The sequence below is a fragment of the Rissa tridactyla genome, chromosome 3, assembly GCF_028500815.1.
Source record: "Rissa tridactyla isolate bRisTri1 chromosome 3, bRisTri1.patW.cur.20221130, whole genome shotgun sequence".
NCBI classification, from domain to species: Eukaryota; Metazoa; Chordata; class Aves; order Charadriiformes; family Laridae; genus Rissa; species Rissa tridactyla.
The window spans coordinates 18,283,288-18,566,642 of NC_071468.1; the positions used below are offsets into that span (position 1 = coordinate 18,283,288).

Sequence of the window (283,355 nt, forward strand, 5' to 3'; positions counted from 1 at the left end):
CCAATTTTGTTCAATATATTCATTAATGACCTAGATGAGGGGACAGAGTGTATCCTCAGCAAGTTTGCTGATGATACCAAGCTGGGAGGGGTGGCCGACACTCCAGAGGGCCGTGCTGCCATCCAGCGTGACCTGGACAGGCTGGAGAGCTGGGCAGAGAACCACCTAATGAGGTTCAACAAAAGCAAGTGTAGGGTCCTGCACCTGGGAAGGAAGAATGCCAAGCACCAGTATATGTTAGGGGCGGACATGCTGGGAAGCAGCTCTGAGGAGAAGGACCTGGGGGTCCTGGTAGACAGCAAATTATCCATGAGCCAGCAGTGTGCCCTTGTCGCCAAGAAGGCCAATGGCATCCTGGGCTGCATAGGGAAGACTGTGGCCAGTAGGTTGAGGGAGGTCATTCTCCCCCTCTACTCTGCACTGGTGAGGCCACAACTGGAGTACTGTGTCCAGTTTTGGGCTCCCCAGTTCAAGAGGGACAGGGAACTACTGGAGCGGGTCCAGCGAAGGGCAACCAAGATGATTATGGGACTGGAGCACCTCCCTTATGAGGAAAGGCTGAAAGAGCTGGGACTCTTTAGCCTGGAGAAGAGAAGGTTGAGGGGGGACCTGATTAATGTTTACAAGTATCTAAAGGGTGGGTTTAAGGAGGACGGAGCCAGGCTCTTTTCAATGGTTCCCAGTGACAGGACAAGGGGCAATGGGCACAAGCTAGAACATAGGAAGTTCCGTTCAAATACATGGAAAAACTTCTTTACGGTGAGGGTGACAGAGCACCGGAACAGGCTGCCCAGGGAGGTTGTGGAGTCCCCTTCTCTGGAGATTTTCAAGACCCGCCTGGATGCAGCCCTGAGGGATGTGCTTTAAGCAATCCTGCTTTAGCAGGGGAGTTGGACTAGATGATCTCTAGAGGTCCCTTCCAACTCTGAAGATTCCGTGAAAGTGGGAATCCCACTCACTGAGCTTTTAATTCTCACTTATCTATATCTTTTTGGGGGGCACTTTAAATCCAAACCAAACTCCTGACTTCTAAGGATAGAGCTCAAACTGGAATATTTTAGTTATACTTAAATATGTTTCTCTTGCCCAGTAGTTCTGTGGAGGGTTTTCATCTTTTTGTTGTTAGACTTACTTGTGCCTTTTTAAGGATCCTTTTTGTGCCTCTGACGCTTCATTTTTGTGTCCTTTTAATGTGAAGCAACGAGAACTAACCACAGGATTTCGGATTAGGACTGTGCTATTGACTTATTTCAAAGTGTTTCAGAGTAACGTGTTCTCTAGTCTTGCTTTTTTCAGCTATAGCTTTCATCTAATAATAAAAAAAACCCCTACCCTAATAGTCTAAAGGACAGGTTTCTCTCCGTGAAGAGCAATAAGGTGATAATGCTTCCCCATGTCTTTGAGGGTATGGACCCCAAGTTCACAGCTAAGTGTGACCCCGCTGCTCTTGGTTTCTCCAGCACAGACACTAACACACCACTTACGTTTGAGTGGCTTCAGCCTGCCCCTGCCACTACCTCCAGCACCTGCATCTTTGATGCCCCTGTCACTGCAAAAAAAGAAGTGAAGCTCTTCCTTTTTATCTCCCAAAGCTTTGAAACAAAGCTTGTTCGTCTGTCTGTTTTCTGCACATTTTGAAACTTCCTAAGAAATAGAGCAGGGATATTTGGGGATGCAGGGACAACAGGAGCTAATGTCAGGCTTTTTGACTGCCAGGGAGGAATGCGTGATGGCTCCTGCCCTGAGACTGCCAGCACAACCTCCATTTCTTATTGCTGGAAACAGACTCAGCTTTCCAGGAACTCTGCTTTGTAGACCTTTCCAGAGAACGCACGGCTAAGGATAAACCCCCTTTCATACTGAGGACAGAGCAGTTCAGAAACCCTGACGGCTTGGGTTCATCTACGGTATGTGTGTGGGGTCAGGATTTATGTTCCAAGGGGACAGTTGCATCTTTCTTGTGGCGTGCTGCCATCCCAACAGCCTTGGCAGGAGACCTACCTCCAATAAGCTGCTTATAGCTGACCAATGTTTGAGAGGGGCTAGTCTTTAAACTGCTTTAGAAGCAGTCACTTTCCACGTGAAGCTGCTTTTAAGCCATTTTGCAAGCACTTACGGTGCGTCTGTCTTGTAGCCCTCTTGAAGTGATGATATTCCCCATTTCCCCAGTCATTGTGAGACTGCCTGTACCTTGTGTTGGCCTGGTTCCTTTTAAAGACCGTGAAGATCGGTGTTCCCAAGTGTCACCCTCTTCTGTGCTTGCTTTGAGTTGTGTCTGAGGTTTGAGCTTAGGTCTGCCAGCTGGATGGTTATCTCCTGACCCAAGGAGGCTGGGAGTCTGCCCTGACACGGCAGAGCCCTAAAACCAAATTCCCCAGAGCTCCTAGTTTCCATAGCAGCTCAGGAACTTGTCCACGCTTGTCCTTGCAGCTCGGTGAGAAGTCTATTTACCTTTTGCAAAACACGCTGCCAATAACCATGAATCAGATCTGTAGCTAGGGCCGGGCAACACAGAGACCAAGCTGATAACCGCTGCATTTTTGCTTTGTGTCCTTTCCAAGTACAGACCAAGTTTCACTGCTGAGTTCTGAGGAAACGGCGGGTGGAAAGGCTGACGCTGTGCTCACAGAGGGAGATACTGTTCTTATCCGCTCTGTTAACAGGGACCTGACCAAAGAGAAACACGAAAGCGCACCTCTGGCTCCTGGTCGTGCCAGCAGTGCAGAACAACCGCAGATGCCTGTGCTGCTGGCCTGTGAAGCAGAGAAGCTTTAAGAGCAAGGCTGGTTGAGTTTTTGTAGACAGGTGTCTGGTAGACTTGCTGTAAAATGTAATTTTTTTTCATGCTCTTGAGGCAGCTTTGGGCTTGGTACAGGGCAGCTCTGTGCACCTGGCTTGCACACGATGAATGCACGAGGCCCAAGATCTTTGACTTCCCTGTTGTTTTCTTGCCAGTTCTTCCCGTTTTACTAACGAAGGGGTGAAAATGGAGCAGTGTGCCCCTGCAGCCTGCTTGACCTTGGGGATTGCATCGGTCCTGAGAGGCACAGCCAACAGGCCTTGTCCTCCCACCAGTCCCCGCGGGAATGTCACTGGACTGGTTGTTGGAATGCCGGGAGCTGAGGCTGTGTGAACAACCTGCCCGGGCATGGGGTTTGCTGCTGGGCTGCGTGGGGCCAGGAGGTACCGGCTTCTGCCAGGAATCCAGTGAGAGCCAGGAGGTGAGGATGGTGAAGGATAGGGCAGCTATTGCCACGAAGGCATTTTTCAACTACTTCTCTACAGACCTTTCATGACAGCCTTGTGCCTCTCCTCCCACTCCTGGTTCCTTTCAGGGCCTGTGGTTCTGCCTATAAATAAAATACTCGATAAAAAGGATGCGAAAATGACTTTAGATGGCATGTAGTGCTGAATTCCCTTTGTGCCAGGCACAAAGCCAAGATGAAGCAATCCTGGGTTGCCCCGTTTATCTGAAATACCAAAGGCTGTCGTGGAGGAACAGGGCAGGGTCCTGTTCAGGGCTAAGCTCTGCTGTTGTTGGGCTTCTGCGGGATTTCAGCTGATTTGCCTCTCTGGACCACGCACCTGATCACCTGAAATGCTTCCTCAGCTTTTTGTTCTGTCAATTGAAGCAGGAAACTTATTTTTATTTCTTTATTTATTTTTTTAAATTGTTTCCTCTGTGTATGCAGCTCTCGCCTACCCCCCTCTTCCTGTGGTGGCAGAAGCTCCTGTCCTGAGTAGCAGCAAAGGTGGGCCACTGCTTGCCCCAAGGCGAATGGCTGACACTGTCCTCTTGCTGGTGTGTTCTTGTGGCGCTGAGGGCCAGCTGGAGCAAGGAGAGCATTGCGTTCAGAAGAAGTGCTTGCTGTGGGATTGAGCTTCGTCCAGGACTGGTCTTGGGGTGGAATTCACTGCAATGGAGACAATCTGACCTGGAGATCGTCAGGCAAATTGTGGACGATGAGTTCAGCCCCCAAGGAGCAGTCATAGAATGGTTTGGGTTAGAAGGGGCCTTAAAGTGATATTCAGTCACTTTGCACACACAGAATATTCTGAGCGATGCCAGATTAGGTGGAGGTGTAGGAAAATCAGACTTTGTGAGCTGCCTCCCCACCTCCATTGGGGCGCTGAGAAGCAGCAAATCTGTTAGAAAAGACCAGGTACAAGATGTTTGTGGTGGGGAGGGGTTACATCAACATGCACAGAACACAACAGCTGACTACAAACAGATTTTTCTAGTAGCTGTGCCTTCTCTGGATGCAGAGAGTAAGTTTTGCGGTTCCACACAACTCTAGTAGCTTTGATAGAATTCCACGGCTTTCACTGCTTTTCCAGTCAACTCATCTTGTCCTTTTCCTTATAAAGCATGAAAAGAAGCTACATCCTAGAATGGCCTGGGTTGGAAGGGACCTTAAAGACCATCTACTTCCACCCCCCTGCCATGGGCAGGGACACCTCCCACCAGACCAGGTTGCTCAAAGCCCCATCCAGCCTGGCCTTGAACACCTCCAGGGATGGGGCAGCCACAGCTTCTCTAGGCAACCTCTTCCAGTGTCTCATCACCCTCAGACTAAAACACTTCTTCCTAATATTTAATCTAAATCTCCCCTTTTTCAGTTTAAAACCGTTACCCCTCATCCTACGGCTCCACTCCCTGATCAAGAGTCCCTCCCCAGCTTTCCTGTAGCCCCTTTAGGTACTGGAAGGGGCTCTAAGGTCTCCCTGGAGCCTTCTCTTCTCCAGACAGTCCTTCGTAAGCATCTGTCTGGGTGCGTACCTGGCCCCTGTCTGTGAGTTACTCCCTGTCTCCAACATCCTCTGAGGCCTGGCAAATGAATTGGATGTGTTTGTGTCTCCTGGCTGCTTGCGGTGTGATCCCCCACTGCCCCCCACCCCACCAAGGCTGGCCTCACCCTGGTTTACACCAGCATGAAGCAGGACCTTTTCTGCACAGGGGATGGATAGCATGAGATTAATCTGAATTACGTAAAAGCGCTGCTATAAAGTGAAACGATGGTCAGCCCCTTCTAGTGGCCATGTGGATCCTTCTGTGTTATCTCCTCCGTGTCTCTTCCCAACTGGGCACGTCCTGCATGTCCTCAGCCTCTGTCGCTCAAGGAATTGCAAATAAAATGCCTCCTTTGGCTCCTGCTTCCTTTGTGCCAGTCTCATCTTGGCTGGGACTTGTACAGCCTTTCCCGCTTGTGCTCGGGGCTTTCCACTGGAAAAGTTGCAGCCTGGATTGTCCCCCTGGGATGTCTCTTGGCCTGTGCTCAAGCCCTCCCTGGGCTGCAGGTGGAAGAGGCACAAAACTGCCTGTGGGTTCCCAGTGGGAGCAAAGGGCCTGGGCTTGTGGCAGCTGGGAGTCAGCCGTCTTCCCCCTGCCGGGGGGAAAATCGGGGACAGCTGTGCTTTTGGAGCTTGTGACCAGGAGAATGGTGACACGGAAGCCACTGCTTCTGTTTCTCTGTTTGTGTTTCTAGGTGGACAAACCAGGCTTTGGGTCCCTCTTCACAGGGGCTGGGGGTGGCAATGGGTCCTGCTGGGACATTGACCCTCCTGGGGCCAATGTCCCCCCCCGGCCTGGGCTCAGGCTAGGGGCTCCCTGGGCAGCGCTGGCGGGGAGAGCCCAGCAGGGCCTGCCCGGATGGCCGGGGACAGCAGGTGGCAGCAAGAAATTCATATCCCCCCTTCTCTGAGTTCGGCGCTGGGGACCGCGCGTGTTGCCTTCTCCCTGGCACTTCACCAGGGGGGAAGGAGCCTGCAGCCCAGAGCTGGCTGCTGCACTGGGGACAGGGACATCTGACACAAACTCGGTCGTCAGTCAGTTCTACACTGCTTTTGGGTTGTCTGAGGCCATGGGATGCTCTCCCGCAGCTTCTGCACTGTATCACCAGCAGGGACGTACAAAGCTAGACACGCAAAAGGTACTCCCAGGTGCTAGAGTTTGGGCTCTTTTTTACCAGGATGGCTGCTCCAGCACCTGTGGGGCAATTTGCAGGGCGAGACATCTGTGAGTGAGGAGAAGGGACTGTGCAGAACAGCATCAAGGGCAGCAAGCACATATGTTGCTGAGCACAGCTACGCTTGGAGAGGGCAGCGTGTAAGGTTGTTCCTGCAGAAGCCCATGGAACTCTCTCTGGGTTACCCAGAAACGTCCAAGTTTGAAAACTCCATGTCTGACTCTCTCTCCTGTAGCCTTGACAGCTCTGGGCTGTGAGCTAAGACATCTCTGCAACCCCTCTCCTAAGAGCAGCAAAATTGCAAAAGAACTCCACTGGATAACCCAGAAACCTGGATTTCATTCCACTTGTGTAAGCAATTTAATCTATCGGGCAAGGGAGGATATTTCATCCCTCTTCCTTGAGGGAGCTGATGTGCTTCCAAACACGCGCAAATGCCCTTGATACTTCAATAATAATGGATAAACGGCAGCCTGGCTTAGGAAGAACAGATCTCGCAGGACAAGCGTGATTGCTTCCATTGGTGACAGAATGGAAGAGTATCCAACAACCAAAGGCGTGACCAGTGCCTACAATGGCCTGGGACCTCTGAGGAGTATTTGTCAAATAAATGCAAAGAGGTGCAGCGAGAGGCATGAGAAAACCGGCTGCCACAGTGGCACAAGAGGAGCACAGAAGCAATCGGGGTTCTCTGTGGGGCAGGACACCTGCCTCAAAGGGCTCACAAAAGGGACGTGGGGAGCCTGCAGGTTTACCTGGACGGGGGTGGGACTGGGTCCATTCCCTTTCCTCCTGGTGTTCCTCCAGGCTCTGCCTGTCCCACTTACCACGGCAGGGGCGCCTGGGACATAATGGCAGAGGTGGAGTTGTCTCTTCCTCCCTGGCTCCTTTGCTGGCTGGCGGATTGTCCCGTTCCCGAGCCGTGCGCCGTGGGCTCTGGCTGGAGCTCGTCCCCACACAGGAAGCAGCAAGCCCTGCCTGGTGGCTTTTTTTAAAGGAGGAAGGAGGCCTGTATCCTAATGATGCGCTGCAGAAGAAAGATATGGGTAAGGGAGAAGCATTACTGCTGGTGGAGACTGCCTTGGGTCAGAGCAGGAGCCTGGAAAAGGCTTGGTCCCACCAGCCGTGTGCTGTCCCACAGCTGTGGCTGTTCTCTTGGATTCCCTAGCTTTATCTTCACCCCTGGCAAAGAACGAGGCCAGCTTCAAACTTCAAGGATGGAGACAGATCGCTTGTACCGAAAAGAAAACAGTTGTTTTGATACCAAATAAACCATGTTGGTTATTTGTGGGGAATTTCCACCTTTTTGTTTTCCATCCTCGTTACACGTAACAAAAATTGGCTTTAAAGTGGGTTCCAGAACAGGAATGGTGCATCAGTCTTACAGCAGCCGTGTAGTGTGGTGAATAGCAGAGCCCGTTGGAAAGCCGTCCCTTTGCCCTCCCTCCTTGGCTTCAGCCGGCGCTCGCTCCTGCTCCACTTTCCTTCTGGATTTGCTCTTTTTTGGTTTTCCTTTTGTCTGTGCTCCCTTCTTTCAGGCTGGGGCACATGTTTCCCAAGCCCAGAGCCCGTGGTCACACTCTCTTCGCTGTTTAACCTTGGCCATGGATTTTGTAACTCCCGGAGTGGGGAAAAGAAGAGGCAACCTCGGTTCAGCATTTCTAGCAACCCTCTGCCTCTGGGCCATGAGAGCCCCTGGCTCTGTGTCTCTTGCACAAGCTGCTGCGTGCTGCTGATGGCACGGCTCTGCTGTCCCGTGGGGGACAGAAGTGACCCAAAAGTGCAGGGCAGCTGCCAGCATCCCCCGTCCCCAGGCAGCGACCGCCGTGACGTTTGTCCTGGGTGAGACACAGGGCCTGGGGTCTCACAGCTTTTCTGTGCCAGAACACCTCCCCTGCTCGTGACTCGGTGAACAACACCCCGTGCCACGCACTGGGGCAGGGTGTCCTTAAGGGTTAAAGCATCGCGTGCTCGGATGGCAAAAGCAACCGAGAGCTCCTGCCCTTTGAGCAGGGTAGAAACTCCTGCTCACAGACAGCCGGAGGAGCAGCCCGATAAACACAGCCACGGGAATACCTGATAAGGGAGCACTTGCACCCGGACACGCTCCTTGGGCAAACCCTTTGCCCAGAGCTGTTAATGCCGTATGGCGAGCGTTAACGTTCATGGTGTCACAGTGAGCGTGCGTATGGCGAGCGTGCTGCCATCCCTGACCCCCCCGGCTCCTGCGCTCACAGCCTGGCCCCCAGCTGCCTCCCTGGGTTTGCTGCCAGCTCCGGTTTGCCATGGAGGCAAAGTGCAAAGGCGTCTCTTGCATCACACGGTGGGAGCGAGGGCCAGGCTGGGGCTGTCCCTGCCAGCAGGAGCACTGCAGGCCCCAGGAGCAGGGTCGGCTGCCGTGGCACTGGCTCACTTGCGATGAAACCGGGCACAGCCATGGCAGCTGCGGCCACACCGAGCGCGTTCCTCTAGCCTTGCTGCGCTCAGGCTGCATCCCTGCTCCCCTTGGCTTTTTCCGAAGCCGATCTGAGACAGAGACCTTGCTGCCCAGCTGGAGCAGAGCTCTCGCACCCCTGGAAGGCTGAGCAGCCCCCAGCCCACCCGACAGCAGCAGCAGCACACGAGGCTTTTAAGATCCGAGGACCAGCTCCAAAGCAATTCCCTGTTGGCTGTAAATGAAGCAGACTGGCTTTGCAAAATCAAAATATTCTTAGCAAGCCAGAGCTGCTTCCTCCAGCTTTTTTGAGATTTGACTCGCCCAAGGGGAGGGCAGTTTACCTCTGAAACAGCCAAAATGTTTTCTGCATTAAAGGCCCAGCTCACCTCTCGGTGAGAGCACTGACAGCTTGTGCCGTGTGTTTATAAGGCAGCTTTGGAGTTAATTGTTTATGTAACCTAGTAAAAATACACTCACTCATCCTTTTATTTTCTCCCCTGCCAAAGAAATTGGCGAGATGTGGTTTTGGGTGAGCTCTGATAGCTGGCTGCTGCTGCAGGGCGCTGAGGGGTCAGGCATGGTGGCAGCTCAGGGACTTGGCATCCCTCCGTGCTGCTTGCTAGGCATTGCAGGAGCATCCCTGCGCCTCGCTGCCTGTCATCTCCCATCTCTGGCACACGCAGACCTCAGGCTCGGTAACGCAGCACCCCGCTCCTCAGAGAGCATCACACCTCTTTAGCCCCCTGGTTAATGCTTAGACTTAATTACATCGCAGCAGCTGGCTCCCTGGCCCAGCTGTGGAAAGAGTCACAGATTTTAAATGTTGGATTTTCTCATCTTGCCCTTTGAACCTTTTATTTGCTGGGGCTGTTGGTAAACCGTGTGTTCCTAAGCTTAGGCTGATGTAAAATCCTCTATGGACTGCTGCATCCCTGAGCAGGTACATCTTCAGAAGTAGTACAAGAGCAGCGTTTGATGTAAATTGGCATGTATGGCCGAAGGCAGGAGGCTGATTTCAGCTCAGTTTAGTGTAGAATTGCCACCCAATTTATCCCGGACTCATAAAAGTGCTGGTGGGAAGGGTCCTGTGGAGGTCTCTGATCCAGCCAGCCCTCAGAGCAGAACTGTTGCCAACACCAGGTCAGAGCAGCTGGGGCTCTGCAGAGACAAGGCTGAAAAACTCTCAAGGACGGAGACCCCTCCTCTCTGGGTACGTGTCCCAGGGTTGCACCACCCTTCTAGGGAAGGAGTTTTTCCTAACGCCCTGCCTGAACTGGCCAGGCTGCAATCTCTGCCTCTTGCTTCATGTTATATTGTCTTGACCCACTGGAAAGACTTTGGCTCCATCCTCCCTGTATCTGCCCTCCAAGTCACTGTAGACTTCCGCCCCTTCCCAACTAACCAAGCCAGCCTTCTCCACCTCTCCATGCAGGCAGCGTCTCCTGACCTCAGCCAGCCGGGTGGCCCTGCTGGGTCCTCTCCAGCTTCCCAGCAGGTCCATGCGCATTCTGGAGAGGCTGTTCACAGCCACCAAGACCTGCTGAAAGGGGATGCTTAGAGCTGAGGCAAGCTGAAGTCAAGCTCAGAAATAAGCTCCTTATTGCATCTGCTCAAATAAAGCTTCAGGAGAACCTGGTTGTAATTGATTTCTGAATGAGGTGGGTCTGAACCAGCTGGCAAGTGCCCAGCAGTGATAAGCAAGGCCTGCTCATGCCTGTCTCCTCGCAACATCACAGCATCCTTCTGACTGCTAAGGGCTACAGACCACTGCTCTGAACTGTCTCCTCAGACACATGAAGGAGCATCTTCCAGGGAGCAACACAGTTGGGGGACACCACCAGCACAAGGCTGATGTGCCCCAAGCCCCAGACTATGTTGGGTTCTCCAAAGCAGCAGACACTTCTTCACTGCCTCCTGGGCACTGCCCACCCCCACTGGGGCAAGTCCAAGGGGCTTGGGTGCTCCCAGACCCCAGAGGCAGTGTGGCTGCACCCCAGGGCACTGTTGGAGCCGGCTTGCCCTGCCCAAGGCTAGTTCATCCATCTTCACCTTGCCGGCACAGCTCATCCTAACATGGAGAGGTGAGTGTAGTGCTTTATTTAGACAGATACCAGGGAGCAGGGGGGCTTTGCGGGGTCAGCCTGGGTATTTTGGCAGGGTCTGGGCTCTGCACCTGAGCCCTCGGTGGGGAATTAGCCTCCTTCCTCTCCTCCCCTCTGTAGGACTGGGATGTTCCTGCCCAGAGCTCCCCACTGATCACTCCTCTCTGAAGGATGGTGTCAGATGCCCAAGGCTGCTCCCCCGAGGTCTGAAAGATTAGACTGGAAGTTTTCAGGGTGGGAGATGTCCCAGGGCTGAGGTCAGGGACAGAAATGTAACGTCTGCCCCGCTCTGTTATACAATCCGCTGTTAAATAATCGCTTGGGGTTACTGTGCCTGCCAGGTGGCTGCGGCTGATGGTGGAGCTGCCTGGAAAGCCGGACGTGGTTTGCAGGACGGCTCTCCCCCGGACAAGGAGGAGAAGAAGGAAAGTGCTTTTGGGCAGTCGGAGCTTTTGCTCGGAGCTTTCCCAGCCTTGGGGTTCCCATTGCAAGGTGTCTTCTTGGTGATGCAGGCACCAGCCTCTCAAGGGCACAACCTATTTGTAAAGCCAGCGGCCTGATGTTCACAGTGGGGAGGTGGCTTTGGCCACTGCTTATCTGCAGGATGCTGTGGCTCCATGGGCACAGGCATGGACCCGTGCCTGTTGCTGGGACACTGGTGCTCCCGCTGCACCTTGCCTAGGCCTGGTGGAGACCCAGCGTCCATCCAGCACAGCTCTGTGTCCCCCAGCCTCATGGCTCCTCTCTGCGTTTCATAAAGCTGCCGCGGAGCCCCCATGCAGAGGCTACTAGCACGTAGGGATCAGGCCGGTGCAACAGTCCCCAGGCACTAATTTTGGGTGGTGCTGCCCATCTGGGACTGACACCCATTTAACAGCACGGTATTCATGATTTCAAAGGTCCTGCAGAACAAAGTAGCCAAAATGGGCATGTGGAGGACATGGGGAAGCCTGTGGAAATGGCTAGTGATGATCCGTGCTGGCTGCAAAAGAGCAGTCATTCAAGGGAGCTGGGTGATTTGTCCTAGGAAAGACAGGCCATGTCCAAGAAAAGAAACCACAGTGGTGGGGAAAGCTCCCAAAACCTCCCAAAGCAAGGCTGGGAAGCAGCCACACTGCTCAGAGCTGCCCTGGGGTCGCCGTCCCCGAGCACACGTTTACAGCTAACTAGCCTATTTTTGCTGGGTAATTTCTTCTTATTAAGGGTTTTTGGCAGGTGGCTGTGGTCCCCTGAGGGCAAGGGAGAGCAGTTCAGTATGAGCAACGAACTAGTGCCGGGCAGGGTGAGTTCCTGTTGTTTTCAACTCGGAGGGTGGGTGGGAGATAGAAAGGCTGGGGGGTGGCTGGATGGCACTAAGGAAGCTCGAGTTATCCCCTGCTTGTGCTTCCCCCCTGGAACGCTGTGCTGGCAGAGCAGGGCATCAGCGTGGCGCCGTGGCGGTGGAGGAAAGATGCTCTGGGCTTCTCCATTTTGCTCTGGATCTCCCTGCACAGAGGTCAGGGTATGGCAAGCTGCGGGGCTGTGCCAAGAACCAGCCCGGCAGCCAGAATCCAGCAGCGGGGGCCTGGGATGAGGTGAAGCCTCTCGTGCACCTGCAAAACATCCCTCATCCGGAGTGATGGCCACATGGCAGCCCTGGTGCTCCTCTTCTCCCAAAACGCTACTCACAAAGCCAGCAGGAGGCATGAAGCGGGTCCCCTGCGGCCCTTTCTGCTCTGTCCCTGAGGCCGCTCTGGGACAGCTGCATCGTCCCCAGGGAGCCCTGAATGAGACTGGTGGGGCTGGGGTGGGACACCGGCTCTGCCAGATCACTTGCACGCAGGCACAGCCCATCTGCCCGGACAGCAGGCTGCCCCGCTCTTCCCATACAGCCGATCGCTCAACCCCCAAACGCTGCGGAGCTGTTGCACCCAGTGTGCTCGCCTGTCCCTGCCGGCAGGCTCTTCCCTGCCCAGCTTTCTGTGATCCGGGGAGGGATTCTAGCTTAATGCAGCTATTTTGTTATTTAATCCTGCCTGATTTTCCTTAACACCTTTCCAAATGTTTTAAGCTATCCTTTGTGGTGCTCATCCACTGTTTAAGCCGAGATCAAATGATTGTATCTTAATCCCTGGATCTCAAATGAATTTGCCTTTGGTTTGGGCAGCTAACCCTCCAGCCCTTTGCTGCAGCCAGGCTGCGTTTATTCAGGGCAGGCTGAATCAGGAAAGGAATAAAAGGCCTTCTTCCTCTCCTCCTCTCGCTATTTCTCTCTTTCTTGCAAATTAATGGCACTTGAGCTGCACAAAATAGATGATATCCCCCAGATTAATATTTCCAAGCCATTGTATGTTTTTCTTTGTGATGAGCCACTACCAAACTACCGAAGTGCAATGAAAGCCAGCGCAATACTGTGCTTTTTGGGGCCGACTGGGTGCACAGAGCAAGATGACATGGAGCGAGCGTACAGGACAGCACCTGAATCTATTGTACCGTCTTCCCGGAGCACCCAGCCACGCTCTCCATGAGCAGTCCCCAGCGGCAACCTGGCACTGTGCTTTTCCCAAAGGACACGTGCACTTCGCTTTGGTGGCATTGGAACGGCTGCCTCTATTTCGACACACTCGCTTGGCCCATGGGAGTGGGTTTCTCAGCTGGGCAAGGGGAGACCTGCAGTTGCTGAAGCTCCCCTGGAGCCAGCGGAGCAGCGCAGCCCTGCGCAGTTCCTGAGGGCACTGAGACAAACGTGGGGACCCTGTTGACACAAGCCCTGCTTCCTCCCGAGCAAGCCCAGGAGCAGGCACCAGTCCCCATGACCATGCCTTCCCCACATTCCTCTGCTTTCCCCACGCTCTGTCACACGGAGAGGTTTTGGGGCAGGAGAACCTCTGAATCAGACAAGAGGATGCTGATCTCAGCCCCATCCTCTGGGTGTTGCTAAATCTCGGCTTCTCCTTTCATTGCAATTGCCCATGGCTATGCCAAGGGACGCCTGCTCAGATGCATACAAAGAGGCTTGGAGAAAGATTAAACGCCATTTTTCTACAGCATGCTCTAGATTTTATTGATAGTAGATTAAATCTAATTAAATTCACATGTTAGTCCAGCCAGATTAAACGGCACATTCTGCTTCATGACCTTAGCTTGGCCCAGAGGAACCTGGAAATGCAGATGGCATAACTGGTCCGGTCCTTCATGTCTAGACTCAGACCTAGGCTTTGATTCGATGCCAGAAGTTGGATCTGCAGTTTCATCAGTATGTTAAGGATCGTGCCCCACATCCAGGCCTGGTTCAGAGCAGAGCAGCCATCCCAGCCCTGGAGGGTGCTGCTGCCCCAGGCGCCCTCTTGTAAGCCCACAGTGCTGGTGGGAGAAGCTCAGGTCACCATCTGACCTGGGTTTTCCTGTAGGTGCTGCCATCACTGGGTCTCATGCCAGCTCCTGCTGACAGCTAGCATGTCTCCGAGGTACCCGAGTCCTTGGCGAGGCAGGCAGCGCTAGTCCAAAACTTCTCTGAGCTGGGCAGGGTGACCATGAGGCTAAATTGCATCCAAACCCATCCCGATGGAGCGATTGGCTGATGCAGCCTCATCCAAGGGTGTGTGTTGGGACCCTGTGTTGGAAGGGGTTCGCCTTCCAGGAAAAGGACAATGAGAGCTGCAACTCAGCTTCTCTGGTGCTGTGGGAATTCACAGCAGAATCTCTCTTTTAAGCTCAACTCACCTCTATGCAGCTAGTCTGGACTTGCACGGGAAGAAACCATGCGGAACCCTGGGAATAAACCACCTGCCTCCTTGTGAGGACCTGTAAATCTCGCCCAGCAGAGCTTGAGAGAAATGCAAAGGATGGAAATAAACTCCACTGTGTAATTAGCACCCTTTGTACGCCAGGGCAGTCATACTCAACCCCACATGCAACCAGGAGCCAGGTCTGCCTGCACAGGCCTCAATGCCAAATACCCTCCCCAGGTGTAAAGCTGCACCGCCTCACTGAAACCAGTGAAGTTTCCCCGTAGAGGAGGAACTGACTTTGTGATACGAAAGATTATTTAAACTGCAAGGACAAATACCCTCTTCTAAAAGCTACAGCCAGTGCCGATAGGAGTGTTTCCTAGCAAATACCCGCAGCACACTGAGCAATCAGTCTTATTTTATTAAAGAATAAAACGTCTACACGGCGTTTTTCCAAGTGAGACTCTGGATTGACACTGACGCCTCTTTACAGTGCAGTACTTTCTCTCATCCCGAACTGTCTCGGGTAACCTGATCTTTGCATGCTGCACCATGGACTGAAGTGTGGTGCGGGCTGAAGCACGGTGTCACCAAGAGCATAGGCACCACTGGGGACTGCTCCTCCCTTCAGCCTTGCTGACTGCCCCCAAAGCAGACACAGCTCCGCGCCTTGGGAGGCCATACAGATTCAGCGGCTGCTGTGATTATCTCTGCAAGACATTCGATGGGCATCAGTGACAGCTGGAGCAATTCCTCTTTTTCTAGGACAAGAAGTTTGGCAGCTAGGGTCTGGGGATGTGGAAAAGTGCTTTCTCTGGGGTGGCCTTCATAGCCATTGGGAAATGCCGCCAAGGGGACCCAAACTCCAGGGGTGCTTAGAGATGCCCAGGTCAGGTGAGAAAAAGCAGTTTAAAGGCTGCGTGGAAACACATTTCACCATACTGGCATTTAACAAGCCTGTGCATACTCCCCGGTAGGAGAGCTGGTCTCATGTTTAGAGGCAAGTCAAAAATCCCCTCAGAGCAGGCAGCAGGTGCGCAGACACGTTCTCCGGGTGAGGCTGGAGGCAACGTCCTGTCTGGAGACAGAGCCACCTCTGCCGCAGGGCAGCCCTGGGGCTTGCAGGTGTATCAGCACTCTAAGCCACGCTGCAGCCTCCACAGGAGCCAGTATCTAGCCCAGGCTTTAAAAGCAGCCTTATCTCCTTGTGTTCTTGCATAACAGGAAGATGGAAATCGCACTGTGTTTATACAGACCCAGATGATAGGAGTCTGAGCAAATGCTTGCACATGAAAGCTTCAGCTGACTACAGAGCTTCATTTCCAGGAGTGGAGGAAAACCACGTAGCCACTTAATCCTTTGAAGACTTCAATCACCCTGATAAGGGAAGGCAGGGGAGGACAGTCCCATTCACACCTGTGAGACTGCCACCTCCCCAGGCAGGCTGGGTGCCACTGCCCCAGACAGACCCATAAGACAGACGGTGCAGGCCAGCATGGCTCCAGAGTCTGCCCACTGCCCTTCCCTGCCGGCTGTGGGGATGTAAACCCTTAATCCTGGGGAGATTGTGCAACAGCTCCTTCAGGCTGAGAACAGATTATGCCCGTTTCAAAGGTATTTGGCACTGGGCTGCACTGGGAGAGCCCAGTAAACTGGCCCAACTCCTCCTGTGAAAGCACCTGCAGGCGATTCCTGCAGCTGGTGCCTAGCAACATGCTCTGAGCTGCTCCAACAACAGCTAAAATTCAACGTTATTTCATCCTTCCTCCCCAGAGAAGCAGCTCTTGAGTCATCACCAGGGGAGAACGGGATGTGTCTCCCACTTGGCTTGCTATAAACGGGTGGTATGCGAGGGGCTGCTCTCTGTCTCTTGAGCATGTGGGCTGCTGCCAGCTAAAATGGCATCTCCTCTTGGCATGTGGGACAGCTGCAGGTTCAGGTGATTTAGTAAATTGTTCTTTCCCCTCCTTCCCAACTTGCTTTCTCCTCCCAACAACCTCTCTGCTTCCTTGGAGCCTTTCTGCAGGAGAACCAGGTTTGGATTCACGCCCAGGCCTTGCTGGGGCAAGTCCCAGGTCATGCAAACACACAGAGGTAGCTACAAGCTCAGGGCTACGCCAGGCACTCTCTGGTGACACGCAGCAACTTTTAGATCGCCTGTGTGACGGATGAAGGCACCTCTGAATCTGAGATGCTCTCGGGGAATGGCAAACATCAGAAAAAATGCACAGGAAACCAAGCTTGCCTGTTTATGGGGCTGAGATCCTCGCGGAGGTGGTGAGGCAAACGCCGGCCAGCCTGGGCGGGACCAAGCAGCGTGTTTCTGCATGTGGGCAGGGTGCAGGGATCGGTGATGGGAAGAGGGAGTCGACGGGAGGATCCAGCTGCAGAGAGGGCAGGGGCTGGGTGGGCAGCACAGCCTCCAACGCCTGCTGGCACTGTGCAGAGGGGAGGAGGGCTCCAGCTGGAAGAGGTGGGAAGCTGTGAGTAGATGAAGCTCATGAGTAGTAGAGCCGTGGTGCCACAACCTGGGCGCTTCTCAGAGAAAAGTGAGATGAGGCGCCTTGCGGGGCTTTTCTGAACTCTGGGAGGGCACATATTTGCCTCTGGGAGCAAGCCTGAGATCCAGGCAGATTTCCCAGTGGGAGACTGTTAGGAAATCTCAGGCTTGCCTGAGTGACGCAGCTCCCTTGGTGGTGTCTGGTGGGAGGGCAGCTGCCCACCATCTGCCCTGGCCATTCTCAGTGCCCGCGTGGGTTCACCACCGCAGGACCGATCCCTCCTTGCCTCCCCAGCCTGCTCCCTTGGGAAGCCCTGGGTGGCCCTAGGGACTGCAGCCAAGGGGTCAGAGGCGCCTCATTGCTGCAGACGGTGGGGGCTGCCAGAAGGACCACCTTTATCTCACTGCTGTCTGTCCTCAGCTCCCGGCTGCCTGCATAGCCTGGAGGGAAGACTGAGGTTTGGACTCTACAGCCTGAAGCAGATGAGGAAAGACGTGGGTAAGCGCAGTACTGCCAACAGAGACCTCTCCAGCGCATCCCAGGTCCCTCAACCCTTCAGGATGGGAGATTGCTCTGTTCCCCAGCCCAGGAGTGGTGTTCAGCATGCTTCAGGTGGGTGTTTGGCTTACACATTTGTCATCACCTTAAACAAACACAGCGGCATTGCACAGGTTACCTGACAGGGATGGAGAAGCATTTTATACAGAAAGGCATAAAGAACCTGACTCTGATATGGCTTTTTCTAGTGTCCAGTGGGTGGCTCTGCCTGCATGGGTCAGGAACTGTCCTGTCCCCTGCCATGCCATGCTGTCTGAAGGCCAGGAGACATTGTGATGGATCTGTTTCCCTTCCAGCTGCGGGTGGGGAGAGCTCTGCCACCAGGGTGGCTGAGCAGCCCCTGCCTTGGGGCTGATGGCACTAGTTGTGTTGACTGGCCCAAAGTATGTTTGGCACAAGCTTAGGACAGCAGTTTTTTAGACCACGATGGCCAAATCTAGGAGAAGATGCTGTCTGTAGTGCAAAACTCTGCTAGCCGAGGGGACTAGACATGTCTTGCAGATTAGACATGTCTTCCTGCTCCGGCAGTCCCTTCCCACCACAGCCTGCCAGCAGTTTGTGCCGTTGCTCCCAAGCTCCTTTCAGGCCAAATCCGCAGCTAGCTTAAGCAGTTTCAGTGCTAACTCCTTGCATAGCCTGGCTCGGAGGAAAGTGGCACGCAGCTGGGAGCGTGGTGGAGATGGGGACCTTTGCAGCCAGCAGGTGACAAGTTGATAGCAAAATCCTCAGCTCAGAAAACGTCTCCTCCTTTCCCGCAAACGTAAAAGGGCAGAATGAAGGTTGAGCTTTCTGACCTCCGAGTTCTTGACTTCTGTTCTCACATTACAGCAGCAGCAAATCCTGTTGCATGGAGCAGAAATCTGTCTGTATATGCACTATTTCAGACCCTTCTTTGCATAAACTGTTCCAGCCTTGATCAGAAACAAGGGTGTTTACTAGCCCTACTTTCCCACTAGTGGGAAACTTCTTTAGTATTGTGGAGGTTTTCCCCAGTTTTTTAGTTTTCATATTGAGCTGCTGAAGCTTAAGTCCCTCCGTTAACAGTGTTTCTACCTTTCCATGTGTTTTACTTCAAAGTATTTCCCTTTGCCTGATTTCCTGTGTATCTCTGAAATACCTCTGCATGTAGAGTGCGCTCTGCCGTCTTTCTGAGGTCAGGAAAGGTTCTCCTCTTGACTTTGGATGGGGTTAGAAGGACAGGCAATGGCACACTCATTTTCCCCAAATTAGAAGGTATCAAACTGCAAAAGGCCAATGTCAACGTTTTTTCTAGTATTCATATCAACACTTCTGTACAAAGTGCAGAAGTGCACTGCCATTTATGCTGATGTAAATCTAGAATAATGAAGTCCTTGACAGTTTTACAGCATTGCATATTTTTACAAGTGGCATAACTAGAGTTGAATATATGATTATCGTTTTGCTCGTTGTACCCTTCTGCAGTTCTCGCTGTGATTACAGCATCTTTTAGACATTTTAATGTCTTTGTAAACATGCTTCAGACACCAAACTCTGAGGCAAGGACTGCCACTGTAAGCACAGCACCAAATGTAATGGACCCCAATGTTAGGAAGACCCTTATGTGCTATCTCAGTAGTAAAGCACCAAAAGCAGGGTTTGGAAAAGGTTTGGAAAGCACTTCCAGGTGCCGCGAGAACCCATTGGTTTTTGCTTTGAAGCTCTCCCCTGAGCTTTCCCTGGTCCTCTGTTTAGGCAGAACCAAACTCTGCTTGTTTTTTTTGATTGCTGTCACTCAAAAGTTGTGTCTCCAGGACCAAATAAGTTAGCATAGCTCAAGACTTTGAGAAAACTGAGAGCGTTACCACGGTGAGGTGGGTTTTGCAAAGCTGTTGTCCACCTCACATGCTGATTTATCAGACAAAATGTGTTGTCCTACCAAGTGACAAGGTCACACCGACCAATTTGATTGTGAAGGTTTACATGACCTTTAGCAATAGGAAACCTCACAGACTAAAACCTTTGTGCAGTAAAGGCAGCTAGCTTTAACAGCCGGCCTTTCCAAAGGATGCACTAAGGTCGATTTGGTTTTAGAGCAACAAGGCTATTACGAAAACCCAGAAAAGTTTGGTCCCTTACGAACTTGTGTGGCTTGTTCTGATTCAGCACTGTCCTTTTGTGTGTCTCCAGCCCAAAAGCAGCAGCAGTGCCACAGCATGCAAGAACTCCAGAGAGGAGTCAGTGCTCCTGCCTGAAGCACAGAGGGCTTGGGCCACTTTCCTGGCCGTCCCCGTAGCCCAAGAGAGGTGGAAAAGGGAAGCGACGCGCAGTGCAGGGAAAGGTGGGCGCCACCGGGTAGCCTTAAGGGACCAGCGGCGAGCTGTGCTGGGAGCAGCGGGCCCTGAGGCGTTGCGTGCGGCCTTGAGGCCCCCTCACTAGCCGAGCCTCCTCCGCCCCTTTGCCCCAGACGCCCCGCTGCTCTCCGGGCCCCTCTCCTCACCCAAGGCCCCGGGCTGCTGGGCCGTGAGGGGGCCACCCCATCCCTGGGCCCAGCTCAGCACAGGCGGCGGTCGCCATCTTCTCCGCCGCCGGGCGGGGACCCACCGCGCACGCGCCACCCCCGGGGTGGGTGGGGGGCGGCCGCCCCCTGCGCACGCACCGCCCCGCCCCGCCCCTCCCCGGGCGGGCAGCCGTGGGGCGCGAGGCCCCGCCTCGCCCGCGCCCCGCGCGCGCGCCGCCGCCGCCGGCGGGTGATAAAAGGTCTGGCGGCGGAGCTCTGACGTCACGGCGAGTTAATTTTAAACCCGGACAAGATGGCGGAGAGGGACGCGGCGCGGCGCGCGGGTCCGGCCCGCCGGCGGCCAGACCCGGCAGGTAACGTGGACCCCCCGGCTCCGGCACGGACGGACGGGTGGCGGCGGGGCCCTGGCGGGAGGCGCGGTGCTGGGCGGTCGGACGGGTCGGCGGGCGGCGGCGGGGGAGGCCCCGGGGTCTCCCCCCTCCTCAAAATGGCGGGGGCGGCCGCCTGCCCCGACGCCCGCCCTCGGTGGGCGGCGGGGGAGCCGACGCGGCGGCCCCGCTCCCCGGCGGGGTCACCCCGTTCTCCCTGTGCGGCTGGGGCCTCCCGCGGCGCGGCCGGCGGCCCGTACCGGAGCGGGGGCGGCTGTGAGTGCGGGCCGGGGGCCGGTGACCTTATTCACCGCCGCCCGTGTGGACGCCGCCTGAGGAGCGGGGGGTGCGGGCCGCGGCGCGGACCGGTGCCGGCGGTGGGCCCCCCCGGGCCGCTGGGCGGGCACGCTGCTGGGGTCAGGCGGACCGGAGGGCGCCAGGTTCCTCGGAGCCGCGTCCGCCCGCGAAGGGAGCGGCACCGGTGTCGGTGGGAGAGCTCGGGGAAGGAGGGGGCTGAGCCGTGTGGGCCCGTCGCCCGCGCGGCCCCAGTGCTCCGCCGTCAGCGCTGCTCCTGTGATGGATCCTCTGCTGGCGGTGGGACATGTCTCTGGTTCGGTGTTTAGCCTCTGCTGTGCCGGAGTCTGCGCAGTATGGGTTTGTTTTTTTTTTTTTAAATATGTTTATTTCTCAAGAATAGCTTAAAAGCTGAGAAGTTGTAACCCCCTCTCTGCCGTGCCCCGTGTGAGGGGGGAGCCGGGAGTTGTGAGGGCTGTGTGGGTTTGAACACTGAGTTGCGTGAGGATTTTAGCACCGAACTATTTTAACGTCTTTGTTGTATAACTCTCACTTAATTTGGAAGCAGAACGATTGGACTGGGGCACGATTAAACAAAATCCGAGCAGATGCCATGTGCCGCTAATGGTTTCAATTGCTTCATTTGCAAGCCAACTAGGGGCTGGGAAATCTAACAGCACTACAGGCTGGCAGGTGTGCAGAGTGGCTACTACTGACTGGTTTTGGGTTTTTTTTTTTTTTGTAGGGAGGACAAGGCAATGCTTCTGAGCATGTGGAAGGGTTTGATTGTGTTTGTCAGCGTTGCCGTTTCAATAATTTAAGAGTCAGTCTAGAGACTGAGGTTAAGATACTGCTTGGGTATTGGTTTCTCTTCCTCCCCATGCCCAGCACTGATGAAATGTCTTTAGTGATTATCTGTGTTTTTCACCACTGTGGAGTTTAATAACCTCAAAGCATTAGATTATTGCATAACTTTCTCAGGGTCATAAAAGCGCCAGCACACCTGTAATAAATGGCCTTTGAGGTAGCTGTGTCATCATTAGTGGTAGTAATATGCACATGTCACTGTTAAGTTGCTTGCATATCTTGAGTTTGGAACAACTTATATTGATAGGGTCTGCATGTACAGCTATGGGTGATCTGTGCCTGCCTGCAGAAGAGCTTTCTGTACAATGAAGTAAAGCAGAGTGGTAAATTGGAATAGTTACGAGAAGAGAAATGTAACTGGAGAGGCCTATAACTCCTCCTGTACCATTACTAAGTGCTGCTTAACGGCTGTTATGTTCCAGCTTACCCTAAAGTCACTAATGATGTTACAGTTCCTCCTCAAATAATAGCAATAGTTCTGCGGTGTTTCAACTACACTTCTTTTAAAAGGGGGGAGTAGGGTCAAGGAAGGCTGTATTCTTTCTTTTTCTTGTTCACCTGCCTGCAACTTAAAGACATTTCTGAAATAGTTCTAGCACAGAACGGTTTTACTTGAACTGTCATGAAAGCATTCCTTTATATACGATGGTCTCTCCTGGTTTAGGAGGCCAAGCAGCTCTTGTTTGTGTTGGATGGACAGGAATGCCTGAGCCAGGTCTGGCTGGAGTGCTGATACTTCTCGGGTACCTTGTGCCAACTGCAGTCCATGTGTTTTGGTTAAATATCAGTGACTAATGTTTGCTTACTGCCTGTGCTAATAAAGTACCACTGACTGGAGAAAGATACTGGAATAGATGAGGGGTTGTTTTCTCTTCTTGTCCTAATAAGAATAGGGACGCTGCCTCAAGCTGCCTAGACTGGATAAGAGTGAGTCTGTTGGAGGGGAGGAGGGATGGCGGTTTTCCTCCAATGTAATAACTTATCTCCTGATAGCAGTATCGCATCTTCTCTGACTTTGAGCTTTGCCCAACTGCAAAAACAGATGTAATAAGTGGACGGAAATGCAGGTAAATTAAATTCTGTGTTCTTGTTTTGGTAGTGAACCACAGTGTTAGTCTCTAGCACAAGCTGGATCGCAGGTTTCGCTTCAGCACTATGATATAAAAGTAGTTTTAACGTTGTGCCTGTTGTTAGTATGCTGTTGTACATATTAGCACAATCTGTAAAAGTTTCTAACTGTTCCAAGAACGTTCATAAGGAAAACTGCCAAGTTTCACTTAAATCTAACTTTTCTATGTAAGGTGAAGTTTGAAGTTGCTTTTGTTATTGCACTGCAGTCATGAAAAGTTCCCGTCCTGGGGATAATTTTTGATACCCTGGCAGGGCAGTCTTTGCATGGGAAGTTTTAAACTTTAAAATCAGACTTAATGATTTCCTTGTTTTTACTGTTGCTGCATGGTGTGCCTACAATGTGATGTGCAAACTGCTCGTTTGAGTGCAGTTTTCCAACTTTTTGTTAAATCCTGCATTAACTTCTCAAACTTAGTGTATTAGTATTTTAAGGTTTTGTCTTTAATCTCAACTATCTAAGGTGAACCAGGCACAAAAATATTTTCTAAGCTTCTATGTAGGCAGGCCTGTATTTGTAATTAACTGGAAGTTTTCAGAAGTAGTTATATACATTGGTTCTTAAGACTTTACTCTGACTGTGTCTCTTTCTCAAAACATTTTCAGCAACATGAACTTCTTGAGATGTCCTGGAGGAAAGATGGAAGTAGCTTTCCTTGTTTTTGGAAGGTTGTTCTTGACATGAAGAACACTGTCTCATCCCATAGCTGATTTTGAGGTCATAGTGCTGTGTAGGGAATTGATTTACGTGAATACATTTGTAGGGTTGCGATTTGTATCCGTAATACCAGAACAAATGGATGAGCAAGTTTGAAATAGGTGTGAAAACATCACTCAGATTGGTGTCTGCTGTTTCAAGTAGCTGCAGAGAAATGACTGATATGAAATGAGTGAGGTCTATTAGGACAAGGTTTATAATCAAGTAATTTCTATCAGCAAATTAATGCGTAATAGGGACTAATGTTCTGAGGGCATTGGTAGCTAACTTGTCTGACCTTTAACTTCTGTTTTTTTTTTTCTGAAATAAATCAATATATTTTGTGTAGTGTTCACTTCCAGGAAAGCAAGATTTTATGTGCTTGCTGAGCACGCTTTTTGAAACACATTCAATATAAAAGTTGGAGAAACTCAGAAGGCATTTAAATTTGGAAGACGATCCTCTGTCCGCTTAAGAGATCTGGGATGGAATCTGAGGAATTTGAAGATCTGTCTTTCCTTCCCCATTGCTAATTTTTATTTGACTGAATTTATCTTCTAAGACTTGAAGGTAACACCCATTGTATTCTGCAGCTGTACAAACAAGTTACTGGGAGATGGTCTAGGGTATAAATTAATACTAGGCAAGTACTACCTGTTGGTGTTTAACTGAGTTCTCACTCTGCAGCAAAGCAAGGAGCTTTCCCTCCCCCTTTGCATTTGTGAGAGAGAGGACATGCGCCATTATAGTGCCATAGATGGTAAATTCACATAATGAATTACGTCAGTGGCAAGTTGTTCATGTGCTTACATATCCTAAAGCAATCTAGTTAGTTTGCCTGGAGTCTGTCACTGTGAATTCCATCTGCTCCAGGGGGATGTTGCTCCTTGAGCTAACAAGACTAGTTTGTATCTTATTCTAGCGTGAGAATAGTAGATCTTTGTGCTCAGTATGATCTGTAAAGCTAAATAAGGATCTCCTCTCTTTCCCATTAACTAAACAGAAAAAATAGCAGCGCTAACTTTATAATTAGTAGTAGTTAGTAGCTGGCTCCTCTTTAAGGTTGGAAAAACTTAAAGCAGAATGTTTGACACCAAAGATGGCATTCCTAGGCCATATAGCTTGCAGGACAGTCTGATAAAAGTTACTTGAGTGAAAGCTGGTAAGCTGGGTTTTGGAATTCCTATTTGATGCCAACTTGATAAAAATCATGAGCAGGGCTAGTAAGAAATAAAATATAATGTGAAAGAGAAGTCCATTTGGGCCTCTGCGGAAATTATTTATGAAAGACCAGCTGCTTTTAAAAGAATCACCCTGCTGTTCTGTCCCCTGGAGGAATAGATAAGAGAACTGTCAAAGCTGTAAGATACACAAAGTACCTTTTGGGAAAGGACTCGGCTTACAGCTCGGTTACTGGGCCTCTATTTACGGCTTGCGTATGGTATGAGGGATATTTTGATATGCATTTGCTAGGAGGGGAGAGGTCTCATCTAATATTTTTTTCTTCTTCTAGATGTATTTCCGGCTTTATTTTCAGTGCAGACAATGAGCAAATGACTGATTGCATTTTCAAGCCCTACATACCAGTGATTTCTGCATGGCCAGGTGGGGTTTGTGTGCTACTGCAAGTCTTGGCAAGTTTCTGTTAAAAGACTGGAATAGCAGCCAAAACCTGGAAGGCAGCGGCATTGAAGATTTGAACTAATAAAATGTTACACAGATTACAGACATGAAGTGTAGAATGTAATTTCCAGTAAATTGGTATTTGAGAGTAGAACTTAATTTGCTCTTATGCAGTTGTTGCTCATGTGAGATCAGAATCAGGTTCCAGTCTGTAATTAGTGTCAAATTGTAATACCTTTTTTTTTTTTTCCACTATCACCTTAGAGATTGGCACGTTGAATTTACAAGTTCTCATTGGTCTCAGCGAAGTATTTGAAGTGTCTTTTGAACAATGTGTTGTGTAATGATTCCAGGACAACAAGGCTTTCTTTTTTTTTCCTTGGATTAAAAATTATAGAAACCTGTTGGAGAACATGTCTCAACTGCTTGTACTGACGTGTTAGGACTACTTCTTGTTTGTTGTGTGTACTTGGAAAAGTTGTTCTCACCTCTTATCTTCTCAAACAGGGTGGTACTGCTGAGTGGAAGAATAAGTGCAGTTATTTTAACTGTCTCTGTAAACCCAATCCTGTGATGCCTGCAAACTTGCATGCTGTGTCTTATTCCTCTCCCCTCCTCAACCCTTTCTGCATTTTTAGCTCCTCAGGTAAATGTAAGAAAGGGTCTTGTGGCTGTTCATTTGTCTTGGTCTGTGTAGTGGAATCTACTCAGGGAACCTTAAACAATTGGTAAATGAAAGGTACCATCTGTCAATCCTCTGCCTAATGTGGAAGTAATCACAATACTGATTTCATGGGAGGAACAGTCACTTGAAGCACCTGAACTGCTAGGCGTGGAGGTAGAAGTTTAGCTTCCTTGAATGTTTTGCTTAGACATAGAATAGTAATGAAAATGACTGCTGTCGAAAATTAGATTAAGGGTCTTGATAAAACCAAATCACTTAATTAAAACAAATCATCCCGCTTTTAAGAGAAATAATTTCTTAAATACATTGTAATTCTGAACTAATACTAAGGACTTCTTTTTTTTTTTTTTTTTTTGTTAATGACAGCAGTGCGATTCTAAACATGGCCTTAAAACTTCCCTCAAGGCAATTATCTTCCAAGCAACAAAGTCTTAAGCTTGTCATGGGAATGAGGGAGGGAATGCAGTACAGAATACTTAAAAGGAGATCTTTCAAAATGCTAGTATGTCAGACTTCTTAGTACATAAATTGTTTGGAAAAGTGCAATAAGTAATGCTTTTGGGGGCTGGGGCACAGAACTGGGGTATTTTCTAGTGCTTATAGTACTATAGAAATAAATAGCTACTGAAAACTTACCACATGTTATGCTCTGAGATTTAAAAGGCAAAAAAAAAAATCTTTCAAAATAAAATAATCGTGGTAGGAGCATTAAGAAATGCAACTTCTACTATTAAGCTTAATTCTTTTCAGTGGAAAACTGAACACGCTGTCCACTATGAGCATTTAGATAGCAGATGCGATTAAATACTTGTGGAACCTTCAGATGCTACTAGGAATCCTACTTGTTTGAGAAGAACCTTCAAATGCAATCTGGTGCTTTTAAAGAGGTTGTAAGTTGGCTTGTGGTGGACTGAGTGTTATTCTTAGAGTCTCAGTCCAAGTACTCTGAGTTGCAGGCATATCACTGTTTCATTAATCAAATATCAAACTGAGCTGTTCTGTAGTCTAAACTGTTGTTGACTTATTTCTGTAGTGCATTAAAACTGATTAGATTAAGCTTTTATGAGCTTTGAAGAGTGCTACACTGCTATCTATCTCTGTTTGGGTTCATCTTCTAAACCTAGACTTCTCTCCCCAGTGTTTGTGCTCTATACACTGTAAGGAAAGTTTTCATGGATCCACAGAATGAGGACAATAAATATGACCTACAAAAACTAAAATGTTGGTTGGAGGGGGGTGTTAAACATACAGTTGTCAGTTGTATTTCCCTGTTCCTTCTCCACCAAAGTGAAAGATGGATATTAAATCACTTGTAGTCTCAACATAAGATATGGTATGCTGTCCTGTAGAACAGCAGTTAGATTGACTAGATGTATTCAGACTAGTCCAAGAACTTGACTTAAAGAGAAGTAGTAACCAACTCCCCTTCTGTGTTTGTTCCTTTCAGGAGGATGGTGTGGCTTGCCTTGCCTCTAGGATTACTCTCCTCTTTTTCCCCACTAGGCTTGACTGGCCAGCAGCCACTAGCGTACACGTAACAATGGCATTTGCTGTCCCAGGAAAATCCTGTTTAAAAACCAAAAATGGTTCTGTTGTTAAGACTCTTGTTTTGCTATGGGTGGCTGAGGTTTCTGTGGTAACAAGTGCTGTGAATCATGGTAAAAAAAGCTTAGGTAAGTCTTGAGCCCTTTGAACTGATACAAAGGTGCTTGTTGCGTGGAACTGAGCTACTAAAGTGAAGTGTTTACAGCATCCTTGTGACAACTGATTTTTGAGATCAGAATTCTAATCTACTCTTTAGTAGAGATAGCTTTTAGCAGGTACAGTATATTCAGTAGGAATGTCCAAGGGAATGCTCCTCTAGTGCAGGAAGGATTACGCCAAGCTCAAGGTCTTCCCACCAGTTATGCATCCTAGCCTTTGTTATTGACAAAACTGAAATTAGTGTTAACCTCCATTTGCAAAGGAAGGAAACCTTGTCGTTAAGTGAAGGTTAACAAATGTGTTGGCTAGCCCAGCCTAAACCTGAACTCTTTCAGATCGAGACAAATCCTTGGCAACACACAGTCCGATCCAGTTACAGCCCAGTTGTCTACCCATCTTTGCAGTGTTATCACATATCACTAAGTCAGTCTCCACATGAACATGCTTCTTAGCTGTACTTGTGAGTTCTGAGAGTCTGGAGAGGTTTTCCAGCTTAACTAGGTTGTAGTCACAAAGCTGATCTTTTCTTCTGGCAGCAGTGCCCAGTCAAGCAGCTTGTGCCTCCCCCTCAATTGTGCTGGTGCAGCTGTTTCGGAGGCTGTAGAGTGCACTGCACATCACCTTGTGTTTGTTCAAGATAAGTTGGTGCCTGGACCAAGGCCAGTGGTGCCAACACAGAGGGCAGCAGTCCTGTACCGTTCAACAGCACAGCTGAACCAACCCTATGCCCTGCAGATAAAGCTCTGTAGCTCCATAATTCTGCTTTTTGCTTGTCTTCAGGTCTAGTGCTTGTTGGATTCTTATTGACATGATGCAGTTTGCAGAAGACTGTTCGTATTGGATTGCTTTTTCTGCTGGTTTGGTTTGTTTAGCTGACTTGACTCTCAGCAGCGTCAGATATGTAGCAAAATTAGCAGGAAAGGCAGTGTGGTACTGCGTGGTGCTGGAAATGGGAAAGAGTGGGAGAGCCCTTGTGTGAGTGGGTGGTTAAGACTCAGCTGTGCTACTGAAACAGGCTTGAGGAGGCAGTTACTGGCACTGTCCTGTTGGCAGAATAAATGTGCATTGAGCTGTTGCCTTAGCAAGGGACTTTTGTGCAGGAACAGCAATAAGGCCTGGCAGAGACTCGGGAGTTGTGGAGAATAGGTGCGGGGCTCTGAAGTATATGGACATGGTTAGGTGCAGTATCAATTATTACGGGTTAATTGCAGGAAAGCGATATGGCAGCCCAGGCCTCTTTCTCTATGTGCTTAGCAGCAGGGATTGTGATGAAAACTACTTTTGTCGTAGCTGTGTGAGAAAGGTCTCTTCCTCCAGCGGAGATAAAGTAAACACATGCAAAATGTGATTTGGTTGGTTTGGTGGGTTTTTTTTTTTGTTTCAGTTCTCCCTAAATGTGACTTGCATGGGGCTTTTTTTCTTGTTTCGGTTCACATTGTTGATCTGGGCGTTAATTGTGTTGGCACATGTTGTTGTGTTTTTCCCCCGTCACACTTCCCTTTCATCTGGTGGGTGTGTTAGTGATGCTGCCAGGTTAAGAACAGTGGAGAGGGAGGAGGATTTGAAATACTGCATGAAGGTGTCCGAAGGTAGTTACTCTATCAGTTTTGCTAGCTATGTGATCTAGAGAAGGCAGGTTCTTAAGGTAAACCCGGTCTCTCCCTGCGCTGCTCTTTATTCTTTGAAATTAAATGTAGAACTTTTTATTAAAACCGAATTACAGAGTTCAGTGCTGGAAAAGCTGGATGGGAGGCTCTCCTAGCTGCAGGGACTGAAAGGGAGGTGGGAAGCTGAGTGTGAACTGGAGGTTGGGCTAAAAGATCACTATTGCTTAGAAGCTTCAGGTTGTTAGAAGCATGGTTTGATCAAAAAGGAAAAATTAAAGCCTCTTTGGCTTGCTCTGTTCCTGACTTGACAGCTTGTTTATCCTGGAAATGAGTATGAAAACTGGCCCTTTGGCATACCTCCCTGTACAGCAAAAGGGAGCACTTGCTTTGCTTGCTGCTGAGCTCCTCTATGGCCATGGTGCAGATGCAGCTGGCTGACTAAACCTATCCTGGCTACTAATCTGAAGATCAGGCATGGGGTAATTGCAATTGACATCTCTCACCTTATTCTTTTCTCTCTGTCCTTCTCGTTCAAAATCTTCGTGTGGGTTAGCTGATCACTGTTTAAATTGTCAGCTGCTGACATGAGAAATACATACAAGGTACATAAAATGTAGTTATGGCCTAAACCAGTTAGAAATATTGACTGAGTCTTCTTGGGTGAGCAACAACCTTAAATAAAATCACTCTGAAATACAAGCAGAAGTCTACCTAGTTTAAATCTGTGGCCTGCAAGGATCCGGTTAGCCTGCAGTGTTCACGCAGAGCTTTCGCTTGCCACTTCCAGAGTCCATGGTGAACTAGGGCATTGTCAGATCTGGTGTATTCTCACTCCTTTCCTCAAGAACCTGGAGGATTGGTAAGAAAGGGGAGAAAAGGCGAGGAAGAGGCCTTTTAGTGCTTTCGTCTGCCTTACTCTTAGTATTCTAAAGCAGCATTCTTTGAGGGGGCTGGAAAAGTACTGGTAAACCTTACTGTGGGTAGAGATCCTGTTAGGTCCTTCAGTGAGTGTGCTAATAATAGCTGTGATTTTTAGGCAGAGTGGAAGGAGGATGAGAAGCATGCTTTGTCACTATCCCTACCCTCCAAGTTTTTCCTTGTAGCTATGGAGAAACATCTTTCTTAGTAAGTTCATGATGTGCTTTCAGAAAAGCAATCCTTTTATATTTTTATATATATATAAAAAATTTTTTTTTTTTGCTACTTACTAGGCTGTGTCAGGGTTTGTGCTGCTTCTGTCGTAGTCTCTGCTTATTGGTATTCTCTTGTGTGCATTTGCTGAAAATGGCTGAATTTGAGGGTTGACTTTTTTGCTGCACCTCTTCATTATAATGAAGTCTCCCTCTAGCTTTTCTGTCCCCTTAAATGGAGAATGCAAAATGCATAGCCATGGGAGAGCTGTGTGCTCCTGCACGCATGCAGACCATTCAACAGAGAAGCAGTGTAAAGCACTTAAGAGTAGTAGACAGGCCTGTTGTTTGATTAGTTATGATGCTTCATAGGTATCTAGGTCATCAGAATATCTTCTTTTTCCCTTTCCCTGGCAGAATTGTAGCTTCAGGTACTTCTCGCTTCTGCTCACAGTTTATGTAACAGTTCTAGATCTGTCCCTTAATGTCCCATTGCCCTGAAGGAACAGAGAGAGTTAAATGCATCTTCCCCCCTCCCCTACTCCTCTGTCAGTCTTATTGGATATCCAAACAAGTCTTTGGAACTTAGCTCATCAGTCCTATTTATAGCTGAAATATTCAAAACGTTTAATTATTTCTGGCCTTAAAATGAGCTACTTGGCAGTATTTGCTAGTCAGCAATAGGAAAGCACTGATGCATTAATGTCTGTGACAGCCCCATAGCTTTCATGTGGGTCTTGATGAGTTTATTGTATGGAGTAGTACTCCTAGAGAAAGGGGAGGACAATTTTGTGACTTTAGTGATTTTTTTTTTTTTCCCCCCAGTAGATGTGCCAGATTTTTTACCTTGTCCAAATAAGGTTTGAAGGTTAACCTATTTTTTTTTTCTATGCTCTGTAACTCAGTTCACACATGCCTACACTTTCCTCAGTTCACTACACCAAAACAAGAAACATTTAAACAGTTTGTCTCCTTTCTCTCTAAGGAAAATTTCCTAGGTGAAGCTTTGAGAGAATGCATTACATTTAAATGTGCAGCAGTTTCCTCATGATAACGTATTTTAAGCTTTTGATTCAAGCTGTGAACTCCCTCAGATCGTGGAGGTAGAACAAGATTTCAAGCCAGATGGTTTGAGGTTAGTGTAGCCCACTTCAGCTTGCTTTGCCATTCAGATGTGTGTAGGAACCTATTGTGCATCTGTATTGAACTATGAGGGTGAGACTTAGGATAGCTTTTGTATGGACAGAATTGTGTGGTGTCTGTGGAGCATAAGGAAAAAGTTCAGGGATGCTGAGAGCTGAAGTATTGGGGGTACTGGAAGCTTTGATTTAAAGTTGGGCTTCTAGCAAAGTTCAGGTTTCTGTACAAACAAGATATTAAGACTACCATCTTGAAGATATATGGAGTGAAGTCTTTTTAACTCCTTGGGATATAGCAAATGGAAGGACACTCCTATGTTACAGAGATTTTTACAACGGTATGCTAATGAAAGTGACTTCTCTAGTCTTTGTTCATGATCCAAGTCTTAAGTCACTAAAAAGCAAATGGCATTTCATTTTATTTTAATGTTGTGCTGTATCTGTGCAGTTGTCTGTGTCCAACCCAGTGTCCAGAGAAGCAATTACTAGTTGTCATTCAGTACTTGTTAATCAAAAACGTATACTGTATCTAAAACCAGCTGAGTTTAGCAATTAACATGAGCTTTTTTTTTTAGTCATGAAAGAATGTGAATGATGTGTTTAATGAGCTCAAGCTGTAGTTGGGTTTAAATTTAAAGGTAACTATGTTGGTACTTTATTTCAATTAATGTGCAGGAACTTGCATTTGAAGCAGGCTGTCTCTTATTTTCATAGCACGCAGGTTGAGCTGGCTGTTCTCACTCCCATGTTCTTACACGGCAGGACAAATAGGTCATCAGCTGCTAGCTGTGTACTTGGGGGAAGCAGGAATTAGCTTTTCGCTTTACCTCATACTTTAAGAAATGGGTTATTTAGTTGAGTTTGTTCAGTTGAAATAATGTCTGTACATACACAAGAAGCTACTGTTCTCAAAATCTGGCTTAGCATTTTAACAAACGGTGCTTGTTCTGGATACTTAGCTGATGAGTGTCATTAGTAGTCCTGCTGTAGTTGTTGCTGAATGGAGTGAAGAGCTTGTCGGGAAACTGGGTGGTAGTATCTTCTCTTGGCTCTATTTGCTTCCATTCAAGTCCGTCTGCTTCTGTGCCTTGCTGTACAGTATAACTTCTCTTGTATCTCCTAGCCTGTTTGACCTGGGTTAGGAAGTGATTATGCACAGTCAGAACTGTGCATTAGCTCACGTGCTCTAATTGAATGAATCGGGTTGGAAGAAGCCAAAATGGAGTTAGGGAGTGATTAGCCTCAGTAATAGGCCTGGATGGGCGGCAGATTTCAGGGACAAGTCCAGCTGATGATCTTTTTGCATCAGCTCCAGCCACAGTGGTAGATATGACTGTAGTCTGGAGTGTGTTAGGTCAGTAGCACAGAAGCTTCAAAGGTCAGATGAACATCCTGAAAAAATAAAAATATAGCTATGGCTTTCTGGGCCTGCAACAATGTGCTGCAAGCTCTAGTGCCATATGCTTTGACAAATGAGAGCTTTTCTGTACGTACTATAAGCTTGAGGTCTGGTCTTTTGTGGACTTGGGGATTTCCAAGAGCATTAAGACCAACCCCGTGAGTGAGTTGGATGAATCTACCAGCCTGTCTTTAGTACTCTGGCAGGAGGCAACGTTACCTGGCTGTCCTGCATGCAGTGCAAGGAGCCACCAGCCATTCCTCTGAAACAACCACTCCCTGAGCGTGGATGTGCTGGGTCTTTACCCCCATTACTGGGATGGAACTGGACTTCTGAAAGTGTTAAGAGACACTGTAAAAAAACTAACAATAAAAAAAACAAACAAAACAACAGAAGTCTGGTGCTTTGGCTGTCTCTGTAGCAGTAAAGAATGTGTTGTCATGGAGACATAGGGAGGCTGCCATGAGCTTTGCAAGTCCAAATTACTGTCCAGTTCGCTGGAAATGCTTCAGTGTAGGGATGGTCATTCTGTGAATGCCACCTTCTAAAGTTAGTCCTCATCCATTCCTATACTTGATTTGCTGGGACTATTGCAATAACCTAGAGCAGTTTGTGGTCCTTAGACTGGGCTTTAAGACAAATACACTTAAATTCTGAGTTTCAGGTAGTGCACTATGACCATGCTGGTGCAGGTGAGGAAAGGGAGGGGGTAGTAAGGAGTTCTGAATTTCATTAACTCCTGGCCTGACTAGACAGTGATATCAGCATGCTTATTTTATGAACTACTTACAGAACTTACAACAATGCTTCTGCAGCTTTTGCAGAAAACTGGACTGTGAAGTGTGACTTCTTGTCCTGACCATTGTTTTGAGAGACTTCTCTGAAAGTAGTTTTTGGAAGCGGAATGTGATCCTTCCCAGGATGCTGAAGCCTTTTAGAAAGGCTTCCAAAGTACTCCAGTGCTGCCCAAGATGGTGGCTACCCAGAGTAACAGGGTAAGCAGCCAGAAGGTAGTATAGAGGACCAAAAAGGTGGTGACATCTGCCTAGGAGCATGTGACAAGTTAGCATACGCTGATTATGCTGCTGGGACGAGCAGTAACACTTGTTCTACAGTTAACATGCTTAACTTACTCAATGTCTGTCCTGCTAATTGCTAACTAGTTCAGAATCTCTTGAAGGGAAGGGTGTGCTCTAACTCAAGCGTGAAGTTATCAAACCAGCTCTTCTGGATGGATCAAGTTTCATTCATAGCTGTCAACACTATAGTTCTCCACCCTCTGAAGTGCTTGATTCATGTCAATGGTGATCTTTTCTGTAGGTGGGTTGGCAGCTTTCAGATACATTAGACTGGCTAGTCAAAAAAACCCAACCCCAAAAAACCAACTCGACCCAAAACAAACAAAAGAGCCAACTTGATACTCTGGACTTGACTTTGCAATTTCTGCTGGTAAGTGAAATCTAATAGGAATTGAATATGGCCTAAGATGAATCTTCTTTCCTGTCCCCTCTGAGCTAAGTGAGCTCCGGGGGTGCAGAATTAATAGTATTAATATTGTTGTTAATCGTACAAGCTTTTAACAGGCATATTGTGTGTAAGCTCTTGATAGTACTATCTACTTGTGATAGGGAGAATCTGCTTGTTTAGAAACAACTAGTGATAAAAGACCACTGTACATGTTTGTTCGGAAAGCTTCTTGGCTTGAAGAGGCCAGGTGGCTATGCTCTGTGCTGGTGGAAGGGTGTTGCTACAGCTCGCGCTTTGAGGTCTGTTAAAGTTCTGATGACTTCCAGGTAGGAAAGGATGGTTAATGTCAGGCTCCAGGTGAATGAAGAGAAGTTGTGGATGTTGCTTCAGACTACGTTACAGTCTGCCTTAGTTTACAAAACTGATACCTGACTGCAGCTGAAGTGAAGTAGTGTTTAAATAAAACAATATGAGGCTGTTTTAAGTAATCAAGTTAAATTTGTTGCCTGGGGAATAGGTAGAAGCAGAGGGTTTGATACATTGTGTGGATATCTGTTTGCTAAAACAGGGACATCTCGTCTTGGACCTGTCTAATCTTAACATATTTGTCAATAGAATTATTCCCTTTATGTTTCCAGGCTGTGACACTGAAGGCTTTCTTTCTGACTGTCAAAATCTTCATACCTCACCTGGGCTATTTTCTGGCGTACAAAGGATGCTATCTGTATGGGACAAAAGCTGTTTTGTAAGCTTTTTCAAAAAAAGAGGGCTTGTTTAATTTCTGGGAATACAAAAGCTTTAAGCCAAAGGCGAGAGGTTTTTTTTTCCTTCTGAAGTGGTGACCAGTATTCTATCAATGTAGTTTGTATAGTTTAGTATCCTGTTGACAGCTTTTTTTCTTAAAGTTACTCCTTCCAGTTGTCAGGCTGCTGGTGCAATTGAATTTTTTGGCTGGCTTTGTCAACCAGTTTGAGTTAGAGTGGTGCTAGGGCCTGTTCTGCACACCCACTTGGTTAGTGTTGGAGTTTAGTTCTAGCTGCTTAGGATTTAAGCATTCAAGTTACTTCATTTTCAAACCAAGTACTACGCTAGCTTAATCCCTTCAGAGCAATTTTTTTTTTTTTAAGATTTAGTTCCACTGGCTTTTGAGGCAGCACAGATTCAATGCTTAGAAATGAAAATGTCCCCTCTGATTTGCAGTGAAGTGAAATGTTGTTAGAACTAGCTAAAGAGACAGCCGCTGGAAAAATTCCAGGGTCACCATGTTACCAGTTTTTCAAGTTCATGATAATAACTCAAATGTCTCATTACATCCACAGAACAGAGTGCATTGGGGCCCTGTTCATAAGTCTTTTGCTGAGGATGGTATCTAGGATGCAAAGTCTGGCAGAAATGACTTGGCAGGTCCTGTGTGTATTGGCAGGGTCTGCCATGAACAAATTAAACTGTGATGCATCCCATGGTGCTTCATGACACATCCCTGCAAGAGAATATTGCTTCTGGGCTGCTTCCACAGGAAGCATGGGGGCCATGTAACATACCTGCATGCAATGCATCAAGTAACTGGAGATGGCCACTTCTTGGTCTTCATTAAAGCAGTGCTTGGAAATGCAAGCATGACTAGCAGTCCAAAGTACTTAAATTCATACGGTGATTTTTCCACATAAGTAACTGCTAGGAAGGTGCCTCAGTCAGGTTTGTGCACAGGGAGTTCTGATAGGATATGGCAAAATGTAAATCTGGAGTTTTACAGATTTACAATCTGTAAATTGTAAGATTTGGAGGCAATTGGAGGCAATTCTGTAAGCACAAAACTGCTTCCAGATGCTTGATGGGAAAGGTTAAATCAGGCCAGTGGTAGAGTTAATTTCTGCTGTGGGACAAACTTCAGTGTTGTGGTACTTGAACGTCTTGGACAGGTCACTTGTTCGGTTTGTTTAGGCCTCTAACCCCGTAATTCCCGAGTTCTGGAAGTCAGGAAAATAGGATATTGGTACTATTGTGCTGTATGTCTGAAGGACTGCGTTACCTTAATTTATCTTCATTAATAGCTTAAATCTCATCTGAGTTATAGTTCTTGCAGCTGTTGGTTGATCCTGAAAGGGTATTGATTCTGAAATGGTGTATAAAATATCTTTTTAACTCTTTTTGAAAGAGTTGGTACTTAACTGTTATTAAATCTTGCTGCTTAATGTCATAGGAAGAGAATGAAGCCAGAAACTGCCACAATGGGTTTTTTGTTTTTCTTATCCCAGAAGCGTTAGGCCTTGCACATGGTCTGGAGTTTATCCTCTTGCAAGCAGTGAATAGGCACTCTGAATTCTGTGCTGTATTGAGAATTGAAACAGGTGTAATATGGTGGAATTAGAGAGGAATTTACTCGTCTGCTGAAGTATGTAATCCTGGGGTTATATACTAGCTCAGTGGTCTTGCTTACGCATGTTGGTAAGCAAAACTGACAGAAAACATTGATATTCCCCCCACCCCATAATAGTTTAAGAAGGTGGTGATCTAAAAATGGCCTTTTGGAGTCCTTTTTGGAGCTTATTTTAAACTAATTAATTTATTCCAGGTAAGAGAGAAAATGCCCTTGATTTTTAATGGAAGTTATACTTAAGAAGCCTTTAAAAGGGATTTTGATGCAGAAAACCAGTTTTCTTTTGTGATTTGTTAAAACAGAGAATGCTGAAGAACTGAAATGTAGACTATACACAAAGCTGATGAAAACGGACAGGGAACTGCTGTTTATCTCGCTGTCTGCACGTGTGCACTCCCAAGAACATCACCCTTGCTGCTGGGAATGAAAGCCCAGCTCAAGGCTTCACTTCAGATAAATGTCTGGTGCCCTAAGCTCTGACTTACTAATGTATCGTAACCTGTCAATTTGCAGGTAAGCATTATGAGGAAGAGGAGGAGGAGGATGCCCTACCTGACTCAGATGCCCTGCCAGACTCGGATGACGAGGTGGATTTGGATAAGCCACGCCCCATACAGATTGTTCTTGCTCATGAAGATGACCATAACTTTGAATTAGATGAAGAAGCATTGGAAAAAATTTTGCTTCAGGAACACATCAAAGATCTTAACATAGTAGTTGTGTCTGTAGCAGGAGCTTTCCGCAAAGGAAAATCTTTTCTGCTGGACTTCATGCTTAGATACATGTATAACAGGGTGAGTAATTTGGATTTTTCCTGAAGGAGATAAATAGCTTGGTGTTTTAGTCATTTATCTTTGTATTTTTGACTTGAGCACAAATATGGCAGATCAAATTTTTCTTACTTATTCAGGTGGTGGGGAAGCCGGCTGCTTTGTTTCTACTCTGTGAAGTGTATTTAAGTGTCAGTCTTTCAATATAAATTTTCCTGCAGTTATCAAGGCAACTTATTGGTGTACCAATGTAAGTGGGCATGAGAAGAGCTTGAATGAGGGAACTGAGCTTTGGGGAAGGGTTCATTCAAGTGGTGGCTTGGAGGAATCTTCCTTTGACTTGATCTTCTGAAATCATTTTGTGGAACTAGCTTACCCGTTGCTGCAAAAAGAAGAGTCTTACCAGGTAGCTATTAGAGAACTGAATCTGCTTAAATCTACGGTATGGCAAAAGGGAATAAGTTTCCTGTTTGCTGCTTGGAATGTGTCTCTGAACATAATCCAAGAACTCCTTAAATCCTTTTAAGTCCTTGGTTAATGAATGCCTGATCTGAAATTTAATTTCTCTTCTTAGTTTTTAGCTTTTGGCTGGTGTTGTCTTCTGTCTGCTATGCTTTGAACTCTTGTCTGCTATGGAGAAGGTGGGGTAGGGCCTCCTGTGAAACATACACATCTGCCTATCACAGGTTGTGGTGTGTTTCTTTTAATCTGCATAGTCAATATTGACAATTCAGTGTTTTGTTGCTTTTTGAAGCTCTTAAAAAAAAAAAAAAAAAAAAACAAAAACAAAAATAACCCCCTGAAACTAACCAACCAACCAAAAAAAAACCACCAAACCCAGGGAAAAAAACCAACCCAGAATGGATTCCTTTTTTTGTCACTGTTCTTTGGAATTTGTGGTAGCAGAAACTAACCATGACTGCATCTATATTACCTTTGTGCTAGTTGGCTTGAGGAGAAATCGAGATGAAACCTGCAGTTACAGGAAATATGGGAATATTGCAAAGAAGCTGCTGGTAGTCGGCAGATGAAGACTTCCTTTCTCTCGCTCCCTGTAGTGCCTGCTATTGAATTCCTCTCACTGATTTGCCAAGAGCTCTGTAAGAAAGACACTGAGGATACAGTAGGAGGAACACAGAGTAGCAAGCTGGTCCTCCTGACTACTTAATAATCTTTTAACCTAGGGACGAATAAATGTTTCATTGATATATGTTCTAGGGGGCGGAATTGTGTGTATATAAAACCTCTGGTGTCCTGTTCATATTAAAAGCAAAACAAAATAAAAAAAACCCAACCCAAACTCCCAAGAAGTGTAGCAATCTGAGCTAGATGGTGGCTGGGGAGAGGTAGTGCTAGTTCCTTCTAAAAATAGAACCAATTTTAAGCAAATAATCTAACTTTCAGATTGTGAAATAAAACAAAAGTTCATAAAGCAAAATGGATTGAAACACTGTTTCAGCCCTGTGTAATATTAAGGCTCTCTGTTCCCTTTATTGTGCAATCACTTTTTTCAGTTTTCTGTAGGTGTCCTTCAAAATGCCGTTTGTTTCACTTAACTTGAAGATGAAGGCAAACTAGATGAAGGCCATCTACTGTAACAACTGGCTCTTACCCAAAGCAGTGAGGTGCTGCTTCTGGCCAGACATTTGCATTCTGAAGCTGTAATGCTTGCAAGCCTGTAGCTGAGCTGATCCAACTCAATGATGCATCAGAAGATGCTGCACTTTGCTGAATTGTTTTTCTGCCAGCTCAGAGATGTAAACTGGCTTAGGGAAAGAGTTTGACAAACATCAGACCTGCTGCAAACTGACTGATGGGAGTTAGGTATGAGAGAAGATAGGTGCAGCACCTCTTCTTTTGAGCACTGCTGAACTGTATCAAGTCAAATGGTATCCTCTATGCTTATGCGAATTCCAGTACAGGAGGGGAGGCCTTGGTATAGTTTTATAGTAGTACTCCTTAGTCTGATCACTCCATCTTCAGTCAGGCTTAATTGCAAGTCTGTATTTTCTGTGAACTAAATGTTGGATCCTGCACAAAGTACTAAAGCATCTACACTCAGTTGTACACTAATGAAGTGATTTTGGGATGTCCTCCCTTGTGGATATTAACATGTGTGATGAAAAACTTGCCAGGATATTTCAGAATCCCATTTTCTTGTCTTTAAACCAAGAGCTGGAGGTCACGTGAAAAGTTACCATTCTAAAAGTCTCACTTGTGCCAGCTGAAGTCACAGGTAGGATTTTGGCATGGCTGAGATCGGTCACTAGCTTCAGGGAGGTGGGCATCTCATCTCAGGCACTGCTACTCTGTGTGATGATTGCTCATTTGAAATGGAACAGAATAGTGCACCATGAAACAGTGGCAGTTGTGTACTTGGCAAGCTGCTGCAAGGATCCTGTGATCTTTCTTGCAGTTTTAGCCTTATTAAGAGCTGGATGTAGTGACACCAGTAAACTTAGATTTAAAAGCTTTTTTTTTTTTTTTACAGGGGTATGATCTTCTTAGCTTGTATTAATTGGCATGGTGCACTGTGTACTAGTGGCACAATGCAAATAAAGCTGCATTGGTCCTTTCCTTAGTGTGGAATATATGTAGAGAGGTTATCTTTTAGGTGACTGATAAAAAATTGTAGTGCAACTTCTAGCTTGGATTTCATGTGGGAACAAAGTCTTTTTTTCCTCCTCCCATTTCCTGAATATCTTTTAAGCCAACTTGATGGATGGAGACTGTTAAAATACTGACTTTTAACTAAAAAGACGGAGGTAAAAAGCTAGGAGTGCATCAAACTGATGTAAAGTTAAGTCAGAGACAGGCTTAAGTGCATCATCCACAAGGTGAGGCAGCTTCAGCTTAAGTTGTGCCTGCTAAGACACCAAAGTCTCCTGTGACACCAATCACGTATGAAATTAAATGTGGTCATGTCTGGTGCTCATTGAGGGACTCGTCAAAAGATTGGTGTAGTTTTGGTCTGAATTGCAACAAATATGGATAATTTCTGGACCAAACTGGGAAAAAGTGTCCTTGTATAAATGAAAAATTTAATGTATTTTTGAATAACGTAACAGATTATTTTGAAAAAGTGAAAACCTACAGTCCATTGACATATGCCTGTGAAACAGGATTCAGCATTGCAAAACTGGATCCTGGAGTGTACTAGAGGCCAAAGCAGGCCTGGAGCTTTGATTTCTGGAGGGGTCAGTGGATGCAAAAGCATCTTCTGGGATAAAAAAAACTCCAGGGGAAAGCTGTTCAAGCTTTGCTTAGTCTGTCTGGTAGAGGTGTATGAGCATAACAAAACAAAAAAAAAACAAATTAAAAAAAGGGGGGGGGGGAAACCCCAAACAACCTACCTGTAAAGAGCTGTGGTTCTCTCTGCTTGGATACCTGTGTTCATTTTCTGAATTTTTATCTACACATCTCTTACTTTTGCTGTGTCTGATCCAAATAGCAGAGCTGAATGGTATACCCTTAGCATTTGGAAGAATGCTGGTACAGAACTGCTTGATTGCCATTCCCTCTTAGTATGGGTTTGCTCTGCGTGCTGCTAGGCGTGAGGAATGTCTGCAGGTTTTTTCCCCATCCCCCTTTAGAAATAAGCAGTTCCACTTACTTGTAGTAAGTATTTCTATTCTGTACAGCCCCTGGGTGCTCATGCTCTTTTCTGAGATGTGAAGATATTTGTCTTGAGCTCTTTTCTGAAGACTGCCAGTGCAGAGTCAGCGAGGTAGAGACCATAGCCTAGTGAATTGAGCAGTCTCTCCTTTGACCTTCTCAAAGAGCACACTTTCCTGGCTGGTGATCTTCTCTGGGCAGTCAGAGGCAAATTAATTAAATGTGTCTTCCTGTTCTGCCAGCATGCTGTGTTCCAACCTGTGTAATAAAGGTTTTTCTCTAAGCCTTGTCATCAGTTAATCTGTTGTCTGCCTACCACTTCTCTCTTGTAAGATTTCAGTGTATATAAACCTATCACAGTGAAACTTCCTCAGGGCACCTGTGTGTGCTCCTTACTTGCCCAGTACATAAACTACATTTCTGGGTTAAATGCGCTCATATAATGGCTGCATTCTTCTGCATGAGCAGAAGGCTCCATGTGTTGCCTGTCCTTGAGGACCAAAGACCTTGTTACAGTACCATCAACCAGAAATGTTAGCTGCAAACTGTACTTGACTCTCTGATAGACTTTACCAAAGTGGGCATTGTGCCTGAAAAATTTTAATATGGATGGGTTGATTGCCATGTATCAAACTCTCAATGTGACCTTTTCACTTGAATCCTAATCACTTATAAAATACTTTTTCCTAACTGTGACAAGTGTAGACTGTAGATCTTCTGGTTCTTTCCTGTTCTTTTTGGCTTCTGCAAGCTGGCATTGGGAGTCTCGTGCTGGCCTCTGTTAGTGCAGGGGCTTAGATGCTTAGCTGGTTTCAGCAGTTGACTTGTCTGTGAGGAGGAGAAAGGGAGAAGATTAAGACAAGGTCAGGTTTTCTTTTTTCTTTTTTTTTTTTTTTTTTTGGTTCCTGTCAGAGGTTTAGCTGTTCCTGTAGTTAAAATACATGCTACTTGCAGCTGTGTTTGAGTTGAGTTCTCTCAACTGTGCAAGAAGTGCATGAGTGCGAAGTGGAATCAATGGACAAAACTAAGCTGTTCTCGTATAGCTCTCAGTGCTTGAGACTTGAAAGCTGTGCACATATACTCTTCAGTGGCTGAAGAGTTGTGCAGTCACTGAAATACAGTAGAAACGAAACAACGTTTCTTTGTGGATGATCCTTGAAACACAGCAGAGTAGCATTTTGGTTTAATATTTTGTGTATGTTGTCAATTAGCTCTGAGGGAAATGAGTGTGGAAGTCTGCAAAAACATAGCATGTAAAAAAAAAAAAAAAAAATCTCCTCCTTGGCTTTAAATAAGTTTCTCCTTTTGTTTTGCAGACTTCTCCTTGCTGGATAGGTGGAAACACCGAGCCATTAACAGGGTTTACATGGAGAGGTGGATGTGAACGGGAGACCACTGGTATTCAGATTTGGAGTGAAGTGTTTGTAATTGATAAACCCAATGGAACGAAGGTAAGTGCTTGACACAGGTGTGTGTAAGGATTTTTGCCTCTGTGTGCATACCTTTAATGTGATGGGTTTCATGGAGGCAGTTCAAACATCAGTTGCTTTCCTTTGCATTCAGTAGCTGCATAACATATTTGGAAACCTTGTGTCAGTGCAAGTATGAATTTCTCTGCTGGGTTGTAAGATTCAATCTCCAACAATAGTCTCATTCTGAGAGTACTTTGTTTTGGCAAAGTGTGCTGTGTCCAGGCTGATGGGTGGGTTATCGTGTGGATGTTGCAAAACTGTAATGGCTATAAATACCATATATAGACAAATGATAAGAACAGCTCTGTAACAAACACGTTTTTTTGAGAGGTCAGAATGTGTTCTAGCTTGTAGCTGTGTTCTAGTGAAACACAATGGATGGACATAAGTACTGGGAACAGCTTCAGTGTCTGGAAGTTGATCCTTCTATATAGCTTAACAGGTAGGCTGTTAAAAAAAAAAAAAAAGGGCTAAGTCTAACAGTGGCATAAAAGGCACGAACTCTATTCTAATAAAAGCCGATGTGTTGTTTTTTAACCCTTAAGTCACTTTAACTGCAAGGTTTGGCTGTAGGTGTTTATCTTCATGCTGAAACAAAGTGTTAATGTTGTTAATAATTATTTACTCCACAATACTGGTGGTGTATCTTGAGCTGTTAATGTTCTCCTGAACCATAAGCTCTTGGTTATTTAGCTTTCATACCTTTTGCATTTGCAAAGGAAACATCTGATGGCAAATTAATATGGGATACCAATCTTAGATAGTGACTTAAGGGCATGCAGGAATTTTTATCAAATTTCATAGCTAACCAAACAATTCTCTGGCTAAAAAACAGTTAAGTTGTGAGGATCTGTTTGTGTTCTGGGGACAAATCACTCACTTGTTCTTGCTTATCAGTCATCTCTAACTGAAAGAGAAAGGAATTGTAGTAGATCCCAAAGACGGGAATAGGACAGATGAACTTTTATCATTAAGATCACTTCATTCCTTGTCATTCTGGCAGACAGTATCAATTATCTTGTTTTCTTCAGAAAATTATTATTGTAAGATAGATGTATTTTTAAAAGTAACCATTTCACTCTTACTCTAATGAACCATGCAGGATTGTCAGCTGAGACTGAAGTTCTTCCAGTGAATAAGAGCTGTCGTGTTACTCTGCACTATACCCCCACTGGGCTGAGGGAGGCTATTTCTGTGGGAGAGGGTAACTAGTGTAGCAGGGCCAAGGACTTCAGGCGGATGATACGGCCCTCGAGTTTTTGCTTACTCAGCCGTAGGTGTGTATAGGCATGCGTGCAGAGAGTTGGCTGAGGTTTAAGAAGTAGATACAGGGGCAGAGAGTTGCTCTACTTGAAATAGAATTTATCCCAATGGCCTGGAGTTTGAAAGTGTTAACAACTTGGTTAACTATTGCTGCTCTTTAAAACTCTAGGTTGCTGTACTACTCATGGATACCCAAGGTGCCTTTGATAGCCAATCAACTATCAAAGACTGTGCAACGGTTTTTGCTCTGAGTACCATGACGAGTTCTGTCCAGGTGAGAATACTTGTGCTGGCAAATAATGGCAGCTATAGGAACCCTCTGTCCTGAACATGCAAAGAATATTTCTCTAGCCATGCTTTGAAAGTTCACCTGCGTGTCTTCCTCCAACTATCATTTAAGCTTTCATACTTAATGTATTTTTTTCAGTGTAGTATACCACATAAGTTTCTCTGTGGAATCAAGGTTATCTAAGGCCCAGCTGAGTTAAATTGCTGACTGGAACTGGGAAATCACCAAAAAAGGTGTCAAAGTAGTAACTGCTTCTGTACGGATGTGTTACAGAATCTTTTTTAAGACTTTAGATACAGTTTGGGGTGAAATTTCATTGTGATCAGCTAAACTTACAATTGCTGCTATTGTTAAACTTTTGACAGTTCTCCTGCGCTACACACAAAACTACTTTTAAGCTTGTGCCTTAAATGTGCCAAAAGTGAGCAGGTTTTTGAAGGATGACAAATGACCTTCTTCAGACATGCTACAACATGAAAGTAACAGGAGTATGTAGAGCACTACTTCTGCCCTGTGGGTTTTTTTTTTTGGTGGGTTTGCTTGTTTGACTTTTTTGTTTTGTTCCCATGGTTAGAATAAGTTGTGGATTATTGATACATCTTTGAGTTTACTGCTGCTCAGTATTTGTGCTATTGAAACAGTCATGAGCTCCCTGGATAAAATCAGATTTCTCTAGGAAGATTTGAAAGCAAAAAAACCCTGGTGAACTAACTAACTACTCAGTCTTTTTTTTGTGTCGGAGATGAAGCTGTTGGATTGCTGAATCCTAGAACGTTTGGACTTGAGTATGACAAACAGGTATACCCTTCTCAGTCCTCCTGTCTCACACCTATGTGGTGACTTGAAGCGTTCAGCAGTCTTCTCTGATGCCTTTATGGCTTGCTTCCTTGGAAAGAAGCTCTTCGCAGAAGGATTGGGGTAGTTGGCAGTGGTTTTGTCCCTAGCACTTTGTATAAGGAAGTGACTTTTGTTTGAGATGTGTTCTATGACACCTTTCTAGTTGGTGACTTACAGGTAGTGAGGCTTTTCTGAAGAGAGTAAAAATACTCAAGATATCTAAAAGAGACTACGTGAATGTAAAAAGAATGTAATTCTTTTACTGTCTCTTGCAGGTATACAACTTGTCCCAGAATATTCAGGAAGATGACCTTCAGCATTTGCAGGTAAGAATATGCTGAATTTACTATGCTGTGAATTTATATTAAGCTGCTTCTGAAGTGATAGTCTTGACATTGTTCTTGAATGTTCTTACTACTGCTGTAATTGTGATTTGGGATCTGCCTGCTGCTTCATGTAAAACACTGAAGCTGACCTGATGCTAAATCTAGTACTACCTATAGCAACATTATTTGCATCAACTCCACAGTGCTGTGATGCTGTTGCTGTGCCAAAATAGTACAGGCTTCTAATCTGGCTAAATCTCATCTTTTTAAACTCTGTTCTCTATATGGTAAGTTCTGAAATTCCCAAAAGGATGAGAAAGGAAATGATTTATGGAAGTACTTAATGAGAAAATTACGATGTTTCTCCTTTTTCTGTGAAATAGGAAAATGGATGGTATTTCATATTCACTTTCTAAAGAAACATGGGAGCTTAGGATAGGGCAGAAAGAGTATCTTCTACCTAGAAACCTTCTCTAGTTTTTTCAACTGAGAAACTTCTACAGAGTTTTATTTCTGCTTAGAAATAAAAGCAGGAAGGAGTTGTCCTCTCCTTACTGTGGGGTTTTCATCCTCTAATGGAACATTGTGGTCAAAGGCCACTGAATTCTGGCTTCATGTGAATGGTGCAAGAGCCTTATCTGATTAACTTAAAACCTGTAGCTTTAAAGGCTAGCTTGTGTATTAACAAATGCCAGCCTGTGCTCAGGCCATGACCTTGTCACGGCTTAAAACTGTTTTATGTGTCTTCTGATTGAAAGGACTTCTGTCTTGGTCAGTGCTGCAAAAGACTGGCTGCCAATACTGGAAGTAGAAGAGCACTAACTAAACATAGTCTTGTGATGCTGTTCTCAGTTAACAGAGTTGTATCACTGGGCCAAGCCCCCTCCCCTCCAAAAAAAAAAACCACCAACCAAGCACTGCAAACAAAAAAAGCCGTAACTAATTATATGAAATCCGAGCTTTCCTCATGACTTTGGTCTTTTGACAGCCTCAGTGCAATCTGAATAGAGCAGTCCCCTTCTGGATACTGGAGGGGGAGATTTGAGGGAAGAGAAGGGTGATAAATAGAAGCAGTGGGTGGGGGATACCCATGCATTTAATGTTGGGGCAGGGAATCATGGATGGAGGGAAGGAAGTTCTGAGTTTCTGTTATAATAGGAATTTCTGTTATTCTGAAATACTGTTAGTCTCTGGTTACCTTTTCCATGTAGCAGGGGAGTGAATGGGATAGGGAATTAGGGTCAAAGTAGTCAGTCTCATCTGTGTGCTTGACCACTTCAAAGGTTCTTTTGCTCAGGGTGACAAGGGCTTGGAAGTTAATTTGTGTTAAAATAGTCTTGTAAGTTCTCGGATGCTCGTGTGATCAACAGAGGGGGAACTCTTCTTTCGGCCGTGAAATTTATCTGTGCTGTTTCAGGAGTTAGTTTTAATGCAGAACAATTGACTGATATTAAAGGATACCAGTGCGTTTCCTTCATCTTGACTTCCAAGACCTGTAAGGGGGCTAGCATGGATCAACACATGATGTTATTGAACTCTGCTGAAATAGCCAGCATAGTCCATAATTCATGTTCCTGTGGGTCATCTCTCATACTCAGTCCAGTGAAGAATGCTGGTGTTCAAGATGGTGAAAACAATGTGAGGAAGACAGCTGACACTTGCCTTCACACTGGAAGGAAGAACAATTATCAGTTAAGGTCACAGGCTGAAGTAGAGATCTGGGAAGCTGCTGAACTTGGCTTGTATTTAAATGTCTAATACATTGGCTCTAGCCAAGTTCCTTGAGATTTTCAGGAATAAATCTTTTGTGGGAAGTAAGGGGCAAATGTTAAAGAGGCTTGCCTCCTTAGCCTAGGAAACGAGTGTTGGAAACTGGCTTGCTAAGAGATGCAGCCAGCTTTCCTCTGAGAATAGCCCACAGGCTACCCGGTTAGAGCTGTGGTGCGTTGACAGTTACGGAATGGCATTGTGAAACCAATGGAAATCATATCTTCTTCCTGAATTTTACTGAGGATTGGGATACTTCTTGAGGTGTATTGGCCATTCTCAACCCATAATAGGATTTAAGATAGAATGCTTTATTTTCTAGTGACATAATAAAATATTTTACAGTAGAAAAATGTGGTTTATATTTGGCACTCTTACACTCTTTTTTTTCTATCAGTTGTTTACAGAATATGGAAGACTAGCTATGGAAGAAATTTACCAAAAACCATTTCAGGTAACCATATATGTTAAATGGGTCTTAAGCAATTGAATGTGTAGAAAATGAGCTCAGGATAATTTATCAAGAGAAATGAGTTGGGCTGAAGCTAGCTTGTTCTTTACAAGACTGATTTTCCTTCCCTGTCACTATATTTCTTGGCAAAAACACAATGGAAAAATGCTAAAGAGGATCATGTTTGGGCAAGTGTAGCTTCGTGCCTGAGTTATAAGGCACAGAAGGAATGAAAGTGTCAAGTGATGTGGAGATGTTAAGGAGAAAAGCTTCATGCTGCCTTCTTACTCATTACTCTGAGATACAGTTGTTCTTTGGTGGTACATGGTTCTGAGCGAAGGTCATGTAGCCTCTAAGAAATAGCATTGAGGAGGCCCATGTTGTGTTTCATTTACTTGAAGCGTTACTGGATTCATCATTAAAAGTCTCAAAACTGCTAGCATCTCTTGACCGTTTGCTAGGCCAGAGAAGGTTTTGAGGCTTCTTCTGTTTAGTGGAGGCAAAGACTGAGATCTCCTTCATCCTGAAGTATTCTCCTTAACCTATAAGGGTACTAGTCGACTGTTGTTAGTGGCAAGTTTTAAGACTCTTATGTCTCTAGAATATTCAGCCTGCAAATGTGAATTCCCGATGTTCTTGTGATTGGCCCAGGCAACAGACGTTTTTCGTAAAGCACCTCATCTGATATAAGACTAATATCAAGGTTTGTAATCCCTGTGGGATAGCAAAAGGCAAGCCCATGGAACAGGGAAGCTATCTTTTGGAGGCACTTAGTTACTTTCTTTCAGATAAGGAGTGAGTTGCAGTTTTGTGTTTTGGTCTGTGGGTTTCATTGGTTGTGGGGTTTTTTTTTGTTTTTTTGAAACAAGCAAACACTTGCCCTACAAAACTACAAGGCTTCAAAACTACTTCATTTAGAGCAGACAAGCTTATTAAAAATTTTTTTATACTTAAAATAATCATGTGTGATAAGAGTTTTTGACCTTAGGAATGATGCCAGCAATTGACTGCTGCTGTTCTCCCTGTTACAGACGCTGATGTTCTTAATTAGAGATTGGAGTTATCCTTATGAACATGCATATGGCTTGGAAGGAGGAAAAAAGTTCCTAGAGAAAAGATTACAGGTAAGTTTTCTCCAGTAGTCCTAGTGTGGTCTTCTCACTTAAGTGACAACTTACTGTCAACATAATGATGCATGATGAGCTAACTCTTTGTGCTAATAAAATGCACTTGTGATGTTCCCACTCGTGGGGAGTTCTGGGGTTTAGAACTTGACGTTTCTAGGTTCAGGAATGAAAGTTTGAACGCACTTCCATGCTCGTACTGCTTTTAAGCTGATATTTAATCTTAATTGCAGTACTGCAAAACTACTAGCAGCTCTCACTACCTTTTTTTTTTTTTTTTTCTCCCCTCAGGTAAAGCAAAACCAACATGAAGAGCTACAGAATGTAAGGAAGCATATTCACTCCTGTTTCAGTAATCTTGGCTGTTTCCTGTTGCCCCACCCTGGTCTTAAAGTTGCAACAAATCCAAATTTTGATGGGAGGTTGAATGGTAGGAAGCTTTCCATTGTGTGTTTCTTGATTCAGATCTCTGAGTTTGTTTTCTTTTGTAATGGAAGTTAAACACTGAAATGGTTGGCTATTGAAATGTTTTGATTGGAAAAATGTAGGGCTAAAAGGTGAAACTACGGAATCTGGAAACGCGCATTGTGTGTTCTTTTCAGTGGTTTAAAGGTAGAGGAGTTAAGCAGGCAGAGGGAATGGATATCTTTGTGTCTAGCTGTTGATTGTAATCTGATAACTTGAGACAACCTAAAGGCCATTAAATAAGGATTCTAAAGATAAGTAGGCATTCCAGAGAGGAGAAGTCACAAAATTGAAGACTTGACTTTCTTAAAATTCAAGGCTTTGCTCTAAGAACTTACTAAACCAAAGGTCAGAACTAGAATGACTTTAAAATACAAGCTGTGGGCTTCTGCAGCTGCAGAATGAGAGGCAGTGAGGACTCCTCCAATTACTGCTTGTCCCCCAACAGAAGGAATGTATCAGAATGTTAAAGACTAAAAAAAATGGATTTACAATAGTGGGATGACAACCACTTCTGCGTGGGGGGCGCAGACCTGTGAGATTATTGTGTAAGATGTTGGTGTAGTTGGGGAAATGCACTTCAAATATTACGAGGACTACGGAACCTTGTTCTCTCAGACTGAAGTTTAGATTAAAGAGTATGTAGAACTTACTAAAGCTACACCATGTATTTCAGCCTTTAAATATCTTAAAAATACAGTCAAGAGTTGTGATGCTGTGGATTTTGAAATGTTATGGGTTAACAGTGTTCCTTTAGGAAAAGTAAGATTGAAAAGAAAACTAACTACTCTTTCTCTGAAATTCTTTGAATTTTACTAGATATAGATGAAGATTTTAAGAAAGAACTGCGGAGTTTGGTACCATTACTGCTTGCCCCTGAAAACTTGGTAGAAAAAGAGATTAGTGGATCCAAGGTGACCTGTAGAGATCTTGTAGAATACTTCAAGGTAAGCAAACTCACACTAATTATTTCTGTTAATGGCTTAAAAGAAAGTATTCTAATTTTAGGCCATGTTGTTCCCAGAGAAGATAAGATATCTAGGCTGACACTCACTGATCATCTCACTTTTATTTTCATTTCATTACTCTGACTTTCCAGAACTGGCACACAACTTCCTAACAGAATAGCTCTTAGCAAGCTACTATTGGCAAAACTGTGCTTCGTGGTTTTTTGTTATTTTTTTTTCTTTGTAAATAGGCTGAAATACTTCAAGCTGTATTAGAGATTTTTTTTTTTTCTTCCTACTTTGGAATCCTAGTTTGCGTGGATATGTTGCTTGTAGATTGTACACATAGAAAACCAGCTCTTGAACTGCTAGGTATGCAGTAAAAATTTCAGATACTCTCCTTTGGATTTTTAACATGCAAGGAAGATGCTTTCTAAACACTTGCAATGTGGAGCACAACTGTATGCTCTGAAATGTTTGTGTGTGATACTTGCAGCTGTTAAAACTCTTGAGCTGTTTTGGTATCATGGTGACACCATCAGAAATGCGATAACATAATCCCTGCATCACCAGGAATTGGTCTGGTGTGTATAACCATTTTTTTGAATTGGAATGACTTAGACAGTTGGCTTGGTAGGAGAAAGTGGCACTCATTCCTGAAGGCGTTAATTTTGCATTACTACTTTTGAGCATGCACGTTAAAGGTTGGTCTGCTGTTTAAAAAAGAAGCTATGTGAGGGAGGAATCCGAGACCAAAACCTTTTAACAGTTGTAAAACTGTTAAAACTTTATAAAAGTAACTTTTATAAAGGAAAGACATGATATGGGATGCAGAAGTCATGGCTGTTCTGACAAGCAAAAAAATAATCAACACTCTGGTTCTGTATTTACATAGATGAATGCTGCTTTTTGTTCGACTTCCTTCTCTAGTAAGACCTGATCCTATACAATGTAGGGAGCGCGCATTCAACAGCAGTTTGGAAAGGACTGCACCCTAAAAACAATGTAAAACCTCCTCTGATGAAAAGCTGCCCGATTGGTGCCCCGTATCCAGCCCGGGAGCAGTCTTGCAGGGTGCTGCACAAACACGGTGCTTATGTAACAAAAGGGAACTGCTCCCTTGGGACTGTGCATCTAAAGCTGACATCGAGAAGTCTGAGAAACTGGAGGGCTTTTACTTGGAGGAAATAGCTGCAGAAGCAAGGAGGGTGTCGAGGGAACAGAGCCCTGTATAACTCTATACGTTTTTGTAGGTTGTCCTACAACCTAGAGCACTGGGTATATAGGGACCCTGATAACTTTGTTCTCTCCTCCTTTACAGAGAAAAATCCTCAGGGCAGAGGCTTGTAGACAAGCCATGGTGGGAGAGCAGTAGTAGCACGAAGAAGGGTAACTGCCCAGCCTCCGAGGGGCTGAGAGTGGCTTTGTTGGCTGCTAACTTGCACAGCTTGTCCAAAGCGCTGAAGCGGCTGCTGCTGCCTGCTGTGCCCCCTCCACTAATCTGTCACAAAGAGCTGTGCCACAAGCCATCTTGCAGGCTGGAGAAGACATGAAGGCTGTGTTCTCTTCCAGCCTTCTGAAACCCTGGTGAAAGAAAGGGCACCTGAGGATTGGTGGGGTGGGGCACAGAGGGATAGGCTGCCCGCTTGGCTTCCAGAAGTATTTTGGCAGTTCAGCTCTGTCTGCATTAGTTCTTTGATCTGCCTTTTTTTTTTTTTTTTTTTTTTTCACTCCCACACTTGAAGGGAGCAAGGCATGTGGGGAAACAAGTACTGATTCTCCCAGCACTGGTGTGTGTTTGGACAGACCTCTTGCTGGAAAGGCTTTGTGAGATAGTTGTCTTCACTCTTTTGTTTTGGGTGAAGATTCTCTGCATAGCAAAGACCACCTTATTTATTTGAGGCAGCAGAAACCTACTGTCAAGCCTGTCACTTCTTGAGATAGTGTCCAAGTCATCTCAAGGTGCTTACTACCCTGCTAGGCCCCAGCCTCAAACGCACAGGAAAGTAAAGGGGTTCAAGTGCTAGGGATAACTGTGAGAATGGCAGACTTGTATGAAGAAATTTGCTTAATTCAATATTTAGCATTATTACAAAGAAATAATCTATGAGCTCTATCTTTATATCATCCTTCTCTCCATCTCCTCAATCATAAATCTTTAGGAAAATGAAACTTTTTTTTTCTCCCATTTAGGCTTATATTAAAATCTATCAAGGAGAGGAGCTACCTCATCCGAAATCTATGCTGCAGGTATTTTATTTTTCTTTTAAATAATACGATAGATGATGTGTACTTTGTAAGCTTTTTACAGTTGAAGATCATGACTGCTGCGGGTCTGAAGCTCCCGCACACAGAGCTGTAGTTCTTGAAGGAACTATGTACTTTAAAAGCCACCTGAACTGTGTCTTCCCTCAGTTCCATCTGCCAAATGGAGCAAGGGGGGTAGATCTGGTTGGGTGGATTTTTTTTAGCTGTTTCAATTTCTAAGCATGCGTTTCCTGTGGCTTGCTATTTTGTCGTATCTTTTAGCCTATATTCGGAGGACTGTTAGCATCAGACGGAGCAGATAAAATGGAGAAGGCTTATAGTAGTGCAGTTATCGCCACTGTGTTGCAGTGTTGGGCTACTCTCTAAGGGCTTGTTAGATTGGGTAACTGCATTGAGGTTTCTTTTCTGGGTTGATCCAAAGAGGACGTAATCAGCTTTAAAGCAATCTGAACACAAACTGGTTGTATAAAGCTGTGTGGTGAACCTTGCATTGTTTGGGATGAAGAGCTTTCACTGAAGTGTGGGCTTGTAGGGTCAGTTTTAACCATTTTGTGTTTATGAGACTTGGGTTTTTTTAAGTTTCCTCCGTCGCTTCATTAAAACATGACTGTTCTGGCTGTTTTCTTGTCCTTCAAGGAACCCAAATTTTAGACTTTTGGGGGAATTCAGAAAACTCATCACAATGAAACAAAGGCTGCTATCATTTCCTCTACTAGCATGCCATAAATATGACTGGGAGATAAAGAAGGTGTCATCTTGCAGCGTTAGCTATAATAACTGTCCCTGACAAGACACAGGTTGAAAATAGACTTAAATTCTTACAAATTCTGACATGAAAACTGCACATAATAATGCAGAAATAATACCAGCTTGCTTCCTTCATCACAGGTAGTGATGTATCAGGATTGGCAGTTAATAGTTTTGTTATCCTTATTTGCGTGTTAACAATAGAGCATTCAGAAGAGATTGCTTATGACGAAAAGCTTGTCCAAGCACATGGGAGTGTGTCTGCAGCTGTACTAGAAAGCTGAAGAAAATATTTTCCTAGTCAGTAATCTCATCTTAATGTATATTTCTAACTTTCCTGGTTTTGTGGGGCATTTTGCTGGCAATTGGAGCTTTGGAGGTTATGGGAGTATGTTTGTCAGTGTAACTACATGTATGTAACTTGCTGGTGATTCTGTGCTGATACACGGCGCTCAATGTTTTCTAGGCAACAGCCGAGGCGAACAATCTTGCTGCTGTGGCAGGAGCAAAAGACTTGTACAGTAAAGGCATGGAGCAGGTATGATGACAAAACTTTTTCTAACTGCCTACGTGCAAATACAGGTTTTCAGTTTCAATGGCCTACTCGAGTGTTGGTTGTGAGCATGGAAAAAAGTAGGTTAGGGCCAGTAGTCGTGTGTTTTTTGCACTCTGCTCTAAGGTTAGATGTCTGATGCAGCAAAACCAGGATTCTTTGAGACAGAAATTGCTAGAGAGGTATGGGACTGGGCGTATTTGTAAGATACCACCTGTTAGTTTCCCCTGCTGCTCTTGACAGACTTCTTAAAATCCTGTGACATGAAATGGGCAGACAGGTGAGGAGACATTTGGTGGGACAGGGTCACACAAGGGTAGAGTTCTAGTACTATAATCTCATGCTTCTGAATTGTGGTCATTCATTAGCTGTAAAATGCAAGGAATAAAATTATTCTAAAGTTTAAAAAAAACCACCCTTGAAATAGAAGAATTATCTTGTCTGAAAAAGCTGTATATGTAACTTCCTTCTTGAAGATAATGACTTCTAACACTTCAAACTGAATGTCTGGATGGAATTCATACTTGAATGTAGCGTTATGCAAGGTTTTTTTCATAGGAAACTTTGAAAACAATTACATGTCTCTTAAAGCTTAACAGGGTTATGCTTACTGTGAAACTCTACAACCAGAAAAGACCAGTAGATGTGGTAACAAGCTACAAACATAGCTCCCCATTAACTAGGCTAATTCTGGTCTTAATTGCTGAAGTAGCTCTCCCATTTTGAAATTCGAGTAAGACCTAACACTAGTGGCAGAGTAGCCAGTTCCAGTTGTTAGCAGTCTGTCTTAAGAATGCTCTGCTGGTGTAGAGGGACTCTTTCATTTGTTTCCATTTTGGAAAATCTCTTGAAATAGTACATGGGTTGTTTACAATAAATGCCAAGTCTGCCTTCCTACCTTGAATCTTCAATGCTGGCTGAGATACTGTAGTTGTAAGGTTTCTTACTTGGGGCAAGGAATAAACAGGAACAGATGTTCTCTTAAACAGACTTTGTTTCCATAGTAATGTTCCCCAGTACTGTGTATTTTTATATCGCTGTAGAGATACATAAAAATGTCTTGAATCATTTTTAATCCAGATGTCTCAGATGATGTTTTTAATGTGACACAGCTCGGAAATTTCTATCTTTAGGGATAGAAGTAGGAACTCTTTGGATTTAAGACTGGATTATGTAAAGATAGTTCTTACTGTAGCTTCTGAGGTCTCCTCATGAACCAAGGTTGAGTATAACCAAAATACTGTCCCCCTAATGTAAATGTAAGGAACAACAGGCACAGCCACACAGAGTATAAAAAAACAGTGTCAGTTATTTGTGTGGTGGTCTTGATGCAGGAGCAGCTTCTAGGGTCTAGCACTCCCTGGGCAATGTGAAAAGACTGTTTTGGAGGATGAGACTAGTAGCAATTTTCCAAGGAGTTTTGCCAGACGTGGAGGACTTCAATACAGAAAAAGCAGAAAGGTGCTTGTTAAACTTGTTCAAGTGGCAAAGTGAGGGTGTCAGGATCTCGATGGTGAGGTTTTTCTTGAAGAAGCTAGCCAGTGAAGCATTTTGTGAGGCAGAAAGGGGATGCTGTACTCTGAGAAAGTGAGCTACTACGTGTCCTGATGAAGGGGTAGCAGCAGGAGAAAGTTAAAGTTGTTGCTGCACTCAAGATGTGAGATGACAAGCACTGTGATAAGTGCTTGAGGCGGGAGAGGGAAGGTTGTTGTTTGACATCCTATGGGAAGAATCATCAGTTTTTAGACATAGTCTGACTGTGAGGGTCTGGAGGAGTTGGAGCTGATCTTCCATGTGTATGTCTCTGATGGCCTAGGTAATCTCTAGTCATAGTTCTGAAGAGGTCAGAAATCAGTCTTACAGAGTCCTTGGAGTCTCTAACCATTTTCATACCCATGCAGATTCAGGGAGAGGAAGATGGTGAGTGTCCACATCACGGGTATCCATTTGAGTCCGTGGTCTTGTCCCTTCAGGAGAAATGTACTCTCAGAAGCTGATCAGAATCAAGCCTAGAGGATAGCCTAGGGAAGAATAGGCTAAAGATGTCAGCAGCTAGTTCTTGTTAATTCATATCACCTGGTAAGTTCCATGGAGCCTGCTAGTGGAAGCAATAAACAGGAATATACTTGTCGAGTGGGCAAAATCGACCCTTTTTGTCCAAGTTCTGCACTGACCCTCTTGCTGAGATGGGTGGCCAGGAGTAAAAAGCTGAGGAGGAGGGCTTTTGGCCTTCAGAGTTCTCCTTAACTTTCCTCAAGCCAAGCTGTCTCTGACTCCTGGTGTTCCTTTATTTCACCTGTTCATAACAGGAGTGTACATGTGGCTGATGTCCTGTCCTTCTGGGTTTGCTGAAAGGGAACAGTTGAAAGTATGAGTTCAGTCATGTGACAGAGCTCTGTATGTGATGAGACAGGTAAAGCTCTCGCTGTACCTTTAGCTGCTTCACTCGAGACAGGACTCTAGAGCTTGAGCCAAGCTGCAGGAGGTGGTCTGATGCTGGCTTCAGAGGGGGACAGCGAGGAGAGGGTTTGCTTTCTGTACAGCAGAAGGTACTCAGGGTGTGATGACCTCATCTCTGATTATTCCGACAGGTTTGTGGGGGAGATAAGCCTTACATTGCCCCATCGGACCTTGAGCGGAAGCACCAGGATTTCAGAGAGTCAGCTGTCAGGCAGTTCCGCTCGGTGAAGAAGATGGGAGGGGAGGAGTTCTGTCGGCGCTACCAGGAACAGCTTGAAGTGGAAATCGACGAGATCTATGCAAACTTTGTGAAGCACAACGATGGCAAAAACATCTTTTATGCTGCTCGTACCCCCGCCACTCTATTTGCAGTCATGTTTGCCATGTATATAACCTCAGGACTGACTGGGTTCCTTGGTATGAACTCCATAGCTACCCTGTGTAATCTCGTGCTGGGGATGGCTCTTATATCGTTTTGTACTTGGGCATACGTTAAGTACTCTGGGGAATTCAGAGAAGTTGGAACAGCCATTGATCAGATCGCCGAAGCTATATGGGAACAGGTTGGTATCTGTTTTTAATGCAAAATCTTCCTTTCTGTTCAGTGCTGTGAGTGAAAGGCTGGTCTAGACCTAATGGAGAATGCTAGCGCTGCCAAAGGGAAAATCAGCTCAGAAGTGTGACTGCCCTCTTCGGTAGGGGATGCTGCACACAAAGAATGTTAAAGAAGCTTAGGATATTATCAAAAAAGTGTTACTTAACACTGCACCAGCCTTACTAGGTGCTTGCACTGTGAAGAGTTGAGGGACCCTTTAAACACCTTGTTCATTTTCAGAGCAAGGAATTCTGCTTTTGAAGGTGCGTTAAAAGTGATAAACTTGCCTTATGGAGGTGGTGGATAAAACATTTCAGGTGGTGCAAGAAATGGGGAAGCTGAAACACTGCTGCCCTCCCTCACCTCCACCTGATGGTGTAACACTGGATGGCTAATTAGACCTCAGAGAAAACTGGCTGATGACTTGCAGCAACTGCTACAAGAGGATGTACAGCAGGTTTCTTCCTTCAGGAAGACTCGTTGTCTGTGACAACTTCAGTTGGTGCAACTGCTGCTGCAAGAAATACTTGCCAGACAAACTAATTCCTGAAAGAAGGCATGACATGAGTGTAAGAGTACCAAAGCTGGAGGAGAAAGCCTTCTGTACAGAGAATTTTTTTCCTGCCAGAATCCAGTTGACACAGCTGTGTCAGTAAAGCCAAGGTAGAGAATTGCTGACCAACTCTTACAAGTAGTGTTTGGAGCATTCAGAGTATCTATGTCCAGTGCCAGCAGAAAAGAAACACGTTGGTGCTATTATGAGAAATAAAGGGCTGGTACCTGGGTAAGCTTACCTGGGATGGCATTAAAATGGGTCCTACAAGGCATGAGCAAGTAACTAACTGGAGCCTTCTGTACAGAGGCTCTCTTTTGCGTCTGAAAAATGACTCTGTTCAAGGCTCATCGTAGGCAGTGGTAAACTAGACCTGTCTGAGCAACTAGGTAAGGTCATGAGTTATGCTGGAGCAGAAAAAGTGGATTTCTAATAATAGGAGGGAAATGAGCATCAGGGTACTAAATTTGGAGTTACACCCGTAACTAGTGATTAAAACTGAGGCTCTCCTGTACTACCGTAGCTTCTTGCTTTGGTGTTTGGGGCTGAAGAGCGCTGCAAGGGAAGTGGAAGGTGTCAGTTCTACGTGTAGTACTTGCTGAGCACAGCTGCTCCCATAGGACACCTGGAGCATAAAAGGTGTGATTTGCCTGCCGACTTTCCCTGAAAGGGGGAGAACTTGGCTAATGCCAGGCGGAGCTTGCCTTTCCTGGGCTAGAGGAAGGTGGTCTCCAAAAGATCTCCCTGCTGGTGTTGCTGCTGTTGCACATCACCAATAACATCCAAAGTGGGTCCTGTCTGTCTCTGTCACTCTGATGATGAACCACATCCTTGCTATTGTTTTTTTCTGAATCTCTGCCTTTCTTTTTCCTCCTTGCTTCAGAGGAATCCCAGGAAGGTGAGAAGTTACTGGCAATCCATTTCTTTTTCTGAACTGGATTGACTTTTATTTTTTTTTTCTGCTGTCTTCTAAGAGCCACTTTTCCTAACAGCTGAATTCGTGTTTTAGGTGTTTTCCAAACTCTTTGAAGTCCTTAGACGCCGAACGATTCGCCGTGCTCTCACATCAGTGCCGCGACAGCGACTCTCATCCAACAATAACAAGAAGAAAAACTAGCCAGTATTTTTAACTTTCTTTCTGTATCTGAAGTGTTCACACTTACACATATAGGACAATAAGCTGGACCGTCTGGGCCGGTCTGCATAAATGCTGTAACCATACCAGACTGATGCTGCATATAGGGTATGGAATTGCACATCCATCTTCTAGGAACTGTAAAGTGGTTTGAATTCAGTGAAATACTGCTGTGTAGGAGGGATATCACTTGTGTCCATAGCATGTTGACTGATTTAACCTCATTTCTGTAGCAGCAAAACTCATTTCTCTTTCAGTTCATGCCAGTTTGTGTCAGACTTCAGCATTCTGAGTTTTTTTTTTTTTCCATTATTTCAAGTCTCATCTCTTTGTGTGTTTTTTCTATTTCATTTTCCTTGGTTACCTCATTTTTTTTGTTTCTTTTGCACGTTTCTCATTCCACAGGTGTTGAAGCCCATGAGTGATAATTTGATGGAGGATCATATGAGGCAGTCTGTAAAAAACTCTATCAAAGCAGGCCTGACCGAGCAGGTGTCTCACCATGCCAGACTAAAGACAGACTGACAGTTCGTCTCCTCTTCGACTCTGCCCTCTCATCCTAGACATGCTTGCTGTACCATGAGAACTCAATAATAATAATAAAAAAAAATAAATAAAAATAAACCAAAGTTTACAATCAACTGTAGAAGTAGTTTAGTGTGACTGGCTTCGCAGATTGCTGCCATCACCTGGGAAGAGTAAGTTTGTCAGCGCTCTGCTTCCGAGACAAACGGGTGCCATGGAGGCGGCCGGGGTGGGAGGGGGGTGTCCCTTTTGCGCGTAGCCCTGGTGAACCGTGCAGCACGTTGTGTGTTTGCGGGGTGGGGGACAGGGATCTTCCCCCAGCCTTTGAGTTGATGCAGTCTCTGGCTCTCAGTGGGAATCTCCTCTGCGGGAGGTCGTTTCAGGGAAGTGTCGTGATCAGGCCCACATAAGGTGTTGCTCTCACCAAAAGGACCCGGCTCCGCAGCATCCCCTCGCCACCTCCGACCAGTCACGCCAGCGAAGCCGTTCGAGCCACTACATTACAATATGTATCTTGCTTTATTGCCTTTTATACCAGTGTTAAACAAATGCATGTGTTGGTTCCTCATGCCGCCATCGCCGCCGGCAAAAGCGGCTTGTGAGGGGAGGCAGTGGGTGAGAGCCTGGGGTGTCTCGCCTCGAGCTGGCAGACCTGGGCCCGAGGGCAGGGCGCATATCAGAACCCAGCTGTCTTTCTCTGCAGTTTAGCCTTCGTGTATATAATATTGCCATTAATTCTACTGGGGGGAGAAATTCCATCCAAAAAAAAAAAAAAAACAAACGAACCGTTGCCTACAGCTACCAAGCAATGAGTTAGGATTGTCTTGTACAGTGTGTTTAGTTCTTATTTTTTAAGAAATCACAGATAGGGCATGTACATGAAATATAAATATATAAATACGATTTTGTATCAAAGTTTTGTAGTTTATGGCAAAACCTGGTTCTGTGGTAGCTAAGTGCAGTCTCTGTAAAGGAATGTTTGTGGCTCATGTAAATGTGTGAATGCATCAACAATTTGAAGTTTTTTGATATATTTGTGATATTTACCTGCCTTGAGCACTGCAATCTCTCACCCCCTTGGGAAAATCAATGGGAATGTTTGTTGTGAAACTCTTGTCTTCTGTTGCATTTTAAAGTTATTTCCTGTAATTTATTTTCAGTACATGATTAAAATCAGTTGTGTATATATGAAATGAAATCCGTGCTTATTTTTAAAAGATGTTCGAGTATGTATTCTGCTACATAAACTATGTCAAATACTTATCCTGAGAATTATATGAACAAATTGTCTATTGTACTTCATGGCTTTCTCTCGACGCTGATGTTCCTCTCATGCCTGTCTCTGAAAGGTGACGCCTGTCTAGCTCATGTCCCCTCCCCGTATAGGAAAACTTCCTGGTAAATCTAAAGCACGCTTCTTGACTTGTGGAGTCGCTTGTCAGCTTCTGCCCTCCAACTGCTGTATCATTCTGAAATCTTGTTACCGGCTCTATTTTCGCTTTCGACTAAATCGGTATGGACTGAGGCGTGGAGTGCAAAGGCAGCTAAAGAATTAACTGCTGTAGTTTCAGCTGGAAATGACTTTGTCCAATAGCTGGGTTGGTTTTTTGGTTTTTTGTTTTGTTTTTTGCATTCCTAAATGGTGACAATTTCCACCAACATTTGAGCTTTATCAATCTCCCCTCTCGAGTGAGGGAAATCACCTGTTTAGGACTAAAGCGATTGCACTGTGACTTTTGTACCCTAATGAACTGCGGGGGAGCGGTGGTTACCTGCCCTCTGGAGATGAGGGCTCAGCTCCGGGTGAACAATGCTGAAGATGAGGTAGGAATGTTGCATTTTATGATTATCTTCTCTCAAACTGTACAGATTAAATACTCTTATTTAAAACAATCTGATGCTTTGGTGATTAATCTCTTTTCTTTATAACTCAAAGGACTAGAGTCATGCAGGGGGCTTGGTTTTGCTGCTTGCGTTCTCTGGAGAGGTGCGAGTCAGATGTGAGGCTGTGCCATGTCCTGCAGCGATGGTGAGAGCAGAACCCTGTCCGGGATGTGGATGGTGAAGCTGGAAGGCTTTATCCAGACTCTGCCCTTCTAGCAGATGACTGAAACGGTGTGTAGGGGGAGTTCTTGAACACTGTGCCAAAAAGTTGCAGAATTAATGCAAAAAAACCAGCCAACCAACCAAACAAAAAAAAAAAACCCAAAAAAACCCCCAACTTTGTGGGAGGGATCAGCAAGGTGATTTTTTTTTTGGGAGGAGCAAGTGTGGGAAATCGATGATTAAGGGACTGTCATGTAGCAACAGGTTCTTGTCTGGCTGTGTCTCCTTTTTTTCTCCATTGACTGCATCTTTCACCCTTGTCCTGGGAGAGGCGACTCCATTCTCTGTGCCCGTGTGTGTGGAGGTCCAGGTGCCCAGCAGCTGAAGAGGGACTTTGGCCGGCAGGGGCTGTATGTTTGCAGCGACAGCGAAAGGCAAGTGCCAGCAGCTGCAGAGTGAGATGGTGTCAGTGGACGAATAGCCGGCAAGTAGGATAAGGGGCTTGGGAGAGCCCTCAGTCTGGGCTGGATCCGCATCGTGGCTCCAAGGGATAAACTTGTGTCTGAAGGCCAGTTACTGCGGGTGTCCCTAGTGTGCTGGACCAGCAGCTGGAGTGGGGCATGGGCCATCTCCATGTGCGGATAATGGACGAGCTGAGCCTCCCTGTCCAGTTACTGGAGGGATCCACAGCTTGTGTGTGCATTTGTATTTCCCACTAATGGACCTTCATCCTGTTCAGCCGGCGAGGGACGGGATGGGGGGATTGGTGCTGTTTGTGCCCTACTGAACATTGACCCATATGGATGGTGTGAGCACGTGGGGGGGTGTGTGCGTGCCTACAGGGAATGCTGGCTCAGCCTGGCTGCTGGTGGCACACAGGGGCATGAAGCTGTAGTAGCCTTACCTCAATTGGACAACCTTTTACAACCGGTATTAGTAAAGTAAGGTTAGTATTTCTCAACTCTTGCCTATGTACTGTTAAGAATATCAGGATTGCGCACAGAGCAGGTACAAGGGAACCAAGGGACTTCCCTGATGGAATACACGGGAGCATAAAGGAGGCAGATGCTCACTTTCTCTACCCAGGGCTACTCTGCTCCTGACTCAGGAAAGGAGCTCCAAGAGCTGTTCCAGTCCTGTGCAAACTGGCGCCGCACTAAGGCCTTGCTCCCCCTGTCCTCCCTGAGCAAGCAAAAACCAATTTAACAGAAAAAAGCATAGAGTAAAACATGGTAACTCACCCCACCCCAGCAGTACAGCTCTGGCCAACTCCTGCCCCACAAAGGATACAGCAGAGCTGGGTAGGAGAGCTACGTGGAAGGTACTACAGCTGGCACAGTACAGCCTGACGCGGTAGGGAGACAGATGAGGGGACGTGACTGGGAAGATGTAACAAGCTACACCATCAGAAAGGGGCGGAGAAGCTGACAAGGTATTTGCTCTTTTTGTTACTAATCAATGTATTTTTCCAGCTGGCATCAGGAGGCAGTCGCCCTCACAAGTGCCTGCTCAAGTCCCTGGGTTCCTTGGGAGGGGAAATATTCATCCAGAGCAACGAGTAATGTGATTCCTGGCTCCAGAAAGGAATAAACAACAGGAAATTTATTTTCTGGCTATCTTGTAACTTAGAGCAGATTAGGGAAAGGCCACAGATTTTTCCTGCAGATGGCTGATCCTTAGAGTTGAGTTAAGGAAGCTGAAGAGTGTATCAGGTAGTGTGGCACAGCGATAACAAAAGGGTGGAGAACAGGAAGCCTTATATTTTATGAACTTAGATACACTAAGTGTCAAATGTTTTTTTTGATTGTGCTAGCCACGTATGGCAGCATCTCAAAACTCCCTGCCTGTTGCTATCTTGGGTTAAAGTAATTAAACGCAGGTTATGGTAAAACTTCCTTTTTTTATTGAAAAACATGGGTGGGAGTAAAGACATTATTTACACACGTTCCCAAGTGCAGCTCAACTCAAGAACATACGATCAGCAATATGATAAAAGGATGTGGGTCCAAAACAGAATTATGGAGGCTACCAAATAGTACAGCTCCCTGGTAAACGCAGCCCTTCAGATAAGATCGGCAACTGAAACGAGAGAAAATGAGAGAACGTTAAGTACGCACCAAGTTGTCGAGAGCCACAGCCCAGCAGCACCGCGCACCTACTCCTGTTCCCAGGTTCTTTGCCAGGGGAAGGATGAGGCATGTGGCAAAACAAAGCATCTGGCGTTTCTCTTTCAGCTGCAGCACACCAGTTCCCGACTGGAGGAGCGCAGCAGCCTCGCTGGGACTGGCCTGCACTCACCGTTCATGGGCATCTCATCTATCTGGGTGGAGTAGTACTGCTCGATGTCTCGCAGGATGCGGATGTCATCGTTCTTCACAAAGTTGATGGCTACACCTTTTCGGCCGTATCTGCCCGACCGGCCAATTCTGTGGAGGCAGAGGGAAAGAGAGAATGGAGCCACCTTGGGGAAGGGTAATCCGGCCACACTTCCCCGGGCGAAGGCTGAGCTTACCTGTGTATGTAGAGTTCTCTGTTGTTGGGTAAGTCGTAGTTAATGATCAGGGACACCTGAGGAACATCCAGGCCTCTGGCCCAAACATCTGTCGAAATAAGGACTCGGCTGCGAAGAGAAGGGGACAGTTACAGCTGTTCCACCCCACCCAGGTGGGTGTGAGAGCTGAGAAGCTGCAGCCTCCAGCACAGGGCATCCCCTGCGACGCTGCGCACGCTGCGCTCCTCCCTTCCCACAGCACGCTTTTTCTGCAAGGAAAGCTGTTCTATGATGCAGCATCACCGAACTGCAGTGAAGACACATAGTACCAAGATAGCTTTGATTTTTCAGAAAGAATATGACGCTCCTAAGAGTTTAAAGTATTTTTTTTTCCTTCGCTTATTTTAAATGCAGCAACTTCCAACTTCTTCAGCAAAATAGGAGAGACTAATCCTGTAAGTATGAGCATCCCTCCTTGGAAAGTGGCAATCTCCCAACCCTGTGACACCACAGAGGATAGATGGGAATCAGAGCTCTTCCTACTTTGAGCTGAACAAGGCCTTCAGAGAGGAGGGGTTTTACGGGTTTCTGGGGCCTGTTCACTTCAAACACTAGAATAAATCCTGTCCTGAGGTAGCGACGCTGTAAGCAATACTTGAAGGCATTTACCTTGCGCCAGATCTGAACTCTTTCATAATGGACTCTCTCTCCTTCTGTGGCATGTCCCCATGCATGGACGAAACCGTGAAGTTGGCTTCTCTCATCTTCTCCGTGAGCCAGTCTACCTGTGCGTACAGCCAAGCAGCCTGGGTTAGCCCTTTGCTCAGGACAGCCAAACGCGCGAGTTGTGCTTGGAGGATGTTTGCTGGTAAGAACTGAGAGACACTTTAACAAGCATTCTGGAGCTAAAGGACGCAAATGATCCTTACAAAGCATTGGCTGTATGATACAGGGCTCCATGAGCCTCGAAAAGAAAGCAATTAAGGGCGTTTATTCCGACAGTGTGGTTTTGTTTCAGGGATTATAAGCAATTAGAAGAACATGTGCATTCTTACCTAACTCAGGTCTACCAGTTGCTTAAGCTAGGTGTATCCCAAAGACAAATGTTTAACCTCTGTTCTTACTAAACTACTCCCAAATGGGGAAACAACTGGACCTCTGAGCTGGGTTTGTCCTAGCATTCTCCTCGGAGTCACCCTCTGAAAGTAACACGCCCATCTGGTGACTACTGTACCTTTCTTTTGGTGTTGCAGAAGATGACAGCCTGGGTGATTGTGAGTGTGTCGTAGAGATCGCACAAGGTGTCAAACTTCCATTCTTCCCTCTCCACGGCCACAAAAAACTGCTTGATTCCTTCGAGGGTCAACTCATCACTGTAGGGAAGAAGGACAGCTGTACCACACCACAACTAGGTGAATACATACAATGCAGAGCTCACACCTGTGTGCTGTGGGTTGCTGGGTCTCAGCAAAAGTTCAAGTTGCTGTAGAAAGTCCCTGAAGAAGTCTGGTCTAAGAGCGGCCTCCAACACAACCCACCCAACAGAGACTAGAACTCCTAGGGTACCCTCTCTGCTCTACACACACAGCTTCAATGGGAAACATTCCTCTCATCGTTTTTACATTCAAGTTTCTTGACAAGAGAGACTGAGGAAAGGTAAATAGGGCAGCATAAGAGGTCAGGCAAGATGTTGGTCAGGTTGCCTACACTCATTGCTCTTGACTTCTGCTGAGCTCCAGTGCATGAGGACCTGTGACAGTACCAGACACAAGCTATGCCTCCAAGGGCATTCAGGATCAGTCAGCTAAAGGCTGTTGTGGCTTGCTATGTAATAGCAAATTAATGGAGGAGGCCTACAACAATCCTCTGTTGAGAACGATGGATTTCCAGGAGAAAAGACTACTATACATGGGGAGGATAAGGGGGCGGGGGGCAGTCGGGCTGAGCAGCAGCAAACACAACTGGACAAGGACAGAGTCAGAGAGACGAGTCGGCCTCTGCTGGAAAAGAGGACATGAGGATGTCTGCGAATGCCTAGACAAACTGCAATGGTGAGAAGGAACGTGAGAGAGACTGCACATTTAAATCGGTTAATACTGTGAATTGTCCAAGGCTGGACCAAAGGGCTCCTGTTCTTTCCAAGGAAACCGACTCACCGTTTCACCAAGATGCGAATGGGGTCTGTCATGAATTTGTTGGTCATCTCCAGAATTTCATGAGGCAAAGTGGCACTGATCAGAACCACCTGTGTAGCTGGAGGCAAGTATCTGTACACATCATAGATCTGCTCCTTAAAACCTGAAAAGCAAACCAAGTAGCACAGAACAGCCAGCACATCTTTCCCCCAAGTATCCTGCTCCTTCACCATTTTATCTGGAATTCAGTATTGGGCCTATGCTATATGATGAACGCTAATGAGTGAATCGGTAACTCAAAGCCAGTGTCACATACTACTCGTCTCTTCCTAATTTTCCCAAGCTCACTACAACGTGGCTGTGGTACACAGTAAAGCGTGCTCAAGAATTTATAACTATCGAAAAGGATGCTACAACTAAACCAGAGAAGGCATATTCAGTAGTTTAACCTGTTACAGCCTACAATTAAATAACTTTGACAAAACCAATTGTTTCTAAAAGTGGGACTGCCAGCTGGGACACCTTGGAATCTCAAAGAGGTGAGAAGAAAGGAAGTAAAAGGGAGACAAAATATTTTACCTTTATTGAGCATTTCATCTGCTTCATCCAAAACCAACATTTTGATGGCACGAGTCCTTAAACTTCGACGACGAATCATATCTGTAAAATTTCACTTTGTGAGATAAAAAGGCTTTGAAAGCAAGCGAGCCTACACTGCTCCCAGCTGCTGTCAGGGCATTTTGGTGGAGGAGGGACAGGCGCTTCCCCTGCTGCCAAAAGAGACTGGTGTTTGGTGACAGAAGGCACATCCAAGAGCCACAGTGTGCCCGCTGCACCCTCTAACCTCGGGAGATGTCTCCGCAGCCCGGCTAAGGGAGCAGTGACTGCAGGGAAGCTCTGAGAGTCCGAGCTGTGGGATGCTACTTGCTAACTGCACAGGACAGGAGACCCAGTCTCCCACAGTAACTGCAGCTGGATATAGGAAATGCAAAATGCTACACGAACTTTTCATCAGACTGGGCAAATCCTGTTTGAAAGAGCACATGGCTCTGCGTAATCCCTTAATACTGTGACAGAGAAGTATTTGGTATTAGTGTGCTGTTCAAAGCCAGACCAGTCTGGCAACTGCTAATTTTTGGGGGTTTTTCTGCTCGTGGAGCCCTATGTTCTCCCAGTGCCAGGTGCTTGCGTAAGAAAGTGCTGCCTGTTTCTCAGAGATCCAGAAGATGTGAGCTCGAAGGCTGAAACTGTCGCTGTGGCAACTGCCATGAACAGGAAATACAAAAATCTTCATGCAATGAAAGCAGAAAGTAGCAGCTGCAAGTGCACATGATTTAACAAAGAGAGCATGATGGCCAGTATACAGAAAATGTGGACCTAACTTTGACATTCAGACAGACCCAGCTCCTATCTCCTCCAAGATTCTGAAGTATTTCCTGGGACTGTAATATTTTCTGCTTAAAAAAATACTCTCAGTTCCCATGCCACCCTATAGGGAAACACTTCAACAATTAAAAGTGAAATATAAACAGAGAAAATACAAATACTATCCTTGTTGATTTCTCTCTATCCTTTTCTAGCTATTGCTACAGTAAGTTGTTACATTGTTATACGTAACATTAATGTTATGGTAATGGTGTCATGATAAATGTAATTTTCATGCTACTTCAAATCTAAGCACACAAAAATTGCAGGAGGTTCCCAGGGCTCAACTCAGGTGATGCAGCTTCCCACATCTCCTTACCAAACACACGGCCTGGAGTGCCAGCAACAACATGCTGCCCATAATCCAGTTTTCTGATATCTTCACCCACGTTGGTCCCTCCAATGCAGGCGTGACACTGGACGTTCATGTAGTCTCCCAGAGCAAGAAGACCCTGTGTTGATACAAAGGAAGAGCTTAATTAACTGAGCTCTCATGAAGTTTGCATTTATGAAGAGATGCAGGTCTGCACAGGCATACATTGGTTTTTTTAGAGAGATGTAAGCACAGGCAGTTAGAGGGAATTTTTTAATGTCTGTTACCCAAACCTCCTCAACAGCAGGCTTTCAAACACTGGGAACTCAGTTCCCTGGGGATCACGACTGTTTTTAAAGTGCTGTTATTAACAATTCAGTTAGGAATGTGTAAAACCTCAGATTGCTAGCCAACGTGGTCACGTAAGCAAGAACGGATAAAATACAGATGAGCAAACCAGCCCTTTATCAGAATTTGTTATTCCTTTCAGGAACAGAAAGGAAAAGCAGAAGCTGTGCTTTGAGCTCTGCTAGGGAACACTTAAGAATCATCCCCAGGCCTTGTGAGTGCTTTACAGAGCGTGATTTAACTGCTCCTACCTTCTGAATCTGTACAGCCAGCTCCCGAGTTGGTGCCAAGATCAACGCCTGGGTCTCACGAACCTGATTAAAACAGGTGATCACATAGCAGTTAATCACAGGGCAGGCATCATCCAAGCATAACAGAGAATACAGATCTCACAGTACTCTGAAATGTCACATCTGAAGGATTAATCATAGAATTTTGTGCTAAAACCTAGTGTTTGCAAGGGTCAGTACACCTAGGAAGTTGCTCTCACACAGAGCATTTACACAGTAACAGCCTGTTAATTAAGTTACTTTTGACAAGACAGTTCTTCGATAGCTCATTTTTCATTCTAACCTGATTTCTGAAAACAGTTATAAAAGCGTGCACTTTTCTTGCAAAAGGACGGACACAATTTTAAATCACTTCAATTTCATATGTTCAGTTCAGATAAAAACCTTACACTGCCCAAGGATTCCAAGATAACATGTTAAAGTGTCACATTTGAAAAATATTATGAGCATGTTACAGAAACGAAACATAAAGCTGACCTTTTCATTTAGAACATGCAACATTTATTTTGATGTCCCGAGGCAGTGACAGGTGACTAACAATCTAAGCTTTATTTAAGAGGGTACTGGCCCACAGAAAATCATCAACAGCATCTAAACATTGAAGTCACACTTAAAAAACAATTGGATAGACACGATACCCCTGACTAGAATAAAACCAAACATTTGTTAGTCAAAAATTTAGGTTTGATTCTGTGCAATGCACACCAACTGTTCAGACAGGTTGTTGATGCTGTTAGGACTGTTTGAGGACAATTCTGCCTGCTGAGGGATTAATTTAGCCCTCTAATATTAAAGTACATGTAAGAAGTCCTCTGTTCAAACCAACTTTATAGTTACAAGACTTTATCTGAACTTATTTTGGCAAGGTGAGTTTAACAACTAAGTTGTTACAGAGTAGAATCTGGTGAAATTTTGAGTCAGAAATTTGTCTGAAGTTAACTGCTCATAATTAAAAGATTTCAATGTAAAGCTTTGTTTATTCACTCTAAGAACAAGTCTTTTATGATGAAGACTCTACCAATTTAATTAAAAAACATTTCGAGCGTGTCCTATGAACTATGAAATTACCTGTATATCCAGGCACTGCAGAACAGAGATGGAGAACGTTGCTGTCTTCCCGGTTCCTGACTGTGACCTGAGAAACAGATGTTTGGTGAATAGTCTGGATATCCGGACAAACAAGACAGACAATTTTCAATGTATTCCACCCCTTTGCTCTTTGCCATTCCTTCATTGCAAAGAAGTCAATATTGCCAACAGTGTACCTGACAAAGTTTTGTTATGATCACAGTGAGATCTGCAGACAAGCAGCTTTGAGAACTGCAGTATCAGGGATAGAGCACTCTGTTGCAGGGTCCCCGTCTCTGGCATGTTTACTTATTATCAGACCAACATTTTAACATCATGCAATTTGTCGTACGTAATTTTTTTTCTTTATAAAGTAAATGGTAGGTAAACAAATACAATTTGGAAGGCTAGAAATTCCCACTAGTGACCTAGAAACGGCTTTTTTCAGTGGGATGCATATCCTTCTTTGCCTCTAGAGACATAATAGATATTCTTCTGCTTACTCTTTCCCTTGACTGAGACCGCAGTTGTCTCTATACTTCTCTGGCTTTGCTGGAAAACACTCCCAAGAGTCTCAGAGCCCTATTCATTGAGAACACATGCTATCTCAGCAAAATATTTATTGCATTGACATACCTAAACCTAACAACTTTGACATTAAGAGGCTGTTAGGATCACAGTCTGTAAGCAAGCTGGCCAATTTCACCCCGTGTCATAGAATCACAGAATGGTTTCGAGTGGAAGAGGCCTTAAAGATCATCTAGTTCCAACTCCCCTGCCATAGGCAGGGACACCTCCCACTAGCATCACTCGTGATGTGATTTCCCCAATCCTGCCAGGCAGTGGCCAAGGACCACGGGTGACAGTTCCCGCTTCAGGCACCGAGTGTGCCTGCCGCCCCCCGCTGCAGGGCCCGCAGCCTCCCCACGGCGCACGCCTCCCCCCTCCCCAACGGCAGCCCCACTTACTGGGCGATCACGTCTCTCCCCTTGATGATCTGCTTGATGGCTCTCTGCTGGATGGCCGAGGGCTTCTCAAAACCTACGGAAGCGGCCGTTACCCCCAGCGGCGGCGGGGCAGGCCCAGCCACCGAGCAGGCGGCGACTGCACCGCGCAGGCCCCACATCCGGGCCCCGCCGCCGCCGCTCCACCCCACCTTCCCCCCCCCCCCCCGCCCCTTTCTCCCTCTCTCCCCCTCGCCTCCGCCGCCCCGCCGCGCACCGTAGGCGTAGATGCCGCGCAGCAGGTCCTCCCGCAGCCCCATGGTGTCGAAGGTGGGCGTCACGTCCACCTCCTCGCTCGTCTCGAACTCCACCTTCGTCATGTCCTCCTCCTTCATCAGCCGCTTCCGCGCCGAGCCGGCCGCCCCGCCAGACCCCGCCGACCCCGACATAGCTGAGGCCTTCCCCTCACACACCGCCGATGCCGCCGCCGCCGCGCTCCGCGAGACTTCCCGACTGCGCATGCGCAGGAGCGCGGCTGGGCGGGCGTGCGCATGCGCAGAGGGGGCGGCTGGGCGGGGGTGGCGTGCGCATGCGTAGGGCAGGTATGCACAGACACGGCGTGCGCATGCGCGGCGGCGCGGTGAGTGGCGGCCAGGGGCGGCGGCGCCGGTGCGGCCTAGTCTTCGGTCACCGCAGGCCCTGGGGCTCCCTGTCCACCCCCCATCCCCGCCGTCAAAGGGCCTGCGCAGGTGTGGGCGGAAGCATCCATGCGAGCAGCCTGCGGGTAGCTGTGTTGTTTGAAGATGAGGTGGTTGGCGCCTGTTCTATGGTTGCGTCGTGGCGTGTCCCCCTTCGAAAACCTTAAGTCGATGTGTACGGGCTTGTGTTGCCCGTGTAAAAGGCCGGTATCCAGTCCCCAGGAGCACCCCAGGCTATTTGCAGCGGGAGGATGGGCTGGCTGTCAGACCGTATCACCTCTTCTGCAAGCTCAGGGCTGTCAAACAAGGGTTGGTTTGCAAACCTGAGCTCAGACCAGGCAGCTGAAGGAAACTCAGAGGTTCTCAGCAGAGACCAGAGGAGAAGGACCCATGCTTTGCTCTGCCTTGCATCAGCCAATGCCCTCTTCATCTCCATCCGTCTCATGCAGGCAGCTGGGATCCGGTTTTCACAGACCTGAATCTCTGGGTTTGCTTTTTGCGCAGAGGGTTTGGATGTGGGCATGCTGCGCCTCCATTCCCATCTGGGATTTCAGCAGGATTTCTGTGTTCCATCTTTTCCCCTTTTTCTCTTCTTCCTATAATGTTTTTTTCATCCTTGGATAGAGGGCAGATTTAACCGGCCTCCCGCTATAGGAAGCCTGGATACTTGGTTATCTTGGCTGATCTCTGAACAAACCCTTAAACTTTTGTGGGCAAAGGCTCTCTCCTGCTTGAGAAAAAACAAAATGTTGGCTGGGAGTTCCCATGTGACAGTTTTCATGAGACCCTTCGGTGCTGTATAAATTTCCAGATCGGTCTTCTTGTGAATACTGAGTTTTCATGGGTTAGTAGGGAGACCAAAGTACATGGTCTGTGCCTGTCATCCTGCTCCTTGTGGCTGCCTTAAGGGCAGCTCAGGACACCTCCCTCCTGGCAGCTTGGAGTTGTTTTTAGAACGTTATTGATGGGGGCCCTGGAGTTTCCTTTCAGTATTGAAAGTTAACCAGTTTTTCTCCGTCAGTTTTGTCCCACTGACTTACCTCCGCTGCTTTTTTCCTCAGCATCGGAGAGTGTGCAGGGAAGCAGTCCGTCCTTCTGCCCAAGCTGCTTGGACCCACATCTCTTCTCCAGCATTGGCAACGGCACTAGATTCACCAAGCCTGAATTTGTCATTCCCATCTGAGCCCTGGAAGAACTCAGAGGAGATTCTCAAGGTCTCTGGTGCTGCCTTGTCCGGTGGGTGAACTGAGCAGCAAGGCCTTTCAGCAAGCAGCTGTCGAGGGTGGAAGAAGTGCGTGTGGTCAGGTTCATGATGGGGTGGCAGGGTGTGACCACCCCAGGGCGGGGGAAGATTTGGGGTGGATGTGATCTAAGCCTAACTGTGAGATGGGGGAGGATCTTTGAAAGGCTGGAAGGTGATCAGGTGGTATAACAACAGAATTCCTGTTGGTATTGTTAGAAGAAGGAGAAAGTGATTTCAGTCTGTGCTGTCCCTGCAGAGGCTGAGTAGCAGCACAGAGGAGCAGGTGAGCCTGGCAGAGGTGCATGCAGCTTTGGACAACACACTCATGGTCCCCAGGAGCGGGCTTCAGCATGCAGCTGTCACCTCCTACGGATACAAACTGCAGTGCCTCAGGTAAGGGTGCTGCTCCCTGCAAGGAGTGCCCTTCTGTGGGGTGCGTGAGATGTGTCTTAATGCACTGCTCGCCATGCCTGCAGGATCCAGGTGAGGCAGATCGCCAGGGAGAGGGACAAGGCAAGGCTGGACTTGGAGAAAGTGGAGAGATGCTGCCTGCAGCTTGGCAGGGAGTTGGACGAGCAGTACGTCGCTCTCGAGCACACCCAGAGAAAGCTCAAGTATGAGAGGTCTTTTTCCTGGGGCAGGGAAAATGGTTTTCCTGTGGGTGCCCACAGCCTCTCTGTCCAGTTTCCCTTTGTGAATCTCCCACTTGTTTTGCCATTGTGTCAGTGACAGAGAAGTCCCTGAAGAACCCTCTGACTACTGTCCCAGCATCCCTCCAACCAAGCTCTCATCTCCTGCTTTGTGCATGCTGGGAGTGTCTGGGCCTCGTGGACATCTGAGAAATGGCTACGGGTGCCCCAAGCATGTTACTTTTTTTCCCCAGGGACGTTCAGGCAGAAATAGAAGCAAAAGAGCTGCTTTTGCAGCAAGCAATCAATCACCAAGCGAAGCTGGAGGCTGATGCACGGTTCCTCCAGGGCAAAGAGGACAGCCTGCAAGGGAGACTGAACCACACAATGAAGGTAAGAAAAACTGCCCTGGGTGAAGCATCTTCACTTCTTCAGAGGAGGCAAAGCAGAAGTGGTGACAAAGATGGCTGGTTTGTGTTCCTCTTGCTGGGAAGGGCAGGAGTTTTATGCAGAAAAAATCATGAGCCGCATCCATACTGTTGAATTAAATACAGAACTTGTTTCCTGGCTATGACATTACTAAACGCCCACGTTGCTTGTTGGGAATGGTTTGCCCTTCGTAACACCTGAACACCTGGTATGTGAAGCTAAAGTTGTGTCAGGGACCATGCCAAAAGAAGAGATGATAGTGTCCACGTGCCTGGGATTTTCCCCCACTGTTCGGTGTAGGACAGACAGAGGTAGCTCAGGATTTACTGCGTTTGTTGGCTGTGAGGGAAACCATAGTTTTGTGAAGCAGAGGTAGAGATGAGCCTGTGGGGCTGTCTTCTGCAAATCCCACTCCTATATCTGTCCTTTGGAGAGATGAGCCAAAGCCCAGCCCAGCTGGTGTGTATCAGCAGAGTGCTGTCCATAGCAGGGTCCTCTGTGAGCCGTGCTGCGTTCAGCGTACTGATGTGCCAGTTGTTTTACAGCTTCCTGCTGAAGACCTGCGACCGATGAACCCATCTTGAGATGTGAGGACCCACAACATCAAAAGAATCTTTTCCCTTTCGTCTGCAGGAGAACACACAGCTGCAAAACAAGGTCACAGAGATGGCTGAGAAGCTGGCGGCCTCTGAGAAGCTGGTGTTGGAGCTGCAGAAAGAACTCAACTGTGTTGCAAAGGACAAGGTAACCTTTCTTTCTCTGTTGTGGTTAAGCAGGAATTTTTAGGAACTCATCAAAAGATTTACCCTTTTCTATGAAATCTTACATATTTTGTGTCAGTTGTTATGGTCTCCCCCTGTTTGAACTCTCCTGCACATTAACGACAACCTGGAAAGAAAAAATACTGGCTTTTCATTTAGGCCTTTTGAAGTTTGAAAAAAGAAAGGATGAGGCAACTTTGCAATTGTAGAAAATTCTACAAATCTGCGGTCTTCAAGTGAGAACTTTAGAGTTTGGTTTCCAGAAAAGAAAAGCTTTCTTTTTCACAAGTATTGAAGTAAAGAGTTAGTTTTAGTCTCTTCTACTCCAGTGAAGCACCAGGTAAAATGGATCTGGGGAAGGAAATGAGCCTATGATCTTGTTAGCCAGTTTGGGAAAGCTAGCCTGCCTGTCATTTGGTGTCTCTCACACATGAAGAAAAATGTTTTTCTTCCTCCTTTTACATCTGACCCATCCCACCATACATTGAATCTATGGATGTAGCACCATGACTTCAGTGTTTTAGTAGAGCTTTTGCCTCTCCATTTGTAGAGGTGATAATTCCTTTGATGAGAAGTGTTTCCCTGTGCTTTTGCAGCTTGTGGAGTCTCACAGCCCAGAGCTCCCAAACCAGAACGAGTGCTTTGCAGAGATTGTCCTGGAGTACGAGCGGCAGTGCCAGGTACGGATGGGCAGCTCTCCAGCAATGCTGTCTTGAAAATACAGCTCTCATTGGCACATCTGTTGGGCACTTTGGCCTGGGGGAGAGGAAGGAGGCAGCCCTGATCAGAGTGCAGAGGAGGCGTCCCTCTTGCCTTGCTTGGAGTCCTTTGGCAGGAGGCAGGACACAGCTGTGCCCCCAGTATAGCAGCCTGTCTCCTTGCTACTGCAGCCCTTCATGGGTTGGTTCCCTTGCTGGGATACTGGCAGGGGGAAGTAGGGGTGGGTCATAAATTCCTCCCTTTCTGCCACCCTGTAGTCACAGGCCATTTTCTTTGGGAACCATGTAGCTCTGTGTATGAGGATGGACCACGCTGGGCTCTGTTGCATTTCTTCTTGAACGCAAGGAGAAAGCTGTTCTCTTTCTTTGAAAAGCTTGTTATCAGCTAAATTCTTCTATCCTTTTGTTCTTCCCTTCCTTCTCCTTGCCCCACTTTAACAACCCCTACAAAACTCGTTGCTGCTGGACTCTGCTAGAGAGTCAAGGTGAGCCAGTCCAGGTGCCTGGTGTGTGTGTGGTTCAGGCACTGGTGTTGTGTATGTTGTACCTCCTGCAGGGTGCTGTGCTCCTGCCCAGGGCTTTGGGCTCTCTGGGACATGAGTACAGCCTCATTTTCTCTTCTCTCGTTTTTAAGTGACTTGTGTATCTTGCATGTTGTGAGTTGCTGTGGGCTCTCTGCCTTGGCTCCCTAGTCCTGTGCTTATTGCATTGCTCAGTTGTTTCCAAGTGCTATGTGTAATTGGGAAATATCACTGAGTAGAGACATCAAGTCCCCCCAGCAGCAGCTGAAATCTGCATTTTCAGCAAAGCCTTTTCACGGATGCAGCAGACAGCCCCTCTTGAAGCTGCAATTAAAGGCAAACATGCTGGAGCAGTATCCAGCACAGCATTGCTCCAGGTGGCACCAGAGGGCTGAAGATGTTGCAATTGGTGCTGCAATTTTTCCTCCCATTGAGCAGCCCCAGAACTGTCCATGAGAATGCTGATGGATGGAGAGGCTCTGCCTTCAGACTTCATCTGCCCCTGTGAAGGTACTCACTCGGGTGTGTCCTTTACCGATGTTGAATTCTGTCAGCCCCGCTCCTCCTCTGCTCTCCTGTTTAGAATGGAGATCAAACAAACCGAGTTTGCGTTTGTCTAGATCTGCTGAATAATGTTTATTAATTGGGATCTTTGGAAGTATCCTAGTTCATAGTCTCTTGCAGCCCATCAGTTTCCTGTGTGGCAGCATATGGGATATAATTTGATGTTTTCTCCAAGTGGACAGTCCAGAAGGGAAGCGGGATGCTGTGGCTTCCAGTACGGGATGGAGGGTCTGAAGGGAAACAAGCAGTGGCCCAGCTCCAGACACCCACATCGAAGTAGGTCATTGCACTGGTGTGATGGCTCACAGTGTGGTGTTCAGCCATGGGACTCCTTGCTGCAGGCTAATGTTGTCAGTGAGACGGGATAAACTCTTGTGCTGGCATCTGAGGGTATCTCTGTGCAAAGCAGGCCACACAACCTGCCTTGTGCTCTGCTTACTGTGGGATCAGCACCTTCTCACCTCACTTTATTCTTTCTGCAATCTAGAAATGTTCCCTTCCAGAGCCCTGTGGGACCTACTTCACTGTAAATCCTGCTGTTGCTTTGTCTGCATACAGCAGTGCTTGTTGGCTAGCCCAGATGCCCACAGGAGTGTCTTGAGGACGTGAACACAAATCTCTGGGCTGTGTGAGGGGTCGTACTGAGATCACAATGTTTCTTGTCTCTGCTTCAGGTGCTGTGGGACCAGAACAGAGTGCTGTGGAGGGAGCTGGAAAGGCTGCGTCTCCAGCTACGGGAATGCAGGGCTGAGAGAGGGCTGCCAGGAGGAGGTAAAATGCAGGAGGGTTCCGTGCTTGTCCATCTGCTCAGCAAGAATAAGGTTCCCTCTGGACTGGAGTTTCCATGGGAGTGTGGGGTGACTTCTTGTGCCTGAGCTGCTTCTGCCAGTTCTGGCACTGGGCGGGAGGGAAGGGAAGAAGGGGGTGATGGGTGATGAGGAGGAAGGAGATGGAGGAAAGGAGGTTCTTCCAACTCGAGACCTGGTAATGGTGACCTGTGGACTAGGCAGCTGTTAGTGAACAGGTAGATTTTCACTGTTGAGGATGTTGAGGAAACACAATACAAAAAAGAGGAAGTAGCCTCAAAGTGTGGGTTGGGAGATTCAGGTTGAGCATTAGGAAAAAATTTCTGGCCCAGAGGGGCGATGCAGTCCGGGGACTGGTTGCCAGATACATGGGGACCTCCGTCTTTTGGAGTTGTATGAAGTTGACTCGATGGAGCTGCAGCCATCCTGATCAGGTCAGCCAGGCCTTTCCTGTCTTGTAGGCTTGTCCTCACAGGGCTCCTCTCTCAGAGCGTGCCGCTCTCCCAGCCCTCTGGTTCCCACTTCTGCCTGCACAGAGACATCACCCTCAATGGAGCAGCTCCAAGAGCAGCTGCGGGATCTGAAGGTGCAGCTGGAAACGAAGGTGAGGCGGGGTGGGGGGAGGTGTCCTGACCTCTTCGCACAACTGCTTGGTAAGCACCCTGCTACAGCATCGCTGGTGGGGCATCTGCTCCAGGAGGGTTGCTGGAGAGAGTTCAGGCTGAGAAGCAGGGTGGTACCTCATCTCTCTGCCGGGGTTTATTGCCTGTGCTTCCCCAGCCCGTCTTAGCTGGTAGGAGCGTTTGGAGCAGTCACTGGCTGGCAAAGGCTTTGTGGAAATCTGTGTCACCTTGCAACATGTTTGTGTGGGTCTTGCTCCTTATGGGGAACCAGAGCCACTCAGTGTTGCTGTCGCAGTAAAATCAGTGACAGGACCAAGAGAAGAAGCAGCCAGGTGTCTCCTGAGGGACTGGGGGATATCGTAGCCCTGTCTCCCTGGGCTTGCACACTTTTAACCTGCTTGTCCTAAGGTGACAGTGTGAGCCCAGCCTTCCCTTTAGACAGCAGCCAGTGTTTATGTGAGAGGCCTCAGTTTCCACCTTCACTCCTCTTTTTGCTGCTGAACTGAGAGGCTGGGGATGCTTGCTGGGTTTCCATTGCAGCACATTAAATCCTAAACTGCCACACAAGTGACAAACAGTTCAAGGAGCACAAAGCTGCTTGCAGATCTTCAGCTTGCTTCACAGTCCTGCCTTTGTGCTCATCAAATCTAGCATTTCTAGCGTTTACAGGGGAGCTGTGAAGAGTAGCAGCTACTCACCACCACATCTTGGATAAGGGACTACTCTGTGGGCTTGTCATTGTTTAACCCCAGCTGGCAACTAGGACTGTGCAGCCGTTCACTCACTCTGCCCCCCACAAGTAGGATACAAAATTGTGATGCAATACAATTGCTCACCACCTGATGAATGATTGCCAAGCCCATCCTGAGCAGCGATCACAGATTCCTGCCCCCTAGCCAACCCCCATTTATATACTGAGCATGACGTCTATGGTATGGAATGTTGCTTTGGCCAGCTGCACCTGTCTATGCTCCCTCTCAGTTTCTATGGGAAGCTGAAAAAGTCCTTGACTTAATATAAATATTACTTAGCAACAGCTAAAACAATATGTGTTATCAACATTATTCTCATACTAAACCCAAACCCTGCAGCTACTAGGAAGAAAATTTAACTCTATTCCAGCTGAAACCAGGATGAGTGTGGAGGAAGGATATGAGGAGCAGCGGTAGATGATGCCCTGGCCTCTTCCTTCTCTCCGAGGTCCTTTGCAAACAAGGAGAAAGGGGGAAACTGTGCTGCTTGCTGGGAAGAGCTGGGACCACCGATACTTGCTTGTTAGAGGCTGCTGCAGGAGACTCGTTATTGCCCTAAGTTCAGTAGGGTCTGAAGAGTGTCCCCTGTTGAGAGGGACCAATAGATTGATATGAGTCAGAGCTATTGGAGGAGAGGGGAGCTCTTGGGAGCATGGTGCTAATAGCCAAATCCTGTCTCCTCCCAACAGATAAACTATTACGAGGAGGAAATTGAGTTAATGAGGAGAAACTTTGAGAGAGAGAGGAAGAACAGTGAGGAAAGCTTCAAGGCTGAGATGCGCAAGATGGAAGACCAGAAAAGAGAGCTGGAAGAAACAGTTGCAAAGTACTGGTCTGTAATTGATAGTCTGAAAGAGCAAAAATGTGTGTGGAGCCTGGAGCTGGAGGAGAGGTTTGAGATGGAGCAGGCCAGGGTGAGACAACAGCACACCGAAGACATTCACCATCCAGGGCAGCAGCTGTACCAGGAGGGAGAAGAGCTGAGGACGCAGTGCAAGGACAGAGAGAGTCTGAGGTCTGACACTGTTCTCTTTCTGGGGCTAAGCGGGAGACTAAGGTGCATCCCCTGCTCGCACCAGAGTAGGTTGGGCTGATTTCTCACGGGGCTGGAGAGCTGCTTTAATTTGGGCTACAGCTGTTCAAAGTGAGATGTCTAAACTCCCCTTACATGAGTGGTTTTATTTCAAGATGAAGTTTCCCTGCATGTTCTACAAGCTTGTGTCAGAGACAGTGCCCAGCAAAGATTGTATCTCAAAACAGTGGTAGAAATAAGAAAGCTTTCATCAATGTTTTCTTATTATGTCTCTCTTGGTCCTTCAGCAAACCTGTCTCTATTTACTAGATCATCACAACCCGCTGTCTTAAAAGCAGCAAAAAATGGCTTAAATTTCTCTATATAGCCAAAACAGTGGCTTGTGGGAGAGTAAGGTTGTCACTAAATGGCTGTTCATCTTCCCTTCCTGTGCTTGTAGTGCCACTTTTGCAAGCTCCCCAGGGGTCAGAATGGCCTTGCAGAAGAGACTGGAGAGGAATTGGACAGGAGACTGTTGCCGGTCCATGCCTGGCCCCTCCTATTTCCCATCACACCCCACCACTGCCCCTGGACTTTCCTCCTGCCTCTTCCTTCCTGTGCCTCCCTTCACTGCCTCTTGTCAGGAGCAGAGTCCCCTTCGGCAATATGCAAGCAGAGGATTTTGCTAGGTCATTATCCTCATTGTAGAGCTGCGGAGCTGAGATATGGGGTAGGTGTGGGAGAAAGGAGATGACTTGGCTGAAGTCTGTGGCAGACCAGGGGAACAAACTCGAAAAACAGCTGTGTTACCACCATCTCTGGTGGTTGATAGTGGGCTGAATGATAGTGAGGAGCTTTGAGAGTTTTTGGAAAACATCTGATGGATGAGTCTTTGAGAAGTACAAAATGGTGTGGGAACTTTCTGTAACATTTAAGTAATTGCCTTGACTTTGCAACCTAAAGAAAACTTTGCATTGCCTCTCCATAAAAGTACGTTCTGAGGCTGGCTGAGCTTTTCAAGCTGTATTATCAAATCCATGTCAGCAAAATTTATATCTTTAGGAAAGATGCAGAGGTTGAGCATAATCAAGAGTTGTCATGGAGTGAATGCCAGCTTGAGGACAGCTGTAAGGCTTTGTTGAAGCAACACTGGTGTGAGAGGTCATTTCCTAATGATAAAGGCTCCAAGGGGAGATCTTCAGTGTGCCCAGGAAAGGCAGTAGTGGAAATAGAAGGAAAAAGACATGGTCTCTCTCTGGAGGAAGAGACAGCTAAAGGTGAGAGAGAAGGTTAAGGAGGAGCAAGTCAAGGTATGTGAGATGCTGGCTGTTGAGAAGAAAAATAGAAAAAAAAGCACCAGGATGAAATAGAAATAATGCAGAGATCATGGGGCTGATGGCTCTGATGTTGGAAGGGACAAGGTGTCTGGAGAGCTGCCCTCTGGGGGGAAAGGAGCAGGTACCCAAGATGAGCAGATAAAACAAAATCTCATGTTGCAACCTCAGCACTGAAGGAACAGAGAAGGAATGGAAAATTGTGTGATGGGTGGACCAGTGCAGAGGTCTGTTGCAGTGAATGCCACAAACTGCAATGCTGTCTTCCTTTCCAGGATGGACATTCTCCTGCACTCTCCCCCGAGGAATCTGGGTCCTGTGTGGACCTGGGGTTTAGCAGTAGCTATTTGATTGGACTGTCTGTTTAACACAGGATTGAGCTTCCTTCCCACAAATGCCAGTATTCATGGCTTCATGGGAGACTGGGAGTACCAGTAGGAGTGGAAGGATAATGAGCCAGAGAGGCTACGTTGAATTTGGAGTCATAGCTATTGTGTCCAGCACTGTAAAATCACAGAGGCCTCACAAGCAAGCTGACTTCTCCAAACGTGGCTCTATTGTAGTTGAGTGGTTGGGCTCACCACCTGGTTATCCTGTAATGAAGTCTTGGTGTCTTGATGAGCCAAATCACTTTGTTTCCACTCCTTGGCAGGCCTGCAACGTAATTTCAGCCAGCTGGATGCCACACAAGTTCAGGGTCTGATGCTCTTTGTTCTTATTCCCCTTTATTTCCCTTCCTTTGAAGACCTGCTGCTTCTCTACCAATGTCTCTTGATTGTCCCCACATAGTTTGCCTGAGTTATTGGATGGCTGTTTCTCAGATTTCTTTAATTCTTGCTGTCCTTGCAAATGAAATGTGAATAGAGCAGGGAGCCAGCATAGAATGCCAAGAGCAAACTGGGTTTTTGCATGGTTTTCTCACTCTGCTGTCTCTCCCTGCGGGGGAGAGCTGTGCCAGCTGCTGAAGGAGAACAGCTTGCTGAAAAGTCAACTTGGGAGACTCCAGCAAGAGCTGAGGCTATCAAAGGAGAAGGGCAGCGAACGCGATGAGTAAGAGAGGAGCCAGCTATGGGAGGCTGGCAAATGGGTGGATAGCTAATGATTGTAAAAGGAACAGCCACTCAAGTACATTAACCAGATTTCAGCTGGCTCCACCTGCCTTTTGTTTTCTGGTTTCTGAGCAAGCCAGCACTTTCACACCCTTCGCTCCATGCAAAAGCAGCCAGTGCTTGGGCAGCCTTGGCCAGCCAAAGGCTTGGGCAGGCCAGAGCACAGGGTCCAGAGCTGGGTTGGGGGAAGGCTGTGGGGATGGGTGTGCTGAAGGAGGAAAGGATGGGGTTCTTCACTACACAAACCTTTTGGCCAGTGGCCTGCCGCTGTCTTAGGAAGCTTGAGATAGGTACTGGGGTCCCCCACTGAGTAATAAATCCAAGGAGAGCCAGGTTTCTGGTGCAGATGGTCCTAAGAGTCTGCTAAGCTGGATCTCGCACTGTTCTTCATCCCCTGATTTTTAGGCCCCTGACAATGTTGCAGGACTTTGGATGACCCCAGCTATCAGGCCTGGGCTAGGCTGAGTCACCTGTTGGGGCAGAGACACCTGACCCGCTCCTGAATCAATTCATGACCATCTCCTTTTTGGCCTGGCTTTGCTTCCTGCTGCAGGCCAAAACCAGATGTACGGCTCCCTGAAATGGGGCCCTTCTCTTGGGGTCGTGGTTTGCTGCTCTCTGGCCTGAAGCTGATCGTATCCCTCTCCCCACCAGGAAACACGTGAGCAAGTTGGGCGGAGAGAAGGTGGAGGAGCTGGCTGAAATAGCAGAGTTAACAGCATCGGTGAGAAGTCATTAATGCTAACTGACGGGCTCCTGGCTGAAGGATTTATGAGGACAGAAACTGCACGTGCTTATAGAGGAGAACGAGAATGTTTGTTTCAAACGTTCAAACCCAGTTTTGCTTTGAAGAAACAGATTCATTTTATAGCTTGTCAAGAAGGGAAAAATTGTGTGACAAAAGCCAGTGAAGGTCTTACAGAAGGGAACGTCTTACTACAAAATCTCTACTGAGCTTGACTTATGTACTTGCACCCTTTCTCTCAGGAATTTTGCTCTCAGTCTCAAAGCCGCATGCTCACGAGCCCTTGGACGTGGCCTGGCCAGGATTGATTGCACACAACGTGGAAAAGGGTTGCAGGCTCTTAGTTCCTCACCCTGTTCCTGGAATTCCTCATTGACTGGGAACCACAACCTGGTTTTTGGACATGTCTTTTGTACTCTTCGCGGCCATCAGCTGCAGCAGGGTGGCCTTTGCTACCCCTTGCTGGCTTCAGCTGCCATTAACCTTCAGCCACAAACTGTGGCTGCCCATTGTCTGCTTTTCCTCCTTGGGAGGAAAGCTGTGTTGGTTGCCCATTTTCCTGGGAAGCTAGCAGAGGAATGGGGTGTGGGATGTGTTGCTGCCCTGCTGTTAGATGCAGGCTTTCTGCTGACATGTTATCTGTGCTGTGGTCTGGTCGGAGCACGGCCCAGAAACTGCACCTTGCTCAACATTACTGCTGGAGACAGATTCCTAGGAGCAACATCTGGGGAATGGTACCCTCTAGTGTCGATGCAGGCTGCTCTTGTAGCCCTTACTCTGCTCTTTCATCTGGTACTTTCACATGTGCACACAGACAACGTTCCCATTCATACTGTATTCTTACCAATCTTAATATTTCTGTACAGTCAGACCCCAGTCATCTCCTCCCCTGCTTTCCCTAGTGGCCTCTTCCAGGGTTATCATCTGTGTGGGTTTTCTTAGCTGGGAATGCTGTGCTTGTGCTGAGGTTTGGTCAGGCTGGGAAATGAGTGCACTTGTCCTGAGTGCCCACAAGGCCCTGCAGCAACAGTGGTGTTCCTGGGTGGGAATCCAGCGAGGACAGCATGGGACACGTTGAGTTTCTGTTTCCCCTCTTCCCACCCCAGGCCTCTGTACATTAATTGTTTTTTTTCTCAACCTTTTCCAGAGCGAAAAAAGCAAGGGGGAGGTCTCCCACCTGAATGTCAAGGTGTGTCAGCTGGGCCGTGAACTTGGAGAGCACAAGGCCAGCCACGGTGCTGGCCCTGGCACTCTCCAGCGGCAGAGCCAGAGGCTTGCGGAGGCTGAGAGGCTACGAGGAGCAGAAGCAGCCATAAGGCTGGAGCACCACCAGCAGCATGCAGCATGTTGGATGGAGACAGAGCTGCTTCGACAGCAGCTCAAGACATTGCAGGAGAAGGTGGGTGTCATTCAGTTGGTGGCAGGCTGATGAATGGTCCCTGTGATACCGGTATTGCCCTGCTTGGGGCTGTATCGGACACCTTCCCTGGGCAGAAAAGACTGTCCTCTTCCTCTTTGTGGGTGACTCCCTCCTGCTCAGATATGTCTGAGGCTAGTTCAGGTGCAGCTTGGGATGGGTCCTTGCTTACAGCTGGCCCTGTGAAGTCCCCTCTGTCCTTGTCCTGTGCAGGCTAGCTGGGCAGAGGAGATGGAGGCTGAGTGGAGGTGGCTCAAACAGGAGTGCCAGGAGCTGTGGTTCCCCATGGTTCAGCTGATAGAGGAGTGGCAGGATCAGGTAATGGCTGGGCAGAGATGACAGGGGCCAGGCAGGCCATGTCTGAGGGGAGGGAAACAAGGTGATCAGAGCAGGGGAACAAGGACCACTAAGACAGAGGAGACCAAATGTGGGAAACCTCCAAATGTATTAATAGCCCTCTCCTGCCTTCTAACCTTGGGACAGGCTCAGGGAACTGGCTTGCCAGAGTACAGCTTGCCCATGCCAGCCACCCCTAGGTAGCCCTAGGGCAAAGGTGGACCAGACCTGCTTCCTAATACAAGGCTTGCCCTTTGCTGGTGGCAGGAAGCAGAGGACTGAAGGTATTGAAGCCTAGCTTGCCTGGGATGTATCTAAGAACAAACCCAAGTGAGCAGCCCTCTGCCTCCTGCCATTGCTGCCCTTTGTGCTAGGACACCCTCCCAGAGGATCCCTCCAGCAACTCCTGCTCCTCACTGCTCAGCAAAGGGAGCATCTCTCAGCAAGGGTTTCCTAGTTTTCTCCTGCAGCTCTCAGTGTTCTTCATCCCTGGCTTTGTAGGCTGCCCAGCAAGCACCACTCCCATGGTCCTGCTGCTCTGCTGTGGCCATGCTGGTGTGAGAGCCAAGGTGGGGGTTGAGGGTGCTTCCTAATCCTCTCCCCTCACCTGCAGCAGACCCTGGCCCTGTCCCATTGCTGGCACAAAGCTGTAACCAGCTATCAGTCTTTCTGTGTTGCAGCTCTTAGAAGCCAAAGCAAGCCTGAGCTTGGCCCAGACTCGGCATGCTCTGCAGTTGCAGCAGGCTAAGACCCAGATGAGCAACATGGTGCCAAAGAAACAGTTTGAGCAGCTGCAAAACAGCCTGAGAGAGGAACAGTGCAAGGCTCAGCAGCTCCAGGAAAACCTCCACCATCAGGCTGAGCAGACGTGCAGGCAGCTGGTCAGAACCCAGGTAAGCAGGTAACTGTGGGAACTCAATCAAGGGTACTGGGGAGGGAGCACTCTAGCCTGGAAGGCAGCTGTGGCTGAAGCCACCAGAGGTTTGGGTGGAAGATGCTATATATCTAAAGCCCATGTGGAAAATGCACGTGATCTTCAAATGCAGCTGCAGTTTTAATTCCCCATGAACCCAGTCACTGCCCTGCACTCAAACAGGATCCCTCCCCACTCTAATCCACCTACCCCAGACCAGACACCTTGTGCCTAGAGGAGCAGGAGTTATCCAGGGAGACACTGTTGGATCAAGCTGGGGAAAGAAGGTTTGAGCCCTGAGGTTGTAGCCTGCACAGAGTTGGGTGGTTTTATCTCTAAGGCACTGGGCAGCAAGCTGTTGGGTTTTTGTGAGTTTGTCCTTTGTTTCAGGACACTGATTCAGTTGAACTAATCTGGGAAAAGTTGGAGCAAATTATAACCTAAGGCATTAAAACAAGCAGACACAAAACCTACATCCTAGTAAACTATGTCGCTCCCTGCGCTTTTCTGGACATGATTGAGAGAGGGGAGGCCATTGGCCTGTTTTTATAGAAGACATTGCTGGGAAATCCGTGCCTTGTCTTAAAACTGCTTGTACTGCTTTAGACCCTCGTCCCACTGCTCTTTGAATCCTGCACTCCCTTCACTGATCTCCCCCACAATCCCCTTCAGGGAGTGCGAAGGTTTGTGAGCGGGCCCTGGGGAAATGCATGTTCCAGGATTGCCAGGGGCCAGGTGAGTGCTGGGACAACGCAATGTTAGGCTTTGTTGCCCACTGCAGGAAGAACACGAGCGTCTGCTGCAGGCAGCTGTGGAGCAGGCAGAAGGGCTGGAGCATAACCTGAGGAGTGCTGAAGCTCTGCTGGCAGAGAGGGCGGCTCAGCTCAAGGACACGCAGGTGAGTGCAAGAGGGGTTAGTGCTGCGTGTCGCTGCCTGGCTGGGACCCCTGTGTAGAGATGCTGAACCTTAAGCCTCCTGTCCCTGCTGTAGGCCCAGCTCTCCAGGAACAAATTGCTGATCAAAGACCTCTGTGAGGAGAACAGGGGGTTTGCAGTGGCCCTGCAGGCAGCTGAGCTGAAGCAGAAGAGCACTGAGGAGAAGAACCAGCTGTTGGAGGAGCAAGCCTCAGCCCTGAAACAGCTCATTGGAAAAATCACGCCAGCATCTCTGAGTGGGTGATGGGGCACTCACTGTGGGAGCCCTGGTCCTGGCACTGGCCCAGGTTTGTCAGGTGCGGAAGGGGAGGTATGGCTGGGTTGGGAAATCAGCCTTGTCCTCCCTGGTCTTGCCAGGATTTTCCTGGGTAGAAAGTAGAAAAGGGAGAAACCAGCCAGTCCTTTGAGGAAATTGGTCCTATGGATAGCTGAACTGGAAGCACCAGCTTTGGTGCCTTTCTCAGTGGCAGAGTGTGCTGTTGTAAGTCAGGTCTGTCTCAGGGCAGCCATCCCACAGGAGCTGCCTGCACGCTAGTAGCGTGTTTGGTGGTGGTGTGCATGCTCCTTCTCTGTGGAGGGTTGCTGTTGGGGTCATGCTGTTATGGCTGGAAAGCCAGCGCAGGAGGGCTTGCAGGTTCCTGCATCTGTCTCACTCTGAGCGGGAAAGCTGTGTCGTGGCATTAAAATGTTTGCAATATTACAGCACCTCCTCCTGCCATCACCAGTCTGCTCTGTATTTCAGCAGCCTCCTGCAACTGTTGCTGAACTTTTATTCCCTACAGCTTGTCTTGGGCTCTAGGAGGGTCTGGCTCTCCTAAAGCTTGAGCCTAGGATCCAAACCAAGTCAGATTGTTTGGATGGAGGCACTGAGGAAAGAGCCTTCTTTCAATTTGAGCCTCCAAGGTGATCCCTACCCAGCACTGAACTTCAAAGGAGACCAGAAGATGTGGTAAGTGAACTGTGCCATCTTGCATTCCTTATTGGCCTTCACACACTGGCAGCGAGTCATGCTCTTGACAAAATAAGTTGTCTAAAAGGTTACAAAGCCAAGCATTCACATCAGCAAATACAAAGTTTATTGATCTGCCCACGGCATTACCCTCACGGAGGGTGCATTGTTATCAGTGTGCCCCTGCCGTGCTCTGTGCAGAGCAGAGGGTATTTACATGGGGCCTGTGGTTGTCACTAGCTGTGAAAGGACTCCTAGGATTTTGGGGGCATGGAGCCTACTGTATGAGAGAGACTAGACAAGCCTGACTGGATCAGGGTAGCAAAACAGAGGCCGGACGAAGTCAATACAAAGAAGAGGGCTTAAAAATAGCTCAAGAACAAAAGGGGATAAATTGGTTGCGAGTTAAAACTCAGCCACTGCCTTTAATTCCCAGCCTGCCAGGGCAGAGGGCTTCCCTGGCCCTGGGACAGTGCCAGGAGATGGCTGGAGGCTGTGACTGAAGAGACCTCCTTGATCTAGGTGTGCTGCATCTGTTGTGGTGGATGATAGCCAAGGGGCGTGAGGGAAGTTGGGCGATTACAAGGAGGGAAGCCCCAACAGAGGGTGTGGGCCATCTCAGGAAGGCTCCTGACTGGGGCAGCAACCCAGTAATGCCCCAGGCATTGATCCTGTTCCTGTATTCTTCCCTAAGATATTTGCTTTTTGGCTCCTGTCAGAGATGGGTACAAGGCAAACCTCTAGTCTTACCTAGGGCTTATGTCTTTGGAAGCATTATCTCTCAGACACTACTCAAGAGTGAGCCAGCTCCATTAGGAAAACCGCACAGGGAGAGCAGCTCTTCAGCCTTGCTCTGGTTTTGTGCTAACTGGAATCCTTAAAACCCTCTGCACCCTTTCCCACCCCTACTCCAGATAGTCCCCAGGCCCTGCAGACCAGTGCACTGGGGAAGGAGACTCTTCATACAGGGACAGAGGCATAGCCCAAGTGCCCTGGGAAAAAACCTGGGCCAGGCCCATGACCCAGACTGCAGCGCTCTTTCAACTCAGCCCCTTAAGAAACAACATTTATAGGCCTCTGGTGGGAGACAAGGCTTCATGTCTAATCCTAGAAAGAAGCTCATGCAGCCTCATCTGACACTTGGAGGAGCAGCTCCACTGAGACACCTAAATAACCAGTTGAGCATCACCCTGCAGGGTCAGGATGGGTTGGGCCAGAGAGCCAGGTTAGAGTGTTTAACAAATGCAACATTAACTCTTGAAAAACACTAAACTGAAGCAACTCTTTATTTTGCAACCATGGAGCTCTCCTGGCTTCAGGAGCCCAGTCTCTTATTCCCATGTGCACTGGGTGAATAAAGAACTGCTCCCAACAAAAATGCATTCACAAAACCTGCTTGCAGCTGCAGGGCTGGGATGACACCCCCTTCCCCACCCCTCCAGCCCCCCCAGATGCCACCCCCACCATGCTGGAGTCCTAGGCTCACTACATTACCAGTATGTACCCTTCAGTCATGAAGAGCTGGCCAATGTGGTTTGCATACTTTATATAAAGTCAGGGCTGATCTTCATGTCAGGTACCAGAGGCCGGTGGGAGGAGTGGCACGGTGCCCACTGCAGAAATGCTGAGGTGTCTGAGGTGCTGCACACACCAGAGTTCAGTCCCCATTGTGGGCAGGCCACCAAGCAAGAGTTGTTCCTCCCGTCCTGCACGCTTACGAGAGAATGTGCTCGAGGACTCCTTGTCTGATTAACTGCTCACATTTCCAGCGGGGTAAAAAGTGCTGCATAGAGACAAAGATAAAATTTCCTTAAAAGCCAGGCACAGTGGATTCGTTGCTGCACACAACCGGCTCTGTTGAGCTGTATGCCTGCTGCTGCATCCTACCAGATTAGGCAGAGCTGAACCACAGCCCCGGGCCACACAGACAGCTTGCAGCGTGAGCAAGGAGCTGTGTGTGTGCAGGAACTGTGACATGCTGGGAAGCTATGATAAGCAGAGGGATGTCAAGGGAGTGAAAGGACCACACTCTTGTCACAGGTACCTGGCTATTCTTCTTCAACAGGACAGTGGTACCATCATCGATCTCAAATTCTCCATAGTCTCTTAAACACCGCACCTGTGAAGCGGAAACGCAGTGCTCGGATCAGTGCTCTTCACGCAGAAAACACTAGACATCACTGCTGACTTACAACACGTGCCCCAGAACTGTGAGCAAGGACACATTCCTGCCCACCTGCTGGAGCCTCAACATAGGGCAGACCTGAGAATGCAAAACTGGGCCGATCCCATGGTCTGTGGGCTCTACCTGGCCTTGTCTTCCTGCCTCTGCCTGGAGCTAGAAGCACCGGCAAGAAGCCCAGCCCTCCAGAGACTGGATGAAGAGCAGCACAAGAGACAGGATCTGGGGAACAGCAACAGCATTTCCAGGAGAACCTCCCCACACACATACCAGGAGGCGTCAATCTAACAGTGAAACTGTCTTAGGGAGCGGGTTGATTGTCACTACATGGTCTTTCAAAGAGAACATCAGAACAGAGCAGTTCAACTACTGATTTCTCGCATGCTCTTGCTTTGTTGTATCAATTGTGTAAAATGATTTACAGTCTCATCTATCAGAGTCCATTTAAAATAACAACAAAGAAAACTAGTTAACAATCCTTAACATGGGAACAAGGTTTCTAGTTGATCTGAGAGTTAGTTAAGCTTCAGCAAAATGCTGCAAAAACTTCTCACTGGGATTCAGACCATTCACCCCACCCCACCAGTTCCCTGCGTAGTAGAAATGCTGTCTTTCAACAGACTTTGAGCCCTTGGTAAAAGAGGGGGTAAAATGCTGTGAGGCAGAGCATGAAGAGTAAAATGTAGAAACTTGTGGAAGCTTCGGTGCTCTCGAAGGCTTTACTCGGTGACCTGACTTGGGATGGGGGTGAAATTCTCTCTGTGAACAGACAGAAACCAGCAACCTTGCACTTACTTCGATGTACAGGCTTTTGGGAGGTTTTACGTCCTGTGTAAGGTCCAGCCCCTCCTCTCCTCCTACTGACCTCATGTAGGTAGCCAGAGACTTTTTGTACCGATTGAACCACTCCACCTGCAGACAGCAACAGTGAACCCTCAGGCAAAGCTGAATAAATGCTGAAAGACAGGTCCCTGATGGGTGACATCTAGTTTATTTGTGCTGTCAGACCGCTGTTCCCAAGTGCGTTCATGCCAGCCAAAGGTGAACACAAGCTCTTCTACAGGGAAAAACTGCCCCAGAGGCAGAGTAATCTGGAGCCAGGGTAGGACATGTGCTGCTGACATTAGCAGCTCTGTATGTTGGTCTTACAGATGCTCTCAAATGAAAGCAGCATGTGAAGACCTAGTTCTGCCGGCTGTGAGTCTGACCTTGTAAAGACCACCTGATCCTTAAAAGTGCCAAGTTATCACCTGCACTCCATATCCATTTGGGATTGTACCCACAGACAACAAATAAACAAATCAGTGTTTACAGAAAAGCATATTAAGTGTCATGTTTATAGCGGAGGAGGAGAGTCTACCCCATTTTGACTCTACTAAATAGGTAATCCATCAGGAAGAATAAGTGGAAAGAGGGGGAAGAGTTTAGGAGACAAGGCTGACTCACTTCCTCAGCTGACATGTGGAACTGGATGGTGTTTGGCAGGACACTGCCATATTCCCACCTTAGTGCTCGGATCCGCAGCAACCGGTCGTACCTGGGGGAAGAAACACGGGGCAAACCCAGCATCTTTGCTGGCAATATAGAATCACAGAATCATAGAATAGTTTGGGTTGGAAGGGACCTTAAAGATCACCTAGTTCCAACCCCCCTGCCATGTTACCCCTGGGCAACAACCCTCTCAAAGCAGAGAGCAAAACTTTGGGACATTTCACCCACCTTCCTTTAAAATATAGGATTTTTAGCCTTTACAGTAATTAAAGCTTCCAAAGAGTGGGAGGAAGCAGGGCCTTTGCTGTGTGCTAGCGTTTGGTGGTCCCAGCAACTAACACCGAGGGAGAGATACCCACAGCCACCCTGCTGCAGCACCTCCCGCAGGAACCCATGGCCTGGGCCCGAAGGCCCAGCACCCAGCGCTTGGGGACCCTGTCCTTCGGGGGCCGCACCACCGGGGATGCGCTGGAGCAGCCCGGCCCCGCCGCACTTACAGATAGGCCAGGAGGCAGCGCTGGTTTCGGAGCAGGCAGCAGTGCCGAAAACGGATGAGGAAGATCAGGTCCGTGCGTCCCGACTTCGCCTCGGACCTGAAGGAGGAGGAGCCGCGTTACAGAGGCGTGGGACGCCGCGGGGGGGGGACGAGGACACACGGGACCGGCCGCGACACTCACACGTCCGCCTGGTTGCGCTCGTACAGCGCCCGCATCTCCTCCAGAACCTGCCGCAGCCCCTCCGCCTGCAACACCGGGCACCGTCTGAGAGGGCTGCCGCCGCCGGCGGACACCCCCCCAGCTCCAGCTCCCGCTCCCCCCGGCCCCGCTCACACGGAAGGGCGGCAGGCCGCCGTCGGCGGCGCGGTGCAGCTCCCGCACCAGCCCCACCGCCCGCTCTCCCGCCATGCCGCCGCGCGCGCGGGAAAACCGCCTGCCGCCCAGCCAATGGTGGCCGGGGGGCGGGGTCGGGGCGGGGCCGCACCGCCCAGCCAATGGCGGCCGGGGGTCGGGGTCGGGGTCGGGGCGGGGCCGCACCTCCCACGGGTCCCACCCGCCGCCGTTACCTGCACCGAGTTGTGCCCGGTCTCGGCGGCGCTGCCCGGGGGGCGTTCTGCCGGGGGGCTTCTTCCGGGGGGCAGAGCCGGAGCAGACCCCCGCCCCCGTCCGAGGAAGGCCGCGGGGGGGGCTTACTTCTGCCCGCCCCGGCGCCTTGCACCAGCGAACCCCGCGGTCCTCCCGAGCACCCCTGTCCCAGGCAGGGTGGGCAGAGCTGCCGCCACCCCGGCACCCAGCCTGCGGCCCCGCCTGGAGACCCCCCCAGGACCGGGCAGAAGGAAGCGCCAGCCCTCCACCGGGGCAGGGAAAGCCGAACTCATCCCCTCTCCTCATCCACCCCAGTCCTGTGGCTCATTTGGAATTTTCACTTTTCCTGTGCCTTTTTTTTTTTTGCGCCTCCCACCCCAAGGTAACCTCTCTAGGCCAAGAGTGATGGGAGCAGCGACTGGAGGGTCCCAGCCCAGCCTTGGCTTGGAGCACGGCTACCTCTGCCTGAGGTGAGGGTGAGGGGGGCTCAGCGTCAGGATGCTGTGAGGAGCCCACCCAAAACCGTGGCATCTCTTCCTCTCCCACCATCTGGGACATCCAGGCAGTGCCTTCTACCAGCAGTGTCAAGAGTGGGGAGGCGTTACCGCAACATTTTTGGGGTCACACTGAGACCCCCAAGCGGATATGGCAAAAATTAACCCCCTCTTTAAAAAAACCCCAAAACCTGCTCCTCTGGGGTGCTGCACAGGGCTGTCTCTCTGACAGCATCCTCCCTGGGCTACCCCAGCCCTTCCCGATGCACCTCCCTCTCGCCAGCAGCAACCTGGAGCTTGCCAAAACTAAAAGGAGGAAAAGAAAAAAAGCCTGTGAGCTGTGTTTCTGGATGGGACAGGAAATTTTTTAGCACCCAAAGCTCTGGAAAGGGAATCAATAGCACAGGACCACGGCTTGTCCTGCTCCAGGAATTGACTTCCCCAACCACGTGTTTCCATGGTTACGAGACATTTTAAAAAAAAAAAAAAAAAAAAAAAGGCCAACATTTCACACAGTGCAATTAGGCGGCGATGATCAGAAACTGGAGGAGTGGGGAGAGCGCAGCGGGGCTTCTGCACCGCGACCGAGACTCCTCCGGGTGCTTTTGTATGCCTGAAACATTTGTGCTGCTTGTGTTGAGGAGGACGTGGCACCCACACAGCTGAGCAAGGACTGTGGGGCCGGCTCTGGCGAGAGTGTTTTAATGCTCTCGACAAATCTTTTATTTGCATTTTAGGCATGGAGGGAGAATGCTCCCTCCAGTCGGCTGAGAGCTGGAGTTGGGCTTCTGGGGGTCCGTTCTCCAACCAGACCTGTTTCTTGTCTGCACGGTGCTGCAGCCAGGAGGCACAGCGCTTGTGTCGGGGGGGGGACAAAGGGGAGGTGACATGGCAGAGCTGGTGAACCCCGCTGCTGGGGGTCTTGGGTCACCTCTTGTCCTTTTGCCACCACCAAAACAGGTTTGTGCCTACCTTGTACTGCTCCCTTCAACAGCGCAGCGTGTTTTCCAAAGGGTCTGACCCGGCGGTAGTACGCTGGTGTCTAGGTGGTGGGGGAGAACACTGCTGTTAGCCGGCCATGGAGCAACGTCATCCCATGGCTGGAAACCAAAGCTAGAAAAACCCCCATGCATGGCTTCAGCAGACGCCATGGGAGCAGCCGTCGGGGGGGGGTTGCACATGTGGCGTCATGATGGGCGGTTGGTCTCCAGAGACGTGCTGCAGCCGTGGGGTTCATGGATGAACAAGATGGAGTTTTGTGGCCGGGGTGTCATGCAGGAGGGCAGATAGCACGGTCTTGGGGTGCCTTGTGTATAAGGAGAAAAAGCAGCTAGGAGACAGGATTCATGGAATCACAGAATGGCAGGGGTTGGAAGGGACCTCTGGAGATCATCTAGTCCAACCCCCCTGCCAGAGCAGGGTCACCTACAGCAGGTTGCACAGGAACGCGTCCAGGTGGGTTTTGAACATGTCCAGGGAAGGAGACTTCACAACCGCCCTGGGCAGCCTGTGCCAGTGCTCTGCCACCCTCAAAAGTAAAGAATTTTTTCCTCATGTTCAGATGGAATTTCACGTGTTCCAGTTTGTGCCAGTTGCCCCTTGTCCTGTCGCTGGGCACCACTGAAAAGAGTCTGGCCCCAGCCTCTTGCCACCCGCCCTTTAGATATTGATAAGCATTGGTGAGATCCCCTCTCAGCCTTCTCTTCTCCAGGCTGAACAGACCCAGGTCTCTCAGCCTTTCCTCATCAGAGAGATGCTCCAGTCCCCTCATCATCTTCGTAGCCCTCTGCTGGACTCTCTCCAGTAGTTCCTTGTCTTTCCTGAACTGGGGAGCCCAAAACTGGACACAGTACTCCAGATGTGGCCTCACCAGGGCAGAGTAGAGGGGGAGGACAACCTCCCTTGACCTGCTGGCCACGCTCTTTTTAATCCACCCCAGGAGACCATTGGCCGCCTTGGCCACAAGGGCACATTGCTGGCTCATGGGCAACTTGTTGTCCACCAGGACTCCCACATCCCCCTCTGCAGAGCTGCTCTCCAGCTGGTCAACCCCTAACCTGTACCGGTGCGTGGGGTTATTCCTCCCGAGGTGCAGGACCCTACACTTGCCCTTCTTGAACTTCATTAGGTTCCTCTCTGCCCAACTCTCCAGCCTGCCCAGGTCAAAGTAAGCAGCATCCCTCCCCTCTCTCCTCCCGGCTCTCTGGCTGTGGCAGGGACATCTCCCCTTTCCCTCCCGCCTCGACCGCAGCACTGCAGAGGTGTGGGGCCTGGGGAAGCTGCTATACAGCGGCTGGTCCCCGGGGGGCTGTCACTAGAGAAGCACCACGCGTGGCTTGTCATTAATCATTGCGTTCTGCAGCGATAATGGCCCATCTGAGCCGGAAAAGATAATGGCAATAAACATCACATCCCTAATTTCAATTGTAGCTGCTGCAAATTGGTTGTTGCATCTTGCCGAGGGATAGAAATGTAGCTGAGCCTTGATTGAAAAATTCAGGGGAAGCTGCCTTATCGTACTCCTTTGCCAGATTAAAAAAGCCTCATACATAAAAATAGACAAAGTGAATGAAGAATTTACAAACATCTATATTTTGTGTTAGGAAATGTGATAAAATTAGGAAAGGAGCTGAAGACACTGATTTATACAACTCTGACTATTTCAGGCAATGAGAGGTTTACATATCACAGTTTAACAAGATAGAAGGTCTCCCACAAAATACAGAGATGACAGACTTCTCATCTGAATTTGACATAACACAGCATCAAGTACACATGTAATGTGATGAACAGTGCCAGGTCATTCCCCAGTTAGGTAACACACAACCTCTTGAATAAGGCAATTCAAATATAACTCGTAATTCAAATCACAACATACCCAGGCAGCATGCAGGGGAAAGTCATTTATTTTGTACATCGGAATGACACAACTTGCAACATGTTTCCATTTTATGTAGTTAGAGCAACGGGATATAAACCATTCAAATAATATATATATTTATATATATATATCTCTCAAGTCAACAGTTGTCTTTACTGGAATAAAGATTATCTGTATTTTGGTAAAAATAAAACTATTTGAATTCACTAATTAACAAAATGCACAGTGATCAGAAACCCAATTCTTCTCACAATTGTCTTTCCCCGGCTCGCTCGCGTTTCCTGGTGACGGGAACCCCGGATTCGGCGGGCTCATTTTGCAGGGCGGAACAGAAACTGCCTGGCACGGGGTTCCCGCGGCCGCGGACCGTGCCACCCGCTCCGGACAGCCGCACCGGAGACACCGGACGGCGCTGCTGGCGGCTTGGGAATGGCATTGCCCATCGCCACTTCTGGGCGCCAAGGCCCCACAAAGCATTTACTCACCGCACCTGCCTGACCTTGGGCGAGCCCGAAGTCGAGTCGCGCCCGGAAGCCCCTTCGCTGGGCCCTTGTTTCTTTATTAGCAATTAATTCCTCCGGATTTTCACGAATGAGAATTTTAAGAAACTACAAATCCGCTCCGAAGCCGGGGGGAAAAAAACCAAACCCCCCACCAAAACCTGAGCCAAAAAATCTCTCTGATACGGTGGAGCCGAACGGATGTGGCTGAGGATGTATTTCCACTGCAACAGACTCGGGGATCACAGAAGATAATGAAGGCTTTTCCTAGCATTGAAAATTTCTTTTGAGAGGAAGAAATGAAGAAGGGTAATAAGAGTGGGGTTTTTTTCGCCTATTAACAAAAAATAAATAAATTTGTAAATTCCAAACAGACTAATCTGGTCAGCTTCGCCCTGGTAAAGGGCCGTGCGTGCCCCTGTTTAACTGCATCCCGGCAGGGACTGATCCTCTTGCTAAGGTATCGTGTCCCGCGGTGGCTGGGTCTCCCCTGTCCCCATGCGGGGACGGGGACGGATCCGGGCGGCATTGCGGGAATGGCTTTGGAGCCACCCGACCTTGTCATGTTGAAGCCCCACAAAGCCCCGAGCCAGGGTCACCCACCTGCCATGGTGCCTATTATGGGGCTAATAAAGGCATTGGGCTTGTAAATAACGAGGAGACAGAGCTTCTGGAGAACATCCCGGGCTCCAAAACCCACCTGTCCGCCAGAGGAACTACAGGAGAAACCGGGTTGTCGGAGTGATTGTTACTGGATCCCGTTTATCACCATTATAAAGGTGTCTCGTGCCTCTCCCTACTACCCTATTTACTGCTCCGGTAAAAAAAAAATTATTGGCCTATTTCTTTGCCCTTAAAGATACAAAAAAGCAAATCTTCAAAAGATAGTGGGGAGAAAGGTGCTTTCACAATGACATTCAGAGCGAAAAGAGAGAAACGACATTTTACAGATCATTAGAGAGCTATCTTTGGCAGAATATTTCAAATAAATTATTTTTACAAATATTTTCCGCAGTCGTATATTTATTTTGAATAGTTCACTTTCAGCTATAGGGTTACTAGTTCACTACTCTCTATTTAATAGGAAAACACCACAAATATAAAAATATATGAGCTCAGCACAATTTTTAGGCTACCACAACTGTCTCCAATGATTTCAAAAGTCGTAGATCGATACCACAGAAAACATGAAACAAGTTTTCTAACAGCGTGTGTCAGGTTAGAAGATCACAGCTGGCCGCTGCCGTACGACGCGCCGGGGAAGGGCGTCTGGCGCCGAGGCAGGGGATGAGCACGGAAAGGAGTCGGAGGAGCCAGATGCTGGGAGCCAGCCTGTGCCGCTGCTGGACGTATCCCCTCGGCGGGGAACCGTCTCTCTGTGACCGTAAGGCTGAGAGATGTGGCGCTGGGTGGCGGGTGAAGGGCTCCCAGCCCGGGCAGGAGCGGAGGGGAGCGGGCGGGCGATGGCGGGCTTGCCGTGCTCGGTAGCTTATGGCAGACAAAGCCCTTACCCAGTCCTCTGCTTTGCCCCGGGAGGGAGATCGAGCGCGGCTGCTTTTTGCCCACAAAGCCGTCTCCTTTCACCTTCCCCGGGGGAAAAAAAGCACCCAGGGAGCCGCAGGCTTCGCCCTCGCGCCGTGGCCGGATCCTGCTTTAGCCGAGATCCCGGCGGGATGGTGACTCTGCCGGGGACCCCGAGCCTGAGCCCGGGGTGGCCCAAGGAAGGGGCTCGCCTGATCCCAACCTCCCCTTCCACCGAGTCCACCCAACATTTCGATTTAAATATTTCGCTTTGTTTATACAGCATGTACAGAATATACAGCATCGGATAATTATTTCCCAGTAGACTACGAGCGTCTCCCAAGATGACCTCTTTTATCAACAAATATATATATAAATCGACGGTAATAAAAGAGTCGTACCCACAAATATTATGGCTTTTCAAATAGTGTAGCTGCATTGTGCCATTGAACTCACGAGAAACCATGAGAGAGACAGAGAGATGGGGGGAGGCTTCGGTGGTGGAGCCTGGGGCCACCCACCGGCACAGTGGCTTTGCACGGCCGGGCAGCGCCGGCTCGTGGAGCCAGGCGGCAAGAGGGAAGGTGGGGTTGAGTTTATGACCTGTACTCTGGTTTCTATCTCCAGGCAAGCCTTCTTCAAACTCTCCTTTCAGCCCTGCTTTGGCAAAAATTTGGCTCTGCCCAGCTGGGGTCTTCCTGCCCGGTCCCCATCATGGGGACTGGGTGGCACGTTGGGCTGTCGGAGATCTCCTCTCTCTCTCTGTCTCTCTCTTTCTCAACAGGGTTTGCACAAAGATGTCTGTCTGCCCTAGAGTGCCCTGCAGCCAGGAGGGGGGAGGACGCACAGGATGACAGGTGACACAGGAGGTGGTGGGTGAGGGCGGTGTGTGGCTGGGCAGGAGAAAGGGGACAGCAGGAAAGCGTGAGCCATCATTTTTGGAGTGCATCATTGTCATGCTCCGGCACATCAAGAATACCAGAGGACAGTCTTGCCCGGGCAGTGCCGTCCCCAGCCACCGCCACACCACGGGGTGCCCACCGGGCTGCCTGCGCCCCAGCACCGCACCAGCTGCCTGCCGTGCCTCGGGGGATGCATCCACCCACTAGCCGTCCCCCTCGCTTATTAGGGCCGGCGAGTCATTTTGAGCTCTTTCTCTCCTGTGTCCTGCCATTGAAAAACTGATTGAAAACCCCCCTCGGGCTGCCTCACCCATGGGGAGCATCCGGCACCCCCAGCACAGGCTGCGCGGGCAGCTGCCAGCTCCCTGCCTGCGCTTCCCTCCGCGCCTGAGCGGGAGAGTGGAAGAAGCTGCTGATCGGAATTACGTCTCTGCCAAGACAGATGCGTTTCTGCCTCCTCTCCGAGCTCGTAGCAACAGCCCGTTTTCTACTCCAGAAGGAGGAGCGCTTGCTGTCCCCGCGTTTCAAGTGTGCGGAAATGGCTTTTGAGAACTGGAGTGGTCACTCGAGCATCAAGATAACCGGACCACTTAATTACAGCGGAACAATTAGTAATGGTTCTAAATTACTGCGACTGTTGGGTTTTTTTGACTAATTCTCATCTCATTTCCCTCTTCTTCAGGATAATACCGCTGTTCCCTCTCTGACTGAAATCAAGGCTGATGCTCTCCTGCAGAAGCAGGGGCAGCCCAGGCCGAGCCAAAGGAGAGGATGCTGAGCTGCGGGCAGCGCTGTGGAGAGCAGCGAGGAGAGAGTCCCACGGGGAACCTGCTGCCTTTGAGACATGTGAGCAGTCCTGGTGCCAGCTGTGCTCCCTGGCGCTCTGACTGCTTCTTGCTGGGAATATGCTGGGGGCTTCTTTGTTGGGGCGGGGGGAGGTAGTGCGTGGTGTCCTCCACCTCCTTCTTGCTTGATGAGGTGAACACCAGGCGGATCAGAGACCTCTCCGGGTGTCCTAAGGACAGTGGCAGGTATAAAGATGCCCATCACTGCTGGGTGGTCTTCAGGAAGTCATGGTTTTGATTTTACAACCTCTTGCCGTGTCTCTTTGGCACAGAGACCCAGGATACAGGGGGCTGCGTCGTACCAAACTCGGCATTTTGTGGCTTTTACCAGCACGTGTGTGCTTCTTCCAGCAGGAGCTAGGAAGCTTAGAAGAAGTCACCAACTTCTCCCCTTCATCCACAAATAACACCGCTTTCCTGGGTTGCTGAAAAAAGTCCTCAACAGGCGGTCCTCAAAGCTGGGTTATTTGCAGAGCTGTGGCTCCCCATGCTTAACGCGTTATGGAAAAAAGAAGCTGGACAAGTGTTGTCAGAAGTTGAGTTGTCACCAGGGAACACATAAATGATGTTTTCTTGCTTGCTAACAGAGCGACTCTAATGTAAAAGGTATTATCGCAATCCTTTGCTCTCTGGAGCTGCCAGGAGCAGTGCCTGTTTCCTGATTAAGAGCCAGACGAGCGGGTCTCCCGCACGGCTTGCCACGGGAGCACGTTTTCTCAAGAGCTCGGAAGATGAAGGGAGCAACATGGGGCAAACAAATGAAGAGAAAACAGGCATCAGTTCATTTTCATCTGTACGGCGGGAGTTCAGCCGAGGGGCATCTAATGACAGCTCTTGTTGCCGGGCAAGGCCAGGGAGACGCAGCGGGCTACAGCTGAAAGCAAGGGGTAAGGGAGCCATCTCAGCGTTACACCGAGCAAGGAGAAATCGGGTTGTGCAGCTCCTGCATCCCCGGGAGTTACAAAGCCGCTAGTTGGCAAAAGCTTTCATGAACGCTCCCAAATAAGCCCAGCAGCAACCCGGGACACATTTGCACCACCAGGATCTGATCTGTCCTGCGCTAGCGCGGCGATTTTACAGTCCCTCAGCAGCTCTCCGCATTTCTAAGGATCTCTGCAAAGAAGCTCATCTGCCAGAAACTCAGGTTTCTGCAAGCGAGGAGCCCACCTAGGGCTGGGGCAGGGGGCACGCGCTCCCGGTGCTGACAGTGCCGTGGACTGCCATGGCAATTTTCATCAAGAAAACAGAGCAAGGCTTTACCCCGTGCAGGTCTCACCCTGCCGTCGTCTGCAAGGGACTCCTCTGAGTTAGGAATAAAGGAGAAGAAATAAATCCAACCTCAATGGAGAGGTCAGGAGTGCAGAGGGAGAGGCCTCGTGATGGTCCTCCGTGTCCTGCAAGGGTTGAGGAGCTCTGAGGGTGGATAAGCATCCCAAGCTGTTCCAAGTTGCTTGACTTAGACTCTAGCCATTTTAAGCAGAGGCAGGAAGGCTTTATAGGCAAGTAGATAAGTTTCAGAATATTTAGAGCACCAAGAACAGGGTCCATTTTGAAAGAAAGGTGTCGGGGTGGACCTTAAACCCTCAGCTAAAGCAATTAGTTTGCTCTGGAAGTGTAGAGGCAGGGTTGGGGTGGTGGTGGGGGGTGGAGTTGGAGCATATGTGGGACTTGATAACAGTGGAAATTCAGCAGAAATGTTTAATCTTCGAAAAACCCATGAGTGAAGCATAGCGGCACAATAAAACCAGGGCCTGTGAGTCGTGGCTGTAATGGTGCCTGGGTGATGAGCAGAAGAGCTCAGCACGCTGACGTTTGCCTCTGCTGCGTGGAAAATGGCACGGTCCTTTGCTTGCAGGGGCTCAAGTCCAAGACATCTTTTGGAGGGGGTAATCTTTGCCCTGAGATACAGGCAGCAAACCTGAGCTAACAAGTGTTGCTGTTGGGTCAAGTGAGAGAGGAGCCTTGTCGCACATGGGAAGCCCCTGGTTGTGGAGAAGGAGGGACGGAGAAGGTTCCTCTGCAGGGAGCCTGAAGAAGAGGGCATGCGGAGAGGCTCCAAAGAGGATACCAGTGCAGAGCAAGCCCACAGTTGGCCTATCATTGCACGCAGACGGCCATTCTGGGGCCTTGAGATGGCTCCAGGCGGATGCCGGAGGATCCCAACCTCAGGTCGCATAAGCTCCTTGGTGCCTTGTTAGTGGTCTTTCCCACCGCTACCTAGAACTCACGCTGTTGGGGGTGGGGGTGCATGCGGGGAGGGGCGGAGAGGTGCCGTAGCACGGTACAACAGATTGAGGGCTATTTTGAATCAAATAGACAAAAATAAAGCCTGGGGTTGGTGCCCACAGACAGGCAAAGAAGCTGGAGGCTGCGCTATAGCTGTGCAGAAATCAAGACGCGTGCCCGCAGCCAGGGCAGCTGGGGCAGGGGGAATATGCCATGGCAGTGCCTAAAAGAGGGTTTCCAGGTCTGGGTGGGACTCCAGGGCACTTCTCCCTTCCCCATGTCCTCCGATGCCGGACATCCCACCGGCAGCACCCGGCTCCGCCGCCCGGCAGTGCTCCACAGCCCCTGCTTCGGGAACAGCATTCACCCCAGTGCCTTCCTTCGCCCTTCCAGGGAGGGGAGCCCCAAGCTGGCATTCACACAGGGAGGGTGGGAAGGAGCCAAGGCAGGGTGCAGGGCCAGCAGGAGGGAACGATGAACCACCCCGGGGGCACTGGGCGCTGAGGGGCAGGGCTGGCCGTTCTCCGGATGCTCCAGAGACAGCAAGACCCCGCGGAGCCCCCTCAAATGCTCTCAGGAATGTGCCGTAGCCGGCAAATCCTGCTGGTAACAGCAATCTTCTGGCTATCTTTGCTGATAACAAAGCCAGACAGGCCCGTTTCCTTTGTATTGTCCCTTCCCTCTGCGTGAGGGGTGTTGCTGGCTGGCCAGAGGCTCTCGGCACCTCCAGTTCCAAAAGGAGGAAGGCTCAAGTCCTTAAAAGGTGAGGAATCTCACTGTATTTATTGTCCCTTGGTGCTTTTTGCAAGAATACAGATGCCTCTGGATGCTTTCCTGCGCAAGTCCTCTTTTTTTTTTTTTTTTTTTTTTTACAAGATAAACAGGCTTTTCTGCAGCTGCGCTGGGCATGCATATGCGTGTGTGTGTGGTCGGTCATCCCACGCCAGAGAGGCCAGGGGGGTTCCTGGTGCTCTGCAAACATGCTTCCCCAGATGGGCCTGGGTGCCAAAGAGCCTAGAGAAAAATAATACAGGGTTTTTTCCTGGAATAACACCCTCCAGCATTAAGTTTTCGCTCTTTCTGTCACTTCCTGGCTATGCCTGGCTCTTGCCCTTCCGGGAATGCAGCTGAGCCTCCTCCTTAGGTATGTATATGGCCCCCAATACTGTTGCACTTGATTGCTACCGAAGCATTTAAAAATAGCTGTAACAATAACACACAGGCTCTGGTTCTCCCCTCCCTGCCCGTAGCAGAAATAGCACGGTGAGTTTATACACCGCATCCAGACTCGTGACCAGAAAGGGCTCAACGCCTCCTTTTTCCCTTTTGTCCTTTAAGGAAGTGATGAAAGTGGGGGGAAAGATGCACAAATGACTCTTGGTGATATCCCCTTGCCCCAGAGCCACCATGGGCTGCCTGGAAATGGGTGACACAGGGGTGGGTGTGTTGTCATCTCCAGACGAGGGATCCGCATCTCTGGGGCGAGCGGTCCCCGCAGTGCCCTGGTAGAGGCGCGGGCGGGTGGTGGCACCTTGGGTCGGCTCAGCCCTGAGATGCTGCAGCTTTGTGGCTTCCGCTGACATCGGGGACCTGCAGAGTCCTGGCTCTTCTGCACCTTTTCCGTGTGTTCGGGTTGTGGCTGGGATTGGCCTCCTCCACTGTTGGTCCCTGGAGAGCTGGCGGTATGGTTTTGATAAGATGCTCAGGGCTGCGGCTGCTCCGTGTGCTCCTTCCCTTTGTCCCCAAGCACTTTGCAGCGGCCCATTGAGTTATTTGGGTGTCCACCTCTGAATGTCCTTTGCACCGTGCTGCATCCTTTTCCGTGGAAAGGCTTGCCTTTGGCTAGTGGAGTGATGAGAGGGGGTGAGGGCAGGCGGATGGACTGAGGCAGAGGGTTTGAAGTGCTGTTTCTGGCAACTCCCTGAGCCCGGGGCTTTATCAGAGATGCTCGATGCCCTTCCCTTGTGACGGGAGGGTGGGGAGGAGGGTGGCGGGGACGAGGAGGAGATGGGAGAGCACTGGCACCAGAGAGGGGACCGAAGAGCCAGGCTGTGCTCCTTCTGCTCGCCGGCAGCGTGTGGCCAGGCGCAGGCTTTTGCCTTCGGAAGGTCTGGTTTAAAGAGGAGGTTGGTGCAGAGGAGCAGGCGTTGCGGACACGGGTGGGTGACCAGGGCTGGGTGGAGCGGTCCTTCCCTCCCTGGCACGGCAAGGCAGCAGCCAGGGAAAAGGCTCACTGCGCATCCGTGGCTCCTCCAGGAGCAACCGGGCAAACACATGGCAGGCTTTGCATAAGCTCGTTAAAGATGCCGAAAAGCACATGGCTGGCAGAGAACAAAGTGCATAAACAAGGCTGGTGTTTACTGTGTGGTTTAGGCCTTGTCCTAATCAAGCAGTGCTCCATCATTCCCTTTGGAAAGCTCTGTGAGCAGAACAGTTATTTACTGCCTGTTAAAGCGAGCTGCTACACAAGTCCCGTTCGACTTGTTAATGACTTTAGCGACTGCAATTCATTCTGAAAAAGCAAATGATGAGAGTAAAATGCCAACATCACCTTTCAGTAGATGTAATTATTGGGTCAGGAGAGCTGCTTTGCTTTCATTAATTCACTGCCTGGGAAAAGCACACCGATGTGACCGGCTGCTTGGGGCTGTGACCCGTTCGCCTGGGGCTTGATGAGCACTGAAGCTTGACCCGCGCTCATCCTGGAGGGTGCTGAGCACCCGCAGGGAGAGTGGGGTCGTTGCAAGGCTGCCAAAAGCAGCGTAGGGTGTGGGGAAGGGCCGGGTTTGCGTGGGAGCAGCCCAGAGACCACGTTAAATCCTCTGGCTGCCGGGGCACGTGAGTTACCTGCTCTGCCACGCATCCCCTCGCAGTGGCCAGACGGGAATTTTGCCACCTCTGGGCTTCCGCAGACACAGTCGTGCTGCAAAACTAAAGCAGCCACCTCCTACCCCTCTCTCTTGGTGCTCAGCGGCACGTTTCTAGCCTGCAGCTCGAAAGCCAGATGCTGCTGCTGGTGCCCCGTGAAGATGGGCAGGAGTGCGGGCAGGAGCCCGGGAGCGTGCGCCCAGGCGGACGTGCCCCCCCGGGAAGAGCAGGGAGAGCCCCACCAGGTGAAGGCAGTGCTTTCCTGGGATCCCTCTCCAGGGCTGGTGTCTGAGTTCGGCTGTCAGCGCAGCACCTTGGAAGCATCACGGGGAGGGTTTATTTGGGGACAGCTCAACAGATGCTGGATGAAGCCCAGGGAGGAGTGACATCCCTGGGCCGCGCAGAGACTTTTCCCCTCCTCAGTTGCTGGCTGAGCTCTGTTGAGACATGTGGGTCAGAGACGGCCCACGGCAACTAGACTGGGGTACGGGCAGGCAGCTGCCCGGAGCAGCCGGAGCTCCTAGTTTGCTTGGTGACCTCATGGTGTGTCTCAGATCTGCTTTGGACCCTGCCCCGGCAATGCATCTCTTGCATTCCCACTTATCATCAGCTTGTGGCTTAACCTAGCGCAAGTCACCGCGAGGGCGGAACAAGAGCAGGAGCGTTTCTATACGACTAGAGGACACAAGCAGAAAGAGCTGCCGAGTACCTTGGGGGCATATACACGGCTCTCCCCGAGCCCAGGGCAAGCCAGCACCGATGGGGGACCCAGCAAAAGAGCTCCCAGAAGGGCTGCACGGCGGCTTTGTCCCTGGGTGGTTTCCTGCATCCCCCCTGAGAGCTGGGCGGGCTGCGAGCCCTGGCAGCACACCGAGCCCAAGGCACGATGGAGATGGAGCAGGAGCAAAGCCGTGAGATGGGGCAAGAGTGGGTGGGTGGAGGCACCGTTGCCCCCCCCCCCCACCCCCGTCAGCGTCAGAGACACAATGAAGGCAAACCAATGAGTAAAGAAGAGATGGGTACAACGTAAAGAGAGACAACGGGAGGGGAGGGAAGGGTTTTCCATAGAGAATATGCAGGAGCACTACTGGATCCATCAGGAATCATTACAAACTTTATTTGTTTGTGCATTGTGTACCATTGATAAGGATCATCACAATTAGTGGACTCACTGCCTATAATGGTGGGCAATACACACAAAGAAAAATCAATGAAGCCAAACAGATGAAAATGAAATAATTGTACATAAAGGTAATCATAAACCTGAACAACCTGTGCCTGCGTTTGATTCTTCCCCCAAAACAATGAGAAAGAAAAAGAAAACCCCCAAAACGCATCAAAAGTGAAAAAAAGGCTTGAGAAGAAAAAAATAAAAATAATCCCACAACTTCATACTCCTGGAGAAGATCTTACATCAGGTTAATTAAAACTTCCACAGATTGTTCAAAATGAGTACAAACAACCCCAGCCAATTGGTTACGGTACAAGGGCCAGATGTGGTTTCCAGCTGGGTGGGAAGAGCTGACCGGTGGACGTGCAGGATGGGCATTCACCTGGCTGGGATGCCAGGAAGCCTGGTGATGGGCGTGGGGTAAGGAGACGTCTCTCCAGAACACCAGTGCACAATGTCACCCCTTGCGCTGCGCCCAGGGGACCTCCGCATCCACACCTCCCCGGCCTCGGCCGGCTACCCCCAGCCCGCGCTGCTGGAGTCGGGGGGTGATGCTGAGTTACGCTGCCCTCTCTCATCCCTCCCATCGATTCCAGGTTCGGACAGTGCAAAACGTGGCCTTTTTTCCTTGGGGGACGCTTCCCAGTTACGCTCAGCAGCGTGGGGGGAGATCTCGTTACGGCCCTTCAGCCCTTAACGCTGAATTATTCTGCCTCCAAATGGCTGTGGGAAAGGATCAGCTTTGGGGACTGATCCTGATGGCTTAACGCTCAGCAACAGGGGCTGTCACTCGACCTCTGGGGACACAGGGGGCCAAGGGGCTTTGAGGCAGCCACCGGCTATAAAGGCAGAGGCAGGCGAAGTGCTGGCTGAGCCGTGCTCGTCCCCCTTGGGCTTGGACACTGCTCATCCCACCAGGGCTCCCTGGGACCTTGCGTAAGGACCTCCTGGGGATAGAGGAGGCTTTCACGCTGGCTTCAGCATGTTCTGGACTGGCTGCTGCGGGGGAGGACCCCGGCCCCGTGGGGGGGACGGAGCCTGCACTCTCCGGGCTGTGGGTTTTCCTCCCCTGAAAAACCTACATCTGTGTGGCTATTATTGCTTCTCGGGGACCCGTGCGCGGAGCAATGAACAGGGACGGTTTTCCCTCCTTTTAACCCCACTAAGAGGAAACAAACAAACGAACAAACAAACGAACAAATAAAAATCTATGGCGAAAATAAACTAACTAAAATAAATAAAACCCAGTGAAAAGAAAACACTTGTATCTGCAATGCTCAACCCACATGGCTGGAAGGACTATCGCTATAGGATGCTATATACAGATAGGGTTCATTTCATTCATGCAAATGTTACAAGTACCACGACAGCATGCCCGAGGAGGCGGAGGAGGCAGGAGGAAGGCTCCCGCCGCTCCGCACAGCCTCGGCGTAGGACACCGGACACGAGGTTGCAGCTGCGCATCCCCGAAGCACGGAGGGGGAAAGGCAAGGGGTATGTTGGAGGCGGGGTGGGGGGGGAGGAAAGGCTAGTTGTACACACGCCAAAACAAAAAAAACCCCAAACTAATCCCAAATCAATGACGAAAACGGTTTGTGTTCTATCCTTAGAAAGCTCCCAATTTCCCCCTTGTCTTCAGTCCGGTCTCTCGCTTCTCTCTCCAACAGGGCCAGAGGGGACGTTCCCAAGTGGCGAAGGCAGGCGGATGGTGGTCGGACATCAGGACCCTCGCTTTCCTCTCCTTCCCTCGCCCACTGCTCTGCTTCTCACCAGCTACTCTGGCCTTCCCCGGACCGACGCGCCCTGGTCACCTTCGCATCCGTCCTCCCAGGGCGGGGAGGGGGGGGCCGGCGGGCGGGAGAGAGCGATGGGAAAGGGCTCGGTGGCTACCAGCCGCTCTTGTTGGTAGAGTTGCAGAGAGGGCCGTGCCGCTGGGCTCCTGGCCGGGGCGGCTGCCCGGGGAGGGGTCCTGCCGGCTTTGGGGTCCTGCCTAGTTCAAAGGATGCTCCAAAGCCGCTTTCCGTCAGCAGGTGTGTGAACATGGCAAATCTCTTTTATTCTTTCTCTGTTCATTATACACAGCGTTATATCTATATCTATACCTATATATCACTCTATATAGATACATATAGATATATATATATTTACTATCTCTGATTGTCCCTTTAGAAGCCCTTTATGTGGCAGTAGGCTTCCAGAGATGAGAAGAATATGTACAAGAGCCAGAGGAGGATAAAGAGTGAGGTTGTGAGCAGCTTGGAAGTCCGCGGCCCGCCCAGCTCACCTCCGATCTCGGGTCTCCGCCGGTAGAGCAGCACGCCCACGCTGATAAAAGCAAAAATGGTGAAGAGGGTGACGGAGAAGGCCAGGGTGCCGGGTGAGACTTGGAAGGCTTGTCCATGCGCTGCGTGGTAGATGGCCGCGATGGACCAGGCCACCCCAATGCCCAGGAAAACGTTCACGGCGTTGCTCCCGGTGACGTTCCCGATGGAGGCATCCGCGTACTGGTCCTGCGTCGCTGCTACTTTGCTGGCAAACGTGTCTGCAAAGGGAAGATGGAGAGAAACCCTCAGGAAAGAGTCAGGTAAGGAGGGACAGCAGCAGGCAGCTTGGGGACAAATGACAATGGCATCACTTGGGGAATGAAGATAGGGGGCGAGGGGACGGGGTACAGCCCGGTCTATGGGCACTCCCAAGGAAGAGCACGTGTGGCCAGAGCCAGAGTGACAATCAGGGTCCAGAAATGCCCAGGAGGGAAATCTCAATGTCCAGAAATATGGGACTTCCCCCAGTGTGGCCCCAGATGCCCCACAGTGCTTGAAGCAAGAGGCAACACTTCCCAGCACTATACTGTGTTGGCTTTTTCTCCCACATCCACTAATTTGTTGACTTGCGAAAGAACGGAAAAGGTTGGAAAAGCCTTGTGGGAGCCACAATGGTTTGTATCTGTCCTTCGGGTCTCCCGAAGTTTCGTGTTTGTGTTTCTGTGATTGCTTTAATGATGTCTCTCCTTTTGCCTCACTGAAGTCCAGTGCCTTGTGCAGACCCTGATGCTTTGGTAAAGAAGTGGTCATCTTTCACCCCTCAGCAAGAAAATCCATGCAGGTGGGTCTATGCCTGCCCAGGCGCTCCACCAGCTTTAATACCGTTGGCAAAAGAGATGTGATAAAACTCAGCTGGCTTTTTACGTGGCAGATCTTGTGTCGAGTAGACCAGCACGACGCTGCTCTGCACCATAGGGATGTGCTGATTTTACATCCAAACACACTCTGGATCTGCAGGGGGGTGAGCAGGAGCGGGTATTAGCATCTGGGTTTTGTCCAGGTGAGCACGCTCAGCTCATGAGAAGATGAATCCTTAACACATTCGCGCTCCCAGATCACCTCAGGCACGGGCAGCAGAGTGGGGCTCAGAAAAAGAAGATGGTGAGGTCAGATTTCATGTTTTTTTAGTTCTACGGAGTTTCCTTTGTGCTCCTCCCCAGCAGGGCTCCAAGGCGAGACGACGGCAAAGCACAGCCTGGCACCAAGACCCAGTTTCATGTAACAGAAGGGGCTGGGCACTTATAAGCACAGTGAGAGGGGCCGTTTGCACCAAAGAAATTTAAAGGTGACGGTGCAGTGGGCTGTGGGCCAGCGCTGGCAACTCTGTGGCCCTGCCACCTCTGGGAGGTGGGATGGGGGACGCCTAGGGCAGCCCCAGCCAGAGCGTGGGAACAACCGCGCGGGCTTCTGCAAGCTCAAGCCTTGCTTTTAGGGCAGGGAAAGTCCCTGGCAGTCTGGATTTCACTGCACGCTCGTCCCCCCTCCTGGAAAGCACCCTGCACCTCCCTGGTGTGGAGGAGCCCGACTAGCACCCAGCTAACACGACACGGTCTGCGAGCACCTGCCAGTCCAAACAAGCGTAGCCAAATATGTCCTGAAAACAACTTCTTAAATGCCACCTTTTGTCGGCGAAAGCAGGAGGGAAGATTTTCGCTGTCAAGGGTGTGAGACAGCCCTACAAACCTCATGCCTAAAAGTGCCAGAGGTCCAAAAAAATGCTCCTTCTTCTGTTCCTTGCCCAAATCTGTTCTTCCTTTTGTCTCTGCCGCTTCTTTTTAGGGCTCTAATAGCATTAGGATAGTTTCAAGATCTTCAAGCACTCGAGTGCTGATGGGTGGATGTCTGGGGGTGGCGAGGAAAGATGTGACCGAGGTGGGGGGTGGTGGGGTTGTGTTAGAGCCCCTTGTCTGGGAACCAGGCCATGCCTGGCCGGCACAGCCCATGGAAGAGGGTGAGTGAAAGGGACAGGCCCTCTCACACAAGCTGGCATGGGACTTCCCAGAGCAACCGTGTCACTAGGACCATCTTCTCCAGTGCACTGGTTCACCCCTAAGAGAGGCCCTTTGCTGAGCCATCAGAAGAGGAGGTTGGGTTGCAGCAAGTTGATGTGCATTGAGAGCACAAAGTGGGATGTAGGTGTGCAAACTCGTGGTTTTTTTTTCTTTCCCTGGTCAGTCCTTGGTCTCTGCTGTCTTCTGAGGCTGGGTGGCCATTTGATTAGAGACACGTCTCCAAACATTTATGGGGATGGAGCCTTCTAGAGGCTTCACAAGTCACATTTTGAGGAGCTTCCCCAGCTCAGCAACCTCACCTTGATCCATTTGAACCAAAGCTGAACTTGGTCTCACACAAAAGTGTCCGTGCTGGGCAGAGCACCCTGAGCACAGACTAGCACCTCACCCACCTGGGAGGCAAAGTTAAAGGAGCAGATGCTCAGAAAGACAATGTGGGACTGCCAACACAGACAGCATTTTAATCGAAGACCAATTTCCTACTTTGAGAATGGATGCCGTGGAGGCTGTCCACAGAAATAGATACTTCACAGTCTTTGCAAAGGGAAGGTCCTTGAAATAATTTCTGGGGGGATGAATCCACATCCTGGTTCGATCCTCCCGGCCCACCTGAGACTGAAAACCAACTTCCACATACACCTCAAATCTGTCCTCCAGGGTCCTGAAGAACACAGCTGAGGACCTCGCTGTGCCCAGCTTTCCCAGACCAAACCCAAACCCAGACTGGGCAGAGATGGACCTTTACAATAAACCCTGCTGTTGTCCTTACCTGGCACCGATGTCCCCAGTGCGACAAAGACGACTGCAGTGACTGAGTCCTTCAGGCCAATGGTGCAGCCAAAGTGGGATGCCAGGTCACCGATGAAAGCTGTCAGGAGGCCGATCATGAGGATGGAGACAACGAAGCAAGCCCAGCCATTCCAGTAGTCTGTCGGGGGCACGAAGGCAAAAAGGACCTTCCAGAAGACGGTCAGAAAGTGCATCACGTAGTCGAAGCAGGAGGGCAGCTTCTCCTCCCCACATTCATCGTCATCGTCGTCTTCCCCTGGAGAAAACCACCCGTGCCTGATTAGACTCGCCCATCTTGGAGGAGGTTGGGCAAAGCTCCTGTGCGTACTGCTGCCCCCCAAATGCCATCTCTCATGATTTGGGCCCTAGAAGACCTTTACTTGCCAATATCTTATTTTCTGGGCAATCACCATAAGGGCTCGTCGGCCTCTCCTGGCTCCTTCCCACGGCACAGAGGCACCCTCTAAAGGCATCAGTCTCAAAAACCAACCTGCACTTCAGAAAACGCCGAGCCTCACACCAGCACCTCTGCCTGGGTTTAACCACCAGATGCTTTCTGGGACAGGGAAAGAGCCCAGCAGACATCGGGCTGTCCTGGCTCCCTCCCGTGGCTCCTCGTCCCTTTCCCATGGCACCGTCCCAGCACATTTTCATCTTGTTGGTCCTGGCAGGGCCATGGGGATCCAGGCAGGTGTCTCAGTTTCTCCCCTCCCCCTGCTCCAGGTGCTGGCACCTCACCTGTCTCTCCAAAGCCACTTGGCATCCAGCCTCCAGCAGCTCTGACCAGGCACCTGGCCAGCCCGCCGGCCAGCTTCTCCTCTGGGCAGGTGGCGTGGCCAACGCGGAGCTCCCCCAGCCTGGCACAGTGCACAACCCCAGAGCTGTGGCACAGTCAAAAACTCCTCCAGCTCACGCCTGAACCACCCCTGGGCATGAAGGGGAGGTGACGTTTTTCCAATTAAATCAGTGGGAGCCTTCCTTTCCCCCTCAAGGAACAAGGACGGTTTTCTAAGTCATGGATGTCGGGGATTCCAAGGCCATTGCAAGTTGTGTTAAAGACATCCCTTGCACTCAGGTTGGTGATTTGTCATTGCCTTTTGGGCATTTATTTTCCCTCCAAGGATGTGGGCCACCAGCTCTCCCTGCACAGCTGTTGGCAGAAGCTCCTTACCAAGGGGAGGACACAATGTGCAGTCCATCTCCATCAGATGGCATGAGTGAGCCTGGCTCTTCTTCCCAGGAGGACACCTCAGGATGGCAGCAAAAAGGGACCAAATCCCAGAGTGGCCAAGCATACCCAGTGAAACCTGGGTCTCTGCAGTGGCAGAGGGGACAAGGTCCCACCTTGTCGGACACTGGGTTTAAGGGGATGACAGCTCTGTGCCTGGGAAAAGCTGTTTTTCCGGGCAGCCACAGCACCGATCAGGCTGGCATCAGCTTTTGAACAAGACCGTGCTGTTTTTATCTGCCCCACTGCTGGCCAGGATGAACATTCCTCCTTTCACATCTTCCTCCACAATGCGGATGTTTGATTGAATAACAAAATGTATAAAGCCTCCCACAGGGAGAATAAAATGGTCTTGCTGTACGCGGTGTACCAATACGTGGGTATCAATTAACCCCCTGTTCAAATGGTGGCTCTGTGCCATGACAACGGAGTTACTGGGGGATGCTGCTGGTGAGCTGCTTGCCCTGCTGCTGTTCGTAACAACTGTTTTCTGCCTCTTCGCAAAGGTGGCGATGAAAAGCCAACTGGGGGATCAAGACATGCCACTGGGATGGGAAAGTGGAGGCCAAACCCTGTGCACTGAAGTTTCACCTCTTGGCTATTCCCTGTCGTGGTCCCACCGAGAGTGCACACAGCATGCAAGACCATGAGAAAGAAAAAGGCCCAGGGAACACCCTGACTGTGACGACCCTCAAGAGATTTGGTAACCTATAAGGTGGCTCAAACTGCTCTTGGTTTGGCCCAGCTCATGTAAACCTCACACTCTGCTGGCATCCTTGGGGCTCTCAGCAGAGATGCGGCTGTGGGGAACAGGGTAGTGATGGAGCCAGCGAGAGCAAGGCAGATATTTGGATTAGAGAGAACCTCTAATGCAGATATCTGTACACAGGGGATATGGCATCCCACATGAGGGCTGGGGTGAAGCTGGAGGGGATTCAGTGGGGCCACCAAGATGAGCGGAGCCTGGAGGATGCTGCCTATGGGCAGAGGTGGAAGGAGCTGGCTTGGTGAATCAGGAGGAGAGGAGGCAGGAGGGGACCAAGCAACAGCCTACAGCGACTTGGAGGGCACGTGCCAAGAGGATGGAGCGAAACTCCCCTCTGCACTGACAAGTGATGCAACAAGGGGCAACAGCCAAAAACTGCAGCTTGGATGGTAACATTGGGAGATATATCTCCTCCAGGATATATCCTCCAGGATATATCCTCCTCCGTCTCCTCCATGGTGCAGTCCCGGGACACATACCCTGGCTGATGGACATCATCTTTGGAGGTTTTCAATATTCAGCTAAATAAAGCCATGACCTCCCAGGGAAAAATCCTACTCGGCACCCTGTTGGGCTGCAGCTTTGCACACATTGTTTGTCTTCAAAGCACCTTTGGAGGCCAAGACCAACACATAAGATAGAGGCAGTGGGAAACTCGATGCCTCGACAATAACTTGATGGAAAATTATGCTTGGCTTTAAAGCTTCAAACTCACTATGGCAGAAACAGTAGCTAATCAGTGGCAGAGTGCTATTATTTTGGCAGATATAAATACTCTATTCCTCTGGATTGTCGTGGAGATAAGGAACGGTTTTTCAGCCTGGGAAGCTTATGCTGGCCTGTTTTTTTTTTTTGCTCGTTGCACAAAGGCTGGTACTGGCAGGATGCACTGCTGTGTTCACACTGTAATTTTGCAGCAGGTATTTTAATCCTCTCCCAAGCTGCACGGCAGCAGGGCTGTCATGGATCTAAATCTTTATGGAGATGATAAAACAGACTGAAAAATGAACGTGAGTGCCACTGTCGTAACACTCATCCCGATCTGTCTATCATTTCATTAAGCAGCGATTAACGTCTCTCTTTGGAAGAGCTGGCCAGATCCTGTGAAGGTGACTCGAAACACAGAGTGAGGTTGGGTGGTGACCCAGGGGCGCGTTACAGAACAGGCTCGCAAACCCCATGGATGTTTTTGGCTGTGGAAGAAACTGTACCGTCTGTTGGGTGCACACTGAAGGCAGCTACGGGTGAGAGGCTCCGGCTCAGCCCCGCGGATGGCACGGGATGGCATGGCACAGGGCGGCACAGTCTTGCCGGCACCTTCCACAGACCTGATCTCCTGCTGCTCCTTCACTCAGCCTCCCCCACAACGTTGCCACCAGCTGCTCATTGGGTGGGAAATGGGGTTTTAATCTTTCTTCTCTCAGCTGGGACGTTACGTTTTGAAGTGGGAATGTTGTGACTTTCACCTGCTCCCCACGGTGGGCTGCAGGGAAAAATGCAAACCCAAACTCCAGGGTCTGAGGCATTTTAACTTGCTTGGCACAACGCTTGAGGAGCTACACCCTGGCAAAAAAAGTAGGTCCAGAGCTCAGAGACAAACTACCGTTCCCCAACTGCAAGGCACAGCTCATGTCCACCGAAATATGCCACATTTATTAAATGTTTGTTAATCATCCTGTTAGCGCTGATGGCTGTGTATTCAAGACACGGTGGCAATAGGGCTTTCACATAACTGCAGTCTTTACACATGTCACAGAGATGGGACCCAAGTACCAGTGATTATCTGTGCTTTAATATGGGATGCAATTAGATAACTGATTCTGGCATAGATTAGTTTAGCCGCATTAGCCACAAAACCTGCAGCAAGGATTGTCTCGCATGATATGTTCATGCTGTATCCGAAATAATGGGAGGCTCTTGGCTGGAGGCTCTAAGAATAACTATGCTACAAGAGGAGGGATCGCAATTTAAGGAGATAGCTGCTGCAAAATGCCCTGTCCTCCTTTTCAGAGGCGGAGGGTAAATGGTATGGCCATCACTTTTAATTACTTTGTGCTGGGCAGAGGTTACCCTGTACAGCAGAGCTGAAGGTAGGAAGTGCGAGTGTTCCCCCATGCATTTCAATGCACAATTAGACAGATGAACTCAAATTGCCTTTGCCAGTGATTTAATTTAAGCTGGTTGATTTTGCCCCAATGCACGCACACAGGCAGCCCAGCCTGGGCTGTGAGGTCGTAACATCCAGCCAGTGAGTTATGGTGTCTCCAGCTGTTAAAACCACATCTGGAGGAGGCCTTCTTTCTTTCGTCTTCCACAGGCGTGGGAATGCTAACATATCCCATACTGGGCATACTGGTAAACATGGCACTGGTGCCTACGAGGACAGTACAACAGGGCATTTCTGAGGGAAAGGCAATTCTCCAAGAGAGGAACGGTACGATCAGATATGACCAGATATGACCACGGATACCACGCGCTGCTGCAGCTATTGGGCTGCTGAGCCATAACCTCCAGCCGCAGCTGGCTGGAGCAGCAGGAGTTCCTGAAAGCAGAGGGTCTAGGGCAAATTTTGGCCCATTAGAGAGGGGGACTCGGCGGCTGTCTTCAGGGCTTGGCACCCTTGCTACCGTGCTGTCCTCACCACAAGCACCAGGGAGCACCAGGGAGCACCAGGAATGGGGAGTGCTTCTGCTCCACGCCAGCATCATTTGTGCCACTCTGAATTTAACCACGGTGTTCGCCTCCCAGATCTCTCTCCCTGCAGTGGCTTTTCCCCTCTGCCATCTGGTGACAGCCAGGGCGTTTCTCCGCCGGGTGCTGCAGACGCACTGAATGCAGGAGGTTTCCTACCCATCAGACAAGGTGATCTCACGAAAGGGTTTTATCAGCTGTCTTGTGCATGCAGACGCTGTAAATAACTCTGCCACCTGTTTTGCCTTCTGCTGCTCCGCTACGGTCTGCACTACCGCTACAGCCAAGCCACGACACGAGCGAGGGTGATCGTAATTCACCTGGAGCTGTGGTCCAAACTCACCCGCGCTGACAGTAATAGCCTCAATAAACTGCTCCCTCCAGCTGTTTGTGCCAACCACCAGGGCCAGGTTCGTCTTCTTAATGAGCTTGTCCACCGTGTTCTGTGGATGGAGACGCAGAGGGGAGAATTAGGGGCTATCGGGCTGGAGAGGCTGGGCTAAAACCCACCGGCACTACTGCTTACAGCCGTGCACTTATGGAAAAAGCTTAGTAGCTTTTAAGCTCAGGTCAAGAGCCCCAGCAGTGAAAGCAAATGTAAGTACTTCCAATTCCCCTCGCTGCCGCTCAAAAAGACCTTTCGAAACCTGCTCGCGATGGGAGCTTGAACCACCTCAGCGGAGGTTTAACAGCAAATAGTGCCGAGGTGCCACAGCTCCTGTTGTTGTGCTTGGGGCGTGCTTGTTGTGCCACAGCTCCTGTTCCCACGGCTCCTGCCTTGGGAAGAAATTTTACTGGGCTGCTTCAAAGCACGAACTGGGACCTGATCAAGGACCATTTGCGGAGCTGGACTATATCTCTCTGCGCTGCTCGGGAGCTGGAGCTCGGTGCCAGCAGGGAAGGTGCTGTGGCAGCGGCGGGAAGGAGATGCTCCTGTGCAGGCGGCCTGAGGGCTGCCCGCAAGCGGCGATGCCTCGGACACACACTGAGGGCAGGCGGCAAAACCGTGGAAGGGAGGCAGCCACCGCTGTGCCGCAGTTCAGGGTGGCCTTTTATTTTTTTATACTACAGAAAAATGGAAAAGATAATGAAATGGCCAGCTTTCAGCTCTTGACCTGGCACACGCATTCACGACAGCTTAGCTTCACAACCATTACTTGCGTTTGGGGTATCAGCCCTTTGTGCTGGGGGTCCCAGGCTCGGGGCTCGCTCAAGACCGCCTCTAAGTGTAGCACATCACTGTGAGAATGAGGTTACATTTTAAAGCAACCTGCATTGTTTTGGAGCCCAGTCGGCTCTTAGGGCTCACCAGACTGATGTGCTTGTATAATAATAACCACAGTCTGTGAGCGGGACAGAAAGTCTGGGGTCATCCCCCAAGGACCATGGCTGTGGGCTAATGGATAGAGTGAGGATGCAGAGTGTATTTTAACCCACCGCCATTTCAATGGAGTGACCCTCAGCCTTTTGTCGTGCCTTGGCTCCCCTGCCTTTGAAAGTGTCCCTTGGCCCTGCTCTGAGACCTTGTGATGCCAGGAGCCGCCTCGCTTTGCTGCGATGCCATTAACATGTGCTTGGCAATGCTGTGCAAGCCCAAAAGGAGAGGAAGAAGAGCAGGGACAGGGGGCACGGACAGTACCTTGAACTCATAGGACTCCTCAATGATGATTTCGAGCTTCGTATGCTCCCCCAGGACTGGGCGCCCCATCTCCGCGATTCGGCGCTCTTCCTCCTCCTTGCTGGTCAGTGGCTGCTTTTCTTCATTCTCCTCTGCAAAGCAAAGAGCCCGTCGGTGAGCCAGGCCCGGCTGGTAACTCTGGAGCTGGCTTCCCTTCAGAAGGGGAGGTCAGGAAGCCTCCAGGTGGGAGCATGAGCGACAGAGCAGCTGAGAAGGAGGAAATCATGGAGCGACAGGCAAGGTAGTTTTGCTGGGAAATGCTAGCAAAAGGTCTGCAACTCGTCCAACCTCAGGAGGAGCCCGGTTCACCTTCAGGGCTGGGGAACAGCTTATTGCATGGTACCACAGGGATGCTGGGGGGGGACAGATCATCACTAAGGCTGCTCCATTTCCCAGCTCTCCACGTCTGCATGGGGGCATGGCCAGGACATTTCCATCAGCCTGCTACAACCAGAGCGAGCTGCCAGGAGCCTCAGAGCTGAGACGGGTATGAAATCTTGGCTCTGCTCCTTCTGAGCTGGGCTTTACCTTGGGGATGGGGCTGGCAGCCAGAGAGCTGCTCCTCCTGCGATGGTGGGACTGGAAGACATAGTGCTGGGCCACAGAGGTGTGAGGAGCCTGGCCCCAAACCCTGAGAGAGGAGGCAACGGAGAGACTACAGGAGCAATGGAGCAGGTCTGCACCTCCACTGGCAACCTCTGGGGCATAGGGACCCCAGGCAGCATGGCTTTTGTCACTGACCCTGCGCAGACCCCCACTGAGCTCCCTTCCAGTCCACCCCAGGGATGAGCAGAAGGATATCACGGTTAAAAAGGGTGGGATTCACTGCAGACGGGAGCTAAACTGTCAGTAGGCGAACACTCCAGTCAGTCCATGTTAGACTGCCATGGCCCTCGGGCGCCACGCTGCCGGTACCTTGGATGGTGACCACGGTGCAAGGAAGAGGATGATCTCTAGCCTGGACCTTCCTGAAGATGGGTTTGCCTATCAAAGCGACCAGCAGGACATCAGCAGGAGGGACTGTACGCCCCAAGCAAACCACTACCGTGCGGTTAGTAAACTATACTCCTACTTCACACGGGGTTAGTGTCGCTGCCTTGCTGGCTGCCCCTCGTCTGCACAGGCAGCACCATGCTGTGGGAAAGCCCTTCTCCTCCCGCTGGTCAAAGGGAGAGCCTCATTAGTCTGAATTATCGTTTCCAGGCCTTCTGAGGGGCTGCTCTGCAACATGTGGGATCCGGGACCTTCTCCCCCTGCAGCGCTCGGCTTAACGAAGGATGCTGGGCTGGCTAATGAGGGCTGAGCAAACCCTGGGTCTCGCTGGTGGGAAGGGCAGGGGCTGTGTGCCTGGAAGCAGCCATGGGGTCCCGCACCTCCTGCAGTGCTCGGGCACCCTGGGGAATGAGGACGGGGTCCCCGCGCCGTGCAGAGCCCTCTGCGCACCTCCTGCGTGGGCAGCAGGGAGGGGAAGGCTGGACCAAGAGGAGAAGAACCCCTGCCCCGCTCCAAGAGATGCAGCGGGGGCTGCCCGTTGCTTCAGGGGTGAGGGGTCTCCCTCCCCGGAGTGGGGGTTAGATGTGTGTAGGGCAGGCAAAGCACTCTGTGAGAGGACACGGTGTTAGTGTGACCGTCCGGGGCAGCGGGGCCACGGCACGGCACCTTCTTACCCTTCCAGAGTTTCCCTCCAGGGCAGAACAAAAGCAAAGAGGAAACCAAGAGGAAAGAGCAGGGTGAGCATATGGCCATTAAGAGGAGGGAAAGCGGGGGTGGGGGGAGAGCAGAAATCCATACCTGTGATGGTGAAGCCACCTAGATGAAACCAAAAATGAGAAAAAGAGACAGAGAGAGAAAGAGAGAGGATTAGCATCAGCACAGCAACAAGGACACCCTGCAGCCTGCAGGGATGGGGTGGTCCTTCCCTGCCCCACGGCTGGGGACATGATGGGGGGCTACTCCATGACACGCACCCCAGGGATGGTGTGGGGAGACCTGAACACAGGCTTTTCAGCCCATATCTGCAAGCTGCCACCCCCTGGTATCTAATATATGCTGCGGAGTGGGTGAGACCAGTGCAAGCCTGCCCTGGGGATTAGGAGAACAAGGATGGCTTTGCTTCCCTCCCTGGCCGCCCTATCCTGGGGGTGGCCAGCAAGGAATTTAAGAGGCTGTGTGGGCTCTAAATCTCCCCAAGACTGGAGGCAAAGTTTGCACCATCTCTTCAAAAAGGGTTGGCCAATGTTCCCGTCCAGCCACAAGCATCCCTAAATCCCCAGGCAATCCCGTTTCTGCCACGCCAGTGTAAGAGGCGATGGGTTAATTTGCAGGGGGCAGGTTTGCAACTCGGGGTGTTGGTGCGTTTACTATGGCTGTGACAACGCCATGCCCAAAAAGTGCTCCTCGCCACAGCGGGTTACCGCTTCTTAACATTAGTGACTTTGGGGCTCTACTCCAAGGGAAGATATGGCGTTAGGTACCTGAGCTTACTTAAATAGTGCTGACCACCCTAAAAGAGATTGTCGTGAGCAAAGAAAAATGTCAAACAAAATCAATTGTCTTCCGAAAATACGCAGACAAACTGGAAAAAAATGGAAAAGAAAAACAAATGCGCGCTTACCAAGCTCATTCAACAACAGGGCTGTGAAGGAGACAGACAGAGACAAACACAGAAGAAGAAAAGTAAATGAATAATGAAATCAAAAGGGATATCCACAGAAAGACTCCAGATCCCGGGGCAGAGATTTCAGATCTGTAAAGCTGCAGGATACCATTAGTGTTGAGAGAAAGGCACTAAAAATAAAAGGAACAGAAAAGTTTCATGGGATTGTGGATTTAAAATAAAAACTATCGCAAATATGGGGTGGATATGGGATTAAAAGGCACACTCCAAAAATTCATTTTTCCCCTTTTAATTGTATGTGCAAGATCTTCCATTGGCCTCAGAGGCAGTTCTGCCCCAGGGGAGGACACAAGATGTCCCACGTGCAGCGGCTACTGGCTTTGACCTCCTCCAGCTGCCTAATGGGGAGCAATAGCTCCAGCTGCTTCTGGCGTATATGACAAGAGAAGAAAAGTCTGTGGCAAGGCTTGGCTCAAGGATCTTCTCGCCCAACATTTTAGGTCTCCAAAACAAAAGGAAAAGCCTCTCCCTTAGTGCACTGGTGGGTCCCTGGTCCCTGAGGTGCAGACCCCACCATGGCTACATGGCCCAAGGGTGACATTTTGGAGATGCTCTCGTCTCCAGGGTGCCAAGCACACAGCTTGCCCTGCCTCGCTGCCTCTCGTACAAAACCAAGCACAAAAAATGAATTAAAAAAAAAAATCACTGCATGGCCAAAGCAGCAAAGAGCATCCTTTAAAATCTTGACTTGCCTTCCAGCTAGCGAGTCTGCAAAGCTGAGCTTCACTCGGGTTTCCTCAGTTATCTTTGTGACCGGGAAGATGAGGAACTTTGTTTCCTTTTCCTTTTATTTTTAATTAAAAATTTCAGCTAGGACCTCGTGAGTTCTCAAGCCTGGGGCCGGGAAAGCATGTTTGCTTTTGCTGACTGGCAAGGCTGAGCCCGCGCTGGTCCCTGCGAAGCTGGGCAAAGCCAGAGCCGCAGAGCTGAGTTGTCCACGTGCCGCTTTATCCTGGCAACACTGGCTACACTCCGTAGATGCCACCGCCACCTTTTAATGACACAAATCCCACCTGCAGAGCCTGGGCCACCCCGGTGTGCCTGATTTTTTTAGCCCTGCTTCTGCTAGCTGGTCACATAAACCAGCAGGAAATCTGATGGAGGGGATGATGCAGCTAATCCGGACGGCACCCGTGCCAAAGGGGAACGTGGCATCCCTGCCGCATGTGTTTTTACCCTGAAATACAGCAGCACGTCCCCACTCAGCGTGGGGACTGCTGGGGGCCCCCTCTGCCCTGAACCAATAATATATTACAGCCCCATGCCTGCTGAAGGGAAGAGCTTATGTCCCAGAAATTAGAAAGCAGCTCCAAGGCAGACAGACCAAATGCCGCTGCCAATTTTTTAACAAAGGCTTTAATAAGGGTCTGTTGTAGGGCAACTAATTATCTTAAGTAACTCTAACACTGCTTTTTGCTCAGCCGCCAATAGCGCGCAGAATTAGCTGTTGCCATCAATTCTCACTTAATTTCCTAGCAGAAAAAAAAAAATGCACAGAAAAAATAAGTGAACTCTGTATTTTGGGAAGGTTTGCAGTTGGTTTGGAAATGTGATGAAAGAGGAAATTGTTTTTATTATACCTATGAGAAGCTATTATCCAGTGCAGAGCTATGAAACTTTATTTGAGTATAACCTGATTTCTTCTAGACTGATTGCATCGTACGGTATTACCTGTTTGTGCCATGATTCTCTGCTATTTTCAAGCCCTAGTGCAAGTATAAAAAGGCCAAAATTACTGCTCTGGCCATGCATTTTATTTCAAGTGAAGGCTATTTTATCTTCCGATAAAAATGATGCAGCATCGCCTTTTTACTTCTCGAGACCGAGTTTTCCTCCTCGATTAAATGAAGGCGCAGCTGCGCCATGGCAGGGCAGCGCTCTCAAAACATCTCTGGGGGCTGGCGATGCTCGTCGCCCGGCTGCTCCCGGGGGGGCCCTGGCGAGCAAGACGGAGTCCTCCCAAAACGAAAGAGGAAAGAAAACAGAGCAAAAAGGTGCAGTGGCCAAGCTTTGAAGGAGGGAGGGCAAAACGGCCGGGAGCCAAAGTGCGAGGAGAAAGGAGTGTGAGAGTAGGGAGACACAGAGAAAGCGGACGGCAGCGTCTCGAGAGCTGGTCTGGTTTTACTCTCACACCTTTCACTCCTCGTCGTAGCCACACCGGGTCCCCAAGCACAAGGAAGAAACTGCACTCTTTCTCATACTCCTCACGGTCAAGTACTCTAAGGGTAATGAATTTCCTGTGGGAACACAAGACAAAGGCAAACACATGATTGGCATCACACACGCATGCAGTTCATGTCCGCCCAGGGGGGCCATGGTGCCGGAGAGATGGTCGGGTGGGGGGAAGCGGCTGCACATCCCCCCTGGGGCGTATGGGGAAGGGCAGGAGCTTCCCCACCACCCGGCTGGGGTCGGACCTTGGTGGGCTGGGGAAAGGCTGAGTTCAGGGCGGGGTGGGAAGTGTCCTCGCTCCTGCCCTTTTCCATAGGCGTTGGGGATGTGAGCTCGGTGTTGCAGGCGCCAGGCATGAGTGAGCCAGACAAGGGACACACAGGCTGGGCTCAGCCCCGGAGCACGTCCCCCACCTTTCTTCTCACTCATCTCCACCAGCCGGGGCTCCCCGATCTCTAGGTAGAAGGTCTTGTTTTTCTCATACTCCTCATCATCTATCACCTTGATTGATATCGTTTTGCTGGAACAGAGAAGAAGAAATAGAGATTCAAGAGTAAGGGGGGAAAAGGGTGGAGGGGAGACAGGGAGAGGAGGAGGAGGAGGAGGAGCGTGGAAAGGGCAGAAGGGGCTGCGGACAGAAGACAGGAGGTTTGGTAGCGCAGGCTGGAGGGGCAGCACAGCCGAAAGCAAAGGGCAGGAGCCGACAGGCCGAGCTTGTCTCGGGATGAGCATGGACCCCAGCGTCGGAGCACCAGCAGCTCGCAGGGTGCCTTCCTACCCGGCACGGCCAGAGACCATGGCTGGACATGACCAGCCTCCCCCAAGGTGCCTCGGTCCAGGGGCAGCAAGACAAGTCCCTTTCCAAAATCCAGGGTGCAGAACAGCCCCTTGGCAGCTTGCACACACCACGTAGGCTCATGGGGGCATGAGCACTGGGAACCAGCACAGACCAAGCCCCTGGAACCACGATGCGCTGCTTAAAGCAACCCCTGCACACAGAAGAGGCTCTGTCTGGCCAGGCACAGCAGATCCATGCGCAACATCATGGTCAGCTGCTCGGTTTGGGCTTTGGAGGCTCCAATTTACAAGCTTGAAAGGGATGCTGGAGTTAGGACTTTTTCTGTGCTGGGAACATAAGGGAAAGACAGTCTTTCTGGTTAGGATAGGGTGAAGGAAAGCTTCACCGGCGGTGAGATTTAACTTTTTTATTTCCCTTTGCAAGCAGCGCTTCCTCACCCAAGCCCTGAAGGTTTGGTTCTCTCCTGTTGGAGAGTCGTGCAGCAAGTCTCTTCTCACATGGCCTGGGGCTGCTGAATTTGCCCCTGTGGCACCAGCAGGGCAGGCATGGAGGCAGAACCCCTGCTCAGAGCAGAGCCACAACTGCACCCACCACGAAGGACCAAAGCCTCGCAGGAGGCTCTGGCCACCAGCAGAGAGATCTGCTCCGCGGGGCACCCAACAGAGTGAAAATTGAGTGAATGAATTGCTTTACCAGGGGAAAATATTAGCATGGGAGAGGTTTGCCAGCTCTTTTCAGGCACTCACGTATGCAGCCTAGAAACACCCAGACGAAAGCTACTTGCCAGAAGGTGGCCAAGCCCCTGGGGCACAAGGGGCTTGTGCATGGTTTGGGGGGGAACTACGTGGTCTTTCCTACAGTGCAAAGCCCTTGCAAAGACAATTTGTGGGGCAGAAATCCAGCAGCCCCTGCTCCTGCCCGGAGCGCCCTGTTCACTGTCACGTACACATGGCGTTGTCGCCGGGACGGTACCTCCTCCTGCCTCTGACCTTGTCCCAGACAAGAAATAAGGAGGCAATAACAAGATGAAATCAAAAGGCAACGCAGTGACTGTCTGCAGTCCTCTGCTTGATGCCGGCCTGCCGGCTGGGTTTGCTGTTTCCCCACACTTGACAGCACTGCCCTCCTCTGAACGCTGTTGCTTCAACAAGCTTCCTGGTCGCTCCCCACCTGCCCAAGCCTGTCTGTTCCCATCCTTTGAAGGAACGTCCCTTGTCCCATCCCTGGCTCCTCCGTGCTTTCCAGGGGCAGCCAGCACACAAGCGGGAGCAGCCCCGAGGCTGCTCTAATATACGATCAAGGAGGATCTGCTGCTGCTGGCAGGTCCCAGCGCTGAAAACCCATAAACATGGAAGAAAGCCACGCTCTAGGGGAGTGAAATTCAGGCCGTGCTGCCGTAATTTCTGGCTTTCTCCCCTCCTTGCACGTCTGTACCGCCACCCAGAGCCCCTCTGTTAAGCTGACAAGTATTTGGCATTTTATTCTCATTCAGAGCAAACACTGCCAAGCACTTGGAGGAACAGCCATGATGATTTCTTGTGCTGTTTGCTATGAGTCAGAAGTGTATTAAGTTTGCCCTTCATGCTCATAATGAAACCATTTACTCAAGAGCAAGCGATGTCTGTGAAAAGTGTAACAATGCAGCACAGCTCGGTGTAATTGTATTTTATAATGAATCTCTGTAATCATTTGTTCTGTTTATAATTATTACTGCAATAGGTTTGTACATAGGAAAAATGGTTACCAAGCACGCAGTTGATCTTGCTTTGCATTGATGGGTTAGGGGAAATTACCGTGCATTAAAAAACTAATGAAGGATGCAAAAATGCTCTCAGCCACGCTGTCAAAGAGGACCTGACAGAATTAACAGAATGGCACAATTTCAAAAACATTACTAACGAAATCAATATTTTTCCTGACAACTCCCATTAAAATGTACACTGCACCCTGCCCCCATGTGTGAAAAAAAGTGCCTTTCTCAGGAAAGTTAATTAAAAAAGCTGCCTTCATCAATTCTGAGGGCAGCAGAGGTATGAAGATGTAAACTTCCTATGGGTGCGCTCTGGCTTGCCGTGTGTGGCATTCCTCAAAGCTCCACAACATAATTCTCTCTCACAAAAAAAAAAAACAACAACCCACCTGGACGCCAATTTAAAAAAAGCTGTTCCTGACGCTTAGATCCAACACCAACAGGATTTCCCTGAATAATGTGGCCTCGGGGCTTCAAGGGCCACTGCCAGCAGGTGCTGCTGTTAAGCAGTTTTCCAAGTGTCCAAGGTGCGAGCGAGTGCTCTGTGTTGGGTAGACTTGTGCTCGGCCGTACCAGGTTGTTGGGGAAAAAGGGCGGGAGGAACAAACGGCAAGTCTGCTCCCTGGATGAGCCTCCAATCCGCAAGAATCGCTGAGGCAAATTTGTCCCTGGGATGAGACTGCAATCCCGGAGGAAAGGATTTCCTCCTAATGGTGTTTGAGATGGCATCTGTTTGAGAAACGGCAAGTATGCGAAAGTAACGCAGGCTATTCTTAGAGCGTTGCCTGAACTCCATCGCACTGCCTTTTGCCTGCTGCAAAGTCTCTCCCAGGGTCCCGCACGCATGTGGCCGTGGGACAGGGTTTGATCAGTGCAGAAGGAGAAGGCAACGGCACAATTTATCCTGTGTTAAGAGCAAGGACTGCTTTCTGCTGTAATCTGGGATGTGCGCTGATGACACCCCGCTCTTGCCGGCCCCTCTGACACGGGCTCTGCTTTCGGTCCTCTCCCAGGCGGAGACTTGCTGGGTGGCGTGGGCTGTGACGATGCCAGGGGCGTCACGCCAGCGGGGGGCTGCCCGCACAGGCTGCGCGTTCCCACCGCCCTCACCCAGTCCCGCGCTCCCGCTGCATTCGGTGCCCGGCTTTGCGAGCCTGCTGCCTGCAGTCCTCTGTTTCAGAGGTCCTCTTTTTCAGTGTGCGAGGCTGATTTTCTCGTGTTACAATACACGGAGCCAGTGAGGCAGACCAGGGGTCCCTGGCAGAGCCAGGACAAGTGCGTTAAGGCTCACGGAGCGATGTGGTCCCTTGGTTTTCCTAGCTGGACACAGTTGGATGAAGTATGCCGAGACCCCAGAGTTCCCAGCCAGTACGCATGTGCTGAAATTTGCATTTTAAAATCTTTCTCTCTCCTGTAGCTCAGGGGGTCTTTCAGCGCAAGACAGTGATGGTACTTGTGTGAACAGAAAACAAAAGGGACACTGCATAGCACCCCGAAACCCCCACTGCTGAGTCACTGCAGGGAGTCCCAAATCCACAAGACAGAGGGAAAAAACAGAAGATTAAAACAGAGGGTTAAAGCAGCCTGTAGAACATTATGCATTTTCTTCACCTGCTGTGAATCTGGGGTCAATCTAGATGGTGTTTCCAAGCTGTCCATCAAATCCTCACAGAGGTCTAGAATGAGCTTTGATGTGGGGATGAAAGTGGTGTTACTGCCATAATCTAATGTCTCCAGGAGCTGGAGCTGGGTATTTAAGCCAAACACTCAAGATCAGACGAGCACACAACACCACAGCCCTTGAAAAAGCTGGAATTTTTTTTCCCTGCCTTGTCCCTTGTTCACACTGCAGGTGGGAAAGAGCAAGTTCTGGAGCATCTCTCCAACAGGTTTGGGTGCATGGGGCTAGAGGTCCCTCTGCTGAGCCAGGCTCTGTGTTGGCCCAAACCACCAGGCATGGCAGATCTCCTCCCTGCCCACTGCGGGGAGCCCCAGTGACACTGCGGGACAAGTCTGCAGGAAACCACTGCTGCTGCTGGGGGTCTTCCTTCCATTGGTGTTGAGTCCATTTCGGCTGAGCTAAAGAGCCCTGCTCTGGCGTGAAGGCTGAGGGCACCCACGGCGCATCCAGCTCTCTGCATTTCAGAAAGAGAAATTGCTCTTCCCTGAGTCTGTAGCGAAGGCAATTGCTGAGGGAATGAGTTTCATCTCATTTCCATGTACCGGAAATCAAAGAATGAAACAAATCTTGCAGAATTGCAGCTCCAGCTCTTCTCCTCCTGCTGTCCCCCAGCAGCAGCAAGAGAAGGATGATATCTTCATGAACATGGCATACAAATCTCTGGCCTCGCTCCAAGCCCAGCACTCTCCATCAGGATTTAGTTTTTGTTTCAAACCACGCTATTTCATTCGAAAGGTCTTTTAACGGAGCATTCCCCCCTCAAACCGTAGTTACAATAGCCCGTGGAAAAGTCCTCTGGGCTGGTGATGCTCTAAGGATGGCTCACCGAGGGGAGAACTGCTATACCCGACCAGGCCCCATGGCCATCCAGCACAGCCTCTTCTTCTGACAACTGCCAAGAGCACCTTGGAGTAGGAGGATATAAGGGCAGTACGGGCATATAGACAGTATTTCCAACAACTGATGCGCTCCCAGCCCCCGGATATCTGTGTCTAAGGGGTTTCCTAGCCAGACCAGGTTTCTGTGTATTTAGCTATGCTCTGCAGATTTCTCCCATTTTCCTTTGAGCCTGGGTAAGCTTTTGGCATTTGCGGTATCCCGTGTGCCGTGGAGAACAATGTGTTTCCTAATGCCAGCCCAGTGTCACGGACAGCAAATAGCGGCTCTCGGGAGGCGATGTGTCCTCGGCACGAGCATGCCAGCCCACCTGTGTTTCCTGGGCACGCCTCTGGAAAGGGTAAGAGAGAGCACCCACGTGCCTGCCTGCAAGTGACCCCAGCAGGGATGTGGCACTAGAAGGATAGGGCTGAATGTCCCCTGTCAGCAGGCAAGCAAAATGGCTTTTATACAATGGCAAAGGCAGGGCAAGAAGAGATCTCTTGCTTAGAGAAAAAATGCCAGCTGGGGAAGGCACGCTGTGAGCAATGTCATGCATGTGCAGGGACAAGTAACGAGCTAGCACAGTCTGGCACAGGGTGACAGGAGCAGAAAAGAGACCAACAGGGGAATACTTCTCTCCAAAAAAGTATTTTTTTGGCCAAGGCCACCTAAGGAGATGGGCGCAGCACTGGGCAGAGGTGTAGGGAGCTGGCATCCCCAGCCCTCCTATCTCCACTAGCCTTTTGAATCTTGTGGGATCAGATGGCACCAGGAATGACTGGTGACAACCTTACATGGATCTTTGCATTCATTTAGAACCTGATTATCTGCACAGTCATGGTGCACCAGTGGGAATCCTTGATATACTCGCAAAAATCCTGCCATCCCCAATCTACACTGTACTGCTCAGTTACGTGACATAGAAGAAACCCCTCTCATGACTCGGACAAGCGACCAGCACTGCACGGATCAGGGGAGCTTGCTGTTCCCAGGGAATCAGCATTCAGTTCCAGACAGATTCAGGCAGGACATGCTGGGGGACATGGGACATCCTCCGGGGCGCTTCTTGACAAGGCCAGATCTCCAGAAGCAGAGATGTGTCAAGTCCAGCATTCACTTCCTACTGCTGCTCAGATTCAGCATGGCAAAAGGTGGTTTCCACTGCTGCACAATGCATCTCTCAGTGCTCTCTCAGAACGGTAGTCATGCCTTTTTAACACTGCTTTATTTTCTTTTTTTTTTTCCCAAGTGAAAGAATGAGGCCAGCTACCTCCACCCTTGGAGATGTTCAAAGCTCGCCCGAGCAACTTGCTTTAGCTTTGATGTTGGCCCTCTGAGAAAAGGTTGGACCAGAGACCTTCTAATCCAGAGACCTTCTGATCCAGAGACCTTGCGCACCTCAATCCTGCTGTGCTCCTAGATCAGAGATCTCGTACTAAGAAAGCATCATTGCTAAGAAAGCGGGTGCCCAGATCACCCGCCAACTGGAGCTGGAATAGCTAAGAAGTACTGCATGCAGCCAGTAATGATGTCTCCAGTGGGCCAGGAAAATGATGATCTCTAAACAACACAACCAACCAGCCAACTGCTATAGTGGTCAGTAACTAGCTTGCCCATGAGAACATGGCATGCTGTCGCTGCCTGGACAGACAGACACTTCTTCCTGAATCAACGGAGGGAACAATGCACTTATGCAGCTTGTCACTCATCCAGCTTCCACTGATCGCCCAGGAGAACTACATGAACAGCTTGGAGGACTTTCAACTGGAGAGTCATCGTTACAAGATCCAGGGTAGGCAGTCGGGAGTGAAGTCCTGTTCCTTAAGCCTGGTGCTACCAGCCCTGACCCCCTCAACAGCCAAGCACTTCCCACCCAGAGGACCAGCGAGAGAAGAGCCACGAGGAACACATGTTCTGGAGGTGACATTTCAAAGCCACATCCACTGGTGCTGCCCCTTCCAGCGTGCGTTCTCAGGCTCCACAGAAAGCTGCCGCATTGATTTCTCGTACATCTGCTTGTTAGCCAGTCACTTAATTAGCTGAAATGAGAGACGGGCACGTGGCTTGGGAGACTCCCTGCCTCGCGCAGCTCGTGTGGGCGCTCGGTACCCAGCAGGGCCTGGGCAGAGGGGCAGGCGGGCTGCTGTTAGGGGACCAGGTTCTGTGGGGGAGAAAGCTCCCAAATCATCATCTGGGCTGGGCACCACCAGCATCAGCAGCCACTGAGAAGCCTGGACCAGAGGCCAGGGCAGGGCTGGGGCCAACCACCAAGAGCAAGGCAGCTCTTTCTCGCCCCATCACTAGGCTTTGCTCTTCATCTCCCTGGCTGTCCTCATCTGCTGGGTGAGTGTCTCCAGAGGCTGCAGGGGCTTGAGGCCCCCTCCATGCTGTTAGAGACGCAGAGACCCAGCTGGTCCTGTGTCTGTCTCTGCAGCACACAACTCTTCTGACTGGGGCACCAGGGAGTGCTTTTATGCACTTAGCAGCTTCATTGCTCAAATTTCTGACAGATACTCAAGGAGGGAAGCCGCCTTGTTGCTGGGAAGGAAAAGGAGCAGATTAGGCTTTTCTTCCACAAGTCGACAACAAAATTGCACCTGAGGGTGAGGAGACGACAACGAGAGACACCCAGGTCTGTGGTGGAGGCGTTCGTCCCACACGCAGGGGACATGTGCCCTGTGGGAGACACGCGAAAGGACAATGTGACGCCTGCTCAGCCAGCACAGGGACGCTCCTTCCCGAGGGACAGAAGATGCACAGAAATGGGCCAGATTATGTGAATGACCTTGTGTCACACACGATTTTAGTTGTTACCCAGTGGTCTCTGGCAGATGAGAGGGTTCGTTAGCGTTTCTGTCCCTGATGATGGGATCCCATCTTTGCAAGATGTCCCATGAGTCACCCGTACAGGGCCCTTTGCAGAACCAAGCCTTGCTGACATGAAATGTCTGTACTTAATGAAAATTTTGCCTGAAGCGTGCTGCAAACATGACACAGAGGGCAAAGGAAAACCTGCCTGAAGCTAAGCCTGACGCATGCTTTGGGAAGCGTGGATATCAGCTGAGCTGATGTGGCAGCTTGGTTTGCTGGTCCAGCAGCCCAGATCTGCATGGGACTCCACGGTCTTGTGCCTACCAAAACCGTGATCGAGCACACTAGCCTGGGCACTGCAAAAAAAGGGAGGGGGAACCAGTCCCTTTATCCTCCCCCGACCTCTGGAGCCAAAATTCATCTGGCTGCTCTTATTTTCTTGGTTGCCCTCCACCTCTTTCTCCAAGGCTTGCTGAATCAGTCTTTGTAAGACCCCGGGGCTGTGCTGTCATCTCCATGTCTGCATAAACCAACTGCTCCCCTGGCCTCAGGATGCATTGTGTTTAAATGACAACATACGGCTCAAATACATAACACTGGCCTGCTCCAGAGCATCACTACCAGGAAAATCCTGGAAAAGGATCCAGCCTGCTCTTACTTGGCCTTGTGGAGACACAAGACGTGGGAGGTGGTTTGCAGAGACAGGAGGACTGAGAGCTGCTGCTGCTCGAATAGCTGGGTGACGACAAGCACAGCTGATGCTCAGTGCCTCAGAAAACACTTTTCAGGTGCGACGATTGCCAGGTAAGATGATTATACATGCTAGACCGAATGCTGCCTGACTCTCTTCTTCGGAAGACCATATTGGGCAGGATTTGTCAGACCAGAAACGCTCTTCTGGGGAACCCTTGATGTTTGCTTTGGTCTGACTGTGAATTTTGCACTCTGGCTAATGCACTTCTTCATTCAACTGCCAATATCACATTTTGCAAGGGGCCAGCTAGGCAAAGATGCAAGGCATTCTCTTGGTCTGCCCCCAAAACAGAGCCTGAGCCCTTGGTCAAGCTTAAATGCTTTGCTGTCCTAGGACAGCGGAAGGTATGACCTCCCCTTTCCATGGCTCTGGAGGTGGTAACACAAGGACAAACAGTGCTTTGCTGTTCTTTCCCAATCCCATTGCCATGCGTGTCTAGTGATGGTGATCCACGGTCCTTAAAGCTCTCAGGGTTCCTGCTGGAGGCAGGATCACTGGGGGATGAGCGAGGAGAGGCTCCATCTCGATCAGTATCCGAGTCTCCAAGGACAGCATGCACAAACAGTGCAATACAAGTGACAACGACCAGGAGGGAAAACACATTTGATATGAATTTGATCAAAACCACCCCCAGCAGCAATTCCTTAAGGCGCCTGGGAAAGCTGACAGAGCAGAAATAACTTCTCCCCTGGATTTGCACAGCCCTGCCCATGCCAGCTCAAAACTGCCATTAGTCCCCAAAAATTCATCCCGCGCTGCAAGCAAAGGATTGACTGCCTAGGGCTCAGGCCAGCCCAACATCCTCGCTCAGTAGAAAACCCTGCAAATCCCATTTCGAAGCCTGCAGGGTTCAGAGCCAAAATCTGACATTCCCCCGCCCCATTCTGCCTTTCTGGGATTTTCTCCTCATGCCTGGGTGGTCAGTCAGGTCTGTGGGGCACACAGCAGGTAACGAAGGGGACAGAAACTTGGCTCCAATGTTTCATCATGGTCCAGTGGCAATATTTGCCCTGGTTCACGGGGAGGTGGGTGATGGGGGTGGCACGTTGCAGGGAAGAGACATCTGCTGAGCTGAGAAGGGGTCAAGGCTGGATTTGAAATCCCCGCTGGAAAACTTGAAGTGGAAAACAAGCATGGTGAGGAACAAAACTGTGAAGGGGCTTGGGCAGGAGGAGAAGACCTCTGGGTCAAACCCCCATCCATCTCCCTGATTGTTCTCATACACGTTTTCCCCATGGAAAGCAACTGGAAACTCATACGAGTGCTTCTTGCTTGTCTACACCCCCAAATACGCATGTGGCTTTTCTTTGCAGCCAGGTACCCCCTTACGACAATAATTGCTCTAACCTTTCAAATAAATATGAGTTGCTCTTCCCTGTGTGCACCTGGCATTGTTGCCATGACAATGCTCCTCAAACAGGAGACATCGCTCCCATTGAAATGGCTTTGGCACTCCCTAAAATGAATTTCAATGAGCAACTGCCAGCAGACAGGACGTTTATGCAGCCCTGTAAATCATTTAGCAAATTTCGCTGAGTTAAAGCTGACTAAAGCAAAACAGCGGGGACCATGCCAAATAATAGGTCCACATCTAATAGCATGTCTTCAGCATCAGGAATCGGGGTTCAAGGAAGCCCAAAATACGTCTGCTGTGCCTCAGGTGCTCCAGCACCCTCACTGTGGTGAGATTTTGTTGTCACTCATAGCAGGGCTTCCCTCCCAGGGAAGGCACATGTCAAATCCCACTTGCCTGGGTTTCAGGGCAAGGGAGAAGTTCCCTTGTTGTTTGGGAAGATGCTGGCCAAGGGGTCTCAATTGTGCCCTGCCACTCTGCCAGGGCTGCAGACAGGTTCATCTGCTGCTGGAAAAGCAGCTGTACATAGGAAAAGGAGGAGAGGACGAGAGGATGCTGAGCGGCAGCAGAGGGCATGCCACAGAAATTCAAAGGGCAAACATAATATCGAATGTGCAGGCTCCCTTTCAGGAGCAGCGTCATGCTCAGCCAGGGATGCATCTGACTGCTATTATTTTCTGGCTGGCACCAAAGATCAGCCCCCTCTTTTCAAGACACTGCCCCCAAACTCTCGGAGTGGTGACCCAGATGCAGGATCGAGGCCTCCTGATGGTACTGCAGAAATAAGCACTTCACCATCACCACGTTTATCATCCTTTGCCTAGCAATGCAAGCGACTGACTTCAAGACTGGGAAAGTAGCTGTGACAGAAGCATTTTGTGCTGCGCTGCTCGCACCGGCGTGCCCTGCTGCTCTCAACGGTGCCAGCTTCGCAAAACACGCGTGCATGCATACACACACACGCCTGCAGACAAGTTGCAGTCAAACTGCTGAACAAAAGGACATCTGCCTCCGCGCACGGCAAACACCCTACCTGTGCAGGGCCCTGCTGCTGCTAATGGGCTCCCAAGCCATGGAAAAGCCTTTTGATCTTTTATGAGCTTGTTGCTGAGTGTCACAGTGAACTTTTATTAGAAGAAGTTGTAAGTAGTCTCCTGTCAAGGGAGGTTCAAGTGCAACGCTCACATTTTAGCAATTTAAATGATTGGCTGCAGAGTTCACTCCTGGTCCAGACTCCCTTTGGCAAGTCACCCGAGGTGGTCCAGTACCGGGGGTTGCCTGACGGTATGAAAGACATGATGCCTCTGGGTACCAGCATATGAAATGCTGTCGTTACATAGGCCTGAAGCATCAGGGATGCTCATTTCTGAAGACCATAACCCAAGCTGTGAGCTGCGCCCCAGCGCTGCGTGATGCAGTCACTATGCCACAAGGCAAGCCCTGTGGGGGGGGTGATGCGGAGCTACCCAGGGGTAAGGCCAGCAAACTCAGAACAGCCCCCAAAAGTACTCTCCAGCCATCCCCAGAGAGGGCGGCCACCTTAAGCAGTGACAACCTCTGGAGCATTAAGTCAACAAATGACCCCAAAAACCTCAACTCTAAGTTCCGCACCAAAGGTGCTGCTTGGTGTTTTCACGCTGCCATTTCCATCATTTGGGGATGGCTCTGGCCAAGAAAGAGCTTTAGCTGGGGCTGAGCACCAACAGTGGGGTTCCTCTCTGCCCCGAGCCCAGCAGGACATTACAGGGAGGGGACAAACTTGGCCCCAGGGCTTGGCTCCAAACATGACAAGGCAATGGGGAAAGCTGGTCTGCCTCGGAAATTTGTGTCTCTGGACACCACTTGTTTTCAGAAAGAGGGAGTAAGTGCAGGAGCTGATTTTACCTCCCCTGGCTGGAAACACAGCCAAGCCTTCAGACAGTTTGGGACTTGTTTTCATTTTATTTTTTTCTTTCCCCCTTCCTTTCCAACAAGTTGCCTCTCCAGAGGGCAGCGAAAAAAAGCGTGCCAACTGAGCCCGGAGATGGAATTTTTCCCCTGCCTTTTCAAACACCTCCAGGTCTTTAGGAGCTGCTAGTGATTAATGCCCATCCCCTTGCAGAGACCTTTCTGACACTGCCCCGAGAAGACCAGAGGACCCTCGTGTCCTTGGGCTGCTGTGTCCCGGCAGAGGCGGGCGCTGGAAGGTGCGTGGGGCTGTGGTGCCTGGGCAGAGGGTGCTGCCGCAGCAAGGAGCCCTGACCCATCCCCGCTGAAGCGTTTTGCCACTCCAGCGGCTGCGGCATCCCGACAAGGGACACTCCAGTGGGGTTTCCCTGCTGCTGGATACACGCAGGGTCAGGAGCACGTGGGCAGTTGCGAGAGCCACCGTTCACACTGCGCAACCGACACATGTGGCGGTCTGTTTACTGCCAAATAAATTAAAGGGTGAAACACGTCCCTCTCAACTGAAACTCTGCGTATGACAACCCTTTGAAAGAGACACCAGGTCTCCCCAGTGATACTTGGGCTCAAAGCCTGTGGTGGGAGCACAAAAGCAAATGCGTATTGCTAAGGGTCCCTCCCAGTGCCGAGATAGGCAGGAAACCAACCCTACGAGGAGGATGAGAAAACCCTGCTTCTGTCTCCAGTTACCAAGGAGATGGTTTAAACAAAGCTAAAATAAGAGGAACCGAGTGGCCGAGAGAAATGTAAGCGTGGAAGAGCAGTCGAGTGCTTTGTGACAGCTTCTGTCTTGTACAAGCTGGGCGGGGTCCCTGTGGTGGGCTTGAGCTTGGCCAGCAGCTCTTCCTCTCTTCCTGGGGGAAAGCGTCTGCCTTTCAGTTTACATGCACCCGGGTGAAAATGGCAAGGGGCATTTAAAAATGCTAATGCGGCAAAGTCCTTGCCCACAGAGGCTTCAGCTGCCTGTCAGCCCCATTTATGGCAATTGTGGCAGCAGGACACAGCATTTGGTGCCCTCAGCCTAGACCTGTCTTTGCGTGTTCAGGCCATCAGAGGAGACCTCCCTGTGGGAGCAAACTAAATCCAGCTACATGTGGCACTAAAATGACTCCCCTTTGTGGCCAGCTCAGCAGCTCTGGACCCTGTGTACAAGCTCGGAGGACCGGTGGATATATAGAATGCCAGATGGAAAATCCTACTGCAGAGCCCTGTGGACACACGCGTTCTGGATTTGCTCCTGTGACAAAGGTGAGAAGCTAAAGCCCGCTGGATTGTTTGCAAAGACAGGGCTCTCTCAAGCCCCGCAGGCTGGACATCCCACCTCAGGGGCTGCGCAGGGGCTGCGCAGGGGCTGCCCCAGGGCCAGCTGTTCTGTCACGCTGGAAAATGCTGATGCTACGTGGAAGCAGCGACTCCCCCACACAAACCCTGGAGCCCGGGAGCTGGCTTCCTTCCTCTACAATCCTTACTTCAGACAACAAGAGGGAAGAGTTCCCAGACGCCACTTCTCCAGTTGATCTTCATATCTTGCACGTGCTCATCCGGATCCCTGGTGCTCTCAGGGCTTTGAGTCAAAGGCAGAACACGTCAAAGCGCCTATCGCTAAACTTGCCGATGACTTTCCACTGTTTCAGAGTCTGTTCCAGTTACTTGATACTTTGCCAGACATTAGCCACTCAGACTGACACTTTCCATGTGGAGTGGCCACTGTGGAGAGAGTTATGAAAAGCCCCACCATATTCGCCACTGAGGACTCAGCTTTGGGGCAAAAAAATAATCTGCTTTGCCCGTGCAAACACTTTTTTTTCCCAAACACCATATTGAGTAATTCTCTCTTCCTTATGCTTTGCTGCAGAGGATGAAACTTAGCAGAAGGATCTCTCCAGTGCTTAGGACGTGCCAATCCTATAAAAACTTGCTTAAATTAGACCAAGTTCTAAGACCCTAAAAACTTGCAAAACGCGTAGGCTTCTTCGAACTGGCAGCTCAAGGTCTTGGAAGATTTCATCTGCTCTGGAAATGCTCCATCCTCTCCCAGTGCCAAACCTGCCTTTGCAAGGCTGTGCCCCAGCAGGGCTTTCCCTGTGCCGGGGAGCTGCTGGGAGCTGAGAGCTCTGGCTGTGACAGGGCAGGGGCAGCCGCAGGGCCTGGGGAAATCCCACATCCATGCCTCCCTTCCCGCCTGACTGTTGGCCTCTGAGCTAGGAATGTCTCCCAGTACATGGAATCCCACTTGCTGTGAGGATGACCGGCTCTCCGCAGTCATTTTGGTAGCCCTCCTCACCAGCTCATGCTGGGTAAGCCATGAAGTTTGCTGGGGCGTCTAGATCTGCACCCTCGTGCTCAGCCTGGGATCTGTCGGGGGGGATGTGATTCTTCTTTTTCGGCTCTCTGGATCCTGAGCTCGACTTAGTGAGCCAGGGCTGATGGGGAAAGCCAGAGGCACAAGGCTGGAGATTAACTGTGGCCCAAAGCATCCAACTTGGTAGGACCATGCTCCAACCTGCTTGTCGTGTTGGCTGGCTGCAGATGGAGTCATGCTACAGAAAAAAACCTGCTGCCCTTGGGAAGGGCAATTTAAAATTGGAAGACTTAGAAGCATTTAAAGCACAAAGAGGTAGAAGACACTTCAGGACTGTGCTTGGGAGTTTCTCCCTAGCCTGGGCCTGGTGGGAACCACAGGGATGGTTTGGGAGCTGTTGGGTGGAAGGATGGCAGGAGGGAGGTCAAGGGAAGAAGGGCTGCCCAGAGAGTCCTCCCAGCACAAAGCTTGGGAGGGGAAGAAAGAGAGAGAGAAACAAAGGTAGCATTAATTGCCTTTGGCTCCAGGAAGCCATGCTGGTGATGATAATTACAGTGTTAAGAAAAAAAGGTGTTTTTAAGAAATGTTCCAGGGACACTGTCTGTCAGGATTGAAGGAAAGTGTAGCAAAGTGTAGTAAGAGGAAAACAAATTGACTAAAACAACCAGCTGGGAAATAAAGGCTGCCTTTTGTATTCTGCCCCTTTTCCTGTCAGAAACTCATTAGCTTTTCCTTCAAGCATGGATAGGTGCTGTTGTGGGGATATTAGTGCTTTCCAAGAAGAGAATGAATCTCAGTGGGAGACTCCATTCAAAGAGCTCATTTCAAACAGGCTGAGGTGCCCTTCTAAACCAGCCCCCGCTACTGTCACTCATCACACCAATTCACACCATCTCATCCTCACATCGATTTTTTTGACCGGATATCAGGACGCCGAACTGATCGTGAGCATGTTTATTTATTACCGCCAGCTAGGGATCCTCTAGTAGCCACACACTTTCACTGGTCTATTTTCTCACCAGAGCTTAACATTTTTAAAGCTATTTAGACGTTTAAGGTTAATTTAAACCCTAGCCACAATAGCTGTAGCAGGGCTTAAGCACAGTCAGGGGTTCTAGCAATGTGCCTGCAGTCTCCAGCCCCAGCCTGACTGGCCAGACCCTGCAAGAAGAACATTCCCAAAGACGTGGCTGGTGGTACCACCACGTGCAGCAAAATGGCCGGAGGTTCCGGACCAAATCTGGACAGAAGAGTTGTGAGGCCACACAATAAAGTTTGGCCCTGCTGTGTTTTTCAGCGTGTTTTGACCGCGTTTCAAAATGAATGGGGAAAATCTAGGCGGCAAGCAGCGAACGATCCTCCAGAAGCACTCAGAGGATGGCAGCACTGGGAGAGCCAGTGGGCCAGTCCCAGCTCATACGTCCAGCAACGGGGCTCACATGTTTGGCCCAGCCAAGGTGCCCTGGACTCGGGAGCCATCTCCGGAGGTGAGCATTTGTATAGGGTTGCTGCTTCCCCAGAGGAACCTTTGGAGACCACATTAGCAAAAGTCTCTAATTTTATTGGCACTACTCAAGGAAGATGTCAGGGCATGGAAAAAGGCAAAAAAAAAAAAGGCAAAAAAAAAAAAAGCTTAGGAATTTGGAACAGTGCTGCATGCATTTGCTGAGAGAGATTTTTAATTTGCTGCCTCCTTTTCTGAGAGCTACACAATGTATCAAAGAACATGCATTTTTTTTTTAAAAAAAGAACCCTCTAGTAATGGTCTTTATTGTTTTCCAATTCATAGCTGCCAGAGAGCCTGGAGGATTATTCTGCACGGAGCTATAAATGATGCCCTATATTAATGACTGCTTTCACTGATCTTTGGAGGAAAATTCCAGGGTGACTTGCGAAGATGAGATTTCCATTTCTGCACCTCAAGTAAACAGCCTCATGTCAAAAGCCTAGCAGATAGGCAGAAAAGTGTGCTTCCGAGCTCCCAGAAACCCAGATAAAAATGCCCAAGGCGTACTCCAAGTGGATGACAACTTACGTGCCATGGGCCCTGCCAGAAAAGCGGTGGACAAAGACGACCTCCTGCATCTGAAGAGCGACGAGGGCCCTGCAGCACATCCTCGGGCTAGGCAGCACGCTCAGGCGCGAGGGAAGACCACAGCTCTTCCCGGGACTACAAACGCTGCCGTTTCCCAACTGAAACAGCTGTGCCGGACCAAATATCAGAGGGAAGCTGGTTTGAAAGGTGAAGATAATACGGATTTACGTCCAATTCACGTAAGGTCTAGGTACAGGCACTGCTTCCTCTGCGTTTCCGAAGAGGCAGAGCAAGTCACACCGGTTACTTCCCTGGCACACATCTGGTGTCCCACAAATAGCAGGGCCGTGTATATTTAATAGGCACCCAGACACACACGCACAGCCCAGAGGCGTGCAGGCAGGGCTGCAGCAGCCGCAGACGCTTGCAGCCTGGACGCTGGCCTGTGTTGGTTTTGCCTTTTAAAGTCCAGGACAGCCCCGTCTCCCTTCCGCTACTCCTGTTGGCAAGCATCTGCCAGCCACGGGCAAGGGTTTGCTGTCCAGCTGATGGGCACACACACAAACCCCTGACCCCCATCGTGCGTCAAGAGGGAGGGTAACGCCGCAAGCAGCACAAACCTGTTTGCTGACGTGACGGGAGTTACATTCACCATGAATTTTGTCCTTTATTAGGCCTCCTGTATTCACTCTATTATTCATAAATCCAGCCTCATTTCCTCAAACTGCAGGGGAAGCCAAGAGCTAATCGGGATGAATAATTTTTGGCCTGGCACCCTTCACCTGCCAGCACCCCATGGGGATGCACCCGGTGCCAGGGAAGCCAGGATTTCCATTCCAGGGCTGTTACGAGCACTAGGAAAATGAGCAATATCCAGGCAAATCAAGACCAGCTGTGAAAGTCACTGCAGCCGTTGGGGAAAAACTTGACCAGCCCGGAGGGTTTCCCTTCTCCTAGCATGTTGATAGCTACAGGAAACAGACACTTTTAAAAGTTTTCACAACTGGGTTTCAGGAGGACTCGTCGGCCTTATTAAATATAATATTCCACTCTGCGAGCCCTTATTTATTTATTTATCTTGGCCCTGCCATCGCCACAAAGCTGCCTGGAAGCGAGGAAACATGGCCTCACTGAATTTCAGGCTGAAGCAACGCTCTGGGTCTGCAAGCCAAAGAAGAACAGAAGCCAAGTTGAAAGTATGGATGCATATATATGTATATATTTGCAATTACTCTTCGTGTCAAGGATTTGGGAATTCGTTTTGTTGCTTTCATTGTGTTTGCAGAGCTTCTTTCCAAATCTGATACTTAAACGCATTTTGTTACTATATCCAGCAACCATAATGGCATTTTGATTTGCGATGTGACAGGCTATTCCACAAACAGGACTCCAGCCAGGCCCTGGTAAAGGAGAGAAACAAGGCTGGGAAGCGCGGTACGTGGAAGGCTTGTTTGTGTGGTTTGTAGCTGTTTATTTAATAAAGGTCTTTTCATAAGCTGGATTCCATGTATCGGTGCGACTGAAACAGATGCTGCTCAGTAAATGCATCCAGGCGGTCGTTGATTTTTCCCACTCTCTCCACGCTGTTTGCTTCAGCTATGTGCTCAGATCACAAGTGGGTTCATCCTGTTCCTCCACGCGGATACTAAAAGAGCCCAAATGCCTCAGAGGAAATGAAAGTGCCCGACTTTGGAGCTGGCTGTGCACACCAACCACTTGCACCGATTTGCATAAGATTTGCATTTCATCACTAATCACTGCACAAATGTGCGGAAAATACCGTTTTAATCAGCTGACTGTGGGCAAACAAAGTAATCTCTCTCGCAGTTTGGAGCCGGCGATCTCCTGTCACAGCATCAGAAGTGATGTAAATCGCCGCTCAGATGGCCCGGGCTTTTCCCAGGCAAGCCAAGCTGCCAGCCCACAGCCATCAGGACACCTTGCCTTGTCCCTCCACTCTCCTCTGGTTCCCTCTCCCTGGCAGCGATAATTTCTTCCAGGACAGCAGTGTGATGCTCTGTGCTACCCCTGCAGTTTTGTCCCTGTCAAGTTTATACCAGCATCCCAGTGCTCAGGCCTGCAAGCGGAGGCTGGAGGCACCAAGGCACAGGACCCTGCCAAAACTGATGGACTCGCTCTCAGAAACTCCCTCCATCACTGGACAGACAGATATCTCCAGGGGACACCATTCACGCTATCGGGAAGCCAAATATTGCGGAGAAACCCGTTTTCCCACCCGAGGATGGGCAGGTCACCAGCAGTGGGCTCTGCAGGAGCACCAGAAGCTTCTCCTCCCGACCCATTGGTTTTCCCATCTTTGCTTTGCACTTCAGCTCTTTCTAAAATCTGCATCTGGCTTTCGAAAGATGCCGTATGAAAACCTGGGCAGCTCACAAAGTGCTGTGCCCTTGGATGGGCATGGAAAAGAGAACCACGGCCGCAGAGAGCTACTCAAAGAGGATAAAGGCAGGTGCCTGTCACCAAATGGGCAGTGAATTGCAGTGATTTCAGGGGGGTAAGCGGGCCTGTCTGTCGGACTGCAGAGGCCATGAGAGTGACACACATGCCCCTTATAAAGCCACCTACTTTTTGGGTAGGTATTGTTAAAGTTTTCTTACCTGAAAGAAATAATCTAGCAGTGATTTATACCTCTTTTCCCGTTGCTTGGCACTGCGGGAAAAATCTCTTTTCTGCTCCAGCAGTGGGAGGTGGGGCAAAGCCAGGAAACATGGCTTTTGCTGATGCTGGGTGATCTCAGCCGCACAGCACGGGCTGCAGCCCCTCTCATCAGCACGGCTCTGCCGCCGCAACCTCAGAGGAGATGGTGCTCCAGGACCTGCATGGCTGACCTGGGGGACCGTGGGGTGTCCCAGGGGAGATTGCAGTCTGCTTGCTGGGAGGGTAAGGCTTACAGGATCCAAATCAATGCACACTCCTTTGCTTGCCCTGCCTTCCTCCCTTTCCCTGGGAAGTGCACGATTGCTTGGACGTTTTTAGCCACATTCAAAAATGCATTTTGGCATAGCGTGCTTATTAGACATTAGAAAGTTACGGCCTGCCAGCAGGCTCTCTGCTGCTAACCACGTGCAAACTCAACATGCTGCTTTTTCTGCAGCAGGGTCATGCCTGATGTTTCGCTCCCGTGTGAGTTTTCACGTGCCTGACACAGGGCTGAGCTACTCCAGCCTCCACATAATTCACTTGAGACCTCAGTCAGCCACGGGCAAACCAAGTCAATCAGCCAAATCACAAACTGAGCCTCATTCATGCCAGCGCATGCAGAATGGCTGGTTTTCCTTCCCGATCCTCTCAAAAACAGGCAAACGTGCTCAAGTCACCTTCTAAAGACTTGCCGATGGGTCAAGACAGAAGATGGGAGATTCTGACCAAAAGGGGAAACTTCCGGGCAGGGCCAGTGTGACTGGGTTTCCTGAGGACAGAAGCAGACGTTCGTGAGTCTGGGGCTGAAATATTCAGCAGAGAAATCCCAGCTCTGCTCGTGACCCGCTGTATGAGGTCTCAGGAGAACGGGCCAGGCCAATATTTTAGCGCAGCCTTTGGAGGAGGATACTGAAGTCACCCAGTCAAGCTGGCCCAGTGCCCAGTGGCCAGTATCACCCCAGTGGGCAATGGGCCAGTTCGGCCGCTCTGTAAATACAGCCTTTTTAATGGAAGTACTGAACTAGATCTGGATGTCTGGCCTTAACAAACCCAGATTAACCAAGGACAGACTCCACCCTACTGCTATTTTTAGCTTCCAAAACCAGCCTGACCACGCACCGCCCTACACCCTCTGCCTGTGAACCCTTTTAGCTTGTTTCCACTCAAAAACTGATTCCACACAAGCGTCCCTGTATCCGCTACTCATCTCCAACATCCCCGTGGTTCTGATCTTCCACCTCTTCCCACGTCATGCCGGCTCCAGGCTGTAGCTCGATTCACGCGAACGAGTGGTTGTCTCCAAGCGTTGGTGGACTGGTTCCCCAGCAGCTGCCTTGGAGCAAGCGGGCTGCCAGGTTCAGTGGGATGCTTCCCAGCAAAACCACCTGAACACGCATGCGGCACCTCCTCTGAGCCTCGGGTGCTTTGCTAAATCTAACAAACTGATACATGCGCTGCCTCTCAGGTTCATTTTGCCACTGACAAAAATGCATCTCTGGAAGCAGCAGCTGTTGGGGATCATGCACCAAAATAACGGGGCAGCTTTAGGGAAGGGAGAGCCCACGGGGCCAAACTGGCCATGAGGCAGCAATGGCTTAGCCACCTTGGATTTGATCAAGCAGCCTTGGTAGGTGCCAGCTGAAATGTCCCAGCCAGCTGGTGGCACAGGGAGGGACGCTTGCGCATCAGGACACACAGATCTGCTTGGAGCAGGCTGGAAAAGTGATGTCCTGCTGGGTTGAGGCCAAACAGATACGGCCCCAGCTGCCTTTCCCTCAACACCCCCAGGACTGAGTGCCGGCGCTCTGGGCAGAAATGCCACGTGCCTCTCCCCAGATAGGTGATGCACTGCACAGGCAGGAACTCGCTGATACGGAGGTGTGAAACCCAGCACTGAGCTCGTGCTTAAAAACGGAGGTCCTGCAGGACTCCTTATCTCCTCCATGAAATGCAGCCAGCTGAAGCTCTGAAAAACAACTCACGTGGTTTTTCCCGTCACCTTGTGATTCTCAGAGGAAGACGGGGTCTTTAAAAGTGTAGGCAATTATTAGTGGTCTGGCTCTATTGTTTCCCACATCTCAGACCACCACAAGAGGACAATTAAGTTTGGATCTGGAAGTCAAAACCTGCTTGAAAAAAACAGACTCAACCCAAACCCAAGGCCCTTCAATGTGAGCTACAAGTCCTGCTGGACTGGGAGCTGCTTCTAACTACTGCGTTTTACAAGTGGAAGGAGAAAGAGTTTTCCACTGCAATTCAGTGGGGATTTCTTTTTTTCCTTCTTTTTATTTTTTTGTCAGAAGGTATAAGATGAAAATTTATTAAAGGTAAACATTTCCTGGAACACAGATGGTGCCCCATTGTGCAGGTGTGAGCGTTAAGCCTTATCTGCATCACAGTTTCCAGGAAGCTGCCCGTTTCAACTCCCCAGTCAGCAGTAACACAACAGCTCACACCTCACCCACGGACACATCTGGTCTTGCCTTGCTGAGGACTGTGGTCACCAGCAGGCCATCCACAAGCAATGGTGGGGAGGACGGCTGCACGCAGAGAAGCTCGGCTCCAGCTCAGCCTGGCAGCGGTAGCATTGCCTGTCGCCAGCTCTGGGGAGGTTCGGTAGCGCAAGTGAGAATGCCTCCGCTGATGCTCGAGGCTGCACTGGCTCTGTTACCTCTCCCATCCTCAAAATCTCCTTGCCATGGAGGAACAAGATGCTGAAGGACGCGAGATCACCACAGACCCGCTTCTCAAATATGCCCCTTTATGACCCAGAATGTGTAGTTTCCATTTTTATTAAAAATGACACATTGCTGTACGTATTCAGATCCATTTAGTGTACCTTATGCTACTGGTTAACTGTCAATTCATTTGCAATCTTACTTTCTACGTTCATAACATAAGGGTCACAGTGCCCCTACAAACACCCTCATCAGATCCTTGCCGAAATGGCTGAAGTTCTCACTTGTTGTATGAAAGCAACCTCACCCTCCTAAATCAAGGTATCCTTACCTCCCCACTTAAACACACACCAGTCCAACAGACCCGCAGATCACAACAGCGGTTGGGACTTCTGGCCCGAATAACACAACTCAAATGCCTTTCCCCGGGTCCAAGGCAAACCATGGGGCTCCCATTTGTGTCGCACCACTCATCACGGTTTCCTGGCAGACAACTCCATCCCGCTTACATCACTCCAGCTCACTGCAGATGGACTCAGCAATCCCATCCGACAGACATCATGAAATGAACTCCATGGTATGACCAACCCTCTAAAAATACTGCTGTTTTACAAGGGGGGAGGGCCTGGGTGGGAAAACGCCAGCATTTCTGCTCTGGCACATTTTAGTCTGGCCCTGCTCGGTTTTCAGCCTGTTCAGCATTATGAAACAGCAATCTCACATCGCACAATTAAATAGAAACCGCTCCTTCCTGCACAGGGTCATCTGTTGTGGGGAGAACGTGTGTGAGATGGATTCCCTCCACGCTCGCCATCTCCAAGGAACCTGCAAAAAGACTTTGTAAACCCCTTTTTCTTCCCCGAGTCGCCATTCCTGTCTGCTTTCTGCTAACCACCCGGCTTTTATGTGGGTGGGCAGAGAATTGTACGCGGGAGGTTTGGGGAGACCAGGCAGTAATCTCTGTGCCTCTGTGAAAGCAGTGGGAAACGTGCTGCTGGTGATGGCTGCGGCAGTGCTTCTTCCCTTGCCCCTCGCTCCCAAATCCTTCCTCATACCCTCTCCCCATCAAATGCACCCATGCCGTTTCGCTCTTCATTTAATCTCAAAAGCAGTCGAGCGAGGCTGCTGTTCCTCGAGGGGTGCACCCTCTCTCCGGCCGGGGCTGTGGGCAGCGTGCAGCACCCGTGGGTGTCTCCGACCTCAGCAGACCTGGGCGTTTTCACCCCCTGAGCATGCAGGATCAGTCACCTTACAGAACGCCCATCCCCTCGATTAAGACACCTGTTTGCTCTCCCTTTCTGTTCCCCACAATCCACACAGGGAGCAGTGCCACTCACCAGGTATCATCCAACAGAAAGCCCCCAGGGGCAGGGTAGCCCCTGTTGGACCTGTGCCCTACCCCAGTGTGTCCAGCCCCCTGAACTGGAGTGGCAGGCAGCCCAGCTCCATGGCACTTCTGCTCCTGCTGCCTCCCTCCCACCCCAGCAGGGGCTGTGCGGCAGCCCCGGCACCCATCCCAGAAGGGATGCTGAATTACTCTGAGTCAGCAGGGAGAGCCCCCTCCTTGGCTCATCCCTGAGTTGTGATCTGCCAAGAGAAACCCAGGCTGGTCACAGAGGGCTCCTGGCAGCGCGCCCAGGTGCTCCTCTTGCCTAAGTGCGTTTCCTTGGAGTGCATGCCTGGTGGAAACAGAATTAAGGGAGACCATTGATTGCTGCCCCTTCCCTCTCTCAAGGAGCCGGGTACTTCTCAGGTCTGCCACAGAAAGGATTACAAGCTGCACTTAACGCCTGGCCTATTTCCCAGGGTCATCTTTTCCTTCTCGAGAAGAAAGGGAAAGGGAGTTGTGTGGTCGCGCTGGCCCCACCAGCCAACCCGGGGCCATTCCTGGAGCCCAGCATCAGGCAAAGACATGCTCCAGCCCAGGCTGGTGGAGCAGAGAGCAGTGCTCACCCCCAGCCTTCATCTCCCACTAGGCTGCCATATCAAGGGGTGATCTGAAACAGGCGCTGGGAGATGCGGTTGCCACCACGTTCTGCCCCAGCCCTTCCCCAAGCCATGGCCTTGGTCTTGGGGAATGTGCAACATCATCAGGGCAGAGGAAACACCTGCCTGGCAGCAGCTCTTCAGGCAAGGACACCAAGGGAACCAGTGGGAGATGTTTCTGCAGTAATAAGGAAGGTGGACAGTGCACAGGGACGGGCAGAGGACTGCCATCTGGAAGACAACAGGGCCTGCAACTGTTTTTCTCCAAGCCTGCCCTGAATGCTGCATCCATGGCACAATATCTTAAGAAAGATGAAGGTGACCTTGAGATGTGTTGAAGGATGTTAAAAAAACTCAGGAGGCACCAGTCGTGGAAGAAGGAAGTTTTCCTGAGAAAAACTCAGGGTATCAGGGCAAAAATACCCTGTCTGTTGGGCAGGTCAGTTGGTCACATCAGTGGCACAGAGGCAGGTCAGGCTGGCTGTCAGGGAAAATCCATGGCAGCGTATCACAGAATCACAGAATGGCAGGGGTTGGAAGGGACCTCTGGAGATCATCTAGTCCAATCCCTGCCAGAGCAGGGTCACCTAGAGCAGGTTGCACAGGAACGCGTCCAGGCAGGGTTTGAACGTCTCCAGAGATGGAGACTCCACCACCTCCCTGGGCAGCCTGTGCCAGTGCTCTGCCACCCTCAAAGTAAAGAAGTTCCTCTTCATGTTGAGATGGAACTTTCTATGTTCAAGTTTGTGCCCATTACCTCTTGTCCTGTCGCTGGGCACAACTGAAAAGAGCCTGGCCCCATCCTCCTGACACCCACCCTTTAGTTATTTATAAGCATTGATAAGATCCCCCCTCAGTTGCCTTTTTTCCAGACTAAAAAGACCAAAATCCTTCAGCCTTTCTTCATAAGCGAGGTGTTCCAGTCCCCTAATCATGTGTAGGCTAATCAGCGTAGGCTCTAGGCACACCGCCGTGCTGCCGAGACCACGCTGCAGCCTCTGCCGCGCTGGGGGGAAACACCTGGAGGTGCTTTTGGCCGGATCTCTCAGCTTTCCTCCCTGTTTTCATCCATTGCTCCATCTTTTTTTGCAGCCAGGGAAACCTCTTCTCGGCCAGCATCAGCTGTCGGCTGCCCCGTGAGTGAGTGAAATGAGGGCAGAGCGGGGTCTGCCGTGCTGGGAGGTTTTTGGCACAGCAAAACCTGGGGGGGATACGAGCCGACGACAGCCCAGCCCCGAGGAGGGGATTATAATGTGCCTGTTGCACGTGGGACTTGACGTCCAACATAGTTAATGCCTCCTTAATCACTCATAAGCCACTCTGCTCTGGAAGAATAATAATAATGATAAAAAACCCCCCCTCTCTGCTTTCTGTTTTCCTGTTTGTAAATCCCAAGGCCTTCAACAAAACACTGGCACTGCTGAGTGAACTTAACCGTTAACCTACAAAGAGCCACTGATGATTACGCCTCTGAAAATAGATTTTATCCATTCCCTCCACTCCCCTTTACTGATCTAGACACAAATGCCTAGTGATTGTTACTTGGCAACCATGGTAAAAATGTACTGAGCCACAAGTGGCTACAAAGGATGAAATCACTGTCATGAAATTTCCAAAATAAGTACTGTAATGCCAGAACTCTTATTCCTGAGAAGAACAAATAAATTTTTTCTGTCCTTATATCTTTTTCCTTTTTTTTTTTTTTACAGAAAAGGGTTTATTCTTCATTAGCAATGTACAGTTTTCCTTCTTGCTTTTTTGTGAAGCTTTTTTAGGATTTGATTCAGCTTATTTTGCTGCAGTTACACATACATTTCTACACGTATGTGGGCACAGAGTGTTTGGGAATGCACATACACCCTCTCCTGAAGTCTGGTCAGAAATGCACAGCTGTAGAAGGGTCCAGGTCAACAGGGACCTCTGGAGGTCTTTGGTCAAAGCAAGACCAACCCCAAAGCTAGAGCAGGGCGCTTATATATCATAGACTCATAGCATCATAAAATGGTTTGGGTTGGAAGGGACCTTAAAGGCCATCTAGTTCCAACCCCCCTGCCATGGGCAGGGACACCTCCCACCAGACCAGGTTGCTCAAAGCCCCATCCAGCCTGGCCTTGAACACCTCCAGGGATGGGGCAGCCACAGCTTCTCTGGGCAACCTGGGCCAGTGTCTCACCACCCTCACAGTAAAGAAGTTCTTCCTCATATCTAATCTAAAACTCCCTCTTTCAGTTTAAAACCATTACGCCTTGTCCTATTGCTTCACTCCCTGATCAAGAGTCCCTCCCCAGCTTTCCTGTAGGCCCTTTTAGGTACTGGAAGGGGCTCTAAGGTCTCCCTGGAGCCTTCTCTTCTCCAGGCCAGACAACCCCAACTCTCCCCTCAGCCTCATGTCTCTGCATAGTTGAGCGCTTGTGCATACACACCATCTGGGAGACTTTCCAGACTCTCAGAAGCAAGCCCAGAGCACATAATAAAAGGTTAATCCATCTGCGGCTGCTTTAAACTAGATATCACTAGCGCAATGAAAAACTGGGATGGATACCAGTTATTGATTAATCAACTGCCTGAACGTAGCGTTGTCAAACGTCCAACTCACATCTCCATAAATCCATTCTTCTCCTATGGTTCAGCTCCTGTATTCAATGTTATGTAGCCTCAGGGACTACCAAAAAAATGGATGCAACTTGTAGGAGACACTTTTCCAGATAACGACCATCTGAGCCTTCATCTTTGATAAGATATTTCACAGTGAGAAAATGTTTGTCGTGGTTCTCATATGGCAGACTCTGTGCCTTTATATCTGATTGAAAGCCATCCTTGGTAGCCTTTGATTAAAAAATGTTTCTCTGTTGGTCTCTCCATAAAGAGGGGAAGAAACAAATGTTTTCATATTTTGCTCAAAGGTCTGGAGCCTGGTCAGCTTCTGGACAGTCTGAACTCCGCGCAATCAGAGAGATCTAAACCCAACAAACACCAAGCTTAATTTTTCAAACAGGAATCTCTTGAAGTTGTCTAACTTCTCACCAGGGAAATATTTAATTCCAGAGATTAAACACTCTGTCTGGAGACTCAGAGGCAAAATGTAATGCTGATTAGCACTCGTCTCAGAGCTTGATTATTCACACTGTTCCCCTTTTAGGGAAATACTTCTTTCAGGCTCACACATAAATTTGTGCCCACAGATCTGCTTTCTCCTCTGATCAATACCCATTAGTTGCAACTTTTCCTAGATCTGAGTAGCAAGGGCATCTGTTCCTCTCCAGCTCAGTGCTATGTGGGACCAGCAACCTCAAATGAGATTCACCCCAGTTTTCACCCCAGCCTAGCACCAAAGCCCTGCATGTTGCACTGGTGCTTCAGGAGAGGGTGAGGAGCACAAGGAGGTTCTTGTCCATCTCCTCACCATCCTTGGAGGTACTTAAAAGACGTGTAGGTGTGGTGCTGAGGGACATGGGTTAGTGGTGGTTTTGGCAATGTTGGGTTAATGGTTGGGCTTGATGATCTTAAAGGTCTCTTCCAACCAAAACGATTCTATAATTCTATGAAAAGTCGTGCTGTGAGTCCCACACTGCTCCAGTATGGCTACCGATTGAGGATGCTCCCCTTGCAAAGGCAGCAGTGCTTGTTCAGCCTGTCGCAGCCGGTGCTCCCCATCCAAACCAGCCGGCATCCCCAGGTTCCTCCATGGATGATACCGGTCCCCTCTGAGCCCCACCTAAGTTGCGTGGCCTAAGCAAGGAAACCTGTGAGCCCTGGATGGACCCTGGTCCCTTGCTGACATCTCCGATCCACTCTCAAGTGCTGCTTTCCTATTTTCCTGTCTGACTGTAACACAAGCACAAGTCTGGAAAAGACATCTGCATCTCCCCAGCCTTTCCTCTGCAGGGGTTTGGGACCAGCACCCAGAAATCTCTGGGAGGCCCTTGCAGACAGTGAACTGGTAGAGAAAGCAGCTTAACCGTGTGAAATGAGATGATGCCGAATAAACATGTTCTTCCCTCTTCTCTGGATTCATCTTCCCCTCCAACCTACCCCCCATTACGCCTGGCCAGGGGGTTTGGGATCCTGGGACAGGCAGGCTGTGGGACAGGGCTGCTCTGACCGACACAGCGCCGGCGTCTGCCAAAATCCCACCTTTCTGGGATTTTGTCCTAGGCAAAGCCGGGGAGGAGGGTCCCCAGCTCCCCGCAGTTATTTCATGCCTCCTCCCCAAATCCTTTGAAAAGCGGCTGCCAGAAATCCCGTGGGCATAGGGAATAGCTCTGGGACTCCCTAGCTCAGAGGGAGATGCCTTCATCTGTAAAATGGCACGAAACAGCACTGCAAAGGTAAGAGATCCACACAAAGAGGGCAAGTTTTTAGCTAAGCTGCCCAGGCCAGTGACACAAAATTAGCCTTAGAAAAAAAAAAAAACATACTACAAAACCACACACAGCATTTTGCATCTGTTTCCTGCAGCCTGTGTTCAGCTGGGCCCTAAATTCCCCAGGAAACATTTCTGTTTCCTACTAGCACTTTAGAAATGGGTTTGGGCACTGGCTTTTTAATCGTTGAGAACTGCCGAGCCGTATCAAATTTCCCATACTTAAAAGCTGATTTTTCACAAGTGCACTTCTAAAAGATTTTTTTTTTTTTTTTCCAAAAAATCCTCCGGCCTGCTAAATTGCATCTACTTTCAAAGCACACAGTGCAGACATGGGTGACTAATAGGTATTTAAGCTAGCTATTATTTTCTTCTGCAAATAGTGGCAAACCACAACTGCTAATCATATGGGATTTCATTATCTCATGTGTCGAAGACTTAGCACTCCAGATAGCTGATGTGCAGGGAGAAACTAAACCTCTGCACCTCAAAAATGAGCTGTTCTGGAGAATGATGACCCAAACTCCCCTCAGCCGCTCTTCTGCAGGGTCAACTTGTTAGCATCGACTAGCTGGCAAATTCCTGGCACGCATGGTTTGTGGGTTTTTAATGCGTTGATTGCAAAAGAGGTGCCCAGCGGCTGGGCGGTGTGACCGTACGGAGACACGACATCGTCCCTGACCGCGTGGCCTCCTCAAGTGCTGTCTTGCCTCAAGCAAGCGCCCTTATAATCTCACACCACATTCTCAGTGGCTTGGCAGCAGCTGCATCGCACTGAGAAGACGTGCACCATCGAGAACTACACGTGCGCAGAAGCGGTGCCTACGGGCAGGAAAGCAAAGATTGTCCCTATAAACTTAACTCTGCACAACCGCACGTGAGTGACTGTACGTCACAAGTTCAGCGTTCACACGCTACGTCTCCAGCAGCGAAACGTAATTGTACCTCCTGCGTAAATCGTTCTGACCACGCAGGAACAGGGCCAACACATACACCTGAGTGCTCCGGAGAGAGTGCCTGCGAAACGCTCATTTTAAACCATTTCTAGGCCGAGCTGCCATCACTGGGAGCGTTCTGAGCTCAGCAGCACTTTCAAGACTCGGCCACAACGAAAACCCATTTCCTGGCTGACAATCTTGGCACAAAAGCCGGGCCCTGCCTGCCCCTGCTCTGCACTCCAAGGCAGACAAAGAGCAGGAGAAAGGAGATACTCCTTCCGTCTTACGGGCAGCAAAAGGAGCCGTTTATGGGAGATTTTAGAAGGTTGTGTTTTGTTTTGGTTTTCTTTTCCCCCGCACCTGGAACAAAAAGAGGTTTCCCATTTTAATCCCCCAAAAGCTGACGACCTCCCTGTCCTGGGGTCAGCACATTCCCCACCTGCCAACAAGTGACAGATTAAAGCAGCCACCTTCACTGCTGTTCTCCCGCCTGGGAGCTTTTTGAATCAAAATGAGTCAGGCTATTTGCCAATTGACTTTTAAATAAGACACGGCTTTCAGCGGGTCAGAGGGACAGCTGGGGAAATGTCAGCCCTCCCCACGTCCCGCTCCATGCCAGCAGCTGGTGCTGGGGCACACCACCCCAGGGCCAGAGGGACAGCAGGAGGGACGTGGCAAAGGGGTGACCGAGGTACCAGTGCTGGCAGGGGGCCTGTGTCCACCTTCGCCTTCCACCTCTCCACCCGGCTCCCGTTTGGCTCATCCCTGCCCTCCCCTGTGTCTGCCCCAGCTTCCAGATCTCTCAGGGACTGGAATCCCAGCAAGCCACCAGGGCAAGCAGCAGCCATCGGCAGGAGGGATGTCTGCTCAGCTTGGACAAGCGAGGATCAAATGCCTTCTGCAGCGGGGCACGGACACAGTAGCCTGGCCAAACACCCTTGTGCAGATGCCTTTCTCCATTGTCCTCCTTCTTTCTCCCTGCGTTCCCTCTCCCCCTCCACTGAAGACAGGACCAGTCCAGGCAGGGAGCTTAATAACCTGTCCCCAGCCAACAATAAGCATAGTGGACCTTAAATAACTATTAGTTAGTAGTAAACTGGCCGGTAGTGGCTGGGTGGAGAAGCACAGTGAGGCCGGTGTGCGGCAGCATTTGAAACTCTGCCAGCTGCCAGAAGAAAGCGATTATATTTTAACGTGGGTTATGATTCCCTCCTCTCTTTTAAGAGCCCAGGGGCAGCCCAGCAGTCCACCAGGCTCTGGCCAAGGTTAGTTTAGCCATTTATCTTCGCATCTGGGACAACATCCTACAACAGGTGATGAGGTGCCCCAACCTCCACAGGCATCCTGGGACACACGTGGACACCAGATGAAAGGATGTGTTGCCTCAATGGCTCTAAAACTGCTCAGAGATAAAGAAAGAGGTAAAGGCAGGAGGTGTCAGGAAGGCAGCAGCTGTCGGAGGAGCCAAGGGACGGATTAGTTTGCATAATTCATTCCCAGACTTCAAGGGGAGGCTCAGGAGCCAAGGTCTCCTCTTGCTGAAGTTGCTCTCCTCCGTCGGCGTGCAGCGGAGACGTGATCAATCACGGCCACTGCAGCTCCCCGGTGACATTTCTAAGTGCTCCGCTGAGCGGAGATGAATTAGAGACAGTGGCAGTGTAACTGTGGGGTGTCCAGGTCTCTCTCCCGGACTCCCGCAGTCACCGAGCTCCATCCTCGCTCTCCTCTCAGCCACATTTCCTGAGACAGATGGGATCAAGGAGATAACGCTTGTACATCGCGGCACCAGTCCTGATAACAAGCTATTAACAAGAGGCCTTTTCAGACTGTACTACTTTTAATAGGAGACTGACAACTGCGGAGTAAATAACATAAAGCAGATAAAACCCAAGCGTTTGTCTGTAGGAAGTGCTGCGCACAGCCACGGGGCAGTGTTTGGACCGTGAGCCACACGCTGGAAAACTCAGCCATGGGGTCTGATCCAGCACACATCACCTGTGCCTCAGTTTCCCCTACCTCTATGACAGCATGATACCAGTTGTGAAGCACCTGGGGACCTCTGAACTAGAAGGTTGCTGCAAGTTGCTGGGCTCCTGCAGTTATACACCGATGGCTTCCTTGGGTTAAGTATGAGATGCGGACAGCAGCATGACCGGTTGGGATTTGGCCTTCGGAGCCTAAACTTGCTCTGGATTTCTTGTGTGACTCCTTCAGCCCTGTTAGTGTTAGCTGCCCCTCTGTAAGCAAGGAGAAATCCTTTGCCAGGCTTGTCCTTGTGCACAGTACACACCCCAGGGCTCCAGCTGCTCTTCGCTCTCTGCTTGTCCAACCGTCTTGATCTCAAGAGGAAAGCCCTGAGCTGTGCTGCATTCCCTCTCAGCGCTCTCTGCAGCCTCAGCTCCTGCAACAAAGGGACGGGAGAGCTGCCTGTGCCCTTTGCTCCCACCCAGGGCAAGGACCACTCCATCCTGCAAGCGCTTGCTCGTGGCGTCCCAGCCTCTGCCCAGAGGGAAGCTTCCCCTCCTGGGGCCGTGCTCACCAACGCCAGGCACAGCTCCCAGCCCCAGCTATTTTTTATTGGGTTGCTATTTTTACTGGGTAATGCTTCTGCAGATCACAGGACCTTCCACTCTGCCTCTGCCCAAGGAGCCATCAATCTGCTGGGTAGCTGTTTCCACATCTGGGAAGGAAGGAAGGAAGGAGCCTGTGGGCTGACACAGCTCTGGGACCACACAGTTGGAACACAGTGCCCTCCGTTCTCTGCTACGTCCATTCCCCAGCAGCTCGGGGGGACCTTTATTTCTCACCAGCATTACCAGGGCCACAAACCTCCCGCATGAGGTGCAGAAGCACCCAAGGAGCACCCAAGGGACCGTTCGGCACTGGGAACGCAATGTCTGCATCCAGCCGTGGATCCCACCTCGCCACCCACGCTCACAACAAGCACCGACTCGCTCCAGCTGATGCAGAAAACATCCCCCAAGAATTCAGGTGCCAGTGCAACCCTGAAACTGCTAGGCTGGGCCAGAGGGTCAGAACAGCGGGGGCGAGCAAGAAGGCAAGACGTAACCTTGCACCACGGGGCGAACACAAGCGGCTCCCGAAAGCTCACTCCTGAAAGAGGAAACAAGGTGTGAATTAATGGAGCCGCGGAGCAATGAGACGATGGCGCCGCTTGTGCCAAGTGCTGCGGCGGCGGCAGCTTGCAAACGGAGAGCAGCAGATGTGGTGGGAACAGGCAGCGCCTGGGGAGCCGAGGGCCCCGCCGCCGCGCCGACACCCGGCCCCGGCCCCCGGAGCTAAAAATACACCGGTCCCAGCGTGACGCCTGGGAAAGAGCGGGATTCCCATGGCACAGCCAAAAAAGCAGGGAGCGCGCCGGGCCGCCGTGCAGACCCACTGTCTTCCCTGAGAGGGAGCTGGGCTGGGAAATGAGAGGCTCTGGGAGGAAGCAGGAGGAAAATGTGCAAGTCATCACTGATTCCCACCCTGGGGACCATCCAAACGCGTCAAAGGCAGGTCCAGCCCTGACACTGCAGCTTCGGTTGATGCCTATGGTTCGAGCGTTTGCTCGCTTCCCATTGGAAGGCCCTGCCTCCGGTGCCAAACTTTTACTACCGTGGCTGACATCCATCCAGGCTCAGCGTCAGCCCTGCACGGACCCTGCTGGGTCACTTGGCTGGAGCAACGCACCGGCCCTCCCCACCCATGGCAGCGCTGGCACCATGGAGCAGCCCCTGGCCCTTCCACCCATCCCTGCTGGCCACCGCCGCCGGCGCGGATGGGACATGCAGGCAGGGAGCCAGCATGTTTTCTATAGGGCCTGGGAGACACGGCGTGCGTGAGATGGGGGTGGAGAGGGGGAGAGGGGAGCCTTGGGGCTGTCTTGGGGGAAGAGAACCCAGTAGCTTTGCCCTCAGCTCAGCTTGGGGAGGGGTGGGCGAGTAATTGCCAACCCACAAAGCCACCCATCCAAATAAATGATGTCTATTAAAGAGATGAAGGGAATGTTGCTTATTAGCGCAGGGGGTGAGACCCCATCTCTCCACTGGCAAAAGTACAGGTTTGAGTCCCGGGCAGCGGCATTTTTGAGGTTGCCCATCTACCCGCGTGGGTTGTCACGAGGGCGCGCACGCTGGCTGCCACTCACTTTGCTCAGAGGCGATGTTCTTGCCAATCTCCGCAATACAGGATGATGTAAGTATATCATCCATTATTACTATTTTCATTCTTGACACAAGGAAAAATTAATTTTCTTTTAAAAAGTGATGTATGAAGAACCCAGATTTGCCTGAATAATATACGAACCTATAATCTGGCTGTTACCCTTTGTCTGAAGCATTAACATTAGCAGAAGGCAATTTAGGATGATTGCTTTTAAGTTGTAAAGCCAATGTTCAATTAGAGCATGAAATGAAAGACTTATCACTAGTACTGCCATAGAGATTTATTGTCAAAGTATTTCTTTTCAGCCATAAAGATGCTGGTTTTGTCGAAAGTGACATGTTTAGAACGAGATGCTTTTGCCTAATATTACTATGAAAAATGGTTTGGAATCAAACATTTTTATATTTAGGATAATGACAGCATTTTGTTAAAAAAAATTCAACATCATGCCTTGAATTTCAGCTATTGCGTTTGGTTTGAGGAGATTTCCATTCCTCTGGTGGCTCCTGCTGCACCGTGGACTGTTCACCTTCTCCGACACCTCTTTTGCTAGGGCACTGGTAGTGGAAGCCACGGTGATACCACAAATGTTTTAACGACCACACAGAGCTCCCAGCAGTCTCCAGCAAGTCTGAAGCTTTGTGGGATCCCCAAATGAACTTTCTGTGAATCAAGGGTTGTTTAGTCTGGAGAAATGGAGGCTGAGGGGAGACCTTATCGCCCTCTACAGCTACCTGAAAGGAGGCTATAGTGAGGGTGAAGTCAGTCTCTTCTCCCAAGCAACAGGTGATAAGACAAGAAGAAACAACCTCAAGTTGCACCAGGGGAGGTTTAGATGGATATTAGGAAAAAATTCTTCACTGAAAGGGTTATCAGGCACTGGAACAGGCTGCCCAGGGAAGCAGTTGAGTTGCCATCCCTGGAGGTGTTTAAAAAACGTGTAGATGTGGTGCTGAGGGACATGGTTTAGTGGTGGACTTGGCAGTGTTGGGTTAACGGTTGGGCCTGATGATCATAAAGGCCTTTTCCAACCTAAGTGATTCTGCGATTCTATTCTATAAGTCTTGAGGAAAGACTTGGGGACCAGAGCCTTCCCCCAGCAAGCAAAGAAGTTACTGCAAGTTTGTGGCTCATAAAAAAAGAAAAAAGAGGTGAGTGCCAGAGCGTGGTGCCCGAGGGGTACCCACAAGCCCAGCTGGCCTTGGCTGCACGTGGGGAAAGGCGTGGGAGTGGGTGCCCAGGCTGGGCAGAGCAGAGCGGGGAAGCCCGGGCTCTGATTTGATACCTGCCAGCGGTGCCAGCGGTGCCTCGTGAACCCTCGCCTGAACACAAACCCTGGACCTCTTGGGGTGCTTCGAAATGGTAATTCCCATTTTGTTTGCACCTGTGGATGGCCAAACACCAGGCTTTCTAGTGAGATCTCAAGAGAGGTATGGCGAGGGAGGGGGGGATGGGTTTGTGAAGATCCAGCAACTACAGCAGGACAGACCGTGCATGCAACGCATGGGGTTTCACCAGGGAAATAAAAGAGAAAGCAGTGACAAATAGCCTGCTGGTATGTAACGTTTCACAGCAGCCAGTTTGCACGCTGCACAGGGCTCTTCAAGTGTCTGCTTTGTCCCAGATATTGCTGGTTTTCTGCATGCCATGCCATTTCTTTGCTGCGTGCTCCCCAGCATCCATCCGGCCCCATGCTTTCCAAAGGGAAGCAGTACGTGGTCCAGCCACTGGCCGCAGACTCGGGGTTTGCGCTGGAATAGGCACAGAGAGCAGCTGATGCAGGACTAACAAAAAAAGTGCACTCTGCTGCTTGCTGCGTCATCAGTGCTCGGAAATACCTGGAGGGCACTGATGGCGGTGAGCAAGCCCCAAGCCACGTGCAGGGGACAGCCATGGTCAGGGGGCTCGGACCACCCAGTGCTCATGGTGGGGGAATGGAGGAGGTGCACATCTGTGCAGCCTGCCTCTGCCTAATTCCTCCCAAATCAAAAAGACTCCAAAAAGTGGAACTTAAGGGATGCTGGGGTTCCCGGAGCTGTGAGAGAGCAAGGCCAGGGAGAGAGGAACCCTCCCCATGCCGGCTCCCTTCGGGGGCAGCCACAATCTGCTTGTCCCAGGGAAGCTCGCCAGTACGTCTTGTTCCTACTCGGCACTATTAATTTGGCTAAGCGGTCAGAGCTGGCAACTCTTCTGCAGAGTCCTGCACTGAATAATAAACCCCGACGTCGAGACACGAAGTAGGGCCAGGACGGAGCGGCCAGCGAGCTCTGCGAGCCGCTCCTCTCAGCCTGGCGCTGCCCACCATGCCTGGGGGTCTGGCACCACCATGCCTCTCCAGAACGCATCGCTCTATCCCAGCTTCTTCCCCGTTCACAAGCTGTGATCCAGACGCCCGCGTGCCTGCTCTCAGCCTTAGAAGCACCCTACTGACCAGAGTTTAACTTCCCGAGGTTGCAGCTCACATCTTTCTCTGATCCTCTTGCAAGATTCATGTAAGCAAGAAATAACACACGCAGCAGCTCTCTGCTGGCGTAAAATGGCCAAGTCCGTCATGCTAAACAGAGAGGCACTGATTTCTGCAAGGCAAAGGTCTAGACCTGCATTGCCAGCAGGACTTTTTCTTTTTGGTAGAAACGTTATCCAGCCACGCTTTCATGTGCTCAGGTTGGCTGCTGTTTATTTAACGGTATGATATGGCTAGTTAGAGCAAGACAGCTGGGTATCTGCAATTAATCCGAGCCTGAAAGAGACTGAAAATGAGCAATACAGTCTGCTTGGGTCTTAGGGTGCTGAAATGGAAATCCCAGGGAAAAGATTAAAGGAGGAAAAGGACATAATATCTCCAAGGAAAGTTTATTCCCGCATAAGAAATCGCTGGGTTCATTTATACAAAGCTGTTTCTCAAGGCTGTAGCGATTATCACCTTGCTGATATATTTTCCAGCCGCACTTTGCAGAGGTCTGGATGGATCAGAATTACACCTTGGTTCTGGGCAGCCTCTGGTGAAAGTTTATACAGCGTCAAGAAATGGAAAAAAAAAGTACTAGAAAGTTTCTCGCAGTGAGAACATTTGTCATAGAGATGTTTCACGGAATAAACCCTGGGCATGGGACCAAGAGAAGTAATTGGACTGGCCATGCTCCATGTTTAAGATACTTGTCTTGGGCTTTTCAAATGCGAAAAGAATATCGGGTCTTTCTTCCAGAGAGCAAGGAAGAGAGGCGTTGAAGGCACTTGTTTCTAAGGCTCACATATCCTTTAGGCCTTTACCCCGAAGCCACGCTGCTTCATCCCTCAAAATCCTGCCAGCACAAAAGCGTGCTGTTTATTGCCATCTTGAAAGCCCAGCAACGCACCAAGCTGCCTGCACAGTGTTGCCGGAGTGGGCAGGAGCAGGCAGGAGTGGGCAGAAGCATGCCCACGTGGGAGTCACGCTGCCGCACAGAGTGAAATCAGCCCCGGAGTCGTGCAAAGACAGTGTCTCCAGCGAGGCACCTCGCCACGTGCCTGTGGCTCAGGAGTGCCAACGGAGATGTTTTCAGCATGCCTTTTGCTGGCGGTTCCTCCAGTCCATCCATCTGCCACCTTGGTCCTGAGGGTGCCTCCAGCCTGCCGAGGAGCAGACAAACCCCAGCCCCTTGTGCACAACCCCCTGTCCTTCTCCAGATTCCTGATGGCTGGGGAAAGGGAGGTAAGAAGATGGTGTGAAACACAGTTTGAACACTGACAGGGCAGAGAAGACTGTGGCTACCATTGTGCATGAGGAGATGAGGAGACCACAGCTGGATCTAAAGAAGCTGGGGACAACAAGCCAGCTCACACGCTGCCAGCTCTTCACTGGGAGAAGCTAGCTTGTAAATGCCTCTGCTTCTCGACTCCATGCTGTGGATGGACCCTGCTGCCTTGCTGGGCTGAGCACCCACCCATCTTGTTTCAGGAATGACTCCTGTGAGGAGCTTGGACTGCACGGATGGGCCCAGCAAGAGGCCGGGAGGCAGCTGGGGTAGAAGAAAAGCAGATCCACAGCTTTGGGGTTCACCTGGGACAGCCCCAAATTTATCCTCATGCAAGGAGCCCCTCTTGGTCTGCTGGGCTTGCGGCGCATCTGGTTTTGGGGATCCAGCAGCAGGGCTGAGGTGGCCTGGGGGGGACAGGGGTGGGATCTGCCTGGGAAATTCAGGGTCCTACAGGTCCGTGTGTTTGGAAAGACTGAGTGGCTGGCCTGGGCAGTAGGGAAGAGACCGTGCCAGCTTGGGAAGATGCTTCTCACTGTGCTAGTTCCTCACCCCAGTGACTCCCCAGGCTATTCTGACATCGCACCACCTTTCTCAGCAGGGATCTCTTGATTTGCATTTTTTTTTTTTAAACTAATCCTCCACATGAATATGCGCCTGGCAGGTTTTGAAGTCAAATAACTGCAACCGGAGCCACCAGTTCTCCAAGCAGTAACACAGACGTAACAAGAGCCCTGCGATTACAGGACCTGCTGCAGTCCCCGCTGAGACTTCCCATGCTTCTTAGGGATGCTGTGAGGATCGGCATATTAAAGACTGCAGCTAGCTGATGCTGTATCGCCAGATAGGTAACTACTCAAGCACAGATTAATTGCTAGCTTCAGGAGGTAATTAAAGGGACTCGGAGCCCCCCTTCCCCACCCCCCAGGCAGCACAGACCGCACGTCTCAGCCCATGTGGCTGCAACTGCACAAACCCTCTGCCTCCTGAACAGGGGCAGCGAGCTGAGAGGGACAGATTTACACAATATTTGTTTGCCAACAGGCGATCCGCCATCAATATTTAAAGCTGAATGAGTCTCAAGAGTGGGATGAAGAGCCCTTCATAAGGCAGCATCCATCATTTTGGTTTTTAATTTTGCGCTTGCTCACTTGCTGCACAGCATTATGTGCACATCGGGTAAATGAATAACGGATAAATAATTCACCAAATTGCTCAACCTCTCGGTTCTCCCAGTCATCGCAGAGCTCGGGCACAGGGATCTTGGAAGTCCCAAGTGCAGGGAGATGGGTTTCAGGGGGTAGTACCACTCAGCGCTTCTGAAATCCCTCTGCTCACAGCTTGAAGACCACAGCTGCCCAGCTGGCTCCATAGAGGCATGCCAATGCCCGATGTCCTCCCAGTACTGCTCAGGAGTTCTCAGGACTCTCAGCAGCCCCTGAACCATGTCTCTGCTCCCTCTGCCTGTGCAGTGAGTGCCGGACTTCCATCCCTGCCATTCCCAGTGGGCTGCAGGGGTGCCAGCAGCACCATGGGCAAGTGCCCAGGACTTTTTACTGCACCATCTTCATGCTCCCAAGGGCAGACGGAGAAATCCCGGTCCTCCTGAAGCCTGTGCCAAAACTGTCCTGCCCAGGCAAGCAGAAGGGTCAGCCTCTGCTGCCGTTACTGAATGGGGAGGATGGACTTTTGTTATCCCCCTGGGTTGTTTGGAACAAGCGCCTTGGACACCGCACTTCACAGCCCTCAGTAGCACCTTTTGAAGTGGCAATTCCCAAGGCGAAGGTAAAAGGGAGAATGCTGCCAGTGTCTGCTCCAGTGAAGTCAATGAAACTGAGGATTCAATGATGGTGGGAAGCCCTCCCCACACCCTCCTGTGAGGCTATGAGCCAGCTGCACCGCACTCCACAGCCGTAACACATTTATTTCTCCCATCCCTCCTGTGTACGGGGCTGATGCCCAAGGTTTGGCAGGTCCCTTCTGCCTTAACACAGCTCTTCCGCTCATGCTTCGCTTTCCATAAACAACGTTGAGGTCTGCAGGCCATGCATGCCAGGTTCAAATGGTGCAGGACCATTTGCTGGAGCACCCAGAGGCCTTATCTGCAAGAAACGCTAACAAATGTGTAGCTGGATGGTAAGAGCATGAGAGGTGTGGGAGAAGCTGTGGAGCAGGGATTTACCATGTGCAACATGTGCGCTGTACGCGCAGGAGCTGATTTTCTCCAGGAGTGATCAGCAGCTCTGAACCTCTGTAAAGCAGCTTGCTTTGTGCCGAAAGCTTTGCAGCTACACCAGGACTTCTGCAACCTCTGGTCCCAGGGGCGTGCGCAGGTGGTGTCACCTGCTGCAGAGCAATCTCAGCCCCTCTCTGCCTGCAGGAGCACTGATGTGATGTGACAGTCACAACCCAGGTCTGCTCTGGCTTCAGACCTGGTTTGTGAGAGAGCTGCCTCCTCACAGCTTTGTGCGTTTCTGGCCTCCAGATGAGATGTTGGAGCTCACCAGCTCCACCTGGTCAGGGCGAGCCAGCAGGGTACACAGCATGTCTTACAGTTTAGCAAACAGATTCCTAAAACGTGGATCCTGAAACGTGGAAAACAGTTTTGGTTTTCCTGCAACCTGGTTGCGTTGCAGTAAACAGTCATTTCCCAATGCTAAACCACTTCGGCACATCCACAGTGACGCTTGGCTGGTGTTGGCAAAAGTATTGTCAGACTGCAGGCCACCAACAAAGCCCCTGTACAAGCATGGGTCACAAGTACCCTGCAAGACGAGGCAGCACAAGGGATGCACAGAAATGCTTTGGGCGTCCCTGGGGAGCTTCCTGCTCCCCTCCCACCCCTCTTCTCCTCTGCTTCTCCCTGCTGCATCTATCACACAGACACACACGGAAACTCAAGCGTCGCTCAGCTTCAGCAGGAAACACGCGGAGGAACTCCCTGGGAAGCTATGCACACCCATGCGGTGGCAGGGGCTCGGAGAACACCTTTCCAAACCACGCTGCCAGGAAAAGCCACGACCTTGCTGCGGTCCCTGCTGCGCTGCTGCACTCGCCATTGCAGGTGATGCAGAGGTGAAATACCCAAGGGGTCAGTGTTAAGGCAAGGAGCAAGCCAGCACCATGGCAAGAGGGACTCTCTCAAGCTCCAGAAGAGCCTGGAGATAAAAGTTGACATATTTTTTGGACAGTTGTTATTATCCTGTGTTTTTTTTTTTTGTTTTTTTTTTAAGTAAATCACAACAACAAAAGTAACTCTTTTGGCAGGCGCATGGAGCTGTGTTTTGCCATAAGCACACGGTAGCTGAGTTCATGAGCAAGTGGAGTGGCGTCTTTTATACACTGCATGGATACCTCTTTTAACAGGAAGGTTCATGGAGCTGCAGATGAGCAGAGAGCAGAAAGCAGTGGTGTATGAAACCCCTCGCCAGCCCCCGTAGACAGGGCTCCCAGCCCCGGCTCCCAGCCCCGGCCCGCGGCCTGCACTGTGCCCAGGGCAGACACGCAGGGGTACAAGCGGAGACGGGGTAGTTCACTCCTATTCCTCCCCCCCGCCCCCAATTCAAGGAAGAGAAACAAGATCCCAGCATCAAAGTGAAAGGCAACCAGATCCCTCTGCCTCCTTGGTTCATTTTGTGCTGACCTTTAATAATTGCAGAAGGGGAAAGGGGCTGGTCAGTTTGCTTTAGAAATTCACTCAAGTGCCTGGTGCTTTCTTCTGCTTATCAAATCCAAGCGGCTCGGATGAGCCCAGTGAGCAATCAGCACTACAACCTACAGCCAGAAATTTTAGAAGTCCATTTGCATATAGTTAGGAAGGAAAATGTTGATTAATTTGTTCTGATACACTCCAGAAAAAACTGCTCAAACAGTGTCAGGGAGCTCAGGCAGATTATAAATTGCCTTGCTCAAGATTGTACATATTGCATCTGTGCCTCCCTGTGTGTTTTAAAGCCATCTTCATGGGCTGTGCCTGTGTGGAAGAGATTTGTTTTAATATTTTACCAAGGAATGCATATTTCATCTGTGTGGTGCTTGCGAGGGAGGGATTTTTTATTTTGAAAAGCTTCTTCAGCTGTGAGGAGAGCAAGCGTGGACAATACGCAGACATGCAACTGCAGTAAGCCAGGATGCTGCAGCTGCCCTGAGATGTGATTAAAAATGCACAGGGCAGGAGCGAAAATAAAAAAAAGAAAAAAAAAAAGAAAAAAAAAGGAAAAAGGGAAAAAAGGAGAGCAAGAAAAATGGAGCAGGCAATGCCTCAGAGATGAGGGAAGCAAGGCTCAAAGCAAGGCTCTCATCACCGCAGCTGCGAGAGCTCCAGGGGCAGCTGAGTCCGGGCAGAGAAGGACCTTTAAACCTTAAAACTGCTGTTAATTCAAGGCGACCAGCTCTTGCTGTCAATATCCAGGCGTTTACTGATCACGGCTGGCACACCGTTAACGTCAATGGATCTTATATCTCTCTTTGCATCAGGGGAGGTCCAACAAAACATCTTGAACCCTCCAATGCAGGATGACAAAGCTTTAAGGCCCTTGGACCTGCTGATGGCCTCTCGTGCAACGTTAGCAGCTGATACCGCATTTTCTCTTTTCCTCTAAGGCAGAAGCTTCAAACTTCAATCAACTTTTTGACCAGGAGGGTAACAGATTCGAGCTCCCTGGCCTTGTGGAGTAATCTTCACAGCCCCCTTAGAGGTCACCCATGGTCCCTCACAAGTCAAAAGCAACGGTGCTCAGCGCAGGATGCTGCCCAGGTCGTGCAGGGTCCCGTTCCTAACGCATGGTGCTGCAGCGAGCGCTTGTTTGCCGGGCTCCGTGCTGTGCCAGCTGATGCTCTCACAAAGGTCTGGGCTCCTCAAGCCTGGGGGCTATGGGAAAAGCTATATTTTTCTTCAAATGTAAGAAGGTGCTCCGACCCAGAAGTTCCTTGCAGCACCGGGGCTGCCTGAGCGTACACTCCTGCACCGAGTGGGAGAGCTGGCTCCCCTGGAAAGTTTCTGCCTCCTGCAGCCCCTTGCCGTGGCGGGCTGTAGCTACACGTCCTCAGAAGCGTGCACAGCCAGCTCCCAGTAAGATATTTGCTGGGGGAAGCAACGCGACTGGACTCTGATGCGTTTGAAGACTGGAAAGCCACCGCCCTGCCTTGCCAAGGATCCACCTGAACAGAGGGCTCCTCTGCTCAGAGAAGAGAAACGTCCCTGGGCCCTGCGCTCCCAGTGAGACCATCACACTCGCGCTGGGGGGTGAGAAAACCCCACGAGACCCTACCACAGCGACAGCTCCAAAAGCCGGCATAGCTGCAGACCTCGGCTGCAGGACTGGGAGAAAACGGGGCCCGTTCTGTGCAACAAGCAGCATTTCAGGAAGGAAGTTAGGATGACAGACTGAAAGAGCTGCCTTTTAAAGAGCTGCTAGCATTTAAACGATGCCTTGAAAGAATTTCGTCTATTTTTGTGCTGTGAGCTGAACTCTGCTGATCTAAATCCAGATCAACCGTGCTTCATAAACACGGCAGTTCTAAGTTCAGCCTGGTTAGCTCTGGCCTTTTATCCTTGGGAAACGTGGCCCGCTCCGAAGATGGGAGGAGGCGCACAGCCGAGAACAATGCTATGAAAAGCACTTGGAGCTCAGTCCTTGAAGCCAAAGAAACAGGCATGTGCTTGCAGCGGGGGCAAAATCCACGTGCAGCTAACTGCAGTTATCCTGAGAGGCTGCAAGCAAATGGCTAACTCAGCAGCCAGCCCATCCACCCGAGGCAGCTAAGAAGCGGAAAGACCTGATAGAAATTATACTGCAACTCACTCGCAATGCTACCGGTGATGGATTTGGCTTGGATGGCGATACGGTTTGCCAGTGTTCAATGTGCCATTGACAGCAAGATGCAGGACATACCAAAGACCTATGCCAAAAAAGGCGCCCCTTTGCTCCTCTGAGAGCTCCCCAGCTTCCAGCACCTGATCCCCTCCAGCCTCAAGAGCGATACCTCTGCAGGTTGCAGAGATGCTCACAAACCCCCTGCGAACTGAGCTTCCCAGAAGATGTCACGGTGGGCGCTTGGCCTTTAACTAAAACCCCTCCATGTTTTTACTGTGAGATGGAGCAATGCTGTTATACGGAGAGGAGACATGAGATGCAGCCACCACCGGTCTTCTGCAGGGGTCAGGACAAACCTCAGCACCCTCAGAGCTCCCTCCCAATGCAGCTTCAGACACATCCCTCTGGTGAGCTGCTCATGGGCGAGCTGGTGGCCAGGCTTTCAATTCTCTGATTGCAACCACAAAGCACCAAAGCAAGGATAGCGTTGCTCCACATTGGAGCATCTCCAGGCTTGGATCAGTATGCACTGAAAACCACTGCTCTGAATGCTCAACTGCACCTAAAATCAACTCTTTACATTAAGCTGGGCCAGAAGACCCACAGCTGCCTCCTTGGGAGCAGTGGGAGAAGGAAAGGTCTTCTGCTCCTGCACAGCAGCTGCAGTGTGTCTTCCAGGTACCGACAGCTTATCTAGCAGACATAATCTGCTTGAAATTGTCCACATTCATCACTTTTGCCATGGTATTTGAGTGCCTTGCAATCTTTACCAGCTTTCTGTGATACAGGGAGCTGCTGCTACCTGCGTAGAGCTGGTGGGGAACTGATGGGGATGGCGTGCATGAGTCCTTGGGGTGGGAGAGGTCCCCCCCTCCACTCGTCCCCACCAGACTGCCAAAACCCCACTCCCCCCAACCCGTGACGGCTGGCTCCAGAGCACGACCATCTCCACCCTAGGGTAAGCAGCTTGGTTTCTGCTCCTCTTTTCTCCTAGTGTTCTCCCTAATGTTTTAAAAGCTGCTGCTTCTACCTCCTCTCCTTGGCTGCCAGGAAAAAGCCTGCAGGGCACAGGAGGGGCAGCAGGCAAGTGTCCCCAGGCCCCCGCTTGGAGACTCTGGGGAACAGCCACGACTCCCCCAGCTGCTGGCCCTCAGCAGGAGGCCCCCAGCCCAGCGGACATCAGCGGTGGGCGAGCTCGCCGCTTCCATTGCTGAAGGAGGCCGCCCCCGAGACATGCTAGCGCAGCTCTCCTTTTCTGCGAGAAGCTGCGCAGGGCATCCGGCCGCAGATGGCTGGGTGGCCACACATCCTGCCTGGCCTCCAGGAGCCAGCACCCCAGGGGAAAGCCGAATTGTTCTCCCGAACACGTAACCTTGTGTCTGGATGCGCAAGGGAGGTCTCCAGCAAAGGCCAGGCACCGTGGGCAGGGCACTGCAGTGACCCAATACTTAGTTGTTGCATCTGCCTCTGGTTTCATCCCTGTCAAGTGGCATAAACAATCAAATCAACACTAATAAGGGCATTTGGTGGAGGCTTTTAGGTTCTTATCTTGCTTTTAATGATTCATTCAGTTTCCCTCGGCTCTCGCAACCCAAGCCCTCTCCATCTCTTCCTTCCTGAACAAAACCTGCCGGGAGCCACCCCAGGACATTTCAGCGCTGTCTGGAGAAATTAAAGGGGCTCGGGCTACGTACCAGCTGCGAGGACTAAAGGACTCATAAGGGGAGGATGATTTCTCTATAGAGAGGCACACAGAAAACCGCCGCATTCGCTTGAGCTCATTATTCTTAATTAGCAGCTCCACGGACCGGAGTAGCCAAGATACTCCTGCTGCCACCACGTTCAGCAGGAAGGCTTCGTTTAGTGATGGCATGCCGGCATCATCCTCGACAGCTCTTGGTCCCCTCCCCCTCCCCACCGCCACAGAACGGGGACATGCCACCGCTGTGCCGTGGCCCCGCGGCCAGGCTGACACTCTGCTGATGCAGAAGCCACCACGGAGGGGACGGGAGAGCACAGGAGGGAGGTTATTTCCCGTGCTGCTCCTCCGTTTTCTCCACCGAGTCCTGGTGGTGCAGCGGGGAGAAAATCCCCATGGCTAGCGGGGCAGGAGCTGGGGTGAGCCCCACAGCACTCCGCCCCCCGCCTGACCGCAGCGAAGGTGGGAAGGAGCTTCCCTCACCTCCATGCCGTGTTGGCCTGAGCAGCTCTCACCCCAGATCATCCGTAGCGGAGAAACCCCTCTAGCACATCCTGCATCCGTCAGGCAGCTCTCCCTGCCCCTTGACGCTGATTTATGGTCGTCTTGTCCCGCTGCCAGAGGAACCCTTTATACCAGATAGCTTTTATCTCAAAATAAGCCCTGGAAAAATACCACAGGCTTTATTTGTCATTTGCTCTGGGAAAGTTTTGAGCTAATAAATAAAGCGAAGTTATTTTAAAGGGCAGCAGCTTTCCTGAAAACTTAAACTCGGGGCTCTGACAGAAACAATAATACCTCCGTTGCCTAAATACCCATAACCTCAGCTCCTGCAAAATTAGGTTTCTCAGGCTGCAAAGAACAAAACTTTGCAAATCAAATTGCTTCACACTCATGTAATTAGCAATTATCTCCCTGGTAGAAAATGATTCCCCCACACAATATTTGCATGAATCATACCCAAGTGGGTTTTTTTGTACTTGTTTTTTGCATGTGCACACAGACAAACACAGAGGCACATCAGGATCTTCGCCAAGTTCTCCCCTTTAAACTGGCCTTCATTTCAGTGCAATTCAGACCACAGGTCTCAGATCTTAAACCACAGGAGACTTCCAAGTGTTAATGTTGGTGTTAGCAACCCCACTGCCCCACTGCCAGTAAAAGAAAAGCCAAGTACGGGTCAGGGACTCGGTCTTGCTCCCCGACATGGTCAGGCCAGGACTCCCGAGGGCAGATGAAGAATTCCCCCACAGTTTTGCAGAGCCATTTATAGTGCTTGGGCAAAGAGGTGGGAGCGTTACCTCCCCCGTGGAGGTGCCAACATGCAGGAGGCACAGCATCATGCAGGGGAAGGACCCTTCACCGTGAGCTGGATTTTCCACCCTCATTTTCCCACGATCAGGGCTGTCACATGCCAGGACTCACTTTTGCCTAAACCTCACTGAAGCAGCAGCCTTGTGAGACACCGCTCCAGGAACAACCATATTTCTCCTTATTCTCCTGGTCTTGTGGGAGCAGACGTGGCCTTTCATCACTTTCCCAGCTGGAAAAATTGGCAGGATGAGGAAAAAATGAATGGACCTCAGTAAATTCACCCAGTGATGTTGACCAAGATTAATTGAGTCCCCCTGCTCAGGGCACTAACACAACCATAAGCACTCAACGCAGCCACTAGAAGAATGTATACGCATACAACCTATATTTTGATGGCAACTCATGAAAAGCCAGGCTTCAAAGCCATTTAAACTCTCGAATTGGTTCAGCTCCCAAACCAGCAAGAAAAACACAAAGAACCAGACCACATGCTAGCACAAACCAGCACTGCCTCCACCATCCTCTGAAAAACACAGCCTTGGGGCTTTGCCCTGATAAGAGAGGGTTTATATATACTTTGGATCTAAGCCAGGAGTCTTTAGTCACCTCTCAAAGGCAAAATCCCCGTGGCCCTGCAAAGCAGCGTGGCTTTTGTACCCATGAGAGAAAGGCAGAACAGGAGCCCCAGGAGGGTTTTTGCATTCTTTTTAGGCTGGCTGAGGCAGGGACCTGTGGGAGTGGTGGAAAGATGCCTGCACCCAACGGAGAAAGCAAATACAGCTCTGGCAGGCAGGGCTGGAGGGTGCGTGGGGCAGCATCGTGTTACATGGCAGAGCTGTCCCCAGGCTTTGTTTGTCTGCAGCCTGCACCGGCCCCCTCCTGTATTGTTTCAGGACGCCGCTGGACGGGGACCGCTCACTTGAGCTTGCTGTCGGCATTTCTGCTCGCAAAGTGAAGGGTTCGCAGGGCACCTCGTGCTTTTTTTTTTTGTTGGGATTGGTTTCCCAGTTTGAGGGGAAACGTGACTTTACCGAAATGTGAGAATTCGGAATTCCACCCCCAACACACACATTGCAACGTTGCTCTGGGATAAAAAAAAAACCCATATAGTCTGTTTTTATGTTCTCTTTCCCCTCTATACTATTTAACATTGTTTCACAACAGCTCAGTAACAGCATGCATGATACACTCCATTTCTCCCAGCATGATGAACCAGAATTTTATATATAAAACTATTAAGAGAGCAGGTCCTCATGCTGAATGAGACACCAGACCTTGCTAGAGCAAAACACTCCCCCCTTGGCTTGTCATTGGGTAATTTGTCCCAAAGGGACTTACTCAACATGAAGTTAGCTTAAGTTTTTTTTGAAAACTTCATAAGATTAAAGACTCTGGCTGGCTCCTTACAAAGTGTGTCTAAAGCTGAAAGGCTACAAGGCAAGCGATGCAGCAGCCCTCATCATGTTCACCAAAGGGGCTACCACTCATCTTCTTTCAGGACATAGGATGGCCAGACATCCCCACTGCTTTCCGTAAAACTTGCTCATGTTGTTCGTGGCCTCCTTGAGGATTCCTAAAGATGCTGTCCTCCCTCCCCTGCTGACAGAGGCTGTCTGGATCTGCGGTGGTGGATCCACCTGGGAAACAGAGCCTGGCCCAGACCCTCCATGGACAACTTCACTGGTGTCAGCCCGCAGTGCCGATTTCCACCCCACGAGAAGCTGGCTCTTCGCTCCTGGGTGGGTTGCTGCAGGGCAAACAGGTCTGATTGCGTGCTCGCTTATTTGGGTTTCATAGAATCATAGAATGGTTGGGGTTAGAAGGGACCTTAAAGATCATCTAGTTTTGGTGCATCCCTGTGGGTCTGGTGGCCGATAGCCACAAGGGGCCATGCAGCTCTGAGCCCTGGATCTGCTCAGCCTCATTATTCTACTGGCAGAGCAATAACGGGCTTTCCACATTTTGGCTTCCTCTCCTGCCCCCAGTTCACATGTGGCACAAAAAATTTCCAACTCTTTTTTTTTTTTTTTTTTCTTCTTTTTCAGTGTACAGAGTGGCTTTACGCAGTAACCAGATTAAATTTGGAGAGAGAGTGAGCCATCAACTGGAGGCGTCTGGTGTCAGAGCAGGAAATTTGAGGATAAACATCTCAGAGCGCTCTGCGCAGCGCGTTCTCGTGCATAGTTCAGGTGGCTTCAACCTGGTCCAGGCCTCATGAAAGGATGGCCAGAGATAAGAGATCTGAGAGAGGCTGCAGCCTTGAAAATAGCTCGGAAGTGGAAAACAGGGAGGAAGAATCAATGGCCAGTTTTCAAGAGAGCAAGCTCCTGAGCGAGGTGCCATAGAGTTGCATGGGAGGATATACAGGGCTTCGGAAATTCTTTAACAGTCTGAGAAAAAAGCCCATGAACACACACACATCCCTCCATATATATATACACATACGTATACACATACAAATATGCATATATACATGTATATGCATATTTGACTCAAGCTCAGAGAGAATTGTGGGAATCTTCAAAGGCACCCGAGAAGGGTGAGGGAGTGGGAAGACAAAGTCTGAAGAAATTAATGCAAAGCAACGCACACATCGATGGGAAAAAACCCAAACTACTCCTACATGCCCTGCATGGTAAATCAGCTGTAGCTGCTCGCGAAAAGGACTTCGCAGCAGTCAGCCTGGTGAAGAACTCCACTCTGACATCAAGAAAAACAAAAGAAACCCTTGGACATACAAACAGTAGCTTGAAAAAAAAAAAAAGTATCAAACCGGCGCGATGACATTCAGTAAATCTGCAGCGAGGGCACATACGCGGTTTCTGTCGTTCCACTTCAGGAAGGGAGAACATCAAGTAGCAGGGTGACAGCTGATAAAGGGGTGCAGAGATTTCCATAGCAAGCCAGGCTGCATGCCGTGGATTTGTTTAGCTTAAAGATAAAGCAATACATAAAAGGTCTGCCTGACACTTCTCATTTATCCTTCCCTGACACAAGAACAAGTGATCTCTTGGTGAAATGAAAAAGCAACGGCTTTAAAAGAAACAAAAGGATTTTTGTATTCTCACATAAAGCACGCCAAATTGTGTCACTAACAGACGAAGTGTTTTTGAGGTCAGGAGATTAATATGATTAAAGACGGAATCAGATGTTTAGGTGGAACATACAGTTACTTTAAATGAAAGTTTAGCAAAAAGGCATGCAACCCCCTGTGTTTTTATCAACGATATGCTTTCTCATTCAGTCGAGGTCAAAAAACTAGGAATAAAGTTTTGGTCCAAAGGTGCTGGAGGAAGGTTCACAGCCCCAGAGCAGTTCCCTGGAAATGGTGCAGAATTCCCACCACACCACTGTGTCTCCTGGGACGGGTGCATGGCAAGGGAGATGCTGGCTTATGGCAGGGAGTCAGGGACACCAACACCACAGCCCAGCACCAATGAGACCATTACTGCAGTATCTTCCAATTCCTGTTTTTCAGTATGGTTGTCGAAGGGCCTGATAAAGGCTGCAGACCGGTTGAGGTCTGGAAAGCTCACCCCAGGATAGGGAGGCATCCTCCTGCTCATTTGGGAGAGGCTGATCTAACCTGAATGGCCAACAGCACGATTTGTGCTAAGAGAAGCCCGAGGAATCCAGATGGCTATTGAAACATGTGTAAATGCATGCAAATAAGTAAGATGAACAAAAAAATTTGCTATGTCTGCAGACAGAAAAATGGGTTGAATTGACTGGGTATGGGAAGTAATTTAACTCTGTTTTCTCTGGACCACGTAAGACTCGACATAACCCCCCTGAGGAGGGTTTCCCCAGGCTCCCAGTGGATGGGATTTCATCCATCAGCTGTTTTTATCCTACAGCAGCTTTATTTCCCCACCCTCCCTCCCTAGCTTGGCTCATCTCGACCTTGTGCTTCACGGCTGCGTGCTTTGGTCGGAAGAGATGGGTTTGGAAATGAAATTACTGAAAGACGCAGAGGGCAAGCAGGCAGCCCAGGGTGCACTCCCAGAGGTCACATCCTCCCGGCCTTTCCTATGGGAAAGTGCTCTCTAAACCTGCTCACACCCTTCTCCAGCAGGTTCAGAGCCCGGAGCCGACCACCCAGTTACATGCCTGTGATGCCCTTCTCCAGCTGGGTTACCCTGGCAGGACCGCTTTGCTGCAGGGAGCAAAAGGCTTTTTCCTCTCTCCTCGCTGGGACCCTGGTGGTGTTGCTCAGTCAGAAAGCGACTCTCCCTGGGGAAATGCGAGCAAAGCAGCTGCTCCACGTCAGTGGTGGAGATACAGAAAGGGACAAGATCTCCCCACGGTGGGCTCGGCTTTTCAGTGGGAACGAAACTTCAGTTCCTGGCTGCTGTAAGGCAGGATCCAAAGACCAAGCCCAAGCAAACCACTCGCCATGGCGGGGGCGATGTTTGCAGAGTGACATAGCTCCATTTCTTAGCTTCACGTGCCCTTGGATACATTGGTATTTTCCTCTTGTGCTACAGAAGCGTCGGCAAGCCTTCATATGGAGTGGCTCTGGGATGACAGACAGGTGAGGAGCAGCACCGCAGAAACAGGGTGACTCTGCCGAGGTCCTGCTGTGGCTCGGTGCCTGGACCGGGCACAGGACTGCGTCTGTTGGTGCTCTGGGGGCTCTGCCCACCAGGCCACCTCCTTGCTGCAAAGTCCTGGCTGTGCTCTCCAGCAAGAACAACAGTGACTGCAGCTGGCTCGGAACTTCCCACCCACAGAAACAAAATGGAGTTTTGCCGGGTACTGAAAAAGTGCAGCTAGGGCCTGGGCAAGGCGATGCCAGGAGCAGACGAAGGCATGCACAGAGGCCTGCTGGTCACTAGAGTTGATTACTAGCTCCCTTTCAACGGTCCCACCAAGGGGAAAAAGGCCCTAATGCTGTTCCCAGCCCCTGCCCTGACATCGGTAACCCTGGTGGGCCACCATCTGTGGTCCTCTTCTATTTGCTGTGGGCAATGCAAAAAGATGGGTGCCAGCATTCTCCTGGGACTGCTCGAGCGCACGTGCCTGCAGGAAATCTCCATTGCAGATCTCCCCTCCAGCCTCTTTACACTCAGAGAGGAGCAGAGTGATAAGATCTATGCAGTTTTCAGTTGCTGCTTTGTTTTCACAGGCAGTGTGGTTCACCAGATGGAGGAGATCTGCGGTTGCCCTGGCTCTCTGTGAGGTGCTTTGTTTGTGGGAGAACCAGTACAGTCATCCGTCATGGTTACACCATGACCCCCTGGCCTGCAACTGGCTTAGGGGCCACCTCGCAGAGGACCCGTGAAAGGTGATGGAACCAGCATGTGGTGTCTTCCTGTGTTAGTGAGGGGGGTACCACACACCTGATGTGATGAGGACATTGCTCACCTTTACAGATAGCTTTGCTAACCATGCCTGAGCCTGAAAGCCCCAGTGCACATGTTTCCTTCTGCTCATCTTTGCCATCTGCAGCTCCCATGGGCAGGGGTGAGGCAGCCGGGTGGGACAGTGGGACAGTCTACTGGAAGGTGGGCATGGCAGGGGGGTTGGAACTAGATGATCTTTAAGGTCCCTTCCAACCCACACCATTCTATGACAGTGCACTGGCTGCTCGCGATGTACAGCCTGGTGCTGCTCACAGCCATTTACCCCCGGCAAAGGGCTTTTCAGCGCTGCTGAAAACAAAATACTTATGCAAGCCAGAGCTGGAGGGGAAGGTGAGTGGCCCCTGGTCCTGCCAAGCCACCACTCCTCCAGTGCCAAATCCAGGTTCCCCACCAGAGGTGGACAACGCCTGGAGGGAAGGGGGAACTTGCACATCCTTGATTTCTTCCTGTTTGACCTCTCTTCATCTCATTGACCACCAATACACCTAAACTGGCTTTCAGACAATTTAAGTTTGTGATTTTTTTCCAAAGGCATCTCATGGAAAATGTTTAGAGGTCTTCAGCCCCAAAGCAGCTGGCAAACACTACCACAGAGGGGCTGGGGGCTTTCCTTCCTTGTCCCCCATCAGGGCCGTTTCACCAAGGGTCAGTGGGAAAGCTTCCAAGCCCCTTGACTCACCTTGCATTGCCCCTGTGAGACAAACAGCCACGGCAATGGGGTATGGGAATCGCTTCCCCGTTGGCCATGTGAAGGGAATCATGCGTGGCCAAGACCTGGTTCCACCCCTGCACTGGGGCAGGGAGAATGGCTGTAACACATCCCCATGTAAGTTAGTGGGGCCTGGGGAGGTCCCCTGGTCCCTGGAGGATCCAAGGTGAGAGACTGGGCATGGTTCAGTGAAGGGAAAGGGAAAGGGTTCGGTAAAGGGAAAGTCAGAGCTGGGACAGCACTGAGAAAGAAAGAGGGCTCTGGGTTTTGCATGGAGAGAGAGGAGGCAGAGAGACGCGCATGTGACGAGATGAGCTGGACAGTCACACATCTAAGAACAAGCAGAGAAATCATTGCTACCAGTGGCTGCAGAGTCCTCCCCATCCCATAAAACCCTGACAGAAAAGCAGGGAAAGGTGGGGTGGCAGCAGCTGATAGGAGAAAGGTGCCAGAGCTGAAAGTCCAAGACACTCATCTGGGATGTACAGAAGTGCAGATGGCCCTGCCTCTGGCACCTCCCCAGCAGTTCCCCCAAAGCTAGGGCTCAGACAGGTTTAAATCTAAGGTATCTTGATCCTTATGCAAGTTCTAACCCTACACTGGAGTCTTTTGGGAAATAAAACCAACAACCACACGTCCCTTTCCTTTGGAGCTATCAGCAGGAGCAGGAGCTATGGCTTTGCATCCCTGAGCACGTCAGCACACGTTGGACACGCTCTCCTACGGCCCCAGCTACTATTTCTGTCCCCGGGTTTCCACAGCTTCTTCCAGCAATGCCAGTGTGGTGTCCAATTAACTCATCAGTCACAGCTCCGCGAGCTTCGCTGGGTGCAAACTCTCAACTACATAAATAATAAATAGGAAAATTAACATCTTGTCTCTGTTTCTCCGCTCCTTTCAATTGCAAATGAGCCTGGTGCCGGCACCTTAGTGTACACACGCGCACGCACACATACACGCACACAGGAGCTAAGTGCCTGCACTCCAGTTTGATTAATTCTGCATTTGGTGATGAGTTCGGTTTGCGGCAAGGCTGTACACACAACTAGAAAATAACACTGGCTTTAATAGAGCTAATTTTCATTAATCTTGCCGCTTCCCTCGCTGCCTCGCCAAGGAAAGGAACTGAGGTTAATCAGAAAAAAGGAGTCTCCTTCACAGAGCTGGTGGGAGTTTGCAATAGGGTTGCATTGGTTATTTTCCATATTCCCCTGGGCCCCGTGTAGGAACAGACATTTAGTCCAAACTATATTACTTGGCTAACAAGATTTACAAGCAGTTTGAGATAATGCAATCATTTCCAAAATGAAGGAAAGGCGTTCTCTAAAAAGTAAAGCTGGGAGGAGGGAGCCAAGGGCTCATTTTCTCAAAATCCATTATGTGCAGCCTGGGTTTTGCCTGCGTGAGTGTGTGCGTTGCTTTCGGACTATGAAGACTGAATTAAAGGCCAGCTCTGTGTATTCACTGCTAGCCTTTATCTGCAGCATCATTTTTCATCTTCGTCTGGATTTTTTCCCCTCCCATGAATCTTACACAAACAAACACAGAAATCTAATCAGGCTGCCCAGCCTCGCCTCACCGCCGCTGCGTGTTACTCCACGCAGCCGCCGCTTGTCAGCGGCAATGCGAGAGCAGAGCATGTATCAATACAAACAGGAATGCTTCGCTAACGCAATAACGCTCGCGCAGACGGATGCCTGCTTTGTGGCGTGCCAGATCCCCAGAGATCGGGCCTGCTCCTTATTCACCTGAAGCTGTGGCGTAATGCGATTAGCTCTCCGAAATGATCGATGGCCCTTGAATCACAGAAATCAGGGATGGAAAAACCAACTGCATGGCGCTGCTGGCCACCATCTCACCTATGTACGTGTCCATGCATGGACACACGAGCTCCCTGCTGCTGATGCAGGATCTCTCCCGAGGGATGAGTACAGTTGGGTTTTCACTTACTCCGGTGACGGGCTTTCCAGCATCTCCCTTTGAGCTAACCAGGACTGTCCCGACAGTCCTTCCTCCCCAAATGACTAATTTTCACTTGCTCCATCATCCTTGGTGTGCATCCTGCGGAGTCCCCTGCCAGAAGGCAGTCTTGTCCCAGCTCCGCCAAACTCTGCACACACATTTCTGCTCTTTCGCTACAAGCGAATCCCTCAGGTTTTCTCCACCCGCCATGTCCATGGTCCTCCTGGGGCTGTGCCCATGTGGGCAGCTGAGGTTCCATTGCAGGGGGATGAGGAAAGGTGGGTGGCCGCGGTGCAAGAGGCAGGATGGCCAAGGCAGAGGAACTCCAGGACGGACCAAGGACTGTGCTCAGCACAGGAGAGGATGCCCTGAGGTGTGGCTGGAAGAGCCAAGGGATAAACAAGGGAGCAAACTTTGCTCCCCACAAAAAAGGAAGGTGGCACATTAGAAATCCTGCATGGCTTTAAAGACAAGCTACCATCATGCACTTTGTCTGCCAGGTTTCACGTGCACCACAAGGTCTGGTAAGTGCACAGGCTGTTTAATATTAAATGTACTATTTATTATTTACACAGCAAAAAGTGCAGCTAAGGAGCTCTTTCCAAGGCAGACATGCCGAGCTTGGCCCCAAAAAACCTCCCTCGCTCTTCCCAGCAAGGCCAAGAGGAACAAACTCCTTAAAAGTTTGGGAATACATCCACTGGCAGTGCGGGTGTATGTAGGTCATGGGGGTGCAGCGGGGCCCATGGCCGTGGCCAGATTGGCCACATTGCCTTTGGCCAGCGCTGTGCTGGACTTCTTCCCCCAGCCTCCGCCTGCAAACCAGGTCTGCTCACCGCTCCGCTTCCCTCTGCGTCCTCCCTCCCCAGCTCCCGGGGCTTGTCCTGAGGTGCCCTTCCCTCCCGGGCATTGTCCTGCCCTCGGTACTTTCTGATTTTGAACAAGGCGAAAGCAAGAAGGGGGAAAATAAGCCATTTTGAAACGGGACAACACTGTACATCACCAAATAAAAGACAAGAGGGAGGCTAGACTGGGAGCTCGAGCAACCCAGCGTACCAGCGCAGGGAGTTTCTCCCGGGGTCTGGATGTGGGTGCGGGGGGACGGGACTGCAGGGCTGCGGGGAGGGATTCTTGCTGTAGACGGTGGGAAAAGCTCCAGATCTCTTTGGAAATCCCTCTCATTTCAAGTGGTTACACAACAGCGCTGGGTTGCCAATTAAATGCAAGAGCCGTTAAAGCTAAAGATACCTGCAAAAGCCTTAGACCGAACCCCTGGCAATGCTGCTTTGAAAGAAAAAAAGCACATTTCTGTTCACTGGTTAATAGTGCAGACTCTGGTTATATTTGTAGCAGCCTACAGCAAACCCAGGGTAAGCTAACCCTGTCTGCCCGCCGTCCTCGTGCTGCTGCTGGGAGCCCGGGGCAGCCCCTTTCTCTGGTGGCAGCTCCCTCCTGGAGGTGCTGGCGGTGGCCGGTGGCCCCAAATCCAGCCCCACCATGTCCAAAACCATACCACGGGCAGGATGCACCCCCCATGCCTGTGGAAGTCCCGAGTGCTTTATTTTGGAGATGTTGATGGCAGGAGTCATCTTCCGAAGCAAAGAGTGGGCTCCCGGATTATGCCACTGGGCCGGCTTGTCTCCCAGCGTGGTCACCAACGCCACCGAGACGTCTGTGACATAAATGATGGCGATGGCTTCGAGGGGGTTTTATATTGATGCATTCGGAGGACCTCAATGCCTGCCTCCCAGACACAGGAGCTGTTTAGGAGGCATGACTTTTTAAAGAAAGCAGCTGTGATATTTTCCCCTTGCACAGAGCAGTTCCTGGCAACTTCTAAAGAGAAAAAAATAGCAGAAACAGCCGGCACATGGTGTAGGAGACTTTCAGATCACAGAATCATGGAACAGCAGGGGTTGGAAGGGACCTTTGGAGATCATCTAGTCCAATTCCCTGCCAAAGCAGGGTCACCCAGAGCAGGTGGCACAGGAATGCATCCAGGAGGTCTTGAATACCTCCAGAGAAGGAGACTCCACAACCTCTCCGGGCAGCCTCTTCCAGTGCTCTGCCACCCTCAAGGTAAAGAATTTTTTCCTCATGTTCAGATGGAATTTCCCATGTTCCAGTTTGTGCCCATTACCTCTTGTCCTGTCACCAGGCACCACTGAAAAGAGTCTGGCACCAGCCTCTTGCCACCCACCCTTTAGATACTGATAAGCATTGGTGAGATCCCCTCTCAGCCTTCTCTTCTCCAGGCTGAACAGACACAGGTCTCTCAGCCTTTCCTCATCAGAGAGATGCTCCAGTCCCCTCATCATCTTTGTAGCCCTCTGCTGGACTCTCTCCAGCAGTTCCCTGTCTTTCTTGAACTGAGGAGCCCAGAATTGGCCTACCCTTAGATGATACCCTTAGCCTCACCACACCTTGATGAGCCAAAGTTTGATACTTTCATATCAACACTTCTCCCATATAGCTTCCATCATACTCTCCTCCAGCACTTCAGTGCTTTTCATTCCTGCACAGACTTATATTTGTTGATGAGAAAATGGAAATCACAGCTCCAGAAAATACACGTAAAATCCTACTGCATCCAAATACCCTGCAGATCAGAGACTGCGCCTCATCGTGACCAATGCGTGTGTGCTTAGGCCCAAAACACAGACATATAGCTGGGGAAAATTCCTTATCCAAATCCCAACATGCTGAAAATTTCTACGTATATATGATGGAAGCCCGCACCCTTTAGCTTCCAGATACCCAGTGGTTTGCAAAATGCATCCCAAAACTGCTCACTGCTCATCGGCAGGGCTGTGTTGTGCTGGGTCAGCAGAAGCTGCCTGATAAACTAAAGCAGCCAAGAGTGCAAAGTGATGGAAGAAGCAGCAGGCAAAACACTGTAACTCACCAGACAATGTAAGATATCATAAGTAATAAGCAGCAGCAGCAGTCTACAAAGGGGTTTATAAAGGGCTTGATGAGTAACTCAGCTGAGCTTCTGGATTACACACAAGACGAATCGTTTCATTTCTGTCCTTAACGCAGCAGCCCATCTGCAGCGTGCAAGGAATCATTCCTGCTCCTCACATCTCAGGGGCTTCGGATAAAAGGGTGAGAATAGCTGCTAAAACCAGGCAACACAAGGCAAATTTTTCACTTACTCCTGAAAGAGATGAGTGATTCTGCATGCCTGATCTCTGTAACTGGGGAGTACTTGGTATACACAGATGTGCAAAGCCCTAAGTAGACACACAACTGTAAAATGTTCAAGAAGCAGGACATGCTGGCTGATAGCTGTTCCCAAATTCAAAACCACGTTTGTCTGGGGGTATAAGGAGTTACACCTTATAAAGCTGCACTGATTTCTGCTCTGTGCAATACTGTTGAAATTCAGGGAACAAAATACCTGTGAGGGAGACCCATGGTGAACCTGCATACTGCCAGGTGCAGAAGCTACAAGCAGCCACTACTCTGACCCCATCCAGCCACCACCTCCAACGCACCAGCCCTGCTTCCTCGACAGAGCCTGCCTGGCTGTCTGCCCAGGGGCATCCTACTGCTGCAGCTTCCCTACTCTCCCAGGATTTCTCCCCAGGCTATCTCCATTCTGGCTTCTCATGAGAGGTCCCCAAGTAACCTACTCTCTGCTCTGAATTGCGTAAATCATGCAAAGACACGGACAAGCCAACAAAGAACTTGCCTTGTTCTCCTGAGGGATTTGGCTCAGCACCTTTGAAGTGTTTCCTCTACAAGGAGACTTCTGCACATGCAGCACACGCGTTCAGAATACATTACATCTCAGGCACGTGCTTCCTTGCAGGTTCATCTGCAAATGCACAGCGAGGCTGATGTGGCCAAAAGGCAGAGGGCTCCTTGCAGAGCACTCCCACAGCGAGTGAGCTGTGTGCATTCACCCAGGACTGACAGGCCACTGGGACTTCACGCCGAGTAGCCCCATTCCTCTGCTCACACAGGGGTGGCATATCACAAGGTCCTGTCCGGGGAGAAGCAGATTCCTGCAGTCTGAGACCGGCACCTGGCTAAGAGACAACCGAGGGGGAAGATTTCCTACTGGAAATGGCATCTGTGGTTCCAGAGTCACACAGAGAAACCAAGCATTTGGAGTGCAACCACCCCCAAATATTGCTCATCAAAGCAACCTGAATTAATTAATTGCACTTGCAGCAAAAGGTACAGGTGTGTCGATCTTGCCAGGGGAGCTGGGGCATTCCTGGAGGGTGCTGAGTTTGGGATGCATGTGAGGCTCGCTCTCCAATGAAGCCCAGGCTCTGCTGTGCCCACGGGCACCCTTCCTTTCCTCTTTGCGTGACAAGCAGCTCCCATCCCCGGGCGTGAGGCTCTGGGGGGGGCCAGCTGAGCATGAGCTGGCTCAGCCCCGCACTCCCTGCAAGGCAAGTCCCGCTATAGCTGTTACCAAGCGACAATGCACTTCTGGGCTCTTGCCAGGCGAGATGGGTTCACATCAAATGGAAAGACATCAGGAGACAACGTCTTCAAAACGCTTCGGATCACTGCCTTGCATTTCAGTCCACTGCGCCGAGGGAGAGTCGCCCCAGCCACCCTCCGCTCCACACCCCCACGTGCAGTGGCACCACTGCCACCGCCTGAGAAAGCCCCAGCTGGGCTTTGGCATTGCTGTCATGCCTCAGGCGTGGGGACAGCGGGTCCCAGCTCACCCAAAGGAGAGCCGTTGCCTGAAGCTCATCCGTCTCTCACACAGCGCTCCGCTGCTCGCTGTAGCGTAGACGACATCCTTCGGCCCCCCGCAAGCTCACTTGGCTCAGGCTGGGCAGCAGCAGGCAGGCTTTCGGCTGCAGACTTCACCAGCAGCCCCAACGTGGAGCTCTCCAGACTGTGACATTTCAAGGCAGCCCCACTGTTCCAGCACCTCTTGCTCTAGATGCTTCAGCATCACCCCGAGCTGATTCTAAGCCTGAAACGGTTGGTTTTCACCATGCCACAAACTGTTTCCCTGTGAATCACCTAGTTGCTAGAGGAGAAGGGTTTGTTATGAAGGAGGATAGAAGTGCCTGGGAGCTTCTGGTAAAAAAATAACTTAAAACCCTCCACAGCAATCAAATAGTTAACGTTGGGGTTTTTTTTTCAAATCCTGGGCTGCCATTGCTCCTGGGTGGTTGCAGGTAGGAGCCCCTGCAGCAGCTGGCTGCCTGGTCCTGCTGGAGCATGGGGAGCAGGAGAGGACCGGGCAGAGCTTGTGCCGTAGCTGACATTTCCAAGTGCAGCTGCGTCAGCAAAGGCTGACGGGGTGCGAGACCAGGAGCACACCCAGCCCTACCCAGGGAGCATGCTGGCTTCCCAAAGCACGGCACAACAGCAGCCCAGTCCAGTCTTCCCTCCAGACTCATGACCATGAGACGTCTGCGCTTTGCTGCCATCATCCATCTGCTTCAAAACAGGGACCCGCATCTCTGATGGCAAAGAACAAGGTGCAAACAGTTCCCCTCCGCCTGAGAACCCCAAAATTGTGTGCAATCCCTGCTTTCTCCCGCTCTACAGTTGGTGACTTGTCAGCAAGGCGAGGGGAACAGACCCTTCCTGGCTGAAAGGCGGCTGCCAAGAGAGCTGTGGCGAGGGAGAGTTTCTATTCTGAGCCACATCTCTCAAGGTCTCCAGCGCCCGGCTGCTTTCCCAGAACTTGCTTTAATTTCTCAGGAATGGAGGGAGGGAGGGGCAGGCTGCAGAGACCCCCTTTCTGGGGGGCTGCCTTTTGGCACTATGACCATGGGCTTTCAGCTTTGAGGCAGTGACGGGGAGGCAGGGGCACGCGAGTATGCCGGAGTGCTGTGGGCTCCGCTGTTTGCTCAGTTAGATATGCCTAATCCTGCACCATCCAACATCAAACACGTCAGGCTCTCCAGTTTTCTTTATTTCCTAATTTATTCTCCCAGGAAAAGATGTTGGCGGGTTCGTTCCAGTGTAGCTCCTCTCCAAGGCAGGTTCGGAGACTATCCCAGCTTCCACCAGCTGGGTAATAAACCAGGATAATAATCCGTTGCGGCAGAGCAATTAGCAGGGGGAAAGGAAAGCAGAGCGAGGGAACGCGCATGAACGAGAGCTGGCATGAGCCACCGCGTCTGCAGTGATTTATTTTCAATTTCACTTATTAAAAACACTCTGGGTACAGACTGCCTTCCCCCACTTTGTCTTCGTTATTGCTCCACCTGCCTTGAGACTGGACGACATGGGCGTTTTGATAGACTGACTGGAAGCCTGGCTAATTTCCCTGGTGCTTCCTTCTGCGGTGTGGTAAAACCATGGCTCCAGGGAGCTGCGGCAGCCACGCCACGCGAAGCCCTTCCTTCTCCCACGACAGGTCTGGGCTGCAGGGCCCTGAAGCACAGCCCCTGAAGCGATCTCCATTTGCACTGGCACGCACAGGCAGAAAACAGCAGGCAAACATATTTCCAGATGTCCTGCCATCAGGATCAGGGGACAGGAGGACACAGGTGGGCCCCTCTGACTCGCTGCTTCAGGTATGGCAGAGGGGGCTGCCAGGGCCATTGAGAAATCAGGCTCCAGGGGAAATCTCTGCCCAACACAGAAACTGCCCAACCAGGAGCAAACCCACATTGTCCTCCCATAAGGCTTCACCCTGATCAAGAGGCTGGTGCCGGCATGGACCCGGGGTCAGCAGAACTGCCTGTTCTCATGGAGGCAAACAAGCCCCGAGGTGGTTACTCCAGGTGGATGGCTTGAGATATTACAGCCCTCGTGCAAGTGGCGGGTAGGTGTGGCACAGATTTTTGCTCCACTTAAGACCCCCATTTCAGTACTGCAAAAGAAATGAGCTTTTGCTACAGTCCATAACCAGTGCTCTTTCCAGCTCGCGGGACCTCTTCAGAATAACAGATGGGATGCCCAGTACAACATCTCCAACCAGTCACAGCCATACCCTGGTCTTCAGCATTTCCTTGGGTCATACTCGCCAGGCACCAGGGCTTGCTCTGTGCTGGAGGAAATTCAAGGCAAGGAGACTTGGCAGCATCAGAAGTTATGGTAGTCAAAAATATCTTTCCCATAGAAAATCAAGGTGCTTCAGAGAGGTGCGTCTCCATCACTCACCAGTGGAGAGTCTGCCAGCACGGGATCTGCTTGTGTGGGACGCAAAAAGCAAACAGGGAGTTTCTCCTCTTGCGCTGATGGAGACCACAAATATCTCCCTTGCAGGTGGCAAGCTGCAGTGACTCCCAAACATGCTGTGGTCTGGACCATGCTCAAGAAACCATCCCCTCGCATTAATAGCTTCATCAGTTATCAATCAGCTTTTTTTCTCTCCTGCCTTTAAGTCACCAAAGTGTTGAGGGCTGGTGCTGTTCCAAAGGGATTGATTTCCTTCCACAAGAGTTCTGCACCCATCTGTTCCCCACAGCTTGCTCATGTCTTCCACATCCCCGAGGGTTTGTGATACCTAATTGGCCAATTCAAAAGGCCAGATCCAGCAGCATCTGCCATCTTGCATTTTGGACCCTGAACGGGACGTGCTGCAGCAAAACCAAATAACGGGCACTGCTTTCACAAGTCAAAGGCTTCTTTGGAGCAATGGAAAAACACCTGCTTCCCATGCTAAACTAGGATTTGCACATCTGTCTTCGGTGCCTCGCACAGGGAATTACGGCTGCTCATCGGCAGGATTTAGCTGCAGTCAGCTCAGAAAGATCGCAAGGCTGTATTTACTTTCTGACAGATGTACGGGTTTATTACATCTTCTCCCTTGAATATATATGCCCTTGAGTACATATGCACCCAAGGTGTCTTTGGGCAGAACTCTGAGAATATGATTCAGAGAAGATCCTGGCTTTTTCCTGGGCAGTTAAGCTTCCTGTCCAAGCACAGCAGGATTGATAGCACAAGGCATGCCGGAGAATGGGTTTCCTCACTTGTGCAATGTACCAATTTGGGTCTAATTTGCCCTGGCTGCCAGCTACTAATACGACAAGTACTTTAACCAGACGTGTTCTTAGAGTGTTCCCCTCGCTCACGCGCGCTGGGCTCAACGGTTGCGCACTGTGATTGTGCATCTAAAATTACGGCAGCTGATAAACTGAAGGCAGAAAAGGAAGTTAGAGCTCAAGCAAAAGTCTGCCAAGTTTCTAATAAAATTCAAAACACAGCAATATTTAAGAGCGTACATGCAGCCAGCATTTGTCTGTGTTTCAGTCTGCCTTGAAATCCCCTGAGCAATCAACCCACGTGGAGGCAGCTTAAGGAATGGAAAAATCAGTCACTTCTATTTCTCATGTCTTTTTTAGTCTGCAAAGTACAATATGCAGTGGGAAAATGAGATCCAAACCACTTGCTCGGCAACAAAAGCAATTTTCGTTGTTTTCAACTTGAGAAAACCAATGATACCTCTTCCTGTGGCCTCTCATGACAGAGGTCCGTGGATGCTTGACCAATCACCTATCCTCAAATGAGAACGTTTCTCAAAAGAGCGCACTTTTTCACCAGCTCCCCAGGCAATCTTTTATTTCCATTGTCCATGGGCACATGTGTTGTGATCCAAGAGGCTTGTTCACGAATCTAAGTAACAAAAAAATCACTTCCTCCAAGCATTACAACCGTAGTTCTACCTATTTAGTGCTGTAGTCCCAAGCACAGGTTTTTAGTCAGTTCTTGTTAAATACCCGAAAGGGAAGAGGCTCCTGGGCATTTGTGCTGGGTCTGTGCTTGTGTTGTCCACCTCGTACAGACAAGGTTTGGGAGATCCCAGCTGCCAAGGTCCCTGTTCCACCCAGTCTTGCAATGAAAAAAGTTTCTCTAGGGGTGGGAGAAACACACACAGATACGCTGGACGGGTCCGGAGGAAGGTGTGGGTCACATTTATCACTTGCATATCGCTCACATATCACTCTGTGTCAGCACATCCACGTGCTCTCAGCTCTGAAAGGAGAGTGCAAAAGTGATTCCCTGATGGTTTCCCATCCTGGAAAGACCTCAGGAAGGACATTTCTCTCAAGTTCAAGCAAGTAAGACAAGCCTGCTCTCTCCAGCATAACCAGTATGTCTGCAGGCATTGCTGTGGTCTGGAGCTGGGCCAGCATGAGCCAGAGGGCCACCTACACAACTTGCTGCCGTGCCATGGACACCATTGGTATAGCTGAGCAAGTCGGGAGGAAGGGGCCAGTCTGGCCTGGGGCACCTACAGAAGTATCTTAAGCTGTTCTTCTCTAGATGAAAGGAGGGGACGAGGTATTCAGATCAGTCCCTGTCACGGCAACGTGCAGAACAGAGTACAAGGTCTATGCTATAGCTAACTTCCCCTAGGTGGAGGGGAAAGCTTCTTGTAAACTCTTCATCCCAACCCTAACCAAGTTATGGCTATGAGGAGGTCCACCCTACAATACGGGGAAGAAGCTCCAATCGCAAGACAAAGTGGGACACTGCAGTTGATAACAACTTAATGTTGGGGTCAAAGGAGACCCAAGTCTCCTAAGCAATCTAACCTATATCAATTTAAATATTTGGTGGGCGGAGAGGGACAACCCTATGGCTGCAGAGAAGTAGGAACCTGGAAAGAGGCAGACAGGGCTGGAGTCGTCCATGGCTGCACAGAGACCCCCTGTTTCTCTTTCCATCTGGGGGAAGCTCTTCACTGACATTTTGCATCATATGAACATGTTTGCAGCTTTCCCCACTCTGGGAGAAGAGAGGAAAGCTCATGAGAAACAGCTCTCAGCTGCCAAGAAACGTGCTCCTCAGAGGCCTTAGCCAGGCCGAGGTGGATCGCTAGAGAAATCCTTAGGAAAGCTTTCACTAAACAAGATGCCGATGGCCCTGAGTTGCAGCTGGGATTTCCTGAGCTCTGATGATAGGAAGTTGCATCCTGGTGTTTGGCACAACCCCTTAAAATCACCACTTTCTGCAATAAGACCAGTTTTCTAAATACCATAGCTCACATTTTAGCTGCTTGTTTTATCACGTGTAATACCAGCTCATGTGATGTGAGTAGTGCCCTACAGTCAGAAATACCTTTGCTTGCGACAGTTTCGCCTCTGAATTTCATCTCTGAAGTACCAATTGCCCTTATGGTGGGAGTTTTCCCCAGTTTTTCTTTTGAATATAAGAGATCTCAGATCCTTAAACAAAGCAGAGTAAATCACTGCATTTCAGCAGAGGCCACTCGCTGCTCTGGTTTAAGGAAAATGTCTTCATTTCCTCTAAATGTCCACAATTTTCTTTAGAGGAATAATATCTACTATCAGAGCTGTCCAAAAATGTCACATTAAAAGATTTTTTTCCTCCACAAAACTTATCTTGCAATTCTTTACTGAAAATTTCAAGCCCTCTCTATCCTCCAAACTAAATGTCTGAATACCACACTTTTCCTGACTATTTTCATATTATTATTATTATATTTCTTTTATTACTGATTTTTTTATTATTATATAATAAGAAATACCTATTTCCCTGCCATTTCTTTCAGTCCTCGCTGTTGCTGTTTCCTACCCATTTCTTTGACTTCCCTTCCAGCGTTTCATTAATTTTTCAAAATTGTCAAAAAATGGAGGGGAAAAAAGGAATAACTGCGCTCTCACTTCTTTTTGCTAAATAGACTTTCTAAAGCTGATGAAATTCTGAAATGCTACAAAGCTACCACAGCCATGATTTTACTTTGCGTTTGACATAGCAGAGGTTTCTTCCCACAAACGCAAGGAATTCAGGAAAAGATGAAGAGTAGAAGAAGAGAAAAGTTTAAGAAAGAAAGAAAGTAAAGAATTTCTTCCCCAGCCCTCCCTGTGACGCAACAGTCACCTATAGTCCTGTCTGGAAAGATGGAATAAGAGCCAGAAAGCAAAAAAGGTGAAAATTCTAGGGTTTGAGTTGGTTTAGGGATTTCTCCTGAATTAATCTAGCATTTTCTTATTTCAACACTGTGAGGTTTTGTATTTTTTCAATTAAATTTCTTTTTCCCCTCTTCAAGCAGCTCTTCAGACTATGTAATAATTTTTCCCATTTAATATTTCTCCAGCCCATTGTGCATTTGCTTCCAAAAATAGGGCTCACCACTAATTATTTCTGGTTCTGGGAATAATTAACTCAGACGAGAGCCCTCCCCGTACACAACCTGCATCGCTGCTGCCCACACGGTGCATTGTGCCTGCATTTATCACATCCAAACACAGCTCTGTAATTCCTTGGGCAAAGAAAACGGTAAGACACAGGGCACCATGCCCTGCCCTGGCATTTTGGGTTCCCTCTGTTGAAGGCCCACCCCAAAGCCTCCACCCCGTGAACCACTGTCTCTAAGGTCACAGCACCTCCAGGATGTCGAGGGACAGGCAGTTTCCTAGCTACAAGGTGTTTGTCTTCCGCACCAAGTGTCCGTTTACCGCTGGTGAGATACGGAGAACGAAAGCTCTGGGGCATTATCAGCCTAAGTCAACACATTCTATTAATAATCATTACTTCTGCACTGCATATCGCTTGGCACCCTCAGCCAGATTAGCTCTGTTTTCTGCATCGCAGCTGGACACATGCTTATTACCACACAGTTTACAACCAATGCAATTACTTGGCTGATTACTAAAAAAACTACAGATACAGCAGAAAGACTTTCTTTTTTATCTCTTGAACCATCAGAAAACCTCCAGGGCTAAAAAAGAAACAACAATAAAGTGATTGTCACAGGGATTAAACGATCCCCCCCTCCCCGCCCCGCCCGTCTTGCTTGAGTGTTTGCTTTTTTCATGGTTTATATGCAAAACTGCCCTAATCATTCTGGCAGCAGCATTGCCAGGCCCTGTTTCTTACGACGAGAAGAGAAGCAGGGGAGCAGGAGCTTCCACAGGGTGGAAAGCAGCAGCTCGGGGCAGGACAGGTAAAAGGTGCCAAAGTGACCAAGTCAGACGGGTACAGAGGGAATCGCTGCCCCATAACTGCAAATTTCTGGCTATTTTCAGAGCATGACTGAATAAGTTTGTCTGCTTTTAATTCTGGAGCATAATACTCACAGTCCTTTAAACTGTCTGAATTAAGAAAGGGGGGGAAAAACAGAAAAGAAAACCTGGAATAAGGACAAAGCAAACATATTATGTTTCCAGAAGCCTCCTGATACCTCTCAATGTCCCGTGCTGGATTTAGATAAATGCTAAAATCTTAAACTTTCCTACTTCTAGCACATGTCATTGACAGAAAATCATGGCTTTGCAAGGGGACACCAAGGACCCACACTGGTTTTGGCCAATTATACCCTGTGTTTTTGCTGTGCAGCATCCTGCCTTGTCCTGCCTGATGCAGATGTGCCCTGGAATGGGCCAGCAGATCAACGCTCATAGGTTTTCGGAAAGCCCCGTGTCTCTTGGATACATAGCTCAGGACCTCCAAGCCGCGAGCGGCTGCCCTGGTTTTGTCCTTATAATGCACGTTAAGAGACACTGGCTGACGTGGAAGCAGGTGCCAAGCAAGATGAAAAAACCTCAATGAATTACTTCAAACAAACCATGCCCAAGACCCATGAGCTTCTACTTCAGGCTTGAAGCGCAGTGCGGAGAGCTGAATCCAGCCTTTCAGTCCAGCCACAGCTAAAGCATATTAGAAAACCCACGAAGGTCTGTTGGTTTCCCTCGAGAAACGCTTGGCGATTGAAGCTGGCAGGAGGAGGCTGTGGGCAGGACACGGCTGATGGTTTTCTCCTGCCAGCAGATGCAGTCCCACCTGTGGGATGCTGAATTTTGGAAAGCTCTCCCCAAAGCCCACCAGCTGGCAAGGGAGCTGGAGCAATGATGCACACCAGGAGATTCCTGCAGGCTGGTCCCAGACCCCTGTGCCTCTGTTTCCCACCTACAAGAGCAAGATCTACAGGATTTTTAGGCTTGTACAAAGTCTTTTGGGCAGGATGTAGTGTTATCAGGTGCTGACGTGGCAGGGTCCTGCTTTTGGTCCCTGGATGTGGAAATACTGCTCCGTCATGTGAAGCAATAAGCTGCTGTGGGTGCTGGGAGAGAGGGACTGGAGAGGTGGTGCACAGGATGGAGAACACCTCAAAGGCTGGGGAAGGGGGACAAAAGCACGTGGCCCACACGGTGACGGGGTTGCAGAAGAGGTGACGGACAGCAGAGACAACGCGGGTGTGACCTGGGTGCTCTCAGGAGCCCACCCTATGGTTAACTGCCCGAGGGCAGCCGATAACACACCGAGTATGAAGCATCCTGCGTGAACCGAGAGGATTGGTCCTGGGGGGCTCCAAGCACAGGCAGTACCATTACACAGCGCGGAGGGCCAGGCTGGGCTGGATAAATCCCAGCCGGCCACTGCTGGACTAGCACAGGAACCCAAGCAGGAGCTGGCTGGTTTTCCCTGTACGATGCCAGTGCTGGAGGACAGGAGCTGAGAGGGACGCTTTTGGGGCAGCAGCCCCCGTGCAAGGTGGCTCCCATTCAGAGTCTCAGGCAAAGAGGGGATGCTGGATGCTGGCTCCAGCCACACGCAGCAGGGCAAAGATTTTCCTCACTGCCCTGAGACATCTATTTTTAAACTGTTGCATATGTTTCCTTTCATTACCAGTCACACTCATTTGCTTTGGAAGGAGGTTACAAATAAGGAGAAAGCCCCTCGTTAATTAAGGGACTGGATGGACCCATGCCCTTAGCTGAAGTGATTTATTGCCTCCTCCCTCTCTGGGCAGCCACACAGGCTTAAAGGCTGCACGAGGAAAAGCTGCTCGGCTCTCGTTTGGAAACAAACTGGGTGAAGACCAACGTGGAGGAGATGGGATTGACCCCAGTCACCAGCCGCCTGGCTTCTCACCTCGAGAGAGCTCTTTGCAAGGGAGGTCCCCAAAAGGCGACTGACCACAGGTCACAACCTGTCCCCAGCTCTGCTGGCACTGCATTTGGCGTTATTTACTCTGGAACATCAAAACCCGCGCTCATTCTGAAAAGTGTAAATACAGACAGGACAAAGAGACAGACATTTCTTAAAATCTCACCTACAGGCATTTTTCCATGCACAGAAATACCCCTGCTCTCTGCTAACCCGGACGGCAACTTATGCCACCCTTCAAGAGTGTCCCAGTAACTGATTTTTCAGACAAGTTTCTGGCTGCCTTCAGAGAGAAGGCCACTGGGAACTGGGCTTCCCTAGGTGATGGGAGAGGGAGGAAAAAGATTTAAAAGGCTTAAAGGAAAAAAGGCGTAAGGAATAACCTAATGGAAAAGGGGAAGAGGGAAAGAAAAAAAAAAGAGAAAGTGGAAACAAAGTTTTAAACAAACTTCCACAGCCATGAGGGAAGCAGAAAACAAATTGAAACCCTGGCCTCCATCAAGGTGTTCAAATGCCTCTGTTCTGGGTATCAACAGAAGAGCTCAGCCAGGCAAACCACAGAGATGTTATTTGGAGCAGCTTGCTGGCTTTCCCTAGAGTTTAATAATAGCAACTGTATTTATACGACTAAAATGTTTTTGTTAAAAGGCTAAGTACTGGTATGTCACGCTAGTCACTTTAATTTAAAATAAATTCTAAAAGTTCTCACTGGAAAGGCTTGCAGCTAACTATAAATATATGCAATATGCAGATGGATTTTTTTGAAAGCAGATTTATTCTTCTTCAGAGGCACTAAATTGCACAACAGTGCAGCATTTCTGTGGCACAAATTTCCAGAGGCCCTGGGAGTCAGGATTTCTGCCTGATCTTGCTGGTTTTGGTTATTTTTTTAGTCCTTCTGCATGGAGCGGCAGCTCTGGATGGTTTGATGTGGGGTTTTTGATAGGTGAAGAGATTTTTTTAAAGATAGGGGAGAGAGAGAAAGAGGAAAATGAAAAAGGCAGAGTCCTGGGCAGGATGACAGCTGTCATCCTCCCTGATACTCCGAGCATTTGAAGGAAAAACCTCGTCAGAGACTGAAAGCAGCCACTCAGATTCCAGCGCCGGGGCTTCTCTAGGTGAGCCACAATGGCCCCAAACACTTGCTGCATTCCTTACTTTTCCCTAAATGGAAACAGCACAAAGTTTCCTCTAGGAATGTCCATCCCGTGCCCTCCACAGGCTGCTTTCACGGCAAGATATTACCCTGTGCAGAAGGGACAGCTGGATGGTGTGTGGGATGGTGCCTTCTCCCCCTTCCTTCCCAGGCATGGGGAGCTCTTTGCTGGTGACCAGCAGAAAGCGGAGTCCAGGTGAAGAATTCCCTGATTCCTGCAGTGTGGAGAGCATCCAGCCCCATCTCCCATTGCTTGTGGGGCCACACCAGGAGAAACCACAGGAGGATCACAGAATTACAGAATGGCAGGGGTTGGAAGGGACCTCTGAAGATCATCTAGTCCAACCCCTGCCAGAGCAGGGTCACCCAGAGCAGGTTGGACAGGATCACATCTGGGTGGGTTTTGAATGTCTCCAGAGACGGAGACTCCACCACCTCTTCCAGTGCTCTGGCACCCTCAAAGTAAAGAAGTTTTTCCTCATGTTCAGATGGAATTTCCCGTGTTCCAGTTTGTGCCCATTACCTCTTGTCCTGTCACTGGTCACCACTGAAAAGAGTCTGGTCCCATCCTCTTGCCACCTGCCCTTTAGATATTGATAAGCATTGGTGAGAGGATGCCGGTGGCCCTTTTTATTGAACACGTCCATCTCCTTTGCAAGCCTCAGGACTGGCAAAGGAGGTTCATCTGCATTTCAAACCCCAACTCTTGCAAACTGGGCCAGCCCTGGCCACCCCATCAGCCCTGTATCCATACTCTGGCCAGCAGCACCCAGCACGGAGCGGGAAAGCAGCTGCCCAGGTTTGAGCCTGCAAAGGGAACAGCAGCTCCCCCTCTTTTTGTGCTTGCAGAGAGTCTAAAAACATCCCCCATGGTCTTTGCACACGCTTTCTTTGGCTTGTGAAGGTTGCCGGCGCGCGTGACATCATCCATCGCGTTGCCCTAGCAGCAGAGCAACAGAGCGCCCCGTGCCCCGGCTGAGAGCAGGGCTCTGCCCGCGCCTGTGGCTTGGCCCCGAGCGAGACCCCCAGGACGGGGAGGGGGCACAGCCAGAGGGCACCCGCCATTCGCCCGCCTTCGGCTGGAGCAGAGTTTTCAGTGCAGCTGTTACAAAGGGTAATCATGGTGAATTCCTTAGAAGGGACTGAAGTCAGCCTGCTACCAGATAGCAGGAAATATTTATAACAATCACTTCCAACTGCAGCCTTTCATCTAAAATCTAAACAGAAAGCTGAAATCCCCAGGCCTGTAAGTCGATACCTTGGCTATATATGGTCAAAGAACTACATACGGGGGAGAAAAAGATGCTAAGTCCCTAGCCATCCTCGCGCACGTGGCCCCAGCGAGATCCATTAACCTCTGTAAAATTAACAAGCCTGTGTCGTCAATTGGCTTTGAAGTACGATTGTCACGCTGTTGCGTTAAGAGCCGTGCTCTCCCCGGGCTGGCTCAGCACGCCACCCTCGCCGCCACGTGTACGGCAGGGCGCAACACGCTGGAAATGCAGGGACGTCCCCCAGCCTCGCGTGCCTGCGACAGCAGGTCGGAGTTACACAGTTCTGTGATTCTGTGATTAACTATTGCAAAGCCACCGGGTGACCTGCTGCACTCCAGAAGCAAAGCACCGCCACGCAGAGGCAGGGTCTTTTACAAGATGCCCGCTGGCGAACAAGGCAATGGTGTTTACTCATATTCAGGCTTGCAGAAATGAGAGCAAAAGCAACTCCTGCATGAAAACGGACCAAGAAAATCACAAGGCATTGAAACGCTTTGCTTCAGAGACTAGTAGCGACTACAACTTGCCCTTTGTGATAAAGTTCTTTTGATAGCAAAAGTCCACATATTCCACTAAAATTTCAAAATTTTTTTTTTTTTTTTTAAGAATCCCCCCTCCCCATGTCGTTCCATGGCAGGAGGAAAGGAGCTGCAGAGCTTTACCCAGAGAGGTGCTTCATGTGCCGCACCTGTTCCCGCAGCTGCCAGCAGCGACAGCGCAGGGGTGCCTGTGCCCCCCTCCCCGTGCGGGGGACACAGCCTGGCACGAGGTCCTTCTGCGCTGCCCGGGGATTAACGAAGCGGAGCCTGGCTGGGACAGCAGGGTTTTCGTGTCACCCTCCTCTGCTTTTAGCCGAGCGTTTGCTAACCTAACACCACAGATGTCAGCTCTCTCCTCCCTTCCTCTTCGGCTGGCAAACTGTTGCCTCTCTCCCAGCGTTCGGGTCCGGTGTAATGCTGGAAGAATGACTATTTCTGGCTTTGCTGTGTGGTTGGGAGGGCAGGGACGTTGCCTTTTAGCTGAGACACGGAGTAGGGACGTATGCTCACAAAAACACAGGCTTGAAAACCAGCATTGCAGGTTTTCCTTCCAGGAGGGAAGAACAGGTTCATAGACCCTGAAGAATCAACAGCGATATTAAGTGCTTTCTTTCTCCAAGGCACTGCCATGCACATGCGCTCCACCACCAAGATGGCCTCGTGCTCAAAAGCAAAGGGCTGGCATTCCTGCCCCCGGTCTGCTCCATGTGGGCTTCGAACGGCTCACCTGTAACATTAATTGCAAACCGGTCCAGTGAGTTCGCCAACTCAAGGTAAACCTTGAGCGGGAGCTCACAGGGCTTGGTCCTCACCAAGAGATCAGCCTCTGCAGAGGACATCTCCTAAAGCCGTCTGACTGGCAGACGAGCCCATGTGCCGCTGGGGCTGCCTGTTCCTTTTTCATGGCAGCCGAATGCCTTTCCGCCCGCCCCCACTTCTTAATTGCAACTCGGTTTCAAGAAAACAGCCGTGAACACCTGAATTAAAAAATAGAGATTAGAAAAGAAAATTCATGTTTCCTTTTGTGAGATCTAACATCACTGTCTCAACCTGCTCATTGTTACTAGGCAAACAGCAGCAAATTCATTTCTGCATATGTCCCTGCCATATGTGGTGACAAAACCACGAGAACCATTTCTATTTAAATACAAACCCTCTTTTGTTTCTCTTTCAGTAACTCATGCTATTTCTCAGCGGGGCATGGTCACAAAACCACCAACCAACCAAATTTTGGTCTCAGTCAGTGCCAAAGCAGCAGTAACGCCACAGCAAACAGTGAGTTCCCAGGGTGGAAACCACTGTCACACACACCACACCTCTTTGCAGTGGTGGCAAGTAAGAAGATGCAGGCTTGAGAACTGCAGTTGGAAACACAAAACCCAGTAGCTTTTGCTGGTAGGTATTACGTGGGCTGTATCACGGCGCGAACTTGGCTTCTCTAACCAGTGCCGGTGGCCTTCGCAGCAGGAGCTCATTCCGCCGGCAGCAGCAGGCGGCACCCACATGCACCACCGCACATCCTGGGGCAGCGAGGCATCCTGATTTACATCCCAGGAAAACACAGCTCATTTATTAATCTTTGACACCCGAGGACTATGCCCACCGGACTCTCTGTTCTCTCTGCAGGGAGCCTGCGAGGCCAAACGAGCAGCATTATGCCTGTGTAGGTACCCACAGCACATTTTTGGGGTAGGATGACCCAGGCCCACCAGGCTTGAGGCAGGGTACAAGCCTTCTTCCCCTGAGCCCACGACACTCATAAGACGAGCAGAGAGAGGAAACTGGAGTGGCGGGACAGAGGGGAGGCTGGGGTGAGAACAGGGACAATACGAGGTCTCTGTGGGAAGAAGGGGTTTTCCAACCCCAGAGGAGGACTAGGTATGGTCAGGAGAGACCTTGATGCCTGCTGATCCTTCCCAGCTTCCTCATGTGCTACAGAGGCATTTTCCTGTCAGTCTTCGTTCTGCGTGCCTCAGAAACCTGGTAACCTGCATGCCACAACCAAACACCTGGTGCTTGCGAACACCGGATAGGACATGTGGAAGAAGAGATCTGAAAGGGAAGGCACATCTGCTAGATGTGACCATCCACAAGGTTGGAAAGGAAAAGGACCAAATCCCAAAAGAGAGCAGGGATGTTTGCACGCAGTCTGATGCTTTTGCAACCCAGCCGATTACACTCCTGAGCTGACAGGCAAGAGCTGTCTGCACACTTTCAGGTGAGCGTGGAGCATCCTCGGTAGAAATCCGAGTGTTACAAATACTTGTTGGATCTTCTCTCAACCATTTCAACAGATTTAACCCAGGGGTTTAGCTACTGGGGAAAACTCTTCAGGTTTATCTGCAGTCTTTTACACTCCTCTAGACTTTAAAAATGCGCTGCCTTTGTCTGCTTTGAGATTTGAAAAGAGCTCCTTCGCTGAAGGAGCGGCTGTGGAGCCTACCAACAGGAGCAGTGGCCAGATGATTAACCCTCCTGGTTCAAGGCATTTTCAGCCACAGCCGTGGCTGAGCCGTCTTCCCTCTGCCAGGCTGCAGCCAACCTTGCAACTCCTCTGGCAGAAAGGGGAATTATTCTCCCTTCACCCAGCAGGAGCTGCTCCTGGGACCGCAGTGCCCACATACACCAAAATGGCCTTGTGTTACCTGCCGATTCATTCTCCTTCCTCCACTCAGTGGAGTCGGTGCAAAGAAAGCTCCCATTGACAAGATAATGAGAAAGAAGAAGTATAAGCCTGAAAAACATGTCTCTGATGGGAGCATTTCAAAAGGCAGCCAGCTTCCAGAAGGCAAGAACTATTCTCCACCACATCAATTATCTACAGAGATGTGAGAAACTGGTTCACAATGAGAAATTAGATAATACAAGCTCTGATTTAACTCATTAAGGTTTCCGTTATGGCTTCAGGTATGTGTAGTCCCAGTGCATGCTGAATTTTATTTACGCCTGCATTGCAACCACCTTTGGAGAGCACTGCTACAGGGGACAGAGAGACAGGAGAAGAAATTGAAGGTAATTTTGTTCTGCAGCTCAAAAGATGTGAACCATTTCCACAGTCGCAGTAGGCAAGCAAACCTCCACCTCCCTCCCAACCGAACCTCAACCAACGTGACTGCACCCCTACAGCAGCATCACGGCCTGGGGCCTCCCCAGCACAGCAAATCTCTGCAGGTCACTCAGTGTTAGTGTTCTAGTTCCAGTTCTGTCATTGAGGACTGAAGTAGGTAAGAGTGACATTTTATTTTGTCCCAGGTGTCTTCCCTAAAAATCAAGCTACCTCTTCACCCCCCCCCCGCCACCCAGATCTGTACGTTTTCTCCTCCTTTAGGTTTTTAAATGAAAAACAGATATGCTTCTGTGGAGTTTCCAATTTTCCGCATTTTCACGGAGAGGAGAAAATGCAGTGGGGAAAAACCCTCAATCAAACATTTCCCCAGTTCCAGCTGTTGTAGGAATGACAAGGAACAAGCCTGTACAACCTCTGTCACACAAGGAGGTAAGCCAAATGACCTTTACAGGCCATCTCTAGCAGCTTTGACATACATGTTGTATTTGTAGTTTAGACCAGCTGTGAGACGAAGCCTTTCTTTACAGCCTATCATTTACGTTTAAAAATTGATGGCCTCCATCTCAACCAAAACCTGCCTGCAGCCAGCAGAGCAATGAAGAAAACCTCACTCGAAAGTCACCCGGTCTGCTCGGACCCACCAGCGGGCAGAGAAGATGCTCAGGAGACACGAGCTGGGTTTCCCTGGGAGGGTTTTACCTCTCCTGGCAAAACCTGGAGAGAAATCCTTACGTTGGTTCCCCCTCACTGTAAGCGCCGGGGCTGCGTGCCCTGTTTTGTAATGGGACTGATGGAGAAACCCAGGGAGGAGCAGGAGAGAGTGATGCTTGTGCTGGCATGTCTCCAGACCCACTTTGCTCACCCTGCAGCACGCCCCCATCCTCGGGAGGATGTCCATGTGGGAAGGGCTTCCCCTCACGGGTCAGCAAATGTTTTGGCTTCCAGCCTCCCAAGGGCTTAAACTCAGCCAGTTAGTCCAGGTTTGTTACAAGCGCGTCATAAACTAGTCTGTCTCAGCCCCTCCTTTTCATACGGTGGCTTCACACCACCCTGTTGCGTTAATGACGCACTGTTCCTTCTGCGTTTAGAAGTCATTAGTGCAGTGGTGTTGGGGAGATAACTGCTGCCAAATCAAGGCCCCTGCTCACAATAACTGGTGCTAAGAGAACATCATTTTACTTCATTTTTAATGACCAAATGCAAGCCTCAAGCTACCCGTGCTCAAATGCACTAGCACAGCTCTCCAGTTCTCCTCTAATTAGTACATGTGCCTAAGCTCAAGAAGAAATAAATGAATTAAACTCATGCATTAAATCAAAGGGTGCTGTACCTCGGCAAGCACCGGAGGGCAGGCACTGTGCCCCACTCCTCATGGTTGCTGGTGGAGATCACCATCACGCTGAGCTCTGGGCCCAAAGCTGGTATGTGGCTTTGCGACTGCCACGTGCCTCTTTGCAGGATTTTCCATCACGTAACTAGGGTGCTAGAAGCAAATCCCTGCTTGCAAAGAGCTGTTGCACGAGTTGCCTGGCTTGATATATACCTTTTCAGCATAACTGGCTTTCACAGAGAAACTGAGGTGCTGAAGTGCTGTTGCTTCACCTTCTGCCACAGTCGCTGTTAGCAGGGGGTTTTCGAAACACTTGGCCTGAAACTCATTCCCTGCTTAAGTTTCCAGAGTTAATGAAGGAAAGTTTGGTTCAAAATGCAACTTGAATTTTCTATGAAGTAATAAATAAATAAAAAAACCCCACAACTCCAAACTTCAATTAATTTCTTCAGACTTCCAAACTAATTTATTCAGTTGCCACTTTCTTGAAAGGTAAAGCTTTCTTCCCTAATTAAATAGCATTCACACAGATCAGTACATTTCCCCTCATGTCCAGCAAAGGAATTTTAAACCTCTGCTCTAGCTGTGAGGGAAGGGATTAACACAATATAAAATATGGAGCTCTTCACGTAACCTTTTTTCTTTCCCTCTCTCACATGCATGTACCCATCTACACAGACTGTCACTACCTCGGCACCAAAATGCTGACCAATAGCAGGAAAATTCAGATCCATTTAGTTCTCCCTTTCCCAGGTGCAGCGATTTTTCTTGGCAAGGCCAGAAGAATTCTCTTTTCCTCATTGCTTTTACCCTTGCTGCCCAGTCCCAAGCCAGGGCTTTCCCTGCGTGCACGCTGAAGCTGCATCTTGTGCAGTACCAGCTCAATGCATTTAAGGCATGGATGTCAAACTCATTCTGTAGCAAGAGCCAAACAGCTTTTTCCTGTTGCAAACTTGAGCAACCCAACCTTGCTCTAAGCTTTGATGGGACTCTGAACATGACCCTGAGCACGCTGCAGCTCTGGAAGTGCTCACCAGCAGCTGAGAGGAAGCACTCATACAAACCATTGTGATATTGGCCCCTCTTTCATTTTTCCTTCCACTCCTCCCTTTCTAATTTTCATCATGCATTCACCTCTCTTTTACCTTATCCCACCTCATCCCCATACATGCACTTCCCTGTTTGCTCTGCCACCTCCTCTGATTGCTGAGGCATAGGCATATGCAACCCGTAGCTATATGGGCACCTTGAGATATAAGCATCCCTTTCGGAGATAGCTACAGCTGCTGCGTAAGTCTGTCTACCCACACCAAGAGGAAAGGGCAACGGTGCGAATTAGCTTTGTAGCTGAGCTGTGCAATAGCTGAAGGCAACAAACGCGCTGTGCCCGTGAAGCAGAGCTGTGGCTGAGCAGTGCCACACTCCCTTTGATGTATAGGATTAAGTGCCTGGTTTTTGAGCCCTGAGAGTCCGACTGCATTTTTCCACAAGGTCCCTGCCTTCATACCATGCGCGTGGCTAAGTGTCCAAGCAGGCTGCTGCTCCGCTCTCCATTTCCCCACCTGTGACCGGAGACCCCAGGATGCTATCAATGTGCCCGCAGGTGGAAACTGCCTCTCACCCCGCAACCTGCACGGCCCGGATGCCTTGCCCCCATGGCGAGCCAGCCCCGTGCTCGCACCCACGGAGGCGACAGACACCTCCTCTCACAGGTTTCCTCCCAGCGCTGCCAAACCTCTCGCCCGGCCTCGCAGCCAGCAGCTAACGGCTTCCCAGCAGCCTCACTAAAAACGCACTACTTCAGCAGCGTAACGAGCTCCCCAGGTCGAGTCTTTTACTGACTACTCACAAATCACCGAAAGGACAAACTGCTGTTTTGGTTCATTAGCAAGCGCTTTGTAGAAATTGGTTTGTATATTTGCAAGAGATCAACGTGCTCGTTCCTACTAGGTCTAGGAAGATTTGAACTGAGAAGCAACTCAAGCCTCCCACCTTCCCTTCCAGCTCTGCAGGACTGACAACAGAGAGCAGTGCTCCCCCCAAAGCACAGCAAATTCTCCCCTGGCACACCAAGGGCCGGACAGGGCACTCCAGATGCTAGTCAGCATTTTTCTTAAAACCCCAACTCTTGGAGCTCTGGGATTCAACAAGAAATTTAATTTTCACCTAAAACACAATGAGTGAAGAACCCCCTGAGGCTTTAGCTCTTGGCACGGCAGAGGAAAACATCACCAGAAAGGCTCAGGCAAATAAAACGAACCTCAACGGCACTGGCATCGCTTTCAGGTCTTGTAACACTTTAAGCAGTCGAATGACTAGAGAGAAGCTGTTTGTGACAACACTGCAGATGCGACTCAGGGGTTCTGCGCATGGACCTAGAAGAAGGTGGGGACAAAGACCAGGCAAAAGAGGAATACCACAAGACACGAATGCAGGAAAAGGAGCTCTAGCCCTTTCCTTGTGCTTTTCAAAGTTACTGCCTTGAGGAGGTAGAAGCCCTCTAGCACTTTATATTTACAAAATAAACCAGGCATCACCTCCTTTGGTACCCAAGACTGAATAAAGCCTTCCTTAAGGGTTTGAAGTTGCTGAGGAAGAGGAATTTTGGAAAACTTCAGGCTGGTTCTGCAGTTCTACTCTGCCAGATGATATGAATCCATCCAAACTTTCCCTTGTCGTGGTTTTACTACATTAACACCCAGAAATGACTATGGGATAAAAGCTACTGCTGCAGTTTCACAAAGCTTGCTGGCTTAGTTGGCACAGAGTGCAACAGGGAAATCAGACTGCCCTCCTGGCTTGGAGAGGGCAGGCTAAGGGATCAGAAGTCAGGGGCTATATATGTGCTGTGGCAAAGGAGCAGGAAGTGGAAGTAGCTGCTTTAGTGGCTAGAGCAAACTTGTGGGAAAATAACCCAAGATAACTTTGCAAGATTGTGGAGCAAAGGAGAACATTGGCATGGTGCTCCCTGGAGGTACCAGGAGGCCCCTGGCTGGCAGGCACAGGGGCAGGAGCTTTGTCTCCTGTGCATTGGGAGAGAAGGGCACAAAGACTGTTTCTCTTTCTCAGGCCAAGTATTTAAAACCCTCTCCAATTTCCCCTACGCTTTCAGGATGGCCCCTCCTTGCACAGGTGGCTGCAATAGTCTGCGCATGGAAGAGCAGAGCAATCTCCCTTTCAGCGCCAGAGCTTTGGGTTCCCATCACCTGCTCTGGGAGAGGGAGGACACCACACAGATACAAGGAGCCGGTGGTCCAAGGGAATTTTCCTAGCTCTTCTCTTCAGATGTGTTTCGCAGGTGAAGTTTAATAAGCACAGCCCCTAGCCCACCACTGCCTTCAGATCTGTTCATTAGCACCTTTGCGAGGGCTACCCAAGACTGCCAGTTCTCAGGGGGCTAAGATGCGGTGTTTTAATTGTATATAATTAAATACTGCTCCCTTATCTAGATTTCAGAGTTTACTGTTGGGGCTTCAGTACCAACGCTCTCTTCCCCTCTAATTAGCTTCCTTAATCTGTGCAGCCTTGCTTCTTCCCCCATGGGGACAGGGCTCTCCTGCAGGGAAGCTTGGATTGCATCTAATTATCAGCACAGGAGACAGACGGCAGGCGAGCACTGGCCCTGTCCCAGATATCCGTTGTGAGCAAAGAACCCAGATTGGGTGGCCACAGGGAAGCTCTGAAGGTTGCATACGTATGCACGCATTTGGTCTTTCTGCTCCATTTGTAGGTTGCTTTGCGTGTTACCCCATCACACTTTTGCAGCAGAAGACCATGCAAGACAGAGGCCACCTGACTGAAGGGCAACTCTTTTGCCTGGCTAGCACATATCAACAGGAGAGAAAGAGTCCTAAAGACCTCATTTCACCCAATCCTGTCCTAAAAGAGACAATACACCTGATATCTTCAGTAAGTTTTTGAACAGTGTCTCTAAGCTGTCCTCTGCTGTTGACAGAGGTCACCCTGAGCTGCTCCTGAGTGGACCCACCTGTACTAGGAGGAAATTTTGCCTCCTGTCTGATCTGGATTGCCTCTGTTGCTTCCTCAAGACCCCGCAGACACAGAGAATATCTTATTGCCCTTTACACGGCTTGGACCTTCCCTACGCCTGTGCCTTTCTAAATTAAACAGCTCCAGTTTTCGCAGTCTTTCACCTTGGGTCACATTTCTCAGACGACCAATCATTTTTCTGTTGGACTCTCCCCAACTTCTTCTGGAGTCGAGTGCTCAGAACTGGACACAGCTGTGCAGAGAGAGCCTAAGGATGGCTGCACTCCTTGCGAATACCTTCAGGATGACATCTGTCTCATCCATCGCAAGAGCATGATGTGAGCTCCGATTTGGCTGCCGGCACAAGCACTTTAGAGTGTCTTGCTTCTGCTCAGGCTATTTCCCATCCCATCCCATCCCTGTAAATCCCCAGTCCCACCTTCAATAATGCTTACAGCCTCTCCACTCTTTCTATCTGCAAGTTTAAACACCAAACTTCTCTTTTCCATGCCCAACAAGCTCCAGTTCAGGACAAGCACCTGCTGAACACGTTTTCACCCCCATCTAGGGCCACATTTCTCTTTCCAGACAGGTTTGAACCCATCAGCCCAGTGGTCCCATTTAGACAGTGCTTCCTTACGACAGTACTGAAGAAGGCAACATGAAAAGCCTTTCTGAAGCTGGGTGATATGACAACCACTGCTTCTCCCTTACCCAAAAGGCTGGCATAAAAGGAAATTAGGTTGGCTTGATAAGATTTGTTCTTGACAAATATATGCTGGCTGTTATTCATCTCCTTGTTATCTCTGAGGTACTTACAAATAACGTGCTGATTTATTCTAGGCTCTTTTAGGTACAGAAGCAGACCTAATCTGGCTGAGCTGCTTCTGATGGCAGCTCCTGAGCTTGCCTGCACATCTCACCTATTGCCCAGGAAATCTTCCAGACGGGCTGCTAGCAGCTCTATGAACCCCTCAGACATTCCCCTAACAGCATGAGGCTAGATTTCAGTATTCCCGGTGGGTCTGAGGACAGGTAGGCTACGTCATGTCTGTCCTACACCCACAGACCTCATGAGCACAGATGTCCACAGAGGGACCTGTGGACTTCTTGGTGGAATCTGTTGTTCAGCTCCCTTTCCCTTCTCCCTCTGCACTGCTAAGGCATGGACAGGGTATCTCCTTACCCTCTAATTCTTGTCTAGTTCATGCTCGGCCTGACTCTGACCCAACACTCCCACGCTGCTGTTACAATCCTCCCTTCTAAACTGATCCATTTTCTCATTTTTGTATGATTCTTCTGGAGCACTGCATTCAGCTCTGGAACCCTCAGCACAGGAAAGACATAGACCTGTTGGAGAGGGTCCAGAGGAGGCCACGAAGATGGAGCACCTCTGCTGTGAAGACAGGCTGAGACAGTTGGGGCTGTTCAGCCTGGAGAAGAGAAGGCTCCGAGGAGACCTTAGAGCCCCTTCCAGTCCCTAATGGGTACAAGAAAGATGGGGAGGGACTCTTGATCAGGGAGTGTTGTGATAAGACAAGGGGTAATGGTTTTAAACTGAAAGAAGGAAGATTTAGATTAGATATTGGGAAGAAATTGTTTACTGTGAGGGTGGTGAGACACTGGCACAGGTTGCCCGGAGAGGTGGTAGATGCCCCATCCCTGGAGACATTCAAGGTCAAATTGGCTGAGGCTTTGAGCAACACGATCCAGTGGGAGGTGTCCCTGTCCATGGCAGGGGGGGTAGACTAGATGATCTTCAAGGTCCCTTCCAACCCGAACCATTCTATGATTCTAAGGAGGAACATGCATTTCAATAACCAAACCTAAAGTGTGAATGCAGATCTACTGAACTAAGCAAATACAAAGCCCTGTGCAGACTTTGGTGCCAGGTAAAACCTGCTCCCAACCTGTTTGAGCCAAAGCAACAGGTTTCATCTCAGATCCAGCCTCCCGTTCTCAATGAAACCAGCGTGTCTCTCCCCTGCTCATCGCAGCTCTGTTCCAGTCTCCCTGCAGAATACCTGCCTCATCTGCTGTGACACGGTTGCGTATTCATGTGAGAGCTGTGCAGTGTTAGGACAGCAGAGCCAGGGCTGCAGGACGGCATTGCCAAGAGGGAAAAGAGGGCTGCAGCCGAGGATGCGCAACCCCTCGAGCACAATGTCCACAGTCTCCAGACAGGAGTGTCTCTTGCCCGTATCTAAAGGCATGCCAGGAGAAGTCATCTGTCACAGCCCTGCCGAGAGGAGCACTCTGGCTGTGGGGGTAAGGTCTCGGCTGGGAGGAGGGCAGAGCCAAGGCCAGACGAGCAGGGCAGAGATGCGAGGGTGAGCGCCGGGGAGAAGGGGCAGGGAACAAGCCGCCAGCACTGCAAAGCTGAGAGGCTGCCCATGCAGCGTGAGGGGCTGATGAGCACTCTAACAGATCGACACGTTTCTGCTCCACATTGTTTGCAAAGGCCCAATGTATAACTATTTTGTTCTCCTGGAAGAAAGCAACAGAGTTTGGAGAAGAACTCAGAGCAAATCAATCCTTTTTTTGTTTGTCGTTTTTTTTTCTGGATTCAGCAAGAAACTTCATGTCCTTATGTCCCAGCCAGCGAGACAACAGCTTTGTCACCTGGGGATGGTGCATCTGGCCTCTGGGACAAGGCTCTCCTCAGGGCGTACTGGGCCTGTGGTTAATTTAGAGACACATCGCATGACCCCAAAATAGCGCAGTGTGTGACTGTTGCACACCAGGGGCAAATAACCAGGGGAACCACTCAAGCACTCCAAAGAGCAAAGAAGCTTCCTGACAGCAATGCCATAAAATTTAAACCACCTCTAGGAAAAACCCAAAGGTAGTATCTCTGCGCTGGACTCCACTCAGCCCATCTCCATCCCTGTCCTCAGCCACCTGGGAGCATTTGCACTCAGAGGGCCTTCCCCTGGAAAGGACTTTGTTCTGATGGGGCAGGTGTATGCCATCGACTCCCTCTCTCTCTTTCCAGCATCTAGTTCCTGGGGATCCATTCTGTGTCCCCATTATTCATTATTGCTCTGTTTCTCATTGTCACACGTATTTTATTGTTACTTTGATTGTGTAGGAAGGAGTCCAGACACTATGGAAATGGAACCATATAGGGACTGGATGGAGGAGGCACATGCTGGTCACCCTCTTACTTGCACAGCAGTGGGAATATTTTGTCTCTTACGCTAAGATATTTTTAAATCAGAGAATGCCGTTATTATTTGTTGTCACCCAGGATCCAGCATTGCCATTCTTGGAAACCAGCGCAACGCCTCCAATGTCAGTGTCAGAAATGTTATTAGTAGATTTTTTGATATCTCCCAAGATGTCCTCAGGCTAAATGGCATTTATGACTTGGAGAGGGCTGACCTTAACTCCAGCCATGCCTGAGACTGCAAAGCAGAGAATATGTCCACAAGTACCAGTGCAGCTAGGCCATGCACCCAGCCATCACAAACGCTGGCTGTGAAACACTGTGTGGGTCCAGAGGAGGCCATGAAGATGACCAGAGGGCTGGAGCACCTCTGCTATGAAGACAGGCTGAGGCCTGGGGTTGTTCAGCCTGGAGAAGAGAAGGCTCTGGGGAGACCTTATTGCAGCCTTTCAGTCTCTGAAGGGGGCCTACAAGAAAGCTGGAGAGGGACTTTTTACAAGGGCATGTAATGATAGGAGGAGGGGTAATGGCTTCAAACTGAAAGAGGGTAGATTTAGATTAGATATCAGGAATAACTTTTTCACTATGAGGGTGGTGAGACACTGGCCCAGGTTGCCCAGAGAAGCTGTGGCTGCCCCATCCCTGGAGGTGTTCAAGGCCAGGCTGGATGGGGCTTTGAGCAACCTGGTCTGGTGGGAGGTGTCCCTGCCCATGGCAGGGGATTGGAACTACATGATCTTTAAGGTCCCTTCCAACCTAAACCATTCTACGATTCTATGAAACACTAACTTTTAATCAAAGCTCCTCATCTGAGAGTACTGTAGAAATACAGGTGGTTCAGCAAGACCAGACTGTGAAGGTTAAGCTCACACAGTTATCCTGTGGTGCTGGAGAACAGGCCAAGGAGCAGAGACAAGGGACAGCACAGGTGTCTTCCCCCTTGCATGGCAGCGACATGCGTGTCCTTGCTAGTGAATGTGTCATTTTGTCCCTGGTGTGAGCATAGCCAGTAGGGCCGCACACAAGGCAGACCCAGAGAAGGCAGACTGTGCGTCACCTCTGGTAGGCCTGCCTGCCGAGGGCATGGCGACACGGCATCCCCCCGCAGCAGAGCCGGCCGATGGTGCTCCATCCGCCCGCAGCCTCCGGGCTCGGCCTCTCCCCCCAAGGGAGGGTCTGTTTCTGACTCAGCCGGTTGCCTGCCAGGTCCAGCTTCTCCTCTCCGTTTGGCTTTGGATGACAGCAGATGTTTCTCTGCCCATCTGCACAGATGCTTGGATGCCAGCTGTGGTCAGCTGTCTGCTTTTTCCTCTGTTGCGCTCGTTTTAAGCCCACAAACACAGCCCTGCTGCTGGAAGAAAACTACCGAGTGCCATCCACCAGGGTCAAACCTGGGGGCAAAGTCTCAGAGGAAAGAAGCCTGTTCCCAAGGGAGTTGCCCAACTTGGACTCAGGACTTGCATCAGGGTCCCGTGTACCAACATATTTACCTTTCCCTGCCCAAGGATTTGCCGCCGTACAGGATCCCATGGGCGCAGGAGGGAGATGGATGGATCCCAGCTCTCTTGACAAGACCTGTATATCACAGCTGATGCTAATGCTGCTTCCAGCAGTGCTCAAAGCTCACGCCAGGGAAAAAGAGAGCCTGCAAGGGAGGACAGGGCTTCTCCTATCCCCTACTTTTGTCTCCCCAGCGAGGAGCTGCAGAGCAGCGCCTCACTCCAAGGTAACTCTCCCACGCCAACAGGCTTTGCTAGGGTTGCTGCTTTAATTTCTTAAAACAAGCCTAGATCCTGTGTTTTATAAATTACTACAATGCATTTAATAGGTAGCCTTTTCATAAAGGAGCACAGCGGATGTGTACACAGGCCCTGATGAAGCTAATAACTGCCTCTCAATGGCTTTCAGAGAGTTATTACATATTTAAGATCCAAGCTCCCTTAATCAACCACAGAGATGCAGCTGGCAGCAGTAAATTGCCAACAACAGCTCATTACAAATAAGGAAACATTGGTTTTTCAAGGACAAAAACTGTGTCAGTTCTTCAGTGAGAGCTAACCACTCTTGTCCTCACCCTTCTCCCCCCCCCAGTCCCCCCAGTGATGTGCTGGCACAACTTGCTTCATCCAGCAACACAACCTCTTGCCTAATCCCCTCCACAGGGGACATCATCAAATCAAGTTCCTAGATTTCATGACTTATTTGGGCAAGCGGTGCAGACTGCATCCCGTGCTCACCCTCCCCAAGTCGGCTACGGCAGGACTTGTCCCACACCACCACGATGACATGCCACAGGAGCAGAGCCACCAGCCTTACTCTGGGGAGGAGAGGACCAAATCAATCCATAAGACACTTACTTAGAGACACAGTTGTGAGTACGCACTTTGCAGGCTTGGGCCCTGACATGGCAATTGGGAATGATTTTTTCAGTACCCACCACGTCTGTGTCTGTGTGCACAGGACAACAGCAAGCACCTGCAGGCACCTGGGCACAGGAGAAAGGGCAAGGTCCGCAAAGACCATGTGGCCTTATTTCCTTGCTGTCTCGTAACAGAAATGTAGGGGTTGTCGAGCGCCAGTGAGACAAGAGCACAGCACTTTAAGAGAGATGCTCGTGGCTGGGAGATACTAAGGCTAGCATTTTAGGAGTGTTCGGGAAAGTCTAAACATTGTGTGAACGGAGAGGAGAAAAAGAAAAGATACCTCGCCCTGTTATAGCTGTATCTTCTCCCCTGAAGAGGGGACAACCTAGCTGGCTGGCCTTCAGGACCCAAAACAACGATACATTTCAGCCCCAGGGAACTTCTCCACAAAACTCCCCTGGAAAGGGAAACAGGCTCCCATGCCGCGCCCCAGCCTGCTGGGACACATGTGCTCAGCTTCCTGCTGTGGGCCATGGCTGGGGCCACCTCCCATAAGGTGGACCCGGGGCACTGGGTGCTCCTGCCAAGGACCCAAGACCTAGATCCTGGTGGCCGCATTTGAGCTGCCTGCGAGTCCCATTGGGCCAGGTGAGACTGCCTGTGGCGAGGGGAAAACAGGCTCTAAAACCCAAGCTGGGCACTGGAAGCAGGCTAAATAAGAGTTTAATCTTTGTTTGGTCTGTTCTGAAACCTCACAGTGTGCCTCCAGACGTTAACCCTGCGCAAGCCAGGGCCTGCGAGGGAGGGGGTGCACTGACCCAGGCAAACAAAGCGGGATGGACAAAGAGAGAGATCCTGTCTTCAAGGATGAACCCTGAAAAGGGGAATGTTTGTTTGCTTCACCTTCATCCAGCTTTACAGCAGCCTCTCTGCCACACCAGAAGACTCTCTGCTCTTCAGCTGCCTCCTGATGCAAGGCTGACCATGCTGGAGGTTTCATTTTTTCCTCTGAAGCTGCAGGCCATGGACGCAAAACTGAGGGAGAGAGGTCCCCGGGCTGAGTCAGGATTTTATTTTTGCTGTTTCTTTACGAATACCTCACCCAACTTCTTTTGGAAAAGAAAAGGGGAACTTAAAAAAGCAGTACCACTTTGTTTCCCCCCCTGCCACAATCTATATTTATTGACATTTTTAAAGGGCTGTTGGGAGGGAGGCTATGTGGTCTCTGGGGACACTTACCCTAAAAAATCCGAGGATTTAGCTGATATTTGTGTCACTGTAGCATTTGGCTCCTAGATACATGCTTGCAGAGAAATGCCAAAGCTGGCTTGGACAAGTCAAATTCAATGAGCCAAGAGTGTCACTTCCTAAACCTGCAACAGACGCATTTTATAAAAGCAGCCAAACTATATCTTATGAACAGCAAGATCTATTGACATAAGATTCTCCATGCATTTACAGGTGTAACTGCATAGGTGAAATACTAGTTTAATTGGTTATCCATATAATTGTGTGTACCATCTTCCTCATTAATGCGGTAAAAACTTTTCTTTTGGGGGGTGTGTGGCTGCATATATCTGGAATGCAGATTTTAATAGATCTGTAGTTGCAATGTTATCTCTAGAAAAACTACTATTTTTTGAACCTGAAAGAACACACAGTTTCCATATACCTTTGCAGTCACATCTGGAAGAGTTGCCCCTCCTGATGTTTCGAGGCAGCGAGGAGAAGAGATCCTATCATCTGGGGGAAGGATTGCTTCCTCCTCTAAGATAGGAGGCTGGACTTCTTTTTGAATTATTTGGCATTCTGTCAGGAGATAAAAATACACTGGCTGGATGAACCAGTGACCTCTTCTATGACCACAATAGCTGTGGTAGAAGGGTGGGCAGAAAGAGCTTGCAACTACATGTCTTCTCCATGTTCTTATCAAGAAAGCTTTAATCATTAATGGAGATGTGAGACAAGGCTGGAGTCACCTTGTTGAGGATGACTCCAGAGGGAAGGCTCTCTCTTACACTTTAAATCATAGCATACTGTCCTACACTGATGTCTCAGAGCCTCGGGTACCTGTGCAGCATCATTGAGACTGACCTTGCCGAAACCCAAGTCAGACATCTTCAGCTTTCCCGCACAGCTAACCCCTTTGCAAAACACGGTTTTGCGTTTCCTTTCGCTTGCCATCATGCACCCATTGAGCACACAAGCTGTACTTCAGGAGCAAGGAGCAGAAAAGCATCGCTCCAAGAGGCTACCAGGCAATGCTGGGATAAAATGTTCCATAGGATGACCAACATCATCTCCGTTATACATCTTTTTTGGTAGTGTTGGAATGAGATCTTTGTTTAATGCACAGGAGCGGCATAGCTTCAGCAGTTATACAGCTATTTTGTGTGCTCTGGGAAAGGGGACATCAACAGATTGCAAAATTGGGGAAGTCTCTCTGGACGCTGCAAACAAACAACATGTTACGTAACTGGGCCTTTTGGGAACTGGAGGAAGGTCTTCTCCAGAAGATCAGGGCCCTCCCAGTGCTTTCTAATTTTACTGGGACTTACCAGCAAGCCAGCCCTCTAAAAATAGAGGCTTGTACACAGTTTTCTTTCATCCTCCTGTCCCCCTGCACTGCCCTACGTTTGTTGTTAGTGCCCCAGAAAAACACATTGTACTCAATTTTCTCAAGCTGATTGATATGGACTAGAATGGCAGAGCTGAAGAGGCACTAAAGACCTTTAGAAAGGGCAGCAAAGCCACCTCTTGGCCAGCAGACCATGGGAAAACCTGAAGTTTTAGAACTTTATTGAATCGAATGCGCTGGGGAATTGCAGCATTCTACATAGCTGTGATTTAGCTGAAGCATAGCACTAACAAGCAATGACAGAGCAAACAGGCTCTACAATCCACATATTGTGCTAGCACATCTTCTCTATTCACATTACAGCAAATTCTTCCAAGGGAGGATGCCTCTAAGCAGCACCTGAATTTCAGGACCACACCACCTTTGTGCTGCAAGGCTGTCCTCAACTTGTGCCCAGGCAAACACGGACCTGCAGGAAATCTTCCGCAAGTCACATTGTACCATCCAACACCTGAACATGGACTGCAGCAGCTAAGTTTTAGATGAATACCCACTGCCTTCCAGGCACATGAAGACGTTGCCATTTGTACAATTGGTTTCATCCTTCTCCCAGAAAAATAAGGTATGTGCATGTCTTCTCCCACCTGAACGGAGCAAGCCCCTTGGTCAACATATGGCCCTGCAGTTGCCATCTCCTCCCACCCCGTTCCCAAGCCCTTACTTGTACAAAGCTGTGAACTCCTAAAGTGGTGCTTCCCATGTACCGTCCCTCCCTGCGAGTCCAGGGAGAGATAGTTTAAAGGCAATAGAGAGAGGACGGCAATGCCCTGGCATCTGCACAGAAAAAAACACACTTGGGTTTCTAAGAAAGCCGTTTTCCCTCGTTTCTTGCTTGCTGTGCACATGCTGAGAGCCAGTAAGAAGGACGAGGAGCCTTGCTGCCGTGGGGAGGGCAGACCGTCACGCCCTGGGGGGCCAGGCAGCAGCTCCAGCAGGATGCGGTCAGCCCATTTCCAGCACACCCCTCGGTTACTGGGCTGTTGGCAAAAGTCAGCAGTGCAGGAAAGGCCTCCAGCAGAGGCACAGCACAGCGGGCCCCAGAGAAATGCCGTCCCACTGCAAGCCCCACATCATGGGCTGAGGACCAACAGGCAGTGCCGATACAGGCGACACTACCTGTCTTTATTGAAGGACAGTACAGAGATCCCGGCCAGAGTGACAGATCCAAGATAGGGGGGAAGCGCAAGCCCCATCTGAGCGCAGTCGCAGAGCCCGCGGCCATGTGTTTGGCCTGCCGTGTAAACATGTCACATCCCAGGGGAACTGATATCAAACGTCAAAGTCTTCCTGCCAGTAGCCCAGTTTTGCTAGTGCAGAGTGACCTGGTTAGAACGTAAAGAGCCTTTGGGGGATATCCTTACAGCCTAGTTCATTGCATCTCTGCAGCCAACTCCCTCCTTCTCCCAAAATGAAAAAAAATAATAATCAAATAACTCCATTCCTCTCTACTACAGTTATCATTCAGGAGACAGAATAAATGGCTTATCGTGTGCTCTTGACCCTTGTGTGAACAAGATGCATGTTCTGGCCTCCAGATTGCTGTAGCTATGAAGTTTTTGCTCAGTTCTTCCCAAGAAGTCAAAACCCCAACTGGTCTAATACCCTGCCTGAGAACCACAAATCACTTTTTTCTTTCCCCCTACTTCAAGAAGTTTTATGATTCCCCAGTTTGCTTCATTCTCCCTGTGCGCACGAGCAGATACAAGTAACAGACAGAACATAAGGCCCACTCTCGGCACTCATCGTGGGTCTGTCTCAGCTCCTAAGAGACCAGTTGTTTGATATCCAACACCCAAGCCAACATTTAGCTCTCCCTTGACACAGCAATGCCTTTTATCAGTGACTGCTCCCAGTTCTACGCAGTGGTTCCGTGCTACAGAATCTACTGTTGGTGGGGACTGATCTACAGACACAGACTTCACTGTAGGAAGAGCCTGAGACTGGAACAATGCAACTTCCAATGTTTGCTCCTCCCAGAGCCCCAAATGGGCAAGGAAATATCTTCATGACATACCCAAGGATAGATGTTTTCTATCATGATTTACAGCGCTAATTTATATTCTCCATATAATGTAATAAACAAGGCTACAGCACTAACAATTTTTCCACCATCGACCTAGCAACGCTCAGGAGTAGCCTCCAACAGCTTTCAGCCTCTTTTATATTTGCAAGCAGCCAAATACATTTGCAGTTGCATCCTAACTATGAGGCTTCTCTGCATGACAATACTTTTTCAGGACATGCATTGCACAATGATCCAGGCCTGCAGCCTTTAGGGGAGGAGGAGGCGCAATGACCTTCACGAAAGCCCTGAACAGAGCTGTGGCCCAGTCCCAGAGGACCTGACTCTCAACAGGCAAGGGGAAGTAGGTACTGCAATTCATACACTCAGTTTAGTCCCTTCGCAAGACAGGTCCTTATGAATGACCAGTAACTGTGAGCTCGGATTTGTTCTCTGCTCCACTGTGGAGCTGAGCCTATAGAGATCTGCTCAGCGCGTGGGGAGGGTGTGGGAAGCTGGGCTCACAAACGAGTCCCACCTCCCTGCCGCTGGAAGGGTGGAGTGCCCCTGAGCAGGCATCACTCTCTGTCTGTTAGCAAGGCAGGAACACGGTATTGCAGGCTCCCCAAAGCACATAAGGCCATTCATGCCTTACTGCAATGCGCCGGCACCCAAACACCTCCAGTGCAGCTCTGGGTGCCATGTGCATTTAATTTCATGAGAATCAGAGACTGTAAGTAACAAACAAAACCTCCACTTACACTATCTCATCGTTCTGGAACTCCAGCTCCCCACAGGTGTCTTCAAAGTCCTCTCCTCCACCTTTGGCTGAGCCTTCAATGGTTTTGTAGGGCACAATAACATTTCCTCGTGCACCAGAGGTTCGCAACACTTTCACTTCCATGGTCCCCACACTTTCACTGACGTGCGTTACTGGCTCCTCAAAGGTGAAGATGCCAGCATGGTCATCATCAAAGATGGTGACGGTGGCAGTAGATGGTGATCCCAGGCAGGCAAGTGTTGAGGCACGACTGGTCTCAAGAATGCCCTCATCTGAGGCCTCAGTGCTCACGCGGACGTTGCTGAGATGGACCAGGAAGTTCTCATCCTCCTCAAATATGTCATCATCGATTATGCCAACACGAATTTCCTTCTGGGTCTCTCCAGGCTTGAAGACCACTGTCCCTTCAGTGAACTCATAGTCAGAGCCAGCATTGGCTGTCCCATCCTCTGTCCGGAAGTCAACGTACACTGTATTGGTCAAGTCACCTCCCCGTCGAATGATGGTCAGGGCGACAGTGCCACAGTTCTCCAGACACTGATAGGTACCCTGCTCAAAGTAGAGCTTGCTGATGGGATCATTTTCTGCCACCTCACTGTTGACCTCATGCATGCTGACCGCTTTGCGGGCCTGGTCTGCAGCATGTCTCTTCAAGATGTTGCCAGCTCCCGTCATGAGCCGAGTGGCCTGAATGCGGTAAAAGGCCCTGCTCTTCTGTTGCTGGCTCAGGACCTGGTAGTTGGCCAACTCTATAAGCTGTTCAATTTCCTTGTCGGGGTGCTTTTGTTTCAGCTCCTTCAGGATCCGAGCCATTTCCCTCCTGGCTTCCTCATCGTCCTGGTCTTTCTCATCCACTTCCAACACCAATGTCCCATCCAGAAAGTTCTCTACGTGAGAATTAGCAACCTTTCCATCCATCTCGATATCAGCTTTGGAGGAGGGCCGGTCACCCTCATGCTCAATGATCATGCCTCTCTGCTTGCCAGCTCGGTATTTCTTGTAGACGTACTTGTAAAACAAAAGCCTCCTGTCAGCTATCCAGGCAAACACCACACAGATAGGGAAGAAGAAGAAGGTGAGCAAGCCTTCCCAAACCTCCACAATCCCAGGCGAAGATACAGATAAAATAATGTAAAGCCAAGTGTAGGCAAAGATGCTCCAGGCTGCTGTAACAAAAAACACTCTCAAGTGCTTGATCTTCCTTATCTCGCCGTCTGGAACAACGTAAACACAGATCGCAATGATGACAAACATGTTAAACGCAGCACTCCCCACAATTGTGCTTGGCCCCAAGTCCCCTGCCGTGAAGCCATGGCCACACACTTCAATAACAGACAGGAGGATCTCGGGGGCAGATGAGCCCAAGGCCATCAGTGTGAGGTTGGAAACGGTCTCATTCCAGATCCTCACTGTGGTTTTGCTGGTCTCGCCGTTGGGCTTCTTGATGGTTATTTCCCGCTCTTGGGATGTAATGACTTCGATGGAGGACATGAATCGGTCAGCTATGATAGATACTCCCAGGAACATGTACACCATCGCTACAAAATACACTGTTGCCCGAGCGATTTTGTCACCAAATGAGGGGTCTTGGGGTTCCCATATTGGTAAAATAACACCCTTTTTGCAGATGTATGAGCCAGTGCACTCCTCGGTGTCGTTCACAGGCAATTCGCTGGGGCTCTCCGCGTGTGTGCCGTCTGCATGGAAAAGCAACACCAGCACAACACTCAGGAGTTGGAAGCTCAGTGGGAAGGTGGGTGGGTGAGTTGCTCGCGACATGGCCGCTTCCACTGAACAGGTCCCAAACGTCCTCAAGCTGCAGAGACAAAAGGAAAAATGCATTAAGTGAGGCCGACCAGAGATAACGGATTTTCCTCTGCACCCTCTTTATTTCCCATCTTTCCCAAACACATAATCAAGTTACCCTGTTACTCAAGAAGACCCATTTATTTGTTGTGATTACTGCAGCTTTCCATGTACAAATCTTCTGGTTCAGCTATCTGAACAAGGACAGATTCAGGTGCTACCAGTGGGCAAGCATCTACCCCTTTAGCTACTATGATGTTTAATGCCACTTTCTTTCTCTTCGCTGAAAGCCTATTTCTTCAATTGCATTTTCTCGTTTCTCATCTAATTAAAGCCCATCATTCTGCTTCACAGCTGGCAGAAGCGTTTCCCATTTCAAAATTACAGTGCACTCACTCACTGGAGTTCAGGGTAAGAGCAGGAGAGGACAGAGAAATATATTATTCCCCCAACATTTTTAAAAAATATTTTTATACTTGCCACTACAAACTACATATTTCACAGCCTTTTCTTGCTCAGAGTCCTCCCAAGCATCTACTCCACATCCGAAATCTGCACGAAGCATGCCCAGGCCCTGGCAAAACCTTATTCTTAACAGCAACTTGGTCATAAGGCACACCAGAAGGGCAGTCATTAATTAAAGATTTTGGAGCCATTCCTTCCACAGTGCATCACTTTGCACCTTCCTGAAACTGGAAAGAGCCCCATATGCATCCAAGCCTGGCTCTCTTGGCATGCTTCAAGAGGAAACCTGTCCCTGCGCTCTTTTCCCACTAGGTCAGCTTTGACGGCTTCCCCTTCAAGGGCCTTTCTCACTCCATTTACAACATCAGTCATCAGGCATGACAGCAGTACTTGCCCTTGTCCTGCCTCAGGATTTTCCAGCAGTGTAGAGGAGCTGTTAAAGAGGTTTGCAGTTAGTTAACAGTGCATAAACCGACAGAACACATGCCTTTAAGTACATAGAGATGCTTAGTGCAAAAACCTGAGCATGCTCAGTGTTACATTCTCAATTTTACTAGCCAATAAAAGGCAGTTTCCTAGTTATTAAAGCTATATTTTCTCCTCAAGGAGAGCCTTTGCCATACTACGCTTCTCCATTCCAAGTTAATTTAATCACACAGTACTTAAAAATGTTTCTGGGAAGAGAGGAAAATGAGTATGTCGATACCTTTACTTTGCTGAAGAATACAAAAGGCTGAACTGGTTTTGCTCATAAAAAAACCATAAACCATAAAGAAAAAATGAAAAAAAAAAAAAAGAGCCCAGCCATGAAAGATTTCAACTTCTAAGAGAAGGATGGTGTTCCCAGGTCCATAGCAGAGATGGGACACAAGCAGGAGACCCAGTCAATGCCTCCCGACGCCCAGCCGCAGCAACGCCTGGCAGGTCTCACCCCACCATTTGCCATCTGCAGGGTCTCCAGCAAACACAGCTGCATGCACTGGGAGACACAGACCAACCCATCCGTGCTAAAGGCTGCATACAGCGACAGCATCCCAGCTGTCACCCGGGCCCGGTCATAGCGAGCGTGACCCAAGCAGGATGGCTAAGCACACCTCCCCTCTTCCTCCTGAAAGAGGGGCTTGTTTCACGGCACAGCTGGGAACCGGGCTGGCTCTCCAGGCACGCAGCAGCTACACATGCTGCAGTCATTGCTTTGAGGGTGCCAGAGCACTGGAACAGGCTGCTTAGAGAGGTTGTGGAGTTTCCTTCTCTGGAGATATTCAAAACACACCTGGACATGTTCCTGTCTGACCTGCTCTAGGTGACACTGATTTGGCAGGTGGGGTGGCATAGATGACCTCCGAAGGTTCCTTCCAACCCCTACCACTCTGTGATTCTGTGATCTGTGATTCTGACATCTGTGATTGCTGGCTGCAAAAGTACAGCCAGGCAGGAGCTCCTGGGGAGAAGCATTGACCCTCCTGAACAGGGACACACCAATGCCTTCTTGAAGAGAAGCACCTGGTCACCACCACCCATCTCCTCATCCCCCATGACACAGAAATCACCTCTCCTCATTAGGGCAGGGACATATTGTGCAGGGACAGGGCTGCACGCAAGTGAAGAAATGTCTGGAGGAAGCAATGGGTACCATCCTGCAGCCACGTTATGGGATCGACTTCACAAAGAGGCGTTGTAATGATGGATTAAAGCCCTCTCCTCCATTTGCCTTTATTTAAGGATGCTGTAGTAGGATTATTGGGCTGGAAGAATAATACTGAGAATTTATCAAGACATTTTTATATAAATGGCATTTCCTCACCAGGAATTCTTGGTCTGCCTCCCCCTCTCCTCCCAATTTTTTAATTAAGAAAAGAAAAAGATACACAGAGCAGGAAGTGAGCAGGTCAGAGAGCTGGGTGATAAGAACAGATAAGATAAACAAGAAAAAGCGAGTCTCCTGTATGAAGACAGATTTAAAAGAAAGGAGTTGTTTGCTTTGGAAATCCTACTAATGCTACAAAAAGCTCTTACTGCCAGAGCCAGAAGACCTGAACATTGCTCCCCTAATCACAGTCCCTGGGTACCTTCCGCTTCCCAGAACGCAGGCTGTAGCCACCGCTTACAAATCCAAAATAAAAAATTGAAAACACGATGTTTGTAATGAAGAGTACCTTGTTGCAGGCCATTTGGTGGATAGCTAAGTTGAAACAGATGTGCATTCATGGTCATTGAAGTTTAGCCGAAGCATGAATTAGTCACCCAACATCTGTACTCCTGTGTTTCACACCGCTCCAAATTTCAGAGACATTTGATAAAGGGGCTGTCAAAACACAGCCTGACTTGGTATCTACTCTGTTTATCCCAGATAGCTCCTAAGTGTAGTTTTGGTGTTTTTTTTTTTAAATATGTAGGCTTAAAAAAATTTAGTGTGGGCATAAAGTATTACTCAGCAGCATGGTTCTTCATCTTTCTAAAGGGTAGTAGTTTCAACAGAAAACTCAAGAGCATCCACCTGCCCTTATTCAGTTAATTTTCTCCCTGTGGCAAGTCATATCCTTGCACATGTACAATTATTCAGAGCAACCAGGCATTGTGAAATCCCCTTGGCAAGAAGAGGAAACAGATGGTTCTAGAGAAAATATTGTGCTTTGGGTCACTGATTTAGGTCATAAAGAATAGGAGAGTCCCTTCACACTTCGGACCAACTCTACAGTCTTAAAAGGATTCGAGCACTGGAAGTCTCAGCCAGAAAAAAGACACCCACTAAATTACTTGAACACTATTTGCCATGTTCTTGCATTTCAAACATTCTAATATAAGTTGGTTTGGGTGGGTTTTTTTTAGATAAAGTCCCATATTACATTAAACAGGAGGAAAAAAGGCCTAGAGGCTTGCATCTGAGCAAACCATCTTCCTGTCCTTCCCATCCAGCTCTCCATGTACTGAAAACATTTTTCCCCTCAGATGGCAGGAGATAAGAAACATGGAAATTTTCTGGAGAGTTCAGGTGGGTGGGGAAAGGCTGGAGCTTTGGAAGAAAAACCCCACCGACTGTGGCAATGTGCCATGAGCCTTCTTGGAGCGGCAGTAGCATCCCTCAACTCTATGTTGGATTTTCTCCAGCATTTTGGGATGCAGTCATCAAGCAGGAGTCACACAGCCTCATCAGCTTTCCTGCTTGAACCAATTCACAGTGAGTGTTATTAACACCGGACTCAGAAATTATGGAGGGCTAGAAAACGCTTGGCCACAACATGCTGGTTACACATACACGTACACAGCCTGACACTCAAAATATCTCTGAGAAGAAACTGCTATAAAATTAACAGTGTTTCATTATTTGTACGATCCAAAATAAACAGCTTGGTCCCCGGAGACCCTCTTACTCTGCATTTGCATAGGGTCTCGGCCCATGGTCGGCATGCTGCTGCAGGCACGGCAGTAGCAATATTCCCAGACAAATCATTCATATTATTCTCTAACGAGAAGCAAGGCTACCAGAACACCAGCCCTCCCTCCAAACCCAACTTTGTTAGCTTTTCATTAAGGTGTCTCAATTGCATTTCCCATCCCGGCCATCAACAATAAAAGCAAATGCGGTAGCTGATTCACAGCGTGCCAGGTTAGCCGCCCTGGCAAACCCTGCCTGCCACGGTGCTTGTGGCCTCGGCATCACTCCCCCAGCGCCTTTTGGGTCAGATTTATCACAGTAGCACCGGGCAGGGGCGCAAGCTGGTCTCTGGCTCGGTGCTGGCCATAGGTGTGTGGTGAAGAACCCCAAAACACTGCCCCAGGCCAGCACAGCCCTGCCCCTAAGCACTACCCCATGCTCGGTGGCAGCACCCAGAGCCCTTTCCACCACTGAGGGAGCCGAGCTGTCCTGGGGCTCCCTGGGACCGGCTGCCTGAGAGCTTCCAGGTGGAGCTGGAGCTAACCAGGAGAGCCAGATCCCAACTGGAGCTCTCTTGAAGTGGCAACTGTGCCCCTTCCCTTTGCGGACAAGCTCCCCCAGGGCTCTAGCAGTGGGTTTTGCACAGTCATGGAGGAAAGAGGCTGCACGGTCCCTTCGAGGCAAGCTCAGTTCAAGGGATGTTGCTCCAGCCTTTATTCCAGCCCTCGGTATTGAGAAAGACCAGGAGGGAAGCTGTTGCCCACAGCAGGGCTAGGAGCGTTGCAGAGATTCTCGCCTCCCTGCTGGGTCATGGGAGCTCTAGGTTTTACAAATTAGTAGGAGGGAGCTCCTGCTGCCAGCTCGTGCTCCAGCCCCCCAGCTCAGGAGCTGTCAGATGGGGAGAAAACAGCCTTTTAGACTCTGCTCTGACCTTTCCCTGGCAGCGATGCTCCTTCAGGCAGGCTGGCTGGCTGCTGCATGCAAAGCGAGCCTGAAAGCTGCTCTGCGTTTCAACAAAGCACAGCTTTTCCTTTGCAGCAGCTTCCCCCAAAAGTCCCATCTCTATTTGGGCACTTCGCCCTTGACAGGCGCACTGTAAGACCCTTCCTGTTATTTTCCTGCCCCTTTGTATCACACACAGGTTTATGACCATCTGCAATAAGCTGGTAGCACCATTATTTTTCAGAATTCTGAAAAAACACTGCTAGCCCAGACACTTTCATTACAGAAGAAGGATTGGGCAAGCATGGAAATGGCCTGGGCTCACAAGGAATGAGGGGCTACATGAAGAGAGAGCGGAAGACTTCCCGTGGGGAATTTTTTTCCTAGCATTGGAGAGAAAACCTGTACAGAGCAGCTGTAACGTAACGCCGCAGCGTTCACACCATGACAGCCACCACCCGATGGTACCTGCCCCACTGCGACATCAGCTTCTTGATAAACATCATTACTAAGAATTTACTGCCAGCTTGTATGGGAGAGGGTGTCCCCACAGCCCTGTCACTGGTGTGCGGGTGGTGGGAGCAGCACCCTCTCCCCACAGGGTGACTGGTCGCTTGCTGGGGGCGGTAGGAGGTCTGCTCCTCGCACGAGAGCGAGCGGATGCTTTCTGACATGCCGTGGGGACACAACCAGCAGCGTGTCACAAAACCACGGGGACTCCCAGCCAGCCCTTCCCCACCCCGTAGTCAGAGCTGGACAGAGAGGGGCTCGTCCTAGTGAGAGTGCACGGGGAAGGCAGCCCAAAACCCCGCTTTGCTGGTGCCAATGGTGGGAGACAGATGGTCTCTCTTCAGCCAGAGGGGCCAAAAACTTTGGCAAAGGGGCGACTAGTAGCTACTGGAAGGCACAGCTAGCCTGCAAGCTAGAGAAACAGAGCCTCAAAGCAAGCCAGCTACTCACTGCCCTGCCAGCGTCCCTGGGGAAAAGACAGCAACCCCCCGAGAAAGACCCCCAAGTGAGCGGACAGGCTCTCCTAGCCAACAAGTGCCCCCCGCCCCGGCAAAAATGGCTGTTTCAAGTGATGCGCCCTATGCTCCTATGCCAAGGTCAGACCTGAAGTCTCCAAGTCACAGCATCCCTTCCCCAGTTTCTCTTGCAGCAGAGCAGCACTGAAGAGCCTACTGCAAGCGAGACACAGCCTTCCCTGGGGAAAGGGAGGCACACCTCGCCTCCACGGGGGGGATGCATACCCACTGCCCCGTCTCTGGAGGGCTAGCACACCTCTCCTCTCCCCCCGACCCTTCCTGGCCGTGCTGAAGCCTGTACACCTCTGCCTTATTGAAAGCAGCAATCCGCTTCACAGCAGGGCAGCTCCAGCAAAGCCTGTACTGGGAAAAGACGTGACTGCAGGGAAAAAAAAAAAAAAAAAAAAGCCCAAACAAATTGTCTGGTCTCTGACCATCAATCAGTAAACCAGCCAAGAGCCTAGGTCCAGCTTCCCACAGCCAAGGGACACAAAACGGATGCCAACAGTGCTGCAAGGTAGAGGGTGCTTGGAGATGTGTCTAGGCAGCCACAGGCTCCACTGGCTTCACTTCTGATCTTGACGCTGACCCACGGCACAGCTTTGGTAAAAAGCAGCTCCTGCCAGCTGTGATTTTTACCCATCAAAGCAGGAGAAGGACCCTGCCGCCACGCTGGCCGTACACCCGGACCCGTGGAGGAAAGCTGCTATGTCCAAATACCGTGTTGCCACTCAGGGCTGCACAGTGTGACGGCTCTTTAAACACAGCTTGGAAAACCCTTGGCTCACAGCCCTCCTCCGGCTCTGCCCAGCTCCTTCTCCCTTCCACCCGGCTCTGCCACTCCAAAACAGGCACAGCCTTGTTGGCATCCCCTGCCCATGACCCTCCAGATCTCCACATCAGGAAAATGATTTCCAGGCCATCAGCATCCTGATTGCATCAGTACAAAAAAAAAAAAAAAACAAACATCAAAATCTTTCCAAATATAGTCAGAGGCACAAGCTCTCCATGAAGCCAATCAAGTAAAATACACATCAGGCCACCCTGTTTTCTGTAAAGAACATTAAAAAGTTAGAACAATTATCAGTCTGCAACTGATTTTTCCAAGTATCCTATCTCTTCAATGAAGCATCCAATCTCCTCCCACAATCTCCCCAGCAACTTTCCAAAATACATAGATAAATAGAGAAAATAAAACATCCCCATTATAAAATTTCAGCCAGATTGGATGAATTTGGGGGCAGCTTGTAGAGACTGAGCTTGGAAGTGTTTGTCGGGGAGATTCCAGCCTCGCTTTTTAACACACGGAGACCAAGTGGCAAGCCGTCCCTTTCCCACATGATTCAAGATCTCAGCAAGGAAAATGCCAGGAAATGAGAAGCACGGGAGAAATACTACATTTCTTTTGGGGTTGTATTTTTTTTCTTTTCTTTTTTTTTTTTTTTACATCTCCCCTCATACTTGCTGCTGTCTCCAGACCATTCCTCTGTCCCTGCCACCTGCTTTTCCTCTCTTCTTTATCAAGCAGCATCAGGCTCTTCCCCATTATTCCCCCTGGGCTGTTAATGCCTTCCTCTGCCTGCGGATCTCCCCGGCTGATTTAAGCATGGTCTCTCCGCCTGGTCTCCGCCAGCCGGCTTTGAGGCTGCCTTGCCGACAGACTCCCTCTGCGATCTCAGGGCAGCCCTTCGCCTCCCTGTGCTCCGTGCCTCTCTCTGTAAAATGGGAAGAGCACCACCCGTGAGCGTCGGGAGAATAAAACACTGCTAATAAGCCTGAGGCTCCTGGGTAGCCTGGGGAGGAAGCATCTGCCCAGAGATGCCCCACAGGGGCCAGGAGAGAGGAATTAGCGGGCCTGTTGCTCTCCTCTCTGTCTGCCTGTGTCCGCTCTTCCCTCCAGACCCATTTTTGCACTGGGTTTGTAGCTGTGCGTGGGTCCCCTGTGCTCTCCTGGGCTCTGCAGGAAGAAGGAGCAGAAAGCTTCAAGGCAGCAGAGACAAATCCCCAGCCCCAGCTCCCCTGCACCCATCCAGGGATGAAGAGGTGAGAGGCGTCCCTGGGAATGTGTGTGGGGAAGGGCTGAGATGAAGGCAGGTTGTGGACCTGGGCGATTTGGACACGGTCCTAAACAGGAGCTGGGCCGGTTAGTTGGTGCTGGAGGCCCACCCTGGCACGCTCCATCCGTCAGCCAGATGCTTAGCCGTGGTGGTAGCACCTTCCAGGAGAGTCCCCATCCAGAGGTACAGCTCTCACACCGCTGACTCTAGAGGGAGCTGAACGCAAGTGCTGAGCAGCTCCCCAGTTTTTAGATGACCAGATCTCGGGGAGCATAAGCCCAGGTGTGTGCTGGCCTCCTTGGTTGCCTATCTCAAAAGCAAGGTTAATGACCCCTCCCTCCTCCCCAGTCTTTCCCGCCTTCTCTGTCTCCCCAGAAGCTCTTTGCAGCAGCAAATCTCACTTCTATTTGTAGCCAGGTTTCCTTAGGAAGCCAGGCATATGAAATCACAGTTTCCATGTCTGTCTGTCTGTTCACATCGCTACCCCCCCTCTTCCTCCCAATTTCAGCTAAAATCACCAGAGGGATAGAGATAGTGGAGAAAGCCAAGTTCCTACAAGCTTCCTGAAAATAGCTGGAGAGATACCACTCACACCCTTGGCAAAGGAAAGCCGGGTCAGTGAGCTCAGCCCATGTTGGGTGCCAGAATCCCGACGGGGCAGCACCCTCAGCACACTGCAGCGGACCCGGGTGCAGCCAGGATTTGCACAGCTGCGGGCACCAGTGTCCACAAGCTGGGAGCACATGCAGATCACGGCACCCTGAGCTTGAAGAGAGCTCCAGGTTGTTCACTGTACCAGTCGCAAGGGCAGCCAGTATTGCGTGCCGTTTGTGCTGTCTATAACCAACCTGTTGGTTGGTTGTCCAGTGATGCATGTGCCTTGGGGGACACTGGGCTTTATTGTAGGATCTGAGTTTCATTAGGATGCTGGAGAACAGTGGCTTTTCCCCGGTAAACCAGCAGGACTGTATCCCCCCTTAAACCAAATTCCGTCCTGGACACAATGCTGGAAAATTGCAACCCTGACAGCCCTGAGCAGATCAGGACACTACCGAAGGCCGCAAACAGGTAGAGAAATGGCTGTGCCTGTATGGCATCATGCAAGGTCCCAAAAGCAAGGATATGAGCCAAGTTCATGTCATGCCGTGTACAGCAGTGCCAGGAGAGCAAACTAGGTGCAGCCTGGGCAGCTGCAAGGACAGTGAATATTTAAGTCTTGGGAGCAATTCACAGCCAAAAGATCACAAAAAGCTTAGTGAAAGTGGGGGAGAGAGATGCAAGCAAAGTTTCATCAGCTTAAAAGTGTGCTACTCGGTGTTGGCATTCAAGGGATGCTAGGGATAAAGAGTACATCCAGTCTCCTCAAATATCTTGAACACAAACCATGGTACAGAGGAAGCTTTGAGCAATGTGTCTCCCCAGCATGGGCTTAGGAGTTGTTTATGCCTCCAGAGAAACAGAGCTGGCGGGGTATACGAGGAGCCAGGCAACGCATCAACTTTCCTGGGGAGGCGATGGGGGGGATTCACGGCTTGGCTGGTGGGTTATGGCTCTAGAAATGCTAGATTATTCCCTATTTGGTCTAAATGCCTACTGCTGGATAAGAGGCAAAGCTGCTATTGAAGAACCAATTGGAAGGAAAAGGGGAGAAAGAAACATTTATCAGCTGCACCCAAGGGAACACAAATGCCTTCCTTTGGTGATGTCCACTGCCCCAGCCAAAGCCATACAGCACACACTTTTTTCCCCGGCTGCCATCATCACATCAACGTGCTGGTGTCCCAGCTTCCCTTTTCTAAATAAAAGTGCACCTCTTCTCTTTGTGGTGGTGAGAAAAAGCACATGAATGCCAAGGCAGGTGTCAGGAGAGCGCACAGAGAACCCCAGCCTCTCTCGGCCCCCATTTCCCTTGCCTGACTCGCGGATTTCCAACATCTGGGACTGGAGGAACAGCTTCCTGCGAAGCGCAAGCGAAGAGGAGCCCTGAAATCAAACACTCGCACCCACATGCCTGTGACCTTGTGGTTTTACTACAGCTTTCATTTTTAGGCTCCAGTTGTCCCTAGTGCTTGCTGCATTTCTACAACATTTTGGCAGTTTGCTTTTCGCCCTGGAGACAGAGCTGCGAGTGGGGTTGCTTAGCATGGCTCGGCGGGGAGGGAAGCAACAAGGCTACGATTAAAGAATTAAACTCGAGATGACGGAAGAGCCCCAGCCATGCTTCCACCTAGACAAAGCCTACGTGATGAGCGCTGCTTAATGCCAGCCCTTTAATAACACAGGCTGATCGAGACGAAAATGGGCATTTCGTCGTGGCTGCAGGTGCCTCCGACCGCTCACCTCGAAACCCATTTCAAGGCAGAAACCCCCGGGGCCGGAGGAAAAGCAGCCCTGCCCTGGAGGCACGAACACCCCCGCCGGGCGGAGGCACCGCACCCCCGCCGCCGCGCAGGGCGGGAGGAAGATGCCCGTAAGCCCCCCGGGGGGGGGAGGCGGTTTGCTCCAGCCCCCTCCCCTACCCCACTTTTGGGTAGGGGGAGAGACACCCCCCCCGCCCGCCCCGGCCGCCAGCCGCGCCTCCCGTCGCGACATGTCGCGATTGGCCGGCGGGGGAGGGGGGCGAGCCCTATCGCCTGCCTAAAGGTGCCGCGGCTGGGTGGCAAAAAGCATTCCCAGGGCGGGAGGAGAGCATCCTACCCTCCGCCTCCTCATCGGCTCCGGGCCCCCCACCCCGCCTCCCCCATCCTCCCCCGGTGCCGGGGACCCCCGGTGTGGAAACCAGCGGCGGGGGACTGGCCGCGCTGGGCAGGGCTGGGGCCGGTGGGTCGCGGTCCTACCTGGCGGGGGGCAGGAGCGGGCGCCGCCGGGGCCGGCTCAGCATCGGCGGGGCATCGCGGCGGGGCGGGCGGCGGAGCCCCGGTGCGCGGCTGCGGCGCGGCGGCGGGCGGGCGGGCGGGAGGGAGGGAGGGAGGGAAAGAGAGGGAGGGAGGGAGAAGGGAGGGAGAGAGGAAGGGAGGGATGGAGGGATGGATGGATGGAGGAAGCGCGCACACACACACACACAGCGCCCGGGGATGCGCTCAGCCGGCCCGCCCCGCAGGCAGCCTCAGCCTCCCCTCCCTCCGCATCCCTCCGCGGCGCTGCGCGGGCAGGGAGAAACCCGCCGTCCCTCCTCCGCGGTGGCGGCTTCAGCCCTCCTCCTCCTCCTCCTTCTTCTCCTGATGGAAATATTTCCCGATTTCCTCCTCGGAGCGAGGGACTTTGAAAGGCAGGGCTGGTTGCGGACCCACCCCCAGCAGCCCTGCCCGCCTTGCCTGGGGCAGCCCCCAGCCCTGCCCTGCCTGCCCCCAGCCCTGCCTGCCCTGCCCTGACAGCCCCCATCCATGCCCTGCCTGCCCCCAGCCCTGCCTGCCCTGCCCTGACAGCCCCCATCCATGCCCTGCCTGTCCCCAGCCCTGCCTGCCCTGCCCTGACAGCCCCCATCCATGCCCTGCCTGCCCCCAGCCCTGCCTGCCCTGCCCTGACAGCCCCCATCCATGCCCTGCCTGCCCCCAGCCCTGCCTGCCCTGCCCTGACAGCCCCCATCCATGCCCTGCCTGCCCCCAGCCCTGCCTGCCCTGCCCTGACAGCCCCCATCCATGCCCTGCCTGCCCCCAGCCCTGCCTGCCCTGCCCTGACAGCCCCCATCCATGCCCTGCCTGCCCCCAGCCCTGCCTGCCCTGCCCTGACAGCCCCCATCCATGCCCTGCCTGCCCCCAGTCCTGCCTGCCCTGCCCTGACAGCCCCCATCCATGCCCTGCCTGCCCCCAGTCCTGCCTGCCCTGCCCTGACAGCCCCCATCCATGTCCTGCCTGTCCCCAGCCCTGCCTGCCTTGCCGAGGCAGCCCTGCAGCCTTGCCAGGGCAAGCCCAACCCCATTTGCACCCTGCAGGAGGGAGCGATCCCTGGGAGAGATGACAAGAAGGGAAGCAGGACAAGGGGTTGCAATGAGTGCCCTGCTCTGTCACCATGCCCCACAGTGTTGCCCATGGGGAGCCAGGAGGCCAGCAGCATCCCAAGGGACTCTGGGTTGAGGTCGCTCCCCTCTCACATACCCTAAGCAACCAAACCCTGGTGTTTGCAGAGGACAGCGGGAGCATATGGGTCATCTAGGGCCCTCCTGGGAACTGCCCCCACATCTGGCTATGTCCATTTCAGCCCCTGAACCCACAGAGCCTCCTGTCCCCACGGGACAGTCATTGGGGATGGGGAGGTCCTGCGGGAAGCCATCAGCCTAGTATAGAAGGACTTGCTGCACCTCAGGCTGGCCCAAGTGTCCTTCCTGTGGGCAATTCCCCTTTCACCATGCCTGAACGACTCCTCCACCCTTCGCTGGCTCCAGCAAGGAGCAGATGAACCCATTGTCCCACCCTCCAGGCAAAACTCTGTGGCTTTAGGAACTTAAAATAGGACCAAAGCTAATAACACACACTGGTAGTTGCAAGTACCCAGCGACCTTGAGTAGCCCTCTACGCCCAGATCCTCAGGTGCAACAAGAATGGGGAGAAGCAGAGCCATTATTCTAGCTCCTGCACCCTCTTACACATTCTCGCTCTTATCTTGTCAGCTGTGCATGTAATTTTTGTCACCACTGGCAAGACAGCAAGCCAGAATTTTACCTTTGGATTTCATTTGTGCTTTTCTTCCTTTCTTTCCTTTTTTTTAAAAAAAAAAAAAAAAAAGATTTTTGCATCACCATGTCCTGTTACTTAGTTTGGTCTCACTTTAAGAGCTTATTGCCTACGCATGGGATGAGAGGCTGAATTAAGAATTTGGTTTAGAATTTGGTTTAGAAAAAGACATGTTTTTTGTGTCCAGTAGCTACCTCTGATTGTCTGTCTCACCTCTTTTGATTTAAAACTCTTCAGAGGAGGGATACGGTTGTATCTGGCCGTGATGGGACTCAGTTGTCCCAGCAGGGACATTGATACAAAATGGGTACAACTAAAACGTGTGCGCAGTGATGTGGTCTGCTTGGGATGCGGGCAGAGCAGTGGATGTGTATCACTGGCGTTTGGTTTGGCAGTGGCTGCGGGATGCAAGGCGCTGCACAAGCTGGCACGGCAAACGGATAGCGTGAGCAGAAAAAACTGGCATGGCTGCAGCAAACACAGTAGTCCCTGCTGGCGCTTTCCACCCTGCACACTGAAATCTAATCATTGCAACAGTAAGCAGTGGAACTCAGATTTTAATTAGCTGTCAGCCATGAAGTTCTCCCTAAAGCTCCCCAGTTCCCTCAGTTGTGTTGCTGACCTACTTCCCAGCCCTTTCACTGAATGTGGTACACAACTCCTCTGGAGCACCAAGACATTAACTCTGCTAATGGGGATCCACTGGCTCTGAAGAGCCAGGCGCGTCCCCAGCTCCTCCCAGCCCACCTCTCTCCGCAGCCTCCAGTGCGTGTTCCCGTCTCCCACTGCCTCCTGCTGAGATCCTCAGGAAGGTTGCTTCAGCTGAGGGATTTTTGTGACATTTGAGGGGAGCTGAAGAAAACAAGAGTTTGTCAGTGTTCGTGGTGATGCTCATTAGTCCATGCAAATGAAGCTTAACGGCACTGGGACAGAAAAGGTGAAGCAGAGATGCACCATTATCCCACCTCACCTGAGAGCAGCTTGCATCTGCTTGAAGAGTGACTGGTTAGGAGGGAAATGAGGCTGGGAGAAGACGTCCCCCACCCCCCAGTCCCTCACACACCCCTTTCCAGGCACACTCAGACCTTCGTCTTTCACAGTCCCAAGAGAAAGACGAAGTTGGGCTCTGAAAGAAAAAGTGGAAGTCAGGGAGCAGGGGAGAGAGTGAGCCCAAATGGTGAGAGGAGACACTGCATTGTAGGACTGCTCCACCCTGCAGTGCCTCTGGTTCGCATTGCTTTTCCTCAGCCAAGCCAGCCGAAGCGGTAGCTGTAGCAGCGTAGAGCTCTGCATGGGCTGTGAAAGCTGAGCAAATGCTCCTCTGCTCTGCCTGGTGCTCCAGGCAAAAATGCAACAGGGCTGCCGATGTCCTGACGCAGCACGTTCGTCATGGCGGGGGCACATCCATGCTTCACCACGATTGCAGCCTGGGCTGTGCTGGGAGAGGCAGTGGTTTGCTCCGGCTACCTTTCCTTCCCCCTCTCTCTTTGCAGTCATGCGAGTGAATACCTACCATTGCAAACGCGCTTACAACCACTAATTAGTAGTCTCAAAATCATGGAGATTCTCATGCCAATGCTAACGAATGGTTCATTCACTCATTCATTCATTCATGTACACCCACAGCTCTCTCCGACAGCAGCCTGCATCTCTCTGGAGTTGCTGGAGGAGGTTTCTGGGTATTGTCTACATACACAGAGCAGAAAGACAATTCCTCCCTGCAAAGAATGGAGTTAGTGGACTGTGGAGTCTCGAGCACAGGACAGAATGGTGCAGGCCAATTCTCTGCTCAATGCCTTGTGAAAAAAGACATCTGAGCTCCTGCAATGCTTCAGAGGAAGGGGACACAAACCCTCAGGTATTTCTTGCTTGAAAATATCCTGCTTTATATTCCCTGTAAAACATACAAGTGGCCAGGGCAAGGTCAGTCTTCAGCTCAGCCACAGCATGCTCACCTCCAAGCAGCTGTCCTACCACCCTTTCTTGGCCCTGTCTGGAGCATCTCCTCAGTGGCATGCTTTGGTCTCTGCTCCAGCTTTTGTGGGTTCAGATAATGCTGGAGGATAACCAGGGAGTCCTCGCTGGTTAGGTATCTTTGGTCGTGTTTTTCCTTGAGTCCCTCAGGAGATGCCAGAGAGATCCTGCAGGAGCAGATGGGATGTCACCTCTGTCTTGCCATCCATCTGTCTTTGCTCCTCGCTGCAGCAGACTTGAGTGTGCGCCCACTGAACCTTCTCTGGCTCTCCTCTGCATGTTCTTGGCAGAGACCTGGAGATCCTTGAGAGTGGTGTTTCTAAAAAAGATGCTCAGAAACATAGTTTCCAGCAATTTGAGCATTCACTTTCACTGTCACCTTCAAACTTGCTTTGAGGATAAATCAGGCATTTATCCTGGAAGGATAAATGGAAGGGCAATTCTGTGTCCTGGACACAATACACTCCTTTTTGAGCTCCCCAGGCAGTGCCTCCTTAGCTGTTTCCAAGTAGCTGGTGCAGTCTGAGTCCTGATCATCCCAGGGAGGTCCGAGCACATGAGAGTTATCTATCGGCCAGCCAGAGGTCTTGGATGTGGAAGGTGTCTTCTACCCCTGGAACACTGAGAGTAAAGCCTATACCCCAGGCAGAAGGCAGTGATCAGTGGGACGTTTGGGCACGCCTGCGAAAAATGGGCAGCGTGTGGTTTGCTCTCACTGCAACGCTTTGGGACCCCACAGAAGTAACTGGAGAAACCACGCTTGTCCTGCTTTCAAGCTTTCCCCCAAGAACTTGCTCAATGCTGGGTTTTACGCAGGTTTAAATAACAAATCCGGAGCGCTAATTGATGAGCATAGCATTTAACGTCTTGGGAGAGAGTTTTCCTGGAAGAAGCTTTGGCTGGCCAAATTTTGCAGAGCATTGCTTGTGTGTGGCAGACACAAAAAGGGTATTTGCACTGGAAACCACCTGCTGCACGGGGGTTGAAAGCAGAACTAGTTATAGGGGCTGGGCATGAATTTAGGGAGCTTGGAAATGGGGAGAGCTGCATGTATTTTGCAAACATCTAGTCCTCAAAACAAGACACACACTCTTCTCTTCAAATCCTGCTTCAGAGTCTCGCTTTCCTTTTTGAAAAAAACTGCTTTCTGGTCATCAGGGATATGCAGAAAAATTCAATGTGTGCACAGAATGACTTCGGTGCCTGGGCTTAGTGTAAGAGATGTCCAAGGTGCAAACTGTCTCCTTACTCTTCTCAAAGGAGTAGAAACTCAAAAGCCTTCTGACAGCTGTCATTTGTCTCAACAGCAGTGCATGCTAATACTAGCATCCCACTCCTGTCCCCATTTCACAGGCAAAAAACAGTTCCTAGCCTGAGTCACTGGAAAATGAAGGACCAGATGTCCCCTGCTGAACTGCCTGTCCCTTAGCTGTCCCTTTTCCCACCAAAATAAAAAAAAAAAAAAAAAAAAAAAGAAGCTTTGTTTTGCTGTTACAAAACTGCAGAATACAGGAACTAAAAATGCAGATGCAAGGTCGACTGAAATGCATTTCCCAGTGAAAGCCGTAGCCTAGGAACTCCGCTGCCTCAAGATGAGTGTCCTGCAAGGGGCCACGGAGCGGCAGGGTGCCAGCCCTGGGGCACTAACACTCTCCACTTGACGCTCCAGGTCTTTTCACCACCATCCCAAGACTAGAAAAAATTTGGCTGGAAAAAAACCCACAACATCCCCTCAAATCCATAATTAAAAAGCGACAAACGTTGTGTTCTCTGGATTTGCCTTCTGCTTTCGAAACCTAGGGGCTTGATGTTTTCCAGTTTACTTGGTAACCAGAAGTAAGTTAAAAAAATAAGAGAGACGAAATAGTGATATGTAATCACATGACTCCAGGAGCTGGGACTTTAAGAAAAAACAAAGGTGCAAATACCATGGTAACGTGGCAACATCTGGGAGCTGTGTCCTGCAAACTGAGGACTGTGATGCTTCCTCAGCAGCTCTGGTGTCACATGAGGCCGCATCCCCCATTCGACCTGTGTGGAAGGTTCCCATCGCTCGCAGTGGGAGACGCAGGGTGAATCAGACGCAGCGCACGACTCCGGCTGCGGCCCCTACTTGTGAAGGTAATTTGGCCTCCTCTGTACCATCTGTTTGCCAGCCCTGAGCGAGGCTGAATATTCCAAGGAAAATAGACTTTTTTTATTAAAAGTAAGAAGTGACTGACCTTAGCTGCATAAAGCACCTTATTTATATTTTATTTATATATTCCAGCTCAAGATAGCTGCCGGAACGCCTTGCAAAAAACAAGCCCATTAGGCAAAAGGATGTGAAATGACTTCGCTTAAAGGGAAACTTGTCTTCGCTACAATGGGCTGTCCTTGCAGGATGGCCAGAAAATCTTCCTTGCCTCCTTGCTGCTTTGACTTTACCGACCTCTGCCTCAGCTCTGCCTCGTTTCACCTCCGAGTGGCCTTGCCTGGCTAAGTGTCCCTCCAGCACTGACCAGCTCTGCAGGAGGTTAGCCCCCGAGTCTCAGGGATGCAGCGGAGCCGAGGAACGTGCTTGCCAGCTGTTATCAGCACACAGCAGTCAATTTTAGGCCACAAGAACCCATGGAACTGTGCTTTTCTGTGCTCCCCAGGCACCCTGGAGTAGGTGTGTGCCCTTGGTCTGGGATGATTCCATCTGTGGAACAGCTGAGGCAGCAGCATGGTTCTTATCCCCGTCCCCTTCTCTCCCCACAGCTTAGACGCGAGTCCAATGGACGGGGACTCCCACTAGTGCACACACAGTTCTTGCTATTTTGGCACAGTTTGCTCTATTTGCACTTCCAAAGATTTGCACTTCCAAAGACCAACAACGCCTGTCTTTTCCACGCTGCACACTCAAGCAGCGGTGAGGCAGTATCCAGTGCCGTATGTCCTAAACATAGTAATTGAAGCTCCACATGTAAAGAGAATTTAACTAGAAAAGAGAGAAACATAAGAAAACCAGATAGTTTCCAGATTACTTAATGTTTATGGGTTTGGTTTTTTGATGGAGATTTTTGAGAAATGAAACTGCACCGTTTGTGAGACCGGATTGCCTTTCAAAATCCCTGTGCTGTCACGTGCCAGTCTGTTTCCCCCCCAGAATTTCAAACACGGCCTGTTCGGAAGCTGCTCTGAGCTGAATGGCTTTTTCACGTCTTTCTGGATGGTGGTTATGCTTTAAAATGATTGAAGATGCTCTTTTGCTACCTGCCTTGTGGTTAGAAATCCCCGAGTCTCTTACAAAAATCCTCTCTTCTTATGGCAAGCTGTTCCCAGCTTCTGGCAAAACTGTCCAGGTTCTGAGGCTGTATCCCTGTATGCGCAGGAGGGACGTGTGTGTGTGTGTGTGTATGCCATGCGTGCAGATACTTCCTAATGCAGATTGTGCAAGCTCTGACTTCTTCCCTCTGCGTTTTCTGCATTTCTGCTTATTCAGATGAACTCCTGCTCTTCCGGGAGTGCTCCCGTCTCTTCAGCAGGTGAGACAATTCCCTGAGTGGAGCTGGCAGTCCGGGAACGCAGGCTCCTGTGGGGTCCATATGTGTGTAGGCTGGAGGTCACAGAGATGGAAGTCACGGAGATGGAGGTCACGGAGAGGCAGAAGAGGGACCTGGGGGTTCAAGCATCCCTTGGCTGCTGCTGCACCTCCTGCTTTGGCAGCGCAGCCAGTGCAGCGGCAGGCGTGGAGGGGATGGCAGGGATGGGAAGGCATGACCGTACAGGGAGGGAGCAAAGATCCGGCAGTAGAACCAGTCTGCTGGTGCGTAGGCAGCTGTATGTTTAGTAGACCAGTGTCTTAGCAGGGCTGATGGGAATACAAGCTTTCCTCTTTCATTCAGCTCCCTTCCATGTGCACCTCAGTCACCAAGAAAGTTTCTGGCCCCTGCATCTCAAGACACCAGTGTGGTATTTGTGCCAGGGCTGTTAACAGTATCTGGCATCCGATTTGCCACCAGTAGACTCCAGGGTTAACACTTGTATTTACATGACCAGTGGCATCAGGAAGGCAGGCAACACGTGCAGAGCCACCAATGGGAAGAAATAAGAGACGTAAGAGGTCTAGAACACCTGATTCAAGAGGAAACATTGCAGGAATGCAGACTGTCGAGTCAAAAGAAGACATATCCTTGCAAATCTGAAAGAATAGATGTTTCCCACTCCTACTGTCGATAAGATAAGGAGTCACGAAGTTAAACTACAGGCAGGGAGACTGAAATTTGGCACGAGGAAAAGCTTTCTGTAGCCATGAGAGTAATGGTGTAGGCAGCTGGGTTGTCTGCAGAGTGGGAGAAGTCTGTGTCTCGGAAAGGTTTTAAGATCAGGATGAGCAAACCTCTGTTGAGTCCAGATCAGGTGGAGGTGGCTTATGTCTCAATGTCATTTCATCAGGAAGATGTATCTGAGACGAACAATCAGGAGAAATTCAGCACACCATAAAAAGAAAACCACTGTAGTGGTTAGTAGGATGAAAGAAAAGAAAACCTGCCTTTAGGTTTTGGGACAAAGATTTGGTGTGGGAAAACAGTCAGAGCACTGGAAATTAGGCCACGCTGGCAGAGCAGATCTAGGCGGCAATGCTATCCAAGCTCACACAACCTGGGAGCAGACCGACCTTGGTTCCAGGCTGGCAGCCAATTTCCTGGGCAGATGAGCCATTTAGCCAGTAGGACACTGGGGAAGAGCGCTTGTTGCTGCTTCGAAGCCCATGATATATCCCACTTGGGTTTCGTCCTGTCAAGGTTTGTTCCAGGCTCACTTAGCAACCTCTTCCGCTAGTTTTTTTGCGCTCAGCCATAGGAACCTTGAAGCTTACCCAAATGCTCTCAGGAGCTGGCAGCACAGGAAGGTTTGTGTTGGAGACATTCCTCCTGCCATGGTGGTCCCTCTCACTTGCCCTGCTGGGAGCCTGTCCCACAGTGAACTGCAAGTTGAGGTGTGCAGACAAATCTTACCCCTGATCAAACTGCAACGCTACTGCGAGAACAGCACAAGGGCACACACGGGCACTCCCCATAGCAAAAGCAAAATAGTGTCTTTGGTTAACTCTGACCTATGGCTATATAAGCTACAACATGAAGTAAAGGTATGAAAGGCCACCAGGACCTGCACATCGTAAGAAGTGGAGTACTGTACATGCAGCTGACCACCCCTGAGCAGTAGTTACACTAACTAGCATGAAAAATGGTAGAAAAGAGAAACATTGCGTATAACAAAAGCAGGGCACTAGCTTAATTGCTGACTGAGGTAGAAATTACCAAGGCAACCATATCGTGAGTACCAAGTAAGTGTGTAAAGTCAGGAAACCTGGGGCCAGCAAGGGAAAAGTAAATACAGGTGGATGGCTTGTCTGGGAGGAGAGAGACTTGGTAAAGCAGCAGAACCTGGGCAAAACAATAATAATGATGATGATGATGATGATGATGATGATGATGATGATGATGATGATAATAATAATAATAATAATAATAATAATAATAATAATGGGGGCAACACCAGAATATAAGGTAAAGCAAGTGACATACTCAGGACTGATTGGGGGCTGTTAGTCAGCCCTGTGCTTAATTATAACAGTTTGAAGCAGGACAATAAACCTGCTGTTCCCACCTTTCCTGTGTCCAGCTTGCCTTCACGGTCAGGAGGGACTTGGTGTGCTTTGGGATTAATGAGAGCCGTTTCCCTGCGACTGGAGAGGAAACCCCTGAAGGGGGGTTTCCCTTCCTTGACAGCCTGACTCTGCCTTTCAAGTCCTTGTTTCTCCTGACTGACTCTGCAGAGGTTCTTCAGTGTAGACTTTGGCACTGTAGGAGTTCTATAGCTGAGGACAAGAGGTACCGGGCGCAAACTTGAACGCAGGAAGTTCCACCTAAACATGAGGAGGAACTTCTTTACTTTGAGGGTGGCAGAGCACTGGCACAGGCTGCCCAGGGAGGTGGTGGAGTCTCCATCTCTGGAGACATTCAAAACCCGCCTGGACACATTCCTGTGCAACCTGCTCTGGGTGACCCTGCTCTGGCAGGGGTTGGACTAGATGATCTTCCAACCCTACCATTCTGTGATTCTCTAATTAATCCAGGGAACCATGCAACAAATGAGCTACACATGCACGTGGCTATACCAAAGTCAAGTCAATCAGGCCCCAGCACGTTCAGCACATCTCCGGCTCTCCAAAGAGCCTGACTCACCACAGTGCCTTCTTGCAGATGGTTTTTGGGGGAAAAAACTAGCTAAAGTGAAGTCTTAGCACAAGTCACAGCCACAAAAGAAAGGACATGCGTCAAAGAATCCACTCCAAAGACAAGAAACGAAGTTACAGCTCAGGATGAAGGCAAGGAGTTTGTGCTGGCAAAACATCAGCTTTATTAAGGTTAGAGTCTTCAAACCTGTCTTGTTCTGTAATTTTCCGTAGGCTGCATACATCAAGGCACGTTTCAAGATAATCAGACTGTCTGTTTCAAAGAGAAGAATGTTAAAATTGAGTATGTTTTTATCAACAGGGACAGAAAATGTCTAGAAAACATGAGTAGTGGCACAGCTTGTAACGCTTACAAACTTGTCCTGTTTTGTAGCATTCCTCTAGGTCTATGCATCAAAGCATGCTTAAAAATAGTCTGCCTGGTTATTTTTAAGATAAGAACATTTAAATTAAGGGTCAAGGGCCAAAAGTCTTCCAGTGCATTATCACGGAGGTACATCTTCAGGCATTTTAACACGTTAAGGCACTTTCCAGGCACTCATGAAGCAAGGTGCACACCTAGACAGGCTTGCGCCTGCCTTTAAAAATGCAAGGACTGTCACTGAATTGTGGATCCTCAGGTGGGTCTTTGGTGATTTATAATGGAGATTCTCAAGTGATTAGAAAGCGACCAACTAATTTTTCTAAAATACTCATGATTTGTCCTGAATCTTACCCAATGATTGGTAGCTGAACAGACGAACCATTGCCCACTAGGCAGATTTTTAATGGCAGCCAGTGCAAAGTTTTCTCTTCTCTGATAATAAAAAACACATGCTCCATACACACTGTTCTCCTCCACAGGATCATAGAGATCCTCATACACACAGCAGAGAACCTTCAAGATTAACTTTTTTGTCTAGGTTAAGTTGGAGATACGCCACACTGCAGGGGAAGGATGAGGTTATCAGCAAGGCTCTAAAATGCTCTTAAGTGTTGGTTACTCTTGTTCTCAGAAATTCACTTCAGATCAAATCAGCTCAAGCCAAAAGGGAAATCTCTCAGTTATTGAGCAAGATGCTTCTCAGAGCATCTATTTTCCATAAGCAGTAGCAAAATGTTCTTCAAAATGAGAGAAACTTTTTAATGCATTTGTTTTCCGAGCTCTACTGTGGCCTAGACCCAGTACAGGACATGACATGAACACAAGCAGGACATCATGCAAGGGTCCTCCATGGTGCTGGAGCTCATTGTGTTAAACCTTTGAGTAACGTAGCCAGAGAGTGCAACGAGGACACCTTTCACAGCTGCACATCTCTCTTTTCGCAATATTTTGCCCATGGATTAACACTACCAAGAAGATTTGGAAAACCTGCTAGAAGGTTTCCACAAAGATTTAGCTCATCGGCAACTTGGAAAAACACTCATGGGAGGTAAATGCTAGTTAAGTTAAACCTATATTAGCTCCTCGGTCAGGATATGGGTTCTGCCCTGTGCTAGAACATTGGTATAACATGTGGCTTATATCTGAAAGGTGTCATAGCAGGCAGCAGAGCAGCAGTAAACATCACTATGCTGGACAATCAATAAAAATTGAGACCTACTTATCCAGCTAAAGATAGGGCAATCCAAAACATCTGTCTTGCTCCCGAACTGGGCATTGATCCTGGACAGGAGATGCTTTCAGAGCCTTGTTTCAAATAGCTGTGCTCTGAAAAGCAGGCTAAATCCGGGAGGTCATCTTGAAATAATAGTTGGCAGGCCAAAGTGACTTAACGTTTAACATGCTTTAAAGGACCATATGGAATAAGTTACACCAGAGTAAAACAAACACTTGTCTCTCACATCCAGTGTTATTGTTAGCAACTTAGTCGACTATGTGTATTTCTCAGCAGCAACAATGACTCACTAAATAACAGGAGAATACCACGGATCACTAGCATGTTGTGGTCTGTGGCCACAGGAAGGCTTTACTTTTACTGTGTACATGTTGGCAGTCTCAACACGCTAGCAGCAAATCCAAATGTTTATTGCCGCATCTAGGGCAGAAGCACAAGATCTCTGCTTGGAGCCTTTCTGTAAGCCAAAAAGATAACATGGGGTATATTCTAACATCATGCTTGCCAAACCGCAGCAAAAGCAGTGAGCTGAGAACTAGATGCTGGGAAAGTGGATGCCACCTTGGTTTTGCACCCTTGTTTCCAGTGTGCGGGTATGGCAATTGCCGATGCTGGTTATCAGCACAGGAGGGAGCTGGTTCAGAGGTGGGCTCCCTATTCCCACACTAAAGCCTAAACCTTGATGCACAGTTGCTAGTTTTGGAAACAGGCATCAAAGCAAGCTGATTTGGAAGGGTGAAGAGGTCGTAGGGCAAGAGAGAAAACTGGTCCGTCAACCCCAGGCCCCTGCAGAAAGTCTGAGAGTGGTCAAACCTACCTTTACCCAAATCCTGCCATTTTCCAGAATCCCAGTTCTGTGAGTATCTTCCTCCTACCTATGCCCACCTTTCTGCATAAGTAAACTGATGCACTCTCCTCTCCTCTCCTCTCCTCTCCTCTCCTCTCCTCTCCTCTCCTCTCCTCTCCTCTCCTCTCCTCTCCTCTCCTCTCCTCTCCTCTCCTCTCCTCTCCTCTCCTCTCCTCTCCCTCTCCCTCTCCCTCTCCCTCTCCCTCTCCCTCTCCCTCTCCCTCTCCCTCTCCCTCTTCTCTCCTCATCTCTGGAAAAGGCTCCGCTAGAGAGATCACAAACCAAAACCTGCATTTTATGTTAGGAACGTCAGAGTTCAGCATTACAAGGATTTGGGAAAGATCCTAAAAACAAACATCCCAAACTCAGGAGGAAATTCAGCATTAGATGTAAAAGAAATCCAAATATGTTGAAGTATGGAAATCAAAACAACTTCAGCTTTGCCCTGCAGTGGCCTCATGCAATAAGAATACATTTATGATTGGATCATAGTGATGGTTGGAGCCCTAGATAAGAATAAACTGAGTTTTGAAGACCTCCAGATTTACTGTATTGTTGCTATTTTTTCCCCCCATGTATTGCCTGAATAATACTGAGTTTCTTAGAGGATCAACTCCAAAATGAATGCCAACTCATAAATTGCCTGCTTTACCTGTAAATTAGCAGAAAACACTGCTTAAAGGTGTCACATGGTTGTCTCTCCCCATAGCAACACAGACCAGCAGATGGTGGGTCTGAAGGGTGAGACTCACGACTGGAGTCTGTCTGAAGCACACCAGAAGACCAGGACATCTCTGGAGCCATGTCCCTAGCCAGCCTGCTGGCACATCTTGCCGACCACTTAGGGAAAACATCCTGGGCACCTCTAAAACTGAGCTTTTTAGCTCAGGGGCATGCAACTCTGAATTCAGATTATTTTTTCCTGCATTTGTAAAGAGGCTTTCTCCATTTGCTGAATGCCTTGTCCGCAAACCCCAGCATCGAGATTCCTTCTGTGTGAGCACAATTCAGCAATACCATGGTTCAGTTTCCTAGTGAGATGCTGAGTACCTGAAAAGTTAGTATCATCCAGAGCTATTTTGTAAGAGCTGGACTCCAGCTTGGCATTAAAGGCAACTTCTATCATGGGATGAAGATCTAGGAGTAGTTCATGTCTGTAGGTGACCAAAAATGACAGCTGGATTTAGACCAGCTGAGGCCATTTAGGGTTATTTACTCATCTCTCCATGCTGGGCAGTCAGCTATCATACACAAAATTTTTATAAAGAAGAACAAGTTTGTGAGGCTGGATGGCCCGGAGTTTAACACAGTGAAACAAAAATGGCAGCACGGGTTCTCTAAAACACAGCCTATTTTCACTTCACATCTGAAGTTCTACTCTTATTCAAAAGGATTATAGCCACGTGTGCATAGAAGGTACTGGACATACTTGTGCTGCTACACAAGAGATTGCAAGCAGCGAGCGCCATGGTATATGCTGCAGTATTTACATGTAGTGCTTGCAACCTGCAAACACAAACTTTTTCTAAAATGCTGTTCCTTCTAGAAAACTGCCTGTCTTTGTGAGTCCTCTGGTGAAACCCTCCCCAGATAGATCACTGTCCCTTACCCTGAAGAAGGAGAGACAAGAATAGGAAGATGATGTTGTGGGAGCAAGAAAACCAAAAATGACAGCTGACCATTTTCAGATTTTTTTGGAACATCATATTCTTCAGGCTTTCAATTCCTTGGTCAAACCAGATTCAAATTGGCAAATGGGTCTGCAGGTTTCTAGGCCGGGAACGGGCAGAGCTGTCACATAAAGCCTGTTTCTCTAGAACGCAGGCAATAACATTTATCTGGCCAGAGAAGTGGATCAGTCTATCAATGTGTCCCCAGAATCTGCTCCAAACTTCTGACATACTAGAGAAAAGAGAGAGAGGGTGTCCAAACTCCATCCTTCAGGAATCACCATAACAATATTGAAGTTGTCTGAAGGAGGAGAATATACAGTGGGCTTACTTCCAGCCAGAGCCAGTTTGCGAAATCCTCACTGAGTGTCTTCAGGGTGTAGCTCTCCTCTGTGCAGTTTATTTTGAGGATGCTCTCTTCTTGGGCACACTATAAACCACAAACATGTCTTTCCCTTCACACAAGAAAGTCTGAATTCAGGGCCCAGTTGTGGATGTCTGGTGCAAAGACTTCTTCAGGCCTTATGTCTGAAAACCAAGGGTGTTGGGTTGGTTGGTTTTTTTTTTGGAAGCTACTAACGTTTTGGAACACAAAGCACCAGTGCACCTAGAAGTCCTGTGTGCCTTTGGCTCCTTGCATGAGACACACAACAGGTTCTTCCTTGCTCCAAGTGCCGCCAGGGCGAGGGCAGCTTTACCCTCATCCATGGCTAGCGAGAATAAGCCCTGAGCTCAGCTTTGCCCTTGTTTGTCATCTCCTGGGTTTTGTGCTGCCCCGGCTCATCTCGGCAGCCTCGCTCCCTCTGATTGTGAGAAAGAGCAGAGCTCCCCCTTCCCCCTCTCCTCCCTCGCTCTGGCAAGGAACGGTGTGTGGGAGGACCTCGTGGCGGATGCTCGGAGACTGCAGCACTCATAATGACTAGTCACTTATAAAAGACATGTTAGTGATACTATCGCTAATGCTTTATATGACTATTTGTATTCGTGTCTAGGGTCTCTGAATGAGATCCATCAGCTTTGCACAAGGGACCAAACAAACACCGGCAATACCTGTGACTAATCAATAGTAAATATTAATAATAGCTAATACACTGATAATAACGAACATTAGTGATAACACAGGCGGCCAGAAAATGCTTCTGACGGAGGGAGGGAAGGAGGGGGCACAAAGGATGTGTCATTCACAAGGGCCTTGGGCAGGTCTGCCCTGGGGCTGGGAACCCAGTGATGACTCCTGCCACCAGGGCTTTGCCTACTGGGCCACGCTGCCCCAGCCCTGGGCCAAATGGGAAGATCAAACTAAATAGGTCCCAGCTTTTCCAGCTCCATCCCTCCATCCTGCCATCCTGTTCCTGACCTGCCCAGCACAATGGATGGGTAACGCCTTGCTCTGGGACCATGCACATCATCTGGTCTTTGCCTCTGAGGAAAGGGAAGTGCACAGCCTCAAAGGGACAAAAAAAAAAAGGGGGGGAGGGGGCAGAAATTGGGGAAAAGCTATTCTCTATCAGTGGGCTACAGTGACCTGTAAAACAGAACCACATCCAACAGGCAATAGAAGCCATCTGAGTAAGTGTGACATGCAGAAGTGTTCTTTCATAGCAATATCAGCAAAAAGTTACAACTCAACAGCAATTAAAAAGCTATCTATCGACCCCAATTACTTAAAGATTAATTTCTGCACTAGCATTTCTATAGACAGGTGATATGTATTTAAAAGCTACCTGTCAAAAAAAAAAAGTGGCACAAATTTCAACTGCAGCTTAATTTTGATTATTTTTTTTTCAGCACTTGAGAGGAAACCAGACAAAGAGCAGATTTGTATTTCAGTGAGTATGAAAATGATGAATGTGGGAATATCCATGGAAATGCTAGCTAAATAAGGGGAAACGAGGGCTGTACTCACGGGCCCTCTCGATTGTAGACTCCACTACGGAATTGCAAGCAAACACTTCCATTATGCTCTCCTTATGTAATGACAAGGGAAAGCATTTTCATTCATGAATGGAAGTGCTTATGACATTTGTGGTCTAGTAATTTCCCTTTACAATCATCCTTCATATCTCTGGAAATCTCCTACAATTTCACTCATATTCCCGATATTATTTTCAGTTCTTTCTGTATAATTTCACTTCACCTGCGCTAACGTTTTTTCCAGTCTATTAACCACCTGAAAAATGAGAAAGCTTTACCTAGCACTTTGCAGTGGGAGTATGAATACCGTATTGTAACACCCGAAAGCACACGAACTGTTACCCAAATGCCGCTCTGTAGCTTTTAAAGAAAAAAAATCTCACATTTAACCGTACCACCACAAACCAACAAGGTTTTAAGCCAAAGCTACAAAAAGCTTTTTTTGTTTTCTTTTTAACAAAAGACTTCCGTGGAGAAAGCCCTGCTGCCAGGGGTATATTCTGCGTTTTTGACAGTGCCCGGTTCACACAGCTAACATGTTTCAGTGCTGGGTTGAAGGAGAGCTGTTACTTCAGCGCTTTGGAAATATTCACAATAGCACACAGCTGTTTTTTGCTGAGGTTGACTTTCACAACACAGCAACGGCAGTTAAAGCTGTACCAAAAATCCTTGCACAGGATGTAATCAACCTCAAATCTACAGAGAAACATTGAGAAACTGCCTTCAAGTGCCAAGAAAAACAGCAGTCGTTTACAACAAGCTCTTCCTAATGTCCAGTCAGCTCAACCCAAATGAGACATGTTTTTCAAAACGAAAGTAGGACAGACCAGAGAAGAAAAAACCCTTGACTATTCTTACGAATTTTTCTAAATCAAAACACAGAAAGACTCAGACACTGGAAACCACCACCAATCCCTCCTGCCCCTCTGTCCGCCAAAGCTCTAACACCAGTCAGCCTGTAAATCCGGTTCATGAGTGATAAAACGCTTGTTTTCCAACACTTTTCTCTTGCCTCTTTCAGACACTTGGAAAGTTTCTGTCCCTCCAGCGGCAAAGCTGTTACATGTCATGTTCCTTACCCAGAGAGCTTAACCGCTATCCAGCTATTGGAGTCATCCCATAGCCTCAGATTTATGGCTTTTCTCAGGACATCAGTCTAACCAAATACCTAGGTTTACCCAAAAAATGCTTGAATTGCTTTTCACTTACCCCAGCCGAGTCTCAGCAGTTGTGGGTAAAGCAGAATGGAAAAAAGCCCTCATATGATAGCGTCTCTAAATTTACCAGAAAGAAAGGAGCTGGGGTGCTTGTCCTTTAAGTGTCTCTAAAGATGGTTTGCATAGCTGGATCTCAGCTTATCTATGCTTTTCTGCTTTTGCTTCCATACATGGATCTGTTCCCAACAGTAACTTCAAGCTGTCGAAAAGAAGCTATCTGGCAGCTTTCAGCTTCATCTGACACATAAATGAGAGAAAATAAATTAATAATTGTCTTTTCTGCTGGCTACCTTTTTTTTTTTTTGATTTGCACCTCAGAACACCTTTTCTTGTTTGTTTGGGTTTTTTCCCCTTCTCCCCAGACTAACATTTTGTTATTTTTTTCCAAAGTAATCCCTAGGTGAGGGGAAACAGAAATGACCAAGGCAGATTTCTCTTCTCCCTTTCCTGCAGTCTCACACAATTTTATTCTTAGAAATGTATTTTTTTTTTCTTTTTTTTCTTTTCCTTTGCTTTGCTTATAGGTCAGGGTCTTGCATGTTTGCTACTTGGAAGCATGTCAAGGCAATATACATCATGTCTGTAGCGAGGGAAGGTTAAGAGTCAAATTTTTGGAGAGAGAGAGATTATAGAAGAGCCACGTGACTGCTCCCAGATTAGCAGCAGTAGCAGGAGTAAGCATTCCTCTGATATTACAGTAGCCACCGTGGGACATGCCTGAAACACTGAAGAGTGGAAGCTGCAGTTTGGAAGCTCCTTGCAGATGTATTTATGAATAAATCACTCCTCGTTCTCCTTCCACCTTCCATACTTCCTCGGTTTCAGTTTCAGAAAGGGCTGATAAAGGACAAAAACATGCACGGGGAGCCCTGTGTCATAGGTCAGAAAAGTAGTCGTATAATTAACCTTAACTCTGCCCTTTATTATCTCTGCTGGGCAAATGGGAATGTTAAGGGCTCCAGTGAAAGAGCAAGACTAAGAACATGACATTATTATTTTATGTTATAGTGGCAACGGGAGGGGCTCCCTGGATGAAAAGAAAACCGGTGAAAGACATATTCAGGCACTTAGGTATCTAAGGCTGAAAGTAGGTGTTCATACTCAGGCCACTTGCATTGAAACTGTCGTCCTCAAACTTGGTGGTTTTGATTCATTGCAGGAGAAGGAAATTCCTTGTATATTCCCACACACCAATGACCTTGACTGTTTGAGATTTTTCCTAAACATCTGTTGAACACTTGGCAGAATAGAAGGGTTTTTTTAAGGGCTCACCAGCTCCACCTCTACAATTAATGATAAACTACATTATTCTATTATTATGTTACAAATTGCCCAATTGGAGATACCGCTTCAAGTGGCGTATTTGATTCCTGCTGTTTGGTGTCTCAGAAAATGGGGGGGATGTGCGTGTGCGTGTGTGTGTGTGTGTGTACAGATGGGGATCCTGGGATGTCTCCAGCACCTACCCGGCATCCAGAACAAAGACAGCTGCCCTGGGAGCACAGCCCTGCATCCCAGAGCAAGCAGAAGGCCCACAGAAGCGTGAAATAGGCAGCAGAAGGAATCCCTTGCCAAAATAAGATGAGTAAGTATGAAGGGAACCCTTCAGTTTTTACCACGCCAGCTCAGTGATTGATGCCTGTCGTTTGGGGTGGTGGGAAGTAATGGGAGGAGAAAAATCCCTTCTGCAAATCTGTCCCAGGGTTTCTTCAGCCTTTCAAGAGCAGGAGCCATGCTCATCCTGGGAGGGTGATTGAAGGGGAATATATGCCACTGGTGCCTGTCAGACGGGCTTGGTGACTCAGGAGGTCTATGCTCTGGTACAGATAAGAACATGATTCAGCAAAGCATTTAAACTCCTGCTTAATTTTAAATATTGAATAATACTTTTGCCTTTTCTGGGGTTATTCATGTGATTTTATTTCTATGCTTTACTAGGTTGTCCGGATATGGACGTGAAGCTGCCACAAAGCAGCATAAAAAACAAACAAGATTTGGCACTAACACATTTGTGTTTCACACAGGCCTTTTGACTTCCATGTATTGCTCCTAAGAAGCCTTAGGGCCAAACCAAAATGGTCTACGGAAAGCAAGGCCGTTGCTTCAGTTCATTGCATATGTCCTTTCCATGCAGGAAATGTTGAAAACCACAGGTGTGCGTAACTGACGAGAAACGTATGTGGCTTTGAGAATAACACGATAATGCTGCATTCAGAGTTTTGGTAGCCACAAGGCCAAGGGGGTGGGCTGTTTTCTGCCTTTGATCTGCCCTTCTGCACAGCCGCCGCCTGTCACCCTCTGAAGGAGTGACACCACCCTCTTTGAACTCCGCTCCCTACACGGAGTGGCCAAAGAGCTTCTCATATTTTCCACTGAGAGCTTTTCCATTCGGCCCTCCTGGGAGAGGTGAAGTTTGTATCAGGGCATGTGGGTGATAAGGTGAAAGACATTTTCCTAAAGCAAAAGGCAAAAAAATAGGCAGCGGTGTTGCCACAGTGGGCCACGGGGAGATGGAAATAAACCACCATTGCTCTTTGCGCCTGCTGACTCGCCTCCTCCTCCTCAAAACACGCAGAACAGAGGGAGAAAGCCCATCTTTGGCGGTGAGACATCTGCAGCCCTGCTTGGGCTGGCACCAGACAGATTTGCAGTGAGCTGATCAGATCGGGACTGGTGCCTGCACCAGACCAGGTTGGTCTGGCTTTGTCCGACGAGGACCGGTCCCTCTGTGGGGATCCCCCCCATCCAGCCCGGTCCCCTCCCACAGATGCATACTCTCCTGGGGAAAATACTCCCCAGCTTTTCACTCAGCGACCAGGCACTGCGTTTTTTTCTGGGAGGTTGTGCTTTTTTTGTGCCATCCATCTTCCCGATGCTGTGGCCTTGAGACGAAACAGGGCCTTGGTCTTCAGAGCCACCGGTGCTGCGTGCTGCAGCTTCAAACCGCCAAAGAGGTGTTGAAGTGTCTTTTAAGAATATCAACGCGAGTTTCACAAGAGTGATTTAAATATAGCTGCCTGCTTTCCTGGGAGACCCTGTAGCCGTATTCTCACTGCAGCGAAAGCTGCACCATATGCCCAGCATTCGCAGCCGTTTCCCACAGACCGCCAGGGACTTGTTCTTATTCTGCATTTGGCTTGCACAGGGCTCCAAAATAAAGGCTTGCTGGGCAGAGAGGGTGGAGGGACGGACCGCAGCTGATGTCTTCCACACGTTCAGATGCGCTGCTCAGGTGCATTGATGTGGCATTACGTGCGGTGGAAGCTGGGCGCAGCTCAGCAACCTGAGCTACTGTGGAAGTCAGCCCAGCTTTGAGCAAGGGCAGGACCTCCAGAGGTCCCTCACAACCTAAATTATCCTGTGATTTCGTGAGATACTCAATTTAGGATATAATCATATGGCAGAGGAATAGTAAGGCAATCTGAACTCCACCTGGGACATTTTCTGTCTTTTTTTCTGTTCTTTTTTGTGACTATCTTACAAATTCTTGGAGCACGGTCCATCTTTCATTCCACACACACGGCTTGTCTCCAATGTTGCTTGAACGTTACTGCACTGCAAGTGAAAATCCACCATTTCCACACACCCCCCCCTTTTTTTTTTCAAAGCAAAGTGATTAAAATGCAGTTGGGCCTGTGCCCAGGTAAAGCACAAGAAAGTCAGGCAGCCATTCTTTCCTTGTGTTAAGTATGTAAAGCTTTGCAAGTGAATAAGATTTTTTTCTGTTTAGGGTAAGCAAATATGCCTCAAACCTGGGGAGTGTCCAATTCTTAGTGATCATTAAGTGATTGTTTATTTCACTGAGGCATAAATTACTGTGCCTTCAGGACAAAGCTAATAGAAAAAATGCTAATTAGTGCGGGTCAGAAATTTTCCAGTGGAACATTTTTCTGTCAGAAACTCTCCTGATCAGTCGAAGTTGGAATGGTCCAGAGGAACGTGTTGATTTTGCTGAATCTCCAATACCACACGGTGGGCTGAGGTGGGGTGGGAGTAAGGAAAGAGGGAATCCATCAAAAACCCTCTTGCTGATTCCCTGCCAATTTATCTGCCTGGCTGCAAGCCTTGTGGCAGCGCTAGGACTTGGAGTTGGAGGCAATCTGCCATGCAGACAACATAGTGGTGGACAAGTCCTGAAAATTCCTGGTTCCTTGATGGGACCCGTAAATACAGAAGTGAGGGAACCTGCTTCATCTCCCCAGCTCCCTTTCACTGGACACCAGCCTGGGAGTGTGAATGCAAAACAGCGTATCAGCCTTTCCAAATGAGGTACTTCAGTCAGCTAAATGGGACCTTCTCCCTGCCTTCCAAAAGAAAAGACCTGAGTTTTGTTCTGGGATTTCTGCTGGAAGAGAAGGAGGAGCTGGTCTGATTCTAGCTGTGTTCATTTGGATTCAGGTTTCTACAGGTATAGCTTCTCCATCCCTGACGTGTAAAAACCGCATGCAGGGCTTTTTTTTTCATCTCACGCTTTCCTGCCTTCTGACAGAGCCGCCTCTGAGGCTGTGGAGATGAGGATCACAGCATCCCCGTCCCTGTGATATTCCTAAATTCAGAAACAGCCGGATGGGCTCCAATTTGTGTGGAACTGGAGACATTTGAGGGCTCTATGGCCAGACTGGAACTGAAAAGCCCACGAGCACTGGGCTTCTGTGGCAGTGGTTGGAGTCTGCCTCTATCAGCTCACCCTGGACCTGCAGGGCAGGACTTAGAGACCACACATGCAACCAGCAGCACGCTTAGATGGTGCACGCATCATTGCATGCTAACTGTGCCTGCTAACTCCTTTGCTCCGCTCCTGCTGAAACCACCCTCACTCTTTGGACTTCCACATTTCCCTCCTGCAAAGAACACCCCTGGAGCCGAGCGCCCGTGGGGGCGGTGGACAGGACCCTTCCCTTAGCTAGTACCACCTCTTCAGATCCTGGGCCTGGCAGAACGTGTCTCTAATGCTGATCAGAATACTGCAGTAACCAGGACTAAGGATACCCTGAATTGCCAAGCATTAATATTTGATGCATTTCAATATTTAAAGAGCTTGATAAGATAATTTAAGAAACAGTGTCGCTTTTTAAATTATTTGTAGACAATTTATAATGGAGCAAATCCACTTGGAATGAACAATATTTTGGCTAGGGCAGACGGATGGCTCAGACAGCTGCCTACATTTATTTAAAACATCAAGAGAGATGACAATTTTGAAATTCTCTGCTAGAAACCTCAGGTCTCAACAGGCCAGATTCCCAGCCAAGCAGAGGATCCAGGCGGTGTGTTAACACTGGTTGCAATTTTGTTGAAGGAAAGTTTTGCCTTTGGAAATAAAGTAAAGGAGACAGAGGGTTTCCCTGAAAGTTTTGTTTTCAGTGAAAATATTTGGGTTGTCATCTAAAACTTGAAAACCACAGCTGGAAAAAAATGAACTGCTGGTTGCCAAGAAAGAAGAAAAAGCCCTGCTGCCTTTTTTTCTTGATTTATTTGTTTTTCTGGAAACAACCTGGTGTGAGTGGCTGCAGCAGTTTACACCTGATCAGGATCAGGCCCCACAGTGACAGCACTGTCACTTGCTTGATAAAAGCCATATGAGTCTGCACAGAGTTCACTGTGGCAGTCACATCTCTCATACATATCACATAGCTGCTGTGTGCCTGAAGCAGAGGGCAGGGAGGCGATGGCACAATTCATGCGACGTTAAAATGAGCTGCTTTATGTAACACAATACGCTTCAAACGCACCCAACGCACCACAGAAACTATGCGAGGGAAGCCAAGAAACCTCTGTACAATAGCGCAAACAGAGACAAACAGTCTGTAAAGGACAGCACACTTGGTTACCAGCGAGGGCACATTCTGCATAAAACATCCCCTTTGTTTCTGATTTTCCCATCCTGATCGTCAAGGGACATCTTTTGATGCCATCAAAAGATGCGACTGGGAGCGAGAATTCATACCTGCAGTGGATGCTGGAAAACAGGAGGTGCTGGGTTTACAGTGCATAGGACTTTTCTCCAGCTGGCCCTCGGTGGTCCAGAGGGAATCACCACACTTTATTTTCTTCTCTAACCACCACTGGGGTCTAAACGTCTTCTTCACCTCCTTCCTGTCTGATACTCCTGCCTGCTGCCCAAAGACCACCTTGTTCTCTCAAATTGTATGAGTCCATATAATAAAAAAACCCAAAACATTCTCAACCTGCACTTGATGCGAAAGTGGAAAATGGAAAGTTCCCTTTTGTGTGGCTTTTCCTGCTGCGTTGCTGGCTTAGGCCAACTCACCACCTCAGCCTACAAGCCATGCCTTTCTTATGGCCTCAGGTCCTTCACAACCCTGCAATCCGGTTGCTTTCCGCAGCCAGCACACAGGGGCAGCACTCTCCGGGGCTGCTGGTCGTTTCCTATGAAAACCAACCCATTGCTCCACAGATGCCTGGGCCCTGGTGCATCAGGAACTGGCAGCCTGGTTTACAAGAAGAAGCTGGGTATCTCCTTTGGCTTTTCTCTGTTCTGGTTCATTCCTGTGGAAAACCGAAATGATAAGACTTTGTTTCCACGGTTGTGTCTCTTTGGATTTAGGGGGCAAATTCTATCTGTTACTGGAGGTACGGAGGGATTTAGAACAGAAAGGTCTTGCTCTGCTGGGTTTCCAGGTACAACTATAATGCAGTTAGGAAAAGTAATTCTTTTTTTCACCAGTGAAACAGGTGACACACGCAACAACTGCTATTGCAAAAGAATTTGTCTGTCCCAGAAAATATAAGCAAACTTGACAGAAGTGTAGCAACGCAACAGTTTCAAATGAAGGTTTCAAAATGTTCACAGTCTTATGCTGGATGGAGGGAAGAGAGAGGCAGAAAGAATGGAGTTGCACACTTCCAGTCACGGCAAACCGCCTGGCAGCAGGCACCCAAGGGCAGGTTTTGTTCAGCCACGACTGAATGTCACTAGCACAGATCTGCCAGGCATTGTGCAGCCAGAGGGGATTTTGGAGCCCTGAATGGTTGAATATTGCAAATTTCAGAAATTTCTCTGCTCTGCACTTTGCTTATGGCCTGATACTCCCTTGTCCTAAATAGACGGGAGACCCCATCTTTTGGTTTCTTTCCCTGCCATGAAACCATGACCAGATCCACCTAGGCCAGTGGAGCCGCCAAGATAAAAGTGGTGCTTTATCTAAAGAAAGGTTGGTCACAGATTTCACCTGAAGGTATTCGTCATCCTGGGAATCCCAGAGGTGGTTTTTAGCTTTATGGGATTAAGAAGGAGTTTTCCATCCCGTGGGAGGAGGAGTGTGGCTCAGGGGCTCCCTTGCTTCTGCAGTCACGTTGGGGTGATGAGATTTTGACAACTTTTCCTCAGAGTGTTTTTGTTTCTGTTCATCAGCTTGTTGGTGTGATAACATTAATCAGCACTTCTGTGGAAACAGTGCTTTTGGAGACGAATGTTGTAATCAGGATGAAGAGACACTGATGACTATTGCTAAAATTAGAGAGTCTAAATTCAGCAAAATTGCTTTTACTGGGAAAATGTATTTTGATCCATGGCCACCGTTATCCACTAGCTCCATGCTGGCTTGACAAAGCCAGGCACGCTCACAGTCGGAGAGGGTGGAACCTCTGTGGGAGTCCCAGCAAAGGTGTTCCTCACACCTCACATTTGCCCGGTGGTACTTTCCTCAGTGTGCCAGTGGTCTCCCTCTTATGCTGTCCTCTGGCCAGGCACTTGCAGCCAGCAGCTTTGGCTTTCAGAGGCAAGATGGCCCAGAAACAGAAAACCAAGCCCATGATTGTGCTGGAAGAACTGGCAGTTGCCCACTGCTTGCTGCAGCAGCCCTCATTCCATACCCTGCTGCCTGTTGACGAGACCTGGGGTTTCTTCCTGGTGTTATCAACCTCATATGGTCCATAGATGTACCAGGGCTTTCTATGACAGTATCCCACCTGCAGGGCAGGGAGAGAAGTCTCCAGGTGGCACCCGAATGCCCTTGAGACAAGATGCCATGTGCACATACTCCTTTGACCCTGCTATCTGATCTCTTACTACCACCAGAGGTACATGCTATTAACTCCTTAGTGGAGGAAAGGCTTTTCCTAAGGCAACCCGAGCCCTTCTTCTGTCTTTGACGGTCTCTCAGACGGTGCCTGCCCCTCTCTGTTCGTGGTGCCCAGTGTTTCTCAGCTCTTTGTAAGCACGAGTGTCTCACTATAGAAAGGCAGCCACGTTGGGCATGCCACACGGTCCTGCTCCTCATCCCCTTGAACTCTCTGGCCTGCTGACTGCTCTGCTGGCCCTCCACCACATATCCCAGCAGCCTCATGGCCCGCTCCATTCAGGCATGGGTGGTGGGAGACATCCTCCCAGCTTTGTTCATCTACCTTTTCCCTCAGTTCAAAAAAATGTCCCAATTTGTCATGCTGGTGTCTTGCAGTGTGTGACTGAGTGCAATGAGACCACGCATGTGTTTGAAGATAAAACTGAAATCCCCTTTAATGCTTTCCTTTTTGAGGCTGCAAAGGTCTCCCAGTGGAAGGGGTTGTTTCTGTTTTCCCTCTGGCAGCTCTGTGCTTCAGGCTCTCATCTCTCCTGACTGTCTGTGAGCCTTGCTGGAGGCAGCAGCTACAACTGCCCCAAAGAAGGGCAGTTCTTTGCAACCCCCTGTTGGAAGAGTACAAACTGCAGTAGAAAAATATTCACATCCAAGGAGTGACGCAAGTGAGTGTTAGCGTGACTGGCATCGGGTAATTTGTGCATGAATGTGACTAAATATTGAAGGAAGACATCTATTTGCCCATAAACCTGCCAAGGGTGAAGCACTTCAGAAGTATGGTTGAAGAAGAAGGTGGTGGAGGCCCCATCCCTGGAGACATTCAAGGCCAGGCTTGATGAGGCTCTGAGCAACCTGACCTAGTTAAAGATGTCCCTGCTTACTGCAGGGGGGTTGAACTGGATGACCTTTAAAGGTCCCGTCCAACTCAACAGATTCCATGATTCTATGATTCTATTTCATGGCCTATAAAAGTGAAATACAAAGCCTAAAAGTATCACTTCCCACTGAAAAGCATGAAATGTCTCACACTGCCGATGCTGGGGCCGGAAAGCTGCAAGTGCACAGCCCTGGGGCATCCCAAGCCTCTGCTTTCCTTCCCCTGCTCAGGAGAAGTGAGAGTTGCTTCATCCTCCCTGAGTGGCTTCCCATTTCACCATCTCTCTGGAAAGAGTGAGGAAAGCAAGGAGAAAACAGAATTTCTTACTGCTGGGTACTGCTGCTTATACTTCACACATTGCCCGTTAATATTGTTAATGCAGTTCATGCAACACAGGACAGACTTAATATGCAATTAATATAATTACTAGGTAATCGTTAATAATTTCCTGTGTGTTCTCAGGGGTCTGAAAGTAAGCCTCAGGCTGGCAGAGCAGCAGTCCTACACAGCATGTCCGATCAATGATTACGTTTCCTAATTTTTTTTCCTCTTCCTCAAGACTAGCTGCCCAAAATGTTTGCTTCACTCTCAGTTTGAGGGCAGAAAGGGGAAGAAGGGAGCTGATTTTGCCTGCTGCTTCCTTTTGTTCTGTCAGAAACATGCCCCAGCCACTTCTTTTTCTGTGAGTTGATTAAATGGCGGCGTCTGGGCCCTCAGCAGTGAAAGACCTGCCTGGCCCTGGGTGAAGAAGGGGCTCCCCCTACCCACCAGGAACACAGATTTGTGGGCTGGAAGATGTTGCTCAAGACAGGACGTTTCAGGAGCATCTCAGGCATCAGAGACCACGCTCATCTTCCCACTACAGCTAACCAGTAATGATATCCAGAAGACCCTCACCACGTGAGGCACAGCACTGACCTCCACCATATCAGCCCTGCCCCAAACATTCTGACTGTTTTCTCAAGGCATAAAAAAGGGGATGGTGTCAGCAGCCAGAGGAAAATAAGAAGATATGCTAGGAAATCTTTTTTCCCCATAGGTGCTGTCAAACATGGGCGTGGAAGTCCAGAGAGGCTGTAGGATCTCCATCCTCCATGAGGAACCACTCAGACCTCAGCTGGACATGGCCCTGAGCAACTCCATCCAAGCCTGACCACATCAATTATTCCATGATTCTCTGTATTTCCAAAGGTTTGATAGAGAAAGTTTTCAGGAACTGATGACTGTCACTTACCCACCAGCAGGCCCAGGGCTGAGGCACGGAGCTGAGCGTTTCTTTCATGGGAGCGGGCTGGCTCCAGATTCACACCTGTGACAGACACCCAAATCTTTGCACTGTGTTTTATCTTCTGCTATTTTACTATTCAGGCTTGGAAGGCAGTGGAGACAGAGATTGATCATTTGATACTTTACCAGTGATTATTATGAATTCATTCATTTAAACTAATTTGGAATTTATTTTTCTTGCTTTTGAAGGCTGCCTTTGGATAGTTTAATAACATTACTTCTAGAGACTGCAGAAATAAATATCTGACAGCTCTAGTTTTGCAATGTGTCATCTGTATGGATGCTTTCTGATGTATAATAATAAATACATGCTTGTTAGGAATATATGATCTATAAATCAAAATTTCCAAGGTCTTTGATTAATCTTTGTGAGTGGTGCAGGGAAGATTGCTTTCACTCTGTCACAAGCAAGCCCTGCTCTGGGCTCTAGTAGCAACCGCTGCCACTGAGGTCACAAACCAGTTTCTATTCAATCCCTTTTGTTTCATTTCCCTATAAGTTTCTGACACATTCACCCCTGGGGCTAAAATTTTCCATGCTGAGCTTCTGCCTGAGGAGGCCTTTAGACAGCTGTATTTTGGGAGGGACAGTGCAGAGGGCAGTAAGAAGCATTATTTTCTCCTCCCTATGTCCTATGGCAAGGACAGTGGGATGATGTTTGCAAAGTGGCATGAAAGTTCTCCTTTTCTCCACAGAGAGGGATACAACTCAGAGCTGAAGGAGCTGGCTGAGGCAGGCTTACAAGCAAATGAAAAATACTGTAGCAAGCATGAACTTAAAGGAGCTGCATGGGAAGCGGTGTGGCATAGCCCCAGACAAAGACTCCATCCCTGCACAGGCAATGCCCAGTCTCATTTGTGGGCTGCTCCACTCCCCAGGCATCATCCCCAGGATGGGGATGGGGGCAGGGGGATGGGACATCTCCAAGAGAACATTAAAGTCTCAGAAAAATGCCTGGACCTCCCTAATACTAATAAGCATTCTGTTTCTGTTTTGCTATAGACCATGAGCATCCATGCCCTGTTCACAGTGGCTGAAAAACCTTTTAACTGGGGCTTCTAGAACAGTGAGTTTCCTGGAAGGAGGAAGCATTGTCTCTAGACCCGTCACTCCCTGCCTGGTCATCCGCATGGTGTAATGGATGGGGGAGGGATGTGAAGGAAAGACATGGTGCTTTCCAAAGCTGTATTTGCTTGATGCCACACTACATGGCTTCTCTGCCACGTGGCAAGAGAAGGTGGGGGGTATGGCCAGGCTCCTTGAGCTGCAAATGTAGGTGCTGATGTAGCGCAAAAGGAGGAAATGGGCATACATCTCACTGTCTGCAAGTCTGCCTGTGCACACAGGTCAGGGCTGCAGCCTGCAGGTTTATCCAGATGAGCCCTTATTCCAGCATCCTCCCCACCCTTCCCCTGGGTATGTTGTTTCCAGTAATGAAGGTGATGCTAATTAACAAAAGCTCTTTCTAAAAGCTAGCTCTTGGTTTAGAAAGGGCCCACCATTCTTCCCGAGAGCATTCATTTCTTCAGAACTGTTTTAGTTTGGTTTTGGTGTTTTTGGTTTTTTGTTTTTTTTTTTTTTGCTTCTAACCTTGTTTTTGTGCTATGCTCTGGGAAAGCCTGGTTCAGCCTGGAAAAACCTGGCTTGCAGAAATGGCATCTTTGCTGGTACCCCTGCTCTCTGCTGGCAAAGCAGTGGCAGTCTGCTGTTTGTATCCCTGCCTGTCCACTCCCCACAATTATCCCTGGTTAACAGTGCTGCTGTGCTACAGCCTCCTTGGTGTCATCTCCTGACTTGGAGGAGATTAAATAGCACAGGCAGCTGAGGATGCATGGATGTGCGCCAAAGAAGGAAAACGGAAAGAATTAGTTTTTATGGTTTATTAAGTGCAGTGACATACTGAGGCCTGTCTAGAAAAGCTGGAACATCTGGCTTTTAGATAACTTCAGTCATTTTAAGGCCACCTTTTTGCAGATTTTAGTAGCCTGGTTTAAGTCTTTATGGTCTGTTTGGTGGAGGCCATTGGCTGCTCTGTTGTATAGCATCAGGTGGCTGGTGCAGGTGGACTCCTGGTTATGCTGGTGGGAAGGTATGTGTGGTGTCTCTAGGCCAATGGGTGCCTTAGTGAGGAGTTTGGCCACATATACAAACTGCATGTGATGCCCGAGTCTATCCATTTCTAGCATTTACGGCTACCTGCGCAGTGCAAGTACTGCAGCAGACCCAGTTGCAGCCCATTGTAACGTGTATCTGATGACCAGTCATCTCTTAGGAAGACCTCCTGATTCAGTGCCACGTAGGCAGATTGGGTTAGACAGTAGGTACCAAAAAAACTCCAGTGGTGCCCAGCATGTTTATGACCATGGGTTAGTCCCCCTGGAAGCCTGAATGACCACATAGCATGTTTTCTTCTACACCATTAGCTTTGCCAGTTCAGATGAGAAGATTTGATATGACATGGATTTAGCAAGACAATAAAAAAATCTGCATAAAACCCTACACTTTTTGCAATGGAATTATGCTTTTAGCCTTAGCTAAAGTGTAGTGAGGTCTTCTGGATTAAACTTGTCTTTTCAAGCCCATACAGTTATTCTTAGTGGTCTAAGCTCTTACAGTTGCCAGAAGTGCAAGGATTCCGGTTTAAAAACATCCAAGCAATTTTATGTCTGTGCTTCTAGTGTATCTGGAAGCAGTGACAGATTCTTAATAATTTCAACTCCATTGCAGAGCTAAACTGCAGTGTGATCCTGCTAAAGCTTCCTATCTGCCTGGAAATGAGTCAATTGGTGCTATGACAAGGGTGGGAGCAGCCGGTGTGCTGTTGGCGTCAGCTGGAGTGTCTCTACAGAACGAACATATGTTCTCCACTGCAGCCGCTTCATTCGCTGTTCCCATGTTAACTTTTATGGTATGATTTTTTTCCCCTCTTAATTAAGAACTTTGACTTTTTGAGAGGTTTTTAAATTTTCCCTTATCCGTGGGGGCGGGGAAGGGCAGATGCTAGGAGACAGAAGCTTTCATTGATGCAACTAATGAAATTTTTCATGTCCTACCTAAGAAGGAAATTGGAATAAAGACGCTAGTAACTCAAGCAATGTTCTGAAAGATCGTAATGATTGGCAGGTTGTTAAATTTGCATCCCTGCTATCTGGTAAAGAAGGAGGAAAATTAGATGGAGTTACATTAGGCTGGTGAATAAATCCCTAAAGACTGCAGAGGCCTCAGTTTAGCTCAGAAATGTTCTGCAAACTTGGTGGTGGCCCTGAGTGTTGCAGGGGACTAGATCTACCAGGCACGTTAATAAGAAATAATAATAAAGAACAGAATGAGTGGGGACATGGCAATAAGAAATGGAGTTGTGATGAAACTAGAAGGAAAGAATATTAATAAATGTTTTAAAAGGTAGATGAGGAACAAATGCTTATTTTCTCCATAGGGAGAGCTTGCCTATGGAATCTTTTGCATGTCTTGAAAGTGATCTAGGAGAAGGTGGCCAAGCTTGCCGCGATATATTCCTGTTCTGGATGGTCCAAACTGACCGAGGAGCTGCAGAATGCTCTTGCAAATAAAATCCATTTTATTTAACTGCAAAATGATAATATGTGCGTGGGGGGGGAGCCTTCAATATGCTTATGTGCTGTTTGTCTCTAAATTATCATGTACCATTTACAAAGAGGATCTGAGCGTTTGTGAGACATTGCGTATAGCGCTCTGAAAACATCAATTCACAGCTCATCATGGTCAAAAAGGCAAATGGGATGTGAGTAATTATTAGAAGACATATCCAGAGAAAAGCAGACAACATTATTATCCTGCTGTATAAACCCCACAGGTGCCTCAGACTTGCACATGGCACGAAGCTTTGTGCACTCTGTCTCACAGAGTATCACGGGAGCAATGAAGGGAGAGGAAGCGGAGATCGGGGAACCAAGGTACAGGTGAATGCGCTTTAAGAAGAGTTTAAATATGACTCAAAAGAAAAAAAACAACTGAAAAGGCTGTGATGAAGTCCTCCATGTTCATGAACAAGAGTGAGAGCAGGGAAATAGTAGATGTTTCTTCTCATAACTGAAAAATGTTCAAAGATTTTTTTAAAAAGCTGTATTAAAACAGACTGAAGGAAGGATCCTTTTGCGTGGATCCCTCGTTGCACAAAGAAGCTGTGGAGCTCCCTGCCAGCAAACACTGAACAGACTAAAAATCTAAATGAGAAAAAGCTAAAAAAAAAATAAAATTAGAAAACTCTTCCAGAGTTGATCTGTCAAAGGTTGTTTAACACAATAATTGCTACTATGGCCTACACTGTGGGCTAAGATGCTGGGCAAATATGGCACGGAAGAGGTGTTTGTGTGGTGTCTCCCCAGGCAGATGTATAATGACTATGTCTGGTCTGTATACCTGCTGAAAGAATAACTTTTCTCTCTGTATATTTTCCTTCCTGCCATTGGGTTTTCGGGCTGTTCAGAGAGGGGCTGTGTCACTACATGAATTTACAGAAATAAATATGTTGGAACCCCATTTTGGTCGGACTCTCCATTTTAATTCCTCCAAAGGACAATGACAACGTAGCATACAGGGACAGGTGACAGATATTCGCAGTATATTTGAGACAATAAAGTCTATTTTGTTCTACATAATCTCAACAGCCCAAGTACAAGGAGTCTTGCAGTCAGCATTTTCCATGTGCTCCTGAATGATTCGAAACAAGAATGTGAAATGCAATTTAACAGTTTCAATGCTTGTCCTCAAAAGTGGTAGCATTTTGGTGGCGTGGGATCCCATCGCATGTATTTTTTCCTGAGCCTTGGTATCTTCCGGAGTGAAAGCACTTTGCACATTGTGAGTTACTCTAGCAGTGATTGCTTTCACTGCTAGAGTGAAAGTGTGAAAATTTCTTTTTATTTCTACCACTTGCTAATCCTGTTTTGGCTGGTGCAGCCCCTGCAAAGAGCTCTCTCCATGGGATGTGTTACTCAGAAATGATCCGTACTATTGCTGAGATTCAGGAAGTGCTTGGATCTGTTTTATGAACGGCTTCACTTGCAGAGCAAACCTGGTGAGCATTTGCTGTCTGCCAATTTGATGGAAAGGAGAAAAAACTTAGCTCTTTTATTTTATCCCTTTGCCTGGCATGGACAATTTTGCCTCTTGTATATTTACTAGTCTTCAACCTGAGAAGTTTTAAAAGTCGGTATTTCTCAGTACAAGCTAAACTCCCTAGGCTCAGCCTCAGGTGAAAATGTTGGGGATGCCTCCCAGACTGTTCCTGCTTTTCGCCGTGACACTGGTGGGTGTCAGATGAGCCAGGAGAGCACAGAGAGATCGAATGAGTTATCTGACTGTTTGAAGAGGAAACTGGGGGAAGGATGGAGCTGGTTGGTGAGCTTACAAATGAACCACACAGGAGTTGATGCATCATTCAGTGTCCAGCGCCCGCTGCTTCAAAAGGAAGGTTCAGTTTCCAACTATGGACTCCAGCAACTTCTCCAGCCTGGGAGAGGCCAAGTTTGGGGGAAGGCTTTCAAAAGACGGGGACTTGTGTACCTCTGAGGGAAGCAATTGCCCTTTTAATGACTTGGATGAGCAGCAGTTGAAATCAGACTGCTTAGCGCTTTCTGCTGTAGGGCTGTCCCTGACTGTTTGTTTGTGGTTTAAAGAATTTGGTCTCCATTTCTTCAGGCTACTTGTCATCTTCTGGATGTATTTACTGGTCTCCATAGAGCACAGCATTCCTCTGTCAGGAAAGAGTTCAGGCCTGTTTCTGGAACAAGACAGGCACAGGTGGTGGCTTGTCCAAGCCTGGCCTGGCAATGAGATGCTCTTTGTAGTGCAGGCAGGGTAGTTCAGCAGCTTCACTACCATCCGTAGTCACCTGCCCCATGTCCGTAGTAACCTGCCCCATTCCCAGATCCCTTAAGCAGAGCTGCTGGGGAGGCAATGAGCCTGGGGCCCAGGATGAGGAAGACAATCCCAGGGAGGGTAGGTGTGTGGACTTGGTCCTCTGAGAGACAGGAGACCCAGGACTGCTTGGGGTAGGCCAGCTGGTTCACTGGGTCTTTATTTACTGTCCCCTTTCCTCCTGTATGCTGTGTACTGGCTACTGAGAAACAAATCTATAAATAAGGTAGATGCTGCCGTGGTTGACTAAGGTGGCAGGTATCACATCTTGTTACTGAACGTGAGCATGGGCATTGGTGGCAGGGGTAACAAAGTCCTGGCAGACCCCCAGAGAAAGGTGGGGAAAGAGGTGGGGCAGATAGGCTGGGAAAGGATGGGGAGAGGATTTGGGGTGGGAAGCAAAGGAAGGGTCTGGCTTTGAGGTGAAGGCGAGGAGAGAGAGCTAGGAAAAGGGCACAAGGGTAGAGGAAGAGACTGGGTTACCCAGGATAGTTGAAAGGAAGAATGGCTTGAGAAAAGAGACTGAATCAAAGTATCGTGGGCAGAGATCAGAGGAGACAAGCCAAGTGGAGGTGAGGGTAGGTGAGCCCGTGCCACTTGAAATGTGGGTTTTCTCCCCGTATACCTGAAGTGGAATCTCTGTTTCATTCTCTGGAGCTGAATCCTTATAATAGCTTCCATTTGATAAAATGGGAATAATATCACCTTGGTTAGTAGTGCTGTGGTGAAAACAGGTGCACTTGTGTGGTGAAGGACTGTAACAACAAGCTCTAGAGCTGGGGGAAATGAACAAACGTGCCTGCAAAGTAGGCTTTGTGCTGTGTGATAAGTAGCATCTAAAATTGTGGATGATGCAGAATGTTGAATTTTAAACTAGATGAGAGACCTTCATCTGTCTGGTCTGAATAAGACAAAAATCCTGCGGATAAGAGAAATGTTTTATTTAAAAAAAACCTCAAAACCCACCTAAAAATGCAAGAGGTGGCAACTTAGTGATGGACAAACTTGCAGACTCATTTCTGGGGACTTTTTCAGTTGTACTTCAAACTGGGAGAGACGCCAAGTGTCATAGCACCTCTTTCCATAAACTGTGTTAGAAATTTAACTTAAAATATTCTTTAGGTACAAGAAAGGTTAAACACTTCTAGAATATCTGAATATCTCTTATCTTTGTGGTACAATAATTTATTATCAAGTTCTGTGCCTGGAGACAGAGGAACAAATTGTGCTGTTTCTGCTTTTCTGTTGATGGGCTCTGATTTCTCTCTGGTAGCTGTTCCATACGGGTTATTACTTTTACTACCTTTTCCATATTAATAACATCCTTGCTTTTCTGATATATATTTCTTATGAGAGCTGTCAATTCCTCTTACCCTCATCAGTGAACCAGTCTGGCAAACATGTTTATGCGCTGGATCAGATGCCAGTCCTCCCCAGCAAAATGAAACTAAAGTTACCACAGCTGGTGTCTAAATCTGCTGACATTGCATTCCCTTGGGAACAAACCGATTTTCTACCTATATAGAGCCTTGTGAAGCAGAGAGCTGAGCCCAGGTCAGGAAATGGACAAGGCAGGACCGAAGCATGATGCTGTGTGGTACGGTAGAAAAGAGACTTTAAAGAAGAGGCCGGTCTCACTGGCACGGAGGAAAGGATTCCTCAGTTCCCCTTTGGAGTTAACGGATGAAATGTACCCAAGGGCAAAGGCAATTACACCCAGACACATTTGGATTTTAGACGACTCTTACACTTTGTTAATGGCCTAGGCTCTTTCTAGAACTGAATTGTGAAATCTTTGCAGACGTAATTTTAATAGAGTTTCTTCACCGTACAGCAATTATGGTGATTGATACGGACAAATGTGATCTTGAAAGAGCAATAACGAGACAAAACAGCTCAATATGATAGCAAACGCATTTTGAAAATCAATTTTTGAAATGAGAATTGCAAGAAAAATCGTGCAAGTGTGTGTCTTTGTGCCTGGCTCTCTCATTTTTGTCTGGCTTTTGTTCTGCAAAACTTTTAGCAGTGACCTCAACCACACTGACGTGGATTATTACTCTCTCAGAAGGCTGTACTGTGACAGATGTGCTTACCTGCTTACACCAAAAGGCTGGAAGTGAAAGTATGTTCTTCTCTCTAGTATCTTTTTAGAGGAAGTGAAAATGCTCTGGAACACGCTTGGCAGTATCAAGAAGAAAAATGTGAATCCATTACAGGGACATAGATAAAAACTTCTCACTAAAATTTTGTGTGAGCAAAAGAGCAGAGGGCAGATACTTTACAGAAAAGCAAAATGGGCAGTTAGGCTGAACTGTGGGTCTGACCCAGCAAACGAGTTTGCAAACACATTTTCCAAGTATTCACTTGGCGCTATAAACAGCCATTGCAGGAGAGAAATATGTGACCAGTTCTTTGTAAATCTTTGTGAGCAGGGAACTGGTCTGTAGCAATTTTCTCATTTATCCCCAGCTTCTTTCCAAACCTCCCTACCTCTGAAATACTGCTAATCTCAGGCTGCTTTTCCTCCAGTGCTGAGTTCAGGAGAAGGAATGTGGTGCTTTTTACTGATATTTGCGCAAGATGAAATCACCCTTCCAGGCTTGGTGAAAATGTGGAGCTCTTCCTTCTTCTGGAGCTCCTGACAGCTCCTGCTGCACAGGCTGCACTCCCCTCTGCTGGAGGGACGTCAGTGCTTGGTTTGCCACTTGGAAGACAGAAACCATGCTCTTCCTTCAGCGAGAGAGGTTTTCCTTCCACCGCCTGGTGAAAGGCTCAGCGCGAGGCAGAAGATGCTGTGTCCTGTCCCTGCCAATGCACGTGTATGGTTTAACAACTGTATTGTGCTGGCATGGATTTCTTACTCTTGTCACTGTAAGATTTTTCTCTCTCAAATACTATATTTAACCTGATGCTTTGTCATGCTGCTGTCTCTGAACAAGCATACATCTTTAGTGAGCTAGCTGCGGTATTTCACAGATCTATGCCCTTTAGTAACCTTACTATATTTCTCTTGCTAGTACGTATTGTTATACCTTTATCCAAATCATGGAAAGAAGATTTCATATGCTTTCCATCTCCTCAGTGCATCTGGATATTTTTGGAGCTGCAGTGTTCTGGGATTTGAACTACCATGAATCAGCGACAGAGAAGATAGAGGCATACTCAGGAGATAAGAGTACTTCTTTTATTTTAAAGTCTCAAGAAACCTGTGTGTACATCAGGAAAAAGTGATGCAACGCGGGCCACCCAAATTTACCCTGTTACCAGATACTGGGCTCGCAACAGGTCTGTCTGGTTCAGCAAGACACACTGGGTAGTTTTGAAGGCGCCAAGCACTGTAGATTTGTCCATTGCTCTGACTGTACTCACTATAACTGCCAGGGGAAAATAAATTTTTAAAAATCGCAAAAAAAGACAGCATCATTTTCTAGTTTTCTGTTGGCAGAAGGATCTTTATCCTCCTGGAAGAAAGAGCACATTAGTACCCATTGTCTTCTGGAGATGTACCTCTAGCTAGCAAGGGTGGGGACTGCTTCACACAGGCTGTCTTTCCTGATGCATCCAGGTTTCTAGGAGCATCTTTCCCAACTGCTGATTCACCATTCGGTGTGTCCACGGTTTCCTTTTCTGTGATTACAGCTGATCACTGGATGTCTGAGCACGGCTGAGGTTCCTGCACAGGGACTAATGCTAAAGAAGAGGCCAAATTGTATCCACTCATGCTGAAGCTACACTTTCTTTTGATTCAGACCAGAAAGCTCTCTCTCTTCCCTGTGGGATGAAAAGGGAAAGTCACAGTAAGACAGCGTATTTGGGATTTGGCACTGGAGACTGAGTCGGGAGAATGTGGCCTTAATGAGCAGATTTCTCGCTTTTGTTGGTACAGTTCTAATCATTTGATTTATTTTAATGGTGGTGCTTTTCATTAATGATATGCCAAACTCAGCAAAGCAAACTGTGCTGGAATCTATTGTTCTTGGATCCCCTCTCTGAGTTCAGGTATTAGAAAGGAGAGACACTACAAATAGGAAAACGGTGTCTTTCCACCAGAGTGATGTGCTGTAGCCTGACGTTGAGATTTCCTGGAGCTTTCCTTAGTGCACTGCAAAAAACCTGTGGCATTGAAACAATTACTAAGGAATTTCTTTAACCCATGGTGGCTTTCTGTTGTTGGAAACTCACCTGACATATATTGAATTATATTGGAATACTGCCATTACTTTACTGAAAACTGGATTGGACACTTTTTTCTTAACATCCATTTTGATTTAAACAGTCTTAGAAATTGAGAAATGAGAGCACTATGTGACTAATTACAAATGAATCAGCACTTTTTACCGGGTCAGTAAGATGTCTGTGAATTACAAGAACCCTTTAACTGCCTGTTCTGCTTACTTGCACTGTATTAGTGAGGAATCGCCTGAGAAATCGCTGCATTCAAACAAAACAAGAGGGAAAAGCAGGAAGAGAGGAAAACAGTAATCACTGTATATTTTCAAAACTTCACTGGACAAGGGCATGATCAACCTTATGTGGTTTGAAGTTGCCCTGCTTTGAGCAGAGAGTTGGACTAGGGACCCTTGAAGTTGAGTTACTCAATGATTCTGCAGTTTTTCCTGAATAACTTCTCAAGCTAGCTTAACTTTTTTTTTTCTAAAAACTCTTTCATGGCCTTTGGTTGTCTTGGATAGTGGAAGGAGTGAAGCAGAAGGCCAGGAGATGTCTCAGATAGCTGGGTTCATCTCAGTTCAAGGCTGGGGAAAACATAAACCTCAATATGATGCACGTAATCCCGCTTGTTCAGTGAAAGCGAATATGGACCTCTGGCCATGAAGGACTGTGCAGAATCCATGGCTGGAATGAAAATGGCAGCACTCATGCTTCCAAATGATCTGCAGATCTTGAAAGGAGAGAATATTCCAACCTTAAGAGCAAACATTATTCAGCTGTATGTCAGCAGAGTTACACCTGATAATGGAGTTGTCAAATCTAAATCAAAATTGGTTCCCAGAGCAGGGACCTGGGATGCTTTCCTGCCTGCCCTTCGTCTGCTGTGTTCTTCAAGGGGTTCTACTGGGGCTTGCAAACTTAACACCATGGAGTGTCCTGTTCTCAAATTCCTATATTCCTGCAGCCGACATCATTCTCTTGAATTTTGCCTAGAAACACTCAAGTAGTTCCCGAAATAAAATCTTGATGAAAGTTTTTTGAAAGGCTTTCTCCTATGTAGGAAGCTGCCTGTACCAAATTATCAGGTCTAGAAGAGCTTTAGAAGCTGTGCCAAACCATGAAAATGTGTCACCACCTGTAATATCTGCATTTCAAACTCAGTATCTGTATTTCAGTACGGACTAGTGCTAGCTTGGTGATAAGTTATCTAGTGGTGCATGCGTAGTGCTTTGCTCCTGAGCCTTTTTCCTGGTATTGCCTTGTGAAGAGTTACTTTGAGGAAGATAGCAAATTGAATTAATCCTATGAGGAAACTACATTTGGAGTGTTCATTCACTTATTAAAGCAGAGCCAGTGTTTAACTTTTCTTCGACACAGTATTAGAGGGAAGTGAATGAATTATTGAATGAACTATCTTCAAAAGTTCCCTGAGGCTTATATCATCCTGCACTTACCAAAAGTATGATGCCTGCTGTGCTCAGATAATCCATTTACAAAGCTTTTAAAAATATTTAAGGGTGAACTTTGTAGGTTTCCTATTTCCAATTAAACAAAGCATTGACTTCTTTTAGAAAAGCCTTTAAGAAGCACAAAATCTCATTGTTTAAAATCATTTTGGAAGCTTTTTCCCAATTCCCAACAGCCCTCTCTATTCTTTGAACTGATTTTTTCTATAGTGTTATTTTGAATAAGTCAGTTTATCTTGAGTTTGCCATCTCTTGATTGCCTCATGTTGTTCACGATGCGGTGTATACCTAGTGATCCTGTGACCCAGCATGTGCTGAAATTGCTGGTGTGTGGGGTGCTAAGGAAAGGCATTTTTGCCATGTTTTATAGCCTCCCAGCAGTGCTGGTGGGAAGATGGAGAACTGGAATCTAACCTAATACAGATCTGCTGGAGATCTGTAATCTAACCTCCTATCACCAACACTAGATCAGGGTGGCTGCAGCTTTGTCACAACTTGGCAACAAAACCTCCAGTGGTGGAGATTCTCCCCATCCAACCTCTTTGGTGACCCAGATCCTGGGGAAGACAGTTCTCTGAATGCTCAGCCTGAACCTGCCAGGCGGCAGCTTTCCATTGCTTCTCCCTGTTGAATCGTGTTCCAAGAGCGTGGCTCATTGTTGCTCTAACTGCCCTTCATGTAGCTATTCCATGTCTCCTCTGCCTCTTCACTGACTGGTAAAGTGCAGCTTGCAATGCTTTTCCAAACTGTGTGCTGCTTGGCCACCACTATGGATAGGGTGGCGAGTACTGCCTCCTCCAGAAGTTTTCGTTCTTCTTCCGCAGCTGTTGAATTTCAGACTCTTACTCATAAAGGTCAGCCCCAAAACTGACAATAAGGTTTAGCTCAAAGTCTCAAATTGTGTAACCAAACACCCTGCACAGGCAGTTTTAGGGTCCAGTGATCTAGACTGGATGTTGGTCCTTGGTGAAATCTGAAGTCAGAAGACAGTGAATGAAAAATGTCAGTGATTTCATTAATTAGTTTAAAACAGACATAAAGGTTACTGATTGATCCTGGATTTTCATTAAAGCTGGATATGTTCCAAACATTGGAAAATAAAACATTTTTTTGATTGATTCAGGCCTTTCCCCTCTTTTTACCCTATCCTCACAGAAAGAGCTGCAAGTATTTGAAAGTACAAAATTTGAACTGCTTTGCTAGAAAGGTTGAAAACATGGTCCTGGAGGTTAATCTACAGCAGCTGTGCTATCCAATGGGAACTTTTGCCTTAATGTCCTAGGGTTTTTTGCTGTTCTAACGGGTGGTAGGGGCTGTGACTAATCCGTGCTGCTGTCGAGGCAGCAGACGCAAGGAAACACCTTCTTCTTTGCAGTAATGGTCTGCTCGATGAGCCAGTAACCAGGTCTCTTGGGTCAACATGCTACTTGCATACGCTGGGACTGCTCTCTCCTGTAGCAGGAGAATCAGGACTTGTCTGTTAAGGACAATGAAAAAATATTCTTACAGCAGAGTGAGCAACACTGATACTAGCGCATGTGGAATTAAGCTAAAGGTAAACGTGACTTTTAAGAGGCTCTAAGTTATCCCAGCTCCTGAGGGCAAGTGACTAAATGACTGCATGACTAATAAATAATTTTCAACCTAAATTGAATAATAAATCCCATCACGTAAAATCTAATTTTTTGTTCTATATATATTCTGCCGTCACTCCAGTTCTTCTATGGTCCATCAAGTTGCAAAGACATCCAATACAAATCGCTAAGAGTCATTTGCCTTGATTCAGGGTTTTCATCACTGCACAAGCTGGGAAATTAATTGGAATGTGTGTTCACACTTCAGGGGAAGCAGATCTGAGCTGACTGAGACACACAATGACAACTTCCAATTTGTAAAGGGCAGCCTTCAGATGACTATGGCTTTTGGTTCCTCGAGTGAGCAGCCCAACCCATTTCCACAGCCTCTGCTTAGTAGTTTGCTCCTAGGAACAGTGGAGAACTGTAAAAAGGATGCTTCATATGCAGGGATTTTTCAGTTCTTTTGGGCACTGTTGTGATTTGATTCCTAAAGGAGTAGGATGAATGAGTCCTGAAGGTGAATAGGATCAGAAACATCTATGGGAAAGTCTCCAACAGCTCTGTTGATTCTGGAAACATCCATGACAGTGTGATGGATGCTCAGTTCTCCTCAGATTCTGGTTCTGCTTATGAGCACCCAGGTTTGGCAGTCCTGCAGATGTTTGGATGTCAGACAGCATCTTTCTAAACTCCTCTGAGACTGTTGACATTGCAATCACCAAAGATCCTGAGGTAAAAGTGCAAAGGGAAGGGATCTTCACAAGGCAGGTGATAAAGTTGATTTGCTGGTGAGGAAAGGATGAGTTGGCAATGCTATGATGATTGTGTTACATGGGACAAGAAAAGGTGTCTGCAGCTTCAGAGACATCACAAATGTGCTTCAGAGAAAGAAGGTGGAAAGAAGTGCATGGTAAATCACGTGGATGCCTTTGAATGCATGAAAAGCCTCACCACATAGGATACTGCTTTCTCACATCAGGTTATTGAGTGGGTACAACTAGAACTGGCTGCCCTGCTCAAGCAGAAAAACCTACTGAGGAGGTATAAAACACCACAATTTGTTATACCCTGGGTGGCATAAGCATTTCAAACTGCCTTCCTCTTGGGATTCAGAAGGTCATGGTTTAATGTCCAAACCAAGTCTCAATGTTTTATTACCAATATTTTTCTCTCCATTTAGCTTTCAGATATGAGATTTTGGCTTTGGATGAAGACTTGATATGTTTAACTGGAAACCAGACCTTTTTTGCAAAACACCATTTAACGGAAAACCCAATTTTTCAGTGCAAATCACTGAATACTTGACTGTGCCCAGCTAGGCACTTCTGACGTCCCACTATGCCTGTTTCATTTGTGACCCACAGGGTTCCTCAGCAGGCTGGATATCTTCTTAGTCATTCACATCTATTTGAGTTTTGCAAAGCCAACCAGAAGTTCACAGTCCACCAAAATATCCACAGATATTTTGCAAATAATACACATGGACTCATTCAAGGAGACAAAAGACACTCTGTAAACTCCCTGCCAACTTTCATGTTGGTTTCATGAGGAATGTTAATTGAAAGCAAAAACATCACTATCGCTCAGGACATGTGGAAGATTTTTGAGATGTAATTTGAAGGTGTAAGGAAGGCAGTGCTAACAGTGAAGCAGGGACAACAAAACTCTCATGGCAAACAGCTCCGAAAGTGCCAATTAATCTGAGGAGCGGGGGTGGTGAGGTAGAGAACTCAAGTGTGTTCACAAGTCTCCTTGCAGCTCACCAGTCCAACGACACTTGGGAAAGGAACATCCACAGTAGGAGAAATGAGTGCTGGGAGGGCTATTGATCAACCCAGGACGATCATCTTCTGCATTGCCTGGAAAATGGGGGTGATATGTTGTTGCAAGTCTGCTGTTAGAGGATGTCAAAGCTAGTGTCCCTCAGGGGTTATCAGAAGGTGAGGCATGGCAATACTGATCTGAAACCAGGCATCAGGCTCCACGTAGTTTTCCTGTCCAGCATCACTTTTTTCTTAATGGGTGACATTTCACAATTTTTTCCTCCTATTCATCGTGTTCTGGATCTGCTCTTGTCCACCTAGACCTGCATCCCTCCGGACATTGCCCCTCCATCTCTTTCTTTCTATTGGTCTGACCAAGGTCCTGTCACAGTCTTCTTAGTTTGTCCTGTCACAGACATGCCATGTGATATGCAAAATCCTGCCTCTCTTGAAGGCAAATTGCTCTTCTGTTGGCCTTATTGCTGTAAGAGTTCCACCTGAGGGTATAGGCTGTGCTTATCTCTAAGGGGGATTTCCCATTAAGCAGTCGGTGGGACCCAAGTAATGCAAGAGGCTATTGCTAGTATCAAGTGGGAGTTGGGCTGGAGACCTCCACAAGTCCATCCCCACCTCAGGGTTGCAACTTGCTGCTGTAACAGTTAAGTCCATCCCAAGAAAAGAATAAGCTTTCCATCTCTGAACAGAAACAGTCAGATGATCTGCTCTTGATAGCTACTACAGTAAGTCTGGAAGCCGTACAATACAAATGAGATCCTGTGATGACTCTATTTGCTCTTATGGAGAACTTTGCCAGATCTGGCAATGCTAGAGGAAGCAGGGAAATGAACATATCTGCGCTGACTGAGGCTGTTTTGAATTAATTTTCTATTTCTTTTTATTTCCCTGAGGCAAGGTCACATGAAGGTATTTGAAAATTTCAAGGCAAAGAAACTCAACACCTTAAACTTTGTATAAAATAGAGTTTTATATATATGAAACCCTGGGATATTTGGCAGTCTGGCTAATCTCTAAGCAATAACTAAGGTTTTAAATGCTTTCTCAGAAAATCTAAAGGATTTAATTCTGGCAAAATGATGTCAACACACTGTCAGTTGCCTCTTGGTAGGTAATTACAGAGAAGAATAAATGGTTTTGAACTCCTAGATGTGGGCTACATCAAGAGGAGAAGGATAAAGCGTTGAAGTTGTTAAAGGCAATCCATCTCCTGACTTGGAAAGATATGAATCTGCCAGACACTCCAGCTGCCAGGTCACATATTAGCACAGAGCATCCAAGAAGCTATAAGCTTTGTGCAAATAGCTTGTCTCCATATTGTGAAGCCCAGGTGGTTTGGCTAAAGTCGTGGAAGAGGCTCAGCGTTTGTGATGCTGAGATCTGTCCTCTTGCAGCTCCTCCGCACCTCCCCTTGCAGGGCGAATGGATTCTAAAACTACAGTTGAGACAGCTGTTTAGAAGAAGACAAAATGGAACTTTTAACTAAATAGACCTGTGTAAGCGTAACGATATAGTGCTGTGGTCATAAATATTCATCTTGAATTAGCTGGAAGTCAGTGCACTCCGTTTGCTTTTATATATGATAATAACATTTTTCCATGACACATGCAGAAAGTTCAAAAAATCTGGGGAAGGGGTTGTTGGCCTTTCTAAACACTATTTTATGTTATTAGCATAGTTTCTGGTGGGGGGTGCAAGAGGACATAATGTCTTTTTTTTTTCCTGTTCACCTGTCTACTTGCAAGCTCACAGCCCTTGAATCCATTTGCCAAATTCAATGAGATCTGACCAAAGGGAAGAGATCTCAAAGCTGTCAACTTAAATTATATCCCAGTTACCTCCTAGCTGCTACATTACTTTCTGTATGCTTAATGAAAATTGGCATTTACATGGAGGTAATAGCTCCTTTTGGGCTCATATTCAGTGGAAAAAAAGGCTAAGAGCAGTGTTTGCCCCTCCCACGTAATCTGGGTCATCCGTCCTATAGGAGCTATTCAAAACATTTTTTGTGAATAGTTAAGTTTTTTCAGTCTTGAAAATGTCTAAACTAGCTTTTGTAATTCACCGGTATTAATCATAGATGGGACTATTCCACCCCGATGGTGTGAGAGGGAAGAAAGACCTTTAGTTGTCCGAATGCTAATTATTTTCTTCCCTTTCAAGAGATGCGTTTGTTGCCTGTGTTGTGTACTGTCAGAAACGTAAGCTAGAGAAATAGGCACACAAGAAAACAGCGAGCAAAAAAGGAATGGAAAACAATGTTGCCAGGGCAACTTTGTCATGGTTTCCAAGATTATTTTTTTTTAAATTCCCCCAAACATTAGTCATACTTTTTTGAAAATACATTATCTATTAATTTGGAGTTTGCTTTGCAAGGCATGGAGGTAAAAGACCTCTCTAGGAGGAGAGGCGACTTGCCAGCGAGGTCTCAGGGCTGCGTCTGCAGTTAGCCAGGACCGCACAGCCTGATGTGCCCATAAGAAATGGGCTGAAGCTGTGTGGACTGACACACTGTTATGCACCAGGAGGTGCTGCTTCGTTATGATCCCAGTAAGAAAGGCATTCACATGCTGCGAAGTATAATTTAAATGCTATTTATTAGAGCTAGCACTGTAAAGGAGAGGATTCAGAGGAACCCCTATGCGTGCGGCACTAAGCGGCTCTGATGAGGGCACAGTGTGCCACGCAGCCCCATCCATGGAGAGGTTCCACTAGTTCGGTCATTTGAGCTATTATATGATTTTCTTACAAGAAAACAACTCCATGCATCATTTCTACCATTAAACAGAAAGGATGTTTGCCACGAGAACTTCTTGTTGCACTTTTAGGTAAGGGCAAGGCCACACGGGTGCACAGCTGTTGGTACCCTGTGGGAGCTTGCAGCAAGCTCCTCTGTCACCATGAGCTGGCTAAGGTTGTCCTGTGGCCGAGGGCCATGCGCAGCACATCCTAGAGGCCACACTGGCCACTGGGGCCAGCTGTGACAAGGATCACTGGCTCCTTGATGTGCAGGGGCTTCCAAGTCAGGACGATGACATGTGCATCCCTGTCATGATGGCTGTGGGGACACATTGCGGAGTGGACGTTGAAAAACCACCTGGGATGGGCCCTTGCTTCCCTGTTGCACTCTGGGGAGACCCTGCAAACCAGAAATGTTAGTGTTCATGCTGAAAACAGTCCCGAATGTGCCATTTACAGATATCTTTGCACTCTGGTTTTGCAAAAGAAGCTGTAATCCTTTCTGTAACTGCACAGTGACTGCAAGAAAGCTGTACCAGTTATTCATTTACTGTCCCAGATACTTAATCTAAACCACAGTATTTCCAGCATACCTTGCAAGAAGAGGGGTTTTTTTTGTTGATGAAAGCTTTCATCTTACCCTAGGATGGTCAAGTGCAATTAGGAAATCACTACTGTTCCTTCTAAGCCCATAGGATTTATTTATTTATATTTTTTTCCAAACATGGGAAATTCTAAAGCCATAAAAAAAGGAAAACATTTGGCAAATGGAAAACTGAAATAATACTTTCATCAGTAAGATGAGATTTTTTGCTTTGATAGCAAGCAATTTCTTTACTTGAAACAATCGGCTTGCAGGAAAAATATAGGAGAAATTGTTGTGACTGAACAGACGCATTTAATCCCGAAAATGCAGAGAAGGGAGCTTGGCATTTATCTGAATTATGTAACCAATCCTTCAGTGGAACTGACAAGATTTTCAGGAGCACGTCAGTCCCCAAATTCCTTGCAAATCCTCATACCATGTGTAGGGCCACAGAATTTTTCAAAGCCACTGAAGATGGTATGTGCCCTTTCCCACTGAAGTGCACCCACTGTCTTTCTGCTCTGACCTGTAGATGTTCACAAGCCTCTTCACACCAGTGTTTTGAGGAGTCTGTGGTGACAGAAACCCAGGCTGTTGTTGATGAGAGTAAATCAGTATATTGCAGTCAGTATATTGCAACAGGATATGTGTTTCCTCATCTCTCTGATTCACATTTTGAATGCAAAACTGGTTATTTCCCAAGCCCTGGAAATGTAGAAGTATGGAGCCAAAGTAGCTACTAGCTCACAGCAGCAAAGCAATTTGCTCACCTTGATCAAAGGTCTTGTCATCTGATCATTCATTTCCTAACAACAACTAGGCATAGTCAAGAAGACATGCTGAAAACAGGAAGATTCGCGTTAGTGCTGGAGACCGTCCCTAGCCTAAACTGTGTGCATGCAAAAGCACTCCTAGCTACAGAGCACCAGGAACCAAAGGCAGAGGCTGCAAGGGATTTCAGAATGGAAAAGGAGGACAAGATTGCTGCTGCACAGTTGCTGTGCAGAATAGTAGCTGGAATTATCTGCAAAATGAAAAGAAGCATAGGTCACAAATTGGCATCTTGATCACAGTATTTCTGAAATCAAAATTTATGTGGTTCTTGCAAATCCTTTTGTGCACAAAGAAACCCTGGTAATTCAGGGTTGCCAGCTGCCTGATGCTCCATGTCCTTGCTTTGGAGTGGTGGTTGTTTTGGGTTTTGTTTCCTGCAAGGAAATAAGTATGCATGGACCACCCAAACAGTGTAAGGTTGGGGTTTGTACTCTGAAACGGAAGCTGCTAATGTAGAACCTCTGTGCAGCCTCAGTACCTGCTCTTAATGGTGTCTGCACAAGAAACACTTGCAAAAAGCAACTGAACTGAGACACAACAGTCCCCAGCTTTCAGCTTTTCCCGAAGTATATCCAAAACTTTGAAAGCACATGAGACGTTGAGATAACCATAGGAACAAAATGTTCAGCCAACCTTGAACGTTTAGCAGATTGTCAGGCTTTCTGTAGGCTTTGGAATGGTGGGCTTCAGAAATAATGTTACCAGCAAATGTGGTCCCTTCCAGGGCTGACGTGTTCGTCCTGCAGGAGTGAACCTGCCTTGTTTGTTTGCTGAATTAATTTATTTGCTAAATGGTTTGGACAAGTCATTTTATGAGTGTGAGTGCTCAGCCAGCCGTTTGCATCCTGGCTGCTGGTTACCTGAGCTGCGTGATATTATCCCCGCTCACTGCCTGGAGGGTGGCAAAGAGAATAAATGGTGAGTCGTGCCTCAGGTAAACAACTATGCCTAGAAGTCACAAGCTCTTGCTAGATACGTGGACGCTTGTCGTGATCCATAGGATAAGCTGTGACTCATGTGATGTCAGACCGGGTCTATGTATTCATAAAAGTCACCCAGGAGCAAATCCTACAGTTCATCTGTTATTTACACATTGTTAAGTTATGAGATCTTGTCTCATGAAGTTATGAATAATGGAAACAGGAGCAAACTTGGGATGTGGATTCAGAAATTTATTCTTTGCAACAGCTTCCTAGAGCCATTGGCTCCAAACTCCCTTCATCTGGCTAATGCGGAGGGAAATGCTATATCCACTTATATCCACTTCCTTCCCTTCATCCACTAGGCAGGTGCCCTTATCATAGAAGGATATCAAATAAGTCAGACAGGACTTTCCCTTTGCAAACACCTGTTGACTGGATTGTATTGTTCTTTAAATGCCTTTCAAAAGCACCCAGTATAATCTTCTCCATAATTTTTCCAGGAACTGAGGTTAGACTAACAGGTCTGTAGCTTCCTGAGTCTTCCCTCGCGTCCTTCTTGTAAATTGGAATAACGTTGGCTAGCTTCCAGTGAGCTGGTACCTCCCCAGGCTCCAAGGCCTTTGGTAGATGATCAACAGTGGTCCTGCCGTAACATCTGCTAGCTTCTTTCAGTCCTCTAGGGTGAATCCTGTCAGGCCCCATGGACATGTGAACATTGAGCTGATACAGCTGGTCTCTTACAATTCCAGTATGCATAAATGGAACGTCACTATTTCCACACTCATGGTCCTCCAACTCAGGGGACTGGGCAGCCCACGGTCTAGCAGTATTATTAAGGCTGAGGCAAAAAAGCATTGAATGCCTTCCCTTCTTCTTCATCCTTATTAGTCAGATGACCATGTTCATCAAGTGTCAGCCCAATGTTTTCTTTAGACCTCCTCTTGCTGTTAACGTACTTAAACAAGCCCTTGTTACCTGACACAACACTGGCGAGTTTCAACTCTAATTGAGCTTTTGCCTTTTGTGCCTTCTCCCTGCATAAACAAACCACAGCTCTGTAATCTTCCTGTGAAGCCTGACCTTGCTTTCAGAGATCATACAATTTCTTTTTCCACTTGAGCTCCACAAGGAGTTCCCTGTTCAGCCAAGCTGGTCTCCTCCCCCTCTTGCTTTACTTGCAACACAATGAAATTGCCTGTTGCTGAGCTTCTAAAAGGTGGTTCTTAAAAACTGACTGGCACTCACGGACTCCTAAGCCCTCAAACGCAGATTCCCAGGGTACTCTGCTAAATAGCTCCTGAATAGCTTAAAGATTGCTCTCCTGAAGCCCAGGGTAGGAACTCTGATAGCCTCTTTTCTCATTACACTGAAAATTTTAAACTTTTCCTGCTTCGGGGAGCAGCAGGGCCAAACTCCTGCTCGGGGAGAGGCCCCGTCTCACACCTGTTGCCGTGGCAACCAGGGTCAGCTGACACGGGAGTTTACCCCGCGGAGGGGTCGCACCTGTGGGGAGGTGGGGACAGGTCAGGTGACCCAAACTGACCAATCGGGTGTTCCGTCCCATCCGCCATGCTCAGACTGAAAGCTGAGGGAGCAAAGGGGTCAGGTTGCCTCTTTGTCTTCAGCTCTTCCCTGGTGGGCCCTTCTCCAATGGACTGCTTCTTCGATGGCTCTCTCTCCCCCCCATGACTGATGCCAGAGGAGGACCCCGCCAGCGTTTTGATCCCGGTCAGTGTGTCCCAGTTCCCATTTGTCACTGAGTCCAGTCTGGAACTTCCCCAGTGCCTGCCAGTGACATCTTCCTAGGAACTGGGTCTGGTTTTGTATATATTTATTTATGTTGTATCTATTTAGTTATATTATTTTTAATTTTTTTATCAGTTTTTCATTAGCTTTTTTCAAAACTCATAACTCTATCTCTCCTTTTTCCTTGGAGCAAGAGGTGGGGGAGAGCACCTGTCATCTTGTCATTGGCCAACCTGGCCCAAACCATGACAAAACTCAACCATTTCATGATCACTTTGTCCAAGACAGCCCCCTAACATCACATCCCCCATAAGTCCTTCTCTAGTCACAAATAGCAAGTCTAGGAGGGTAACTTTTCTAGTTGCTTCACTTGGTACTTGTAACAAGAAGTTATCTCCTACAAACTTAAAGAATTTCCAAGACCTGATCTTTACAGCAGTATGGTGTTCCTAGTTAAAGTCTGGGAAGTTGAAATCTCCCATAAGGACAAGGGCTACTGATCCAGAAATTTCTCCTAATTACCTATAAAGCAACTCATCAGTGCCTATATCCTGGCTGGGCAATCAGTAGTAGACACTCACTACAACATCTCCTTTGTTTTCCAGCACTATAATCCTCACCCAGAGGCTCTCAATGACATCATCACTAACTGTACGGGCTGTAGCATCAAACCTCTCCCTTACATACAGAGTGTCACCTCCATCTCTCCTGCCCTACCTATCCCCCCTGATCAACCTGTAGCCCTCCATCCCAGCATTCCAGTTGTGGTACCGATTCCATCAAGTCACACTAATACTGATGATATCGTAGCTCTGGGAACTGATCAACACTTCCAGTTCATCTTGCTTGTTTCTCATACTGTGTGCGTTGGTGTATAAGCATTTCAGATAAGCTCCTGGGCCCTCCATGCCTGCAGGAGGAAGCATTGCCACTGTCAGGTGATGCCATACCAATCCTTGGCTTACCTACTGCAATCCTGTTGGTAACCTCTTCCCCCATTGATTCTAGTTAGCTCTCTCAGTCCCACCGCTTATGCCCAAAGGCACGTTTCCTTGCTACAAAATTCACAACTGCAGTAATGCATAGGGAATGTGAAATTGGACTACTGATGGACTCAGGGGATCTTCCTTAAACATAGGGCAAATCCCCAAACCAGCTCTAATGTGATGTACACAAGGGCAGGAGGAATTTCTCCTGTCCCTACAGCAGGAGACAGACAAAGCCTGGGATGGCAGATGTCTCTGTGTGCATCCACATGGTGCGGGGCACATGAGCAATGAAACATGGGGGAAGGTAGTAGAAGGATGTTATGTGGGCAAATGTTGCCTCAATCAGGTGAAGCATATTAATTCATTCATTGTCTGAATTGAGCGATACTACATCTGTCCTGGAACATCTAATTTAGAAAAAAAAAAAAGATATTTCATGGCTTTTCTACCTGCAGCTGCTAGTCTGACAGGGAAATGGATTTAGTTAAACTGGCAAGGTATAGCCACGGCTCAGCTCTGAGCTGTTTTATTCAGGGATAGTTTGGCATATCTGAAAGAGATCCTGTGTTATCTCATTTCTCCCTGGGAGATTGATGCTGAGTTTATATTTAACTTAAGATGAAAACATCTGTTATTCTTCAGAGTAAATATGTTCTGATATCCTCCAATTGATTGAGAATCTGACAGTTCAGAAGACAGAAACTGAAGGCATTTTAAGTCATTACAATTTATACTTGGATCTAGAGTAACTGTTGTTTCCCACTCTTATGAGTCATTACTAGAGGTAATAAAAACTCCTTCACAATGTGATGAAGATTGAAAATGAATTGTACATATTCATACCTTTTCAGCAAAAAAATGAGAAAAGGATGTTATAGACTGGCAGAATTGTTATGATCTTATAAAAAATTCACATTTGCCATATTAGCTGACTAGAGCGTAAAGCACTGTCTGTAACTGGTATTGTTATGCTAATTCATTATTTACATTGCAGTTGTGCCTGGAGATGTGTTTGGGTCTTATTGTGTTAGGTGCAGGCGCATGGGGAAATGATAAAGTGAAATGTCATCTCCCAATGTGTTTCACTTTCCTTGCTCCCCAGCTGAGAAGGGAGGGCAAAGGGTCCTCTGACAGTCTGACAGTCATGTTGGGTGCTCCTGGTCTTGGCTTTTTGGAATTAAAGTGTGGGTTCGAATGACTCTTCTGAGGTGCTGGGTGCCATGTGCATCTGTTCTGGACAAGGTAGCTTTGTTTGAGCCATCACTGAAGTGCTAAGGATGGTTGAGCTGGGCTGGGTGCCTAAACCCAGGGGCTGATGTGAATCAAAGCTAGGGCAGCATCTCAACATCTGGAGCAAGATTTCCTATTTCCAGCTGTTCCTGCTGCCCCATGGCTACATGGAACAAGTATGTGTGTGAGCACTTGGGTTGTCCACGCACTGTCCCCATGCAGCAGGATCCCCTTGTCTGTCTGTTGCCAGCAGGTCTCTACTGCAGTTCACTGGTTTGATTTTCATGTGGCAAAGCCAGAGTCCATCTGGGTCTTTTCAGACCTTTTTTCTGGGCCACTGGGGTGCAATCCTGAGCCATCTGCACTCCACCAAGGGTTGCCCTCAAAATGTAGCTCTGGCATCCATCTCATGTGCCTGCTCTCTGGTTCCCTGCCTCCTCCCTAGTTTGTGTGCATCTCATTAATCTTTGGCTGTGTGTTTTGAGATCACTGTCTTTTTTTGATCCGTATTAGGCTGTTGGTGGGTCTATTTTTTTAAGCCCTTTCTGTTTTAATGGACCCCTTGGCTCCGCCTCACTGAAGGAGTTGCTAACAGATGGCTGGCGTTTGCTTTTCCATTTAAAAGGTACAAAGCAATTGTGCTCCCTGAAGGGTTTGAGAGGTGCCTAGGTGCCTCTGCTGTAGCTAGGTTACTTGGTTGCATTCCTGTTTCCCATTCCGCTAAGCCTTGGGCACCCTTGCTGTGCTGTTGTTGCCAAAGCCTGCTCTGGCTTCTAGAATGTCTGATATTTCTACAGCCTTGTGGCAAGGGAGGCCTTGCTTTGCATGCTACACAGCCGAGACTGAGTGGGATAATGCTTCTAGCTGGACCCTTCACTCAGCCCCTTGGGAATTCAGTTCTGTTCCTTAGTCTGTGGATAGTTTTTGAGCTGACCTTGTAATGTTTCTGGGCTTATTGCAATAAGTAAACTATTAAAAAGTCACATCCTTAACGTATTACTCAAGGAAAAAAACCCAACCAATTAAATCTGGCCTCTGTATACAGTCCTCATATTTACATGATACACTTTCATTCTTTCAAGGAAAACCAGCACTTTGGAAAACAAATAGCTGCTAGCTCTTTCCTTATTTCCTTATCAAAGGGACATTATCCACCCTGCAGGAATATGTCAGTAGAGCTGGGGATCACAGACTCAAGTTTGCACTGTGTGTCTTATCATTGTGTGTGTTCCTCTTTTTCTGGATAGTGCTTCCTTATGCTAGAAGGACCGTGATATAGGACACACCACAAGGATTTCGGTGTCCTATAAAACAAGGTGTTCAATAAGCAGAACTAATTAAAACTCGTTTCCTAAGTAAACCTGGTTCCTGTCCTGTTTCCTTTGCAGGCAGCTTCCGTTCTGTCATCTGTGATGCCTGCAGGTAATGATGAATGACATCCATGCTTGTTAGCCAGCCAGCACCCTTGTGCTGATGGGTCACCAGCTGCTGCCAAGCACAGTTTATAAGACAGTAAGAATATTTTCTGGACTGCTTTCCTCTATCCAGATGCCAATTTTCACAAAACCTGTAGGGGTATAAGATCCTGGAAACATCAGCTGTTCAGTGAGATTGATTAGTGAGTTAAAATTTATTAGTGGAGGATTGAAATACATATGAACAATGTGATCTCTTAAACAGCATGGATGTAAGGAATCAAGCCAAAAAGGAAGAGAAGCATATATTATATGTGCAATCAGGAGCGATTACTTGTGTCTTTATCCCCTTTCTCTCTACAGAAGATTTGATGTAACATAGTTTAAATTCCATAATCCTTTGATCAAGAGTCTAACTTAATGTTTTCACTTATTGATTCTGCTGCAGAAAACATCTTAAATGCATGTTCTGCAAGAATCACATAACTTTACCTTGCTCTGAACTTCTCTAAAATGCAAGTTTCATTTGTGAGTCACCTGCAGCACCTGTTACCAAAGTTATTTCACTTTATCAGGACAGCAAAGAACATGTTCTCTGAAGGATTAGAGAATATTATTTTTGTTAGTTAATCAAAATCTAGATGAAGAATTACAATAGACTGTGAGCCTAAACTGCTGTGATTTAGTGTGTCGTATTTGCAGTGATATTTAAAACTGACTAAATAAAATACACCTGCTCCTTTTAAAGGGCTGGATGGCAAATCCCTTGCCTCATATTGTGTTGCAATTGATGGGATTAGTTCGTCTAAAGATTTTTCCTCCATGTAAGGCATTCATAACCTGATCCACTTGCACGTCATTGCCTGTTCATGGGACACATTTGCTTGCATGCAACATCAAGTTTATGCACCTTTTAACTTCTGGGCCAAAGCTGGTGACTTCTGAGCATAGACGAGCTCTCTTCTGACTCCTGCCCTCTCTTAAATCATCTGACATGTGTCCTATACCATCAAAATTAGTTATAGGCAGATGTTGGACAACTTTTTCACAGCTTGCATGCACATCTTCTCGAATCAAGTCCCTTCCAGGATATATGGGCTGCTTTCCTGACTGTGACTGCAAGTGAGAAATTGCTTGAGTGTCATCATTCCCAAAGTAGAGCTATAGCATCCCATGAGCACAGCTCTTGGTCTCATCTCACTACCTTAGTTCTGTCTTGGACAGCACTCCAAGATGTCCATTACTCTGACCTATCTGGGTTTGGCTAGTGTTTGCTTGTCCCATCTATGTTTTGAGGCCTTAGAAGATATTCATCTTCCTTCTGATAGTCTCAGTGGAAAAGTTGTCCTGGACTTCAGGAAGACCCAGCCTCCTGAAATGGCAGTGACATTTTTTTTTCCATAGCAAAATGTCAGTGTTTGCAACTATTATGAGAATACTTTTCTGTGCAAGTTCTGCTCAAAAAACAGTAATAACTGAGAATACAAACTGATTCAGAATGACACTGCAGTCAGTCCCACTCTGATGTGAATGCAAGTCAGGGGATGCTCAGATAACTCACAAGGTTCGCATCCAAAATCCAGAGTATTTTTTAGTTTGATTTTAAATTAATTTTGCACATTTCTTGGTAGCTGCAAAATGTGCGTGGAATTTGCCTACAGTCATGTCCAAGATTTTCAGAGAGCTTCATGCCAGTAGGATGTGTTGATCAAAACCATGACGCAAAGTTGCACAAAACATTAAATCCTGAGTTAATGTATGTGAAGTAGCAAGGAAGAAACCAACAAATCTAAACAATGAGCAGTTTCATTTCTGCCTTCTGTAGGCGTCAGAACACATATCGTGCTTGATTTCCACTGCAGAGTCTAGTCTAATAGTTAGAAATGTATTGAACATCTCGCTGGTCAGAATAAACAAGGTGGTTTTTCAAATCACCAACTTTTCTCTCCTTCTGTCTTCACAAACTCAGCTGAAAACCGGGTAGATTTGTGCTGAAATTTTTAAAAAATGCTGGTTAGGTTCTGTTTTTCTACATAACACCGGAAACCTCTCTTTCCTGAAACCTTTGCAAGTACCTGCTGTTCTTTATCTGGTTTAAATTCAAGTTTTCCTGAAGCGTCTTTGGCCTCTCAGCCCTTGCTTGTGAAGTCTAGCATGCACAAACCCATTTGTCTTGTTTTATTAAAAAGCCAAACAAAACATCCTCCTTCATCTGAGTAGGATTGCGTTTGAAATATGTACTTTTCCAGTTTTATTTTTTAAACCAAGCATACAAATACACTTGGTTGTCTTATGGAGTGCCTTTGGGATGAAAGGGAAGAATACAGCTATAATAGATGTTAAATGATGAAGAACTAACTGTGTCAGTCCCTGAAGTGTTGTTAGTGTCTAATTGCAACACATTAGGTCAAAACCACATTATTTTGGCAAAAGTAATAGGGTGGTGTGAGAGCCCTCCTTGTGTATGTAATGAGGAATGCATCATCTCTCTCTAATATTTCTGGAAAACAACTGATGTTGCTACTGAATTATTTCAAATGGCAAAGCAACGTCTTCTTTTACTGCAAGCAGCTGGAATTATTAACCAGTGCCAGCCAGTGTCACAATCTCAGCCTTGTTAAGGGTCAAGAAGCACATGAATTTTGTATCGCATGATCCAGAGAAGGATTAAAAGTCTTTTGCCAATCTATCTGAATCATTGTTCTGGCACCTGGAGCAGAATTGGGAAGCTCTCAGTTCAGGGTGTCCATCTCGCCTCAGTACAGGAAAGAAAGATATGTTTCAGTGCTACTGCTCAGGTTTGCTTTATGACAAAGTTTTCACAGAGCTGAGAGATTCCCTTCTGTGCTGATAAATATAGTATCAAGTATTAAATATAGTATTAACTAAAAGATCTCTAACTGTTTGCCTTACAAAACAGATATACATGACAAATAATTTGAAAAGGTGGCATCTTAACTTCACAAGACAGATGCCTCAGTGCTCGCTGAAAGTACTTCAAGCCTGAATTTTGAAAAGAGGAAAAAATATAAAAATATTTACTTGAACAAAATGAGAGATATGCAGCTTTCTGCATTTGATTTGCTAAGGCAATAGATTGTTCTTTGAAGAAAAAAAAAAGTGATGGCTAAAAGACAGTGTGCCTGCTCACCCTGCTTTAGATGGAGTTGACATGTCCTCTAAGGATTAGACAACCACACATATTATATATAATTATATAAGCATTCGTATAGAGAATAAATCTGAGGATTAAAAACCTCTGAGAGTGGGTGTCTTGTCACAGCCTCCTTGCACTTTGAAGTGGCAAAGCAAAAGAAAGGATACAGCTAAACCTTGTTCTCTTTATTTTGATGATCCAGCAAGGTCTGAAATTGTTCCATTGACTTTGAGGGGTTTTACAATAGCAAGGTCATGTATTTCCAGTGCAGCACTTAAAATACGCTCCTTATCTGCAGCCGGTGAACTGTGGCTGTTCTCAGTCATCTCTGTGGCAGCTCCGTCTCTCGGCTTGGAAACCCTGCTGCATCGCTCCTTCTACGGGCAGCCTTTCCCTTGGCGCTTTCACACCCGGATGCTTCTGCAGATTGTTATGGTCAAGCTTGTCTGGCTCTTTGGTGTCTCCTGGCAAAAATAGACTTATACCAGTAATACATTGAAGCTGACTGGTTGCAGGTAAGCGTCTGTCTGATGGCTTTGCTCTTGCCATGGCAGTGCCTGGATTGGCTTTGAAAAGGCAAGTTCTTTCTCATGTTGGCACTAACATCAGATTTTTTTAATGGCAGGAGAGGCAGTCAGGGCCTTTTGGCACCAGTGTGGTACTCTGACAGAGTGGTCTTGTGGTTTGCTGCTGATGGATGGAGCTTTTTAGGGCTACCAGGATGCATGTGCCAACGAAGCTGTCATCTTGTCCCTCTTGGCCGAGACGGCAAAGTCTCCTGCAAGGCTGGTTGCTATGTCTGTACGGAAACGGGGGAGCAGTTTGAATGAACTTTGATCAGGAACAAGTTTGAAGATCTACAGTATTTATCTTCAGGTAGAAGATACACACTTCTAGGAAATACATCTTCCTCGTCGTGCCCTGATGAAGGCCAGACCAGGGAAAAAAGAAACAGCTCTTCAAACTGCTGCACTTCCCTTCTCTTGCAGACCACTGCCAAGCACAATAAACTTTGTTTTGGTATAAACTGAAGCATCACAGGCAAAACTTGATTTCATTATTACATTTCATTTGTTTTCTTGGCATTGCCTTGTTCCTGTCAGGCTCCCTGATAATCCATTTTTCTTTTCATTTTGCTCTTTTTTTCCATCCACTTACGTTTACTTAGTGCCCAAATCAATCTCCTGTTACCAGTCATTCATCTCAAATCCTTCCACTTTATAGAGACTACAAATGACTTGGAAAAGTCACTTGTGTTTTATTTTTAAAGGTCACTTGCCAATAAAAATGCAACATCAAAATGGGTTTCATACTTGGAGGAAATCAGCAAAATAGGTCATTTTTTCTCCCATAGATGAACTCTACACTTGCTTACTTGGACTTCAGCTTTCTCCTTGGACTCCAGTGAATGATATTTCTAAGTGCTCCAAAGGCGCTTGGAGCAGCAAACTGAATGCGGAGCCTGATTTTTAGCTGTATTTCTTCTTTTGTCTTGCTCTGGTTATGATAGTGGACGCATTCTGACAGGATTGCTTTAAATCAGAATGATCCTACTAATAGTAACTGACAGTTTAATTGATGTCTTGGCTTTCCTTTTCGTTGTTTTTGGCAGCAGCACCCCTTCTACTGCACAATGTCTAATCCAACACCGTTAGTGTACTAAGTTCAGCAGCACATACCTGCTACCCGTTTCATTAAAAGAACATGTATAAATGACCAAGCAATGGGATTTATCTGTGGGGTGGCCATTAGTTATTGGTACAGTCAAATACATGCTCTTACAAATATCCAGGTTGAAAGAATGGCAGTAAGTCATTGGAAAGGAGACAGTTGTTACAATAGTATTATATATTTTAACAATAATTTTGAAGGGTTGTTAGTTTTAGCCCCCCCAAAGTCTTTTGGGGGAAATCTTGCAATTTTTTTTCAGGTAGGAAAGGGCCAAAACTTTGGAACCTGACCCATCTCAGTGAAATTTGACACTGGAGCAGCAGATGAAGAGGCAAAAGGACCCTACAAAAGTAATAAAAATAGATGGTTCAGTAGAATGGTGAAATCCTACTAATATTCCTACTGAGGAAAAGATTGGAGAACAGATTCATCCCTTATTAGACATCAGAGAATCTATGCAAAGACTCCTTTCTTTTCTCTGCTCCCAGAACCACTCATTTTCTCAGACAGCTCTTTATGTCTCCTTAAAAGACATGAAATTAACTACACTGAAATATGAAGTTAATACATTTTCAGTATGATATATTGATTTGTGTATGTTTTGTTTAGGTTTTCAAACATTTAGATTTTTAAATAGTCCTTTTGGAAATCTTTCACTGAGGTTTGTTGTGGTTTTTTTTCTTGGCCTTTTGAAGGAGTTGATTATTGACTGCTGTAGTTTCTTTCTGGTTCTTTTCCCCTTATCTCACATCTAGTTTGCAGCACATACCTCAGCTCTTTTGAAAAGTTGGGGGTTTTTTTTACACCAAATTCAGCAGCAGCAGCTCTTGTTTCTTCAGATGATTTCATCATGGTGTCCCTGACGTTTCCCTGCCTTTGTATCACCTGTTTATATTTGAGATAAACTGCTGCAGATAAAAGCATGTCACAGAGTGTGTAGTCTGCTCAGTAATTCTGGCTGCACAGAGAGGATCATTTTCTTTCATGTGGCCAGCAGGTGAAACCACAAAGATGGCAAACACCAGGGAAAAAGATTTTATGTGAAGTACTGCTTCCTCACTGTCCTTCTGGCTGATTTTATTTCCCACGTGAGGCAAACAAAGTCAAAATCTGGAGTGTCTTGTCTCATGAGCAGTCTCAACTGGGGATGTAGGATTAGGGGGTGTTTCTTGGAAGTGAGAAAACCAGATGCTCCTGGAGGAACCCAGAGGCTGTGCCAGGCCTGCTGACACTGTGTGGTGATGTCCCATGAGCACTTCTCACCGTGAGTTCTGCTTTTTATCAAATTCTCTTATTTCTCCTCAAAGAAGTAGTGATGTGAGAAAGAAGTCTTGGGAAAAGCGTTCATTTGGCCAGAACACGCAGAAAGAAATGGGGATCTCTGCTCTTTGTGCCCAGGAGAATCAGGAACGTGTACTTATGACACCTTTTAGATCGTATCTCCAAGGAGAAAGCCGTGATGTTAACCTGGATGATTGAGGGGCGATAACATAGCTATTTCAATATCACTTCATCAGAAGTGGAAAATGTTGGTTGGAAGGAACGGCCAGGCATGCATGCTGTGGGGTAGTCAGGCAGGCAGGAGAGGATGGGAAACATAAGCTGAGCTTCGAGCCTTGGCTTACGTGCCATTCAGCATCAGAGCCCGTGCTTGCTCCCTGGAGTGGGGAGGTGGGCCCTTTTCTGGTGCACGGCAACACCCAAAAGGTGGGTGATGTTGTCCAACACCCCCAGCAAGCCCTGTCTGATAGCCATGTCATGTGCCAGTGGTGGGAGAGCCTTGGGTATTACAGTGTGTGACACTCTAAAGGGTGCGCAGGCAATGGCATGGGTTTTACCTGATCCAGCCTTCCCTACAAAACTGGTGAGAGGTCTGCAGCACAAGTCTTAAAAGGAGCGGCTGAGGGAGCTGGGGTTGCTCAGCCTGGAGAAAAGGAGGCTGAGGGGAGACCTTACGGCTCTCTACAACAAACTGAAAGGAGGCTGTAGCCAGGTGGGGGTCAGTCTCTTCTCCCAAGTAACAGGCGATAGGACAAGAGGGAACAGCCTCAAGTTGTGTCGGGGGAGGCTTAGATTGGATATTTGGAAAAATTTCTTCACTGAAAGGGTTATCAAGCATTGGAGCAGGCTGCCCAGGGAAGTGGTTGAGTCACCGTCCCTGGAGGTGTTTAAAAGACGTGTAGATGTGGTGCTGAGGGATATGGTTCAGTGGTGGACTTGGCAGTGTTAGGTTAATGGTTGGACTTGGTGATCTTAAAGGTCTTTTCCAACCAAAACGATTCTATGATTCTACCTCCTCTTCTGTCCCAGCAGGTTTCCTATGTCATGCCATGCAAAATCAGAGTGTGTAGTGATTAACCATAGACAGACTGTGGGAGGGATGATGAGTTTCACTACAACTCAATCAAACACCTCTTTTTTTGCCCCAGAGTGATGTTTAAAATGGTTCTAAGCACTTAACAGGTTAGGATATTTTTAGTGTCAGCTGTGCCTTTGCGGACTGATCCACAGTGAATAAGTTCCTCCCAGTGAAGTATTTTGCTTTAGGCCATCAGTCAATGCTACAGACTGTGAGAATGAAGGACTTAAGAAAATGAACTAAAGTTCTTCTCCTCATTCTGCAGTTCCGGTTTCACAATTTTATTAATCCCATGACAAACAGAGAGTAGCTCAGAGCTCATATGTAAAGACTTGTTCGATTTTGCCAGTTTTGTCCATTAGATAGATGTGCCATTTCCATATGGCGCTCACTCATTCATTCAGTTCCTGGGCTTTGTTTGTTTGCTGAGCCTCCTCAGCTGTTTACCTTACTCAGACTCTATTTTTTTTTTATATACAGGCTGCATTTAAAAAGTGAAAACAGCTTTCCAACTCCTTATTAAGAATTTATTTTTGAGCTATACGTATATAGCTTCTGTT

General features: G+C 48.9%; 5 protein-coding genes across 26 annotated transcripts; 2 read left to right on the forward strand and 3 right to left on the reverse strand.

Moving 5' to 3' along the window:
* The first annotated feature begins 19,959 nt into the window (after positions 1-19,959).
* ATL2 (atlastin GTPase 2) lies at positions 19,960-60,293 on the forward strand. 5 transcript variants are annotated; one of them, XM_054193927.1, is made up of 15 exons: positions 20,035-20,106; positions 23,457-23,677; positions 24,621-24,712; positions 36,752-37,032; positions 41,940-42,074; positions 43,528-43,632; positions 44,760-44,810; positions 46,975-47,031; positions 48,060-48,152; positions 48,444-48,582; positions 49,437-49,564; positions 51,758-51,814; positions 53,046-53,117; positions 55,724-56,155; positions 58,281-60,293. In XM_054193927.1, exons 3-15 carry the CDS (start codon positions 24,661-24,663, stop codon positions 58,398-58,400), a joined length of 1,722 nt encoding a protein of 573 aa, XP_054049902.1. In that variant the 5' UTR covers positions 20,035-20,106; positions 23,457-23,677; positions 24,621-24,660; the 3' UTR covers positions 58,401-60,293. The 5 variants fall into 5 exon arrangements, with proteins under 5 accessions (XP_054049901.1, XP_054049902.1, XP_054049899.1 ...); XM_054193926.1 differs by lacking the exons at positions 23,457-23,677; positions 24,621-24,712 and having other exon boundaries at positions 19,960-20,106; XM_054193924.1 differs by lacking the exons at positions 20,035-20,106; positions 23,457-23,677; positions 58,281-60,293 and adding an exon at positions 57,750-58,274 and having other exon boundaries at positions 23,755-24,712.
* Positions 60,294-62,326: 2,033 nt separating this feature from the next.
* On the reverse strand, positions 62,327-69,987 carry EIF4A3 (eukaryotic translation initiation factor 4A3). Its single transcript, XM_054193928.1, has 12 exons — positions 69,738-69,987; positions 69,485-69,557; positions 68,517-68,583; positions 67,410-67,472; positions 66,817-66,949; positions 65,652-65,732; positions 65,094-65,235; positions 64,172-64,310; positions 63,607-63,722; positions 62,959-63,066; positions 62,745-62,872; positions 62,327-62,525 (listed from the first exon to the last, which is right to left on the reverse strand). The coding sequence occupies exons 1-12, from the start codon at positions 69,979-69,981 to the stop codon at positions 62,509-62,511; spliced, it is 1,311 nt and encodes a 436-aa protein (XP_054049903.1). The 5' UTR covers positions 69,982-69,987; the 3' UTR covers positions 62,327-62,508.
* A 113-nt stretch (positions 69,988-70,100) lies between these two features.
* On the forward strand, positions 70,101-89,456 carry LOC128907059 (ninein-like protein). Of its 12 annotated transcripts, none has more exons than XM_054195429.1 (17): positions 70,101-70,268; positions 71,220-71,394; positions 71,658-71,794; positions 71,878-72,015; positions 72,285-72,423; positions 73,093-73,203; positions 73,817-73,900; positions 75,699-75,795; positions 76,292-76,434; positions 77,895-78,220; positions 81,315-81,384; positions 82,553-82,804; positions 83,839-84,051; positions 84,853-84,969; positions 85,063-85,303; positions 85,790-85,956; positions 87,997-89,456. In XM_054195429.1, the coding sequence occupies exons 3-15, from the start codon at positions 71,727-71,729 to the stop codon at positions 85,249-85,251; spliced, it is 1,947 nt and encodes a 648-aa protein (XP_054051404.1). In that variant the 5' UTR covers positions 70,101-70,268; positions 71,220-71,394; positions 71,658-71,726; the 3' UTR covers positions 85,252-85,303; positions 85,790-85,956; positions 87,997-89,456. The 12 variants fall into 12 exon arrangements, with proteins under 12 accessions (XP_054051404.1, XP_054051399.1, XP_054051405.1 ...); XM_054195424.1 differs by having other exon boundaries at positions 88,022-89,456; XM_054195430.1 differs by having other exon boundaries at positions 85,063-85,294; positions 88,022-89,456.
* Positions 87,605-90,559, reverse strand: GINS1 (GINS complex subunit 1). The gene is made up of 7 exons (XM_054195437.1): positions 90,460-90,559; positions 90,307-90,371; positions 90,127-90,222; positions 89,585-89,675; positions 88,934-89,050; positions 88,001-88,075; positions 87,605-87,739 (listed from the first exon to the last, which is right to left on the reverse strand). The coding sequence occupies exons 1-7, from the start codon at positions 90,532-90,534 to the stop codon at positions 87,671-87,673; spliced, it is 588 nt and encodes a 195-aa protein (XP_054051412.1). The 5' UTR covers positions 90,535-90,559; the 3' UTR covers positions 87,605-87,670.
* A 3,250-nt stretch (positions 90,560-93,809) lies between these two features.
* On the reverse strand, positions 93,810-240,153 carry SLC8A1 (solute carrier family 8 member A1). Of its 7 annotated transcripts, none has more exons than XM_054195155.1 (11): positions 240,044-240,153; positions 210,248-212,083; positions 120,870-120,976; positions 118,222-118,242; positions 117,399-117,416; positions 117,275-117,289; positions 116,523-116,591; positions 115,569-115,699; positions 114,273-114,372; positions 109,225-109,500; positions 93,810-106,661 (listed from the first exon to the last, which is right to left on the reverse strand). In XM_054195155.1, the coding sequence occupies exons 1-11, from the start codon at positions 240,094-240,096 to the stop codon at positions 106,285-106,287; spliced, it is 3,003 nt and encodes a 1,000-aa protein (XP_054051130.1). In that variant the 5' UTR covers positions 240,097-240,153; the 3' UTR covers positions 93,810-106,284. The 7 variants fall into 7 exon arrangements, with proteins under 7 accessions (XP_054051130.1, XP_054051134.1, XP_054051131.1 ...); XM_054195159.1 differs by lacking the exon at positions 240,044-240,153 and adding an exon at positions 225,356-225,461; XM_054195156.1 differs by lacking the exon at positions 240,044-240,153 and adding an exon at positions 222,776-222,880.
* Positions 240,154-283,355: the final 43,202 nt, after the last annotated feature.

Excerpts from the sequence above, each read along its gene's own strand:
- ATL2 (XM_054193922.1), top strand. The coding sequence starts at position 24,568 with ATGCATTTGCTAGGAGGGGAGAGGTCTCATCTAATATTTTTTTCTTCT. Across the intron at positions 24,713-36,751 it reads AGTGATTTCTGCATGGCCAG|GTAAGCATTATGAGGAAGAG; the intron begins GTGGGGTTTGTG and ends GTCAATTTGCAG. Across the intron at positions 42,075-43,527 it reads ATAAACCCAATGGAACGAAG|GTTGCTGTACTACTCATGGA; the intron begins GTAAGTGCTTGA and ends TTAAAACTCTAG.
- EIF4A3 (XM_054193928.1), bottom strand. The coding sequence starts at position 69,981 with ATGCGCAGTCGGGAAGTCTCGCGGAGCGCGGCGGCGGCGGCATCGGCG. Across the intron at positions 65,733-66,816 it reads CACTCCAGGCCGTGTGTTTG|ATATGATTCGTCGTCGAAGT; the intron begins GTAAGGAGATGT and ends GAAATTTTACAG. Across the intron at positions 64,311-65,093 it reads ATTCGCATCTTGGTGAAACG|TGATGAGTTGACCCTCGAAG; the intron begins GTGAGTCGGTTT and ends TCTTCCCTACAG.
- LOC128907059 (XM_054195429.1), top strand. The coding sequence starts at position 71,727 with ATGGTCCCCAGGAGCGGGCTTCAGCATGCAGCTGTCACCTCCTACGGA. Across the intron at positions 72,424-73,092 it reads GACTGAACCACACAATGAAG|GAGAACACACAGCTGCAAAA; the intron begins GTAAGAAAAACT and ends TTTCGTCTGCAG. Across the intron at positions 78,221-81,314 it reads AAGGACAGAGAGAGTCTGAG|GAAACACGTGAGCAAGTTGG; the intron begins GTCTGACACTGT and ends TCTCCCCACCAG.
- GINS1 (XM_054195437.1), bottom strand. The coding sequence starts at position 90,534 with ATGGCGGGAGAGCGGGCGGTGGGGCTGGTGCGGGAGCTGCACCGCGCC. Across the intron at positions 90,223-90,306 it reads GAGCGCAACCAGGCGGACGT|GTCCGAGGCGAAGTCGGGAC; the intron begins GTGAGTGTCGCG and ends CTCCTCCTTCAG. Across the intron at positions 89,676-90,126 it reads CGCTGCCTCCTGGCCTATCT|GTACGACCGGTTGCTGCGGA; the intron begins GTAAGTGCGGCG and ends TTCTTCCCCCAG.
- SLC8A1 (XM_054195155.1), bottom strand. The coding sequence starts at position 240,096 with ATGAGGGCTTTTTTCCATTCTGCTTTACCCACAACTGCTGAGACTCGG. Across the intron at positions 120,977-210,247 it reads TTCCAGAACGATGAGATAGT|CAAAACGATATCAATCAAGG; the intron begins GTAAGTGGAGGT and ends TCTCTGTTCCAG. Across the intron at positions 106,662-109,224 it reads ACTGGGGACATCGGTGCCAG|ACACGTTTGCCAGCAAAGTA; the intron begins GTAAGGACAACA and ends TTCCCTTTGCAG.